The 288358-nt window shown below is 42.9% G+C and overlaps 4 protein-coding genes across 6 annotated transcripts; 3 read left to right on the forward strand and 1 right to left on the reverse strand.

Moving 5' to 3' along the window:
- Positions 1 to 2464: 2464 nt before the first annotated feature.
- TDP1 (tyrosyl-DNA phosphodiesterase 1) lies at positions 2465 to 50307 on the forward strand. Its single transcript, XM_080618600.1, has 16 exons — positions 2465 to 2475; positions 3297 to 3841; positions 5441 to 5484; positions 6136 to 6191; positions 7173 to 7269; positions 9370 to 9404; positions 10104 to 10196; positions 11756 to 11926; positions 12736 to 12814; positions 14234 to 14416; positions 15103 to 15151; positions 18014 to 18080; positions 23669 to 23776; positions 25306 to 25408; positions 36843 to 36957; positions 49871 to 50307. The coding sequence occupies exons 2-16, from the start codon at positions 3301 to 3303 to the stop codon at positions 49942 to 49944; spliced, it is 1815 nt and encodes a 604-aa protein (XP_080474726.1). The 5' UTR covers positions 2465 to 2475; positions 3297 to 3300; the 3' UTR covers positions 49945 to 50307.
- A 6878-nt stretch (positions 50308 to 57185) lies between these two features.
- Positions 57186 to 184419, forward strand: KCNK13 (potassium two pore domain channel subfamily K member 13; the record flags this gene model as incomplete). Its single annotated transcript, XM_080617927.1, has 2 exons — positions 57186 to 57522; positions 183527 to 184419. 2 exons carry the CDS (start codon positions 57186 to 57188, stop codon positions 184417 to 184419), a joined length of 1230 nt encoding a protein of 409 aa, XP_080474053.1.
- Positions 184420 to 232660: 48241 nt separating this feature from the next.
- On the forward strand, positions 232661 to 241454 carry PSMC1 (proteasome 26S subunit, ATPase 1). 2 transcript variants are annotated; one of them, XM_080617670.1, is made up of 11 exons: positions 232661 to 232742; positions 233427 to 233480; positions 234303 to 234399; positions 234814 to 234938; positions 235449 to 235634; positions 235817 to 235945; positions 236866 to 236962; positions 237140 to 237329; positions 238662 to 238813; positions 240284 to 240438; positions 241248 to 241454. In XM_080617670.1, the coding sequence occupies exons 4-11, from the start codon at positions 234879 to 234881 to the stop codon at positions 241380 to 241382; spliced, it is 1104 nt and encodes a 367-aa protein (XP_080473796.1). In that variant the 5' UTR covers positions 232661 to 232742; positions 233427 to 233480; positions 234303 to 234399; positions 234814 to 234878; the 3' UTR covers positions 241383 to 241454. The 2 variants fall into 2 exon arrangements, with proteins under 2 accessions (XP_080473796.1, XP_080473795.1); XM_080617669.1 differs by having other exon boundaries at positions 232697 to 232758.
- A 2854-nt stretch (positions 241455 to 244308) lies between these two features.
- On the reverse strand, positions 244309 to 276223 carry NRDE2 (NRDE-2, necessary for RNA interference, domain containing). Of its 2 annotated transcripts, none has more exons than XM_080619005.1 (14): positions 276032 to 276223; positions 268826 to 268937; positions 266619 to 266852; positions 265563 to 265712; positions 263649 to 264111; positions 263045 to 263447; positions 259191 to 259324; positions 257062 to 257182; positions 254817 to 254995; positions 253724 to 254110; positions 251741 to 252669; positions 249396 to 249534; positions 246302 to 246373; positions 244309 to 245338 (listed from the first exon to the last, which is right to left on the reverse strand). In XM_080619005.1, exons 1-14 carry the CDS (start codon positions 276108 to 276110, stop codon positions 245213 to 245215), a joined length of 3528 nt encoding a protein of 1175 aa, XP_080475131.1. In that variant the 5' UTR covers positions 276111 to 276223; the 3' UTR covers positions 244309 to 245212. The 2 variants fall into 2 exon arrangements, with proteins under 2 accessions (XP_080475131.1, XP_080475132.1); XM_080619006.1 differs by having other exon boundaries at positions 244310 to 245338; positions 266619 to 266849.
- Positions 276224 to 288358: the final 12135 nt, after the last annotated feature.

The following is a 288358-nucleotide window of genomic DNA, read 5'->3' on the forward strand; positions in this document are numbered from 1 at the left end:
CCACAGCTGAAGTGGATCAGAGATGACTGCTTTCGCAGTTTAATAAAACATTTCTGTGGCTTTTACTTTAAATGATCACAGACAAAATTTTGTTTATGACCTTGTTAAGACTATTTTCCTAAAATAAGGATTTAAGTAAAAAAAAAAAAAAAAAGTAGTCTAAGTGGTCCTTGGGGAAGGAGATTGCTCAGGCTGGAGAAGATGAATCATAATTTCTATGCTAAATATACTTTTTAGTAAGTTGGTCAAACTTGTAAGCTTGTGTTGACATGCCATGAGAAAGACAAACTCAGAGCTGTATTTACTCTGAAATCTTTCATGTTCTTCATAATCCATCACTTGGAGTACTAGAGTAGAAATGTAACTTCCAGAATTACATGAAGCTATACAATTTATCCTGTATTTTCTTGTGAGTATGCAACATATTATTTCTCTCAATAAACCTTTCTTTTGTTAAGATTTTCATACAGCTATTGATTTTTATTAGAGAATTAAAGACTAAAAATGCCCAACTGTTATTTGAAACCAAAAATGGCCAAATTTTTGAGAACACATGTTTAATATTAGAACATGCGGTAGTTTCAAATCTACTGAAACCACTCAGAAAATAAATGGAGTGTACCACTAATAGAAACCAAGAACTGATCAATAACAAGCTCAGTCAGTCACTTATTTCATACATCTTGTACGAAATACATCGTGAAATATATCACATATGAAATACAATGCATCCTTCTGCTCATCACAGGAAAGGTAGGGATTTGAGTACTTTCTTTTGAAATAAGTAACTCCAGGAATCTGTAGTTATTTCTGTTTACCAAACCTACAGTAATCCACTCCAATTAGTGTGGATCAGTCAGTACACAGAGTTCATGACAGTGAGATCTATATAAGCTGGCTCTTCAGAACATAAATGAAAAAATGTGTACACCTTTAAGTGTTTATAACCAAAAAACATTACTACAGTACCTTTCAAGTCCTCTCTGATTAAATAGCCTTTGTTATCTTTGTCATACGCTTGAAAAACCTACAGAAAGAGAGTTGCATTAAAAAACAATAAATCCATCCTAATGTTTTATTTTGAATAATTGTACATGTACTTTGAATAATGGAAAAACTAAAACAGGCACTTGCTGAATAAACTACGCTAGTTAAAAAAGAAAACTACTGAAGATTAGTTGCATCTCTGTCAGAACTCTGTATATCTACTCTGTTATAGTATCTGAAAATAGTCTGAGTCCATTTAATTTTAATTTTTAGATGTTTAAGTTAAAATAAAATTTTCCTACTTCTACATTTTATGAACTTACTATGAGAAAGCTTTTTGCAGACTTAGAATATATGGTACAGATTTCTAAAACAAAATTACATTAAATTTGTTTCTGTAAGATCTTTTTTTTTTTTTTCCTTGGAAAATGCCAGGCATTTTTAATTCTCAGTTAAGTCTCTACATAGACAGGACCTGTGAGACTGGAATGTAAACATAGTCAGAAGCCATTAAATTTTCTGCAATACTGTTAGAAAACAAACAGTGTTTCCAGAGTCTATATTAGACAAGAGATTATGCACATACAAAACCATGCAACATTCCTAAAAGGTTTTCCCACAGAAGACCTTTAGTGCCGGTTATAATAAAACATTTAATCTCATCGTACCGAAGAGTATGTCCACAGATTGCTTCAGGAAGAAGTATTAAGTGCAACTCTGCAAAAAGAACTAATACAACTCCACAAACAAGTGTAAATTTCATGGATGTGCTCGTCCAGTTTATTGCATACTGATATAAGACATTATTTGTTAACTGCAGTCACCGGCTTGTAATAAATTATAGTAATGAGAAGCAAACTCTAAACCAGTTCATTTTGGTGGGTAGAGCAAGCTTTGATGTTCTTCATGCTCTTAGTTGGATTAATTTTACGCCTGTTTTCCTCTCACTTCCTTCTTGAGGTCACCACACAATTATCTCATTAGCCAAACACTTCAGACACAGTAATTAACCCAGCTGAATGACCAATTATGCAGATACTGCACCTGCCCTAAACTAATATTACAGTCAAATATCAATTTATTAGATTAATTCAGGTCACTAAGAGATGACTGTTTTGCCGGCGTAGCAGCATTAAGAAAGATGCCAGAACTGTCAGAGCGAAACCCGGCACCCGCGCTCCCTTGGGAGACCGGAAGAGCCCTTCAGGCCCCACTGGGCCCCACGGGACGCACCCATCGTCCCTCAGGCCCCTCACCGGCTCCGTTGCGGTAAGCGGCGGAGCGCCGCAGTCCCCCTCCGGCCCCGGCCGCGGCCGCGTCAGGCCCCACGCTGCCTAGCAACCCGTGCACAGCCGCTAACTCCCAAGAGCAGCGAGGGCGGCGATTGGATAAAATCAAACGCGCGCTATTGGCTCGGGAGGAGGAGAGGGGCGTGACTCGGCCTGCTTCTCTTCCTTCCGGGCTTGGAGCGCGCTGGAGGAGTCTCTGGTAGGATGTGAGCTGTGGGCCGCCCGGTGGTGCGGGCCGGGCCGGGCGCTGGCGGCTCAGTTGAGCCTCGGGGCTCGCCGGGTCCCGGCTGCGGGGCGGAAGCGGCCCTTGGTGCCGTAGCTAGAGCGCTGGTTCGCGTTCCTTTAGCCGGTGGCGGCCGCCGGTGGGCAGGGCGGTGTCAGCTGCTGATCCCGCTGCTGTTCCTGACCGCAGGTTCTGACTTTGCCGGGCGGTGTCGAGGCCGGCGAGGGCAGCGGTCCCGTCCATACGGTCCTCGGTGTTCGGGGCGGTGGCGCCCGGGCCGTTGACGCCGTTGGAGCAGGGGAGAGGCGCGGCAGAGGGGGGCTTGTGGGGGGCTGCGGGCCCAGACTGCTGTCCCAGAAGGGCCCCCGGAAAGAATGGCCCTAACTCGAGCTCTTGTGTCTTCTCAGCAGAGCGCGCTGGACCTCCCTCCCCCCACTTCTGCCCCCCCGCGCCTCGAGAGTTAGGGTCGGTGTGAGAAATACCTGCATCATGCAAATTTGCCCTTTCGACTTTCGAAATGCTTTCCTGTATGTGCCCGTATTTAGCCCGTTTTCCATGTGCGGGTTTCTACGTTAGCTGCTTCCCACTTGATGGTTGCTCCCACTGCACGTTTCTTTGTTTCCTGTGCACAAGTAAGGAACAGATAAGTTTTGTACACTGTAAGTTTCCCGAGTCAGAGGTCGCATGGAGATTCTGCCATATACAAAAAGCACAGTTCCTCAGTAATAAGTGAAACAGACCTGAGCATTGCAAAAACACGTGATTTTTGTTTGGTGTTTTCCTTTTTTAATCCCTAGGAACATGCTTCAGGAAGGTGCTCATGGAAAATGGACAGTATCTAGCAGTGATGAAAGTACTGAGGAAAATTCTGACAGTGAAAAACCATCTACATCTTCAGTACTGGATGCTGCACATGACGCAAGTGGACCACAATATCCATGCTCTGAAGCAAGGAAAGCTGCTCACAAGAGAAAAGCTTCTCCTGTGAAGTTCAGTGATAAAAGCTTTTGTGCAGAAGCACCTCCAGCAGGAAAACAGAGAACTAGCCAAGAAGGCTCAGGCTGGTGTCTTTCTAGTAGTGATGAAGAGCCTGAAGATCAGGAAGAGCATGCCCACAAAGAAGCAGTGAAAGAAGAAACTGATGCACCTAAAGAACATCCTCTGAAACTTTGCAAAGATGATGAACTCTCAGAGAATCAGAAAGCAGAGGAGTATTATGAAGCAGGCAGTGAAACCGAAGATACCTGGGATTTATTGAATGGAGGGAACCCTTTCAGGTTTTTTCTCACTAAAGTCAGAGGAATTCATCAGAGCTATAATTCTGGAGCCCTGCATATAAAAGGTGAATAAGTGGATTCTACAGAAGTGGGCTTTTGGGAGACTTGTTTGCAAGCAAATTTTTTTTTTTTACTTTGAGGGTGTTTTTAAATGCATATATTCCTTAGTGTGGCTGAGGCTCCGTATCCTTAATGTCCAAGTTATAGAAATTGGTTGTTATCTTTGCCTTTCTTTTAGAAGTAGTGTATACAGAAGTACTGTAATGTAAGTTCTTTAGAAGTAGTATATATAAAGCATTAATTTGCTGATGCTGATTTTGTTGTAACTTCTGAGTTACACTACACAAATCTAATATGCATTTACTCAAGGCAAATAGTATGGTGCTGCTTAATGCTGCTTTCCTTGTGAGCTACTCCGGGAAAAACTGCATGACTTTGTGGCTCTAAAAGGAGTGGTTTTCTTGAATGCCTAACTATTGTACCTGAGGAGTTGTTTGCACTTGCCTTCATGCTGCTTAATGGTTTGGACTTAGTAATTCACTATTACTTGATGCCATATAAAGTAGTACTTCAGAAGTCCTGCCACTGGGATTCATGGACAATTTCAATTCAATTAGAAGTGAGTGTAAGTCATGATGGAGTGGAGTCTTTGGTGTACAATACTGATGTTTCCAAAATGCTGTGCAGTTGTAGTTTGATGTAAGGGGCAGCAGCTCTGTGCACCTGTGAACATCCCCTCATTCAGAAATGAAATGTTATACATCACAAGACAGAATCAGAAACAAGCATTCATAAGAGATTTATGCACAGAAATACAGTAAAGTGAGGCAGAAAAATTTTCTAGTCCTTTGAATGACAATAAATGACTGAAGACCTGTACAATTAGGTTGTAACTTTTCCTCAAGATCATGTGCTCCCTATGAACATTGATTATTGATTGCATCCTGATGTCAGAGATCTCAGTTGCTTTGCTGCTGCATGTCTGTCTGCTTTGTGAATTTATTGTGGATTTTGGCCTGTTCTATTTTAGGTGTAGTTGTCCTGATAGGTGATTAGTTGAGCTCATGGAGGGGTGAGGTGTTTTTTGTTTAACCTGCAAAACCAGGTTTCTGTAGATATAGGGCATGAAATAGTTTGTCTATCCCATAAGGTGTTTGTAGGTGATGTTTTCAAGTTGCTGCTGCGCTTCAGTTATTGAGGTTATAAATCCTCAGTCAGATTAGTTTTGTGTTACCATGAATGAGCTAAGGATACACGTCTTACAATCAGTCTGTGACAAGTAAGTCTTTAAGAGTAAGTCTTAAGAGCATTAACTATGCTCTTACTGTGTTTACACAGTTCTTCAAGCCATCTCTATAGGGGAGAGAGTAGTTTGATGTTCCTTTCTCCATATGATCTTGGTCTTTCTCCTAATGAGTTTTTAAAGTTTGTTTTGTACTTTTGAGAGGGTTAATGCTTTTTATAAACAGAAAACCATAAGGGTTTTCACAGGAGAATCAGTGACTTGAATATTCTGAACAATAAACTTAATTGTGAACGTCTCTGTTAGGACTTCACCTAGTCTGTCAACAATCTGGCACTTGTGTTAGTTGTCAAAACTGTTCAAGATGCAAAATGTTTACTTGAACCTATTTTACTCAATTATATTTTAATATTTTTAATAGATATCTTATCTCCTCTTTTTGGGACTCTGGTTTCTTCTGCTCAGGTGAGTTTCCTGATTGCCTGATTGATTTCACTAGCTGATTTCACTTTATTGACAACAAGCTTGATAATCCATGTTTGTACTTTGTAGTTATTAGCAAGGAATCTCATTTAAAATAGAGAGGAAATTCTGTGTTTTGAACTGTACAACAATTTGTTGAAATACAAAAATCATCCTATGTTCTGCATAGAATTCAGACAATTGTAAGAGTGCTTTCTCTCCAGATTTTGGGGAATGTGCAACTGAAGATGTGCAGGTGAATGGGTTTTTTTGTTTGTTTGTTTGTTTGTTTTTTTGTTTTTTAAAACCTTGCAATCTAGGAGTATTTTTGTTATTGTATAGCAGGTTTTGCTATCATTCATGGAATAAGCACATGGCAAAGAGATGGTTCTTGAACCAAAGCTTTTGCATTATGTGTGATTCTTTTTTTTCTCTGCATGCTAAGTTTTATGAACATTAATACTTAAATTAATTCTTGAATGGAGACATGGAAGAAAGCATGGGAAATTAAGATGGTTATAGAGCATGCTGTGTATGATGTAAGTGGTATTGAGTGATGACTTTAAGTAGGAAGGGTTTTTGCCGTCGTTAGTTGTTCTGACAGACTATGCTTTTTCTTTGTAATGAGTCGGTTTTCTTTTTCTTATGAACAAGTTTAACTACTGCATAGATGTGGCCTGGCTTGTGAGACAGTATCCACAGGAATTCAGGTATGTTTATTTTACAAAGATGAAATGATACTTCCCAAAACATTCTGTTAATGTAGTCTGTTGATCATAAGTGCATGGTAGACTCTTGGTTTTCCTTGTGTGCTGATTTCACAATCATAGTTCTCTATTAATAGATTTCTTGCCTTTTTTCAAGACTGTTAAATGGTCAGAGTTCACTATGTCTGGCTTCTGATTTTTATTAATTAACACTTAGGAAGCCCTATTGTGGGCTACAATGGCAATGCTGTAGATGACCTATAAAAACAGAACAAGCAGCTTTTTGCTATACACTTTACTGAACCAAGAGCAAGGTAATGCAAGAGAAGGGAGAGAATGTAGAAGGGGCACAAGAAAGCTATGCAGAAATGATCAGGATGATGTCATGGATAGGTATAGTTGGAGTTGCTGGGTATTGGTCATGAAAGCAATTCTTATGTTTGCTTTCTGACAGTTGGAACCTGCCACAGTGTATGAAGTGAGTATATGACATACGGTTTTCTCTCCTTTATTCGCATTTTACTAGAAATGTGGTAGAATCGGAGTATTAGGAAGTGAACATGAAAGTGCTGTCAGAATAGACTTAGCCCCCTCCTTTTCCCTCTCATTCTTCCCATTTTCTCTGTAAGGTAGCAGTGATTAAATTGTTCTAGTTACACATTGTGTATATCAGCATTTCCAAGAGTTTTATTTGTCTGTTTCCAGTTACACAGACAAGAGGTTTTTTTTCTGTCATCCTCTCCCCCTGCCAAGTTTTCTAGTGTCTTTCTCTTACAGGTTCTATTGTAGTTACTGCTTCTTGAGTTAATAAAGCACATAGGTTTTTTTGTGGGGTTTGGGTTTTTTTTTTTGTTTGGGTTTGTTGGGTTTTTTTCCCCCCTTCCTGCTGGGCTATCAGATTTAGGGGCCAGAAGTCATAGCTACATGGAGTGGTTTAGGCTGCTTACTAATTGACATGTTAACAGTAATCTCCTTTTATTTAAGGAAGAAGCCATTGTTGATAGTTCATGGTGAAAAGAGAGAATCTAAAGCTGAATTGCTTGCACAAGCACGCCCTTACGAGAACATCAGCTTTTGTCAGGTAATTAACAATAGTATCACCCTTTCATTGAAATTAAGCCTTCTATTGCACTTAAAATCTTGTAATGGATGAAGAGACACACACCTTATATGGGAAATCAAGAATTTATTGTTATGCTTTAAGGAGTATACTTACCAGGACCGTAGGAGCATAGTAACTATGTTCCTGGTCTTACGTGATTATGGTAGACTGTCACCTACAAAAGGTTTACACAGAACAGCTGCCTACAAAAATGTTATGGAGCTCACAGAAGAGCTGCAAACATTCTTCACTAACATGTTACACTCAAACTCTTGTAGTCTCTGAAAGGGAAGCACTTTTTGTATGAAGTGTACTTAGTGTTACTGTAATCTTAAGTTTCATCAAAGAACTATTATTGTCCAAATGTCATTTACAAAAAAAATGCTGTTACAAGTAGTTTCCATAATATTGTTAAAATTGCTATCAGCACACTTCTGGCATGTAGCACTTTCTCTGATATTATGCTCGTACTTTGGCTGTCCCCGAGTCATGAAGTTACTAGCTTTGGCCTCAGGGAGGATTGTGGTTATGGCTTATTGCCAGCATTTCAGGATTTTGTTGAGTGGAGTATATTATTGATCATGGAGATATATTATTCTTTGTTATAAGGAGAATGATCTTGGGATTTTCTTCCTTCCTTCCTTCTCAGGCAGTCTTGTAACTAAGCTACCTAGAGATCACTGTATTGATGCCAAACAGTGAGTTTTCAAGGCCAGGATTTCTGGGCTGCTATGTGCTATACAAGTCAGGTGTGTGCGCTAGGTTGTGGAGTAGCAATGATTTCGGATTAAGATTTCAAATGTATGAACAATAAACCCATGTTTTTGCATATAATGTTTTCCTTTTCACACAACAAGAGTTTGAATGTGGTATGTACCATCTGATAAACTTGTCTGTGTATTTAGTAGCAAGTAGCAGGGGAAAATGGCGTTTGCGATGGTTTTCCTATTTGAGTATACTGCTTCAGATTCTTCTGGTAGTCTACATGCATTCCATTATGTTGATAACCCAAAGTGAAATGTAAGTATTTTAATCTTATCCTCCACACTGACACTAAGAATAATGGTGGAGCCATCACTGGCTAAAAGTACATTCTTATCACCTGTAATTCATGTTTCATCCTTTACCTAGAAATTGTGCTGTAAATACTCTTTAAAAGCAAAGTGCTGATTAAAAAATAAAAATAAAAAAATTGTCTGGTTTTGATTTTTTTTTTGCAGTGTTAGCCATTAAGCTGCCTGTAACAGTCATCTGTGCTTTGGAGTTGCAGGATAGTTGAGGTTGGAAGGGAAGTTGGAGGTCAACTAGTCCAACTCTTCTGCTCAGGCAGGGTCACATAGATCCAGTTGTCCAGGACAATGTCCAGATATGCTTTGAATATCCATAAGGATGGAGACTCTAACCTCTCTGGGCAACCCATGCGAGTGATCAGTCACCCTCACAGTAAAAGTGTATCTTGATGTTAAGAGGTAATCTCCTGTGTTTACGCCTGTTGTCTCTGGTCCTGTCACTGGGCACTGCTGAAAAGAACCTGGCTCCCTCTTCTTTGTACCCTCCCTTCAGGTATTTATACCCTTAAGGTACTTACACATTCTGCAGTGTGGCCATGTTTTTTCTTCAGTGGGGAGTCCAGAGATGGACCCAGTACTGCATGTGTGGCCTCACCAATGCTGAATAGAGAGGAAGGATCACCTTCCTTGAATTGCTGATAACGCTCCTAATGCAGCCCAGGACATGGTTAGTCATCTTTGCTGCAAGGGCATATTGCTGAAGTTCCTGCTGGACGCTATGTTGAACAGGAACCAGCAAAGCTGACTGTTTGCGAAAATACTGCTTGTAAGAGACCAGAAATTCTGCTGGAGCAGTTCCAGTAGAGTTGCATTGCCATTTAAAGACTTAGCTTCTAGAAATTAGAGTATATCTAAAGGTGTTAGGGGGAAAAATAATGTATTTTGTGGTCTGTCCACTAGAGAGCAGTGAAATGAAACAAAATGAAGCAGCACCTCTCCTTCTTTAACATTCTTGCATATAGGAATGCACAATAGGAATTTACAATGATCAGCTTTTTTATTTTTATAGGCAAAACTGGATATTGCATTTGGAACTCACCATACGTAAGTAACAGACATGATGCAGAAACCTGCACTTCTAAAGACGACCACAGAGTTGGTACATGCAATTATTGTGACTGGACTAATAACTAATGTCTTAATCTATCTTCCTATCTTATAAATACTTTATTACTGTTTATAAACATATAAACTTAATCTGAAGGCCTAATACGTATTCATGAAACTTTAAAATAGTATCTTTCATGTCCTCTGTGTGTCTATTCCATTTATCTGCAATTTATTTTCAAGCCATGAAGCTGAGTTGCATAGAAATTTCTTGCCATCCCAGTGGTTAGTTATGTACGTATGTTCCTTTAAAGTGAAAGTTGGGAGTTTGAGAAAAGAATTAGGTTTTAATAGAGTCAGCTGTAAGCGAGGGCCTTTTAGTCTTCCTTTTTTATTTTATTTTTTTTTTAAACTTTTTGCAAAGGACTAAGTTTATCTGAGGAACATGGCAAATACAAAAAGTGTTCTGCAAGTATTCATCTTTTGCTTTGGGAAATCAGTTGCATGAGATGTTAAGCTGTACCGTGGATAGTCTGCCTGCCATATGAGCTTGGCATGCACATGGATTGAAGTCTGAGTGTTTGCACTATGTTTTGAAAAGAATTATGTTGGAGCATTTTCATGAATTGTTAATTTCTCCTGCTCTATGTACTTACTGTAGACAGATTTCTATATCTTTTTTCTTTTTCTTCAAAGGAAAATGATGTTGTTGTTATATGAAGAAGGTCTTCGAGTTGTGATACATACATCCAATCTTATTGCTGACGACTGGCATCAGAAAACTCAGGGGTAAGCAACAATCTCCAGCAGGTGTATGCTTACTTTAATACTTTCTGTAGGTATCTGCTGCTGGAGACAGGGCACCACGTCAGATGATCCTAGTGCTACAAGTTTTACACTCCTAAAACAGAGCTAACCATAAAAAAAAAAAAAATTAGACTCAGAATGGTGGTAGTTGTCTGAGCCTGAACTCTCCTTACTTTCTACTGTAAACAAAATTGTCCTGACCTGGCTGCTACCTGATTTAAGATCTTTTATTATGCAGTGCTGTCTCTTTATGAACAAAACTGCCTAGCTGTAAACTATTCTTTATACAAAGCTGAAGCAGCTATTTAAAAATTACCTTAATACTGCAAGAATTATGTGAGTGTACAGATGTTTGCTGTGACTGTATCCAGAATGTAACCTGATAAATGGTGGGCACCATTGGTTCCTGTTGATATAGTATACTTTCTTTGGAAGGAATTTTCTCCCTGTTTTTATTTGGTAGAAGCTTTAAACTTAGCAGCCAGCTTGGGATATAGTTTTGTTTAGAGCACAAAAATAGGACCAAGTGACATGTTGATATAATGCCAATCAACTTCTTTTCTTGGCTGTTTTTACAGAAACTTTTTTTTTTGTTAATCTCCACAGTAACTCAGGGTATAAGATTACTCCATTAAACTAACTGAAAATAGCTTTTCAGAAGTTACTGTTGCCTTGACATCCATTTTTACTGCCATTAAATGTAGCAAAGTTTTGAGGCTTTTTACTTGTCTGCGGCAAGCTCTCATAGGAGTTCGAGTGGCAAAATTATAACCACTGATTTTTTTTTTTTTTTGGTCTTTAAATCTTTTACTTAGGGCTGCCTTTAGTGTCTTTCAGTAGGTAGCTTTTCAGAAAGCCAAGAAGGCATGAAAAAATCTATTTGGATGCTTAACAAGTTGTCCTACTTGTCAAACATGAAAACATTTTTCCCTTTAGGTTTTGCACATTGCTTGTTAATACACGGATAGTATTACCAATATGATGGTTCACTGGCTTCTCTGTTTTATAGGCTTCTGAATTACAAAGGATAGTGTCAACACATTGTAAAGTTGGCAATGTGGAACCTTTGGTTTCCATGGCCTTAGTAATGTGTGACTGGAAAGGAATGCTATATGCTTTCCCCTGTGTATTTTACCGATTTATCCCACCCTATTTTATTGAGATGGGATTTTTTTGAGAGGCAGGTTATTATTGTGGGCTACTCTTCAAGCTATGCAGAACTTGCAGTGTTTTAATCATGTAGAAAATCTTGGTGAAAGGACTACTGGTTGGTAAGTCTAAGCCTGAGCTTTTTATCAGTGGTGGCAGCTGTAATTATATGCATGGATAAATGTGTTGAGATTGTTGTTTTTGTTTGAAAGTATTAGTTTTATGATATTGAGTGTAAGACTTGACGACTCTGTAAAGGCAAGTTGCTTTATAGTTACTATCGCAATAGATCTCTCTAGTATTCGGTTAATACCTTCAAATGTGCTTTAATGACCCTACTAAAACTGTGTGTTAGTGTGGTGTCCTTTTTTTTTTTTTGGCTTTGTTTTTAGAATATGGTTAAGCCCTTTATATCCAAGGCTACCTCAGGGAACAAGTGGTTCTGCTGGTGAATCTGAAACTAATTTTAAATCTGACCTAATAAGTTACTTGATGGCTTACAATTCTCCTACACTCAAGGAATGGATAGATCTGATTCAAGAACATGATTTATCAGAGACAAGGTATGTTAGCTTATGCTTGTAATAACTTGCATGCTTTTTTTAACAGCTTATCCTGTTTCAGACTTAAATGTTCAAACATGATCTAATATTGAAAGCTTTTTAAGCTGTGTTATGCAGATTATGTTGAATTGCTGCACTCGTTTTCTAAACATACATTTTAGAGGAATAAAAAAAGGTGTCTCAGCAGTAACTTGACAGAAGGTAGCTGAAAGTACGTATATGTATATAACTTTGCCTGTTACAGGCATGAATTGTGTCTGGTAGGCAATGTTATGTTAAATAATAATATACTTTGTCTTGAAACAGTCTTCTCAGTATCACATTGCCTGTATTATTTGTAAATTAAGCATCCTTAATTATTTTCTCTTATAGATAAGTCTTGCATTTCTACAGAAATGTTGTATTTACTTCAGAAATTGTAAATCTTCTTGGTTGCTTAATGGTTTTATAAGCTGGCTAAAATAAGAGGAAAAAACCTGAAAATGGTCATATTACAAAAATATTACATATTACAAAATCTGTACTTTGCATCTGAACTATTAGGTGCCCAAATGAAAACTTGTACCCAAATATGCTGATTTGGATGTAGCAGTAGATTGGCTGTAACAAATCCACTTTTTGTTATACTGTAAATCTTAAGTGTGAAAGACTAAACATTTCTGGTTGCCTGTGTATATTCAACATTGCTGATAGGTTTCGCTTGAATACCTTAAGTATGTTACAAACCAGAATACTCCAGAACTGCAAATAACCTGGTGTTGTGGTGGTTTTGTTTTTTTTTTTTTTTTTTTTTTTCTTCTTGTTTCTAGAGTATACCTGCTTGGTTCTACCCCTGGACGATATCAAGGTAGTGATAAAGAAAAGTGGGGTCATCTTAGGCTGAGAAAGGTACCAAAACTGTAACCTTTTTTGCTAATATTTTAACTGTAAATACAATTTTGGAGAGCATTCTATAGTTCCTTCCGATTTTTCCAGCTATGATCATTTACAGTTTAGGTGAGCATTAACATAAGCTTGCAACTTATGATGGCAGTGTAGACTTTCCACATAATTCCTGGGCAGTATTACCATGGTCAACTTGTGGTCTGAATTGTCCTGTGCTTATAGATATCTGAGGAATCACCATCACTGAGATGACTTCCTACCTGCTCTTGGTGTTTCTAACAAGTGTGACACTATCAAAATCCAGTCTTCTGTGACTGGGAACCAAATATAGCTGCCTTCAAAGGCACTCGCTGAAGAAAGATATGTTGATATATACTTGCCTGCACATAGGGAAAAGGCTTATTTTCTTTACTTAAATGTTAAGGACTATTACAGTTCCTTCTTCCTTAATGACCTGGCAAAAAGCCATCAAATTAAAAGCCAATTTGCACATGTCATCAATTCAGTCAGGTTTTAAGTTTTGTTCTGCTATGCTTCTAAGTTGGGGTTTGTTTGATCATGACAGCAGGCCTGCTGATAATAGATGGGGTACACCTGTCTCAGATGTGAGAGAAAGGGTCTTTGCATAGGAGTGAGCAGGGCTCATTGAAAGAGCTTTAAACTAGATTTGAAAGGGGGAAGAGAGAAAATCAGGCTGGCTAGAGATAAACTTGGAGAGAGCATGCCAACATTTTTTTGCCTAGTAAGACAAAACAAAATAAAACAGAAAAAGCTTATAAAGGCAAATGTTTCTGAGATAATTATTTTAGTGACAATGAAGATAGACCTGGTAATACTACACTGACTGAAGCCATTTAGTTATGTGCTCTCTCTAGAGGGGGGTGGGAAAGGTAAATCTGATATGTGTCTATATCCATCTGTTTTTAATGTGACTTTAAATTCCATTCACAGCTAACAAACTCCTCTAAAAGCTTTATTTCAGTTTTCTCTTAAATTGTTCGCTTTTTTTTTTGATGCAGGCTTCTATTGTAGCTGGGGCTTCAGGATATGAGAGGAATTTTATGGCCAGCAGCCACCAATTATAAAAAGATTGTTGTTTAATTTATTGTGGCTTCTAAAGCTGATGTTTGATCTTTTTATGAAGAGCTGCTAGCATTCTTTTTAGCCATCATTTAATGGCTGGCTTTGGTGCCTTTTGGATAAAACTTGTGATGTTTGATCTTCTCTTGAAGGAACAGTGGGTTTATTTGGACAGCCTGACTTTTTATTGCAAAGTTAAAATGATAGTGTGAATGTTAATCTCTGTCAGGAGTGAATTATAGATGATTTAATAGAGGATTAAATAACAAGTGATATTAAACCACTAATTAAGGTATTCTTTGCCTGTTGAAGTTTTAACAATGTTTTAATTTCCATCATTAGCTTTTGAAAGAGCATGCTTTGTCAATACCAGCACAGGAATCCTGGCCTGTTGTTGGACAGTTCTCAAGCATTGGTTCAATGGGAGCTGATGGGTCCAAATGGCTATGCTCGGAGTTCCAGGAAAGCCTAGTGGCTGCAGGCAGAAGTGTGATGAGTCTTAAATGTGATGTTCCAGTTCATTTGGTATGTCTTTTAGATGCTAGTGACCTTTATTTAACATTTGTCCATTTGTTGTTTAAGTCTTAGTCAGTGGTTTGCTTTTAACTTTTGGAAGACATTAATGTAGTTTTCATCCTGAAATCATAAGGATGCCACTTATAGTATAAAATATACTGTATTTTCCATCTGTGTGACATTAGAGCATATATAATCAAAGTTATGTTCTTATTCCATAGCTTGTCTGAGTTTTGTAGATGCAGCTGTTTCTGCTACTGAGACATAACTGAACCCTGAATGATTAATACCTAAACCAAATTATTTTCTAACCTGGTTATTTGGTTATTATTACAGTTCAGAGGAGGAGCCGGAGCTTGTTAAATCAAGGAGAAAATATTGTCAAACATTTGAGCTATGAGTCTAAAATCTCAAAATAATTTTGACCACTGTGGAAAGGGTTGAAGCAAGACTGAGTCTTGCTAGCTAATTTTGGTAAGCTCTGCAAGAGAGTTAAAATATTAAAGACTTCTTGTTACTGGTACACAACTAGTTTTAAGTTGCAATGTAATTTTATTCATTCTGGAAAATAAAGTTTATAATGTTTTTGTTCTCAATTAAGTTTTCTTTTAAGGTGGTTTTTGTTTGCAAATTGGCAGCTTGTGTATTTAGAGCTCTGTTATTAAAGGGGTTTCTTTTGTTTCTCCTCCATGAAGGTTTATCCTACTGTGAACAATGTGAGGCAAAGTCTGGAAGGCTATCCTGGTAAGCATGTGGTCATAACGTTCTGCAAAGTCATTTCTCTGATGTTGAATGCACCTGAAGTTCTCAGCAAAAAGACAGCTTGATAGAACAGATGGCAGTAGAATCTTTTTATTAGTCTTAATGGGGCTCTGACTCCAGCTCTCTTATTTTGATTGAATTGAAAAAGCTTTGTGGGCATTGATACATAATGTTTCCTGTACAACCATGTTCGTATGTCATTGTATAGAAAAAAGAGCCCATTCTCAGTGTTCTAACTACAATCATACTTCTGTTTTGACAGAAAGTTCAGGTTTGAGTGTGCTATGTTCTCCTTGTCTCTTCTTTGCAATGTCATCCTACTCATCAGATGCAGTGGAAAATAAGATATTTCTCTACTGTTAGTCACTTTGTTAATATTGTAACATGCAATTGTTCTGTTCAGTCTTCCCATGTTTGTGCTCATGAAGTCAATATTTTGTATAGAAAGCATAGCCCCAGCCAACCTGAAGGAGGAGAGCAGCTGTAGTATTCTGGTGCAGTGAAGCTTCTGTTTCTCAAAAGCAAGCACTTTTAGATGGGTTACACCCATGCATAATAAGGGAGCTGTCTGATGTCAATCATAGAATGGTTTAGGTTGGAAGGGGGACTGTAAAGGTCAGCTAGTTCCAACCCCCCTTCCACTAGACCAGTTTGCTCAAAGTGCTGTCCAACCTGGCCTTGAAAAATTCCAGGGATACATCAGCCACAACTTCTCTGGGCAACCTGTTCCAGTGTGTCACCGTTCTCACAGTAAATAATTTCTTCCTAATATCTAATCTAAATCTACCATCTTTCAGCCATTCCCCCTTATCCTGTCGCTACATATTCTTGGTAAAGTCGCTTTTCAGCTTTCTTGGAGACCCCCTTTAGGTGCTGGAGGCCTGCTGTAAGGTTCAGCCTGGAGAAGAGAAGGCTTGGGAGACAAGCCCAGCTCTCTCAGCCTTTCCTCATAGGAGAGGTGCTCCAACCTTCTGATCATCTTTGTGGTCTTCCTTTGGATTTGTTTCAACAGTTCCACATCCTCCTTATGTTGGGGGCCCCAGAGCTGAATGTAGTACTGCAGGTGGGCTCTCACCAGAGCAGAGGAGGAGAATCGCCTCCGTTGACCTACTGCTCACGTTCCTTTTGATGCAGCCCAGGATACATTTGGGTTTCTGGGCTGCAAGTGCACACTGCTGGCTCATATTGAGCTGCTTGTCAATCAACATCCCTAAGTCCCTCTCCTCAGGGCAGCTCTGAACCCATTCTCCACCCAACCTGTATCTGTGCTTGGGATTGCCCTGATCCAAGTGCAGGACCTCTGTTTAGCACTGGTGAGACCATATCTGGAGTCCAGCTGCTGGCTTCCCAGTACAAGACAGACTTGAACATACTGAATCGAGTCAAGCAAAAGGCCACGAAGGTAAGGGATTGGAACATTTGTCACACAAGGAGAGGCTGAGAGCACTGGATAATTCCTTAGCCTGGCAAAGAGAACTTTACTGGGAGACCTTATCAATGTGTGTAAGTACCTGATAGGAGGATGGAAAGTAGAGGCAGATTCTTTGCAGGGTGACCACTGAAAGAACAAGAGGTAATGGGCACAAATTGAGATACAGGAGATTCCAGTGTATCTTTACAACAAAAATGTTTTCTGATGTTTAATGGAACAGGCTGCTCGGAGTTTGTAGCATCTCTTCTTGGAGATACTCAAAATCTGCCAGGACACTGTACTGAGCAATGTGCTCAGTTCAGCCCTGCTTTGAGCAGGGAGTTACTCTGTATGATCTCTGTCAAATGCTTTCAACTTCAGCAATTCAGTCATTCTTTGGCATTGTTGAATCCATACACATGTTGCTGTTCCAAGCTGGATACCTGTGCTCCATAGTATACATAGTATGGAGTACCTGTTGAACTCTTCTAACGGTGTAATTTGAACACCCTGAAAAGCAGTGCTTTCAGTTCTCTTTCCTCTGAATTGAGCAGTGCTGGAACATAAATAGAAACTGCAGCCAGTGAGTTTTTAGGTATCTATGGTTCACACAAGTAAGAGTCTTTTGAAATACTGGTTGTCTATACCATTTGTTTAGCAAAGCTGATAACTCTTGAAAGTCAGAGCTGCAATTTGCACAATGGCCCCTTAATTTCATTTCTTTCATGTGTGGAATAACTTGGTGAATTACTTAATTTTGTATTAGTGCAAATGAACAGCTCCATAGACACCTGCAGGTAATGAATTCCTGAGAGTAGTAAAGCTTTTGTAACAGGTCCTTATGGTGTCTTCTGGGACAGGTTGAATGCAGTAGGTTTTGCATTTAGTTTCTTTCTAATATACAGCACTAATAATCAGTATAATCAAGATTGCTGATTCTTCTTTGTTAAATCTGTTTCAAGAAATCACTACCTGCATTAGCAAGAGACTAAATTAATACAAATACAATTTCATTAGAAGTTCTTACTTTTTAAAATAATGTTGTTTGGTAGTCTTTTTCTGAAAGTTGGGTGGTTTTTTCCCTCTAGCTTGTATGGCTAATTATTCTAATCTGTTTAGATCAAGTTGTATCATAAAAAATTACCCATAAATGTCTGTCTTCTAAGAGGACTCAGTTCTATTGCATGTGTAGCTTCTTTTCTTCCTAGTGTAAATCTGCTACTTAGTGTTTAGAAACTTGGTAAATTACAGGCTTGAGAAAAAGCCCCAAACAGAAAAACCCCAAACAACTATATACCATTTTATACGGAATATTGGAACCATTTTCTGAAAGTAAGTCATGAGGATAGTTAAGATAGCTTACCCTCCAAAATTCTTGCTGCTTTTAGAATATCTTTCAGAAAACAATGTATGTGTTCTATTTTTTCCTGAAGCTGGTGGCTCGCTTCCATACAGTATACAGACAGCACAGAAACAGCTGTGGTTGCATTCCTATTTTCAGTAAGTAGAACTCAATTCTTTGTTGGTTGTTTTGTTTGGTTTTTTTTTTTTTTTTTTCTTAGACTATATGTTTCAACTTAGGATGCTGTAGTGTTCAGATGTTAAAAGCAAATTAAGGGGAACTTGTCAGAAACACTGTATTCTTAAACTTGTTAAAATAAAATCCTTTGGCTCCTGGTATGCCGGGCTTATCTTCAAAATGTGCTACTTACCTGTTAAAAATGATATGGGATACTGCTGCTAATGGAGGAAGGCGCTACCAGATTTTGAATTCTGTGCACTTCCTTTTAAGCTTTCTGTCTCTGAACTGGAATAATGTTACTCTTCTCCTCTTTCTCTCTTTTTTAATTTACAGTTTTATTTCACTTTCCCACTTATGCTGCAGTATTGACTGGGGCTGGGGCACAACAGGGCTAGAAATGCTTTTTTGAGTGCAGCAGTGCTGCTGCAAAAATTGTTACTTGTGGTAATATCTTTTGTTAAAGGTGCCTGATGTTTTATATTAAGAACTTCTATTTTCCCGTGCTGCTAATTTTGCCAAATTCCATGTTAGATTTCTCCCTCAGGCTGAAGCTTTAAAAACTTAGGCGTGTTTTGGGAACAATGGGAAAAGTTGTTTTGCACAGATTAAAAAAAATAAATAAATCTGGTAACATCTTACAAGACTGCAGCTTCCCCTCCTTTTCACCAGGAACTTTTTAACTCTTCCAGGTGGAAGTTGTTTTGCTAAGATACTTTACCCTTATATAAGTAAGTGTGTGAAGGTGTATGTGTGTGTGTGTATATATGACTGAGAATACAGTGGGTAGTTGCAGAGAGCTTCCTTCATTCTGGAGTGAACATGATTGTTGCTATGAGCCTTGCTGGTTGATGTCCAAGGAATGGAACTGGAACAGAAAGAGTGTGAGGCTTTGTTTCTCCTGCTTTTGAAATGTGCTCTCTGAGCATATTTAGCAAGGGAAGAAAGCTATAGGCACCTTTTGAGATTGTTCAGTCATGATTCAGAAAGTGAGATCATAAAACTGGGGCGCTTGTGCAGTTTCAATTCAGTTTCTATAAGTATATATCTGGTGAGAATATTATTGGAAGAAAAATCCTTTTTTTTTTTTTCTTCTCTGTAGTGCACAGAATGTTACTTGATAATGACCTTAGCTGTTAATTTATTCCTTTTCAATGAGAAAATGCTCGCATACCTGTTTCATTGAGTATACTGTGGTCCTGCTCTGGTGATAAAAAGGCTGTTTTGAATTTATTTGGCAATTTGGTTGCCAATGAGAATTGGGCCTGCATAATTACTCTCTAGTGACCGCCCAGATGCATATGCTTACCCTGCAGTAATACAAGACAATCTTCCTTTAGGAGGCCTGCATGTAAACTATTACTGTAGAGCAGATTATACACATCAGCTTCTTATCTGTGGTAACCCAAGAGACACAGAAAATGATAGGTCCTGTTTCAATAGATTAAATATGTGATAAGATCTTCTAAAGACTTGCCATAATGCAAAGCTTTGGGCAGTAGAGGGATTAGAAGAATTTGTCTTTACCTTGCTGGAAAACAATACAAAACCAACAAGAAACCAAGGATGCTACCAGAGTTGAAAGGAGAGAAATACTTCTGTACTTGGAGTAAAGGAGAAAGCATAGCTCCTTTTTACAAGTAATGAGAGATTTTAATGGGATTAGTAAATGGTGTCCTATCATCTCACCTAAAGAGGTAGAACCTCTGCCCTAGGCATACAATTTTTATGTCTGTGGTCTGCTTTTCTATATTTTCTGCTGGTTGAGTGTATTTAACCTGAAATACAGCTCTGAATTGTAATTTCTCAAAAGCATAAGGCAACTAAACTGAAACTTAATATTGATTTCACTTTTCTGATCTTAACAAATAATTACTAGGCTGCTTTGTCAGATTAGCTACTTGTGTAAATGGTGCAATTTGCTCAGTTTTCTCTCTGGTAGGGTCGCTGTGTTTTTCTTTTCAGCATTCAGTATTACTGATTGATAAGGAGAGATTTGCAATGCTTAATGATTTCTGTTAGTTGCTGCTTTTGAAATAGTTGACCAGTTTTAACAGTACATTAAACGTTGTATTTTTAATGCTTATTTTAATTGTTTGGTTTTTAATACCACGTGCCTTATGTTTGTGCAGTTGCCTTGTCGTATTTCTATTTTCAAAGAATTGAAGAAGTTGGTTTGAGAAGAGTTTTTGACTTGCTATTGACAAGTCCACAGTCGTAGTTTTGTCAGAGCTTTGTGTTCTTCAGGCCTGTTTCGAAGAACATCTTTCTTCTCAGTTAGAAGAACTACAGTGTTCCTCTAACATCATAAACGAAAGATACAGAGGACTTGCTGGTGTTTTATAGTCATGACTAATGGTGTGAGTTGTTCTAACTATGCTCAGGTCTTGTTGCCAGTATCTTGAGACTGAAGGCCCATTCATTGTTTGAAGTAAGAACTGAGTGATTGAAGAGGTGATATTGTAGAAAATGAGTTATTGCTGGCTTGATTATGCATTGAATGTGCCTGCACTGTGAGTTTTCAGGATGTTAGGATTATCTGGCTTCCCTTTCTCAATAGCCCTATTTGTAAAGGGGCCTATGTCTACTCATTTACTGCATTTGTGCAAGGAATATCAGGCACTGGTGGCAAGACATACTTACTTGCTGTATGTCTTCCAGCTAAATGCACTGTGATTGTAGTGTAGTCTCCTTTTCAAACTCAAAAATTCATCACAGAGTAAAAAATATTTGTCAAACACTTAAACCCATATGTTTGAAATTTTGCAAGTGGTTAATAACATATAAAAGCAACAATTTGTAAGCATTCACATTTGTAGTGCAGTGCAAGTGAGTACAACGTTTTCTGTATTGCGCAAAATACCTTATTCATGGGAGAGAACACTTCTCTTCTACCCTTCAAAAAATACTATTGGAAAAATGGAGGGATGGAAGGGGCAAAAGCTGTTGTATTGTAAGCGTTAGATTACCTCTTCAGTTCAGTGCACCTAATCATCACATTAGAGGGTACGTAATTAAAAAGAATAAAGAAAAGCTGCTGATTGGAGTGCCACAGAAGACTAGGAGTAGCAGCAAATTACTGCTAGAGTATCAGAATTAGTGATTTAAAGTCAAAACTAAGCTGTATGAGTGATAAGGAGTTCTAGTCCCAGGAGTGTAAAAATAACTTAAAAAACCCCAAAAAACCAAAAAAACCCAGAAAATAGCAAAAAGGCTTTCAAGTTTATTGTTCAAATTCTGATAATATGTCTTTTCCTCACCCCACACTTGAGCTTTTAATTTACGTGGTACCATGACCTCTAACTGTCAAAAAAGTGACTACTTCAAGCTGTGATTCTGCTCCATAAGATTTCTCAAAGCTAGTTTCATGTAACTTACCATATTTATCTCTGAGATTGAATATGCCTGAAGTTTACTGCAAGGTGAGATCAGTCCTGTTTACTTCCTCTGCTGGCTGCATTCTGATGACAAGTTTACAGCTTAAAATGTATTAAGCCAATTTGACTATAAGTATCCTGAAATTGTTTTATTGGCATATGCTTTCATCTTTGCTATGCAAAGCAACTGCTCTTGTATTTTACTTGAGGCTTTTTTGTAATCTGTTTTTGCTTTTTTATTTTCTAAAATATGCCAGGAAAATTCCATGGTGAGGCTGAAATTTAGCTGTATTAAGAATAGATTAAATGAGATATTGTACCCATCTGAAACCACTTCCAGTTTTTTGGCTTGTCACTCAATTATGCAGTTTGGAGGTAAGCCCACTTTTAGGTTGAAGAGAAAACATTTATTAAATACTTGTTTGCTAATAATGCTTTTATTTTTCTGTAAGATATTTACCATTTTTAAAAAAGACAACCCTAAAACAACAAAAATCAACAAAGCAAAAAAAAAAACAACAGAACACACCCAAAAAACTAATCCTGATCAGAGAACATAAGCACTTTTCCCTTTTTGTCCTTACATATTTTTGCTGTCCTACTGAAGAAAATATGCCCAAAATATATGCTTCCTTTTCTAATTTTAACTTCTGGAATACCAGTTTCAATCACTTGCAATTGGAACTAACTGCCATTAGAGTACTGTGGCTAGTGAAAAAAAACCAGTAGTACTGTTGCTAAAACACAGTTTGTCCTTGAGTAAGGCAGTGAGTTCTAAAGAAAATCAGTGTTCAATTCCCAATTCTACTGTTTTCCTGGTTTTCATTCCTGTAATGTAACTGGAGTTACCTGATTATTTTTGTGGCTTAAATTTATATTTTCCTAAACTGTCAGTTGTGAAATAAAAGCTGTTAACAAGAATTATTGACTCTGTATAGCCTTGCTGTCTTTCAATATGGAAAGTGTAAAGATCTGTAGGGAAGCACAAGTTTGGTTAGCTGTTTCTATATCATACATATCTTGGTCTAGTCTTCAGAAACAGACTTCAGTGTGGCTTGCATCAAAATCTAAAGATGTCTAGTTTGTTCCACATGCACATACAGTGTTTCAACTCTTGCCCTTCAGGAATACAGGACCAGTTCTCGAAAACAGTTTCCTTTCCTTCATCACAGTATAGGTTTGTTCAAGTAGGTCTTGACCCCTGAACTGAAAAACCTCTTGACTTAACTCATGTGAAAGTTAGTCCTGAAAGTCAGCTTAGGTAAATAATTCCAGCCCTTCCACTTCAGTCTTCTCAGGCTTTTAAATGAACACACTGAAGTTCACTTAAGAAGCTTTTCAGAGCTGATTGATTCTTTATTTGCCTTTTATAAGAGAATGATAAATTAGGGAAGTAAGATTGTGACAACCAAAATCAGAGCCTATTATGTTCCATACTGAGGAAAGAAAAGTATATGAAAATGTGTGTTTAGAAGCCTTCTTCCTGATTGTGAGTGAAGCTGAGAGTGGAAAGTGCTTCTAAATACCATGATTATATACCTTCAATTACATACATATATTTGATGCTTGTTTACAGTTCTGTAACACTGATGCTGAATTACCACAGCAATGGCTTGTTGTTTTAAACTAGTTTTTATATATACACATGGATATGACCTCTACTGTACTAAGCCCTCTAATGTCTTAGTGGCTTAGAGGCACAGAAAAGGGAAGAGGGGTAGTGTCAACAAGCTATCAGTTGCTCCCTTCCTCTACTTCATGTATAATAAACTGTAATAAGCTTGGGGAATTTTGTAAAGTTTAATTTGTTGTCAAGTTCCTTTGCCTTAAAGGCATGACAGTCTTCAAACAAAGAAATACTGGCTGGAAGTTTGGACTTGGTTTCTTGAGTGCTAGCTGGAGCGGAGGAATGGAAAAACTTGTTAGGAGAGCTTGATACACTGAGGAGAATTATCTGTCTGATTTCTTTGTAAAGAAAGGAAATCCTGCCCTTCTGACTACTAATAAGGTTGGATTTCAGGATTGAAAATTCAGTTAAAGTGTTTTCAGCCTTTCTGTAAGGGAAATGACTATTAAATGTGACAAGTATAGCGTAGTGTTATTGAAAATATGGCACTGTAGTATAGTGAGTATTTTTTTTTTTAGACCTCAAAATAAAACTGTATATGAAAAGAACTCTTTTTCTTTTCTAGCAAATGGTCAGCTGAAGTCTCAGGTCGAAGTCATGCTATGCCTCACATTAAGACATACATGAGATCCTCTCCTGACTTCCAGAAGATTTCATGGTTCTTAGTCACAAGGTAAATGACTAACCGTACACTCTCACTTAGTCACATATAAAGTTCTTGTTAATTGTAGGCCCGGGTGAGTTACTGCCATAATACTCACAATACTGTAAGTAGTGATAAGAATTTTTGTCTGTATTTAATGTTTCTTCATTTCATTGCCCCTTTGGGGGCTGCAGGTTGCAATGATTGTGTTATGGAACTGTTTGCAATCACACTATAATCTTATCTGAGCTCTAACTGCCAATTTCAGGCTTCAGCATCAGCTGAAGTGATAAGTTTTTTTTTTTTTTTTTTTAAACCTTGGGTTAAGCTTTTGTTTTTTTTTTTAATTCATGCTGTACATGAATGTGCGGGTTTGTAAAAATACATGTGGATTAAGCCGAAGATTATCCTTATGCTGCCTTACCGTTACAAAGCATGTAGATACCTAGTATTTGGATTCTGACCTTTTGTCAGATTGAGTTGTTCAGCAGTCTAGCTTGAAGTCTAGCTTTGTATTTCTATTGTTTGTTTCTTAAAGAAGCCGCAAGAGGGAGTAAGAAATTTCTTGACATGAGGGAAGGCTGTCTTATTGTGAATGAAAAATACACGTTTCAGTTTTGCCAAAACTGATTTTTGTGCAACCCTATATATTAGAGATTTTGATCTTTATATCCTTACTCTTATATGCTCAGTCATTTTAAAATTTTTGCTCTTTATATTCTGGCTGTCTAACTTTCATCAGTCACTTATATTGCTGCCTGTAATACCAATAGTGATTAAGGTGGTTTTTAAAGGATTTAAGTTATTGAAATGTGATGCTGAATCCACCTAATACAGAAATTCATGGTTGCTTTTTTTTTTCCCCATGTTTCTTATTCCACAATTTGATACTATCAAAAAGCATCCAGGATATCAGTTAAAATGTAATGTTTAAGCTTTTTTGCATTTTGCTGTAGAAGTAGATTTTGACAACAGAATTGCATTTATTGTTTGACTCCCAACTTGATCTACTTCACAGCAGATTACTGAGGAAGGATTAACTGCAACATGGTGCTGAAAGCACACTGAAATAAGAATACCTGTCTTCATAAATATATGAAAGAAAAAAAATACCAGGAATGAAAGATACTGTTTAACGCTTGCAAAATGCTCTGTACTTAATGTGTTGTAATGTAACTAGTCATAATTGAGCTGGCCTTTAATCTTCCTAAGTCATCAAACTATAGCTATTTACCAATATCAAGTTCCTTTCACCAAGTTCCTTTCTGAAGAAAGAAGATGCAGAGAACATTCAAGAGGCTGAATTAGTTTCGTAGGTCTGTATGACACAAGTAGGATTGTATAGTTATCCACATGTGTTGTACAAGTATGCTTCTGCTGCTCCCACTGTGCTGTAAAAATAGCAATAAGGAATAACACCCAAATTACTTTCTATGTAAAAGACTCTTCTGGTAGAAGTGAAGTTCTCCTGCTAGAAGTGTATTGCTACAGCTGTGGTACATGAGCATTTTCTGCCGTGAAGATTATGCCTTACTGAAAGGCTTTCTTTCTCTTTGCAGTGCCAATCTATCTAAAGCAGCTTGGGGAGCTCTGGAGAAAAATGGCACCCAACTGATGATCCGTTCTTATGAACTTGGAGTCCTTTTCTTGCCTTCAGCATTTGTAAGTTCATAGTTCGAGTACAAATCCTGGGATATACTGAGAATCTGCAAATATTGATGAATGCTAATGTGACTAAATCTACTTACGAGGTTCTGTGTTTCCAGGTTACAAAGCTAATAGCAAGTGGAGTTGCACAAGGTAAAGTAGAAACAGTCTGTTTTTCTACACAGCAAGAATGGATTTAGTGTTGATGTGACTTTTGTCATGTTCCTAAAAGGCAGTAATATTTTAAATTGTAATATATACTAAAAGCAGATGGAAAGGATGATCCAATCTCTTTTGTGCTTCTTAAAACTAGGTTGTGAGTGCATATTCACATTGAAGTGATATGTACAAGTTGTAACTTGAAAAACAATTCCTAATGGTACACTGATTGATGTTCTTTCCTGAAAATGCATTTGCAAAGCAATGACTGTCTCAAAACTGTCTGCTTTGAGGACAACATTCTAATGCGTCTGGTAAAATCTCTGATGCAAATCTAAGAACACCTTCATAACAGGCTGTTCAAAAGCTGGAGGATTATATCTTCTAAACCTAATGTGATGACGGTCTCAGTCTGTAGGAGACAACTTTGACCCAAGTTTGTGGAGGATCAGTAGACATGAAACCTTTTTGTGATAACTAAGGTCCATCTACCTTGTGGTCTAGTCTTAGTGCAGTTGTAGTAGATGCCATGGGGATTAGCACAATAAACAGTGTGCATGTGATCTCTTTAATGTATGTTCCCTATGATTTTTTTTTTTAAGGCTTTCCAAACAGTGATGGCTAGTAGCCACAACTCTAATTGTTCTCTTAACACATCAAATTCCTTGTTGAACTACAGTTGCTGGTTTTTAGCCCTCTGCAGATCCTGTGGTAGTGAGTCCAGTGATTTAATTGTGCATTGTATTTAAGAAAAAAAGCTTCCCTTTAAGATTATTTTTTGTCTTATTTAGATTTACTGCCTGATAGTGGGGAGATGCAGATTTCTTGTTCCTTTTGTTGATTCTGCCTTCTTTCTGGTGAACCTACTAGTACAGAAATGTTATCAACAGTAATTAATCTGTCATCAGAAACCATTCAAACTGTCCTGTGTGAAAATTCTTATTTTCCAGAGGAGAAATTGCAAGTTTATCTGAAAAAACATTTATATACTAGAAGTCCTTAGAAATATTTTTTCTGATGAAGAATACACCTTTCCTAGATAATGTTTACGGATGTTCACATAATGTCTTGTAATTTCTGTTGATTAGTGATGTACTCCCAAATGAATATTTACTAATATTATAACATTGTAAAAATGCTTACCATAACTGTATAATTGTAGTCTCCTAAGACTGCAATATTAAGATTGGTTTCTGGTTGTAACTAAAGAACCCCTGTATCTCACTTGTAGTAATGTGGTTTCTAATACTGTGAACCTTAGAGACAATCTCAGTCACTGTTCTCCAGCATAGTTTATGTGGAAGAAGACTTTTAGAGAAAATACATTGATCAGACTGAAACGAGAAAAAATCCTACAACTTCCTATGGTAGGATGTGTTGGGTTTGGTATCACTGCACTCTAAACAAAAAAAAACCACCAACATCATTTGTGTAAACAACTAATAATACCAGAATAATGAAGTGTTGGGCAAAAGAACTGTGCAAACAGATTTGACTTTAACAGCAACTGACCTTAAGGGACAAAATAATGTTCTAAGAAGTTTGCTACTGTTATTTCCAGATGCTGCCAAGCAACAAATTTACATATGGTACTGGTATGATTGCACATAGTGAATGAAGCTTTTCGTATGAACATAACTGATCACCAGATTGCGTAGTCATTTTACGTAATTCGAATATTCCTGTTCTGGCTCTGGTTTTCTATGCGTTGTTTTGGAAAATACGCTTCAAATGGGTAGAAAATCAGGAATAACAGAGTCTTTTTGCCAAGAGTGGTCGTACCTGTTTCAGATCTGAGCAATATGCAAGATTTTCACTTAAACCCAAAACAACCCACAAACCACCACCCCTGGCCATGATAGCAGCCTGTCCAAGGCTGCTCTTACTGCCTACTTGTACTGGCACTGGTGCTCAGCAGATTCCTTGTGCTTTAAACCAGCTCAGAGTGGTCAAAAATTGCTCAAATTTTCAGTGCTGTTCCGTGAATCAGCTTAGCAAGTTGAGTACTAATGCAAGGAAGAAGATAAGAAGGGCAAGTTCAAGGGGGCAGAAAGCAGGGAGGTGAGTGTAGGATCACATTGAGATAACCCTCTTTTGGCCTGTTTTTGGAACCAGAGCTTGTGGAGAAGACCAATCGGTGAAGTTTTGTGTGTATTTTCATAAATACATGTAAATTACATGTGTAAATGGCTAGGACCTATCTGAGGAAGACATATTGTGCCCTATAACTTGTAGGTCTTTCTGGTTTTGTCACACTGATCACTTTAAAGTAGCCACTGTTAAGGATGTAGAAGGCTTTATTTTGCTTTGTCAAAGGAACATCACAGAGCTCTCAGTGGCCAACAGCAGATGTTTATGGAAAAGTATAATGATCAGGCATGTAGTTTATCCTTAAGATTTCTTGATTTAGAGGCCTCATCTGTTAGCATCTCTTGTCTTCTCTTAAATGCCTATCAGTTTCTGGCTGAGTTCCACAACAATGTCACATGAAGCACAGAGTTCTGAAAATTAGTTTCATTAGATCTTTTTTCCCTTCTTGCATTGAAAGACATAGTAACAGTGTGTCTTGGGTTCAGCCCTCTGGGAGCAGTGGGGAATAAAGGGGGTGAGTGACCGAGTGACTGTGTGGTTCTGAGTTACCGGCTGGGCTTAAATTGTGGCATCCCTATTTACCTCTTCCATACTACTCTTTCTATAGACCTTTATCTTTTGGTAAGCTGAAGCGCCCTTAGCCTGCTCACTTGCTCCTAGAATAGAGATTGTTTATTCTTACTGCTTTTCTTTTTTCTATTTTTTCTTTTTTTCTTCTGTAGCATTTGGGTTGGGAGGGTAGTGAGTAGGGGGATGAAGGTGAGCATGTGATGCAAGTATAAATCTGGAGAAACAGATTCAGATGTAAATCTATGACACAGTGGTGTTCTCAAGGTTCTCCTCACTCACTGAGTCTATTTGGCCTGCTGCACTTTTTGCAAAGTGGTATGTTACTAGAATCATAGAATCATAGAATAGTTAGGGTTGGAAAGGACCTTAAGATCATCTAGTTCCAACCCCCCTGCCATGGGCAGGGACACCTCACACTAAACCATGCCACCCAAGGCCTCATCCAACCTGGCCTTGAACACCACCAGGGATGGAGCATTCACAACCTCCCTGGGCAACCCATTCCAGTTCCACACCACCCTCACAGTAAAGAATTTCTTCCTTATATCCAATCTAAACTTCCCCTGTTTAAGTTTGAACCCGTTACCCCTTGTCCTGTCACTACAGTCCCTGATGAATAATCCATCCCCAGCATCCTTGTAGGCCCCCTTCAGACTGCTATGAGGTCTCCACGCAGCCTTCTCTTCTCCAGGCTGAACAGCCCCAACTTTCTCAGCCTGTCTCCATACGGGAGGTGCTCCAGTCCCCTGATCATCCTTGTGGCCCTCCTCTGGACTTGTTCCAACAGTTCCATGTCCTTTTTATGTTGAGGACACCAGAACTGCACACAATACTCCAACTTAGATCTCACAGGAGCAGAGTAGAGGGGCAGGATCACTTCCTTCAACCTGCTGGTCACGCTCCTTTTGATGCAGCCCAGGATGCAGTTGGCTTTCTGGGCTGCGAGCACACACTGAAGCTGGCTCATGTTCATTTTCTCATCGACCAACACCCCCAAGTCCTTCTCTGCAGTGCTGCTCTGAATCTCTTCTTTGCCCAGCCTGTAGCTGTGCCTGGGATTGCTCTGACCCGGGTGTAGGACCTTGCACTTGGCATGGTTAAACTTCATAAGGTTGGCATCAGCCCACCTCACAAGCGTGTCGAAGTCCCTCTGGATGGCATCCCTTCCCTCCAGGGTATCAACCGAACCACACAGCTTGGTGTCATCGGCAAACTTGCTGAGGGCGCACTAAATATAACCCCCATTTTCAAGAAGGGGAAAATGGATGACCCAGGGAATTACAGACCAGTCCGTCTCACCTCTGTGCCTGGCAAAATCTTGGAGCACATTCTCCTGGAAGGCATGCTAAGGCACATGAAACACAAGGAGGTGCTTGGTGACAGCCAGCATGGCTTCACTAAGGGGAAATCCTGCCTGACCAATTTGGTGGCCTTCTATGATGGGGCTATGAAACTGATGGACAGGGACAGAGCCTCTAACTGTTTTTCAGCTACTGAATGAGAAAGTTGTTCATCCAGAATTGGCAGAAATGTGTACATATAAGAAACCATAATTCCAATATATCATGTTTCGTGGTAAAGTTTAGTTTGATTTTGTTGAATAGTGTAATTAAAATGTATGCAATATGGCGATGCTTTGTGCAAGTACAATGCTTTCCTTACAGTTCTCACAGCTCTTACGTAAATATACTAAGCACACAAATGTGCTCCTGTACAGGTAGCTGTACTAAAATCTGCCAGTGTGCATGAGGTAGTCTTATGTCTGAGTTTCAGACCTCTCAGAACACAGCTTAAATAAAACTAATCTAAAACTTGCAAGAATATTTAACTATCTATTTTGGAACAGAATACTTAGTTCTTTTCCTAAATATTTCCTAAATATTGGTTCTTAATTGTGAAAACTGACAGTAGTCACATGATGTGGTGTATATGGGAGCAAAGTGGGGACAAGAACTGCAGCTGTCTTTCCTTTCTTCACTGGGAAGTACCTGCAGAGACACCTGATAACAAGGAGGTAGTCAGAGACAAATATTAATACTTGCCTTATGTATGTGCAGGCATCTGATATTCAAGTTGCAGTGCTTAGCTTGTGAATCTATTTTAGGAGTGTACCCTGCAATTCAGTCTGTGTAAAAAATGTTTCTTTGATAACTTAGTCTGTTTGTCGAGACTTTTGTTGGTTCAGTGTGGCTTTAACATACTATCTGGCAGAGTAATCTTAGGTGAAGATAATGATGAACTAGAAATAGACTGACACTTGTAGAAAATAATTTTTCTAAAGTATGCTGGGTTTGGCTGATTTTGTTTGCAATTAAAAATATACAGAATACAAACTAGATGAAGTGCTTTGAGATGTGACTGAGCGTTCTTTGGCCTCGAGAGACTCGGTATGTTCTAGCTATTAGAATGCCAGTTTAATACTGCCAATTTCTGATAGTTCCATTTCTTCAAATTGTTTCATGCAGCTTGATCACAAAGCTAATGACACTTACTCTGGTAGACGTTAAGACTTAGCATCGTAGAATCACAGAATAGTTTAGGTTGGAGAAGACCTTAAAGGTCATAGAGTGCAACCATAAAAAGATTCCTGGCAGCGTTGCAGTTTGAACCCATGCTCACAAAGAAACAAAAGTTTTAATCCAGTGCCTTAGACCACTTGGCCACAGTACCTTGGTGGATTTGGATAGCACACACTTAATATTCCCAGTCTTAAAAACTCCACGAACTCTGCGGTTTGTGCCTTCTATTTTCTGCTGAATACGAGTTTGGAAGTGGATCGTTCCTCACTTGCCATCTGTTGACTGCAAATTTTCATTTGGTTTTTAAAATGCTTCCAGAACTTACGCTTTGAGGTTTGGTCTTGGCCTCTCAGGCTCTCAGAAATATGTTGAATGGTTGCTCTCAATGTAGCAGCAGCTGTTATCACTTACAGTTTTAGTGTCTAGGGAAAAATCAGCTGATGCTGACATTAGATCACATGCTTATCTTGATTAAAAAATAATGTTTGTAAAAAAAGATTGTGTCCTGTGTTTGAAATGCATTTCCCTTTCTATCTCCATTTCTATTTCTCACCTCCTACATTTTTACTGTCACTTGTGTTCAGCTTGTTCTTTCAGCTGCTGGGGATTCCTTTCCAGAGGCTGAAATAAATTACATCTTTAAGATGTAAAATGTTGAGAATGCCCTGTCGTGTAACAGTGTGGAGTTCTAGGAAGCATGTTGCATAATTCTTTTTATTTATTTTTATTTTTTTTAATGAACTGTGTAATGGAAATCTTTTTAAATAGTTCCTCTTCACAGCTTCCATGTCTGATAAGGTTCTAAGAGAAACTGAGCTTGTAAAATGGTATGAAATTTGTGGAATACTTAATTTTTCTAAAAGGTCTGTTGAAGAATATGGTACCAGCCAGTCAGCTTTTGGAAATAAAAAGAGAAATATAGTAGTTGCTATTAAACTGAGAACTTACCCATGACTGCCTACCAAGTGCTATCAGATGGTACAATTATATCTAGATAATCGGTCACAAACAATTAACACAGAATCTGAAATACTACATGGTGAATACTCAGTGGTAATGAGTAATATATCCTTTTATAGTTGCCTGTGGGGATGAGTGAGCTGCATCTGCATTAGAGAGCAGCCAGCCATTATGTGTGTGTCTGGTCATCAGAACTGAACTGCTTATATTTTTGCTGAGTTCAAACAACTGAACCAAGCATCTTCAGTCATAGCTCAACTTAGATCAGAACCAAAATCAAGTAGGTTAAGCTGTTTGACTGTAACATTAACTTCCAAAGGAATGTTCTCCCACTTTCTTGTTTGGTTTATCTAGTTTCAGGTGAAGTCTTCTATTCTGTATGAAATGGAGCGGGTGTGGGGAAATAAATACAACATAGGCAAACCAAGATTTTATATGTGACCTTTAGGATGCTAAGCCTTGCTTTTAGTGTTCACTGAACTGCTGCAGGGTTTTCAAAGTCCAGCAGTAAAGACACCCAGAGGCATATTTTTCCAAGACGAGGAACTTTGGATTTTGTCCTGGTTTCAGCTGGGATAGATGTAATTTTCTTCTTAGTAGCTGGTGCAGTGCTGTGTTCTGGCTTTAGTCTGAGAACAATGCTGGTAACACACTAATATTTTAGTTGTTGCTCAGAAGCGCTTACCCTGATCAAGGACTTTTCAGTCTCTCATGCTCTACCAGCGAGGAGGGGCACAAGAAGCCAGGAGGAAGCAGAGAAAGGACACCTGACCCAAACTAACCAAAGGAGTATTCCATACCACAGCACTTCATGCCTAGTATAAAAACCTGGGGGGAGTTACCTTGAAGGCCCAGATCGCTGCGCAGATTGGGCTTGCTATTGATTGGTAGGTGGTGAGCAAGTGTATTGTGTGCTCCTTTTTTTATCATTGGGGTTTATTCCTATTTTTTATGATTGCTATATTTTATGTTAATAAACTATTCTTATCTCAACCCACAGGTTTTACCTCTTTGCAATTCTGTCCATCACACCAGTGGGCAGAGAGGGGGAGGAATGAGTTACTGGCTGTGTGGTACTTGGTTGTGGGTTGACTAGTTTAGGAACCTGAATTTGTCACTTCTTTTTGGCTACTTACAAAGAAATGTCCTGATACAGTTGAGTAAAACTTTGTTTTGGATAAATGCATCTCAATATTGAGCAAGGATTTCACTGTATATTCTCCTGGCCAGAGGAGCATGGTTACTGTAAAGTTTGTGTGCATCCTTAATTCTTTCTTGCCAAAACTAGTGAGTTTTTAAATAGTTTTGCTGGGCTAAAAATGGTTTTGGGCTAGAAAATAGACCTAAAAATAATTTGGGTTCTTTTCTGTTTATTGGCACGGGAAAGGATAGTCTCATAATCATCCAGTGGAATAATCAGCCGTGTCCTGCTTCAAAATACTATAGTGATATCAATGTGACTTTCCACTTGAGCAGAATTTCTGTATGATTTTTTTTTTTTTTTTTTTAATAGTCTGCAGTCTGCCTTGGATTTAGGGGAAAAAGAAAAAAAAAAAAAGGCTGGGAAGTAGGATTTTAAAAACTGTTCTACTTTTCCATTCATCCTCCCAATGCCTGCATGATGCTAATGTCCTATGAAGTTGCATGTGTCCAAAAGAAAAAATGCTTTCCCAATTGAGAAATGTATTTCAACCCTTCAAAATGTATTGCTGTAAGTTTCAGTCAAAGAACAAAATATAGTTACAGAGGGGAAAAAGAATAGAATATGGCTGAGAAAAATTTACAAGGCAAGCATATTTTTTTTTAAGGAAAATTCCTGCTGGTTTCTTTTTTGGAAACAGCAAGGAGAGTTGCCAACATCCAGGAAACGCTTAAAACAGACAAAATGTGTGACTTATTATAATTTCTGTGTGAAGACAGACACGTGAGAGTTATTTTTAAAAGCATGTGAATCTCCTCAAAGAGCCTTGTTAACAAATGTATTCCATAACCTAGATTCTTACTCCACAGTGTTTTGAGGAAAACTAAGTATCTTAGGTTAGCATTTCCCGAATAGAAGATCTCTACAGGTTAGGATCTGACAGACAAATAAAACAACTTTAGGATCAATTGTTGGGAGTCTAGTGGGATTGAAAGACAGCATCAGAGAAGAAAGAAGACTCTCAGAAGAGAGGAAAATATAATGGGTGACTACTGAGGAAAAGCAAGTTAGACGAAGGCAAAGGTGTAAAACAAGAAAAAGAAGCAAAATACCTGAGAAGAAACACTGAAGTAATAACAGGGCACAGAGGGTAGAAAAAATGCAGCAGAAACAAAAATATTACTGGGTTGAAAAAAAAGATGGGTAACAGGAAAGAAAATGAGATTAAAAATGTCCTATAAGTGGTGCTGTTTTCTTTCATGTTGTTTGAAAAGCACCCCCTGCTATGAATTGGAATGGAATACATGTGGCATAGTTCTTGATACTGGATTTAAATTGAGGTTTCTATGTATGTACGTAGAGGCCTATGTAGGAGGTGTTCTTCACTGATTTGATAGCTATGGTTACATGGATTTTAAACTCTGATGATGCCAGGCAACAGGTGTGTAACTTGGCTGCTCTTGATCAGGCATGCGTATGAAATTAATTGTAAAATAGGAACCAACTCAGTACAGCAGAGAAGCCTTCTCTGCCATTCCACGTTTCTCCCATAGCTGTGTGTAGAAGACAAGAGAAGCTTACAAGTGCTTGGGGCAATCAAGCCTCATACAAGCCATTTTAGTTTACAATTTAAATGTCACCTTAAGAGTAATACGTAGGGCTGTGCACCACCTGGACTGAAACTTGCCTGCTGTGAGTTGTTTGCATTTATTTTGATCATACTGCTTGGTACTTAAAGGCTAAGCTCTACAAAAGGCCATAGCCTGGTTTTAATGAGGTCATATGAAAATTCCACTGACCTTAATGGTGTAAGGAAGAGAAATTTAAAATGGCTTTTCATTCACATACACCTTTAGCATGACCTTGTTTGCTTGTTTTCCTGTTCTTTTATTTGAAAGGCAGCAGCTTTTATGTAATCCCTGAAATAATACATGTTGTTTCTTACTTCATAGCTAGCAATTTCTTGTTACCTTGGGTCGGGGGACAAAAAAAGCATCTGTATTTTAGAGGAGTTTGTTGAATTCCCTCTCTGGTGTTTTTTTTCTCTCCCTTTTCTCTGTTACTATGATTCTTGAGTATCAAAGAAAAAGGCATAAGGCTGCTTTCCATCCAGTGCTTTGTGTGGTCATATGAATGCCTGCTTCCTCTAGCTTAAACTGCTAACATTTGATGAAGTAAAACTTCAGCCAAAAAGAACTTATAGTATTGTAAAAGTATTGTATATAGATGGGACTATCAATTCAGCCAGCATGTATGTTTGAATAATATGGAATTGTTTAATGGTAATTAGAAATTGTGCTTGTACTATCACAAAACAATAATCCAGTAGAACTTGGGCTCATGACTCCTACAACTTGGATAATGTGTACGTTAATGTTTGGACATGAGCCAGCAGTGTGAGCTCGCAGCCTAGAATGCCAACTGTATGCTGGGCTGCATCAAAAGGAGTGTGACCAGCAGGTCAAGGGAGGTGATTCTGCCCCTATACTCTGCTCTTGTGAGACCCCACTTGGAGTACTGCATACAGCTCTGGGGCCCCCAACATAAGAACAACATGGACGTGTTGGAGTGGCTCCAGAAGGCCATGAGATGATGATCAGAGGGCTGGAGCACCTCTCCTTTGAGTGGTTGAGAGTGCTGGGTTTGTTCAGCCTAGAGAAGACTTGTAGCAATCTTTCGGTACCTAAAGAGGGCCTCCAGGAATGCTGGAGAGGGACCTTTACAAGGGCATGTAGTCAGAGGACAAGGGGGAATTGTTTTAAACTAAAAGAAGGTAGATTCAGACTAGATTAAGGAAGAAATTATCTACTATGAGGGTGATGAAATCCTGGAACATGTTACCCATTACACTTGGAACATTCAAGGCCAGGTTGATGAGGGCTCTGAGCAACCTGATCTAGTTGAAGATGTCCCTGCTCATTGCGGAGGGTTGGACTATAGATGACCCTTAAAGGTCTCTTCCCACCCAAACTATTCCAGGATTTTTCTTAGGAAGAAAAATACAGTTCTTAGAATTTCTAATAATTTCTAATTATTTCTAGTGTCTTAGAAATAATTAATAAAAGATTGATAGCCTTTAAGTTTATAATCTGTTCTAATCAAATTATACTTGATTGACAATAGGCTATTGGAAATCTCAGTATTAGAGGTTTGCTTTTGTGTAACCCATTGTAATTTATGAATGGGATCCGATTTGTCTGAAGAAATGATGAAGCAATATCATCTACTGAAGCTACCTGAATCGCTTGAAATCTGTCTACTCTTGTATTATAGCTTTTTTTGTAGTCCTTAATCTTGTTTGAAATCCACTGTTGTTCTAATGTGAGTGTAGTCTTTGAAACTTTTATGCAAGCAGTTACAAATCTTCATTAAAGTCTTTTAGCATATATGGCTAGTGTTATCAAAAACATCTGAAAAGCACAGGTTGGAAGACTTGTTTCTGTATCAGAAGTTGAATTTAATTCAGTTCATGAAGCACACTGAACTTCTAATATGGTCTGGATGAAGCTAAACAGCAAAGAGAAAATTTTTAAAGCTTTCCCCTTTAGTTAAATATTAAATGCCAGAGGTGTTTTGTTTAATAATTAAAATTTTATTCCAATGTCTGTAAGCATTTATGCAAAAGCAGCAACATCTTGTATTGACATATGCTGCTCATATGGCAGCCTATTGCAAAGACCTTACTCAATTTAGATAGAATTGTTTACACAAGCAAGGCCACAACCGTGTTTACCTAGTGAATGTGGAAAAAGATTGGTATACGTGTAAGGGACTGAGGAGGTAGAGCGTATCCATTGTGGACCCAAGCCAGTGAATGTTAAAGATGAGAACCTGAAATAGTAGTAATACAGAAGCTGAGTTGTTTAGGAAGTATCTAATCTCAATAATGGAGGAAAAACATTTTGTTTATTAAAATAACTCATTGAGAAAAAATCTATTGTAGATTAGGTTTGTCTTTTCCCCCCAGAGCTACTAAGTCTTCCTTCTGTGTGTTTCCCTTCCTTCACAGGGATTGGACAAAGGTTACTTTCATGTGAAAGGAAAAATGCCTTCAGAAAGTGATAATCCAGCAACATACTTTCCTGTACCTTTTGACCTCCCACCAGAACAGTATGGAAGCAAAGGTAAGGTATGAGTTCAGAAGAAAAGTTGATGTATTAGATATGCAGCAAAATAATTTGAGTAACTCTGAGTCATTGGAATACTGCTATGTTCTAAAGCTTTACTTTAACATTTTTGTGGCATGACTGCATTTAAGGTTATATCAGTCCCACGTTCTGTTTGTGATTTCAAAGAAAGGAACTATGCAGTCTTTTTGTGCTGGTTTTTTTCATTATCATTTAAGTTTTGGATCAACAAACTAGATACTACTTTTTCATTCTTTTTCTGAAATTCTTGTATACATTAGGAAAATAGATATTCTTTATGGAATTGAAATGTTTTTCTGCAGAACTGATGGGAGAAGGAGTGTTAAAAGAGGACTGTTTGGAAGAGAGCAGGTGTTAGGAAAAAAGCTAGTCCTTTGGAAGTGGGGTGAAAAAGAAATACCATAGAGCAAATGTGAAAGAATTGCTGTAAATTAGAAGATGGAAAAGTTGCTTTTTCTCCATTCTGTATTTCATAGTTTAAGACTTCATTATCTTGAAGATCTGTGTTGAAATCCTTCTGGAGGGGCAAAAGTGTTATATTTCATAACACTTGAAAAGACTTACACAATCTCAACCTCCTCAGCTCCCAAGACTCTCTAGAACATGCAAATCAGGAAAGTGCTAAGTATGTGCTGCTATGGGGTGTTGATGGCCCCAAAGCCTAAAAATACATTGAGGATACTGCTGTTGATGCACAACCTGCATTATTTTGGGTTTTATAGTTTTGTTCTTAAACTAATGCAAAAAGATTGTGACAAACTTTTTTTGAGAAGCCATGATCTAAGAAAGGTATCATCTGCAGTAGACCCTGAAATAATAGATAGTAATAAAGAGCTCAGGAAAGGTGGTGTTTATAGCAACTCAGATCTTAGAACTAACACATGATGCAGGGTGAAAAAATATTTAAAACCTAAGAAGTAAATAGACTTAGAGTTTTATATAGTAAATAAAAATGCATCATTTCAGAGTGACTGAAGTCTCCCAGCAGGATCGGAGCCTGCAAGCATGATGCTTCTTGTAGTTGAAGTAAGAATTTTTTGGCAGCATCCTCTTGATGGGGCAGCCTGTAGTAAGCAGCAACCATGACGTTTTCTTTGTTGGCTTGACCTCTGATTTTTTTCACCAGTGATCTCCCAACCTGCTTATTGCTGTTTTTCAAACACAGCTCTGTGCAGTCAATGCACTCTTTTTCCTTTTTGCTTTGAGGGCAACCTCCCCTCCCCCCCCCCTTCTTCCTTGCCTGTCCCTTCTGAACAGTTTATAACCAGTGATTGCAGTGCTCCAGTGATCTGATTCTACAGTATCAGTTAGATCACAGCTTTTCAGCTGCACAGTGGCTTCCAGCTCCTGTATCCAGGCTGTGTGTGTTGGTGTAGAAGCATGTAGCTGTACTGTCACTTTTTAAGAGGGACAAGCCCTGATTCTTCTGCAGCATTTCACAAGTGTTTCCCTGTTGTTTCCTAATGCATCAGCAAAAAGGCTCTTGCCTCACTTGATCAGGTGAATCCTGTCAGCTCCCAGCAAATCTAGTTTCTCACAGGTAGATCCATGATTGTAGAAGCCAAAACCCTGAGTATGGCACCAGCTACACAGACAAGTGTTCACCTGTTCAGTACAAGGCATGCTACTTTTGTAACTTGCAAAGATGATTTTTCTGCTTTAAGATCTTACTACTTAAAAGAATTCTTAAATTGCATTTTGGTATTCTGAAGAAAAAATACTGGCTAATGTAGAAGTGCTAATGCAATCTATTATACTGGTTTAGTATAAACCATGCTGTGCATTTAAGTACTATGAATGTTGTTTGGGGAGTGGTGGCAGGAGTTGTGCTGGGTTACTAGCTAACTGAAGAGGTAAAACACACTACAGCTGCCTGTTGTGCTCTGGGACATGCGTGCTAGCTAATGGTTAACTAATGCTCAAACTGATGGGTTTTGAAAGTTTTTTTCTAAAAGGTCATACTTAAATTTTTGGAAATTTTGAAACAAAAGATTCAAAATCAGAATCAGTGTGTTACATATACTGTCAGCCCCATGCAAGAATGTAGTTGTATAATTAACATTGTTCTTGTTTTAATTCCTGCATTTACCCTAATGAGTCAGTGAGGTTTATGCGTATTTCAGCAAAGCGTAAAAATTTTTTTTCCAAATCCTTTTTTTCTCTTTTTGCATGGAAAGCTTATTGCTGTAGAGAACTTATTTGTCTGTAGTTCAGCTTTTGGGTCTCATATTTCTCCCATCATATGAACAGATGACAGGATCCAAGTTGTCTAGGTTTTGGCAATGGAAGCAAAGTCAACTATCTGTGCCTTTTCGTATCTCTTTCCTGAATATTCTGTTTCAGTTGCTCAGCATCTTGGTGGGAAAGATGTTTAAAGAATTCCCATGTTATGGGATGGACTCATAAAATAATCTGTCCCTAACAATACACTTATCAACTCTCAAAGTCTCTGGAGACTGGTATAAATAGATTTGTTTTAATAGAAGCAAAAATGCAAGTAATTATTTTTTCCCTAAAGAAACCATATTGACTGATCCTTATAACTGAAGGGGAAAAGGCTCTGGGGGATTTTCCATGAACTCAGATTCTCTAACCATGGGAAAACAAAGTACACATCCCTTTCATATAATCAGAAAAAATCTATTAGGAGCAGGAGGGAGGATAAGTGGGTGCGATAGTGAACAGATAGTCAGGAGCAGGGCCATACATTTGCCATGTAAAGTTCTAAGTAGAAGATGGGTATACTGAAATACATTGTTTTTTCTTGTACTTGTGCAAATTCTAATCTTGGATCAGAGATACTCAATGTTACAGAATTATGTTATTATCCAATGTAACAAAGTGAAAGAAAAACAGTTCTTTAGTTTGTGGAAATAATTTAGTTGCAGAAATTCTTTGTCATTCTGTCACAATGGCTTTCTGTCATATTAATTGGAGTTTATTAGCTGGGACTAGACTTCCAGTGTGAAAACTGTTACAGTGAAGTAAATGCATCTTGAAAAGCAATAAAATACGTGTCAGGACATACAATGATAAACTCATCAGTAATGATGTAAATAATCTCTCTGGTTTCAGCCATCATAGTTTGTGAGGTTGATCCACAGTCTTTTAAAGTCCATTAAGTTTAATAATAATGAAGTAATTTGATCCCTATTAGATGTCACTGTTAGGCAATTATAATATATCACCTGTGTGACACATATTTGGAATTTTCCTGTTGTTTTCATTTAGCTTTCAGCTGTATTTCAGACTTGCACAAAGCCACATTTTACAATACATGGACAGGTAAATTCCATCTAGTTGTGCCAGAGTTATTTGAGCTTTCTGAAGGGAACAGAGAATAAAATTTAACTGGGTCTCAAATCATAGCTGGTAACAGCATGGCCACATCAAGTTGAGATGAATTTGTAATATTTCTCCTTTAAGAGAAATATTTTCAAGTTGAATAGCTGATTTTAACTACAAAGGGTGATAAAAAAAACCACCAACAAACCACACTGTAATGCTTGAAAAAATACTTTTGTACCTAAAAATTGTCAGAAAATAATGATAAAGTGATTAATTAGCTTGATGAATCAGTGAATCTGTGGCTTTATATGTCTTGTAAACCATATTATTGTTGTATTATAGTAAGCGTCAGGATTTTGGGCTGCTTCATCTGTTTGGTGCTTATTTAGTGAGATCTCAGCAGGTGAAACATTTCTGTAACATTTGTCTGCATTGTTATTCTGCGAGATTTCAGATGTTTTAATCTCATGCACTTATTGCAGAACTCTCTTACAGTGCTACTGAAAAGGGATGAGCTAAAAATACATTTATCATCAGTTCTTTGAGTTGTGACTGGGTTATAAGACAGGAATTTATATAAGTTTTTTCTGAGCTCCCAGTTCAAAATGCTGTGGAACTGCTTAAACCCTCTGGAAGAAAACCCCATAAAGTAGGAGGGTAAGTAATCTGTTAAAAAAGTTATTTCTCATTCAGTTTCCTCTTCAGTGTATATATTTATATCAAGGAAGGAAACTGGCTGTGTTCATTTGACTAATACTATACAGAAAACATATACATACAAGAAAATAAGACAGGTTCCAGCTCAGTTCAGTGTAATCTAGAGTTAGAGTGAAACTACATATTACCCTCTATATATGCCAATTGTATGAATTACATCAGTCTTTGGTTATTTTGTTCTTTGTTAAAGATTTCTTTCCTGAGCCATTCTCACAATTTGTAAGAATGTATTAAAAATGTATTTCATTATTTTCCAGTGGAAAATCTATTTCACCCTTGATAACTTGGGGACTAAAGCTGTCAAATCTCATGCTATGAGAGGGTTGAATGGCGGTGGGCAGATGAGATGGAAATTTGCTTTAATGCATGTTGAGGCATTGTGGAGAAATGAACAGTCCAGTTAGCAATACATTAGTTCTCTGGCTGAAGTTTTCAACCTCTGACAGCTGTGATTTCATTTTCTTAAGAATGCACAAGAGGATCTCTAGCATGTCTCACAGGAACAGCTCTCTCCCTTGTGAGAGGCCATGCTCACTATTCAATATTCCATTGCCACACTTACATGAAAGAGCAAATTGACTTTTCTTTGTATCTTGAGATATTCAGTGCTTGATATTTTATCTAGTTTTCAATGAGTGGGAATTGGGAGCGTGGCAAAATTACGTGTGGCAAATGTGTAGTGATTTCAGGAAAGAGGTTTATTACACATAAACTGCTGTTGTGTTGAATAGAAACAAGAAATACTTCATGGCATATTTGCCTCCAGCTCTGGTAGGTTTAGATATTTGTGTGTAGTTTGTTATTTAAACAGTGGGGACAATCTTCATCTATCTTGCCTTGTACTAGTGACAGATTTCCTAAAGGAAAGAGATCAGTGTTTTGTCCAGCTAAGTTAGAGGAATCCTTTCTTACTCTGAGCTCCCTCAACAAGAGCTGATGATGGTCATATAAGCTCTGGGAAAATGTCACTGTACATAATCTCTACCTTTCTCCTACCTTTATTTTCTTCTTTTGTCCAAAGTTCTAGAATTGTCTTTTATTTACTTCAAGTAAATTGTCATATATTTACTTCACCAAGTAAATAAAATATTTTAAAAAATTAAGAAAGATGACTTCTGGGGAATTCATTCACATTTTTCAATAACCTCCTTTTTTCCAATTAGTATTGCACAGCTACATGTGACCTGTATACTCTCTAGAGTTTGAAAGAACTTGACTGGCAGCATCCTATATGAATTTATAGAGAACTTCAAGTCCTTTCAGTATGCTTAATATGGTAGAGACTCTAAGGTAATGTCCTTTCTTCTGAGATGACAACTGGAAGCTAGTCCTGTTAGATGTCTGATCTGATTTGCCAGGTGTTACTAACCAATTTCTTTGAGCTCAGATCTTGTCTTTGGCTAAGAGGGATCTTCCAAAATATGCTTCAGATCATTAACTGAGAGCATCGTCATGAGATGGCAAATTCGCTGGAGGGTTGATATTTTGCTTCAATGGTTGGTTAACCGAGGCATTTAAGAAAGTGCTTTATTTCAGTTATTGTTAAGGGTAGATGGATGATGCCTAGTCTAGTTGTCGACCTTCCATGTGATTTGATCTCTCTTGTGCAGAGTGCAGGATTCGCAGTTGAAGTCTGAGGAAATGCAACAGTGCGTCATCCTAGCATACCAGAGTTAAGGTTGCCCAGAGAATTTTACCTGGTCATTTTTCCTTTAGACTGTTTCTTCCCAGCTGCTTTAAATTACCAGTGCAAAACAGTTTTATTATTCACGATATACATAGCTTGCACCTTTCTCTTGCTGCAGGGCATAACATGCACATTTTACATCTGGCAGTTTTAAAATAAAGATTAAGATCATTCCCACTCTGAAGTGACAAACGACCTCATTAATTTTTAGCAGGTAACAATTGTTGTATGCAACATGTATGTTACTAACTCTTTGCAAATTTGAACAGTTTCAGTTGAATTGCAAAGTTCATTTGTGGGCAACAAATGTATCTTCAGGGCAAAACATTTGAAGAATTAAAAAAAAATAAACTGCCTGGTAGCTAATAGTACTACTTAATATCTTGACAGATAAACTATGTAGATGCAACAATCTCCTGGAATCCTCTGTTGCTAACCAACAGATTCAGGCTATCATAACAAAAAAAAAATCCGACTATAAGAAAGATAAATGTATTGATGATGCTAAGAGAAAAGAAACCTATAGACCAGTAAAATTACAGAGTTCTTTTGAAGAAAAACAGAAAATTATCCAGTCTGGTATTTGGGAAACATGCACACAACAGCCAACCTTCCTTTGCAAGATATCTTTATAAACAAAATTTCTTCGTACCTTTGATAATACTCAGATTTTTATTTCCCTCTAGAATCTTTCAGATAAGTACAACTATTTGGTTGTATGCAATCATCTTCTCATTGAGCTCCATTGTCACGTTTCAGTTGCAATTATCTCTCTTACCAATACAAGTTGACGTGGTCCTCTCATGAAAGTACAGCATTTCATTTGTAGTGCGTAGGGCCTGATTGCCGTATCACTTTTGTTTAACCTGTCATGGTTTAAGCCCCATGTCTCCACCAACTAATAAGAAAGAAACACAAGCTTTCTTGGGTGCTGTGGGGTTCTGGAGAATGCACATCCCAAATTACAGTTCGATTGTAAGCCCTCTCTATCATGTGACCCGGAAGAAGAACGATTTTAAATGGGGCCCTGAGCAACAACAAGCCTTTGAGCAAATTAAATGTGAGATAGTTCATGCAGTAGCCCTTGGATCAGCCCGGACTGGGCCAGATGTAAAAAATGTACTGTACACCGCAGCTGGGGAGAATGGTCCTACCTGGAGCCTGTGGCAGAAAGCTCCAGGGGAGACTTGAGGTCGACCCCTTGGCTTTTGGAGTCGGGGATACAAAGGATCTGAGGCCAGCTATACCCTAACTGAGAAAGAGATACTGGCAGCCTATGAAGGGGTTCGAGCTGCTTCGGAGGTGATTGGCACTGAAGCACAGCTCCTCCTGGCACCCCGGTTGCCCGTTCTGGGCTGGATGTTCAAAGGCAGGGTCTCCTCTACACATCATGCAACCGATGCGACATGGAGTAAATGGGCTGCACTAATTACACAACGAGCTCGAATAGGAAATCCCAGTCGTCCAGGCATTCTAGAAGTCATCATGGACTGGCCAGAGGGCAAAGATTTTGGAATGTCACCAGAGGAGGAGGTGATGCGTGCTGAAGAGGCCCCACCATATAATAAACTGTCAGAAAGTGAAAAGCAGTATGCCTTGTTTACTGATGGGTCCTGCCGTATTGTGGGAAAACATCGGAGATGGAAGGCAGCTGTATGGAGTCCTCAATGACAAGTTGCAGAAACTGCTGAAGGGGAGGGTGAATCGAGTCAGTTTGCCGAGGTGAAAGCCATCCAGCTGGCCCTGGACATTGCTGAATGAGAAAAGTGGCCAGTACTTTATCTCTATACTGACTCATGGATGGTGGCAAATGCCCTGTGGGGGTGGTTGCAGCAATGGAAGCAGAGCAACTGGCAACGCAGAGGTAAACCCATCTGGGCTGCTGCACTGTGGCAAGATATCGCTGCCCGGGTGCAGAACCTGGTGGTGAAGGTACGCCATGTAGATGCCCATGTACCCAAGAGTCAGGCCACTGAGGAACACCAGAACAACCAACAAGTGGATAAAGCTGCTAAGATTGAAGTGGCTCAGATGGACTTAGATTGGCAACATAAAGGTGAATTATTTTTGGCCCGGTGGGCCCATGACACTTCAGGCCATCAGGGCAGAGATGCAACATACAGATGGGCCCGTGATCGAGGGGTGGACTTAACAATGGACACTATTGCCCGGGTTATTCATGAGTGTGAAACATGTGCTGCAATTAAACAAGCCAAACGGTTAAAGCCTCTTTGGTATGGAGGATGATGGCTGAAGTATAAATATGGGGAGGCCTGGCAGATTGATTATATCACACTCCCACCAACCCGCCAAGGCAAGCGCCATGTGCTTACCATGGTGGAAGCAACCACCGGATGGCTGGAAACATACGCTGTGCCCCATGCCACTGCCTGGAACACTATCCTGGGCCTTGAGAAACAGATTTTGTGGCGACATGGCACCCCAGAGAGAATTGAGTCAGACAATGGGACTCATTTCCGGAATAACCTTATAGACACTTGGGCCAAAGAGCATGGCATTGAGTGGGTATATCACATCCCCTACCATGCACCAGCCTCTGGGAAAATCGAACGGTATAATGGGCTGTTAAAAACTACACTGAGAGCAATGGGTGGGGGAACTTTCAAGCATTGGGATACACACTTACCAAAGGCCACCTGGTTGGTCAACACCAGAGGATCTGCCAACAGGGCTGGCCCCACGTTGGGCGCCAAAAAGAACTGTCGTGGTTTAAGCCCCGGCTGTAAATTAGAACCACGCAGTCTACTTCCCCCCCCCACTCCCCAGAGGGATGGGGAGGAGAATCGAAAGAATGTAACTCCCACGGGTTGAGATAAAAACAGTCCAGTAACTCAGGTATAACACAAATCACTACTGCTGCCACCAATAATAATAATGATAAGAGAAATAACAAGGGAAGAAAATATGATACCGCTCGCCGGAAAAGAGCCCGACCGAAAAGAGGACGTGCCCTTCCGGGTAGCTCCCAGTTACATCCCCGGGCATGACGTGCTGTGGTATGGAATACCTCTTTGGCTAGTTTGGGTCAGGCGTCCTGTCCCTGCTTCCTCCCGGCCCCTCCTCCTCCCTGGCAGAGCATGAGACTCACAAAGTCCTTGGTCAGTCTAAACATCGGTGTTATCAGCTCTTCCCAGGCCAAAAGTCAAAAACACAGTGCTGCAACAGCTACTAAGAAGGAGAAAAACTGACTGCTACTGCTGAACCCAGGACAAACCCTATTGAGAAGTTTCTTACAACAGATGTACACTGCACAAAGAGATACAACCCCAGGGTGGTTTTATACATTTGTGTGGGAAAAAGTACAAGCTGCTTGCTGTAGTCACGGAATATCACTTAATTTGTGATTTGGCTATTACACAGTTCACTGACTAAGCAAATAATCTGCTGTATGGGAGGAACTTGAAAATTCAGTATGTAAGTAAGTACATCAAGGGCTGTTTTTAGAACAACTTGGGAAGGGCCTCAGAAAAGTGTGGAAAACTTCTCATTGAGAAACAAAGCAAATCCTGCTCTTAAACAGGATTGGGTTTTTTTTGTTTTGTTTTTTTTTGTTTTGTTTTGTTTTGTTTTTTTCTCCCAACAAGTGGTCATTGTCCTGGCCTTCAGGAATAATTACCTTGTCTGTGTATATTATAGATCCCACACCTCTACCCCACCTGTCTTTCCCCATTCTTGAAATCTTTCAGGTATGATTTTTGCATTGAGAGGTGTTCCATCTCAACAAGATGAGTTCCTTTGTAAATGCGGTGCTCATCTAAAGGAAGGGGAGAAAAGAGACTGGAGTATAGTGTGCACCTTCTGCAAATGCTGAAAGGGAGAACTTTCCAGCCTCACACAGCAGGGAGTACATGTTAGAATGTGTATGTGGAATGACTTGAAGAACTCTGGTTATTTACTACTTCAAAGCTAAATTCTTCAGTTGGAAGACTCCTAAAATATTGTGAGAGATGATGTAAGAATCCAGTTTCTGCTTTTAGAAATCAACCAGGAATAGCTGTCATCCAGATCTCCACTCAAGTGCAGAAGACAGTTGTATTTTCACTGTAGGAAGAGAATCACAAAGATCCTTAATTGTATTTTATCCTTTACTGTTCAATTGCATGTTCCTGTAATTCACAGACTTTTCTACTTTTGGCTGTACACACTGTACTGCCATCTGTCATATTTATGAGAACATGAAGTTTTGAGATGGCTTTCTGGTGTGTTCCTGACCTACACAATATACTGCATTTGGAAAGTACTGTTGTTAAAATTTGCAAAACAACCTTGTTCCTCTGTCAGTTCATGATTTCTTATTCTGTAACTTGATCTCAAAATGTGGGGGACTGTTTGAGTGATTGATCAGGTGTACTTGAAATAACTTGTTTTCCAGGGCCTCTATCTTTAAATGAAATGTGATGGTCTGTTCAGTTGTGAGAGAATCTTCAGAAGTCTGCCTGACTGAAATAACACTTTGAGATTTCAGGTAATCTTAAAGTGGCAGTGGGGCAAGAATGGTCCCATTCATTTGACTAGTGCTAAAGTTCTGCTGCTTCTAAATGAGGCAAGAAGGAAGCAGTGGTACTAGATCACTAATTTTGTATCAACTGCAGCTTATTGGAATTAGTGTTATCAGAAATGAAGAACTGAACTTGAAATGTGTGGAAGTTAGGTACATTGAGCACACTTAAAAAATGTATGTAATGGGGCTGTAAGTAGGGAACAGTTAACCTCTACTCCTCCTCTTCCCTCGCCCCCAGAAGATAAGGGTTTAACTTTCAAAAGCCTGGCAATCATTTTAGTGTGTAGCAGTACGTTGCTATGGTCTTACAGTATTTGTACACAGTCACTGTCTTTTTCTTGCTGATATAGCTCCTACTAAAAGTAATAATTTTAAAGTTGATCTGATGCTTTAAAAATACCTGAATTACTTGTTTCAGTAATAGTTTTGCATGTGGCTTATTAAAATAGTATCAGGTGTTCTATAAATCCAGCAGCATCACATTAATAAAACAAAGATCCAACTGCATTAATAGCTACCTTAAGAAAATTTTATTAAGATAGACACAATAAAAAAGAATTAAATTGGGTATTGAAGCCTCTCAGAGTGCTTTATGGGGTAACTGAAATAATTTCTGTACATCTATCTTTCCCTTTATGTTTTGCTGAATGAAACAGAGTAACTGCAGATGGTAGTGAAGATAAATAGGTCCAAGCTGTATAGTGGATTCCAAGTGACAGATTCCAGTGCTTGAGTGGAACTGGATTTATTCTGATGTCATGGTTTAGAGGTCAATGATAAAAAAATGAATGTATGCTTGGAAACCTTAATGCTTTTTCCAGTACCCGTTCTTATAACTATTCATGTTTACTATATGGTAAGGTAGTCACCGAAAAGACAGAAGGCACATGTGACTCTCAAGCATGAGACTGATAGAAGCAGCTTAGGGAAATAATGGTGCTAACTTTTCGGTTTGGTTTTAAGGTATGACTCAAAGTCTAGATGTTCTGCAGTTGATTCGGAAACCCACAGACATTATCTGGCAGTGCACTGATTTAAGTGCTGTAGTTTCTTCTGGTTTCCAGTACCTTTTATTTTTTTGTGCTTGAAAATCGCCAATCCACTGTAACTAAAAACTAGCCAACTACTTCTTCCACTCAGAAGCTATATAATGATTTTAAATTAGGGGAAGACATGGATGTTTGCTTTTATTGTGCTCTTCTAATAACATAATGTGAAAGATTGCATTTGTTGCACAGGCTGTTCTTTCGCTGGTGATCACATACCTGTGACTTGTAACATCCCCATCACTAGTCTTATTAAACTCCCCTTTTTCAAGTGAAGCATATTCAATTTTCTGATAATTTAAAGCATTTGCCTATTACCTGCTTACTGCTGTAAGCAGACACTTCTGTAAATCATTTGCATAGCTGGGATATGTTTGACTTCAGCATATGGAGCTACAGTGCTAGAATTAAATGCACTGTAGTAGCAGGTAAATAGCAAGTACATGCTGGGAATGCTCTCCCTGCCCCATGTTTAATTGGTGCAGTACTTGTCAGTGTGCTTGTTCTGCAGTTTATACATGCCTTCCTTACTGCTTCTGTCGCTTTCTTATTCTCCTCTTCTTGCTACAGTAATTCTCACTTCATATATTGTAAGACCTGGTATTGGATCTTGTAAACTTAAAATTAGACAACAGTAATCATGATAAATAGCTTATCCAAAATTTGAACTGACAAGCGTATCAAATCTTCTTTAGCAAGTGTACATAGTATATTATGTAGATGTGTAGCTTGGTTTTAATAAACTACATCTGTCATCCTCAGTACAATTCAATTTAATTGTATGCATTGTACAGATTGATGTCACTGTCTTCCTTCAAGGCTCATTTTGTAGGTGGAAAAAAGAAGCAGGCAGGATTTATATAAACTTCTTGTTTGTGAAAAATCACTGAAAGGATTGAAGAATTTTTCTCTGTATTTCAGTAAGAGTAGCCTGAGAGAAGTGGAGTAATAGCTAGGGGCTTCTGCAACATGTCTGCGGTTGGAGGAAAAGCCTCAAGCAGGTTGCAGAGCTAGCAGTTGGTTCCTGCTGTGTTGTCTTTTCTCCTTCCCAAGAGTAGGAATAGCTTCTGTATTCTAAGAGGTCGAGGGGAAGAACTGTCTGCTGCAAACCTGTTGCTCATCTAAAGATGAAACATTTGAAGAAATGAGGTCTGAACTTGAACATTTCAGAGGTCAGGCAGAGTCATTCTTAGATACTGAATTCTTACTGTCTGTGTGAAAAATACTGCTACATTACTGCACTGACTGATAATTCCATTGGGTTAAGAGATGTGCCTATGGGCCAAAGCAGATGTGGCTGCATGACTGTTCTTGTGTGCTCTCTGAAATACAATTTCTTTTGTATTTTGAAATGTAAATTTCTTTTACAGCTAGTATGGAGTATGTTGGGTTTTAATAATCATATTCAGGATAATATCTGGGGGGGAATCAAAGCCTTTTGAAAACTCTAAATCTTATTTAAAAAAGTAGCTGAATACAAAATGTCCAGTAAACTTAAATGGCACATGGGGTTATGTGAAAATCAGTGGGAATTTTCACCTTTCTCCAAACAAAGGGGAGGAAGAGGATCAAAATTTTACATTCAATAACTGAATTTGTCATGAGCCTTTTTTTGGTTTTGGTTTACAGATCAACCATGGATTTGGAATATTCCTTACACTGATGCGCCTGATACACATGGAAATATGTGGGTTCCGTCGTGAATGTTTCCAGTATTCTGTGATGTTTCACTTACTGACACTGAGCCTGCCGTGCTACTTGCAAGACTACTTATTTCTGAGATTTAAGCTATGATGTCTGTTGTAATGGCTAATTTGTAGTTGAAAAAAGTATTAAAATGTTGATAATGGGAGATTCATGGAGGACCTATAACCATATTATTATAAATGAACCTGCATTTTTTAATACTTTTTTATATGGTTTTTTCCTTACTATGGTTCTTACATGCTTTTCGAGATTAAAACAAGTTTAGACTTTTCTCAGAGACTGCATTTTTAGCTGTACTGAACTTAAAATTTACTGTTCTTGAGACTGTTGGCCCGAGTAGCTGGAATAGAAGTTGTTGTATGTGAAGCTTAAATAAAATAAAGTCAGCCTTGTTTATATATCGTTTGTTCCATCTTCTTCTGTGTACATTTCAAATTGGATTGAAATTTTTCATTGCAATTATTACTGCTAATGCAAGCTGTAATATTTGATGGTTTGGCTTCTTCCAGTATTTAGCTTTTTGCTGGTTATTTCCTAATCCTCTGGGGGGTTTTGCCCCCTTGGATACAAGTACTGTCCAAAATACTAAATTGAAGTGGATGGGCTTGGGTGCTGAAGAGTACTCTTAAGTAGTGCTGTGGGATGTGTGAACAGGTGGTCCTGCAGCCTGGAAATCTTGTAGTGTGCTTCATTAAGAATTCCCTCTGCATCCCAGATAACCGTACTGGGTAGCTGTTCCCGTGCTACCTAATTAATTTTGCAGTGTCATTCCCCAAGATGGTTTGGAGTACACTGGGAGGGCACTATTTCCTAATGTCTAATCCTGATTCATTCGAAAGTTCTATATGCAGAGTCTTTACTGTTCATGCTACATTCAGAAACTGTTTGATCCTGCCCCTGATAAGCCTGGGAAAACAGGGGTCAGGGAAGGTAACATGAAAATGGAGCAATTCTAAAAACTGAAAGAACAATTTAATAGCCAATTGTCATACTTTCTTTGCAAAAGAGGATTAATATAATTATATTAATATAATTATTTCTGTTAGAGTTACAGAAGTTCTAAGTAGGAAGGTGTCTTCATATGAGGACAGCTTTAAGAGTTCTAGAAGGTGGGCTAAGAATTAACGGACATTTATCCTTAATTTGTGAAGACTGTGATGTTACATATATGAGTATTCCTGTTTTTGTCATAGAGTGGTTTAACAAGCTCTGAGGCTTTCCTGGTTAAATTCCGGATGGAATTTTTTTTGTTTCCAGGCACTTGGCATGATTTAACTTCAGCTCCCAAGGGCTCAGGTTAATGCAGTATCAGAACATCCTTCCAAAGCCTGTTGGTGGGAACAAATAAACCAGCTAATCAGTTAACGCTAGGAAAATTCAGGAAACCTTTCCAGTGCAGAGCTGTGACCCACAGCAGCTGGGACTGTGGTTTGAGCATGGAAATGCTTGTGATTCTCAAAAGGTTAAATCTCCTGCCAGGGCAGCATAATGTTGTGCAGTTTCTTACTGGAGTCACATAGTAAAGCAACAAGCTGATTTTGTTTTGTTCAAGACTGTGATATGGTGATGTTATCTGGAGTTTTTTCACCATGCCTGAGATTAAATCCAGCATCACAGAAGGTAAGAAGGCGTAAGAAGTAGCATGTGCTTTTTTCCGTGCTAGGTGTGCAAACATGCAACTGTATCATTCTCGTTTGGCAGCTTTCCTAAATGAGTCCATGTGCTTTTTTTCAGCAATTAGCAGTATGTTAATTCCTTGTGCTTTCTTCTGCGTAGGCTTTCTGTGGTTTTGATATTCAAGCCTGTCTTCCATAAACAAATATGAACACAGTAACAGAAATAACAGCACAAAACTGCAAGTAAATTAAAATTAATAAAGAGAGATGGGATACCAAGAACTGAATATTGAAATCACTAAATTCATGTAATATATAGATGTGCACTGTGACATACATTGCCTATTTGGTGTATGTATTTGAAAAAGCTAGAGTAGAGATGTAATGTTCATTACAATGCTAGATGCTACCTAATCCCACAGATATTTTTACTGACATCAATAAAATTGCTGACATTTTCCAGCTGTGGAATTAATCACTGTGGCCTAGGATGTCAGAATTTTAGCCGAACACTGACAGTAGTCACACTGTTCCTTCTCTCTTACCTCTGTGTTTCTTTTAATCTGAGCAACTGTAACTGGCATTCCGACGGGCAAAAGAAAGAAACACCAAAAAGTACTGGAGGCTGAAAAGAGCTGTGTAAGTTCAGAGAAGTAAGTTCATATGCTAATCTACAGTCTTCATGGCCTTGACTTTTTTTCTTTTTGTAATACACTGGCTTTTCTTCTTATCCATTTATCAAAATGTTATCTCTACTCAAACTAATTCCTAGTTACTGCTTTCTAAATGTTGCTGCAGTGCTTTCAAGCTGTGATGTCATTGTATTAAGTAGAGTAAAAAGTTAATCCTTTAGTTGAAAGTGTTTTCCAATGCTTAGAATGGAGGAATGTGAGGGGGCTCCTGGATTCTTTTACTAACTTTTTCTGACTCTATTCTGACTTTACACACGCTGATTCATGTGTCTCTTACTCCATTAGCAAGCAGATCACTACCCTACACAGGTCTATTGCCAATAAGCTTGAATAAATGAAAAACTTCATTCTGAACTATAGTTGGTTGTTGAATAGTTTGGAAAATTAAGCTACCAACCGAATGGTGATTTTCTTACCTGTTGAAATGCTGGAAGATAAACAGCATGCAAATGCAAAGGGGCATCTAGAAGTGGAAGTTGTTCTTGAGGAGTCTCTCTGGGACTTTTAATCCATGTCTGTCTCTGCCTCACTTGCCCGATTGTAAATTTTAATTTGCAAATATCTTCAAATAAAAATACCCCATAGGGTATTAAGTATAAATGAAATATTGTCTTCAGTAGGAAGACCGGAATACAATTGTGTTTATCAGCCACACTTTAGTAACTGATGTGAAAGAGATGGAAAAATTTTTCACATTTCTCATCCCTGAAAATCTCTACTATAGAGGCAGGTTCAGTTGTCTTCACTGCAAAGTGTCTTTTATGTTGTGAGGAATAAATACACTAGATAAAGGAAAGAAGCAACATTACAGCTGAACATGATCCAGCTTGTGCCCAGGCAGCCAAGAAGGCCAACAGCATCCTGGCCTGTATCAGCTATAGTGTTGTCAGCAGGGCCAGGGAAGTGATTGTCCTCCTGTACTCAGCACTGGTGAGGCTGCATCTCAAATACTGTGTTCAGTTCTGGGCCACTCACTGCAAGAGAGACATTGAGGTGCTGGAGCGGGTCCAGAGAAGGGCAATGAAGCTGGTGAAGGATCTGGAGAAAAAGTCTTATGAGGAATGGCTGAGGGAACTGGGGTTGTTTAGTCTGGAGAAGAGAAGGCTCATGGGGGGGCCTTATTGCTCTCTAAAACTACATGAAAGAAGGTTGTAGTGAAGTGGGGGTGTTGGTCTCTCCTCCCACATAACGAGTGATAGGACAAGAGGAAACAGTCTCAAGTTGTGCCACAGCTTTAGACTGGAGATGAGGAAAAAACTTACTCACTGAAGGGTTTGTCAAGCATTGGAACAGGCTGCCCAAGAAAGTGGTGGGGTCACCATCCCTGGAGGTATTTAAGATGTGTAGATGTGGTGCTCAGGGACACGGTTTAGTGGTAGAATTGGCAGTGCTAGGTTAATGGTTGGACTCAATAATCTTCAAGGTGTTTTCCAACCTAAACCATTCTACGATTCTCTGATTATTTCACATTCAGTAGGACTCTGCTAGAGATGCAATCTGTTTGAAACTCTTAGCAAAGCAACAGGGATGTCGTTGGCCTACTCTCAATGCCCCAAGTGTCACATGTTCATGAAGTTCCAGGACTTTTTATTTTTTTCCTATAAATTTGTTAACATCCAGTTTAAGTTCCAGAAGGAGTTTGCTCAGCATCAAAGGTAGCAGAAAGCTGGTTGCTTTGCTCCTCTTGCAAGATATTTCATTATGTATAAAATTTGCTCGAGTAAATTGCAGCTCTCACACAGCTTCTCCAAAGATAAGCAGTTAAGCGTACCAGCTTATCACTTCCAAAGGAGATGCTTAATTAAAAAGTACTGACACTGTCAATGAGAGTAACTAGATCTCTGTGTGAGTCTTCCACAGTAATTTGCAGATGCATTAACAATAGCCCTGTTCTGACTAGATATTTGTTGGTAATCATTACTATGGTACTCAGTGACTGTAGCTTTCTTAATTACAGGGTTATCGTTAAACATTATCAACAGAACTAGACATTGATTTTTGTTGGAGTTTTTTTTTCTATTATTTACAGTTGTGCTAAGCCTCACTACCACCAATCTTTTTGTCACTAAATACCTGCACACATAGACAGTAAGGAGCTGTGTGCTTCTGGTGCCAAGGAGTAGGGCAAAGAGCAGGTTTCCTGACGATGCCACAAGTGCGTGTGCTGAGGCAATGCATTCCGTGTTTCAGCTTACTAGATGTTAACTTCAGTTTGGGGTTAATTTAAATGTCAGCAACATGTTTAACCATTGGGTTTTTTTTAAACTGAAACTAAAAGATAAGTTGGAGTATTTTTCCCCATGCCAGTGAACACACCCATTTCTTTATTTCATCCTGTGTAAATGCTCCAAATGGGTGACTGTATCATTATACTGTTTGTGCTCTCCACTCACTCAAGTTTTTCCGGCTATCCACCCAAAGGCAATGGGAATAGTGATCTTTTTTACAAGTATAGTATCCTTTCAAGTAAGTACTTTAATTAAGGGAAGTAAAGGAAGAAAAGGAGCTTAAAACAATAAAAGGTGACACACCTCTGATATTTGTCATCCATCTTCTCATTTTCTGCTTCAGGATTCCAGTCAGTATCAACTCACATTTGCTCTACCCCTTAATAGGGAGCATGATGCTTTCTCAAGAGATTAAATCACTGCAGTTTCTTTATAGTGTTTTAGTTTCATGAAGATCAGATTTGACAAATTAAGGGAACTTGCAATTTTTAATGTCCAAGGACAGCGGTTTAGTTCATTGTCTTTCAACACCATGCCAGATATTCTTAGTAATGCTTCCTCTATACCCAAGACCATATTGGTCTTGCCATAACTATTCCTGCCTAACAAAATAATAGGTAAGTAATAGGAGGAACTCAATATCATAGAATAATTTTCCATGGATATTTCTCTGGATAATGTGATTGTTCTTCATGTTGCTTTGGGCAACCACATTGATATCATGGCTGGAAGAAGTGAAAGGCTTCTGATGCCATTGTGCTGACCCAAGCCACCCAAGAACAACTTTGATGGATGGAGACTTCAGTGCGGACCGAGGATGTTCAGTCAGTTCTGCTGCCTGTGCTGGCTGGGAGAGCACCGATTTACATCCATCTTTCTGACTGGCAAAGCAGAGAAATATAGGGGGGTTTTCCCCTCTAATAGGAACTATCAATAATTTTAAAGATACACCAGCATTTTTTTTGTGGAAGCATGTGGTTACCTTTAGCAGTTGGAACAGAGTCTGGTTACTTTGACTGGCATCTCCTCTTCCTCTTATTTCGGCTGCTCAGTGTCTTCCAGCACTGCTACTATTTTTAATTGCCATATGTCAGTCTATGCTGGAGGCTAATGAAGACAGAATAAAATACTGCAACGTGATGTGTTATGTATCACCTATGAGTAATAACAAATAGAAAAAGCAAAGAGGAAGCATGAGTCCCATTCATCCTCGGCTGTAGGTTTACTGTGCAATGTGAGAAAAGGACTTTGTTTTTCTCTGTGCCTGCTGCCCAAGTAGATGTTTGCCGCACCGTGGGTCCTCTCTCAGACATGGGCACAGACCTGTCCACAGTCCCCTCCCAGGGCTCAGGCCAGTAGAGATACCTCAGGCTGAGAGACCATCAATGACTCTTGCATGGTTATCTGCCTTTAAGGAAGAAATCTAATTACTAAGACCTCAGTGTTCATTCCCATTACATTGTAATTGCAACATAATAGAATATGTATATATAAAAGTAGATGTTGTAAGAATACCTTATTAACATGCTTTTTCAAATAAAATATATATAGGTTGCCTTTCACTGGAAAGAAAGTGTATATATACCGGTATGTTTTACAGAAGTCAGTTCTAGTCCACAATTATTTTAAAGTAGAATTCAGCACAGTAGTAGTCATCAGACAGTGCCAAGTTCAGCTTTTTCTTTCTATGGCAACAATGCTTTTTCCAGAAGGTTTGGACGGAGAACTCTTTGACCCTGAAAACAGCTCATTTTTAAACCACATTGCAGTCCTAAAGCTGCCTCTCTTCCACACAAAATTTCCCTTCTACTGCCTGGTGTTGGATGGAGATCTAACAACCTGTGAAGGCCGCCGGTAACCAGACCTGTAGAGAAAGCGGTGCCCTCTTTTGGCAAAAGGGAGTAATTTTTCTTGCTTCGATAGTGCTTCGATAGTACTCCGATAGCCGGGGCGCACCAACTGTAGGGTTTTCACTCGCAGTCTCTGCGGGAGCCCCGTTACCCCGGGCGCACAGCGATCAGATACCTCTGCAGCTCCCGCCAGCAGGAAGCTCGCAGGAACTGGGACAGGATGGGAGCTCCGCTGAGGGGTGGAGGCCGCGGGGCAGCCGCCCTTCCTCGGCCCGCCCTGCCAGGTGCCGCCTCGCCCCGCCCGCAGCACGGGGGAGACCCTCAGGAGCGGTGGCCGCGCTCAGCTGAGGTGAGCGTCCTGTGGGTCCTCGGTGCCATGGCACGGGTGGCCCAGGACGGGGGCTGAGGTGCTCCAAGGCGGCGGGGCGAGCTGCCGCCGGTCCCGCCTCGCCTCCACCCCTCGTCAGGCAGGAGGTGCCTGTCCCTGCGCCCCGCGCCGACGTGCTCGGGGCGGGGGAACAAGGGAGTATGAAACTGGCGGAGACGGGAGCCCGGCGGGGCGTGCGGCGGGATTGAGGGGCCCCGCAGGACCGGACCGGCCAGGCCGGGCGGTTTCCTCGCCCGCAGGATGCACCGGAGCCCGTCAGCCGAGGGGCCGCGCCCTGCCCCCGGGGCGGAAGTGCCGGCCGGCACACGGGAGAGCCACTCGCCGCCGCCGGGCTCCGCAGCACCCTGAGCTCCGCGGCCCCGCGCACGCCTGGCGGGCGATGCCGTGATGGCCGGCGGCGGTGGCGGCAGGAGGTCCCCGACGTAGCGTGTCGGAGCGGCAGCCCGGTCCCGCGGGGCGGAGGATGGCGTGTCACGGCGGCTGCTGCTCCAGCGCGGGTCGCCTGAACGCGGACAACGCGCGGTTCCTCCTGCTGGCGGTGCTGATCGTGCTGTACATGCTGTGCGGTGCCGCCGTCTTTTCGGCCATCGAGCTGCCCACGGAGCGGGAGGCCAAGGAGCGCTGGGAGGAGCGGCTGGAGAACTTCACTCGGCGCCACAACCTGAGCCGCGCCGAGCTCCGGCACTTCCTTCGGGAGTACGAGGAAGCCAGTGTGGCCGGCATCCGCGTCGATGACATCCGGCCCCGGTGGGATTTCACCGGAGCCTTCTATTTTGTGGGCACCGTCGTCTCCACTATCGGTAAGTGGCGGGACTCGCCGGCGGCCTCGGGAGGGCCGGGGGTGCGCATCCCCCTTTCCTCCTCCCCAGCTCCCCGGGCGCACAGCGGGCTTCGCGCCTGTGCCGGGCACCGTCCTGTCCTGTAGCTGCTGGTGTTTTCCCTGCTCCTGTCGAAGACACACGGCGGCGGGATGCCCCACGCGTGCGGGAAGCGCTCTCCCGTGGGACGGCCCGATGCGTGCGGGAGCCCGACTCGCTGCTCGCCTTCGGGCGGCGGACGGGCTGCCCCCGGGCGTTCCGCTCGCCTGCACCGGGGAATTTGGCCTGGGCAAGCGGTGGCGGGCTTCGCGCGAGAACAGTCACACCTGAAGTCGAAAGCTTTAAACAAACACTGTATGTCCTTAAATTCTTACAATAGGAATGTAAAGTCTTATTATAGCAAATCTTAGACCTCGAGGTAGGTGGCTTTGTAGGCTGTAGGCCTAGAAGAGACCTTTCTAAGGCTCTAATCTGGTTTAACAAGAACCATAAAATGCATTTTGCTGTGTCCATATGCAAAGTGTGCAACTTAGAAAGGCTGGACGTCAAACCACTTGGCTTTCTGCTCTTCTGGTTTTCTGAGGCAGAATCAGCAAGTCAGTGGGCACTGCTTACTTTGTGAATAAACCCGTGTGTATTCAGGTTGAAGGAGCCTTCGGGGGGACAGAAACTCCAAGGGGGCTGACGAGAATACAGTAAGATGGAAAGGGACAGCACCAGGAACTGGCACAAGCCAGGGAGCCCGTGGGAGTCAACAGAAAGACTTGGTTTGAGCAGCTGCGAATGGCTAAAAACCCCAGAGAAGTGGAGCTTGCTTTAGTTAAAGACAGGCAGCTTTATGTGCATTTGCCAGTGTGACAAATGGGGTCACTAAATCTTAGTAATGGTATCGCCAGTTCTCATTAGTCTGCCTCCACATGTGAAATGCACACTGAGGAATGATTGTTTAATTACCAGTTACTTCAGGAAACCTCTGTGAACACTTGTTAACTTCTTGTTGCTGAAGATGAGTTTTGAGATGCCTTGCTTAATGTGGCACATGTGAGATTTTGTGCTGTTCTGCAGTTTTCTACAGTACCCGACACTTCACAGTGGTTCTGCTCAACCTCTTCCTGCTACTGAGTTTCTTAGGGCTGGAGTTAATTTTGTAGTGAAAGATGTCACTGGGCTAGTTTTATATTTCCTCAGGGCATCAAGCTTTGGATGTTTTGTGTCCTTAGACTTCAAGTCTGTAAGACCCAAGAACTATGCTTAAATGTTCTGCTGAACTGGTAATTTACAGTAACATAACATCATTAAGCCCATTTTTGTGAACTGCTGTAGTTTGTTTGCATTGTAACACCTCCCTTAAGGTGTGCTTCTCTTGTATGATCAAAACACAGTGTTGATGCTAACTGTTGCTACAGCCATGAAATAGTAGTAAAGACTTCTCTGAAGTCCACCTGGTCACCGCTGTTTCCAGGGGAGGTCGCTTATTTGCAACTTTTTTTTCCTGATAGATGTTTGTCCAAACTGATATTTTGAACCTGCGCTGCTGGAGATTCCACAACTTCCACAAGGAATGCAGCCTTGTATGTTAGTATTCTCACCAGAAAAAAAGGCTTTCCTGATGTCTTCTTTACTGCAGTTCAGTGACTTGCATTGTTTTTGTCTTACCATACTTAATACCCAGAGAATGATTTCTTAGGTACTCAGAGATCATTGTCATGTGTCCCTTCAGTCTATTCTAAATTCAGAATGCCAAACTGTTGTGCCCTGCCTTGTTGTGGTGCAGTTACTTCTTGAATGATTAACTGGTGCCAGTAGTTCTTACCATTGATGTTTATCTTGTGTGAGATAGTTAAGCAGAGAAGGGTATCTGTGGTCTTATTAACTCAGCTGTTTCTGTCTTGCCAATTTCTGTTGCCCACAATTTAGAGCTACATCGATGTTTGTGCTGCAAATGTCCTCAAGACCCCTTTTTCTTTCAGGTTGTCTATGGTCGTAGGCTCTGGTGATTTACATCTAGTCCCTTCCTTTGACCAAGTGTTGACCTGTTTTCTCTGTCTTATCAACAGTATAATTTTCTCAGTGTGTTTTATCAATTGCATCATGCTTTCTTAATCCTGTCAGTGGCATTGCACTTCCTCGGTTTTATCAACAGCATCCCTCTTTCTGACTCTTTTCGGTGTCATTGCTGCTTTGTGAGGCCGATTGTGCATTTCAGCCCTTTATTTTAGCTTGGGCTGTGGACTGGGCTCTCCAGACGTGCACAAGACTTTTCTGGCCAGATGCCCTCAGCTGTGCCCCGCAGCAGCGTTCTCCTGCAGGCTCTACAGCCACACACCATATTGGGGTCCTAACAATAGGTTTTGTTTATGCATCTCAAATCAGTATTTCTTCTCTCAGCCCTTTCCAAACGGTCCACATCTTTCGTTTCCCAGTACAGTGCCCTAAAATTAATGTATTACCTCAGTTGTGACCTCAAGGGATTGTTTCTTGTGTTTTTCAGTCTGCACTTCTGCTACCTATATACCAAAGTATGTAGATGGCTATATACATTTCTACACCTAAATAAAATGTGGTGCCTTCAGTTAAAGGCACTTTTTCAGGAGTAGGTGCCTTTATGGCATGTTACTAATATCAGCTAATCTTCTACACACAGTACTATGTGCTGGTATAGAAGGTTACTTAGCAGGTAAATTGTTGTGAAAGCAGTCACCTTTTATTTCATTTGTGAACTTTATTTTTTCTCTTTTATGTAGTGGAAATAATTTTGATACTCCAGAGTAAAAGAAATACTGTCATATATTTTTGACTTTCAGAGGAAAGAAGGGAGTTTTGCAGTATCTAAGGGAATAATATTGCCTTTTTAATTAAAGACTCACATAAAATGTTTGCCACATAGATACTGGTGCATGATATCAGTGCATTGGGTCAAGAGGTCAAAACTAAATGTAACCAGCCTATTTTCATTTGTCAAGAAAATACAAAGCTAAACAGAGCTGAAGGAATAAAATCTAACGTGTTTTTTCTCAGTTCAGCAGTTTAGAATTTGTTCCATAAAGGCTTTATTCCTGTCAGTGCTCAGCCTATAAAAGGCACATGAAAATCAGGAGTTATGTAGTGTGATACAGCACTAAGGTTACCTGTACAGTAAGTGGAAGCATTAGAAATGTAAGAAGGTTACCACACGCCCAACTGGGAGACTACCTAGACTAGCCAGGAGGTAATCCCAAGGAAGAAGATGGGGTTGAAGCCCCTCCATCCTATGAAAACAGGTGTCCAACTCTAATCTGGAGGGAGGAGCCCACAAGTGTGTAGTGTAGTAGTATGCAGTACTGTCTCAGGATGCAGGAGATCAAAGCAGCTTCTTTCTCAGCAAGGACTTGAAGCCCCATGTCTCAGCATAGTGCCCTGACCACTGCTCCAGGGAATAATTTTTAGATGGAACTAGTGTTTTGTGTTGAAACTCACCCACTTTGCATAAACTACTAAAATATTCTGCAGACCAGACACCCAAAATCTAGCTCCCAGTTTGTGCTTCAGTGAATGCTTGTGTGGTCTGTACAGGGGTTTACAGCATTTGGTAGGCTCTGGGTGTTCAGCATTAGACTGTAAGATCCCAGTCATCCTCAGGTGCTCTGATATCTGAGAACGTTCTGTGGTGCCTTGGGACAGTAGTGCCTCCAAGAGGTAGGGAGCTGCTGCCCAGGAGTTTGAAAATCTACACATTGGATCACTGCTTATCTTTCCCGACAGACACCTGGGCACTCTCAGTTCCACTGGAAATAAGTGAACACTGTCACCCTTGAGCCATACAGAGGTTTTGCAGACTAGGGTATTTGCAGCATCTAGGTCCTCCTCTGCTCTTTGAAACCATTGGAAAGAACTGTTGCTGACTTAAGTTGCACCAAATGAAGAGTTTATCAGTGTATCAAGATACTCTTATGTACAGTTGTTTTCCTTTAAATAGCTTAAGAAAATTGAAAGGACTCTATTCCCTTTTTCTTAACCAAAAAAAAACCAAACCAAAACCACCTATACTTACCCCAGCCCATATTATGTTTCTGATTAAAACCTGTTTATTTCAACGGTAAATGGAATAAAATGTATGTCATCATATAGGCATAGCCTGAAGCAGCTCCTCACCTGATGTATGATGTGGCTGCCGTTTTCAGAGGAAGGAATTTGAGGGAGGACTCTGGAAATGGCCTTGTCCAACCCCCACGCTGCAGGCAGGGTCAGCTAGACCCACATCCTGTCGGGGTTTGGATATCTCCATGGATGGAGACTCCATAGCACTCACAGGGCAACCTGTGCCTGTGTTTGATCACCTTCACAGTAAAAGAGGATTTATTTTTTCCTCCTGTTCTAATGGAATTTCCTGTATTTCAGTTTGTGCCTGTTGCCTCCTGCCTTTTCTGTGTGAACTGTTTATAAGCAGTGAGGTGGAGGAGGAAGTATCATCCTCACAAAATGAGGTACATTTTCTGGAGAAATTGTCCGAATTTGCAGCCTTCCTTTCTGCAGGAAGCTGCGGCATGTTGGGCTGGAGGTATAAAGCGTTGGTGCAAGGTGAAAGAACAGATTTGTCCACCAATGCATTACCTGAGGACCAAGAGGTAAAATTTCCTGGAGCGAAGGGTGAGATCTTTACTGCAGAGAGTCATGAGCAACTACACAGCATAGTATCCCTTGTACACAAGGTGTAGAAGGAGTCACAGCATCTTCTTTAAGCAGCTTAGAGAGGGTTGATTGATAGGAGTGTCATTTCCTAATGGGGAGATCTGCATGGGGTGACAGAGCCACACTGTCCATGTACAGCAGTCTGTGGTGGACTGAAGGAGGGATTGCTTGCTGATCAGTGTCAGAGAAAGTGCCCTCTTTGTCATTTTCACCTGTGTAAGTGCAGTACCTACTACTGAGTGGAGTTACAGCTGTGCAGAAAACCCAAGCATGTGTGTGGGATAATGCCCAGCAACCCACCTAATCATTAAAAGCAGAGAGCTGGGCTACTGCTTGTAGCCTTGTCTCTACCATATGTAGAGTGAACAAAGGGTAGCAACTGCACTGAATGCCCCACCTAAGGCCAAGAGCCAAGCTTACTCCTGGTGTCACCAAGACCAAAGGATTCACCATTACCTAACTGTACCGTGCCTAAGCTATTTAAACCTGTACAGCACAAGGTGAGTTGTTCTCCCAGCTAACATTTCTATACCTCAAATATTGTTTATGCTTCAAGCAGCCCTAATGATTCAAAATGACCTGCTTTAGCCACTGAGCCGTAACCTGGGCTCCATCGTCCCAGGTGGGACAATTAGATAAGATCATCAGAGCTAGCATTTTCTTTTTCAGGGATTCATTCACTTTCTGGGTTTTTCTAATCATAGATTTTGTTCTTCTCTTTTTTCTTTTTTGGTGAGCCAACACTTGAAGAAAGTTGCATGTATGCGGCAAGTGCATCTTACCATTTAGAAGGAAGCAATACAAGTCAGTGCTTTTAGTTATGTTTCTAGTTGTGTCCCGTGTTCGTTAATGAAGTGTCTCATCTCTCTGCTTTACTTTATCCAGCCCAACAGTGAGAACAGAACTATTCTTTGACCTGGAGAGGCTAAGGTTGTTTTTATGCCCATGAAGTGTATTGTCGTTCTTGTCCTTGAATGTCAGTTGCTTAATTGTGAACTTCAGAAGACACCATCAGGCCCTGAATTGTGTCCCAAATGTGACCCTCTATACATTTTATTTTAAAGAGAACCTTTCTTCCCTTAAAAATAGTGGCATGCAGCTGTTCAATAATTGCAATGATTAAAATTCTGCCACAGGAAGGGGACTTTGAGTTTCAGTTCCCTGCTTTGACCGCAGCTGTCTTTTTTTGGCTGTTCTTGATGAAGGCTACACTTAGTGAGGAGTGATGTTTACCTGATTTACAGTTTTATGGATCCTTTACTAATTCCAAGATACTTTTCACTAAGGCTGCTCTTGGTGCTGGACACATTCCTATGAAGAACATCTTGTTCAGCTTGGGGGCATCCTTCTGAGGTGCCTACCTTCTTCCTGGTATGATGTACAGAACCAGACCATGCAAGGACTAGATTACGTTCCCAAAGCCACCAAGCCTCTTGAGCCCTTTCCTGGATATAAAGTACTTTTTGTCATCTTGTCATGCTCAGCAGAAGCACAAAGGTTGCACCAGGCTGTTTGGATTCTCTTTCAGATATATGATTAGAAATAAAACATTTAGTTCCAGCCTGCTCTGTTGAAAGTAACTTACTGATGGTTTGCCTCCTTTCTTCTATTGTAGAGTGACCAGAAAGATAGGAATATCCCAACTATCAGTGCGGGTCATGACTGCTTAAGTTAGCGTGACATCCATTCTCTCCCTTTGAATATATCATGTCCTGCAGTCTCTGCTTTGACACCTGAAAAGGTGTAATACAGGTTACTGAATGTCATGTCTGCTGTCATTTCCTTTTGGCATACTTTAGAAATTATAATTAGTTTCCACAATGACAGAATATTCAGGGATCTCATAGTTTCAGTGCAGAAAACTAGGGATTCTGATGAGCAGGAATAGTATACAAGAAACAGCTTTTTAAAATGTCACTGCAGTAGTTAATGTGTCAACAACTGTACGGTGATAATTTAAAAGTGAGAAGTGCGCCTGGCTGAGTGAGTTACATTGAACAAAGAGATGAAAATTAGAAGGGAAGACTGCTTTGAAATATTTCATAGATATGCAAGAAATAAAATAAAAAAAATAAATTGTTACACTGATTGCTTTGGAGGTTGTTTTTTTCGGAAGGTGTTGAAACAATCCTGCTGGCCTTCGTTGTGTGAACAGAGCAAACAGGATTTGTTATTTTTCCAAATAATGTAGTGTTTGCATTAGGAGCACTGCAGAGCGGATTTGAATTAAAAATAAAAAATATCTTGCTCAATAGATGTTTTAAGAGTGGAGCTATGAAAGAAAGAGGAAGAACAAGGCTTGTCCCACAAAAGCAAGAGGAAACGGCAGCCAGAAACAGTGAAACTGGAGGCAGCAAAGAACAAGGAGGTTTACTTGACATGCAGGGAGCTGGCAGTGGAAAAAAAAAAAGGGGAAGAATGTTTTCTCTCTCGTTTTGATACTTAGAGAAGAAAGTTTTGTCTAGTGTAATATAAAAAAGTCGTTCATTAGTTATAGGTTATCTTTAAAAATGCACAGGAATACTCCTGCATTGGTAGCCCTGAGAGCCTGGGAGGTGTGTGTGCTAGGGAGAGTGCTTCAGGAAAGGCATCTGTAGAGTAAAAGGCTTTTCACTTTTTATTTCTATCCTTTCTTCTGCTCTCCTGCTCTGTGCTGTGTTTGACAGTAAGGGGTGCTTAGGGTGATGCTTTAGGGAAGTTGCAGGTAAACTGAGTCAATTTACTTGCTTTACAGAGACTACCAAGTAGTTGTCAACTCACTTAACTTGTAGTCACTACCAGCCTAGGACTGCATCTGTTAATAAACTAGAACATTCCCCACGTTTGAAAGACTTAAATGCTCCAGTGAATGCTTCAGTACAATTTTTACTGAAAGCTTACTATAATATATGACAGATTGTATAAAGGAAAGATGTAGGGAAAAATGTGAGAAGGAGAATGGTGGTTATGACAAGATGGCCAGTAGTCTCTGCATTACACAGAACAAAGTAGAAATGTTCAAACAAAGCAAACCATGTAACAGAAAGGAAGTATAAAATTAAAACAACCTGGAAATCCTTTAACTAGCAAGATCTAAAAATGTACAGGTGTGGTAGTCTAGCATGTGGTAGTCTCTTGGACACTGGTTAAAACATAAGGGTAAACCAGATGGTTGTAACCTATCAGGTCAGGGGAAAGGCCAGGTCTGTTCTGTGTAAATTTTCTTACATCTATTAGTGCTGAAGTCTTCAAATTATTGATCTTCAAGTCCTCCATTTTACAGAAAATATCTAAGATGGGTCAGAAGAAATTAATATGTCGTAATGTGTCTGTCCCTCTTCCCTGACAGGAAAAAAAACACAGAGGTTCCAAGTGCAAAGGTAGATATTTATACTATTGGTCTTGAAATTTAGATGAAATAAATCCCACTCTAGCAATCTGAAGATGAGCACCCAGGCAGTAGTGGAATGAAACCAGCACACCACTGTTTGCAATCCTGACTATAACTTCTATGCAATAGATTCTCTGTCTCTTAAATGAGATCAGTAAGTCATTAAACACACTTTAAAGTCTGTAGAGGAAATAATTTTGTCAGTTGCACCCTCTCAGGAAGATTTGGATTAGGGTGTTTTTTTGTGAGGAGCTGGCAAGATTCTCCAGGGCATGACTTGATTGTAGTGTAGGATTTATCTGTGTACAGTTGTGTGTGCTGAGAGATGAGCGCAAGTTCTCTTGCAAGTTTTTGAAACTTAAAACCCACTTAAGAGGAAACCTGCCTGGATTTGGCTCTAGCCTAGTTTCATTGGAAGAGTAGAAGGCAACTTTTGTGACCACAGAGTGGGAGAGTTAACTAATTCTGTAGAGGAGGAGGAAGAACAGAAAACCAGGGGATTTCAAGAGCAGAACTTAGAGATCTGCAGTGGGCAATCTCAGAGGAACCAAAACCAAAGGAAAAATGAGTTGAAATGGCAGGCTAGCAGTTTGTCAGACAAAATGCACGAATAATGCTGACTCGAGTGATCCAAATGTAGAAGGAGGACAGGAATTGTAATGGAAGATGAACATGTCTACATTTTTAGATTTATTGATTTCAGTCACAAGAAGGAAGCATATAGAAAATGAAATCAGTGAAGACAAAAGGAGTACTATGGAAATACAGGAACTGAATAAAAAGTCCAGCCTCTCAAAACATGGTGCTATTAGCAAGGGATATCAATGGTGATGTGAACTCATTCATCAACAAAAAACTGATGAGAAAGACTAAGAAAAATATCAGTCTGCTCTATAGAAGAGGAATAACTCAACAAATGACTCCAAGAAGGCTGAAGTGTTTTAACGCCTTTTTCTGCATCAGTCTCCTGAAAAGGTCAACGCTGAGCTGATGTGTGGTACAATTAACACCTGTGATAAAGAATGGGTTAGAATCCCTAAATCTGTCAGATCTTTTCAAATCATGTAAACCAACTCAACTGCATTCTAGAATATTCAAAGAAATTACTGTATTAATAAGGAACCCTTTGGCAGCTCATGGAAGGGGCTGAAATTCCAAGCATTTATGATGGCAAATATTTTGACAGTCTTTTAAAAAGGGATGATAACAGGAAGGAATTAAAAAAGAAAATTATGGCCCAAACAACCTTAATTCACTGAAAATCACTTGAGTGGGTAATCAGATCAACTACTTGTAAACATCAAAGTGGAAATGAGGAGCCACGTAATCATAACATGAAATTATCAAAAGCAGATCTTGTCAAATTTAGTCTGTCTTGTTATATGGCAGGATAACTAGCCCTGTGTATAAGAAATAAGCGACTGATATCAGATATCTTGACCTATTTTTTAAATCACATAGAGATGTATGAGGAAGATAGCTGCATAATATTTCTATATACTGTACTGGGAAGCATTGTCTGGAATACAGTTTTCAGATTTAGACTGCTTCATTTGTAGAAATAGGGTCTAGAAGGAAATGATTGGTATGATCGGACGTCTAGAAAGCAGAACGTAGATAAAAATTGGAAGAAATCAAGGAACTTGCACAGCTGAAAGAAGGGAACTAGAGAGGGAGAACACTGAAGCAGGAAAGATTGAACACTGATGTCTAAATGCATGGTAGCTAGGACATCTGTTAACAGGCTTAAATTGCGACAAAGTAGATTCAACTTGTACATGAGGAAAAGTTTCCTAACACTAAGTTCAGTGAATCAGTTGTACAGGCTCCTTAGAAATGCTGTAGAGACTTCATCACCACAGTCCCTGACACCCAGAATAACCAGACACCCCACATGAATGATGCTGTAATTCCATCAATGGGCAGTGAATGGATGAGATGACCTTTTTATGCCTCTACCAGAGCTTTTCCCCCCAGGTTCTATGATAATAGGTATTCATTAATGGCTTTAAAATTAAAGAGGGTAGATTCAGGTTAAAGATTAGGAAAAAAATTCTTCACTGTGTGAGGGTGATGAGGCCCTAGCACAGGTTTCCCAGAGAAGTTGTGTCTGCCCCATCCCTGGAAGTGTTCAAGGCCAGGTTGGATGGGGCTTTGAGCAACTTGGTCCAGTGGATGGTGTCCCTGCCCATGGCAGGGGTTTGGATCTAGGTGGTCTTTAAAGTCCCTTCCAACACAAACTGTTTCATGATTCTATGACAATTATCCCTTGTTATCCCTCCAAAAAAAACCCAAACCAAAAAACCCAGTGGCGTTCAGCACACTGCATATAGAATCTTGTTCTTTGGCAATTTTTCACTTGTATTTTTAGAGTGCAGATAAAAAAAGTGTGTGAAAAATTTACACGGAACTTTCTAGGTTCTTTTTTTTTAAAAAAAAAACGTTCAGGAAATTAAAGGAACACTTTAATATTAGGATGAAGCAGGCTTTAACATGTGCAATTATGTTACCCTGCTTAGTATACATCTAAAATTAAATAATCTTTAGAACAGCCTAAAATAGAACTGATCATGGACTGAGAAGCACTTAAAGTGAAATCAGAGATAACAATATCTTTACTGCAGTTGGAATGAAAAAAAAAAAGTCTGAATGGGAGGAGATTCATCAAAATCCAGATCTTTACTTTGAAGAACTTGGTCCTATGAGGAGCTAAGTACTTTGCTACAAGTCTCTATTTTGGCAGCTGTAATTAGTTGTGCCTCCTACTGCTAGTGTTAGATATACTGTATGACTTGGAGACAAAGAGCATGAAGAAAGTACTGTTGCCTATATTCAACAGATGAAGATTTAAGGCAATGACATTTGATTTAAACTGAGCAGTGGATATTCTCTACTGCTGTTGTCATCTCTGTGTTGAAGAGGGAGACCTGACAAAATAAACTGTTGCTCCCTTTGGGGCTCTACACTTGCATTGTTTTCCTGAAGAAACCAAGGGATGGGAGGAAGTGTAGGAAGGGTGGCTAGGCATGCCCAACCCTTGCCTTCATGCGCAGATGGGACATGACTGAGGCCACTGCTGTGGGATCCCACTTTACAAACACAGACAGATAGCATCTGAAGTTGTTGGAAAGCCCTAATGATTTGGATGGCCAAATCCTATATTCAGAAGTGACAATTAAATTTTCTAACTTTTTCTAAGTCCATATACTCCCAACCCAAGGCATTTTTTGCGCAAAACCCTGATAAAAATGGAACATAGTCCTTGAGGTGGCGTGCAGCAAGGTCCTTTGTAGGACGTCTGTGTGTTCAAATGAAATGTGAGTTCTGTAGGTAAGCACTGGAAGGAACATTGCTGGACTGCCCAGCCTTTGTCCCAAGCTCTTGATACTGCAGCCCTCTGCAGATAAGGAAGCAGATCAGGAAATGCACCATGCTCCATGGCAAAGACTGAGTATATGAATTCCAGGCCAAGGAAAGCTCTCATAGATACTGGGAAAGCTCCAGGTGGGTCAACTGGAGAATGGGTCCATTCTCCTGATGGTAACTCTCCAGCCTGCTCACCTTGTGAAAAGGTCTCCCTGCTAAAATTCTACTACTTCTGACTATTTCTTACTTCTAAGGCATCTGTAATTTTCTTAAGGCATCTATAATTTTCCAGGCTTGAAGTTTCCTGAGGCTGAGCTGGAGACTAATTCTGTCTATTGGAGCACAATGCAAATGCAGGTGTTTTGACTGGAATGGTGACACATGAAGTACTTAGTTTTCCTATTTCCTGGAGAGAAAATTACATTTTTTAATTGAAAGCAAAAGCCTAATCAGGGCTGAGGACACCGGGTATGCCATAAAGCGGGAGAAGTCAGAGGAAAGAAAACCACCAGTTTAAACAAATTACTTCCTGGTTATGGGAGCAGTCTTACTTTATCCAGTGGGTGAATTCTAGGAATAAAGAGGGTCTAAGTATACTGAATAGTGAGATTTTTTGGAGGGGTTTGTTTGTTGGGTTTTTTTTAGAGAGACTATATTGACTTACATGATTTAAAATTAGTCAGTTAAAACAATTATTTATATTATACTTGTTAATAGAATCATAGAATAGTTAGGCTTGGAAAGGACCTTAAGATCGTCTAGTTCCAACCCCCCTGCCGTGGGCAGGGACACCTCACACTAAACCATGCCACCCAAGGCCTCATCCAACCTGGCCTTGAACACTGCCAAGGATGAAGCATTCACAACCTCCCTGGGCAACCCATTCCAGTGCCTCACCACCCTCACAGGAAAGAATTTCTTCCTTATATCCAGTCTAAACTTCCCCTGTTTAAGTTTGAACCCGTTACCCCTTGTCCTGTCACTACAGTCCCTGATGAAGAGTCCATTCCCAGCATCCTTGTAGGCCCCCTTCAGATACTGGAAGGCTGCTATGAGGTCTCCACGCAGCCTTCTCTTCTCCACGCTAAACAGCCCCAACTTTCTCAGCCTCTATTCATATGGGAGGTGCTCCAGTCCCCTGATCATCCTCGTGGCCCTCCTCTGGACTTGTTCCAACAGTTCCATGTCCTTTTTATGTTGAGGACACCAGAACTGCACACAATACTCCAAGTGAGGTCTCACACAAAAGCAGAGTAGAGGGGCAGGATCACCTCCTTTGACCTGCTGGTCACACTCCTCTTGATGCAGCCCAGGATACGGTTGGCTTTCTGGGCTGCGAGCACACACTGAAGCTGGCTCATGTTCATTTTCTCATCTACCAACACCCCCAAGCCCTTCTCTGCAGGGCTGCTCTGAATCTCTTCTCTGCCCAACCTGTAGCTGTGCCTGGGATTGCTCCGACCCAGGTGTAGGACCTTGCACTTGGCATGGTTAAACTTCATCAGGTTGGCATCAGCCCACCTCACAAGCATGTCAAGGTCCCTCTGGATGGCATCCCTTCCCTCCAGGATATCAGCTGAACCACACAGCTTGGTGTCATCGGCAAACTTGCTGAGGGCGCACTCAATCCCACTGTCCATGTCACCGACAAAGATGTTGAACAAGACCGGTCCCAACACTGATCCCTGAGAGACACCACTCGTTACCGGTCTCCAGCCGGACGCAGAGCCATTGACCACAACTCTTTGCGTGCAGCCATCCAGCCAGTTCTTTATCCACCCAGTGGTCCACCCATCAAATTGAAGTCTCTCCAGTTTAGAGACAAGGATGTCATGTGGGACAGTGTCGAACACTTTGCACAAGTCCAGATAGGTGACATCAACTGCTCTGCCCCTGTCCCATCAGTTCCGTAGCCCCATCGTAGAAGGCCACCAAATTGGTCAGGCAGGATTTCCCCTTAGTGAAGCCATGCTGGCTGTCACCAACCACCTCCTTGTTTTTCATGTGCCTTAGCATGCCTTCCAGGAGAATGTGCTCCAAGAGTTTGCCAGGCACAGAGGTGAGACTGACTGGTCTGTAATTCCCCGGGTCATCCATTTTCCCCTTCTTGAAAATGGGGGTTATATTTCCCTTTTTCCAGTTGTCGGGAACTTCAGCTGACTGCCATGATTTTTCAAATATGATGGCCAGTGGCTTAGCAACTTCATTCGCCAGCTCCTTCAGGACCCGCGGATGGATTTCATCAGGTCCCAAGAAGATAATTATTTTGACTCGGATTAGCCCACATATAAAAAAATGGGAAAATTGTGGTAAATTATAAATTCTGGGGGGAAGGGTTGCAAACTTAATCTCATTATTAGCTGACTGTCTTAACTGAGTTTTAGACAGTTTATTCAAGATATAAAACACTGAAAAGAAAGGCTGTGATTGCTATTTACATTTACTGGTATGGATAGTAGTGTTTCTTTAGCGGAGTTTTTTCAGCTGCTGAAGTGAAGCATTGTTCAGGTGATAGATGCACCAACAATCACTATGTCAAAGTTTTTTTCGGTGCAGTAAAAAATACTTCAAAACAGACTTGTTTCAATATTAAAAATGAAAAAAAAACTTTTATACATGAATAATAATATTTGAAATATTATTTTATAATTTATATCCAGGAAAACTGTTTAGGATTATAATATTAGGATTTTTGTAGCATTTGTGTGGCTTAAGTTTTCCATTGAGTTCACATTGCCACCCCTGAAGGAAGAATACAGCCTATGGAAGTGTTTCGGTCTTTGTGACTTGAGCAGATTCAATATATCAGAAGGTGGTGTTGATTGCAAATATAGCCTAGGCTTTTAGCAAACCTCAAACCAATTTTGAATTTGAGGTGGTTTTTTTCTCAGAGTATGAATGTTAATAAGACCCTAAATGTTATTTTATTCATACAGAAGAAATGACTATTTCAAGTGTGACACTTTTTAATAGAAAGCAGTTCTGCTGAAAAATTAGATAGTCTTCAGTTATTAGAAAGCTAAAAAAGTGGAAAGTATATATTGCTTCAGTGTAAAACTAACATTGTACAAAGGCAAAACAAGTAGCAAAACATTGAATTTAAATGTACCAAAGATGCAGACTAAAAAAGTTTTCTATTTTAAGCATGCACATGTATCCATTTTGTACTTTTCTGCAACACTTTTGTAGTAGTTAGTCATAACTTCACAGCAACAGCTGTCCAGCCTTCTCACTAAAATAGACTGTTCGTTGTGTACATCTGTGCTTGTGATTCTCTTATTCATGCCAGCAGTGTAGCCTGTACAGACAGCTGGGCTTTGCTGATCCTGTCTGGTAGAGGGTAATGCTTACCAAAAAGGCGTGATACTGAGTTCCGTGTTCCTTTGCACACACTTAAAGTTACTTATATAGTCAAGTTCAAAAATCTTAAAGCTGGTTAGAGCAAAACCAACTTGTTCCATAAATTGCTGTGAAAATAAGGAAATGTTACAGTCCAGTTAGAAGGAGTTTGGGGTTTTTTCTCCTGAAATTATTTCCATAAAAGTATAAATAGGATAGTTCTGCTAGGGTGGAACCTGCTCTTTGAATGCAGCCATTCTTTCGTATTGCAGATTAATTCTTTCTTTTTCTACCTTCCTTTTGTATTATACCTGCATCACATCTCTTTTCCATTCCCGTTGCACTGTGCACTGGCACTGTGGTGCTGTTTACTGTAAGAAAAATACTTTGTAGTGGCCAGTTTCTCTCTTTTTTCTAAGAAGGAGTTAATTTTGTTGTACAGGCTGCCCTTCTTCTTTTGGTCTTTTGCCTATAATGCTTTAAATAGGAATTTTTTTGTCTGCCCAAAGAATTAAAGTCTGCATTGTCCATCTCAGGCTGCAATATTCCTAGTCCATCAAGTAAGCAGGTGCAAGCTTGGTTTGTGGCTTTATGAGAAAGTTCTTAAGACTTGGGTGTGAGGTGTCCCTGCCCATGGCAGGGAGGTTGGAACTAGATGATCTTAAGGTCCTTTCCAACCCTGACTATTCTATGATTCTATGATTCTAACACTGTCCTATGTGCTCCAGGGAGCATTACTGGCCATTCCTTCCTCGAAAGTGCTACTTCACCACAAATTCAAACATCCATGTGCTGAAAAGAGACACTTCCTTACAGATAAGCTGTAAACCAAAGCCTCTTATCATTAGAACTGTCCTGGCATCCTCTATATGAGTAAGACTTTAGCCTTGCCCATATTTTAATTTGGATGTGCCTGGTAAAGGTAGATAAAAGACATTCTCCCCACATTTTCAGCTGGATGCTGTATTCTGACTGTTCTCTGATACCTCATGGGCTTTTGTTTGCTATTATGTTACAGCCTTGTTTCATGGCAGGGCTGCTATAGTTCAGTGATGGTAACAAGACACCCCTATATAATCTTAAAAAAGGAAATCATTTTGGAAGGAAACGTGTTCCAGGAGTTATTAGTGTTGAAGTGTTGCAAAGAAATGAAACATTGCTTTTGAGCACTCTCATTTACTCTTGGAGGCCATTAGTGATAGCTTCAAGGTTCCCCACATTTATTCCTTCCAGTTTCTTTGTCTGGAATTTGAAAGAGCAGAGGAATAGGAGGTAGCATGTAACAGGCTTGTCATAACTAGATACTAAACATTTTGTAATTTATGCAGCAAGAACTGGGTTACTGCTCTGCAAATTATCCTTTTATAAGGAGAAATGCTCTTGTTAGCAATGTTTTTTCTTTGTCACTCCCCCAGAATGAATTATCTCCTGCTTCAAAAGCTGATTCAGGAGGGTATTGGGAAAAGAAATTAACTGCATGAGTTTTTATTGCAGGAACTTTGGAACTGTTTTCCTGATGTGTTTAAAGTTGAGCATGTAAATAACAAGGTGGGGGAGTTTGCAATCAGTTTAAAAGCCAATTTTTTGTACTGTACAGATAGAAATTGCTAAGCGTTTGCTACTCAAATCAAGGACAAAATACTGATTTTTGAAAAAACATATTTAGTCTGTAAGTCTGTGTCATATCTTGGACAGGCTGAGGCACTGAAGGGTATATAATTTTAAGATTAATTTTTTATTTTACCATCATCTAGGGGATTAAATCAAATGTTTTATACAACCTGTCTGCAGAGCCTTCTCACCCTAAAGAAAACACTGACATGACTCAAAATACACCCAGAACAGATCTGCTGTTTACCAGGTGATTTATGGTCATGTTTCAGAGCAGACTTGCACTTTAAAAATCAAATTTTGCTCCCACTGAATAATTGCAGGATATCATCCAGTAGTCTTAGTTTATGTATTTGCTTTTCTTAAAGTTCTTTCCCATTGCCTCTGAGGCTCACTGAAGTAAATACCCTGTAGGAAAAGAAGATGTAAATCCTACTTCTACTCTTCTGACCATCAGCTGGGTATCGCTGTTCTTTTTAAAGCAGGCACCTGGGCAGCAAGCAGGCAGAAATGAGGAGGAGGTGGCCAGTAGAAGTGATCAAGGCAACTGCAGAGAAAAAGCGGCTCCCTGTAAAGGGCCAGTGGGCAGACAAGTGTTTAGGCTGACAGTCACAGATTTAGAGACCCTGCTGAGCTTCAGCAGCCGTACTCATTACCCTTTACTCAAACTGAAGTGATCCAGCCGTCTTTTAGTGCCACTGAGTATTATCCAGGTGTCCTGGTTTAGCAGTAGCAGTCATTTTTTTCTGCTGGTGCAGTGCTGTGGTTTTGACTTTTGGCCTGGGAAAAATATTGATAAAGCTGATGTTTTCAGTTGCTGGTCAGAATGTTTACCCTGACCAAGGACTTTGTGAGTCTCATGCTCTGCCAGGGAGGAGGAGAAGCCAGGAGGAAGCAGGGACAGGACACCTGACCCAAACTAGCCAAAGAGGTATTCCATACCACAGCACGTCATGCGCAGGATGTAGAACTGAGAGTTCCCGGAAGGGCTGGATCATGGCAGGGTGGGGGTGAGGTACCGGTTGGTGAGCGGTTGTATTCTCTTGCTTGTTATTTCCTTTATCATTATTACTATTAGTGGTAGCAGTAGTGATTTGCGTTATACCTTAGTTATTAAACTGTTCTTATCTCAACCCGTGGGAGCTGCATTCTTTCGATTCTCCTCCCCGTCCCTCCAGAAGCAGAGGGAAGAAAGGTGGGGGGGGAAGTGGACTGCATGGTTCTGATTTACGGCCTGGGCTTAAACCACGACACCAGGGTAAAAGCCACAGATATTCCAGACGTTCTGAAGATGTAGGTCTGGCTAAAGAAGGTGTTGAGTATAGGTGCTTGCCTTTCAACAGTGAAGCTATGCTCCAAAAACTTTTGGCTTGCATGTTCTGGGACAGCTTGCTTTAATGAGTCCTAAGATAGATTTTGTCTCTTACACATGCTAATTAGGGTATCACAGAGGTGCTTGTTCCTACAATATTTCATTTCTTAAAGTAGTATTCTTCAGCTATGCCTTTTCGGGTTTTTTTGGGGGGAGAGGTGCAGGGTGTGGGGTTTTGTTTGATTTTTTTTGTGGGGTTTTGTTTGTTTGTTTGTTGGTTGGTTTGGGTTTGTTTGAAGCAATGCATTATATCAGCAGCACTTTCAATTGCAAACAGATCATTTTTCCTTGATTGAACATATTGCACAAGAAGGAAGTAATAGCAAGTAGCCCAAATCTAGCAGGAAAATGGGCAGCTCAGACGCATACAAAAATACCAGTTCAGTTTCTGATGTGTTTATTTGCTGCTAGAGCTGGGAGATAACAACAGTCTCATACCTAGAATTGCCTCCCTGACAGATTAAAGGGGGAGCATCGGCAAGTGTTTGCAATCCCAACAAAATCACCTCGACTCCTGACACAATGAGTAATTATAAAAACATAAAATATGTGAAACACACTTAAGTATTAGCTTGCGATATCTTAGAGTTGACAGGGAATCAGCACCTGATCAGCATGGAGGAAAGTCAAAGCAAGAAGTGTGGGTGAGAAGAAGCGCTGCTCTGACTTCCATAAGCACTTCCCAGCACTTGCTCCTGGTGCAGGCCAGTGGTTCAAGGTAGGTGACTAAACTGAGTTAAAATAGCTGTGGAAGAAAGGAATAAATGTAAAGGGACATGAATTTATAGGAAAACAGTAAGTATCCGATGTTATGGGAGACTCATCTGAAACACTAAAATCACATAATTTGTTTACCCTTCATCTTAAAACACCATCTTAATTGCAAATGGAGTTCCCTTTTTTCCCCCCATGCTTTTAACTGTTATCTTAGCTATTAACTGGAGCTGTGCCCAAATTATATAACTGGAAAAACTAAACCCTCATGCCTTGATTGATGCCTGTGATTTGCAAGAAGGAAGATGTTCTCAGCAAAGCACTATGTAGAAGTGTTTATCTAATCCCAACTGCTGTAAGAGTCTCCTGTAAGTAGGGATGTGGGATGTGTCTTACTGGCCCACAGTATCCAGCCCACTATTCCTCCACTGCCAGGGGGTTATGCCTCTTGTAGCTGAGGGAGGACTTGTTTTCAGTAAAATTATTTTCTTCCTCATTCTTCCATTCTGTTCTGCAAGTTTAATTTTCCATGTAATGCCAAGTGGGCCCTGGCCCTATGTTGTGCTGTAGAATCATAGAATCATAGAATAGTTAGGGTTGGAAAGGAACTTAGGGCCATCTAGTTTGAACCCCCCTGCCATGGGCAGGGACACCCCACACTAAACCATGTCACCCAAGGCCTCATCCAACCTGGCCTTGAACACTGCCAAGGATGGAGCATTCACAGCTTCCCTGGGCAACCCATTCCAGTGCCCCACCACCCTAACAGTAAAGGATTTCTTCCTTAGATCCAGTCTAAACTTCCCCTGTTTAAGTTTGAACCCGTTACCCCTTGTCCTGTCACTACAGTCCCGGATGAAGAGTCCATCCCCAGCATCCTTGTAGGCCCCCCTGTAAGTGCCAAAATCATGCAGTACAGATAACCAGCTATGAAGAGATAGGTGTTAAGTGGACAATCTCCTGACTCCATCTGAATTTCTTCTAACCTGGAATAATAAGTATTCCTTGTTATCTGAGCTCTTGTAAATACAAACATTTGGTCATCATTTTATCTACCCTTTAACGGTAAATTAGGCTGCATAATCCAGAATTACAGACCAAGTTATAAAATGAAAATGTGTTTAGCAGAAATATTTAAAAAACCAGCTTTATTAAGAAAGGAGCTAGCTAGTCATTGGTTTGCCTGCTAAGCCCTTGGACTGTGGAACTGTCCCAGGACACAGTTTTAGTGCTCAATTAGAGTGTGAGAGGACAGTTTGCGATAGTAGCATGTTCGAAGGAGTTAGAGGAAGCAGTGACCTGTTAGAGCTAGTTCAGGCTCAAGATACCATTTGCACAGACACTCCAAATGTTTGTATAGATCAAACACAAAAAGCTGTCTGCAGGAATACTTCCCCCTCTTCTCCCTCCCCATTTTTCAAAGCAACATGGAGAAGCCAGATACTCAATGTCAGGGATTCTGGACCCTGCCAAGGACTCCACTTGCTGAACCTAAAAAGGAGAGTGGTTTCTGGAAAGTTTCTGGTATTGGGACAGTTGGAGACCTTTTCCCAGAATAAGAGTAGCTTCTCCCCATGCAGAAGGGAGCCTGAGGAGCCACCAGCACAGCTAGGCTCTCATAAACCTCCGGCTCTGCGACAGGTTGATTTGGGGTCACAAGTTACTTGTCACTGGACAACCCACAGAGTGGGGCTGCCTCTCAGCCACACGCAGGGAGATCAGGGCTCTTTAGTAGACCACTAAGGAAGATAGCTTCTCATTGTCAGCATCCTGTTTCTGTTTTGGGAAAAATAGTCAAAACCAAAATGTTTCTGTGAACCACTTGTGTTTGATGCTTTGTTACTTCCCCTGAAAAATGTTTTGTTAGAAAATTCCTAGTTAATTCCACTATGCAGAAACAATTAAAATGTAAGTAATTTTCTTTCTTTATTCCCCTATTGTTTTTCATTTTTAAAAAGATATTCTATTTTTAAAATGAGAAATGAATCAAGCATCTGGCAACATGGACTTTTCTTCCCGTCAAGTAACTATTATGGGACTTGGTAAGAAGTCAGTTTGTTCTGCCCAGGGAAGTTCATCTCTGGTGGCCAACAGAATTTTTCTTGAATCCAGGGAAAACAAACAAACTTTTTTGTTCCATAGAGGATGTCAGAAACCTCTGCCTTAACCACAGGGCCAAATTCAAATTCTCCTGGGCAAAAAAACCTGACAGTGCTGGTGGATGCGAACATAAGACAGTAAAGTTGGCCTTCCCTATCTTTTCTGAGGCTTTTGCTCTTTTAGGTCTCTGATTCAGAAATGGATAAATCAGTGATAAAACACAGATTTAGCCCTGCGGAGAGGTGTGTAGCTCAGTTTCATGACTTTGATGAGGCTTTGCCCATAGGAAAACATCAGAATCCTAATGTATTTTAAGTCTTTTGTAGACTTTGCTTGGAACAAGCATCCTGAGAGACACGAGTTATGCAGACATTTCAGCTCTTCATATTTAATTGCCACTTAATTCAAATCTTAAAATGGAATAACTTTACTGATTAGTGCTCCCAGCAGCAGTAAGGCAGAAAATGTTAAGGTTACATCGTTGTGTTAACATGCAAGAAAGGGAACTTAAATGGGTATGACAAACTTTAACAATATGCTATGTGTTAGATGTAAATGTAATTGATTGTCATCTTCTCACGGTGATCAAAAGACCTACAGATAGAAGCAAAAACCTCAGCCACATCAGGTACAATTTTTAATTACTTAGAATAACAGCCATTTCAAAAGAATGGGCAAAGACTTTTGTAGTATATGGCTACTGATTTTCTAGCAATGTGCTGTCTTTAGCACTTGCCCTTTCAGAGGATATCCATGAAAGTAAATCTATGCAAGATCACAGAAAACTAAGCAAAGTTAAAGAAAAAACATACTCAGCAGAGTAGATGCATAATTCAGCACTGCACAGTAAGATGGATACGACCCTGAAATACCGAGAACTGGTTAGGTTTTGTTTTCTAAAATCACAAATTCAGTTTTGGTCAAATAGAAGCAGTAGAAGTAGGGTTTTTAATTTCACAAGTTCATTTCTTAAATGGAGAATGTAGTGTTTACAAGTAGTCCATTCAGAGGAGTATATCTGTCTCACAGCCTCTCTGGGTCTTGTTTTTTGTTTCAGGGCTCAGTAAGGCTGTGGGGTCTGATGACAACAGGAATCCAACAGACACTTCTATGAACGGTTTCATTAGGACACCTTTTCTATTTTATATAAAATCTCTTTAGTCAACCACAGACTTTGCACCTGATCCTCACCCACACTTTCCTTACTGTCTACTTTTTCATTTGTTCCTGACCATTACCTTGCCCCTGATGACAACACAGGCATGATTGAGGCTTCCAGGCTGTGCTGGCCTGGATCTTTGGTTTTCTGATGAGTGCTGTTGCAGGACAGAGCTCTGGAGAAGCCCGTAGGGACCTTTACCTGAGCCAGCTGTCTGGCGTGATAAACTAAGGGGCTGACAGGAACAGTTTTTAGAGGAGCAAAATCCTCTGAAGAATCTCATTGTTATAGGGCAGAGATGAAAGATGACCCCTTAACAGCATCTGTAAGTGGTGACAATCAGTGTCAGGGCTTTGCTGTATTGACAAAATAAAAAAGTAGAGGTGACACAGTCATTCTTCTCTGGCAGATCTATGTCCGCACTCCATTTCTTCTGCTGTTACAGCTGGCACCATGACCCAGAATCCCTAAGAAGGGACAGAACAGGTTCTGTCCCAGCCTTGTGTTTAAATTGGTGGTTTAAACACTGCTCCAGGGAATGAGAGAAATGCTTGAAACCTCCCTGTTACAAGGTAGGATGTAGAGTTGGAGCTTCTGGCTTCCCAAATGATGGGTTACTTCAGTCATTGCCCACTATATGCAGTAAAATTAGGCACCACCACTAGTGATTTTGAACAGCATTCCTAATTGCCAGTGCCTCGTAAAATTAACAAATGTAAGTCAAAAGATACAAAGAGTTTGGACATCTCTTTTCATGACTCCTGGAATGCAAGGTTTGGATAGTCAGGCTGAGTTGCTGTAGAGTATTCATGGCAACTCGGGTACTTTGAATAAGTTTGTGGAGCAACAGTGAGGCTGTAGGAATTTTGTAAGATATCTGGAAAGGGGAAAGTCTGAATAGCACGTTTGAATTTCTGTGTTGAAAATGTGCCTAAAATAGATGATGCTGTAGACAGTGTCTGAAATACAAAACAGATTTATGCAGATGCTTAATCTTACACATCCTCAGTAATTACCCTGAAGTAACGAAACTTCTTATTCTGTGCAAGCAGTGTCTATAAACAGGTCTCTGCAGAAATGAGTTTTAAATGTTCCTTCTGCAGTGATACATAAAACATATAACTAGTGTAGTAGAAATTGTTCTTTTGCTTTTTTTTCTCCATTTATTTCTCACAGGACAGTGAAGTGTAGCTAATTTTCTTCATACGGGCATTTTTTAGCAAGGTGAAGTGGAAGAACAAGTGGTCTTCTTGTAAAATCACAATCTGAGAAGGACAAAAATGCGGCTATTTTTTAGATTGATTTGATTTCAAGGTTTTAGTGTCCATTCACTTTTAAAATTCTCTTTTTAAATTATTATGACAGCAATACCTAGGCTCGATGCTCTGATGTGTGAAGTAAAAGAATAAACCAAATACTTGCTATTGAATAATGCTCCTGCTGCTGATCTGAGGACTGCAGAATCTGCCGAAACTTCTCATGGCAGCACCATGGGAACCTCTGGAAATATCAAAAGGTTCAGTGATTACTGTCAAAACATGCACAAAGTAGCTATAAAAAAAACAACCCTTCAGCACTTTAGAGATTATTATCTCCTTTGAAACTTTCTGGATTGTAATTGGTACCAGTTTAGTTTCACTAAATTAAGAGCACTTTGCTGGAAAAACAGTCATTGCCCCCTTTGACATAACATAATGAACCATGGCAATAACAGTTTAATGGCCATTAGTCAACTGTATGCAGGAAGTGTGAAGCCTAAACTGTGTGTGTGTGGCGTTCTGCCCTTAAATCACAAGGTCTCTGCGCAAGATGCTGCGCTGCCAAGGCCTGCCTTGACGTGCTGCCAGGAGCCTGACCGCGCGGGCCATCATGCCTATGAACTGTGCTAATCAGCAGGTGCAGGGCTGCAATATTAGTTTAGACTTGGGTCAAAACTGCTTTTTTCAGTATATCAGCTTTAGAAATGAAGATTTCTAATCTTACAGAATGTTTCCTTGCAGAAGTTGCAAAGAAGGCTGCCCAGGCTATTGGGACACCTCTGTGTAAATCTATGTTTGGCACATGTCATGGCACAGAAAACCTGCATTCATTTACACACCTACACACAAACAAGTGAAGTAATAATAGAAGTATATAAATGAACCAAACTCACAAGGTTTTCCTCAAAATTATCAGTGTTTGATATGGGATTTTACTGTTTTCAGGAAGCATATTTTCATGTAGAAACTGTTTATATCATGTAGCTGACTTCTGTGTTTAGTAGGCAGCTCAAATGCAGGAGTAATGTTCCTGTATTGAATACCAAAACATGTTTATCTGGTCAAAGTCATACGGAGGCCAGTGATGAATATGAAGTCCCCATAGAAGAATTGAGTTTTGAGATGATTTTGGAGATGGTTCTAGCTGTACCGCGTCTACTCACACATCTGGTAATAACCTCAGGAAACAAAGCTGGGGTTTCTGAAAACTTAGTTTCACCTGAACTGTGAATATGTAACATCCTAACTGGTCTACGTGTGCCTGAGGATGTATTGAAACTTAGTTAAGATTGTATCAATTCTGTCTGGTTTGGTTTTAGTTTAACATTTTACTTGATCTTAGTTTCCTTTAATTTCTTCTTTTTATTCCATCAGCCAACCCACTCTACAGTAACTGCAAAGTGTCTTCTGATCCCCTTAATTTCACAGAAGTCAGCACGCGCTATTTCTTAGTAAGAGCTACATTGCGAAATACTGAGTAATGTGTATATGTGATTGCTTTTAAAAAAAATATGTAGTAGTTTCTTCAGACTGCTCTTGTTTTAGAACAACATGAATTAGCCTCTCTCCCTTTACCCAGACTCTTATTGTCAGAAAATCTGTAGGATCACAATTATCTTGAAGGCTTCTAGCCCTGTTTCAGATTTGACAATAGCTCCAAAATTACTTAAGTATAGTATGACTGACAGATAATCAGAGAGATGGGCAGGTGGGCACATCAGCTCCATTTTATTGCAGAGCCAAATTAAAACTGTATGTATGCTTATTTGTTTTTAGTTGCCATCACTACTGGACTTTTCTATGCCAAGCTTTTCTTTAGATTTCTAAAAGCTTTTTGCTTGGAAACATATGAGTAGGTTTAATTGCTTTGTCATTAATTCCTGGGCAGGCGTAGTAAGAAGCATTTACATGTTTTATGCGTACATACATAGGTTCAGCCGATGTATAGGGGGCTTCTCATAGCAGAATTAGGCAGCGAAACCAGGAGTTCTAGATCTTTACAAAATAACATGATCTTTGCCTAAAAATCTTTTGCTTTGTAAAGAATCTCTAAATAAACTAGTATGTAATGGATGAGCAGGAAGGATACAGACTGTGGATGTTCACACACACTTGCATTAAAACTTGAGCAACTTCCAAGCAGCAAATGAAAATGGTTAAGATAAAACTAAAATCTTTTATAAAAATGAGTAAGGCAAAACTTTACTTTCATCTTTCAGACACTTATCATCTGACATCATTATTGTTACTTCCACCTTTTTTTTTCTGCTGAAAAATTCCACTGTGATATGGGACTATGAAAAATCTTGCTGGGTAAAAATGGCACAGCCATGTGTTTTTCCCCCATCAAATCCAGTGAATCATCTTCGATTCTTACACATTGCTCATGATCATATTTAATGAAAATCAAGAGCACAATGGATCTTCCTCAGCAGCCATAAGAAAAGAGTTAGTGGAGAAAGCAGCCCTTGAGTCAGCTGAGGAAAATTCTGAGGGGGAGATTTTCACTTTTCCATCCCCCAGTATAATCCCGGGGCTTGTAAATTATCAACGCTCTCAATACCCAGTAGGTAAAATCCTGGACAAATAATCAGTCTTGAAATGTAAAGAAGGGAAACCATTCACTGATTCACCCAGGTATTTGTAACTTTAAAATTATGGAACTATCTTTTAGACCAACATATAGTGCTAGCTAGAGAGAATAGTATTTCAGGCATAGGCAAGAAAGCCTGTTGTCCTTAAAATGTTTGTTAGTTGCTAGGAAAGTATCACTGCTAATGCAGTCCTGTACCCATGGCAATAAGAGTTTATGAAGCTGAGTTTGCAGCTCACACATTCTTCTGTTCTATATTGAAATGTAAATGATCCTAAGACTTCTGTTCTCACTTCAGGATCCATATAGCAGTGAAATTAGTAGCTCTGCCATTAGGAAAACAATAGTGATTGCATATTTCACAATGCTAATGTTCTTACTTATCACACTCGGATATGAAACTCACTGTTAATGGTGATTTCAGTTCCTCACTGATAGAGGCAGTGTCACTGATGGGAACTGAATGTACATTGAGCCACAAGTTTACTGCCTTAGATTACAGCCTGAGGGTAATTATCTAAAGTCCAGAAAGTCCTGAATTTGGAAATTCAGCAACACTTCTGTTTCTTGGTAGTCAGTTCATAATAGGGAAGGAAGAAAGGAAAGAGAAATAGTATAACAGATTTGCACCTACACAAGCTTGGATTACGTATTTTTTCTTTATTCCAAACACTATATTCCAACCAGGATATATTCCTTGAGAAGTGGTGCTTTGTTCCTCAAAATAAATGTGTGATCTGGAACAAATGTTTTAAAGGAATGGGTAATTTCTGGTTTTCTTAGTGATGCATCAGTTGGTTTAGTTGTAGTGATTTGTATTTAATCCTGGAATATCATAAGATTGGCTCAGTGCTTTGGAATGGGAAATGTACCAAGAAATCAGCAACCTACGCCTGCCAGGTAGTGCTCAAAGGCATGACTTGACAGAGATCTTTACGTTACTGTGAACATGTCATCTTGCAAGGGTGCCCCCCTTGACAAGGTGTTTTAAGTGGAAAATTAGAATAAAATTGTCCTTTTGAACTTTATGGACTTGGTTTTCTCAGTGCAAGAGACTAGAGCCTGAAATTAGTTTTCACAGTTGAACAGATGTGGCAGCCAAGATGTTACTGTCAGTTTGTTACAGATGGTTTTGAACACTAAAATTGAAGTGGACTATGCCATGATCTGAGTTTCAGATACCTCAGAGTTCCCATTTATATGTATAAAGTCAGGGATGATTTGCAAGGCACTGAAAGTTTAGTTAACTCCGAAGTGGTGTTTTCCTGCAGCTCTTTCTGTCTTTCTGAATTTAATCTCATCCTGCGGTGATATTTGGGGCTTCCCTTTCTCAGAGTGAAGTGATCAGTGCCTTGGCAGATGGGAAGATGGGAGTATGGTTGGGACTGCAGGACTTCCCCACGCTTTTTAAATGCTGCGGGATCTTTACATCCCACCTCCACAGCAACCATGCATGAGCAGAAGAAACACTGGTTTAATGTCTCAGCATGAGGAAAAGCGTTTGTTGCCTTCTGGCCTTACATAAGCATTGCTCATCTTTCCTTGCAGGAATAATTCAAAATAGAAGCAGAAACAGAGGCAGACTGACTTCATTGAAAGAACATGTCTTGTTTGCCTAAAGATAGATTTCTTTGCAAAGAACTAAGGCCTATGTATATATATCTGCATCACATAGAAAAGTTGTGCTGGTGCCACTCAAAATGAAGATTTTCTGATGTCTTTCTCTTCCTATATGCCAGCTGAACAGCTTAGTTAAATTCTGCAAGAAAAACTTGTTCTTGCTGTCACAGATATCACACTACACCATACTTTGCATTGCTACCTCATTTAAAGCTTGCCAGGTTATGCTTTCATTAATAAGAGTATATGTATTTGGTGTTATTTCAATAGGAAGTTTTTGTTAATTGTATGACATAAAAAGGAGAGCATGTCATATGGTTCCAGCTCAGAAATTGCTGGTTTTGTTACAATATAATATCAGCTGGACAAACCATTGAGATCTTGCATGCTGCACCATACAATCTGTACCCACCTATGTGAGCAGGAAAAGGAAAGAAAATTGAATTTGTTCCATGCAGTAATATCATTGCAAAGGAAGGGCTAAATTTAGTTCATATTGTGATCCGACATGCAGCTGAATAAATCTGAGTTTATTAGGAAAACAGTCCTTCAATTACAAATTATGATGGAGCCAAAATATTCAATAACTCCATCCTTTGGTTAATGCCACCAAAACCAAAACTTTCGATGCAGAATTTGGCTAGCATGAGACCCCACAGGGTTAATTAAACTGAGGAGAAGAAAATTCCACTGCCAGTGGGAGGCAAAAATGAGTATGCAAAAGAAGATGCCATAGAAATTTAAGCAGACATGACAGGGTGTTTTGCTAGAAGTGAAAACCAGGAACCATTCTCACATTGGTTTGGTGTTTTTTTTTGTGTATGTGTGTGTGTGTCCCACATCTCTGCTCTGCTAAAAGTGGAGATAGTAGTGGTCTTTATGGTCTTGATGCAGCCTACCATCACCACAGAACTGTAGTGGCTGGCTGATCTGGGGGAGTTGTGTTAATCTCTTGGAGGAGATGGGACAGCAGTGGCTGAAACGCACACAGGGCAGTGATTCCTGTTCATGAGCTCCACAATGGGGCAAGATCTGAGCATACCTCAGGTGTTACTCCAAGTGGTCAGAGATTGTCAGAGAATGTATTTTATGAATCATCCAATATACCTACATTCTATTCTAGTCTAGTCTAGTCTATATAATGCATATATATATAATATATATTAATATATAATGGAAATACAAAGAAAAATGCTTACAAACTTTTAAGGTATATGTGTATATATAAGAAATATATAAGATTCATATATATAGTATTTTTTCTGTAGAAATAAGTTTCTTCTAAGAAAAAAAATGCTGTATTTTCTTTTTACGAACAATGAATCTCAGGTAGGTAGAAGAAAGACCAGGTCTGAGACTCATACAGATGAGGTGGGCATGCTAGGTGACAATTCATCTAGTTAACTTTTTTTTTTCCCCATTTGCTTTCTGTGAATAATTGTCTTTTGCTTCTCTGAACTTTTTTCTTTTTTCCCCTGAAAATTCATGCCAGGTCACACTTCAATATTTTTTTAATTCCAGACAATTCCAATTTTTTACCATTTCAAGAAAAAATAGGTTTACTGATGCGTGTTGCCAGTTTCTAGTCCACTGTAATTACGAAGTCAGTGAAAAAGGCAGGCTGAAGTTTGGATCCCTGCATCTACAGGGACTACATTTACAGCCAGAATCTTTCCTCTATGAACTGGACATTTTCTTCCTTCTTTCCTTCTTATAATGTGGAATATAGAACAGCAGAAATACCCTTCAGGCTAATTTTATGTTTTTATATATATACATACATGATATACTGACAGTAGAAAGAAAAGAGAGAAAATTGTTAGGTGTTTGCTATAAGCTGAGAAAACTTGAGTAGGAAGGAAATGAGGGGCAGAACCATGAAAGCCAGTGTATGAGGGATGGCCTGGGTGAATTAATTTCTTTCCATGGCAAGGTAATGGTTCTTTTCAGTGGGAAAACAGATATCATCGTTTTAGCATAAATTATGATACTGTCTCACATGGCTGTTATACACATCCTGCATAAACATGGTCTAGATTAAATTACTGTAAAGTGAGTATAAACTGATTGAAAAGCTCTGTTCAGACAGAAGGCACCACTGTGAGTGTGTTTAGATATATCAGTCAGGTGGTGCTCCTATGGCAGGGAAATCTGGTCCCAGTGTAATTATGCAGTATTTTTGCTGGGAGTATTTCTGTGAAAAAGGAGATAATTTACTTACCTGTCTCAGCTGTCATAATGGTGGGAGGGGTGCAAGCCTTTCAAATGGCAGGATGGGAACTCCAGTTGGAGGACAGGTCTGCAAAGAATGGGGTGAAAATGAATACATGGGAATACAAAATCCTGCATTGGAGAATGGCCAAGTATGCAAGTAGACAACGTCGTGTAGAAGTTCTTTAGGAACAACAGCCGGGTGTTATAGAGATCACAACCTGAACATGAGAGGATATCTTGCAGGAAAAAGGAGAAAAGTCTCCCTCTGTAGCATATCAGCCAGTGTTGCTTGTAATACGTGCAGAGCAAGCCCTGCCATCTATTTGGAACCTGTTTGAAATTACTGGAGTACTCCTCAGTTCTGCACACTGCACCCTGAGAAGGAACGGAAACCAAGTTGGAGAGAGTCCAGAGGAGATGGCTGAGAATGATCAGAGGCTTAAAATACTGTCTTTTAGCAAAACCTGAAGATTTAAATTGTACCAAAGAAAGTGGAAGGAAAAATGATAAGAATCTTCCATGAAGGGAACCTGAAAAGGCAGAGGGAGCATTCTGCTCTTTGTGCAGTGAGCAGGGCAAGATGCTAGGGGGACTAAGATTCACGATAGATGTTAGCAGAAATGTATTTCAGTGCCTTTTGGTTCTTCCTAAGCAATTAGACAACCTTACTTAGCCTTGCTGTGGGTGGAGTAATAGATGAGGTGACTTTTGGCGTTTATTCATATTTAAATTGCACTGGTGCATAGAGTTCTCATACCCACTTTGTGCAAGTGTGTGGTACAGTGCAACCCCCGTCTCTGGTGATTTATATAATGTGAAAATCAACAGGATTTGTATTTAAAGAAATATCTTCTTGTTCTTGGGTTAGAAAACATAAGCAAAAATGCTTCACTTTCTTTACACCTTAAAGAGTCTTTCTGAATTTTTGTCATAGTGTATCTTCCCTTCATATTTAACAGCCAGAGCCTTTTCAATCTCTCTTCGTTCAGCAGTTTTCCTGTGTTTTCAACATTATTGTTATTGCCCTGAATCCTCTTTCTCCTACACTGAGAGAAGTGCGCAGCCCACAAACTAATAATCACTATGGGATCACACCAGGGATTGTGGACCAGAGCTTTGCAGTGCTGAACGCTCTGACCTCCAACTCCAGCAATTTACATAGGTGCTTAACTTTAGTTATATGTATAGTACCATAGCCTATACTATATTTTAACTTAATCTGATCTCCTGTTCTTTGTGTTCTAACATTTGTTAGCTATTTTGATTGTTCCTCAACTGTGTGTCTTTTTTATCATAAAGTAATTTAGTGTGGCAAATCAGCATCTCTTTTTATTGTGGAAGGCTCTGTCCTCCTTTGCCATTCTTTCCAGAGGCATATATTTGACTAGTATTAGACAGGTTCATGTTAGACTAATTCAGTTCATTAACCATTTTATTTGTTTAGTTAGTTTAGTTTATGGCTCTTCTTCCATATATATATATTCCTATTTTGTTTCCACAGTCTGATGGTGTTTTCTGTTTCTTCAGGGGAATTCTTTGCTGAATTACTTCATTGGCAAAATTTAAGGTCCAGTTGTGGTCTCCTTGGCTGAGGATGAAATCAGGAGGAGACTCAGTATATGCATGCAGTTTTAGACAGGATCAGATCCACATGTGTGTTGAAGCTGTCATGAAAGCCTCAGAGCTGAGACCAACGTGTGAGGACATGGGCTGGCGGTGTTCTTCCATGAGGAAAAAGCCAGAGGTGGATGTAGAAATTATTTGTATATGAAAAAGGGTTTAAGTAGCTCTGGTATGGTTTGTTCTTACAGAACTGAGAGAATAACTGCATGAGAACTTACAGCACTGCATAAATCCTGCCTTAAATAACGGGAATGCTTTCACACTTGCCATAGTAACAACAAAATTGCTAGTGGTAAAATAAACATAGCCTCTATATATTTTGTATTATGGCCATTTTAGCACTTGGTATGACCTTTAACTTTGCCTACAACCAGGGTATATAATGAAATCAAAAAGGCTACAGTCTATTAAAGTAGCCCTTGATAGTGGTTGTAGTGCATACATGTGAATGGTGGTTTAAATCAATGCTTGGAAATAAACTTTTAATTTAGAGCCTGTCTCCATCAGAGGAAAACTGAAAAAATGCCATTTAATCTGAAACACAGGACACCTTGAGAGATAAATTTACTTCTAACTGTACATTTTACCACTGAGGATTTTGGAGAGTTACTAAAAGCTTTAACAGGGACCTACATGCAGACTTTTCTCCTAAGTGCTTGTTAGAGCAGCCCTGACTTAACTCTGCTAATAGATCATTGTTGAGAACATGGAACTTCAGTGGAAATTGAGTTGTAGAGCAAATGATGATATTAGGCTGCAGACAGCATGAGTTTCCTAATAAATATATTCATGCAATTGTTGTAGGTATGAATATATCACACATTTCAGTAATTTTGACGGAACTGTGAGCAATCTAAGTGACTTTTATGGACTTTTAAAAAAGAAACCCTCCCTTTTCTGAGAAAGTGTTCCAGCAAGTATTTTCCTTAAAAAGCAGCCCAACAGTTTCCTTGCCAAGTCACAAACATTAAAAGCAGTAGTAGCATGTCCTCATGATAAATGCTTTAGTGGCAAGGAAAATACAGTCAGGTTATGTATTTCTATTGTTCCTCTAGAAACCAGAAAACTCAGTTATTGCTTAGCCAATTCATTGTGTTTTGTGGAGGTGGTGAGGAACTAGAGGAAGGGAAGAAATTCTTCACTATGAGGGTGGTGAGACTCTGGCACAGGTTGCCCAAAGAAGTGATAAATGCTCCTTCCCTGGCAGTGTTCAAGGTCAGGCTGGATGGGCCTTTGAGCAACGTGGTCTAGTGGAAGGTGTCCCTGCCCATGGCAGGGGGTTGGATCTAGATGATCTCTAAGGTCCTTTCCAACCCAAACCATTCTATGATTCTGTGAAATATATCCTCCTTATTCTGCAGATGTCTGCAGTAAGAGCCTCTGCCTAGAGCATCTCTTACCCTCCATTATTTCGGTAGCAGGGTAGTGCCAGCTCTCACACTGCCTCTGGCACTGAGCCTGTCTAGAAAACCTTCAAGTTAGTGCCTCTTGAAGCCTTGTAGAAACTCTTGCAGGTATCTGGTTTGGCAGCAGAGCAAACAAGTCCATCTGCCACCATCCTTGTCCATGGCAAGGCAGAGGAGAGGCAAACAGTGCCATAGGGTGGGCACTGCTCTGGGGCAGCTCCTCCCTGAAACCAGTTGCCCAACACACGTGACCAAAGCAGAGAAGGCTTTTGGGGCTACAGAGTACTTACTCACAACTTCATCTGGGTACACACAGAGCTTTTTGGACATTTTTTATTAATTTCTTTTTTTTTCTAATTTGATCAAAGTTAGGGAGTTTAAGGGAGAGCCACACAAATTTCTGGGAGGTGAGGACTTATGTGAGAGGATTAAAAAAGGCAACTATTAATTGCATGGTAAGAGACACATACAGCCTGTTAATATTTGATAGTACAGGATAAACTGGTGACAATCTCTAAATATTTGAAAATGTAAACATATGGGAGGAGTGTATTTACTTAGCATGAAAGAGAGTATGATTAATAGTAATGGGATAAAATTAAGAAAAAAGTTTAAGATTAATATCAGGGGAAAAATAGGAAATTTTATTAACCGTTAGCTGACAAATTGTGGTTTTGAATCAGCAGTGGTTTAGAAGATGCTTACTGTTAAGTGTTCTAACTACTTGGATCTGTTGTGTTAAAGGCAAATGAAAGTCTTGTAAATCTTTTCATACTATTTCCTTCCAAGTTTGCAACTGCGCCAAGATGAGCAAGGGCATAAACTATGATTTCAAATGCTGGGGGAACTGACGTGCTCAGTCACAAGTAGAAGAGGCACCTATAAAACGTCTCTTCTATAAGATGTGGTTCTTGCACAGGAGAAGGTTTTCAAGTATTTTTGAGTTAATGAGGAATATTTTATTAGAAGTTATGCAGATCCTTCTACGTGATATATTTAGCCAATTGAATAACTTTGGTGGGTTAAAAGTCTTGATTTAATAAGAATCCCGCTTTAAAATTGGGAATACCAGATAACTTCATTTTAATAGAAAAGCTACGCCCAACAAGCAGCTTTCAGAAGACTCTCTTTTTCAGATATTTGCTTAAAAAAGACCCACAAACAAACCATAAAAGTAATGTAGCTGAAATACTAATGTAGCTTATTACTCAGTGAGTCTATTAAAATTATTTGGGGTTTTTGATGTTCCCTCCCCTCCCCCCCCCCCAATTTTTGTCATCCTCATCAGATAGCTTCTTTTTTTTTTTTTTTTTTTTTCGCTAGGTACTGAGTCATTTGTGCAAAGTTTTACATCTGTTGTTTACAGCACAGTTATATGTCACTGAATTTGCTATCTTCGTGTCTGGCTCATCATTATATTTCCCCAGTGTAAACAAATCTTTTGTAATGGAGTTACAAAAGCATAAGAAAGCAGTAACGTAGCACTAGACCAAACTGGCTAGTGTAAAATTTTCCTCTGTGAATATGTGTGCATGGCTAATGACAATATACAGAAACAGAGGTAATTTTTCAGCTGTTATTTTTTAGCAAGCTGTGTCAATGGTTATGCTTTTGGGTCTAAAGTGCTCTCTAGCTGACATAGACAGAAGGAAACTTTCCATGACCAATTTGTCTTAGTCAATCAGCAGCAGCCCTTCTCTTTCTGAAGACTAGTTATCTGGCTGTTTTTAGAGGTAGGATACGCTATGTTGGACACTCAGACACCATAATGCTGTATCTGTATTCCTCAGGAAACCAAACAGCAGCACAAGGGTGGTGAAGCAAATGCAACTTTAAAAACATGCTCTCACCTTTATTTAATACCATTTACAATCTTTTCCAGTTTGTGACCCAGGTCAGGGCTCACACTAAGCATATTGCCTCATACTGTGTAACAGGCAGAATATTTGAACATCAGTGCCTGGGGTTATTAAAACCACAGATGTAATTAAGTGATGCTGACGTAGAGAAAGGCACACAAGGGTGAGGGCAGCCGCTGAAACTGGCCTCCAAACCTGGATAGGTGGAAATCTTAACTGTGCTGTAGGGTTAACATGCTGCCATGTCAGGGGGGCTGGAAAAGTGGGAATATCACAGTGTACAGACCAGAAGGATGTGGGGCGGTTGCTGTTCATGGCCTTTTGCAGTTCATTCTTTTTGCCACAGCAACAGTGTACTGAAGCTTTAGCAGTGGAAGTGTACATGGAGTCAAATACAGAATAACTTATCCACGGGAAGTCAGTTAGAGGTCAGCTGTGTGCTACAATGAGATACCTTATGCCAGTGTGGTTAATCTGTTAGATTATTTGTTGCATTTAGTACTTGAAAATGTTTTCCTAATAAGATTGGTTTTGAAATTGTGGGACAGCTGCTTAGTCAAGGAATTAGTGCTGTAAGTTGTTTAAAGAAATGGGAGTCAAAATCTTTTAGCATCTATTTGAGATTTTGCTACTAACTGATAGACAGACTTTGCCTCACCTGTGTCTCAGTTTAGGCATCTGCTGAATTAGGCAAAAATGGTTAATTATCTAAGGCAACTGCAGAGGGATTCAGTTTAATCACATACATAATGGAATGTAATATTTAGGTTTATGAAAAGTACAAATAAAAGCAGTGTTAAAGCCTTGCTAATTACCATTTTCACTAGCTGCTTCAGTTTTCAAGGCGATGCTTTGCCATTGGTTTCATCCAAGCAAAGATTTTATTCCAAGTGCAGGGGGTTTGGTACATTTAACCCAATGGAACCGTTCCTTTAGCTTACCCCATACAGTTTTACAATTACAAATAAACATTTTGTAAATTCTGTGCATATTGCTTCACCTGGCTTGAGAGTAAGTAATGTCAGGGCACTGATAGTCATTTGTTATGACAGACTGTCTTTAATATCCTGCTTCACTGCTTGGGTTTTTTTCACTTTATCTGTTGGGTTTGGTTTTTTCAGTCCTGAGGTGTATCAGTAAACTGTTCTCCAAGTTTCTGTCCCTTGGTCAAATCTATGCTTTGTCTTTCTTGCTTCAAACTACATACGAAGAATAGGGAGAGAAGGTAAATTTTCAGGAAAGAGTCATGAGAATAGTAGAATTTCACAAGACCTGTTTTTTAAGGAAAGTCTTGACTTGATTCTAATTTATGAAAAAGGAGGGGATGTGATGCTTTTGTGACTGCATAAGGAACGGAAAACTGATTTTAGAGATAGCCAATCTAGCAGATTAGTTTGCATGGTTTGGCCAGCTCAGTCTTTCAGTGTTTCATTTCATTGAAGACAGAATTTGTCTATGAGCATTTAGTTAAAGATTCTTTCATTCAGAATTTATGAAGGATTTTTTTGCCTGCTGAAGGCTTCATTACCTTCCCAGGTCTAGAAGAATTGCCAGCAAGAATATTGATGTAACTGAAAGTAAACAGCTATGCATTATTTTTCTTGAGCTAAATAATAATATCGCATGAAACAAAATTTTCTGTCTTACATAATATGTTCCCTTTCAGACATGAACAGTTTTTCTTCTTTTTATTTACCATGTTTCCTGAACTTCATGCGATCCATGGGAAAAAAAGTGACTCCTCCCATATTTCTCAGCATTCTAGGCATCAAAATTGATGAAAAGATGCTCTGTGGAAGGTGTTTGTCTCCAGGGAGAGTCAAAGTTATAGAAAGAAAGTTAATTTATTGTTTTCTTCTAGCCTTTACTTACCATTCCATGTGCTGATGAACACATTATTGTGGCAGCATGGTGATTATTTAATGGGAATATTTTTATATCATCATCTTTCTGTTGTGTTTGCAGCCAAAATATTATGGCAGTGTATATTGCTGCCTGAGAATCTGCCCAGATATAAAAGCAGAACTCATAACCTTTTTCACTAACTGCAAAATAACTGAAAAACCCCTCAGAAGGACCACAGATGACAAGTGCTGAAATGCTTTGCTGTTGGTGGTTTTCTCACTTTCAGTACTCTATGACCATGTTATTAACACTGTAGAAGGCAAAGAAATGCTTGACTTTTGTGTTGGTTTTGATTCGAATTGTAGAGACAAAATTAATCGCTGAGAGAGCCAATTGTGATTTTATGAGGATCAACTTAAACCATTTTTATTTTTTAAAAGCACAGAGCATCAGATTTCTGTATCATTAAAAGAACATTTCAGAACCATCCATCATACCTTCAAGTGCAGTGGGAAATCATCAGTGGGATTGGATGGTCATCCACTGGTTTATTCATCTGTCTTTCAAAGATGTACCCATGCACTTCAATTTGTTATGGCTTCGAGTCAGTAACTTCCCACCATAGCAAACTAAGCAAACATAGAAGTTTTTGAAAGCAGTGACAATATTTTCAGTCATTCACCTTTTGGTGAGGAACTCAAGGGAAAGTTTATGTGCTTGAGACTTGGCCTCACTGCATACATTGCACACTCACTTAATCTGCATGTGCCATCAACAACTGCTTTTCTTTCTAAAAGAGTTGAAGTTCCTGTTTCCTGTCACCACTTCAGTTTTTTCAAGGCATAAGCCCCACACCATCTGTGCACATTTCATTGCAAAGCTCTAATTTCTATGTGTCAAGCTAAAAGGAAACATCTTTTCATAGCAGTTCAGTATTGCTCATTGATATTCAGTGGTATTTGTCCTGGGAGGCAGGGAAAAAATCGTGGCAGAAAAAGAGAAGTTTTAGGGTGTGAGAATAAGATCCAAAGTGTCCATTGCCCATAGAGATCTACTCAACTTTCCATCAAGAGTGAATATGGCAGTTTTCTGCATCTTGTTACTTTAAATTGGCAAGACCCAGGTTGTATTCATGGAATTCTTCACTTGTTCTACAGTGGGAAAGGTTAGAAATTACTCCTTAATTGTTGGTGTTAACAGTTATCTCATACCAAGTTTGCTAATACACAGTGCTTCATCTGTGGATGTGCATGTGCTGTGCATGTGCTTTAAAGTGAAATCTTGCCCTGTTCTTCATTTTGTATATAAAGCTGTAAGTATCTCTTGCAATGTTACAGTTAGTTTACATGCACATAAATAGCAGGGAAGAGAAGCTTGATATCTTAAGAAAGCAAGATTGTTCATTTCTAGCAGACTGTGCCTTTACCAAATGCGAGAAGAGAAAAAATGAGCAGAAAAGCTGGGGGTTGTCTTCAGGTGGAATCACACCTAATTAGAAGATGTCTCAGGTTTTTCCATGAAGTGCTAGCAAACTTCTTACTGTAGCTGTGTAATGATGCTATAAAATAATTGGAGACCTGAAGATGTGACAGTTCCTGATACAATTTAGTTCGATTTATTAAAGTTGGGCTTGGATAAAAATCATCCTTCATTGAAAAAAAATGGCAATGAAATATAAACCGGCCATGGCTATTTCACTGTGACTTCCCCATAGAGCTTTCTTCTGTCCTTTGGGAAATAGAAGACTAAGATAAAATTAAAAAGCTGCTTGCAACTTTCAGCCAAAGTTCTTGTATATCTTTGCAATTGATTGCTTGCCTTAGAAACAAATGCTGTAATGTGTGAAACTCAAAGCTGCGTGTGAATAATACTTGGCTGAATGAGATCCCAGCAGACTTCAGTCTCATTAGGGTCTGTGTTTAAAAGTGAATAATTTGCCGTATTTGCAAAAAAAAAAAGGTTGATTTAGCCAAACTACCTTCATAAAAAATGGATGGAGTTCAATCTGGACAAGTTTGTCATGAAAGAGCCTAGCTGTGTAATGTCCTGGTTCAGCATCTTCCTCCCGGACCTCCATCAGCAAAGCGCCTAAGGAAAAGTACAAGTGGCAAGCAATGTAATACTTTATCTTGGATCTTGGAAGAGAAAGGCAACAGCAACAGGCTGGAATATTAAATTAAGGAAAATCAATTATTTGATTGTCCAGTGCAGTATTGCACTCCTGGCTCCCTGCCAGTATCCGAGGGTGAGACAGGGCAGCAGGGGAAGGCAAACTGGAGGATTCAGAGGAAAAACAGTTCTGTTTTGGATTTCCAGCAGTAGCATTGACATGCCTGTTATTTTGCTTATGGAGTGCTATCTGGCTCAGTGCTAAACAGTCATGGGAAAGTTACCAAAGCTGAGGCATTGTGGCATGCATGGAGTTGTCCATCTTGGACTCCTAAATGCAACTGCGAAGCAACTGGAGGTGAAAGTCAGATTCTAAGCTGAGGTGTATAATAACTGTTTTTGCTACTTTCTGTGCTAATAGAAAGAACAAACTTTCTTCAATGGAGAGTTGCAAAGAAAGTTACCTGCTGCTTTCGTGGACAGCTAAACTGCTCAGATTAGTCTGGCTTGTACAAATGCAAGTCAGACACACTGCAGGTGCCTTTAGAGAAGCTAACCATGAATTTCCCTCATGGTTCCAAAATAAAATGAAAAAAATTATATGCCTAGATGTGAGGAAGGTAGTAAATCGATCATGACTGACAGCTCTCCCTCCGCAGATGTCAGCTCCTCCTCATCTTGCACGAGAGGAGACAAGACAGCAGAGGAGGGTGCGGAGCTGACTGCTTTGCTAAGTCTCTGCAGCTCTCCATCTGCTTCCCATCCTCAGAGGAGCAGGCACTTCTGCACCCTCATTTTAGGAAGTATGGAACTCACATCTGTTGCCATGAGTGATAACTTCTAGCCCACTGCTGCATTGGCTGTGATTTTTTCCAGTTGCTGGCAGTCTGCTTGAGTTGCCATTTTATCAGCATTTATACCCGCTCTGAGAGCTGTTCCTGCTGGGCTGTTCTTTCTACTGCATCCACCTGGCTTTCTTTGCCTCTGCCTACATTCTCCTATACACAGTTGCCCATAGCAACACCCATTTGAGAAGGCCCCTGGTGCTCCCTCTCCAGTCCTCTGAAGGGGAGCTCTGCCAGCCCAGCAGCAGCACTGGAAGAGCTCAGCCCTCCCATGGCGAGCAGGGACAGAAAGAAACATACCTTCAGAAAACAAGTTTCCAGGAACAAAAGGAAAGCATATCCAAAGCTAAAAGCATTTGATGAATCACTTGCTAGGAGCTGGTCTGGTGGAAACACCACATCCTTAATGTTGCATATCTTTCTTCAGAGCCAGTGCTGCACCCTGTAGCCCTAAACCCTGTAGCCACATCAAGCACCCAGAACCACCTCTGCTCTCCCACCTACGTGCTTCTTGTGGGGTATGTAATTAGCTGGATCAAGGAACTCATCTGGTTAAAAATACTCTGACAAAAGAGTCATTTTTAATCGCTTGTTTGAATCAATATACAGGCACAGACAATTGCACTGGCATGACAAGAAAGCCAACACCAGGGTTAAGGGGGCAAGAGGTGCTTCTGCTGCCACTGCCACTAGGATAAAGGGTTATCAAATTTCAGTGTACATTTTTTTTCAGTATAGCCGATAACTTCTGCTGGCAAATACATAACAAACAGCAAAACGGGATAAAAGTGAAAGTCATCATGCCGCTGAGAGAGTGATTGATCAATTAAATGAAAAAGCAGAAGCTGTGATTTAGTATTGTTTCTTCTCTTCATTCTCAGTAACCTTTCAGAAACTACATACTGGCAGTCCTCAGAAGTTAATATACTGTTCACCCTCCATTGCTGGTCATGCCTGACAGGGTTGATTACAAGGACACTCAGAGCATGAAATAAATGATACAGAAATCACCTCAAACACCATTATTACCATAGTTTGGAAGGGAGTTGCTCGTACAAGTAAGCTGTAAAACATTATATGTTATCACCTCATTAAATAAGTTTTGTTTGTATTATTTAATATTTTTATAGTCTGTGTAACCAGTATGTCTTCACTAGATGACCACATTCCTGAGTCAGATAAAACTATACAGAAAGCATTTCTAAAGGTAATGTCTCATTCCTCAGATGGAATTGGGAATTTTGAAGCAGTGAAGGTTGGGTTTTCACAAGCAGCAAAAAAGTACTTACTAAAACAGTAGGCAGATCACAACCCAGTTTACAGGCCAGGAGGTTCCCACTGTAACCACCAGCAGGAAGTGGTGAGGTGGGGGTCCCAGAGGAGATGGGTCCCACCTGCTGAGGCCTTAGAAGACCCCCAGAACCCTGGCAGAAGTAGACCTGCTCTGCTCAAGGCTCTCCTTTAGACACCGATGGTTGGCCACTTTCGGGACAAGAGTGTTGGGGTGGATGAATCTTCTCTCTGACAGAGTGCTGTTGTTCTCAGGCTCTCATGTTTCAGCCTGTTTTCCCAAGGGAAACAGCTCAGGCATTTCTAGAAATGAGCACGAGGAAATAAAGCCAGGTTCATAGGGGACTGAACAGGTATTGCTCACCTCAAAAAGATTTGGACCCGTTTGGTTGAGGAGCGTGTCGTGCTTCAGACTGAGGCTTCGAGCCTTGCTAGCATCAGAGATGTGGAAACCCAGCTCAACTGGGTGAACGCGGAAGACTTGCAAAGAACACATTCCACACCTGCTTTCTGCAAATCAGATCAGATGGTCAAAGCATCTCGAGACAATCCACAGCTCTTACCCCATCGGAAGGTGCACACCTCCTTCCCAGAGGGTGGCAGAGTGAATGCCTCGGCTGGGACATGGTATCCAGTGCCTTCTGCTAGTGCAAGGCATACCTCCCGTATGAAGACAGGCTGAGAAAGTTGGGGCTGTTTAGCGTGGAGAAGAGAAGGCTGCGTGGAGACCTGACAGCAGCCTTCCAGTATGTGAAGGGGGCCTATAAGGATGCTGGGGAGGGACTCCTCATTAGGGACTGTAGTGATAGGACGAGGGGTAACGGGTTCAAACTTAAACAGGGGAAGTTTAGATTGGCTATAAGGAGGAAGTTGTTTACTGTAAGGGTGGTGGGGCACTGGAATGGGTTGCCCAGGGAAGCTGTGAATGCTCCATCCCTGGTGGTGTTCAAGGCCAGGTTGGACAGAGCCTTGGGTGACCTGGTTTAGCGTGAGGTGTCCCTGCTCATGGCAGGGGGGTTGGAACTGGATGACCTTAAGGTCCTTTGCAACCCTGACTATTCTATGATTGTATGATTTGAAGCCTGTAGGAACGGGATCGTGAAACCAGACTGTGTTAGCTTATACTGTAGGCAGGAGGCATGTGTGTCTGGATACATGGAGGTGGCATAGCTGAGCAGCTTGCATTGAGATGGCATAGGTTCCCCAGAGCAGGGAAGGCTGTGCTTTGGTATGAACCTCACCAAACCTACCAGGGAGATTGGCGCTGAAATCCAGTAATTCCTTAGTGGCGTCCTCACTGATACTGCTACCTGAGCTAACTATGTTAAAGCTGACCCGGGTGTGTCTAGAGACCTTGGGGTGTTACCTCAGTCACAACTGGAATCACAATCACACCAGATACGTGAAAGTACCTTCAGAACGTCTATACTGTAGGAGACCAATGCATCTCCTGAGATTTGCATTTACTGCAGTGTTTTTTCCTAGTCGCCTTCTGTAGTAACCTACCTTCATTGTGTTCACTGTTGCCTCTAATTGAGACCAGGAAGAGCTGGGCTCTGTGGTGCACCTCACTGTGAGGGGCAATCTGCTCTGCAGTGGAGGTCACCAGTTTGCTGATGGGGTAGGGTCTAATCATGGGAGCTAGAGATGGAGAGAGCTGTTAGGTCATTTACTGCTCCCTCCTTTTGCTTGTATGGGTGGATTTCTCAGATGGCCCTCTCCTGTGCTGGGTTAAGGGGCAGTAGTACGTGAACTAATGTAGTGACAATCATCTGCTGCACTGCAGAGACTGGGAGTACCTCTGGGATTTTAAACATACATAGACAAATCTGTAGAGAAACAAATTTGGCAAACAGAGCATTGTTTGTACACAAAACTGGTGTTTGACTGGATTTAGCCTAAGAACGTTTGGTGCCGTTACTTAGGGCCCAGTTTTGCTCACAGCTTACGTGTTGTGTGGTATGTTAGCCAACAGGCAGTTACTTACTTTTCAGTTAGGATTTAAAGAGGTTGAGTGTATTAGATACTGCTGACGTGGGTGAGTGCCTCCAGAGGTCCCATCCAACCAACATTTCTGTGATTCTTGGGGCCTGTTTTCTAATGTAGAGTTTGAAGAATGGTTCAGCGGAGAAGGAAGCGAGTGGCATGACTTACTACGCTCTGAATAGATCAAATGAGGTTGTATTAGAGGTAGTGAACACACAGACGGTCATATGCGTATGTAGTTACGGTTCTATGAGAGAACGGTATCTGTTATGGAAAAGACAGCATCTTTCTTTTGGGTTTGTCTAGGATTAGATGTACCCTGAGCTGCTCAAGTAAGAGATATTTTGGCCTGCAAAATTCTGAAAATACAGAAAAGGTTGTTAATGGGGGAAAAAAACCCCAAAACATTAGAATTGAATGTAGGCTTAATTTTGATAACCAAGAAATAGTATGTTTTGAAGCCATAACAAATAATAGTTTTACTAAAAGGATATTATTCTTAACTGATCCCATACTGAAAGGAACAGATTTGTGGATTTGAAGGTCAGCTGAGACCCTACTGTTCACCTAGTCCAGTGTCACGTGTAACATGGTAAATGTAGGTTCCTGCATCTTGCCAGCAGCTTGTGGTCAGCTAGAAGGGTGTGCTGCGCTTGGGTCCTGAACAATGGCCCGCTGGGCTGTGACTGCGCAGAGAAGGTTTGACAAGTCTTGAAGGATTTGTTTAGTTTGCTCGGGAGAGGCAGTGGTTACGAATCGCATGTTTGTTACAGCACTCCGAATGAATTGAAGGAGACAAGGAATAATACAAGGTAAAAGTGAAAACATGGCAAAGCCACGTAACAAGCAAAATCAAATTTGTTTAACCCACGGGCCTCCCGGAAGCCAGGAAAAAGGGTCAAACTCCCATCCTTTCCAGGTGTGGACAGGAACGTGAGCCGATTTTTGGATTCCGGATGTGATCTGTTTTATTAGTTTTCCTTTTTGTGACTACCTTTTCCTCCTTTTCGAATGAGCTGGGGGGAGTACCTCTGTTCTTCGTGTCCCGTCTTCCATGTTGCTGGTGGACCAGATTTCCCCCTCTTACAGCCAGCTCTTCAGCTGCACCTGTCTGCAGCAATTCACGGGGTAGGAATTCCTGGGCAGGAATTCCTCGCACCATTCCTGCAGGTAATGGATGGAAGAGTCTTGGCTCTTTCCCGCTCGTCCCTCAGGCAATGGTGGCTGGAGTCCCCTTTCAGCTTCTCGCACCCTTCTCCCAGGCAATGGATATTGGAGTCTTATCTCAACTCCTCCCATCCATCTCTGAGAAAAGAGAGAGGTGGAATTCCATCTCAGCTTCTCATAGCAATCTTTGAGGCAGTGGACAGTGGAGTCTGATTTTGGATCGGTCTCTGACAAATGGGCTTGCAAAAAGATGGAGAGCTCTTTGGAAGAGTCGGTTCAGGGATAGCCAGACATCTGAGTTTTGCTTGCACCGTGCTGTTCCCTTCTCCCTGAATCCCATGATGAGTTATTGGGGTATTCCATTTCTATTGTCTTCCATTCCATGACTATTCCATTTCATTCCACTCCACTCTATTCCATTCCATTCTGCCCTGCTCCGCTCCATTCCGTGAAATTGCATTGCATTCTATTCCGTTCCATGCCAGCACCTGGCAACGCAGCAGTCACAATGCCCCAGGACAGCATAAAAGGGAGCAGCCTGCTGTGTCCCCTGGCAGAGGTGGCAGGGGGCAGCCCTAAGACATCCCAGAGGAAGGGCTTGAGCTTCTGGAGTTAGCTACAGGGGGCTCAGGCAGGAAGAGGAGCGGCTGGTGGAGGCTGCTGGAGGTTCTCGGCTGCAAGGCCAGCTCGTGGCGGTAACAGCTTCCTGGCTCATGGGAGGGACAGCAGGCCTTTTCAGCTGGATAGCCATGGCCAGAGCATAGGAATGTCTTCTTGAGGAGCACCGTAAAGCTCAGCATCCTCATCCCGCACAGAGCCAGGGGCAGCAGCCATAAGCAATAGGATGCAGAGGTGTTTCCAGGGATCGCAGTGCTGCTGTCGGAAGCCCCTGAGGTGGCTCCAGGTTGAGGAAGAATAGGGCTTGGGTATCTCCTGAGAGGCGTGACCAGCCTGCGGACCAGGAGCAGGTCCTGCTCCCATGCTCAGGGATAGCCGATCGCCAGTGCTGGGGTCAGGAAGGAATTTTCCCCCGGGGCAAATTGGCACTGTTCCCAGGGGGTTTTTTGCCTTCCTCTGAGCACGGAGCAGGACCAGTTGTCAGGGCTCCTCTGGTCCATTCTGCTGGGTCACTGCCTGCTGCTCATGCACCACGAAGGTGGCCCCTCGTGTCCTGCAGCTTGGGGGGGAAGGCTTTTTTTCCCCAGGGAGGACCTGCGAGTGTCCCTGGGGTTTTTTGCCTCCTCCGCAGCCGAGCACAGCCCCTCCATGGGGCTCCTTTGTGCTATCGTGGCCCAAAGGCTGCTGCTCGTGCTCCACGCAGGTGGCCCTCGTGCCCCACATCTGGGGGGAGGAAGCTTTCTGGCCTCCCAGGGTATTGCCCGGGAGTTGCTGCTTGTCCTCTGTAGCATTGAGCACATCCCCTTGTCAGGGTTCCCCTTTGGACTCGGTTCTTGCCTGCTGCTCTTGCCACCTCCAAGGCACTCTCGTGCCCTGGCTTTCTTTGGCTCCATTGCCCAGTGCAAGCTTGGAGTGAGTGGGAGCGAGCTCTGCTCTTCCCTTAGCTTCATCTCCCTGGGGGTACTGCACAGCAGCCTGTGCTTGGAAGGGCTCCAGCCTTGCTGCCCCATCAGCAGTTGCCGCTCTTCAGCTCTCCCTGTGTGCAGCACCAGCGCCCGGCAGGCACGAGAGCACTTTTCATGCATCCCTGGCCAGGAAGCGCAGCGAACGAGCGAGTGCTGGAAGTCAGTTGTGTGCTTACCCTCGATAGGTGTCATGCTTTGGGAAATACCCCGTGCCACCAGGCCCCTTCTTCTTCTACTTCTTCTTGCACATTTGTGTGTGGTCGGTGACGATGCTCTTAAATAATAACATCAAACTGTCCTGTTGTATATAAGGAAGAAGTGTCCGGGTGCCGTTAGGGCGCTGAGCACGGGAACCGGTTGCCTAAAGAGCTGCGTGTGTGCTGCTTCCCATGGCGATGTACAACGCCATCACGTTGTACAGACCCTTGGATGACATCCCATGGCGACGTGCGACGTACGACACCACGTTGTACAGACCCTTGGTTGATATCGCCTGGCGTTGTATAAGACCAGGCTGCCCCGAGCCTTGGGCAACGTGTTTCTCGTGTGAGGCGTCCCTAAAAACGGCAGGGTGGTTGGAACAAGGTGCTCTTGAGGTCCTCTCCAAGCCTAACTATTCTGTGATTCTAGGATGTCATGATTCTAAAAGAACATAAACTGTGAGAAAGCAAACCAAAATCAAATGGAATAATAAAATAAAAGCTTGTTTCCACATGAAAGCTGTGTGATTTGTGTTCTTGAAAGTGTTTTTGGAGCTGAAAACCCCGGACATTGCAGCGAAATCAGTGTCACTGTTATTCAGCTCAGGGTGAACGTAGGGAATGGAATGGAAGGGAATGGAATGGAAGGGAATGGAAGGGAATGGAAGGGAATGGAATGGAAGGGAATGAAACGGACTTCACTGGGCTGGACTAGACTAGAATGGGTACTGGTTAGGCTATGTTAGGCTATGTTACACCTGCAATTATGCATGACAAGTGATGCCCTAGATGTAGGGCATCCACCCAGGAGAGCAGCTCTCTGCAGTGCAGGTCCCAGAGCCATTCAGGAGACAGGGAAAGGCCCAGCTACAACGTGGCTCAGGCAGGGACTGAAGGCCACGGGCTGAGCTGAGGCACATCCGATGGGCCCTTGGCAGGAAGTGGTGAGGTGGGGGTCCCAGAGGAGATGGGTCCCAGCTGCTGAGGCCTTAGAAGACCCCCAGAACCCTGGCAGAAGTAGACCTGCTCTGCTCAAGGCTCTCCTTTAGACACCGATGGTTGGCCACTCTGGGGACAAGAGTGTTGGGGTGGATGGATCTTCTCTCTGACAGAGTGCTGTTGTTCTCAGGCTCTCATGTTTCAGCCTGTTTTCCCAAGGGAAACAGCTCAGGCATTTCTAGAAATGAGCACGAGGAAATAAGGCCAGGTTCATAGGGAACTGAACAGGTATTGCTCACCTCGAAAAGATTTGGACCCGTTTGGTTGAGGAGCGTGTCGTGCTTCAGACTGAGGCTTCGAGCCTTGCTAGCATCAGAGATGTGGAAACCCAGCTCAACTGGGTGAACGCGGAAGACTTGCAAAGAACACATTCCACACCTGCTTTCTGCAAATCAGATCAGATGGTCAAAGCATCTCGAGACAATCCACAGCTCTTACCCCATCGGAAGGTGCACACCTCCTTCCCAGAGGGTGGCAGAGTGAATGCCTCGGCTGGGACATGGTATCCAGTGCCTTCTGCTAGTGCAAGGCATACCTCCTGTATGAAGACAGGCTGAGAAAGTTGGGGCTGTTTAGCGTGGAGAAGAGAAGGCTGCGTGGAGACCTGACAGCAGCCTTCCAGTATGTGAAGGGGGCCTATAAGGATGCTGGGGAGGGACTCCTCATTAGGGACTGTAGTGATAGGACGAGGGGTAACGGGTTCAAACTTAAACAGGGGAAGTTTAGATTGGCTATAAGGAGGAAGTTGTTTACTGTAAGGGTGGTGGGGCACTGGAATGGGTTGCCCAGGGAAGCTGTGAATGCTCCATCCCTGGTGGTGTTCAAGGCCAGGTTGGACAGAGCCTTGGGTGACCTGGTTTAGCGTGAGGTGTCCCTGCTCATGGCAGGGGGGTTGGAACTGGATGACCTTAAGGTCCTTTGCAACCCTGACTATTCTATGATTGTATGATTTGAAGCCTGTAGGAACGGGATCGTGAAACCAGACTGTGTTAGCTTATACTGTAGGCAGGAGGCATGTGTGTCTGGATACATGGAGGTGGCATAGCTGAGCAGCTTGCATTGAGATGGCATAGGTTCCCCAGAGCAGGGAAGGCTGTGCTTTGGTATGAACCTCACCAAACCTACCAGGGAGATTGGCGCTGAAATCCAGTAATTCCTTAGTGGCGTCCTCACTGATACTGCTACCTGAGCTAACTATGTTAAAGCTGACCCGGGTGTGTCTAGAGACCTTGGGGTGTTACCTCAGTCACAACTGGAATCACAATCACACCAGATACGTGAAAGTACCTTCAGAACGTCTATACTGTAGGAGACCAATGCATCTCCTGAGATTTGCATTTACTGCAGTGTTTTTTCCTAGTCGCCTTCTGTAGTAACCTACCTTCATCGTGTTCACTGTTGCCTCTAATTGAGACCAGGAAGAGCTGGGCTCTGTGGTGCACCTCACTGTGAGGGGCAATCTGCTCTGCAGTGGAGGTCACCAGTTTGCTGATGGGGTAGGGTCTAATCATGGGAGCTAAAGATGGAGAGAGCTGTTAGGTCATTTACTGCTCCCTCCTTTTGCTTGTATGGGTGGATTTCTCAGATGGCCCTCTCCTGTGCTGGGTTAAGGGGCAGTAGTACGTGAACTAAGGTAGTGACAATCATCTGCTGCACTGCAGAGACTGGGAGTACCTCTGGGATTTTAAACATACATAGACAAATCTGTAGAGAAACAAATTTGGCAAACAGAGCATTGTTTGTACACAAAACTGGTGTTAGACTGGATTTAGCCTAAGAACGTTTGGTGCCGTTACTTAGGGCCCAGTTTTGCTCACAGCTTACGTGTTGTGTGGTATGTTAGCCAGCAGGCAGTTACTTACTTTTCAGTTAGGATTTAAAAAGGTTGAGTGTATTAGATACTGCTGACGTGGGTGAGTGCCTCCAGAGGTCCCATCCAACCAGCATTTCTGTGATTCTTGGGGCCTGTTTTCTAATGTAGAGTTTGAAGAATGGTTCAGCGGAGAAGGAAGCGAGTGGTATGACTTACTACGCTCTGAATAGATCAAATGAGGTTGTATTGGAGGTAGTGAACACACAGACGGTCATATGCGTATGTAGTTACGGTTCTATGAGAGAACGGTATCTCTTATGGAAAATACAGCATCTTTCTTTTGGGTTTGTCTAGGATTAGATGTACCCTGAGCTGCTCAAGTAAGAGATATTTTGGCCTGCAAAATTCTGAAAATACAGAAAAGTTTGTTAATGGGGGAAAAAAACCCCAAAACATTAGAATTGAATGTAGGCTTAATTTTGATAACCAAGAAATAGTATGTTTTGAAGCCATAACAAATAATAGTTTTACTAAAAGGATATTATTCTTAACTGATCCCATACTGAAAGGAACAGATTTGTGGATTTGAAGGTCAGCTGAGACCCTACTGTTCACCTAGTCCAGTGTCACATGTAACATGGTAAATGTAGGTTCCTGCATCTTGCCAGCAGCTTGTGGTCAGCTAGAAGGGTGTGCTGCGCTTGGGTCCTGAACAATGGCCCGCTGGGCTGTGACTGCGCAGAGAAGGTTTGACAAGTCCTGAAGGATTTGTTTAGTTTGCTCGGGAGAGGCAGTGGTTACGAATCGCATGTTTGTTACAACACTCCGAATGAATTGAAGGAGACAAGGAATAATACAAGGTAAAAGTGAAAACATGGCAAAGCCACGTAACAAGCAAAATCAAATTTGTTTAACCCACGGGCCTCCCGGAAGCCAGGAAAAAGGGTCAAACTCCCATCCTTTCCAGGTGTGGACAGGAACGTGAGCCGATTTTTGGATTCCGGATGTGATCTGTTTTATTAGTTTTCCTTTTTGTGACTACCTTTTCCTCCTTTTCGAATGAGCTGGGGGGAGTACCTCTGTTCTTCGTGTCCCGTCTTCCATGTTGCTGGTGGACCAGATTTCCCCCTCTTACAGCCAGCTCTTCAGCTGCACCTGTCTGCAGCAATTCACGGGGTAGGAATTCCTGGGCAGGAATTCCTCGCACCATTCCTGCAGGTAATGGATGGAAGAGTCTTGGCTCTTTCCCGCTCGTCCCTCAGGCAATGGTGGCTGGAGTCCCCTTTCAGCTTCTCGCACCCTTCTCCCAGGCAATGGATATTGGAGTCTTATCTCAACTCCTCCCATCCATCTCTGAGAAAAGAGAGAGGTGGAATTCCATCTCAGCTTCTCATAGCAATCTTTGAGGCAGTGGACAGTGGAGTCTGATTTTGGATCGGTCTCTGACAAATGGGCTTGCAAAAAGATGGAGAGCTCTTTGGAAGAGTCGGTTCAGGGATAGCCAGACATCTGAGTTTTGCTTGCACCGTGCTGTTCCCTTCTCCCTGAATCCCATGATGAGTTATTGGGGTATTCCATTTCTATTGTCTTCCATTCCATGACTATTCCATTTCATTCCACTCCACTCTATTCCATTCCATTCTGCCCTGCTCCGCTCCATTCCGTGAAATTGCATTGCATTCTATTCCGTTCCATGCCAGCACCTGGCAACGCAGCAGTCACAATGCCCCAGGACAGCATAAAAGGGAGCAGCCTGCTGTGTCCCCTGGCAGAGGTGGCAGGGGGCAGCCCTAAGACATCCCAGAGGAAGGGCTTGAGCTTCTGGAGTTAGCTACAGGGGGCTCAGGCAGGAAGAGGAGCGGCTGGTGGAGGCTGCTGGAGGTTCTCGGCTGCAAGGCCAGCTCGTGGCGGTAACAGCTTCCTGGCTCATGGGAGGGACAGCAGGCCTTTTCAGCTGGATAGCCATGGCCAGAGCATAGGAATGTCTTCTTGAGGAGCACCGTAAAGCTCAGCATCCTCATCCCGCACAGAGCCAGGGGCAGCAGCCATAAGCAATAGGATGCAGAGGTGTTTCCAGGGATCGCAGTGCTGCTGTCGGAAGCCCCTGAGGTGGCTCCAGGTTGAGGAAGAATAGGGCTTGGGTATCTCCTGAGAGGCGTGACCAGCCTGCGGACCAGGAGCAGGTCCTGCTCCCATGCTCAGGGATAGCCGATCGCCAGTGCTGGGGTCAGGAAGGAATTTTCCCCCGGGGCAAATTGGCACTGTTCCCAGGGGGTTTTTTGCCTTCCTCTGAGCACGGAGCAGGACCAGTTGTCAGGGCTCCTCTGGTCCATTCTGCTGGGTCACTGCCTGCTGCTCATGCACCACGAAGGTGGCCCCTCGTGTCCTGCAGCTTGGGGGGGAAGGCTTTTTTTCCCCAGGGAGGACCTGCGAGTGTCCCTGGGGTTTTTTGCCTCCTCCGCAGCCGAGCACAGCCCCTCCATGGGGCTCCTTTGTGCTATCGTGGCCCAAAGGCTGCTGCTCGTGCTCCACGCAGGTGGCCCTCGTGCCCCACATCTGGGGGGAGGAAGCTTTCTGGCCTCCCAGGGTATTGCCCGGGAGTTGCTGCTTGTCCTCTGTAGCATTGAGCACATCCCCTTGTCAGGGTTCCCCTTTGGACTCGGTTCTTGCCTGCTGCTCTTGCCACCTCCAAGGCACTCTCGTGCCCTGGCTCTCTTTGGCTCCATTGCCCAGTGCAAGCTTGGAGTGAGTGGGAGCGAGCTCTGCTCTTCCCTTAGCTTCATCTCCCTGGGGGTACTGCACAGCAGCCTGTGCTTGGAAGGGCTCCAGCCTTGCTGCCCCATCAGCAGTTGCCGCTCTTCAGCTCTCCCTGTGTGCAGCACCAGCGCCCGGCAGGCACGAGAGCACTTTTCATGCATCCCTGGCCAGGAAGCGCAGCGAACGAGCGAGTGCTGGAAGTCAGTTGTGTGCTTACCCTCGATAGGTGTCATGCTTTGGGAAATACCCCGTGCCACCAGGCCCCTTCTGCTTCTTCTTGCACATTTGTGTGTGGTCGGTGACGATGCTCTTAAATAATAACATCAAACTGTCCTGTTGTATATAAGGAAGAAGTGTCCGGGTGCCGTTAGGGCGCTGAGCACGGGAACCGGTTGCCTAAAGAGCTGCGTGTGTGCTGCTTCCCATGGCGATGTACAACGCCATCACGTTGTACAGACCCTTGGATGACATCCCATGGCGACGTGCGACGTACGACACCACGTTGTACAGACCCTTGGTTGATATCGCCTGGCGTTGTATAAGACCAGGCTGCCCCGAGCCTTGGGCAACGTGTTTCTCGTGTGAGGCGTCCCTAAAAACGGCAGGGTGGTTGGAACAAGGTGCTCTTGAGGTCCTCTCCAAGCCTAACTATTCTGTGATTCTAGGATGTCATGATTCTAAAAGAACATAAACTGTGAGAAACCAAGCCAAAATCAAATGGAATAATAAAATAAAAGCTTGTTTCCACATGAAAGCTGTGTGATTTGTGTTCTTGAAAGTGTTTTTGGAGCTGAAAACCCCGGACATTGCAGCGAAATCAGTGTCACTGTTATTCAGCTCAGGGTGAGCGTAGGGAATAGAATGGAATGGAAGGGAATGGAAGGGAATGAAATGGAATTGAAGGGAAGGGAATGGAATGGAATGGAATGGAAGGGAATGAAACGGACTTCACTGGGCTGGACTAGACTAGAATGGGTACTGGTTAGGCTATGTTAGGCTATGTTACACCTGCAATTATGCATGACAAGTGATGCCCTAGATGTAGGGCATCCACCCAGGAGAGCAGCTCTCTGCAGTGCAGGTCCCAGAGCCATTCAGGAGACAGGGAAAGGCCCAGCTACAACGTGGCTCAGGCAGGGACTGAAGGCCACGGGCTGAGCTGAGGCACATCCGATGGGCCCTTGGCAGGAAGTGGTGAGGTGGGGGTCCCAGAGGAGATGGGTCCCAGCTGCTGAGGCCTTAGAAGACCCCCAGAACCCTGGCAGAAGTAGACCTGCTCTGCTCAAGGCTCTCCTTTAGACACCGATGGTTGGCCACTTTGGGGACAAGAGTGTTGGGGTGGATGGATCTTCTCTCTGACAGAGTGCTGTTGTTCTCAGGCTCTCATGTTTCAGCCTGTTTTCCCAAGGGAAACAGCTCAGGCATTTCTAGAAATGAGCACGAGGAAATAAGGCCAGGTTCATAGGGAACTGAACAGGTATTGCTCACCTCGAAAAGATTTGGACCCGTTTGGTTGAGGAGCGTGTCGTGCTTCAGACTGAGGCTTCGAGCCTTGCTAGCATCAGAGATGTGGAAACCCAGCTCAACTGGGTGAACGCGGAAGACTTGCAAAGAACACATTCCACACCTGCTTTCTGCAAATCAGATCAGATGGTCAAAGCATCTCGAGACAATCCACAGCTCTTACCCCATCGGAAGGTGCACACCTCCTTCCCAGAGGGTGGCAGAGTGAATGCCTCGGCGGGGACATGGTATCCAGTGCCTTCTGCTAGTGCAAGGCATACCTCCTGTATGAAGACAGGCTGAGAAAGTTGGGGCTGTTTAGCGTGGAGAAGAGAAGGCTGCGTGGAGACCTGACAGCAGCCTTCCAGTATGTGAAGGGGGCCTATAAGGATGCTGGGGAGGGACTCCTCATTAGGGACTGTAGTGATAGGACGAGGGGTAACGGGTTCAAACTTAAACAGGGGAAGTTTAGATTGGCTATAAGGAGGAAGTTGTTTACTGTAAGGGTGGTGGGGCACTGGAATGGGTTGCCCAGGGAAGCTGTGAATGCTCCATCCCTGGTGGTGTTCAAGGCCAGGTTGGACAGAGCCTTGGGTGACCTGGTTTAGCGTGAGGTGTCCCTGCTCATGGCAGGGGGGTTGGAACTGGATGACCTTAAGGTCCTTTGCAACCCTGACTATTCTATGATTGTATGATTTGAAGCCTGTAGGAACGGGATCGTGAAACCAGACTGTGTTAGCTTATACTGTAGGCAGGAGGCATGTGTGTCTGGATACATGGAGGTGGCATAGCTGAGCAGCTTGCATTGAGATGGCATAGGTTCCCCAGAGCAGGGAAGGCTGTGCTTTGGTATGAACCTCACCAAACCTACCAGGGAGATTGGCGCTGAAATCCAGTAATTCCTTAGTGGCGTCCTCACTGATACTGCTACCTGAGCTAACTATGTTAAAGCTGACCCGGGTGTGTCTAGAGACCTTGGGGTGTTACCTCAGTCACAACTGGAATCACAATCACACCAGATACGTGAAAGTACCTTCAGAACGTCTATACTGTAGGAGACCAATGCATCTCCTGAGATTTGCATTTACTGCAGTGTTTTTTCCTAGTCGCCTTCTGTAGTAACCTACCTTCATCGTGTTCACTGTTGCCTCTAATTGAGACCAGGAAGAGCTGGGCTCTGTGGTGCACCTCACTGTGAGGGGCAATCTGCTCTGCAGTGGAGGTCACCAGTTTGCTGATGGGGTAGGGTCTAATCATGGGAGCTAAAGATGGAGAGAGCTGTTAGGTCATTTACTGCTCCCTCCTTTTGCTTGTATGGGTGGATTTCTCAGATGGCCCTCTCCTGTGCTGGGTTAAGGGGCAGTAGTACGTGAACTAAGGTAGTGACAATCATCTGCTGCACTGCAGAGACTGGGAGTACCTCTGGGATTTTAAACATACATAGACAAATCTGTAGAGAAACAAATTTGGCAAACAGAGCATTGTTTGTACACAAAACTGGTGTTTGACTGGATTTAGCCTAAGAACGTTTGGTGCCGTTACTTAGGGCCCAGTTTTGCTCACAGCTTACGTGTTGTGTGGTATGTTAGCCAGCAGGCAGTTACTTACTTTTCAGTTAGGATTTAAAGAGGTTGAGTGTATTAGATACTGCTGACGTGGGTGAGTGCCTCCAGAGGTCCCATCCAACCAGCATTTCTGTGATTCTTGGGGCCTGTTTTCTAATGTAGAGTTTGAAGAATGGTTCAGCGGAGAAGGAAGCGAGTGGTATGACTTACTACGCTCTGAATAGATCAAATGAGGTTGTATTGGAGGTAGTGAACACACAGACGGTCATATGCGTATGTAGTTACGGTTCTATGAGAGAACGGTATCTCTTATGGAAAAGACAGCATCTTTCTTTTGGGTTTGTCTAGGATTAGATGTACCCTGAGCTGCTCAAGTAAGAGATATTTTGGCCTGCAAAATTCTGAAAATACAGAAAAGTTTGTTAATGGGGGAAAAAAACCCCAAAACATTAGAATTGAATGTAGGCTTTAATTTTGATAACCAAGAAATAGTATGTTTTGAAGCCATAACAAATAATAGTTTTACTAAAAGGATATTATTCTTAACTGATCCCATACTGAAAGGAACAGATTTGTGGATTTGAAGGTCAGCTGAGACCCTACTGTTCACCTAGTCCAGTGTCACGTGTAACATGGTAAATGTAGGTTCCTGCATCTTGCCAGCAGCTTGTGGTCAGCTAGAAGGGTGTGCTGCGCTTGGGTCCTGAACAATGGCCCGCTGGGCTGTGACTGCGCAGAGAAGGTTTGACAAGTCTTGAAGGATTTGTTTAGTTTGCTCGGGAGAGGCAGTGGTTACGAATCGCATGTTTGTTACAACACTCCGAATGAATTGAAGGAGACAAGGAATAATACAAGGTAAAAGTGAAAACATGGCAAAGCCACGTAACAAGCAAAATCAAATTTGTTTAACCCACGGGCCTCCCGGAAGCCAGGAAAAAGGGTCAAACTCCCATCCTTTCCAGGTGTGGACAGGAACGTGAGCCGATTTTTGGATTCCGGATGTGATCTGTTTTATTAGTTTTCCTTTTTGTGACTACCTTTTCCTCCTTTTCGAATGAGCTGGGGGGAGTACCTCTGTTCTTCGTGTCCCGTCTTCCATGTTGCTGGTGGACCAGATTTCCCCCTCTTACAGCCAGCTCTTCAGCTGCACCTGTCTGCAGCAATTCACGGGGTAGGAATTCCTGGGCAGGAATTCCTCGCACCATTCCTGCAGGTAATGGATGGAAGAGTCTTGGCTCTTTCCCGCTCGTCCCTCAGGCAATGGTGGCTGGAGTCCCCTTTCAGCTTCTCGCACCCTTCTCCCAGGCAATGGATATTGGAGTCTTATCTCAACTCCTCCCATCCATCTCTGAGAAAAGAGAGAGGTGGAATTCCATCTCAGCTTCTCATAGCAATCTTTGAGGCAGTGGACAGTGGAGTCTGATTTTGGATCGGTCTCTGACAAATGGGCTTGCAAAAAGATGGAGAGCTCTTTGGAAGAGTCGGTTCAGGGATAGCCAGACATCTGAGTTTTGCTTGCACCGTGCTGTTCCCTTCTCCCTGAATCCCATGATGAGTTATTGGGGTATTCCATTTCTATTGTCTTCCATTCCATGACTATTCCATTTCATTCCACTCCACTCTATTCCATTCCATTCTGCCCTGCTCCGCTCCATTCCGTGAAATTGCATTGCATTCTATTCCGTTCCATGCCAGCACCTGGCAACGCAGCAGTCACAATGCCCCAGGACAGCATAAAAGGGAGCAGCCTGCTGTGTCCCCTGGCAGAGGTGGCAGGGGGCAGCCCTAAGACATCCCAGAGGAAGGGCTTGAGCTTCTGGAGTTAGCTACAGGGGGCTCAGGCAGGAAGAGGAGCGGCTGGTGGAGGCTGCTGGAGGTTCTCGGCTGCAAGGCCAGCTCGTGGCGGTAACAGCTTCCTGGCTCATGGGAGGGACAGCAGGCCTTTTCAGCTGGATAGCCATGGCCAGAGCATAGGAATGTCTTCTTGAGGAGCACCGTAAAGCTCAGCATCCTCATCCCGCACAGAGCCAGGGGCAGCAGCCATAAGCAATAGGATGCAGAGGTGTTTCCAGGGATCGCAGTGCTGCTGTCGGAAGCCCCTGAGGTGGCTCCAGGTTGAGGAAGAATAGGGCTTGGGTATCTCCTGAGAGGCGTGACCAGCCTGCGGACCAGGAGCAGGTCCTGCTCCCATGCTCAGGGATAGCCGATCGCCAGTGCTGGGGTCAGGAAGGAATTTTCCCCCGGGGCAAATTGGCACTGTTCCCAGGGGGTTTTTTGCCTTCCTCTGAGCACGGAGCAGGACCAGTTGTCAGGGCTCCTCTGGTCCATTCTGCTGGGTCACTGCCTGCTGCTCATGCACCACGAAGGTGGCCCCTCGTGTCCTGCAGCTTGGGGGGGAAGGCTTTTTTTCCCCAGGGAGGACCTGCGAGTGTCCCTGGGGTTTTTTGCCTCCTCCGCAGCCGAGCACAGCCCCTCCATGGGGCTCCTTTGTGCTATCGTGGCCCAAAGGCTGCTGCTCGTGCTCCACGCAGGTGGCCCTCGTGCCCCACATCTGGGGGGAGGAAGCTTTCTGGCCTCCCAGGGTATTGCCCGGGAGTTGCTGCTTGTCCTCTGTAGCATTGAGCACATCCCCTTGTCAGGGTTCCCCTTTGGACTCGGTTCTTGCCTGCTGCTCTTGCCACCTCCAAGGCACTCTCGTGCCCTGGCTCTCTTTGGCTCCATTGCCCAGTGCAAGCTTGGAGTGAGTGGGAGCGAGCTCTGCTCTTCCCTTAGCTTCATCTCCCTGGGGGTACTGCACAGCAGCCTGTGCTTGGAAGGGCTCCAGCCTTGCTGCCCCATCAGCAGTTGCCGCTCTTCAGCTCTCCCTGTGTGCAGCACCAGCGCCCGGCAGGCACGAGAGCACTTTTCATGCATCCCTGGCCAGGAAGCGCAGCGAACGAGCGAGTGCTGGAAGTCAGTTGTGTGCTTACCCTCGATAGGTGTCATGCTTTGGGAAATACCCCGTGCCACCAGGCCCCTTCTGCTTCTTCTTGCACATTTGTGTGTGGTCGGTGACGATGCTCTTAAATAATAACATCAAACTGTCCTGTTGTATATAAGGAAGAAGTGTCCGGGTGCCGTTAGGGCGCTGAGCACGGGAACCGGTTGCCTAAAGAGCTGCGTGTGTGCTGCTTCCCATGGCGATGTACAACGCCATCACGTTGTACAGACCCTTGGATGACATCCCATGGCGACGTGCGACGTACGACACCACGTTGTACAGACCCTTGGTTGATATCGCCTGGCGTTGTATAAGACCAGGCTGCCCCGAGCCTTGGGCAACGTGTTTCTCGTGTGAGGCGTCCCTAAAAACGGCAGGGTGGTTGGAACAAGGTGCTCTTGAGGTCCTCTCCAAGCCTAACTATTCTGTGATTCTAGGATGTCATGATTCTAAAAGAACATAAACTGTGAGAAACCAAGCCAAAATCAAATGGAATAATAAAATAAAAGCTTGTTTCCACATGAAAGCTGTGTGATTTGTGTTCTTGAAAGTGTTTTTGGAGCTGAAAACCCCGGACATTGCAGCGAAATCAGTGTCACTGTTATTCAGCTCAGGGTGAGCGTAGGGAATAGAATGGAATGGAAGGGAATGGAAGGGAATGAAATGGAATTGAAGGGAAGGGAATGGAATGGAATGGAATGGAAGGGAATGAAACGGACTTCACTGGGCTGGACTAGACTAGAATGGGTACTGGTTAGGCTATGTTAGGCTATGTTACACCTGCAATTATGCATGACAAGTGATGCCCTAGATGTAGGGCATCCACCCAGGAGAGCAGCTCTCTGCAGTGCAGGTCCCAGAGCCATTCAGGAGACAGGGAAAGGCCCAGCTACAACGTGGCTCAGGCAGGGACTGAAGGCCACGGGCTGAGCTGAGGCACATCCGATGGGCCCTTGGCAGGAAGTGGTGAGGTGGGGGTCCCAGAGGAGATGGGTCCCAGCTGCTGAGGCCTTAGAAGACCCCCAGAACCCTGGCAGAAGTAGACCTGCTCTGCTCAAGGCTCTCCTTTAGACACCGATGGTTGGCCACTTTGGGGACAAGAGTGTTGGGGTGGATGGATCTTCTCTCTGACAGAGTGCTGTTGTTCTCAGGCTCTCATGTTTCAGCCTGTTTTCCCAAGGGAAACAGCTCAGGCATTTCTAGAAATGAGCACGAGGAAATAAGGCCAGGTTCATAGGGAACTGAACAGGTATTGCTCACCTCGAAAAGATTTGGACCCGTTTGGTTGAGGAGCGTGTCGTGCTTCAGACTGAGGCTTCGAGCCTTGCTAGCATCAGAGATGTGGAAACCCAGCTCAACTGGGTGAACGCGGAAGACTTGCAAAGAACACATTCCACACCTGCTTTCTGCAAATCAGATCAGATGGTCAAAGCATCTCGAGACAATCCACAGCTCTTACCCCATCGGAAGGTGCACACCTCCTTCCCAGAGGGTGGCAGAGTGAATGCCTCGGCGGGGACATGGTATCCAGTGCCTTCTGCTAGTGCAAGGCATACCTCCTGTATGAAGACAGGCTGAGAAAGTTGGGGCTGTTTAGCGTGGAGAAGAGAAGGCTGCGTGGAGACCTGACAGCAGCCTTCCAGTATGTGAAGGGGGCCTATAAGGATGCTGGGGAGGGACTCCTCATTAGGGACTGTAGTGATAGGACGAGGGGTAACGGGTTCAAACTTAAACAGGGGAAGTTTAGATTGGCTATAAGGAGGAAGTTGTTTACTGTAAGGGTGGTGGGGCACTGGAATGGGTTGCCCAGGGAAGCTGTGAATGCTCCATCCCTGGTGGTGTTCAAGGCCAGGTTGGACAGAGCCTTGGGTGACCTGGTTTAGCGTGAGGTGTCCCTGCTCATGGCAGGGGGGTTGGAACTGGATGACCTTAAGGTCCTTTGCAACCCTGACTATTCTATGATTGTATGATTTGAAGCCTGTAGGAACGGGATCGTGAAACCAGACTGTGTTAGCTTATACTGTAGGCAGGAGGCATGTGTGTCTGGATACATGGAGGTGGCATAGCTGAGCAGCTTGCATTGAGATGGCATAGGTTCCCCAGAGCAGGGAAGGCTGTGCTTTGGTATGAACCTCACCAAACCTACCAGGGAGATTGGCGCTGAAATCCAGTAATTCCTTAGTGGCGTCCTCACTGATACTGCTACCTGAGCTAACTATGTTAAAGCTGACCCGGGTGTGTCTAGAGACCTTGGGGTGTTACCTCAGTCACAACTGGAATCACAATCACACCAGATACGTGAAAGTACCTTCAGAACGTCTATACTGTAGGAGACCAATGCATCTCCTGAGATTTGCATTTACTGCAGTGTTTTTTCCTAGTCGCCTTCTGTAGTAACCTACCTTCATCGTGTTCACTGTTGCCTCTAATTGAGACCAGGAAGAGCTGGGCTCTGTGGTGCACCTCACTGTGAGGGGCAATCTGCTCTGCAGTGGAGGTCACCAGTTTGCTGATGGGGTAGGGTCTAATCATGGGAGCTAAAGATGGAGAGAGCTGTTAGGTCATTTACTGCTCCCTCCTTTTGCTTGTATGGGTGGATTTCTCAGATGGCCCTCTCCTGTGCTGGGTTAAGGGGCAGTAGTACGTGAACTAAGGTAGTGACAATCATCTGCTGCACTGCAGAGACTGGGAGTACCTCTGGGATTTTAAACATACATAGACAAATCTGTAGAGAAACAAATTTGGCAAACAGAGCATTGTTTGTACACAAAACTGGTGTTTGACTGGATTTAGCCTAAGAACGTTTGGTGCCGTTACTTAGGGCCCAGTTTTGCTCACAGCTTACGTGTTGTGTGGTATGTTAGCCAGCAGGCAGTTACTTACTTTTCAGTTAGGATTTAAAGAGGTTGAGTGTATTAGATACTGCTGACGTGGGTGAGTGCCTCCAGAGGTCCCATCCAACCAGCATTTCTGTGATTCTTGGGGCCTGTTTTCTAATGTAGAGTTTGAAGAATGGTTCAGCGGAGAAGGAAGCGAGTGGTATGACTTACTACGCTCTGAATAGATCAAATGAGGTTGTATTGGAGGTAGTGAACACACAGACGGTCATATGCGTATGTAGTTACGGTTCTATGAGAGAACGGTATCTCTTATGGAAAAGACAGCATCTTTCTTTTGGGTTTGTCTAGGATTAGATGTACCCTGAGCTGCTCAAGTAAGAGATATTTTGGCCTGCAAAATTCTGAAAATACAGAAAAGTTTGTTAATGGGGGAAAAAAACCCCAAAACATTAGAATTGAATGTAGGCTTTAATTTTGATAACCAAGAAATAGTATGTTTTGAAGCCATAACAAATAATAGTTTTACTAAAAGGATATTATTCTTAACTGATCCCATACTGAAAGGAACAGATTTGTGGATTTGAAGGTCAGCTGAGACCCTACTGTTCACCTAGTCCAGTGTCACGTGTAACATGGTAAATGTAGGTTCCTGCATCTTGCCAGCAGCTTGTGGTCAGCTAGAAGGGTGTGCTGCGCTTGGGTCCTGAACAATGGCCCGCTGGGCTGTGACTGCGCAGAGAAGGTTTGACAAGTCTTGAAGGATTTGTTTAGTTTGCTCGGGAGAGGCAGTGGTTACGAATCGCATGTTTGTTACAACACTCCGAATGAATTGAAGGAGACAAGGAATAATACAAGGTAAAAGTGAAAACATGGCAAAGCCACGTAACAAGCAAAATCAAATTTGTTTAACCCACGGGCCTCCCGGAAGCCAGGAAAAAGGGTCAAACTCCCATCCTTTCCAGGTGTGGACAGGAACGTGAGCCGATTTTTGGATTCCGGATGTGATCTGTTTTATTAGTTTTCCTTTTTGTGACTACCTTTTCCTCCTTTTCGAATGAGCTGGGGGGAGTACCTCTGTTCTTCGTGTCCCGTCTTCCATGTTGCTGGTGGACCAGATTTCCCCCTCTTACAGCCAGCTCTTCAGCTGCACCTGTCTGCAGCAATTCACGGGGTAGGAATTCCTGGGCAGGAATTCCTCGCACCATTCCTGCAGGTAATGGATGGAAGAGTCTTGGCTCTTTCCCGCTCGTCCCTCAGGCAATGGTGGCTGGAGTCCCCTTTCAGCTTCTCGCACCCTTCTCCCAGGCAATGGATATTGGAGTCTTATCTCAACTCCTCCCATCCATCTCTGAGAAAAGAGAGAGGTGGAATTCCATCTCAGCTTCTCATAGCAATCTTTGAGGCAGTGGACAGTGGAGTCTGATTTTGGATCGGTCTCTGACAAATGGGCTTGCAAAAAGATGGAGAGCTCTTTGGAAGAGTCGGTTCAGGGATAGCCAGACATCTGAGTTTTGCTTGCACCGTGCTGTTCCCTTCTCCCTGAATCCCATGATGAGTTATTGGGGTATTCCATTTCTATTGTCTTCCATTCCATGACTATTCCATTTCATTCCACTCCACTCTATTCCATTCCATTCTGCCCTGCTCCGCTCCATTCCGTGAAATTGCATTGCATTCTATTCCGTTCCATGCCAGCACCTGGCAACGCAGCAGTCACAATGCCCCAGGACAGCATAAAAGGGAGCAGCCTGCTGTGTCCCCTGGCAGAGGTGGCAGGGGGCAGCCCTAAGACATCCCAGAGGAAGGGCTTGAGCTTCTGGAGTTAGCTACAGGGGGCTCAGGCAGGAAGAGGAGCGGCTGGTGGAGGCTGCTGGAGGTTCTCGGCTGCAAGGCCAGCTCGTGGCGGTAACAGCTTCCTGGCTCATGGGAGGGACAGCAGGCCTTTTCAGCTGGATAGCCATGGCCAGAGCATAGGAATGTCTTCTTGAGGAGCACCGTAAAGCTCAGCATCCTCATCCCGCACAGAGCCAGGGGCAGCAGCCATAAGCAATAGGATGCAGAGGTGTTTCCAGGGATCGCAGTGCTGCTGTCGGAAGCCCCTGAGGTGGCTCCAGGTTGAGGAAGAATAGGGCTTGGGTATCTCCTGAGAGGCGTGACCAGCCTGCGGACCAGGAGCAGGTCCTGCTCCCATGCTCAGGGATAGCCGATCGCCAGTGCTGGGGTCAGGAAGGAATTTTCCCCCGGGGCAAATTGGCACTGTTCCCAGGGGGTTTTTTGCCTTCCTCTGAGCACGGAGCAGGACCAGTTGTCAGGGCTCCTCTGGTCCATTCTGCTGGGTCACTGCCTGCTGCTCATGCACCACGAAGGTGGCCCCTCGTGTCCTGCAGCTTGGGGGGGAAGGCTTTTTTTCCCCAGGGAGGACCTGCGAGTGTCCCTGGGGTTTTTTGCCTCCTCCGCAGCCGAGCACAGCCCCTCCATGGGGCTCCTTTGTGCTATCGTGGCCCAAAGGCTGCTGCTCGTGCTCCACGCAGGTGGCCCTCGTGCCCCACATCTGGGGGGAGGAAGCTTTCTGGCCTCCCAGGGTATTGCCCGGGAGTTGCTGCTTGTCCTCTGTAGCATTGAGCACATCCCCTTGTCAGGGTTCCCCTTTGGACTCGGTTCTTGCCTGCTGCTCTTGCCACCTCCAAGGCACTCTCGTGCCCTGGCTCTCTTTGGCTCCATTGCCCAGTGCAAGCTTGGAGTGAGTGGGAGCGAGCTCTGCTCTTCCCTTAGCTTCATCTCCCTGGGGGTACTGCACAGCAGCCTGTGCTTGGAAGGGCTCCAGCCTTGCTGCCCCATCAGCAGTTGCCGCTCTTCAGCTCTCCCTGTGTGCAGCACCAGCGCCCGGCAGGCACGAGAGCACTTTTCATGCATCCCTGGCCAGGAAGCGCAGCGAACGAGCGAGTGCTGGAAGTCAGTTGTGTGCTTACCCTCGATAGGTGTCATGCTTTGGGAAATACCCCGTGCCACCAGGCCCCTTCTTCTTCTACTTCTTCTTGCACATTTGTGTGTGGTCGGTGACGATGCTCTTAAATAATAACATCAAACTGTCCTGTTGTATATAAGGAAGAAGTGTCCGGGTGCCGTTAGGGCGCTGAGCACGGGAACCGGTTGCCTAAAGAGCTGCGTGTGTGCTGCTTCCCATGGCGATGTACAACGCCATCACGTTGTACAGACCCTTGGATGACATCCCATGGCGACGTGCGACGTACGACACCACGTTGTACAGACCCTTGGTTGATATCGCCTGGCGTTGTATAAGACCAGGCTGCCCCGAGCCTTGGGCAACGTGTTTCTCGTGTGAGGCGTCCCTAAAAACGGCAGGGTGGTTGGAACAAGGTGCTCTTGAGGTCCTCTCCAAGCCTAACTATTCTGTGATTCTAGGATGTCATGATTCTAAAAGAACATAAACTGTGAGAAACCAAGCCAAAATCAAATGGAATAATAAAATAAAAGCTTGTTTCCACATGAAAGCTGTGTGATTTGTGTTCTTGAAAGTGTTTTTGGAGCTGAAAACCCCGGACATTGCAGCGAAATCAGTGTCACTGTTATTCAGCTCAGGGTGAGCGTAGGGAATAGAATGGAATGGAAGGGAATGGAAGGGAATGAAATGGAATTGAAGGGAAGGGAATGGAATGGAATGGAATGGAAGGGAATGAAACGGACTTCACTGGGCTGGACTAGACTAGAATGGGTACTGGTTAGGCTATGTTAGGCTATGTTACACCTGCAATTATGCATGACAAGTGATGCCCTAGATGTAGGGCATCCACCCAGGAGAGCAGCTCTCTGCAGTGCAGGTCCCAGAGCCATTCAGGAGACAGGGAAAGGCCCAGCTACAACGTGGCTCAGGCAGGGACTGAAGGCCACGGGCTGAGCTGAGGCACATCCGATGGGCCCTTGGCAGGAAGTGGTGAGGTGGGGGTCCCAGAGGAGATGGGTCCCAGCTGCTGAGGCCTTAGAAGACCCCCAGAACCCTGGCAGAAGTAGACCTGCTCTGCTCAAGGCTCTCCTTTAGACACCGATGTTTGGCCACTTTGGGGACAAGAGTGTTGGGGTGGATGGATCTTCTCTCTGACAGAGTGCTGTTGTTCTCAGGCTCTCATGTTTCAGCCTGTTTTCCCAAGGGAAACAGCTCAGGCATTTCTAGAAATGAGCACGAGGAAATAAGGCCAGGTTCATAGGGAACTGAACAGGTATTGCTCACCTCGAAAAGATTTGGACCCGTTTGGTTGAGGAGCGTGTCGTGCTTCAGACTGAGGCTTCGAGCCTTGCTAGCATCAGAGATGTGGAAACCCAGCTCAACTGGGTGAACGCGGAAGACTTGCAAAGAACACATTCCACACCTGCTTTCTGCAAATCAGATCAGATGGTCAAAGCATCTCGAGACAATCCACAGCTCTTACCCCATCGGAAGGTGCACACCTCCTTCCCAGAGGGTGGCAGAGTGAATGCCTCGGCGGGGACATGGTATCCAGTGCCTTCTGCTAGTGCAAGGCATACCTCCTGTATGAAGACAGGCTGAGAAAGTTGGGGCTGTTTAGCGTGGAGAAGAGAAGGCTGCGTGGAGACCTGACAGCAGCCTTCCAGTATGTGAAGGGGGCCTATAAGGATGCTGGGGAGGGACTCCTCATTAGGGACTGTAGTGATAGGACGAGGGGTAACGGGTTCAAACTTAAACAGGGGAAGTTTAGATTGGCTATAAGGAGGAAGTTGTTTACTGTAAGGGTGGTGGGGCACTGGAATGGGTTGCCCAGGGAAGCTGTGAATGCTCCATCCCTGGTGGTGTTCAAGGCCAGGTTGGACAGAGCCTTGGGTGACCTGGTTTAGCGTGAGGTGTCCCTGCTCATGGCAGGGGGGTTGGAACTGGATGACCTTAAGGTCCTTTGCAACCCTGACTATTCTATGATTGTATGATTTGAAGCCTGTAGGAACGGGATCGTGAAACCAGACTGTGTTAGCTTATACTGTAGGCAGGAGGCATGTGTGTCTGGATACATGGAGGTGGCATAGCTGAGCAGCTTGCATTGAGATGGCATAGGTTCCCCAGAGCAGGGAAGGCTGTGCTTTGGTATGAACCTCACCAAACCTACCAGGGAGATTGGCGCTGAAATCCAGTAATTCCTTAGTGGCGTCCTCACTGATACTGCTACCTGAGCTAACTATGTTAAAGCTGACCCGGGTGTGTCTAGAGACCTTGGGGTGTTACCTCAGTCACAACTGGAATCACAATCACACCAGATACGTGAAAGTACCTTCAGAACGTCTATACTGTAGGAGACCAATGCATCTCCTGAGATTTGCATTTACTGCAGTGTTTTTTCCTAGTCGCCTTCTGTAGTAACCTACCTTCATCGTGTTCACTGTTGCCTCTAATTGAGACCAGGAAGAGCTGGGCTCTGTGGTGCACCTCACTGTGAGGGGCAATCTGCTCTGCAGTGGAGGTCACCAGTTTGCTGATGGGGTAGGGTCTAATCATGGGAGCTAAAGATGGAGAGAGCTGTTAGGTCATTTACTGCTCCCTCCTTTTGCTTGTATGGGTGGATTTCTCAGATGGCCCTCTCCTGTGCTGGGTTAAGGGGCAGTAGTACGTGAACTAAGGTAGTGACAATCATCTGCTGCACTGCAGAGACTGGGAGTACCTCTGGGATTTTAAACATACATAGACAAATCTGTAGAGAAACAAATTTGGCAAACAGAGCATTGTTTGTACACAAAACTGGTGTTTGACTGGATTTAGCCTAAGAACGTTTGGTGCCGTTACTTAGGGCCCAGTTTTGCTCACAGCTTACGTGTTGTGTGGTATGTTAGCCAGCAGGCAGTTACTTACTTTTCAGTTAGGATTTAAAGAGGTTGAGTGTATTAGATACTGCTGACGTGGGTGAGTGCCTCCAGAGGTCCCATCCAACCAGCATTTCTGTGATTCTTGGGGCCTGTTTTCTAATGTAGAGTTTGAAGAATGGTTCAGCGGAGAAGGAAGCGAGTGGTATGACTTACTACGCTCTGAATAGATCAAATGAGGTTGTATTGGAGGTAGTGAACACACAGACGGTCATATGCGTATGTAGTTACGGTTCTATGAGAGAACGGTATCTGTTATGGAAAAGACAGCATCTTTCTTTTGGGTTTGTCTAGGATTAGATGTACCCTGAGCTGCTCAAGTAAGAGATATTTTGGCCTGCAAAATTCTGAAAATACAGAAAAGGTTGTTAATGGGGGAAAAAAACCCCAAAACATTAGAATTGAATGTAGGCTTAATTTTGATAACCAAGAAATAGTATGTTTTGAAGCCATAACAAATAATAGTTTTACTAAAAGAATGTTATTCTTAACTGATCCCATACTGAAAGGAACAGATTTGTGGATTTGAAGGTCAGCTGAGACCCTACTGTTCACCTAGTCCAGTGTCACATGTAACATGGTAAATGTAGGTTCCTGCATCTTGCCAGCAGCTTGTGGTCAGCTAGAAGGGTGTGCTGCGCTTGGGTCCTGAACAATGGCCCGCTGGGCTGTGACTGCGCAGAGAAGGTTTGACAAGTCTTGAAGGATTTGTTTAGTTTGCTCGGGAGAGGCAGTGGTTACGAATCGCATGTTTGTTACAACACTCCGAATGAATTGAAGGAGACAAGGAATAATACAAGGTAAAAGTGAAAACATGGCAAAGCCACGTAACAAGCAAAATCAAATTTGTTTAACCCACGGGCCTCCCGGAAGCCAGGAAAAAGGGTCAAACTCCCATCCTTTCCAGGTGTGGACAGGAACGTGAGCCGATTTTTGGATTCCGGATGTGATCTGTTTTATTAGTTTTCCTTTTTGTGACTACCTTTTCCTCCTTTTCGAATGAGCTGGGGGGAGTACCTCTGTTCTTCGTGTCCCGTCTTCCATGTTGCTGGTGGACCAGATTTCCCCCTCTTACAGCCAGCTCTTCAGCTGCACCTGTCTGCAGCAATTCACGGGGTAGGAATTCCTGGGCAGGAATTCCTCGCACCATTCCTGCAGGTAATGGATGGAAGAGTCTTGGCTCTTTCCTGCTCGTCCCTCAGGCAATGGTGGCTGGAGTCCCCTTTCAGCTTCTCGCACCCTTCTCCCAGGCAATGGATATTGGAGTCTTATCTCAACTCCTCCCATCCATCTCTGAGAAAAGAGAGAGGTGGAATTCCATCTCAGCTTCTCATAGCAATCTTTGAGGCAGTGGACAGTGGAGTCTGATTTTGGATCGGTCTCTGACAAATGGGCTTGCAAAAAGATGGAGAGCTCTTTGGAAGAGTCGGTTCAGGGATAGCCAGACATCTGAGTTTTGCTTGCACCGTGCTGTTCCCTTCTCCCTGAATCCCATGATGAGTTATTGGGGTATTCCATTTCTATTGTCTTCCATTCCATGACTATTCCATTTCATTCCACTCCACTCTATTCCATTCCATTCTGCCCTGCTCCGCTCCATTCCGTGAAATTGCATTGCATTCTATTCCGTTCCATGCCAGCACCTGGCAACGCAGCAGTCACAATGCCCCAGGACAGCATAAAAGGGAGCAGCCTGCTGTGTCCCCTGGCAGAGGTGGCAGGGGGCAGCCCTAAGACATCCCAGAGGAAGGGCTTGAGCTTCTGGAGTTAGCTACAGGGGGCTCAGGCAGGAAGAGGAGCGGCTGGTGGAGGCTGCTGGAGGTTCTCGGCTGCAAGGCCAGCTCGTGGCGGTAACAGCTTCCTGGCTCATGGGAGGGACAGCAGGCCTTTTCAGCTGGATAGCCATGGCCAGAGCATAGGAATGTCTTCTTGAGGAGCACCGTAAAGCTCAGCATCCTCATCCCGCACAGAGCCAGGGGCAGCAGCCATAAGCAATAGGATGCAGAGGTGTTTCCAGGGATCGCAGTGCTGCTGTCGGAAGCCCCTGAGGTGGCTCCAGGTTGAGGAAGAATAGGGCTTGGGTATCTCCTGAGAGGCGTGACCAGCCTGCGGACCAGGAGCAGGTCCTGCTCCCATGCTCAGGGATAGCCGACCGCCAGTGCTGGGGTCAGGAAGGAATTTTCCCCCGGGGCAAATTGGCACTGTTCCCAGGGGGTTTTTTGCCTTCCTCTGAGCACGGAGCAGGACCAGTTGTCAGGGCTCCTCTGGTCCATTCTGCTGGGTCACTGCCTGCTGCTCATGCACCACGAAGGTGGCCCCTCGTGTCCTGCAGCTTGGGGGGGAAGGCTTTTTTTCCCCAGGGAGGACCTGCGAGTGTCCCTGGGGTTTTTTGCCTCCTCCGCAGCCGAGCACAGCCCCTCCATGGGGCTCCTTTGTGCTATCGTGGCCCAAAGGCTGCTGCTCGTGCTCCACGCAGGTGGCCCTCGTGCCCCACATCTGGGGGGAGGAAGCTTTCTGGCCTCCCAGGGTATTGCCCGGGAGTTGCTGCTTGTCCTCTGTAGCATTGAGCACATCCCCTTGTCAGGGTTCCCCTTTGGACTCGGTTCTTGCCTGCTGCTCTTGCCACCTCCAAGGCACTCTCGTGCCCTGGCTCTCTTTGGCTCCATTGCCCAGTGCAAGCTTGGAGTGAGTGGGAGCGAGCTCTGCTCTTCCCTTAGCTTCATCTCCCTGGGGGTACTGCACAGCAGCCTGTGCTTGGAAGGGCTCCAGCCTTGCTGCCCCATCAGCAGTTGCCGCTCTTCAGCTCTCCCTGTGTGCAGCACCAGCGCCCGGCAGGCACGAGAGCACTTTTCATGCATCCCTGGCCAGGAAGCGCAGCGAACGAGCGAGTGCTGGAAGTCAGTTGTGTGCTTACCCTCGATAGGTGTCATGCTTTGGGAAATACCCCGTGCCACCAGGCCCCTTCTTCTTCTACTTCTTCTTGCACATTTGTGTGTGGTCGGTGACGATGCTCTTAAATAATAACATCAAACTGTCCTGTTGTATATAAGGAAGAAGTGTCCGGGTGCCGTTAGGGCGCTGAGCACGGGAACCGGTTGCCTAAAGAGCTGCGTGTGTGCTGCTTCCCATGGCGATGTACAACGCCATCACGTTGTACAGACCCTTGGATGACATCCCATGGCGACGTGCGACGTACGACACCACGTTGTACAGACCCTTGGTTGATATCGCCTGGCGTTGTATAAGACCAGGCTGCCCCGAGCCTTGGGCAACGTGTTTCTCGTGTGAGGCGTCCCTAAAAACGGCAGGGTGGTTGGAACAAGGTGCTCTTGAGGTCCTCTCCAAGCCTAACTATTCTGTGATTCTAGGATGTCATGATTCTAAAAGAACATAAACTGTGAGAAACCAAGCCAAAATCAAATGGAATAATAAAATAAAAGCTTGTTTCCACATGAAAGCTGTGTGATTTGTGTTCTTGAAAGTGTTTTTGGAGCTGAAAACCCCGGACATTGCAGCGAAATCAGTGTCACTGTTATTCAGCTCAGGGTGAACGTAGGGAATGGAATGGAAGGGAATGGAATGGAATGAAATGGAATGGAAGGGAATGGAAGGGAATGGAAGGGAATGGAAGGGAATGGAATGGAAGGGAATGAAACGGACTTCACTAGGCTAGACTAGACTAGAATGGGTACTGGTTAGGCTATGTTAGGCTATGTTACACCTGCAATTATGCATGACAAGTGATGCCCTAGATGTAGGGCATCCACCCAGGAGAGCAGCTCTCTGCAGTGCAGGTCCCAGAGCCATTCAGGAGACAGGGAAAGGCCCAGCTACAACGTGGCTCAGGCAGGGACTGAAGGCCACGGGCTGAGCTGAGGCACATCCGATGGGCCCTTGGCAGGAAGTGGTGAGGTGGGGGTCCCAGAGGAGATGGGTCCCAGCTGCTGTGGCCTTAGAAGACCCCCAGAACCCTGGCAGAAGTAGACCTGCTCTGCTCAAGGCTCTCCTTTAGACACCGATGGTTGGCCACTTTGGGGACAAGAGTGTTGGGGTGGATGAATCTTCTCTCTGACAGAGTGCTGTTGTTCTCAGGCCCTCATGTTTCAGCCTGTTTTCCCAAGGGAAACAGCTCAGGCATTTCTAGAAATGAGCACGAGGAAATAAAGCCGGGTTCATAGGGAACTGAACAGGTATTGCTCACCTCAAAAAGATTTGGACCCGTTTGGTTGAGGAGCGTGTCGTGCTTCAGACTGAGGCTTCGAGCCTTGCTAGCATCAGAGATGTGGAAACCCAGCTCAACTGGGTGAACGCGGAAGACTTGCAAAGAACACATTCCACACCTGCTTTCTGCAAATCAGATCAGATGGTCAAAGCATCTCGAGACAATCCACAGCTCTTACCCCATCGGAAGGTGCACACCTCCTTCCCAGAGGGTGGCAGAGTGAATGCCTCGGCGGGGACATGGTATCCAGTGCCTTCTGCTAGTGCAAGGCATACCTGCCGTATGAAGACAGGCTGAGAAAGTTGGGGCTGTTTAGCGTGGAGAAGAGAAGGCTGCGTGGAGACCTGACAGCAGCCTTCCAGTATGTGAAGGGGGCCTATAAGGATGCTGGGGAGGGACTCCTCATTAGGGACTGTAGTGATAGGACGAGGGGTAACGGGTTCAAACTTAAACAGGGGAAGTTTAGATTGGCTATAAGGAGGAAGTTGTTTACTGTAAGGGTGGTGGGGCACTGGAATGGGTTGCCCAGGGAAGCTGTGAATGCTCCATCCCTGGTGGTGTTCAAGGCCAGGTTGGACAGAGCCTTGGGTGACCTGGTTTAGTGTGAGGTGTCCCTGCTCATGGCAGGGGGGTTGGAACTGGATGACCTTAAGGTCCTTTGCAACCCTGACTATTCTATGATTGTATGATTTGAAGCCTGTAGGAACGGGATCGTGAAACCAGACTGTGTTAGCTTATACTGTAGGCAGGAGGCATGTGTGTCTGGATACATGGAGGTGGCATAGCTGAGCAGCTTGCATTGAGATGGCATAGGTTCCCCAGAGCAGGGAAGGCTGTGCTTTGGTATGAACCTCACCAAACCTACCAGGGAGATTGGCGCTGAAATCCAATAATTCCTTAGTGGCGTCCTCACTGATACTGCTACCTGAGCTAACTATGTTAAAGCTGACCCGGGTGTGTCTAGAGACCTTGGGGTGTTACCTCAGTCACAACTGGAATCACAATCACACCAGATATGTGAAAGTACCTTCAGAACGTCTATACTGTAGGAGACCAATGCATCTCCTGAGATTTGCATTTACTGCAGTGTTTTTTCCTAGTCGCCTTCTGTAGTAACCTACCTTCATTGTGTTCACTGTTGCCTCTAATTGAGACCAGGAAGAGCTGGGCTCTGTGGTGCACCTCACTGTGAGGGGCAATCTGCTCTGCAGTGGAGGTCACCAGTTTGCTGATGGGGTAGGGTCTAATCATGGGAGCTAGAGATGGAGAGAGCTGTTAGGTCATTTACTGCTCCCTCCTTTTGCTTGTATGGGTGGATTTCTCAGATGGCCCTCTCCTGTGCTGGGTTAAGGGGCAGTAGTACGTGAACTAATGTAGTGACAACCATCTGCTGCACTGCAGAGACTGGGAGTACCTCTGGGATTTTAAACATACATAGACAAATCTGTAGAGAAACAAATTTGGCAAACAGAGCATTGTTTGTACACAAAACTGGTGTTAGACTGGATTTAGCCTAAGAACGTTTGGTGCCGTTACTTAGGGCCCAGTTTTGCTCACAGCTTACGTGTTGTGTGGTATGTTAGCCAGCAGGCAGTTACTTACTTTTCAGTTAGGATTTAAAGAGGTTGAGTGTATTAGATACTGCTGACGTGGGTGAGTGCCTCCAGAGGTCCCATCCAACCAACATTTCTGTGATTCTTGGGGCCTGTTTTCTAATGTAGAGTTTGAAGAATGGTTCAGCGGAGAAGGAAGCGAGTGGCATGACTTACTACGCTCTGAATAGATCAAATGAGGTTGTATTGGAGGTAGTGAACACACAGACGGTCATATGCGTATGTAGTTACGGTTCTATGAGAGAACGGTATCTGTTATGGAAAAGACAGCATCTTTCTTTTGGGTTTGTCTAGGATTAGATGTACCCTGAGCTGCTCAAGTAAGAGATATTTTGGCCTGCAAAATTCTGAAAATACAGAAAAGGTTGTTAATGGGGGAAAAAAACCCCAAAACATTAGAATTGAATGTAGGCTTAATTTTGATAACCAAGAAATAGTATGTTTTGAAGCCATAACAAATAATAGTTTTACTAAAAGAATGTTATTCTTAACTGATCCCATACTGAAAGGAACAGATTTGTGGATTTGAAGGTCAGCTGAGACCCTACTGTTCACCTAGTCCAGTGTCACATGTAACATGGTAAATGTAGGTTCCTGCATCTTGCCAGCAGCTTGTGGTCAGCTAGAAGGGTGTGCTGCGCTTGGGTCCTGAACAATGGCCCGCTGGGCTGTGACTGCGCAGAGAAGGTTTGACAAGTCTTGAAGGATTTGTTTAGTTTGCTCGGGAGAGGCAGTGGTTACGAATCGCATGTTTGTTACAACACTCCGAATGAATTGAAGGAGACAAGGAATAATACAAGGTAAAAGTGAAAACATGGCAAAGCCACGTAACAAGCAAAATCAAATTTGTTTAACCCACGGGCCTCCCGGAAGCCAGGAAAAAGGGTCAAACTCCCATCCTTTCCAGGTGTGGACAGGAACGTGAGCCGATTTTTGGATTCCGGATGTGATCTGTTTTATTAGTTTTCCTTTTTGTGACTACCTTTTCCTCCTTTTCGAATGAGCTGGGGGGAGTACCTCTGTTCTTCGTGTCCCGTCTTCCATGTTGCTGGTGGACCAGATTTCCCCCTCTTACAGCCAGCTCTTCAGCTGCACCTGTCTGCAGCAATTCACGGGGTAGGAATTCCTGGGCAGGAATTCCTCGCACCATTCCTGCAGGTAATGGATGGAAGAGTCTTGGCTCTTTCCTGCTCGTCCCTCAGGCAATGGTGGCTGGAGTCCCCTTTCAGCTTCTCGCACCCTTCTCCCAGGCAATGGATATTGGAGTCTTATCTCAACTCCTCCCATCCATCTCTGAGAAAAGAGAGAGGTGGAATTCCATCTCAGCTTCTCATAGCAATCTTTGAGGCAGTGGACAGTGGAGTCTGATTTTGGATCGGTCTCTGACAAATGGGCTTGCAAAAAGATGGAGAGCTCTTTGGAAGAGTTGGTTCAGGGATAGCCAGACATCTGAGTTTTGCTTGCACCGTGCTGTTCCCTTCTCCCTGAATCCCATGATGAGTTATTGGGGTATTCCATTTCTATTGTCTTCCATTCCATGACTATTCCATTTCATTCCACTCCACTCTATTCCATTCCATTCTGCCCTGCTCCGCTCCATTCCGTGAAATTGCATTGCATTCTATTCCGTTCCATGCCAGCACCTGGCAACGCAGCAGTCACAATGCCCCAGGACAGCATAAAAGGGAGCAGCCTGCTGTGTCCCCTGGCAGAGGTGGCAGGGGGCAGCCCTAAGACATCCCAGAGGAAGGGCTTGAGCTTCTGGAGTTAGCTACAGGGGGCTCAGGCAGGAAGAGGAGCGGCTGGTGGAGGCTGCTGGAGGTTCTCGGCTGCAAGGCCAGCTCGTGGCGGTAACAGCTTCCTGGCTCATGGGAGGGACAGCAGGCCTTTTCAGCTGGATAGCCATGGCCAGAGCATAGGAATGTCTTCTTGAGGAGCACCGTAAAGCTCAGCATCCTCATCCCGCACAGAGCCAGGGGCAGCAGCCATAAGCAATAGGATGCAGAGGTGTTTCCAGGGATCGCAGTGCTGCTGTCGGAAGCCCCTGAGGTGGCTCCAGGTTGAGGAAGAATAGGGCTTGGGTATCTCCTGAGAGGCGTGACCAGCCTGCGGACCAGGAGCAGGTCCTGCTCCCATGCTCAGGGATAGCCGACCGCCAGTGCTGGGGTCAGGAAGGAATTTTCCCCCGGGGCAAATTGGCACTGTTCCCAGGGGGTTTTTTGCCTTCCTCTGAGCACGGAGCAGGACCAGTTGTCAGGGCTCCTCTGGTCCATTCTGCTGGGTCACTGCCTGCTGCTCATGCACCACGAAGGTGGCCCCTCGTGTCCTGCAGCTTGGGGGGGAAGGCTTTTTTTCCCCAGGGAGGACCTGCGAGTGTCCCTGGGGTTTTTTGCCTCCTCCGCAGCCGAGCACAGCCCCTCCATGGGGCTCCTTTGTGCTATCGTGGCCCAAAGGCTGCTGCTCGTGCTCCACGCAGGTGGCCCTCGTGCCCCACATCTGGGGGGAGGAAGCTTTCTGGCCTCCCAGGGTATTGCCCGGGAGTTGCTGCTTGTCCTCTGTAGCATTGAGCACATCCCCTTGTCAGGGTTCCCCTTTGGACTCGGTTCTTGCCTGCTGCTCTTGCCACCTCCAAGGCACTCTCGTGCCCTGGCTCTCTTTGGCTCCATTGCCCAGTGCAAGCTTGGAGTGAGTGGGAGCGAGCTCTGCTCTTCCCTTAGCTTCATCTCCCTGGGGGTACTGCACAGCAGCCTGTGCTTGGAAGGGCTCCAGCCTTGCTGCCCCATCAGCAGTTGCCGCTCTTCAGCTCTCCCTGTGTGCAGCACCAGCGCCCGGCAGGCACGAGAGCACTTTTCATGCATCCCTGGCCAGGAAGCGCAGCGAACGAGCGAGTGCTGGAAGTCAGTTGTGTGCTTACCCTCGATAGGTGTCATGCTTTGGGAAATACCCCGTGCCACCAGGCCCCTTCTTCTTCTACTTCTTCTTGCACATTTGTGTGTGGTCGGTGACGATGCTCTTAAATAATAACATCAAACTGTCCTGTTGTATATAAGGAAGAAGTGTCCGGGTGCCGTTAGGGCGCTGAGCACGGGAACCGGTTGCCTAAAGAGCTGCGTGTGTGCTGCTTCCCATGGCGATGTACAACGCCATCACGTTGTACAGACCCTTGGATGACATCCCATGGCGACGTGCGACGTACGACACCACGTTGTACAGACCCTTGGTTGATATCGCCTGGCGTTGTATAAGACCAGGCTGCCCCGAGCCTTGGGCAACGTGTTTCTCGTGTGAGGCGTCCCTAAAAACGGCAGGGTGGTTGGAACAAGGTGCTCTTGAGGTCCTCTCCAAGCCTAACTATTCTGTGATTCTAGGATGTCATGATTCTAAAAGAACATAAACTGTGAGAAACCAAGCCAAAATCAAATGGAATAATAAAATAAAAGCTTGTTTCCACATGAAAGCTGTGTGATTTGTGTTCTTGAAAGTGTTTTTGGAGCTGAAAACCCCGGACATTGCAGCGAAATCAGTGTCACTGTTATTCAGCTCAGGGTGAACGTAGGGAATGGAATGGAAGGGAATGGAATGGAAGGGAATGAAATGGAATGGAAGGGAATGGAAGGGAATGGAAGGGAATGGAATGGAAGGGAATGAAACGGACTTCACTAGGCTAGACTAGACTAGAATGGGTACTGGTTAGGCTATGTTAGGCTATGTTACACCTGCAATTATGCATGACAAGTGATGCCCTAGATGTAGGGCATCCACCCAGGAGAGCAGCTCTCTGCAGTGCAGGTCCCAGAGCCATTCAGGAGACAGGGAAAGGCCCAGCTACAACGTGGCTCAGGCAGGGACTGAAGGCCACGGGCTGAGCTGAGGCACATCCGATGGGCCCTTGGCAGGAAGTGGTGAGGTGGGGGTCCCAGAGGAGATGGGTCCCAGCTGCTGAGGCCTTAGAAGACCCCCAGAACCCTGGCAGAAGTAGACCTGCTCTGCTCAAGGCTCTCCTTTAGACACCGATGGTTGGCCACTCTGGGGACAAGAGTGTTGGGGTGGATGAATCTTCTCTCTGACAGAGTGCTGTTGTTCTCAGGCCCTCATGTTTCAGCCTGTTTTCCCAAGGGAAACAGCTCAGGCATTTCTAGAAATGAGCACGAGGAAATAAAGCCAGGTTCATAGGGGACTGAACAGGTATTGCTCACCTCAAAAAGATTTGGACCCGTTTGGTTGAGGAGCGTGTCGTGCTTCAGACTGAGGCTTCGAGCCTTGCTAGCATCAGAGATGTGGAAACCCAGCTCAACTGGGTGAACGCGGAAGACTTGCAAAGAACACATTCCACACCTGCTTTCTGCAAATCAGATCAGATGGTCAAAGCATCTCGAGACAATCCACAGCTCTTACCCCATCGGAAGGTGCACACCTCCTTCCCAGAGGGTGGCAGAGTGAATGCCTCGGCTGGGACATGGTATCCAGTGCCTTCTGCTAGTGCAAGGCATACCTCCTGTATGAAGACAGGCTGAGAAAGTTGGGGCTGTTTAGCGTGGAGAAGAGAAGGCTGCGTGGAGACCTGACAGCAGCCTTCCAGTATGTGAAGGGGGCCTATAAGGATGCTGGGGAGGGACTCCTCATTAGGGACTGTAGTGATAGGACGAGGGGTAACGGGTTCAAACTTAAACAGGGGAAGTTTAGATTGGCTATAAGGAGGAAGTTGTTTACTGTAAGGGTGGTGGGGCACTGGAATGGGTTGCCCAGGGAAGCTGTGAATGCTCCATCCCTGGTGGTGTTCAAGGCCAGGTTGGACAGAGCCTTGGGTGACATGGTTTAGTGTGAGGTGTCCCTGCTCATGGCAGGGGGGTTGGAACTGGATGACCTTAAGGTCCTTTGCAACCCTGACTATTCTATGATTGTATGATTTGAAGCCTGTAGGAACGGGATCGTGAAACCAGACTGTGTTAGCTTATACTGTAGGCAGGAGGCATGTGTGTCTGGATACATGGAGGTGGCATAGCTGAGCAGCTTGCATTGAGATGGCATAGGTTCCCCAGAGCAGGGAAGGCTGTGCTTTGGTATGAACCTCACCAAACCTACCAGGGAGATTGGCGCTGAAATCCAGTAATTCCTTAGTGGCGTCCTCACTGATACTGCTACCTGAGCTAACTATGTTAAAGCTGACCCGGGTGTGTCTAGAGACCTTGGGGTGTTACCTCAGTCACAACTGGAATCACAATCACACCAGATATGTGAAAGTACCTTCAGAACGTCTATACTGTAGGAGACCAATGCATCTCCTGAGATTTGCATTTACTGCAGTGTTTTCCTAGTCGCCTTCTGTAGTAACCTACCTTCATTGTGTTCACTGTTGCCTCTAATTGAGACCAGGAAGAGCTGGGCTCTGTGGTGCACCTCACTGTGAGGGGCAATCTGCTCTGCAGTGGAGGTCACCAGTTTGCTGATGGGGTAGGGTCTAATCATGGGAGCTAGAGATGGAGAGAGCTGTTAGGTCATTTACTGCTCCCTCCTTTTGCTTGTATGGGTGGATTTCTCAGATGGCCCTCTCCTGTGCTGGGTTAAGGGGCAGTAGTACGTGAACTAATGTAGTGACAATCATCTGCTGCACTGCAGAGACTGGGAGTACCTCTGGGATTTTAAACATACATAGACAAATCTGTAGAGAAACAAATTTGGCAAACAGAGCATTGTTTGTACACAAAACTGGTGTTTGACTGGATTTAGCCTAAGAACGTTTGGTGCCGTTACTTAGGGCCCAGTTTTGCTCACAGCTTACGTGTTGTGTGGTATGTTAGCCAGCAGGCAGTTACTTACTTTTCAGTTAGGATTTAAAGAGGTTGAGTGTATTAGATACTGCTGACGTGGGTGAGTGCCTCCAGAGGTCCCATCCAACCAACATTTCTGTGATTCTTGGGGCCTGTTTTCTAATGTAGAGTTTGAAGAATGGTTCAGCGGAGAAGGAAGCGAGTGGTATGACTTACTACGCTCTGAATAGATCAAATGAGGTTGTATTAGAGGTAGTGAACACACAGACGGTCATATGCGTATGTAGTTACGGTTCTATGAGAGAACGGTATCTCTTATGGAAAAGACAGCATCTTTCTTTTGGGTTTGTCTAGGATTAGATGTACCCTGAGCTGCTCAAGTAAGAGATATTTTGGCCTGCAAAATTCTGAAAATACAGAAAAGGTTGTTAATGGGGGAAAAAAACCCCAAAACATTAGAATTGAATGTAGGCTTAATTTTGATAACCAAGAAATAGTATGTTTTGAAGCCATAACAAATAATAGTTTTACTAAAAGGATATTATTCTTAACTGATCCCATACTGAAAGGAACAGATTTGTGGATTTGAAGGTCAGCTGAGACCCTACTGTTCACCTAGTCCAGTGTCACATGTAACATGGTAAATGTAGGTTCCTGCATCTTGCCAGCAGCTTGTGGTCAGCTAGAAGGGTGTGCTGCGCTTGGGTCCTGAACAATGGCCCGCTGGGCTGTGACTGCGCAGAGAAGGTTTGACAAGTCCTGAAGGATTTGTTTAGTTTGCTCGGGAGAGGCAGTGGTTACGAATCGCATGTTTGTTACAACACTCCGAATGAATTGAAGGAGACAAGGAATAATACAAGGTAAAAGTGAAAACATGGCAAAGCCACGTAACAAGCAAAATCAAATTTGTTTAACCCACGGGCCTCCCGGAAGCCAGGAAAAAGGGTCAAACTCCCATCCTTTCCAGGTGTGGACAGGAACGTGAGCCGATTTTTGGATTCCGGATGTGATCTGTTTTATTAGTTTTCCTTTTTGTGACTACCTTTTCCTCCTTTTCGAATGAGCTGGGGGGAGTACCTCTGTTCTTCGTGTCCCGTCTTCCATGTTGCTGGTGGACCAGATTTCCCCCTCTTACAGCCAGCTCTTCAGCTGCACCTGTCTGCAGCAATTCACGGGGTAGGAATTCCTGGGCAGGAATTCCTCGCACCATTCCTGCAGGTAATGGATGGAAGAGTCTTGGCTCTTTCCCGCTCGTCCCTCAGGCAATGGTGGCTGGAGTCCCCTTTCAGCTTCTCGCACCCTTCTCCCAGGCAATGGATATTGGAGTCTTATCTCAACTCCTCCCATCCATCTCTGAGAAAAGAGAGAGGTGGAATTCCATCTCAGCTTCTCATAGCAATCTTTGAGGCAGTGGACAGTGGAGTCTGATTTTGGATCGGTCTCTGACAAATGGGCTTGCAAAAAGATGGAGAGCTCTTTGGAAGAGTCGGTTCAGGGATAGCCAGACATCTGAGTTTTGCTTGCACCGTGCTGTTCCCTTCTCCCTGAATCCCATGATGAGTTATTGGGGTATTCCATTTCTATTGTCTTCCATTCCATGACTATTCCATTTCATTCCACTCCACTCTATTCCATTCCATTCTGCCCTGCTCCGCTCCATTCCGTGAAATTGCATTGCATTCTATTCCGTTCCATGCCAGCACCTGGCAACGCAGCAGTCACAATGCCCCAGGACAGCATAAAAGGGAGCAGCCTGCTGTGTCCCCTGGCAGAGGTGGCAGGGGGCAGCCCTAAGACATCCCAGAGGAAGGGCTTGAGCTTCTGGAGTTAGCTACAGGGGGCTCAGGCAGGAAGAGGAGCGGCTGGTGGAGGCTGCTGGAGGTTCTCGGCTGCAAGGCCAGCTCGTGGCGGTAACAGCTTCCTGGCTCATGGGAGGGACAGCAGGCCTTTTCAGCTGGATAGCCATGGCCAGAGCATAGGAATGTCTTCTTGAGGAGCACCGTAAAGCTCAGCATCCTCATCCCGCACAGAGCCAGGGGCAGCAGCCATAAGCAATAGGATGCAGAGGTGTTTCCAGGGATCGCAGTGCTGCTGTCGGAAGCCCCTGAGGTGGCTCCAGGTTGAGGAAGAATAGGGCTTGGGTATCTCCTGAGAGGCGTGACCAGCCTGCGGACCAGGAGCAGGTCCTGCTCCCATGCTCAGGGATAGCCGATCGCCAGTGCTGGGGTCAGGAAGGAATTTTCCCCCGGGGCAAATTGGCACTGTTCCCAGGGGGTTTTTTGCCTTCCTCTGAGCACGGAGCAGGACCAGTTGTCAGGGCTCCTCTGGTCCATTCTGCTGGGTCACTGCCTGCTGCTCATGCACCACGAAGGTGGCCCCTCGTGTCCTGCAGCTTGGGGGGGAAGGCTTTTTTTCCCCAGGGAGGACCTGCGAGTGTCCCTGGGGTTTTTTGCCTCCTCCGCAGCCGAGCACAGCCCCTCCATGGGGCTCCTTTGTGCTATCGTGGCCCAAAGGCTGCTGCTCGTGCTCCACGCAGGTGGCCCTCGTGCCCCACATCTGGGGGGAGGAAGCTTTCTGGCCTCCCAGGGTATTGCCCGGGAGTTGCTGCTTGTCCTCTGTAGCATTGAGCACATCCCCTTGTCAGGGTTCCCCTTTGGACTCGGTTCTTGCCTGCTGCTCTTGCCACCTCCAAGGCACTCTCGTGCCCTGGCTCTCTTTGGCTCCATTGCCCAGTGCAAGCTTGGAGTGAGTGGGAGCGAGCTCTGCTCTTCCCTTAGCTTCATCTCCCTGGGGGTACTGCACAGCAGCCTGTGCTTGGAAGGGCTCCAGCCTTGCTGCCCCATCAGCAGTTGCCGCTCTTCAGCTCTCTCTGTGTGCAGCACCAGCGCCCGGCAGGCACGAGAGCACTTTTCATGCATCCCTGGCCAGGAAGCGCAGCGAACGAGCGAGTGCTGGAAGTCAGTTGTCTGCTTACCCTCGATAGGTGTCATGCTTTGGGAAATACCCCGTGCCACCAGGCCCCTTCTTCTTCTACTTCTTCTTGCACATTTGTGTGTGGTCGGTGACGATGCTCTTAAATAATAACAACAAACTGCCCTGTTGTATATAAGGAAGAAGTGTCCGGGTGCCGTTAGGGCGCTGAGCACGGGAACCGGTTGCCTAAAGAGCTGCGTGTGTGCTGCTTCCCATGGCGATGTACAACGCCATCACGTTGTACAGACCCTTGGATGACATCCCATGGCGACGTGCGACGTACGACACCACGTTGTACAGACCCTTGGTTGATATCGCCTGGCGTTGTATAAGACCAGGCTGCCCCGAGCCTTGGGCAACGTGTTTCTCGTGTGAGGCGTCCCTAAAAACGGCAGGGTGGTTGGAACAAGGTGCTCTTGAGGTCCTCTCCAAGCCTAACTATTCTGTGATTCTAGGATGTCATGATTCTAAAAGAACATAAACTATGAGAAAGCAAACCAAAATCAAATGGAATAATAAAATAAAAGCTTGTTTCCACATGAAAGCTGTGTGATTTGTGTTCTTGAAAGTGTTTTTGGAGCTGAAAACCCCGGACATTGCAGCGAAATCAGTGTCACTGTTATTCAGCTCAGGGTGAGCGTAGGGAATGGAATGGAAGGGAATGGAAGGGAATGAAATGGAATTGAAGGGAATGGAATGGAATGGAAGGGAATGAAACGGACTTCACTGGGCTAGACTAGACTAGAATGGGTACTGGTTAGGCTGTGTTAGGCTATGTTACACCTGCAATTATGCATGACAAGTGATGCCCTAGATGTAGGGCATCCACCCAGGAGAGCAGCTCTCTGCAGTGCAGGTCCCAGAGCCATTCAGGAGACAGGGAAAGGCCCAGCTACAACGTGGCTCAGGCAGGGACTGAAGGCCACGGGCTGAGCTGAGGCACATCCGATGGGCCCTTGGCAGGAAGTGGTGAGGTGGGGGTCCCAGAGGAGATGGGTCCCAGCTGCTGAGGCCTTAGAAGACCCCCAGAACCCTGGCAGAAGTAGACCTGCTCTGCTCAAGGCTCTCCTTTAGACACCGATGTTTGGCCACTTTGGGGACAAGAGTGTTGGGGTGGATGAATCTTCTCTCTGACAGAGTGCTGTTGTTCTCAGGCCCTCATGTTTCAGCCTGTTTTCCCAAGGGAAACAGCTCAGGCATTTCTAGAAATGAGCACGAGGAAATAAAGCCAGGTTCATAGGGAACTGAACAGGTATTGCTCACCTCGAAAAGATTTGGACCCGTTTGGTTGAGGAGCGTGTCGTGCTTCAGACTGAGGCTTCGAGCCTTGCTAGCATCAGAGATGTGGAAACCCAGCTCAACTGGGTGAACGCGGAAGACTTGCAAAGAACACATTCCACACCTGCTTTCTGCAAATCAGATCAGATGGTCAAAGCATCTCGAGGCAATCCACAGCTCTTACCCCATCGGAAGGTGCACACCTCCTTCCCAGAGGGTGGCAGAGTGAATGCCTCGGCGGGGACATGGTATCCAGTGCCTTCTGCTAGTGCAAGGCATACCTCCCGTATGAAGACAGGCTGAGAAAGTTGGGGCTGTTTAGCGTGGAGAAGAGAAGGCTGCGTGGAGACCTGACAGCAGCCTTCCAGTATGTGAAGGGGGCCTATAAGGATGCTGGGGAGGGACTCCTCATTAGGGACTGTAGTGATAGGACGAGGGGTAACGGGTTCAAACTTAAACAGGGGAAGTTTAGATTGGCTATAAGGAGGAAGTTGTTTACTGTAAGGGTGGTGGGGCACTGGAATGGGTTGCCCAGGGAAGCTGTGAATGCTCCATCCCTGGTGGTGTTCAAGGCCAGGTTGGACAGAGCCTTGGGTGACATGGTTTAGTGTGAGGTGTCCCTGCTCATGGCAGGGGGGTTGGAACTGGATGACCTTAAGGTCCTTTGCAACCCTGACTATTCTATGATTGTATGATTTGAAGCCTGTAGGAACGGGATCGTGAAACCAGACTGTGTTAGCTTATACTGTAGGCAGGAGGCATGTGTGTCTGGATACATGGAGGTGGCATAGCTGAGCAGCTTGCATTGAGATGGCATAGGTTCCCCAGAGCAGGGAAGGCTGTGCTTTGGTATGAACCTCACCAAACCTACCAGGGAGATTGGCGCTGAAATCCAGTAATTCCTTAGTGGCGTCCTCACTGATACTGCTACCTGAGCTAACTATGTTAAAGCTGACCCGGGTGTGTCTAGAGACCTTGGGGTGTTACCTCAGTCACAACTGGAATGACAATCACACCAGATATGTGAAAGTACCTTCAGAACGTCTATACTGTAGGAGACCAATGCATCTCCTGAGATTTGCATTTACTGCAGTGTTTTTTCCTAGTCGCCTTCTGTAGTAACCTACCTTCATTGTGTTCACTGTTGCCTCTAATTGAGACCAGGAAGAGCTGGGCTCTGTGGTGCACCTCACTGTGAGGGGCAATCTGCTCTGCAGTGGAGGTCACCAGTTTGCTGATGGGGTAGGGTCTAATCATGGGAGCTAGAGATGGAGAGAGCTGTTAGGTCATTTACTGCTCCCTCCTTTTGCTTGTATGGGTGGATTTCTCAGATGGCCCTCTCCTGTGCTGGGTTAAGGGGCAGTAGTACGTGAACTAAGGTAGTGACAACCATCTGCTGCACTGCAGAGACTGGGAGTACCTCTGGGATTTTAAACATACATAGACAAATCTGTAGAGAAACAAATTTGGCAAACAGAGCATTGTTTGTACACAAAACTGGTGTTTGACTGGATTTAGCCTAAGAACGTTTGGTGCCGTTACTTAGGGCCCAGTTTTGCTCACAGCTTACGTGTTGTGTGGTATGTTAGCCAACAGGCAGTTACTTACTTTTCAGTTAGGATTTAAAGAGGTTGAGTGTATTAGATACTGCTGACGTGGGTGAGTGCCTCCAGAGGTCCCATCCAACCAACATTTCTGTGATTCTTGGGGCCTGTTTCCTAATGTAGAGTTTGAAGAATGGTTCAGCGGAGAAGGAAGCGAGTGGCATGACTTACTACGCTCTGAATAGATCAAATGAGGTTGTATTAGAGGTAGTGAACACACAGACGGTCATATGCGTATGTAGTTACGGTTCTATGAGAGAACGGTATCTGTTATGGAAAAGACAGCATCTTTCTTTTGGGTTTGTCTAGGATTAGATGTACCCTGAGCTGCTCAAGTAAGAGATATTTTGGCCTGCAAAATTCTGAAAATACAGAAAAGGTTGTTAATGGGGGAAAAAAACCCCAAAACATTAGAATTGAATGTAGGCTTAATTTTGATAACCAAGAAATAGTATGTTTTGAAGCCATAACAAATAATAGTTTTACTAAAAGGATATTATTCTTAACTGATCCCATACTGAAAGGAACAGATTTGTGGATTTGAAGGTCAGCTGAGACCCTACTGTTCACCTAGTCCAGTGTCACATGTAACATGGTAAATGTAGGTTCCTGCATCTTGCCAGTAGCTTGTGGTCAGCTAGAAGGGTGTGCTGCGCTTGGGTCCTGAACAATGGCCCGCTGGGCTGTGACTGCGCAGAGAAGGTTTGACAAGTCCTGAAGGATTTGTTTAGTTTGCTCGGGAGAGGCAGTGGTTACGAATCGCATGTTTGTTACAACACTCCGAATGAATTGAAGGAGACAAGGAATAATACAAGGTAAAAGTGAAAACATGGCAAAGCCACGTAACAAGCAAAATCAAATTTGTTTAACCCACGGGCCTCCCGGAAGCCAGGAAAAAGGGTCAAACTCCCATCCTTTCCAGGTGTGGACAGGAACGTGAGCCGATTTTTGGATTCCGGATGTGATCTGTTTTATTAGTTTTCCTTTTTGTGACTACCTTTTCCTCCTTTTCGAATGAGCTGGGGGGAGTACCTCTGTTCTTCGTGTCCCGTCTTCCATGTTGCTGGTGGACCAGATTTCCCCCTCTTACAGCCAGCTCTTCAGCTGCACCTGTCTGCAGCAATTCACGGGGTAGGAATTCCTGGGCAGGAATTCCTCGCACCATTCCTGCAGGTAATGGATGGAAGAGTCTTGGCTCTTTCCCGCTCGTCCCTCAGGCAATGGTGGCTGGAGTCCCCTTTCAGCTTCTCGCACCCTTCTCCCAGGCAATGGATATTGGAGTCTTATCTCAACTCCTCCCATCCATCTCTGAGAAAAGAGAGAGGTGGAATTCCATCTCAGCTTCTCATAGCAATCTTTGAGGCAGTGGACAGTGGAGTCTGATTTTGGATCGGTCTCTGACAAATGGGCTTGCAAAAAGATGGAGAGCTCTTTGGAAGAGTCGGTTCAGGGATAGCCAGACATCTGAGTTTTGCTTGCACCGTGCTGTTCCCTTCTCCCTGAATCCCATGATGAGTTATTGGGGTATTCCATTTCTATTGTCTTCCATTCCATGACTATTCCATTTCATTCCACTCCACTCTATTCCATTCCATTCTGCCCTGCTCCGCTCCATTCCGTGAAATTGCATTGCATTCTATTCCGTTCCATGCCAGCACCTGGCAACGCAGCAGTCACAATGCCCCAGGACAGCATAAAAGGGAGCAGCCTGCTGTGTCCCCTGGCAGAGGTGGCAGGGGGCAGCCCTAAGACATCCCAGAGGAAGGGCTTGAGCTTCTGGAGTTAGCTACAGGGGGCTCAGGCAGGAAGAGGAGCGGCTGGTGGAGGCTGCTGGAGGTTCTCGGCTGCAAGGCCAGCTCGTGGCGGTAACAGCTTCCTGGCTCATGGGAGGGACAGCAGGCCTTTTCAGCTGGATAGCCATGGCCAGAGCATAGGAATGTCTTCTTGAGGAGCACCGTAAAGCTCAGCATCCTCATCCCGCACAGAGCCAGGGGCAGCAGCCATAAGCAATAGGATGCAGAGGTGTTTCCAGGGATCGCAGTGCTGCTGTCGGAAGCCCCTGAGGTGGCTCCAGGTTGAGGAAGAATAGGGCTTGGGTATCTCCTGAGAGGCGTGACCAGCCTGCGGACCAGGAGCAGGTCCTGCTCCCATGCTCAGGGATAGCCGATCGCCAGTGCTGGGGTCAGGAAGGAATTTTCCCCCGGGGCAAATTGGCACTGTTCCCAGGGGGTTTTTTGCCTTCCTCTGAGCACGGAGCAGGACCAGTTGTCAGGGCTCCTCTGGTCCATTCTGCTGGGTCACTGCCTGCTGCTCATGCACCACGAAGGTGGCCCCTCGTGTCCTGCAGCTTGGGGGGGAAGGCTTTTTTTCCCCAGGGAGGACCTGCGAGTGTCCCTGGGGTTTTTTGCCTCCTCCGCAGCCGAGCACAGCCCCTCCATGGGGCTCCTTTGTGCTATCGTGGCCCAAAGGCTGCTGCTCGTGCTCCACGCAGGTGGCCCTCGTGCCCCACATCTGGGGGGAGGAAGCTTTCTGGCCTCCCAGGGTATTGCCCGGGAGTTGCTGCTTGTCCTCTGTAGCATTGAGCACATCCCCTTGTCAGGGTTCCCCTTTGGACTCGGTTCTTGCCTGCTGCTCTTGCCACCTCCAAGGCACTCTCGTGCCCTGGCTCTCTTTGGCTCCATTGCCCAGTGCAAGCTTGGAGTGAGTGGGAGCGAGCTCTGCTCTTCCCTTAGCTTCATCTCCCTGGGGGTACTGCACAGCAGCCTGTGCTTGGAAGGGCTCCAGCCTTGCTGCCCCATCAGCAGTTGCCGCTCTTCAGCTCTCCCTGTGTGCAGCACCAGCGCCCGGCAGGCACGAGAGCACTTTTCATGCATCCCTGGCCAGGAAGCGCAGCGAACGAGCGAGTGCTGGAAGTCAGTTGTGTGCTTACCCTCGATAGGTGTCATGCTTTGGGAAATACCCCGTGCCACCAGGCCCCTTCTTCTTCTACTTCTTCTTGCACATTTGTGTGTGGTCGGTGACGATGCTCTTAAATAATAACAACAAACTGCCCTGTTGTATATAAGGAAGAAGTGTCCGGGTGCCGTTAGGGCGCTGAGCACGGGAACCGGTTGCCTAAAGAGCTGCGTGTGTGCTGCTTCCCATGGCGATGTACAACGCCATCACGTTGTACAGACCCTTGGATGACATCCCATGGCGACGTGCGACGTACGACACCACGTTGTACAGACCCTTGGTTGATATCGCCTGGCGTTGTATAAGACCAGGCTGCCCCGAGCCTTGGGCAACGTGTTTCTCGTGTGAGGCGTCCCTAAAAACGGCAGGGTGGTTGGAACAAGGTGCTCTTGAGGTCCTCTCCAAGCCTAACTATTCTGTGATTCTAGGATGTCATGATTCTAAAAGAACATAAACTGTGAGAAAGCAAACCAAAATCAAATGGAATAATAAAATAAAAGCTTGTTTCCGCACGAAAGCTGTGTGATTTGTGTTCTTGAAAGTGTTTTTGGAGCTGAAAACCCCGGACATTGCAGCGAAATCAGTGTCACTGTTATTCAGCTCAGGGTGAACGTAGGGAATAGAATGGAAGGGAATGGAAGGGAATGAAATGGAATGGAAGGGAATGGAAGGGAATGGAAGGGAATGGAATGGAAGGGAATGAAACGGACTTCACTAGGCTAGACTAGACTAGAATGGGTACTGGTTAGGCTATGTTAGGCTATGTTACACCTGCAATTATGCATGACAAGTGATGCCCTAGATGTAGGGCATCCACCCAGGAGAGCAGCTCTCTGCAGTGCAGGTCCCAGAGCCATTCAGGAGACAGGGAAAGGCCCAGCTACAACGTGGCTCAGGCAGGGACTGAAGGCCACGGGCTGAGCTGAGGCACATCCGATGGGCCCTTGGCAGGAAGTGGTGAGGTGGGGGTCCCAGAGGAGATGGGTCCCAGCTGCTGAGGCCTTAGAAGACCCCCAGAACCCTGGCAGAAGTAGACCTGCTCTGCTCAAGGCTCTCCTTTAGACACCGATGGTTGGCCACTTTGGGGACAAGAGTGTTGGGGTGGATGAATCTTCTCTCTGACAGAGTGCTGTTGTTCTCAGGCCCTCATGTTTCAGCCTGTTTTCCCAAGGGAAACAGCTCAGGCATTTCTAGAAATGAGCACGAGGAAATAAAGCCAGGTTCATAGGGAACTGAACAGGTATTGCTCACCTCGAAAAGATTTGGACCCGTTTGGTTGAGGAGCGTGTCGTGCTTCAGACTGAGGCTTCGAGCCTTGCTAGCATCAGAGATGTGGAAACCCAGCTCAACTGGGTGAACGCGGAAGACTTGCAAAGAACACATTCCACACCTGCTTTCTGCAAATCAGATCAGATGGTCAAAGCATCTCGAGGCAATCCACAGCTCTTACCCCATCGGAAGGTGCACACCTCCTTCCCAGAGGGTGGCAGAGTGAATGCCTCGGCGGGGACATGGTATCCAGTGCCTTCTGCTAGTGCAAGGCATACCTCCCGTATGAAGACAGGCTGAGAAAGTTGGGGCTGTTTAGCGTGGAGAAGAGAAGGCTGCGTGGAGACCTGACAGCAGCCTTCCAGTATGTGAAGGGGGCCTATAAGGATGCTGGGGAGGGACTCCTCATTAGGGACTGTAGTGATAGGACGAGGGGTAACGGGTTCAAACTTAAACAGGGGAAGTTTAGATTGGCTATAAGGAGGAAGTTGTTTACTGTAAGGGTGGTGGGGCACTGGAATGGGTTGCCCAGGGAAGCTGTGAATGCTCCATCCCTGGTGGTGTTCAAGGCCAGGTTGGACAGAGCCTTGGGTGACATGGTTTAGTGTGAGGTGTCCCTGCTCATGGCAGGGGGGTTGGAACTGGATGACCTTAAGGTCCTTTGCAACCCTGACTATTCTATGATTGTATGATTTGAAGCCTGTAGGAACGGGATCGTGAAACCAGACTGTGTTAGCTTATACTGTAGGCAGGAGGCATGTGTGTCTGGATACATGGAGGTGGCATAGCTGAGCAGCTTGCATTGAGATGGCATAGGTTCCCCAGAGCAGGGAAGGCTGTGCTTTGGTATGAACCTCACCAAACCTACCAGGGAGATTGGCGCTGAAATCCAGTAATTCCTTAGTGGCGTCCTCACTGATACTGCTACCTGAGCTAACTATGTTAAAGCTGACCCGGGTGTGTCTAGAGACCTTGGGGTGTTACCTCAGTCACAACTGGAATGACAATCACACCAGATATGTGAAAGTACCTTCAGAACGTCTATACTGTAGGAGACCAATGCATCTCCTGAGATTTGCATTTACTGCAGTGTTTTCCTAGTCGCCTTCTGTAGTAACCTACCTTCATTGTGTTCACTGTTGCCTCTAATTGAGACCAGGAAGAGCTGGGCTCTGTGGTGCACCTCACTGTGAGGGGCAATCTGCTCTGCAGTGGAGGTCACCAGTTTGCTGATGGGGTAGGGTCTAATCATGGGAGCTAGAGATGGAGAGAGCTGTTAGGTCATTTACTGCTCCCTCCTTTTGCTTGTATGGGTGGATTTCTCAGATGGCCCTCTCCTGTGCTGGGTTAAGGGGCAGTAGTACGTGAACTAAGGTAGTGACAACCATCTGCTGCACTGCAGAGACTGGGAGTACCTCTGGGATTTTAAACATACATAGACAAATCTGTAGAGAAACAAATTTGGCAAACAGAGCATTGTTTGTACACAAAACTGGTGTTTGACTGGATTTAGCCTAAGAACGTTTGGTGCCGTTACTTAGGGCCCAGTTTTGCTCACAGCTTACGTGTTGTGTGGTATGTTAGCCAACAGGCAGTTACTTACTTTTCAGTTAGGATTTAAAGAGGTTGAGTGTATTAGATACTGCTGACGTGGGTGAGTGCCTCCAGAGGTCCCATCCAACCAACATTTCTGTGATTCTTGGGGCCTGTTTTCTAATGTAGAGTTTGAAGAATGGTTCAGCGGAGAAGGAAGCGAGTGGCATGACTTACTACGCTCTGAATAGATCAAATGAGGTTGTATTAGACGTAGTGAACACACAGACGGTCATATGCGTATGTAGTTACGGTTCTATGAGAGAACGGTATCTCTTATGGAAAAGACAGCATCTTTCTTTTGGGTTTGTCTAGGATTAGATGTACCCTGAGCTGCTCAAGTAAGAGATATTTTGGCCTGCAAAATTCTGAAAATACAGAAAAGGTTGTTAATGGGGGAAAAAAACCCCAAAACATTAGAATTGAATGTAGGCTTAATTTTGATAACCAAGAAATAGTATGTTTTGAAGCCATAACAAATAATAGTTTTACTAAAAGGATATTATTCTTAACTGATCCCATACTGAAAGGAACAGATTTGTGGATTTGAAGGTCAGCTGAGACCCTACTGTTCACCTAGTCCAGTGTCACATGTAACATGGTAAATGTAGGTTCCTGCATCTTGCCAGCAGCTTGTGGTCAGCTAGAAGGGTGTGCTGCGCTTGGGTCCTGAACAATGGCCCGCTGGGCTGTGACTGCGCAGAGAAGGTTTGACAAGTCCTGAAGGATTTGTTTAGTTTGCTCGGGAGAGGCAGTGGTTACGAATCGCATGTTTGTTACAACACTCCGAATGAATTGAAGGAGACAAGGAATAATACAAGGTAAAAGTGAAAACATGGCAAAGCCACGTAACAAGCAAAATCAAATTTGTTTAACCCACGGGCCTCCCGGAAGCCAGGAAAAAGGGTCAAACTCCCATCCTTTCCAGGTGTGGACAGGAACGTGAGCCGATTTTTGGATTCCGGATGTGATCTGTTTTATTAGTTTTCCTTTTTGTGACTACCTTTTCCTCCTTTTCGAATGAGCTGGGGGGAGTACCTCTGTTCTTCGTGTCCCGTCTTCCATGTTGCTGGTGGACCAGATTTCCCCCTCTTACAGCCAGCTCTTCAGCTGCACCTGTCTGCAGCAATTCACGGGGTAGGAATTCCTGGGCAGGAATTCCTCGCACCATTCCTGCAGGTAATGGATGGAAGAGTCTTGGCTCTTTCCCGCTCGTCCCTCAGGCAATGGTGGCTGGAGTCCCCTTTCAGCTTCTCGCACCCTTCTCCCAGGCAATGGATATTGGAGTCTTATCTCAACTCCTCCCATCCATCTCTGAGAAAAGAGAGAGGTGGAATTCCATCTCAGCTTCTCATAGCAATCTTTGAGGCAGTGGACAGTGGAGTCTGATTTTGGATCGGTCTCTGACAAATGGGCTTGCAAAAAGATGGAGAGCTCTTTGGAAGAGTCGGTTCAGGGATAGCCAGACATCTGAGTTTTGCTTGCACCGTGCTGTTCCCTTCTCCCTGAATCCCATGATGAGTTATTGGGGTATTCCATTTCTATTGTCTTCCATTCCATGACTATTCCATTTCATTCCACTCCACTCTATTCCATTCCATTCTGCCCTGCTCCGCTCCATTCCGTGAAATTGCATTGCATTCTATTCCGTTCCATGCCAGCACCTGGCAACGCAGCAGTCACAATGCCCCAGGACAGCATAAAAGGGAGCAGCCTGCTGTGTCCCCTGGCAGAGGTGGCAGGGGGCAGCCCTAAGACATCCCAGAGGAAGGGCTTGAGCTTCTGGAGTTAGCTACAGGGGGCTCAGGCAGGAAGAGGAGCGGCTGGTGGAGGCTGCTGGAGGTTCTCGGCTGCAAGGCCAGCTCGTGGCGGTAACAGCTTCCTGGCTCATGGGAGGGACAGCAGGCCTTTTCAGCTGGATAGCCATGGCCAGAGCATAGGAATGTCTTCTTGAGGAGCACCGTAAAGCTCAGCATCCTCATCCCGCACAGAGCCAGGGGCAGCAGCCATAAGCAATAGGATGCAGAGGTGTTTCCAGGGATCGCAGTGCTGCTGTCGGAAGCCCCTGAGGTGGCTCCAGGTTGAGGAAGAATAGGGCTTGGGTATCTCCTGAGAGGCGTGACCAGCCTGCGGACCAGGAGCAGGTCCTGCTCCCATGCTCAGGGATAGCCGATCGCCAGTGCTGGGGTCAGGAAGGAATTTTCCCCCGGGGCAAATTGGCACTGTTCTCAGGGGGTTTTTTGCCTTCCTCTGAGCACGGAGCAGGACCAGTTGTCAGGGCTCCTCTGGTCCATTCTGCTGGGTCACTGCCTGCTGCTCATGCACCACGAAGGTGGCCCCTCGTGTCCTGCAGCTTGGGGGGGAAGGCTTTTTTTTCCCCAGGGAGGACCTGCGAGTGTCCCTGGGGTTTTTTGCCTCCTCCGCAGCCGAGCACAGCCCCTCCATGGGGCTCCTTTGTGCTATCGTGGCCCAAAGGCTGCTGCTCGTGCTCCACGCAGGTGGCCCTCGTGCCCCACATCTGGGGGGAGGAAGCTTTCTGGCCTCCCAGGGTATTGCCCGGGAGTTGCTGCTTGTCCTCTGTAGCATTGAGCACATCCCCTTGTCAGGGTTCCCCTTTGGACTCGGTTCTTGCCTGCTGCTCTTGCCACCTCCAAGGCACTCTCGTGCCCTGGCTCTCTTTGGCTCCATTGCCCAGTGCAAGCTTGGAGTGAGTGGGAGCGAGCTCTGCTCTTCCCTTAGCTTCATCTCCCTGGGGGTACTGCACAGCAGCCTGTGCTTGGAAGGGCTCCAGCCTTGCTGCCCCATCAGCAGTTGCCGCTCTTCAGCTCTCCCTGTGTGCAGCACCAGCGCCCGGCAGGCACGAGAGCACTTTTCATGCATCCCTGGCCAGGAAGCGCAGCGAACGAGCGAGTGCTGGAAGTCAGTTGTGTGCTTACCCTCGATAGGTGTCATGCTTTGGGAAATACCCCGTGCCACCAGGCCCCTTCTTCTTCTACTTCTTCTTGCACATTTGTGTGTGGTCGGTGACGATGCTCTTAAATAATAACATCAAACTGTCCTGTTGTATATAAGGAAGAAGTGTCCGGGTGCCGTTAGGGCGCTGAGCACGGGAACCGGTTGCCTAAAGAGCTGCGTGTGTGCTGCTTCCCATGGCGATGTACAACGCCATCACGTTGTACAGACCCTTGGATGACATCCCATGGCGACGTGCGACGTACGACACCACGTTGTACAGACCCTTGGTTGATATCGCCTGGCGTTGTATAAGACCAGGCTGCCCCGAGCCTTGGGCAACGTGTTTCTCGTGTGAGGCGTCCCTAAAAACGGCAGGGTGGTTGGAACAAGGTGCTCTTGAGGTCCTCTCCAAGCCTAACTATTCTGTGATTCTAGGATGTCATGATTCTAAAAGAACATAAACTGTGAGAAACCAAGCCAAAATCAAATGGAATAATAAAATAAAAGCTTGTTTCCACATGAAAGCTGTGTGATTTGTGTTCTTGAAAGTGTTTTTGGAGCTGAAAACCCCGGACATTGCAGCGAAATCAGTGTCACTGTTATTCAGCTCAGGGTGAACGTAGGGAATGGAATGGAAGGGAATGGAATGGAATGAAATGGAATGGAAGGGAATGGAAGGGAATGGAATGGAAGGGAATGAAACGGACTTCACTGGGCTAGACTAGACTAGAATGGGTACTGGTTAGGCTATGTTAGGCTATGTTACACCTGCAATTATGCATGACAAGTGATGCCCTAGATGTAGGGCATCCACCCAGGAGAGCAGCTCTCTGCAGTGCAGGTCCCAGAGCCATTCAGGAGACAGGGAAAGGCCCAGCTACAACGTGGCTCAGGCAGGGACTGAAGGCCACGGGCTGAGCTGAGGCACATCCGATGGGCCCTTGGCAGGAAGTGGTGAGGTGGGGGTCCCAGAGGAGATGAGTCCCAGCTGCTGAGGCCTTAGAAGACCCCCAGAACCCTGGCAGAAGTAGACCTGCTCTGCTCAAGGCTCTCCTTTAGACACCGATGGTTGGCCACTCTGGGGACAAGAGTGTTGGGGTGGATGGATCTTCTCTCTGACAGAGTGCTGTTGTTCTCAGGCTCTCATGTTTCAGCCTGTTTTCCCAAGGGAAACAGCTCAGGCATTTCTAGAAATGAGCACGAGGAAATAAGGCCAAGTTCATAGGGAACTGAACAGGTATTGCTCACCTCGAAAAGATTTGGACCCGTTTGGTTGAGGAGCGTGTCGTGCTTCAGACTGAGGCTTCGAGCCTTGCTAGCATCAGAGATGTGGAAACCCAGCTCAACTGGGTGAACGCGGAAGACTTGCAAAGAACACATTCCACACCTGCTTTCTGCAAATCAGATCAGATGGTCAAAGCATCTCGAGACAATCCACAGCTCTTACCCCATCGGAAGGTGCACACCTCCTTCCCAGAGGGTGGCAGAGTGAATGCCTCGGCTGGGACATGGTATCCAGTGCCTTCTGCTAGTGCAAGGCATACCTGCCGTATGAAGACAGGCTGAGAAAGTTGGGGCTGTTTAGCGTGGAGAAGAGAAGGCTGCGTGGAGACCTGACAGCAGCCTTCCAGTATGTGAAGGGGGCCTATAAGGATGCTGGGGAGGGACTCCTCATTAGGGACTGTAGCGATAGGACGAGGGGTAACGGGTTCAAACTTAAACAGGGGAAGTTTAGATTGGCTATAAGGAGGAAGTTGTTTACTGTAAGGGTGGTGGGGCACTGGAATGGGTTGCCCAGGGAAGCTGTGAATGCTCCATCCCTGGTGGTGTTCAAGGCCAGGTTGGACAGAGCCTTGGGTGACCTGGTTTAGCGTGAGGTGTCCCTGCTCATGGCAGGGGGGTTGGAACTGGATGACCTTAAGGTCCTTTGCAACCCTGACTATTCTATGATTGTATGATTTGAAGCCTGTAGGAACGGGATCGTGAAACCAGACTGTGTTAGCTTATACTGTAGGCAGGAGGCATGTGTGTCTGGATACATGGAGGTGGCATAGCTGAGCAGCTTGCATTGAGATGGCATAGGTTCCCCAGAGCAGGGAAGGCTGTGCTTTGGTATGAACCTCACCAAACCTACCAGGGAGATTGGCGCTGAAATCCAGTAATTCCTTAGTGGCGTCCTCACTGATACTGCTACCTGAGCTAACTATGTTAAAGCTGACCCGGGTGTGTCTAGAGACCTTGGGGTGTTACCTCAGTCACAACTGGAATCACAATCACACCAGATATGTGAAAGTACCTTCAGAACGTCTATACTGTAGGAGACCAATGCATCTCCTGAGATTTGCATTTACTGCAGTGTTTTTTCCTAGTCGCCTTCTGTAGTAACCTACCTTCATTGTGTTCACTGTTGCCTCTAATTGAGACCAGGAAGAGCTGGGCTCTGTGGTGCACCTCACTGTGAGGGGCAATCTGCTCTGCAGTGGAGGTCACCAGTTTGCTGATGGGGTAGGGTCTAATCATGGGAGCTAGAGATGGAGAGAGCTGTTAGGTCATTTACTGCTCCTTCCTTTTGCTTGTATGGGTGGATTTCTCAGATGGCCCTCTCCTGTGCTGGGTTAAGGGGCAGTAGTACATGAACTAATGTAGTGACAACCATCTGCTGCACTGCAGAGACTGGGAGTACCTCTGGGATTTTAAACATACATAGACAAATCTGTAGAGAAACAAATTTGGCAAACAGAGCATTGTTTGTACACAAAACTGGTGTTTGACTGGATTTAGCCTAAGAACGTTTGGTGCCGTTACTTAGGGCCCAGTTTTGCTCACAGCTTACGTGTTGTGTGGTATGTTAGCCAACAGGCAGTTACTTACTTTTCAGTTAGGATTTAAAGAGGTTGAGTGTATTAGATACTGCTGACGTGGGTGAGTGCCTCCAGAGGTCCCATCCAACCAACATTTCTGTGATTCTTGGGGCCTGTTTTCTAATGTAGAGTTTGAAGAATGGTTCAGCGGAGAAGGAAGCGAGTGGCATGACTTACTACGCTCTGAATAGATCAAATGAGGTTGTATTAGAGGTAGTGAACACACAGACGGTCATATGCGTATGTAGTTACGGTTCTATGAGAGAACGGTATCTCTTATGGAAAAGACAGCATCTTTCTTTTGGGTTTGTCTAGGATTAGATGTACCCTGAGCTGCTCAAGTAAGAGATATTTTGGCCTGCAAAATTCTGAAAATACAGAAAAGGTTGTTAATGGGGGAAAAAAACCCCAAAACATTAGAATTGAATGAAGGCTTAATTTTGATAACCAAGAAATAGTATGTTTTGAAGCCATAACAAATAATAGTTTTACTAAAAGAATGTTATTCTTAACTGATCCCATACTGAAAGGAACAGATTTGTGGATTTGAAGGTCAGCTGAGACCCTACTGTTCACCTAGTCCAGTGTCACATGTAACATGGTAAATGTAGGTTCCTGCATCTTGCCAGCAGCTTGTGGTCAGCTAGAAGGGTGTGCTGCGCTTGGGTCCTGAACAATGGCCCGCTGGGCTGTGACTGCGCAGAGAAGGTTTGACAAGTCCTGAAGGATTTGTTTAGTTTGCTCGGGAGAGGCAGTGGTTACGAATCGCATGTTTGTTACAACACTCCGAATGAATTGAAGGAGACAAGGAATAATACAAGGTAAAAGTGAAAACATGGCAAAGCCACGTAACAAGCAAAATCAAATTTGTTTAACCCACGGGCCTCCCGGAAGCCAGGAAAAAGGGTCAAACTCCCATCCTTTCCAGGTGTGGACAGGAACGTGAGCCGATTTTTGGATTCCGGATGTGATCTGTTTTATTAGTTTTCCTTTTTGTGACTACCTTTTCCTCCTTTTCGAATGAGCTGGGGGGAGTACCTCTGTTCTTCGTGTCCCGTCTTCCATGTTGCTGGTGGACCAGATTTCCCCCTCTTACAGCCAGCTCTTCAGCTGCACCTGTCTGCAGCAATTCACGGGGTAGGAATTCCTGGGCAGGAATTCCTCGCACCATTCCTGCAGGTAATGGATGGAAGAGTCTTGGCTCTTTCCCGCTCGTCCCTCAGGCAATGGTGGCTGGAGTCCCCTTTCAGCTTCTCGCACCCTTCTCCCAGGCAATGGATATTGGAGTCTTATCTCAACTCCTCCCATCCATCTCTGAGAAAAGAGAGAGGTGGAATTCCATCTCAGCTTCTCATAGCAATCTTTGAGGCAGTGGACAGTGGAGTCTGATTTTGGATCGGTCTCTGACAAATGGGCTTGCAAAAAGATGGAGAGCTCTTTGGAAGAGTCGGTTCAGGGATAGCCAGACATCTGAGTTTTGCTTGCACCGTGCTGTTCCCTTCTCCCTGAATCCCATGATGAGTTATTGGGGTATTCCATTTCTATTGTCTTCCATTCCATGACTATTCCATTTCATTCCACTCCACTCTATTCCATTCCATTCTGCCCTGCTCCGCTCCATTCCGTGAAATTGCATTGCATTCTATTCCGTTCCATGCCAGCACCTGGCAACGCAGCAGTCACAATGCCCCAGGACAGCATAAAAGGGAGCAGCCTGCTGTGTCCCCTGGCAGAGGTGGCAGGGGGCAGCCCTAAGACATCCCAGAGGAAGGGCTTGAGCTTCTGGAGTTAGCTACAGGGGGCTCAGGCAGGAAGAGGAGCGGCTGGTGGAGGCTGCTGGAGGTTCTCGGCTGCAAGGCCAGCTCGTGGCGGTAACAGCTTCCTGGCTCATGGGAGGGACAGCAGGCCTTTTCAGCTGGATAGCCATGGCCAGAGCATAGGAATGTCTTCTTGAGGAGCACCGTAAAGCTCAGCATCCTCATCCCGCACAGAGCCAGGGGCAGCAGCCATAAGCAATAGGATGCAGAGGTGTTTCCAGGGATCGCAGTGCTGCTGTCGGAAGCCCCTGAGGTGGCTCCAGGTTGAGGAAGAATAGGGCTTGGGTATCTCCTGAGAGGCGTGACCAGCCTGCGGACCAGGAGCAGGTCCTGCTCCCATGCTCAGGGATAGCCGATCGCCAGTGCTGGGGTCAGGAAGGAATTTTCCCCCGGGGCAAATTGGCACTGTTCCCAGGGGGTTTTTTGCCTTCCTCTGAGCACGGAGCAGGACCAGTTGTCAGGGCTCCTCTGGTCCATTCTGCTGGGTCACTGCCTGCTGCTCATGCACCACGAAGGTGGCCCCTCGTGTCCTGCAGCTTGGGGGGGAAGGCTTTTTTTTCCCCAGGGAGGACCTGCGAGTGTCCCTGGGGTTTTTTGCCTCCTCCGCAGCCGAGCACAGCCCCTCCATGGGGCTCCTTTGTGCTATCGTGGCCCAAAGGCTGCTGCTCGTGCTCCACGCAGGTGGCCCTCGTGCCCCACATCTGGGGGGAGGAAGCTTTCTGGCCTCCCAGGGTATTGCCCGGGAGTTGCTGCTTGTCCTCTGTAGCATTGAGCACATCCCCTTGTCAGGGTTCCCCTTTGGACTCGGTTCTTGCCTGCTGCTCTTGCCACCTCCAAGGCACTCTCGTGCCCTGGCTCTCTTTGGCTCCATTGCCCAGTGCAAGCTTGGAGTGAGTGGGAGTGAGCTCTGCTCTTCCCTTAGCTTCATCTCCCTGGGGGTACTGCACAGCAGCCTGTGCTTGGAAGGGCTCCAGCCTTGCTGCCCCATCAGCAGTTGCCGCTCTTCAGCTCTCCCTGTGTGCAGCACCAGCGCCCGGCAGGCACGAGAGCACTTTTCATGCATCCCTGGCCAGGAAGCGCAGCGAACGAGCGAGTGCTGGAAGTCAGTTGTGTGCTTACCCTCGATAGGTGTCATGCTTTGGGAAATACCCCGTGCCACCAGGCCCCTTCTTCTTCTACTTCTTCTTGCACATTTGTGTGTGGTCGGTGACGATGCTCTTAAATAATAACATCAAACTGTCCTGTTGTATATAAGGAAGAAGTGTCCGGGTGCCGTTAGGGCGCTGAGCACGGGAACCGGTTGCCTAAAGAGCTGCGTGTGTGCTGCTTCCCATGGCGATGTACAACGCCATCACGTTGTACAGACCCTTGGATGACATCCCATGGCGACGTGCGACGTACGACACCACGTTGTACAGACCCTTGGTTGATATCGCCTGGCGTTGTATAAGACCAGGCTGCCCCGAGCCTTGGGCAACGTGTTTCTCGTGTGAGGCGTCCCTAAAAACGGCAGGGTGGTTGGAACAAGGTGCTCTTGAGGTCCTCTCCAAGCCTAACTATTCTGTGATTCTAGGATGTCATGATTCTAAAAGAACATAAACTGTGAGAAAGCAAACCAAAATCAAATGGAATAATAAAATAAAAGCTTGTTTCCACATGAAAGCTGTGTGATTTGTGTTCTTGAAAGTGTTTTTGGAGCTGAAAACCCCGGACATTGCAGCGAAATCAGTGTCACTGTTATTCAGCTCAGGGTGAACGTAGGGAATGGAATGGAAGGGAATGGAAGGGAATGAAATGGAATTGAAGGGAATGGAATGGAATGGAAGGGAATGAAACGGACTTCACTGGGCTAGACTAGACTAGAATGGGTACTGGTTAGGCTGTGTTAGGCTATGTTACACCTGCAATTATGCATGACAAGTGATGCCCTAGATGTAGGGCATCCACCCAGGAGAGCAGCTCTCTGCAGTGCAGGTCCCAGAGCCATTCAGGAGACAGGGAAAGGCCCAGCTACAACGTGGCTCAGGCAGGGACTGAAGGCCACGGGCTGAGCTGAGGCACATCCGATGGGCCCTTGGCAGGAAGTGGTGAGGTGGGGGTCCCAGAGGAGATGGGTCCCAGCTGCTGAGGCCTTAGAAGACCCCCAGAACCCTGGCAGAAGTAGACCTGCTCTGCTCAAGGCTCTCCTTTAGACACCGATGGTTGGCCACTTTGGGGACAAGAGTGTTGGGGTGGATGAATCTTCTCTCTGACAGAGTGCTGTTGTTCTCAGGCCCTCATGTTTCAGCCTGTTTTCCCAAGGGAAACAGCTCAGGCATTTCTAGAAATGAGCACGAGGAAATAAAGCCAGGTTCATAGGGAACTGAACAGGTATTGCTCACCTCGAAAAGATTTGGACCCGTTTGGTTGAGGAGCGTGTCGTGCTTCAGACTGAGGCTTCGAGCCTTGCTAGCATCAGAGATGTGGAAACCCAGCTCAACTGGGTGAACGCGGAAGACTTGCAAAGAACACATTCCACACCTGCTTTCTGCAAATCAGATCAGATGGTCAAAGCATCTCGAGGCAATCCACAGCTCTTACCCCATCGGAAGGTGCACACCTCCTTCCCAGAGGGTGGCAGAGTGAATGCCTCGGCGGGGACATGGTATCCAGTGCCTTCTGCTAGTGCAAGGCATACCTCCCGTATGAAGACAGGCTGAGAAAGTTGGGGCTGTTTAGCGTGGAGAAGAGAAGGCTGCGTGGAGACCTGACAGCAGCCTTCCAGTATGTGAAGGGGGCCTATAAGGATGCTGGGGAGGGACTCCTCATTAGGGACTGTAGTGATAGGACGAGGGGTAACGGGTTCAAACTTAAACAGGGGAAGTTTAGATTGGCTATAAGGAGGAAGTTGTTTACTGTAAGGGTGGTGGGGCACTGGAATGGGTTGCCCAGGGAAGCTGTGAATGCTCCATCCCTGGTGGTGTTCAAGGCCAGGTTGGACAGAGCCTTGGGTGACCTGGTTTAGTGTGAGGTGTCCCTGCTCATGGCAGGGGGGTTGGAACTGGATGACCTTAAGGTCCTTTGCAACCCTGACTATTCTATGATTGTATGATTTGAAGCCTGTAGGAACGGGATCGTGAAACCAGACTGTGTTAGCTTATACTGTAGGCAGGAGGCATGTGTGTCTGGATACATGGAGGTGGCATAGCTGAGCAGCTTGCATTGAGATGGCATAGGTTCCCCAGAGCAGGGAAGGCTGTGCTTTGGTATGAACCTCACCAAACCTACCAGGGAGATTGGCGCTGAAATCCAGTAATTCCTTAGTGGCGTCCTCACTGATACTGCTACCTGAGCTAACTATGTTAAAGCTGACCCGGGTGTGTCTAGAGACCTTGGGGTGTTACCTCAGTCACAACTGGAATGACAATCACACCAGATATGTGAAAGTACCTTCAGAACGTCTATACTGTAGGAGACCAATGCATCTCCTGAGATTTGCATTTACTGCAGTGTTTTTTCCTAGTCGCCTTCTGTAGTAACCTACCTTCATCGTGTTCACTGTTGCCTCTAATTGAGACCAGGAAGAGCTGGGCTCTGTGGTGCACCTCACTGTGAGGGGCAATCTGCTCTGCAGTGGAGGTCACCAGTTTGCTGATGGGGTAGGGTCTAATCATGGGAGCTAGAGATGGAGAGAGCTGTTAGGTCATTTACTGCTCCCTCCTTTTGCTTGTATGGGTGGATTTCTCAGATGGCCCTCTCCTGTGCTGGGTTAAGGGGCAGTAGTACGTGAACTAAGGTAGTGACAACCATCTGCTGCACTGCAGAGACTGGGAGTACCTCTGGGATTTTAAACATACATAGACAAATCTGTAGAGAAACAAATTTGGCAAACAGAGCATTGTTTGTACACAAAACTGGTGTTTGACTGGATTTAGCCTAAGAACGTTTGGTGCCGTTACTTAGGGCCCAGTTTTGCTCACAGCTTACGTGTTGTGTGGTATGTTAGCCAACAGGCAGTTACTTACTTTTCAGTTAGGATTTAAAGAGGTTGAGTGTATTAGATACTGCTGACGTGGGTGAGTGCCTCCAGAGGTCCCATCCAACCAACATTTCTGTGATTCTTGGGGCCTGTTTTCTAATGTAGAGTTTGAAGAATGGTTCAGCGGAGAAGGAAGCGAGTGGCATGACTTACTACGCTCTGAATAGATCAAATGAGGTTGTATTAGAGGTAGTGAACACACAGACGGTCATATGCGTATGTAGTTACGGTTCTATGAGAGAACGGTATCTGTTATGGAAAAGACAGCATCTTTCTTTTGGGTTTGTCTAGGATTAGATGTACCCTGAGCTGCTCAAGTAAGAGATATTTTGGCCTGCAAAATTCTGAAAATACAGAAAAGGTTGTTAATGGGGGAAAAAAACCCCAAAACATTAGAATTGAATGTAGGCTTAATTTTGATAACCAAGAAATAGTATGTTTTGAAGCCATAACAAATAATAGTTTTACTAAAAGGATATTATTCTTAACTGATCCCATACTGAAAGGAACAGATTTGTGGATTTGAAGGTCAGCTGAGACCCTACTGTTCACCTAGTCCAGTGTCACATGTAACATGGTAAATGTAGGTTCCTGCATCTTGCCAGTAGCTTGTGGTCAGCTAGAAGGGTGTGCTGCGCTTGGGTCCTGAACAATGGCCCGCTGGGCTGTGACTGCGCAGAGAAGGTTTGACAAGTCCTGAAGGATTTGTTTAGTTTGCTCGGGAGAGGCAGTGGTTACGAATCGCATGTTTGTTACAACACTCCGAATGAATTGAAGGAGACAAGGAATAATACAAGGTAAAAGTGAAAACATGGCAAAGCCACGTAACAAGCAAAATCAAATTTGTTTAACCCACGGGCCTCCCGGAAGCCAGGAAAAAGGGTCAAACTCCCATCCTTTCCAGGTGTGGACAGGAACGTGAGCCGATTTTTGGATTCCGGATGTGATCTGTTTTATTAGTTTTCCTTTTTGTGACTACCTTTTCCTCCTTTTCGAATGAGCTGGGGGGAGTACCTCTGTTCTTCGTGTCCCGTCTTCCATGTTGCTGGTGGACCAGATTTCCCCCTCTTACAGCCAGCTCTTCAGCTGCACCTGTCTGCAGCAATTCACGGGGTAGGAATTCCTGGGCAGGAATTCCTCGCACCATTCCTGCAGGTAATGGATGGAAGAGTCTTGGCTCTTTCCCGCTCGTCCCTCAGGCAATGGTGGCTGGAGTCCCCTTTCAGCTTCTCGCACCCTTCTCCCAGGCAATGGATATTGGAGTCTTATCTCAACTCCTCCCATCCATCTCTGAGAAAAGAGAGAGGTGGAATTCCATCTCAGCTTCTCATAGCAATCTTTGAGGCAGTGGACAGTGGAGTCTGATTTTGGATCGGTCTCTGACAAATGGGCTTGCAAAAAGATGGAGAGCTCTTTGGAAGAGTCGGTTCAGGGATAGCCAGACATCTGAGTTTTGCTTGCACCGTGCTGTTCCCTTCTCCCTGAATCCCATGATGAGTTATTGGGGTATTCCATTTCTATTGTCTTCCATTCCATGACTATTCCATTTCATTCCACTCTATTCCATTCCATTCTGCCCTGCTCCGCTCCATTCCGTGAAATTGCATTGCATTCTATTCCGTTCCATGCCAGCACCTGGCAACGCAGCAGTCACAATGCCCCAGGACAGCATAAAAGGGAGCAGCCTGCTGTGTCCCCTGGCAGAGGTGGCAGGGGGCAGCCCTAAGACATCCCAGAGGAAGGGCTTGAGCTTCTGGAGTTAGCTACAGGGGGCTCAGGCAGGAAGAGGAGCGGCTGGTGGAGGCTGCTGGAGGTTCTCGGCTGCAAGGCCAGCTCGTGGCGGTAACAGCTTCCTGGCTCATGGGAGGGACAGCAGGCCTTTTCAGCTGGATAGCCATGGCCAGAGCATAGGAATGTCTTCTTGAGGAGCACCGTAAAGCTCAGCATCCTCATCCCGCACAGAGCCAGGGGCAGCAGCCATAAGCAATAGGATGCAGAGGTGTTTCCAGGGATCGCAGTGCTGCTGTCGGAAGCCCCTGAGGTGGCTCCAGGTTGAGGAAGAATAGGGCTTGGGTATCTCCTGAGAGGCGTGACCAGCCTGCGGACCAGGAGCAGGTCCTGCTCCCATGCTCAGGGATAGCCGATCGCCAGTGCTGGGGTCAGGAAGGAATTTTCCCCCGGGGCAAATTGGCACTGTTCCCAGGGGGTTTTTTGCCTTCCTCTGAGCACGGAGCAGGACCAGTTGTCAGGGCTCCTCTGGTCCATTCTGCTGGGTCACTGCCTGCTGCTCATGCACCACGAAGGTGGCCCCTCGTGTCCTGCAGCTTGGGGGGGAAGGCTTTTTTTCCCCAGGGAGGACCTGCGAGTGTCCCTGGGGTTTTTTGCCTCCTCCGCAGCCGAGCACAGCCCCTCCATGGGGCTCCTTTGTGCTATCGTGGCCCAAAGGCTGCTGCTCGTGCTCCACGCAGGTGGCCCTCGTGCCCCACATCTGGGGGGAGGAAGCTTTCTGGCCTCCCAGGGTATTGCCCGGGAGTTGCTGCTTGTCCTCTGTAGCATTGAGCACATCCCCTTGTCAGGGTTCCCCTTTGGACTCGGTTCTTGCCTGCTGCTCTTGCCACCTCCAAGGCACTCTCGTGCCCTGGCTCTCTTTGGCTCCATTGCCCAGTGCAAGCTTGGAGTGAGTGGGAGCGAGCTCTGCTCTTCCCTTAGCTTCATCTCCCTGGGGGTACTGCACAGCAGCCTGTGCTTGGAAGGGCTCCAGCCTTGCTGCCCCATCAGCAGTTGCCGCTCTTCAGCTCTCCCTGTGTGCAGCACCAGCGCCCGGCAGGCACGAGAGCACTTTTCATGCATCCCTGGCCAGGAAGCGCAGCGAACGAGCGAGTGCTGGAAGTCAGTTGTGTGCTTACCCTCGATAGGTGTCATGCTTTGGGAAATACCCCGTGCCACCAGGCCCCTTCTTCTTCTACTTCTTCTTGCACATTTGTGTGTGGTCGGTGACGATGCTCTTAAATAATAACATCAAACTGTCCTGTTGTATATAAGGAAGAAGTGTCCGGGTGCCGTTAGGGCGCTGAGCACGGGAACCGGTTGCCTAAAGAGCTGCGTGTGTGCTGCTTCCCATGGCGATGTACAACGCCATCACGTTGTACAGACCCTTGGATGACATCCCATGGCGACGTGCGACGTACGACACCACGTTGTACAGACCCTTGGTTGATATCGCCTGGCGTTGTATAAGACCAGGCTGCCCCGAGCCTTGGGCAACGTGTTTCTCGTGTGAGGCGTCCCTAAAAACGGCAGGGTGGTTGGAACAAGGTGCTCTTGAGGTCCTCTCCAAGCCTAACTATTCTGTGATTCTAGGATGTCATGATTCTAAAAGAACATAAACTATGAGAAAGCAAACCAAAATCAAATGGAATAATAAAATAAAAGCTTGTTTCCACATGAAAGCTGTGTGATTTGTGTTCTTGAAAGTGTTTTTGGAGCTGAAAACCCCGGACATTGCAGCGAAATCAGTGTCACTGTTATTCAGCTCAGGGTGAGCGTAGGGAATAGAATGGAATGGAAGGGAATGGAAGGGAATGAAATGGAATTGAAGGGAATGGAATGGAATGGAAGGGAATGAAACGGACTTCACTGGGCTGGACTAGACTAGAATGGGTACTGGTTAGGCTATGTTAGGCTATGTTACACCTGCAATTATGCATGACAAGTGATGCCCTAGATGTAGGGCATCCACCCAGGAGAGCAGCTCTCTGCAGTGCAGGTCCCAGAGCCATTCAGGAGACAGGGAAAGGCCCAGCTACAACGTGGCTCAGGCAGGGACTGAAGGCCACGGGCTGAGCTGAGGCACATCCGATGGGCCCTTGGCAGGAAGTGGTGAGGTGGGGGTCCCAGAGGAGATGGGTCCCAGCTGCTGAGGCCTTAGAAGACCCCCAGAACCCTGGCAGAAGTAGACCTGCTCTGCTCAAGGCTCTCCTTTAGACACCGATGGTTGGCCACTCTGGGGACAAGAGTGTTGGGGTGGATGGATCTTCTCTCTGACAGAGTGCTGTTGTTCTCAGGCTCTCATGTTTCAGCCTGTTTTCCCAAGGGAAACAGCTCAGGCATTTCTAGAAATGAGCACGAGGAAATAAGGCCAGGTTCATAGGGAACTGAACAGGTATTGCTCACCTCAAAAAGATTTGGACCCGTTTGGTTGAGGAGCGTGTCGTGCTTCAGACTGAGGCTTCGAGCCTTGCTAGCATCAGAGATGTGGAAACCCAGCTCAACTGGGTGAACGCGGAAGACTTGCAAAGAACACATTCCACACCTGCTTTCTGCAAATCAGATCAGATGGTCAAAGCATCTCGAGACAATCCACAGCTCTTACCCCATCGGAAGGTGCACACCTCCTTCCCAGAGGGTGGTAGAGTGAATGCCTTGGCTGGGACATGGTATCCAGTGCCTTCTGCTAGTGCAAGGCATACCTGCCGTATGAAGACAGGCTGAGAAAGTTGGGGCTGTTTAGCGTGGAGAAGAGAAGGCTGCGTGGAGACCTGACAGCAGCCTTCCAGTATGTGAAGGGGGCCTATAAGGATGCTGGGGAGGGACTCCTCATTAGGGACTGTAGCGATAGGACGAGGGGTAACGGGTTCAAACTTAAACAGGGGAAGTTTAGATTGGCTATAAGGAGGAAGTTGTTTACTGTAAGGGTGGTGGGGCACTGGAATGGGTTGCCCAGGGAAGCTGTGAATGCTCCATCCCTGGTGGTGTTCAAGGCCAGGTTGGACAGAGCCTTGGGTGACCTGGTTTAGTGTGAGGTGTCCCTGCTCATGGCAGGGGGGTTGGAACTGGATGACCTTAAGGTCCTTTGCAACCCTGACTATTCTATGATTGTATGATTTGAAGCCTGTAGGAACGGGATCGTGAAACCAGACTGTGTTAGCTTATACTGTAGGCAGGAGGCATGTGTGTCTGGATACATGGAGGTGGCATAGCTGAGCAGCTTGCATTGAGATGGCATAGGTTCCCCAGAGCAGGGAAGGCTGTGCTTTGGTATGAACCTCACCAAACCTACCAGGGAGATTGGAGCTGAAATCCAGTAATTCCTTAGTGGCGTCCTCACTGATACTGCTACCTGAGCTAACTATGTTAAAGCTGACCCGGGTGTGTCTAGAGACCTTGGGGTGTTACCTCAGTCACAACTGGAATCACAATCACACCAGATACGTGAAAGTACCTTCAGAACGTCTATACTGTAGGAGACCAATGCATCTCCTGAGATTTGCATTTACTGCAGTGTTTTTTCCTAGTCGCCTTCTGTAGTAACCTACCTTCATCGTGTTCACTGTTGCCTCTAATTGAGACCAGGAAGAGCTGGGCTCTGTGGTGCACCTCACTGTGAGGGGCAATCTGCTCTGCAGTGGAGGTCACCAGTTTGCTGATGCGGTAGGGTCTAATCATGGGAGCTAAAGATGGAGAGAGCTGTTAGGTCATTTACTGCTCCCTCCTTTTGCTTGTATGGGTGGATTTCTCAGATGGCCCTCTCCTGTGCTGGGTTAAGGGGCAGTAGTACGTGAACTAATGCAGTGACAATCATCTGCTGCACTGCAGAGACTGGGAGTACCTCTGGGATTTTAAACATACATAGACAAATCTGTAGAGAAACAAATTTGGCAAACAGAGCATTGTTTGTACACAAAACTGGTTTTAGACTGGATTTAGCCTAAGAACGTTTGGTGCCGTTACTTAGGGCCCAGTTTTGCTCACAGCTTACGTGTTGTGTGGTATGTTAGCCAACAGGCAGTTACTTACTTTTCAGTTAGGATTTAAAGAGGTTGAGTGTATTAGATACTGCTGACGTGGGTGAGTGCCTCCAGAGGTCCCATCCAACCAACATTTCTGTGATTCTTGGGGCCTGTTTTCTAATGTAGAGTTTGAAGAATGGTTCAGCGGAGAAGGAAGCGAGTGGTATGACTTACTACGCTCTGAATAGATCAAATGAGGTTGTATTGAAGGTAGTGAACACACAGACGGTCATATGCGTATGTAGTTACGGTTCTATGAGAGAACGGTATCTCTTATGGAAAAGACAGCATCTTTCTTTTGGGTTTGTCTAGGATTAGATGTACCCTGAGCTGCTCAAGTAAGAGATATTTTGGCCTGCAAAATTCTGAAAATACAGAAAAGGTTGTTAATGGGGGAAAAAAACCCCAAAACATTAGAATTGAATGAAGGCTTAATTTTGATAACCAAGAAATAGTATGTTTTGAAGCCATAACAAATAATAGTTTTACTAAAAGAATGTTATTCTTAACTGATCCCATACTGAAAGGAACAGATTTGTGGATTTGAAGGTCAGCTGAGACCCTACTGTTCACCTAGTCCAGTGTCACATGTAACATGGTAAATGTAGGTTCCTGCATCTTGCCAGCAGCTTGTGGTCAGCTAGAAGGGTGTGCTGCGCTTGGGTCCTGAACAATGGCCCGCTGGGCTGTGACTGCGCAGAGAAGGTTTGACAAGTCTTGAAGGATTTGTTTAGTTTGCTCGGGAGAGGCAGTGGTTACGAATCGCATGTTTGTTACAACACTCCGAATGAATTGAAGGAGACAAGGAATAATACAAGGTAAAAGTGAAAACATGGCAAAGCCACGTAACAAGCAAAATCAAATTTGTTTAACCCACGGGCCTCCCGGAAGCCAGGAAAAAGGGTCAAACTCCCATCCTTTCCAGGTGTGGACAGGAACGTGAGCCGATTTTTGGATTCCGGATGTGATCTGTTTTATTAGTTTTCCTTTTTGTGACTACCTTTTCCTCCTTTTCGAATGAGCTGGGGGGAGTACCTCTGTTCTTCGTGTCCCGTCTTCCATGTTGCTGGTGGACCAGATTTCCCCCTCTTACAGCCAGCTCTTCAGCTGCACCTGTCTGCAGCAATTCACGGGGTAGGAATTCCTGGGCAGGAATTCCTCGCACCATTCCTGCAGGTAATGGATGGAAGAGTCTTGGCTCTTTCCCGCTCGTCCCTCAGGCAATGGTGGCTGGAGTCCCCTTTCAGCTTCTCGCACCCTTCTCCCAGGCAATGGATATTGGAGTCTTATCTCAACTCCTCCCATCCATCTCTGAGAAAAGAGAGAGGTGGAATTCCATCTCAGCTTCTCATAGCAATCTTTGAGGCAGTGGACAGTGGAGTCTGATTTTGGATCGGTCTCTGACAAATGGGCTTGCAAAAAGATGGAGAGCTCTTTGGAAGAGTCGGTTCAGGGATAGCCAGACATCTGAGTTTTGCTTGCACCGTGCTGTTCCCTTCTCCCTGAATCCCATGATGAGTTATTGGGGTATTCCATTTCTATTGTCTTCCATTCCATGACTATTCCATTTCATTCCACTCTATTCCATTCCATTCTGCCCTGCTCCGCTCCATTCCGTGAAATTGCATTGCATTCTATTCCGTTCCATGCCAGCACCTGGCAACGCAGCAGTCACAATGCCCCAGGACAGCATAAAAGGGAGCAGCCTGCTGTGTCCCCTGGCAGAGGTGGCAGGGGGCAGCCCTAAGACATCCCAGAGGAAGGGCTTGAGCTTCTGGAGTTAGCTACAGGGGGCTCAGGCAGGAAGAGGAGCGGCTGGTGGAGGCTGCTGGAGGTTCTCGGCTGCAAGGCCAGCTCGTGGCGGTAACAGCTTCCTGGCTCATGGGAGGGACAGCAGGCCTTTTCAGCTGGATAGCCATGGCCAGAGCATAGGAATGTCTTCTTGAGGAGCACCGTAAAGCTCAGCATCCTCATCCCGCACAGAGCCAGGGGCAGCAGCCATAAGCAATAGGATGCAGAGGTGTTTCCAGGGATCGCAGTGCTGCTGTCGGAAGCCCCTGAGGTGGCTCCAGGTTGAGGAAGAATAGGGCTTGGGTATCTCCTGAGAGGCGTGACCAGCCTGCGGACCAGGAGCAGGTCCTGCTCCCATGCTCAGGGATAGCCGATCGCCAGTGCTGGGGTCAGGAAGGAATTTTCCCCCGGGGCAAATTGGCACTGTTCCCAGGGGGTTTTTTGCCTTCCTCTGAGCACGGAGCAGGACCAGTTGTCAGGGCTCCTCTGGTCCATTCTGCTGGGTCACTGCCTGCTGCTCATGCACCACGAAGGTGGCCCCTCGTGTCCTGCAGCTTGGGGGGGAAGGCTTTTTTTCCCCAGGGAGGACCTGCGAGTGTCCCTGGGGTTTTTTGCCTCCTCCGCAGCCGAGCACAGCCCCTCCATGGGGCTCCTTTGTGCTATCGTGGCCCAAAGGCTGCTGCTCGTGCTCCACGCAGGTGGCCCTCGTGCCCCACATCTGGGGGGAGGAAGCTTTCTGGCCTCCCAGGGTATTGCCCGGGAGTTGCTGCTTGTCCTCTGTAGCATTGAGCACATCCCCTTGTCAGGGTTCCCCTTTGGACTCGGTTCTTGCCTGCTGCTCTTGCCACCTCCAAGGCACTCTCGTGCCCTGGCTCTCTTTGGCTCCATTGCCCAGTGCAAGCTTGGAGTGAGTGGGAGCGAGCTCTGCTCTTCCCTTAGCTTCATCTCCCTGGGGGTACTGCACAGCAGCCTGTGCTTGGAAGGGCTCCAGCCTTGCTGCCCCATCAGCAGTTGCCGCTCTTCAGCTCTCCCTGTGTGCAGCACCAGCGCCCGGCAGGCACGAGAGCACTTTTCATGCATCCCTGGCCAGGAAGCGCAGCGAACGAGCGAGTGCTGGAAGTCAGTTGTGTGCTTACCCTCGATAGGTGTCATGCTTTGGGAAATACCCCGTGCCACCAGGCCCCTTCTTCTTCTACTTCTTCTTGCACATTTGTGTGTGGTCGGTGACGATGCTCTTAAATAATAACATCAAACTGCCCTGTTGTATATAAGGAAGAAGTGTCCGGGTGCCGTTAGGGCGCTGAGCACGGGAACCGGTTGCCTAAAGAGCTGCGTGTGTGCTGCTTCCCATGGCGATGTACAACGCCATCACGTTGTACAGACCCTTGGATGACATCCCATGGCGACGTGCGACGTACGACACCACGTTGTACAGACCCTTGGTTGATATCGCCTGGCGTTGTATAAGACCAGGCTGCCCCGAGCCTTGGGCAACGTGTTTCTCGTGTGAGGCGTCCCTAAAAACGGCAGGGTGGTTGGAACAAGGTGCTCTTGAGGTCCTCTCCAAGCCTAACTATTCTGTGATTCTAGGATGTCATGATTCTAAAAGAACATAAACTATGAGAAAGCAAACCAAAATCAAATGGAATAATAAAATAAAAGCTTGTTTCCACATGAAAGCTGTGTGATTTGTGTTCTTGAAAGTGTTTTTGGAGCTGAAAACCCCGGACATTGCAGCGAAATCAGTGTCACTGTTATTCAGCTCAGGGTGAGCGTAGGGAATAGAATGGAATGGAAGGGAATGGAATGGAATGAAATTGAATTGAAGGGAATGGAATGGAATGGAAGGGAATGAAACGGACTTCACTAGGCTAGACTAGACTAGAATGGGTACTGGTTAGGCTGTGTTAGGCTATGTTACACCTGCAATTATGCATGACAAGTGATGCCCTAGATGTAGGGCATCCACCCAGGAGAGCAGCTCTCTGCAGTGCAGGTCCCAGAGCCATTCAGGAGACAGGGAAAGGCCCAGCTACTTTCCTACTCAGGAAAGCCCTGAGCTGAGGCACATCCGATGGGCCCTTGGCAGGAAGTGGTGAGGTGGGGGTCCCAGAGGAGATGGGTCCCAGCTGCTGAGGCCTTAGAACACCCCCAGAACCCTGGCAGAAGTAGACCTGCTCTGCTCAAGGCTCTCCTTTAGACACCGATGGTTGGCCACTTTGGGGACAAGAGTGTTGGGGTGGATGGATCTTCTCTCTGACAGAGTGCTGTTGTTCTCAGGCTCTCATGTTTCAGCCTGTTTTCCCAAGGGAAACAGCTCAGGCATTTCTAGAAATGAGCACGAGGAAATAAAGCCAGGTTCATAGGGAACTGAACAGGTATTTCTCAATTCTTTGCGTGCGGCCATTCAGCCAGTTCTTTATCCACCGAGTGGTCCACCGATCAAATTGATATCTCTCCAATTTAGAGACAAGGATGTCATGTGGGACAGTGTCGAATGCTTTGCACACGTCCAGGTAGATGACGTCAACTGCTCTGTCCCTGTCCATCAGTTTTGTAGCCCCATCATAGAAGGCCACCAAATTGGTCAGGCAGGATTTCCCCTTGGCTTTCACCAAGGACCTCCTTGCTTTTCATGTGCCTTATCATGTCTTCTAGGAGAATCTGCTCCAAGATTTTGCCAGGCACAGAGGTGAGACTGACTGGTCTGTAGTTCCCTGGTCATCCATTTTCCCCTTCTTGAAAATGGGGGTTATATTTCCCTTTTTCCAGTTGTCGGGAACTTTACCTGACTGCCATGATTTTTCACATATGATGGCCAGTGGCTTAGCAACTTCATTCGCCAGCTCCTTCAGGACCCGTGGATGGATTTCGTCAGGTCTCATGGACTTGTGTACGTTTAGGTTTTTAAGATGGTCTCGAACCAGATCCTCTCCTACAGTGGGCCTAGGGTCTTCATTCCCACTGTCCCTGCATTCGCCTTCCAAGACTTGGGTGGTGCGGTCAGAGACTTTGCCATTGAAGACTGAGGCAAAGAAGTCATTAAGAACCTCAGCCTTCTCCAAATCCTGGGTAGTCAGTTCTCCCGATATCTTCTGAAGGGGGCTTACGTTGTCCCTAGTCTTGTCTTTTACTCGCTACACACCTATGGAATCCCTTCCTATTATCCTTAACATCCCTAGCCAAGTTCAATTCTAACTGGGCCTTAGCTTTCCTCACCTGGTCCCTAGCTTCCCGGACAACATCCCTGTATTCTTCCCAGGCCACCTGTCCCTGCTTCCACCTTCTATAAGCCTCTTTTTTCCTTTGAATTTTCCTGAGCAGCTCCCTATCCATCCAAGGAGGTCTCCTGGCCCTCCTGCTGCACTTCCTTCTAGTTGGGATGCAACACTCCTGAGCTTGTAGCAGGTGATCCTTGAATAACAACCAAGAGTCTTGGGCCCCCCTGCCCTCTAGGGCTGTATCCCATGGAACCTTACTAAGCAGGCACCTGAAGAGGCCAAAATCTGCTCTCTTGAAGTCCAGGGCAGGGAGCTTGCTGCATGCTCTTCTCACTGTCCTGAGGATCTCGAATTCGACCATCTCGTGGTTGCTGCAACCAAGGCTGCCCTGGAGCGTCACATTTCCAATGAGCCCTTCCCTGTTGGTGAGCACGAGGTCAAGCATGGCACCTCTCATTGTTGGCTCCTCTATTAGTTGTAGAGGGAAGTTGTCTTCCACACAATCGAGGAACCTCCTGGATTGCTTGTGCCGGGCTGTACCTTCACTCCAACAGATGTCAGGGTGGTTGAAGCCCCCTTATGAGAACAAGGGCCTGCGAGCGTGAGGCTGTTCCTATCTGCCTATAGAGCACTTCATCCACAGATTCCTCTTGATCAGGCGGTCTGTAACAGATCCCTACAGTAATGTCCCCCATCGCTGCTCTCCCTTTAACCTTGACCCACAAACTCTCTGTCGACTGCTCACCCATCCCCAGACAGAGTTCCATACTCTCCAGCCTATCCCTAACATAAATAGCAAACACTTCTTAAAGCAAAGTTTTATTCAAAGTGAAATTTTAAAATCACATCTTTAAAATGTAAAATAATATATAGATACTGAGCAAAAAGTATTTTAGCCAATTTTTGGTTTCTGGGAGGCCACAGAGGAAGAGGCAGTGGGGGCTTTTGGTCACATTCACCGTGCGTGGTAGAGATTTTCAGGTGATCCTAGAGATTCTGGAAGGCAGCAATGCTCAGCACACAGCAAAATATGGCAACAGTAGGTCAACCATAGTTTTCATTAAAGTATCAGCACTCCAGGAGCTCTAATAGTCTCAGTGAAGCTGAGTGTATTGAATGATTACTAAACAGGTTTTGGTCTACAGCTCCCTTCTGTTATTTCATGAAATATTTTTGTACTGGACCAGCTAATTTGGTCATTCATCATTTCAATATTAGTACATACTCAAATCATGCCATACTCCTAAAGCAGCCTGGTGTGTCTTGGTTTGGCATTTTTTTTTCTCTTATTTTGCCCTTGTGGGAGTTTGGCAGTTATTCTGCCTATTCTCTTGACCAGGTTTAATTTTTCCTGGTTTACTTCATTCTGCAATGTATGTATTGAGAATTTTTTGAAAACACAACAACACAAAAGCTTAATCTTTTCCTGTTCACTTAAAACGCTCCTTTGGAGACTGTCACTTATTTTTCTATCTGTTAAGAAAGTTGCTGTGACCTTGAAACCATTCATTTCTTCAGCTCCTGTCGGGGTGAAAAATATTTTCTATGTAGTTCACAAGTCTTGTTTGCAGCAAAAAATGAGCCTCTAACGGAAGTCTGATAAATTCTCTCTATATAACTACTTCACTGACAGGCTTTTTATTTTAAAAGAGATCCCTTTATGACACAGGCATTTGGACCCATTTTTCAGCATGTTCATTATATGCAGTATCAAAGCACCATTTTCTTTTCATGTATGGCAAGCTGGTTTGGACATGGCTTTCAGGAAGCCATTATAGAGAAAGACTGCTCAGTGACCTTTTAGTGCAGAAAGGTCTTGATAAATGGCCTCAAAACTTTCAGATTTATTTTTGCAGTTAGCCACAGCACTGGTCACTTAGAGTCCTGAGAAATCCTATTATTTAATAATGTGTTTCTTTTCCAGAGTAAAAAGTGCTGATCAGGTGGGGGATAAGCATTGTAAATGATGAGGTTAGAAGCATTTAAACCTGTTGTCAGTAGAGGTGACATCTTCAATACTTCCAGAAAGAGCCAGGACTTTACTTTGTCATTTTGTCAAGGGTTTTAAAATGAACCAGGTATATTGTCTGTGGAGTTATCCATGCACTTCTTCTTCCCCTGGCAGAATACATTATGAATATATTTAAATAGGTGATGCTTCAGTTCCTGGGGTAAACATATGTAGTAAAAACATCCTCAGCTTCAGCATTTTCATAAGCAAAATGTGAAAAATAATTTTCCTTAAATGTAGTTATTTAACTGTTCAGCAGTAACAGTATCAAGTAAACAGTGAGACATCTGTGAAAAAGGTATTTACAAAGCAGGGTGTTGTACACAAGCTGCCAACAGCCAAATCTCTCTACTTCCAGGCTTAACAGCTTCCAGAAGACTGGGGAAAAACTATCTTCCAAAATAATCTGAAATCTCTGGTAGTATTCTTGTGATAAATTTCTCTGTGCTTTTAAAAATGTCTTTCCTTCGTTTAACACCAGTGTTTGAAATGATGGGCCTTTCTTCAGTAACTGTTTCTTGGCACAAAGGCCAGGACATAGTCCGAGGTTAGATCTTTCAGACTTCAGTAAAGTCGGTATGTTGCACTCCAGAGTCCATGCAATCTCTTTAAAGTTCAGCCAGGTATTTCTCCCAAAAGTTTTTACTGTTATATTTTTTAGCCATATGATTTCAACTCAGTGATTGTCATCTCTTCAAGTAATCTGTCAGAGAAGAACTCACTTTTGAATTCCGGGAGGCATCTCCTTTGTTGGGCCAGATACCTGTGGGCAGAGGTGAGAGCCCCACTGAAATGGCTTATTTTTCCAAAAGCAGTGCAGTATTTGCTCACAAACAGAAGCTGTTAATTCATTTAACGAACTTACAGAGAGAAACCTCAGAAAGTAGAGAGAAAGCAAAGAGTTTCTGTGGGTCTCAAAGGTGTTTGGGCATTTAACTTTTAATCAAAAGTGTTTCAGAAACAGTTTCACAATTTCTCTTCCAAAAGGATTCACTTCATTTTTATCTTTGCGTGTACGAACATCTCATTTCCAGACATCATGGGAGTATAATAAATATCTGACTGAAAAACTTGTCATCCCATCTGTCCTCTGGATGAATTCCTGTCCTACTGGACACCTGCTCTGCATGGTAGACCCTGCTCCAAACAGGGCAGATGGACTGGCCAGTCTCACCTCAGCAATCCTCTGATTGTGATGTGCTCAGTACATCACTTGTCCAGTTATATTAGAAAATGCCCAGCGTTGTAGCTTTTGACCACACTGTAACAATTTGTCATCATGTTGTTCAATTCTAACCTCCTCTGCATGCTTGTGGTGGTCTTGTTTGTGTGGGTAAGGCAGCTGATATAGAGATTTTGAGTATGCTTGATGCAAAAGAGAGCAGGATTTGTCATCATCCAGATATGTAAGAAGAGAATCAATCCTTGCAGTAGGTATTGTGTTGTGATTTTTTTAACATTTGTAATGGCACAATACTTTGCCAGCAAGCCAAAGTTGCTATGGAGGATTTGAAGATTTGGAGTAGTTGAGTGTGAACCTCCCTGTCCTATTTTACATATTGATCCTTTTTTACATAACTGTTTGGATCTGTAAAATCGTTTGAGTAGGCTTAATCACTGAACTTGGGCTTGTCTGAGACATATGCCACTAGACCTGCCATTAAAAGAGCATCTCTGACTTCACAGAAAGAGACACCTGCATTACAGTTAAGACATCCATGAGCTGGGGACTTAGCAAGTCCTTGCCTTTTGAAAAAGCCAGACATTTCATAAACAAAGCTACACACCTTGTCATCGTGTGGATAGAAGCCAGCACGTTGTTTTGACAATGACTTACTCTTTTCTGTAAGCCAAAATTCATTGTGCTCTCTATTTCTGTCAATCTTACTTGATTTTGTTGTTGTTGTTTTTTCTTTCTTCTCTGTGGTGTCCTGAGTTTGTCTTGACATTTTTGCACCTGTAACGCAAATGGCAGTAACGCTTTTGTCGGTGACGTGTTCTTTGTAGTAGCCTGGCATTATTCAGGTTGAGCAACCTGATCTAGTGAAAGAGGACCCTGCTCATATCAAGGTGATTGGATAAGATGATCTTTAAAGGTCCCTCCCCACCCAAACTGTTCTGTGATTCTATGATTGCTTCACAAATTCAGGTTTTATTTCCAAGTGTCCATCTGTCAGCCCTCCCAGCATAAGTTTTTGCTTTCAAACTGTCAAAAAGTGTGAGAAGTCTCCTTTGCCCCCTTCATAACTCCCAGCTTTTGAGACACAGATTAATGGATAGGAAATTTGAAGGTGATAAAACAGGTTATTAGTTCATTATTGCAAGCACTCACAGAATCGTCAGTTCTCCATCACCACTTCTGCAGTGACATTTACTGACATCTCTGATGTTTGCTGTAAGCATTGTCTGCCAGTTTTTCTCATTTTAATCACAGTGTTAATATTTGCTTCTGCTTTTATAAAGACTGTTTCAAAAACCTCACTATATACCATACCAACAGCCTTTTCTATGCAGTGTATGCTTATGGCCCCTGCTTTACATTTGCAGTCTTTGCAGCACCTGCTTGGGAACTGTGAAATTTTTGTCTTTATTCTTAGCATTTTAGGGCTGTCTGTTAGCCTCCAAGGAACTAAAGCTGTGTTTGTGCTGCCTTTTATGCTGTACTCCTTTGATCTGTCCTTCAGTTTGATGTACCCAAGCATCAGGCTAACCTAATTTTCTGGTGAGGTTTTCCACAGCAGTGAGGTAGCAGTGCTGAGGCCCTTGCCATGTGGTGGTTCTGATAGTGATGGCTTCCAACCTTCCTCTCTGCCATCAAGATAAGGCTTGAAATTGGTTAGGAAAAGGTAATCACACACAAACACGCATGCACATGTTACACACATGCACACGTTACACATATGCACACGTTAACATGTTTCGTCATGTTACCAAAACCCAGTTTTCCTTATCTGTGTCTAGCTTCCTTACAGCCTGTAATGCTGGGCTTCCTTGAGCTTAACACAGCTGAAATCTTTCTGCTTTAGTTGAACCATAAGTGACACTTGCATAAAATTGTTCTGATTGTGTTGGTATTTAAAGCCAGGGAACAGCTTTCATTGTAAAGAAACCCCTTCACTAAAATGCCACTAACAGTGTTTCCCCAGGCTCATGGTACCAAGAGGATTCAGATAGACACGACATTTTCTCACTTATTTTTTTCCACTGGAGAAAATGAAAAAGCCTGCCTTGCTTCCCATAGATTTACCCCTAATGAGAAGGAACCCTAAAGTTTTGCTCCAGAGGAAAGCTGTATATGCCAAGAATAAAATTCACAATAAGCAAATCTAAACCAACCTTTGACAACTCTTAAAACAAAGGCAGATTTATGCTGCCTAAAAAGAAAACTTTAGTGTAGATGAACTTATAGCTTTATCAGTACACAACATTATGTTCCTGTTCCTTAATAGCTGAAGTTATTGTGTTTACACAGACTGACTGACAGACTGAAAGCAAACCCTTAAACAGTGTTAATTACATTCACAATTCAGACAAGGTATTATCCTGCCAAGATGATTTATGACTTGAAGTTACTGCTTATTGTTAGTAAGGTAGACTATTCAACTGAAGGAAAGGTTTATATACATGCATGTGTGTGTATTCATCATATACACACATGCCTTTATGACACAGATATAATTAGATACATTTTTCAGTTTTGCATGTATATGAACACATGTATGTTCTCTTAAGTGCCTTCTGCTGCAAGGAACTGAGACAGATATTTTTAAATCCCTTGTTTCAGTCATACTTCAAGATCTTTAGGTCTGGTTTTGATTCTTCACACGTCACAAACACTTCATACATACAGAGTACGCAGCATATACCTGTCTTCTGAACATACTCTTCTGGGATCAGTAAAAGAAGGCCAGTATTTTAAAGCATTTTTTTCCTGTAAATACGTCTTTACAGAGACTCTTTTTTGGTGCTAAACATTAACCAAACATACAGTGCAACTTAGACTGTTACTGTGTTTCTCAATCACCTTAAATTTAAAAGTATATGCCTTTGGCTTTAAACTGAAAAGATTTCTCTTGTGATTAAAATTTTGATTTATTTTTATGGTGGTTGTTTTAACAGGAATGGAGCTGGTGATGCTACTATTTTTTTTTTTGCTGTATTGCATAGAATGCCTCCTCAGCCATGGCATTTTTTTAACTGTGGAAAGGATCAGTTCATTCTACCATATTTCCTCATTGTTCCTGTGATAAATTTGCCTATAGCTTGGAGTTTATGATATTGCAGTGATTATAATTTAGGGAAAACCAAGCTAGTGTTTAGCAATCTGCTGACACACAGGGGGTGTCTGACGCTTTGTTGTGGTTGAACTTGTGTCACACCTATTTATGGCAGTTTTGCCAAGCTCTGGGAGGCATGTGGTGTCCACCCTGGGGAAAGGGGTGATGTGTTGGGTTAGTGGCAGGGTCAGATGAGTCTCCAGGTTTTGCTGCATTTGGGCTAGATGGATAGGTACACCCTCCCCTCGAGACACAGGCTGGGCATCCCTTCAGCACGTAGCAATCTTACTATTTTTAACTTAGTTTGAACAAGAGAAATGCTACTGCTTTAGTATCCTTCTTTTACATAGGCATCAAATAGACCTGTATTTTTTTATTGTAAAACGTAGGGCTTCCATTTCTCCTGAAAGAAATAGCAAAAAGCTGGTTCCAAATAGACTCAGACAGTGGCCTCTAGGGCGGCAGCCTCTGCCAGAGACCCGAGACAGGGGAACAGGATCACTAACGTCTTCACTTGCTAAATTTTAGTTGATCCTACTTGTCCACAGAATCAACAGTTGTCATTATTAGCCATACCAAGGTATTAGCTGCTAAGCACACTTTGGCACAGGGTTTCACATTATCTTTGGGCCAAGTTTACACCCATCAAAGCTGGGCTTGGTGTCACCATCCGAGTGTTTCCATGGAAGAGAGAGTGAAAGCTGGTGCCAGCAGCACATTTGCAAATGGCCACAGGGACTGAACCCTTACTGCCTTCCCAGGGGCTTGGAAGTGGTAGTATAGATGTAATCAAGCACTCAACTACTCCTGCAGCTCCAGCAGAGCTACTGATGTTAGTTTGCCTTTTAGAGCCAGCCAAACTATTGGTGGATGTCTTTGATGGGTGTTCAGGCTGGACCAGATGTAGTGTTGCACCCATATACCCATATACCTCAAGTACCTTTCCATATGGCATATTAAAATCAATATTTAATCAAATATTAAATGCAAATGCTTTAATAACATTCAAATTATGTCATTAGATAAATGTTTCCATCTTTTAAGACTAAAAAAAGCCTACACAAACCTTTAAATGGCTGTTCAACAAGTTGCAAAAAAGGTTTGAAAATAATAATGTCTTTTTGAAACTGAGCGTTTTAGTCCTGTTCTTCCCTATAGTAACACAAAAGGTGTACAGACTTACAAATTTATCTAGAGGTGGTGGAAGGACACTGAGCATAGCACCTCAGGCTTCAAAAACTACAAAAAAATTATAAAGGGAAAGCAGAAGGTAGGTGTAAAATATTTATACATGGAATTTATGATAGCACGGGAGCTGTAACAAGGCTGCATACATTTCTTACACAATACCTGGAATAAACCTTAAATAAAATATAACCTTAACTATATAAAGCAGAATGGCAAGGTTTCTATAAATTATACTATGTGAAAACTTACAGTAATGAAAATGACAGAGATTTTCTCCCCCAAAGGGTCATGTATTATTTAAGGGCTACACAGACGTTGTAACAGAGGTATCAGCAAAGCTATAAAGATGTCTATTGAAATTGAATTTTTGTTATATTTTTCATCCAAAGTTGTTCTTCTTTTTTTTACATTTTTTTAAAGTCTTTTAGATTTCTTAACATTGGAAGCTTTTTTTAAGTTAGGTTTCTGTTCAAGGCAGAACATGCAGTTTGTGTATGTGAAATGAGAGAAAGGCAGTGACAGGTACCCAGCTCTCCGGACAGGTTTTAACAGTTACTGAGAGCTGCACTTTGCTGTGTTAAAAATAGACATAGCCTCACATGCACCAACGCAAAACCAGCTTTCCTTACGCTCTCCAAACCAAACCAAAGCCTAAGATTTTGTTTTTTCCACTCTCAAAGTCCCATTCACATGCTCAGCATGACACTAGCATACCTCCATGTTGCGAGACTGGGTTTACAGAAGGCTCTTGTCAGAGGCAAAGAAATGTTATGCACAACCTTTTACACAAGTCTTACATCTCCCTGATGGCACAGAATGAGCACAGGACTTGTGCAGTCCTTGAAGCAGTCTGTCCCTCTTGTCCTTTGGCTATATTGAAACAGCAGCAAGAGTCCTGTCTGCAAGGTTTGATGACTCCCCAGACAAATTAGAGAGGGAAAAGAAATCTCAATATATATGAGAAAGCGTAGGTTGTACCTGGGTAACTATATTGGTACATCAAAACATCTGATATCATTAGTTCATTAGTGTAAACATCAGTATTGCCCTTTAGGAATGGACTTAACCATGCCAGGAGCTCTGCAGGAGGTTACATCTTTCTCAGCCTGAGCACGACACTGCAGGTGCAGACGTGCGCAGAAGGAAGCAGCAGCAGCATCACTCAAGGCAGGGTCCCAGATCACCAAGCAGCCAGTCACTCAGCATAGCTGTGTACCTGCTGATACAACTAGGCTCTAATAGCCCTAGAGGCATTTCCAGCTTTGTTTTTTTTCTTCACAGAGTGCTTGGGGTGCCTGGGCAGGAGGTACAGAGCTCATTCAGGCAGGCATATCTGGGAACAGAAGAGCATGTAGCACAAGGGAGCTCTGTAATAGCCATACATCCCTCCCTTCCTGGGCAGGCTGAGTATACTCAACCAAAGGTTCTCCACCACGTAGCCATCTGCACAAGAAAATAGTGTCACCAATGAAATAAATGCTACCACACATCAGGCTGTCCCAAATAAAATATTATTGTGTCAAATAATTGTTGCAGTAAAGGAGAGTTTCAGTACATGGCTAGCTTATTCTCCCCTCCTTTTCAGAGAGAAGGTCAAGATGTTGAATGGTTGTGACAACACGTATGGACGTATGTCTCACCAGCCAGCCACACAGATGCTCAAATGCTGAGTTTCCACTGACAGGAACTCAGAGATGTGTACATGCAAGTGTGTTTGTGTGTGATTTTCTGCATACACTTAGCAAAATGAACCTCACTAGACATTATTTTTCATATCAGAAATCGGACCTAAGCCCAAGTTTACTGCTGTCAGGTACCTGAGACAACACCATGCCTGCTTCCATGGATATGTCTTCTCACACAGAGTTCCACAGAAATATGTCTTTTTCTTCTCTTCCTGGGACAAAGGACTTAATGTCTTCGTTCCTTTCCAAAGCAGGACTCAATTACAAGCTTGCTGACACAGGAGTGTCATAAGGGGAGTGATGTGGCATCACTTGAGAGCACTTTAGCTACTCCTAGAAGAGTTCCTATGAGTGACAATTACTCCAGCAGAACTAAGAGTTTTGCTAGGACTGCTTATTCTGCTCAGCACCCGAGTAGGTTATTACGGCAGAAGTGGATTTTGACAAATTATTTGTGTCTGCACACTGTAGGAACAGTGTGCAGTACAGGACATTTTCTCAGTAAAGTCTTTCAACTACTCAGAGTTCTTTGAAGTCTCTTAGAGTTGTTTCTTCTGCCTCTCCTTAGAAGCACAAAATATCCTTACATTGATAGTTCAGTGCAGAATGTGTCTCAGGGAAGGCAGGTCAGCATCTTTGCAGGTATCTAGAACTGTCTATATTTCTTTTTCCTAATGAGCATTTTCTTGATAATCTTTCACTGTAGTTCAAAGTCTTGGTCTTATTTAGCTTGGTTCACACCTGGCATGATCCTCAATCATTTGCTGGTGACCATTCCACTAGTGAAATTCATCATTTCCCCAGTGAGTCATAACCGAAGTAGAGCTGATTGATAGAGAAGAACAAGGAAAAGAGTTGATCAAGTAAATAGAAAATGCATTAGGAATACAGACACAACATCAGAGATAAACAGCTCTGACCGTAGGCTAAGCTGGAGAGTTGTTTCATGATGATATTTATATTTCTAACATTACAATGATTCATTATTGTTGCTACAGTGTTGCCCCCTCTTTTTACTCACTTCCTCTTTGTGGGAAGGGCAGGAGCAGTGAGCTGCACATATTCAAAAGGAAATGAAACCTCTCAGAAGACAGATGTATTTTGCAGAACAATAGAAAGACCCAGTATCATGGTCAAAAATTAACTGTAAAATCTGTACGTCTGTCCTAGTCTTCCTACACACGTTATATTTGGTGCTCCAGGCTTCATTCATGAGGAATTAGGATTGATGAACTGTCATACTCTTTCATGGTGTCAAGCATACCAGGAAATGAATACTGAAGGTTTAATTAATGTAACCTGTGAATGTCAGGACATCCAGAATCCAGAAGAACATGCCAAACCATGTGTCAAAGGCAGAGGGAGATGAGTGAGAGTAGTGATCCAGCATGCATCTATATTATTTGAAACACTGCAGTTGGGAGCGCTGGAGTAGTTTACAAAGGAAAAGATGAAATGACCTAATATTGACCTGGAGTAGGCGGCTGGATTCCCTGAATGTGTGTTGTATGTGTGACATGCTAGGGGGTGGGTGGCCCGAGTCCCCTGGGCTGTTCTCCTTGGCTGTGCCTGAGGAATGGGATGTGATGGGGTTGAAGGACACAGGCAGGGCAAGAACATCTCTGTGGTACTGCTGTACAGCCTTGTGATCCTGGAGGTCTGGCTTTTGGAGCCTGGTGCTTGTTTTAATTCAGCTTTTCCAGATTTTCAGAGGTTGATAAAAGTATTGAGGAGAGAAAATAGAGAACCCAGGGTTTCATGTAGAGTAGATTAATCATAGAAAATTGAACCCTGATTCCTCTTGTTAGATTTCAGTATAACCATGTTCCTGTTAGATTGAGATAAATTATTCACTTAATGTTGTTTAATATTTACCTTCTATCAGAGGATTCTGCTTTAGAACTTCCTGTTGGACCTCAGTCATTCTTATCAAACTGATAAGAATTACAGCTGCTTGCTTTTCTTTAGTTATACCCAGGACTTGCTTTGGGAATCATGAAGCGTGTTTATGTTATCCTATTGATGTGTTTGCACTTTTTAATTTCTCTTTTGGATAAGTAACCTGTATCCTCCTGGAATGTGGATCCAGAGGTGGATTTTAGAGCACTTTGCAGTAACAGCCTTCACAATGTAAGTTTTGCTGCCAAGACAAAATCTACAAAATTGTAGTAATTTTGTATTAATCTCCACCTGTCAGCCACTGCTTTTATTTCCTCTTTTATACAATTTCATAACTTCATTTTGTATTTGCTTCCCAGTCTGCAGCTTAACTTCTTGCTCTTGCAGTGTTAGGCTGTATGGATCAGGCTGATGTTCTAATTGCTCACTAAGTCATTTGCCTTCTATATACCTGACTGTTAGTTTCACATCTATTTCTCATATTTCAGTAATCTCTTTCAAACTGTCAGGACTGCGTTTTTTCATGCAGGACTTATAAAAGAACTCAAAATGAAACTGCCGCTTAACCAAGTGTGGTTTATAACGTTAAGTCAGTTTTGGTGGAGGGAGAAGAAAAGATAGCAAGTATAGCAACAATTTGTAGAGAAAGCTGCAAAGATGTTTCTGGGAACCATAGGCCAGTGAGTCTGTCTTCCACAGAGGCACATTAGGGATGTGTAAACAAGAATATAATTAGTGAGGAGAATCAAAAATGTGGTACAGCCTTTGCAGAGGGAAGTCAACTCTCACAAACCCAGCAGTGTACCTGGACATACAAAAAGCTTCTTCACAAACCTATTCATCACAGCCTCTAAAGAGATAATTTGACTATTAGTGAAATATTGCATTCTACTTCAAGATAATGAAGCTTTTAAAACTCTAAGGTTTTTTTTTCCATTCTTTTTATTTCAAACTGATTTTTTTTTTTTTAAGAAAAGGTGATCGATATTTTGAAATGAAAAGTTTTGTCATAAAAATGCCAAAAGAAAAGATTTAATTTCATTTCAGTTGTTTCAGCCTTTTACAGTTTTGCCCTCCTTCATATCTTGGCTGAAACAATTCACCAAATTTATCTGGATTTATGAATATGTCAAACACCTCAGGATTCCGCCTGGAAAAATATGTACTTACTGTCAAACAAGTCTTAGTCTATAATACAGTATCCCAGTATAATCCCAGGTGTAACACAGTGATGGTTAAAGTTAACCAGGCATAGTGTGGCCCAGTACATGGAAATAAGAGGCACTTTAAGAACTGAAATTATTTCTGGGACTAAAAGCTTACAGCTCAATTTTGACAAATTGTCTTTAAAAGAAAATATTTGTTGAATTAATATCTTTATACTGCTTTCAGGTTTTCTGTTTCAGTGCTTCTGTGGAAATGTTAGTATTGATTGCTACATTCTGAGATTTGTAAATAGAAAAATGAATGCAAAATTACATTTACTCCAGGAGGTAAAAAGAGTGCCCCTCCTGAAGAGGAGGAGCTCGCACAGGACAGTCACACTTAGAGGCTCGCTGCCTCTCTGGGTCAGTGTTCTGCATCTTTTGGGTTTATAGTTCACCATGCATTTCCCATCATGCCTATTTGGGTGCTTTTGTAAAGTGGGTTTTTACGCACACAACTGAGCTCAGAGACAGAATCCAAGTGACTAAACAAATGAATCCGAGGAGCTCAGGCTCTGGCCATCAAATCAGCAGCAGGATCCCCAGAGGGGCCTGTAACAAGCAACTCCAAGGAGTAATGTCGTACGGAAGGTGTGACCCTTAACTGCATTTCTCTTGCCAGGGCATTTCCCTGTGCTGTGAGAGATACATGCCAGTCCCCGACACTGTTCACCCTAATGCCAGAGGCTCCCCACTGTCCATCTCTGCCCAGCACCCACTTCTCTTCTTCAGTGAACAGAGTGGTCCAGGGACATGACAGCCCCCACCTCCTCACCACCAGCTGCTTTGGGCAGATCCCACCAGCTGCAGAGGAGTTCCTCTTATCCATTGGTCTTTATGTGTCTGTCCACGGAGTGGAGGCCATGACTTGCATATAAGCCATGTTGCACAGAAAATAAGCATCAAAACTGGGATCAGGTCATGGAGCAGAAGGGGAAGGTAGAAAATGAATGGAAATACTTGTTTGCCAAGGGGAACAACAGGAAAAGGTTCTTGTCACAAAGAACATTTTGTCTATGTGGCTTGTGTCTTACCATGCTGTTCCCCACAGCACAGAGCTGCAGTCCAGCTCTCTCTAGCACAGAAATTTGATGAGGAGGCTGGCATCAAGCAGGTCCTCTGAATGTTGAGGTTTAGCTGCGGATGCAGGCGGAGGTGCAGCAGTTCCCAAGAGCCTGTGTCTGGGGCTGTCTGGGGCTGTTGATCAGAGAGGGTTGTGCCCAGGGCTGAAGGCGAGGGTTGTCACTTAACCGTGTGAGGCAGCACCAGTGTTAGGGAAGAATTTCTGCTGGTAGCAGGTTGCCAGTGAAGGAAAGACGAGTGCAGTTCAGCACTGTTGGAAACATGGTCTCTTCACGCTGCAGTTGTCTGTCTTGAAGCACAAGCTTATCACACCAAATAAGATTTCCTTTATTTCCTACAGCTTAATGGCTTTATTTCATAATTTGCATCTCACAATTACAAACAGACGGAAGCAAATAACTGTGTCTCTTGTCCAACATGATTTTTCTTTTCTCAAAGCAATATTGTTTTGGCTTTATTGATCAGTTATGTAATCCCTTATTAATCCTAATAAAACAGCAGCAAACTTATTTATCATGAGTATTGCTCCAAATTGCTCAATGATGTTTTGGATATGCTTTTTATTCTTTAGTAATATCTTATTAAAGGAAGATTGTCTTATCAAAAGTTTTAACCAAAACAAAAATACTATTTGTAGGCTTTAGCCTAAGAGTTGTAGGCTGTTTAGTTTAGCACAGACTTGAGCTGTGTAGTGGGACACAGAGAAATAGTACAGCTTCAGTGCTGCTGATTTTAGAAAGGGCTGATAATGGGTGACAGACACCGGGGTTAGATGCTGGGTGCTGGGTGCTCTGCCACCTGCGCTTACAACAGGGAGCTAAGTGAGGCTCAGGAATATTTCACCTAGTGTTACAAACATTTTGTGGGGACAGACCCCTGCAAGGCAAGAGCCACCTTTGGGTCAGGCCCATGGTGCAGAACAGCATCAGAGAGAAGGAAGTGGGTGCAATAACCCTGAAGCCTGGAAGTGCTCCAAGGGACAAAGAGGGATGGAGTGAGCCTAGCAACTAGACCAAAACTCAGACCTACACTAAACTCTTCTTTCCAATGTGTTTTCTTCTGTTTTTTTGTTTCATTCTGATTCTGAAGGAAATGTTGGCATTAGTTTCCTTCCCCTTACTGCTGGAACACAGCCAAGCACAAGGGGGCAGGAGCTGGGGAGAGCGTCATTTTTTTCCCAGGCCTGAGCTGCCACTTCATCAGTCTTGCATGTGACAAAACTGCCAACATGATAACTACAGGTCTGTTCTTTTCAACTGTTTGTTTTGTCTTCCAGGGTTTGGCATGACCACCCCAGCCACCGTCGGAGGCAAAATTTTTCTGATATTTTACGGCCTTATAGGATGTGCAGGGACCATTTTGTTCTTTAACCTGTTCCTGGAGCGCTTGATCACTGTCATAGCCTACATCATGAAGTCCTGCCATGAAAGACAGCTGAGGAGGAAAGGGGTTCTCCCTCACAATGGCCGGTGGGGCTCAGGGACCTCTGAGGTAGACAGCCTGGCAGGCTGGAAGCCCTCTGTGTACTATGTCATGCTGATTTTATGTGTAGCATCACTCATCATTTCCTGCTGTGCCTCTGCAATGTACACACCGATTGAAGGGTGGAGTTACTTTGACTCACTTTACTTCTGCTTCGTGGCCTTCAGCACCATTGGTTTTGGAGATCTGGTCAGTAGCCAGAACATCAACTATGAGAGCCAAGGCCTTTACCGCTTTGGCAATTTTGTCTTCATACTCATGGGGGTGTGCTGCATCTATTCCTTATTTAACGTGATCTCTATTGTTATCAAACAGTCCATAAACTGGATATTAAAGAAGTTGGACTGCAGGTGCTGCCACAAATGCCAAAGAAAATTATTCCGTTCACGGAGGAATGTGGTAATGCCAGGAAATGTGCACAGCCGGAGAAACATCTCCATCGAGACTGATGTTGTCAACGAGAGCGACACAGACGGACGCCGGCTGTCAGGCGAGATGATCTCCATGAAAGACTTCCTGGCCTCCAATAAAGTCTCACTGGCCATCATGCAGAAACAGCTGTCAGAAACTGCTAATGGTTATCCGAGGCAAATGAGCTCTAATTCAAAGCAAAATGGATTCTCTGGTGGGGTTGGAGCCCTAGCAATTATGAATAACAGACTGGCAGAGACAAGTGTGGATAGGTAAAATAATAACAGTAGTAACAGTGAAACAGTGGGAACCATTTCAACAAGTACAGAAACAACATGAACCACGCAGAAACGGCTAGGGAGATGGCGTCACCAGAGGGTGGGATGGATGTGAATGGCACCTTCTGTTGGAAGACCTTTGACACTTTTTTGGGGCTGTCACTTAATGTCTTTGCTCTTTGAATTGCACCAATCTCAGCCTTCCTTCTTGCCCGCCCTTCTGTTCCTCAAGCAGGTCACTGCATGAGAAATTTGATTTAGCCTTCAGATCAATCTTCCCTACCTGTTCTCCTCCATTTATGTGAAATACAGATTTCAGAATAAGAAATCTGTGATATGGGAAGAAATCAAGTGTGTCTACTGAACACATTCTTAATGCAAATACTGTTCTGAGCTCTCAAGTATGTCTTACTCTTGTCATATCCGTTTTCTGAAAGTAGCTTATCTGAGACCCAAAGAGGAATCAGTCCTTCTCTATGATATTGCAGATCCAATTTAATGGAAATTAATATGAAAGTTCCTGGGACTATTGTGGATCTATTGTGATGTGAATGAGAAGAGAATTTGGCCTTTATAATTTAATTTAGTCTTCCCTTTAAAAGGATACTGTCAAAAGTGATAGAATAAAAATTCAGCCTGCTTTTGTTTTCTCCATTTGCAAAATGTGATTTTTCTTTCTAAGCTACTTTTACTTCTAGAATTGAATCCCTGTGGCTTTCTATTTCAGAATTACCAAATTAAATTGGAAACTGCCATACTGATGAGTTGTATCAATTATTCCACAATAACAGAGACTTTTCCAAATTTCTGTTCATATTTTGCTCAATTGTGACTGAAGCAATTGAACATCAGCATTATGTAATGCGCAATTAGATTGCTGTGCCAGCATTCAATGTATTACTGTAAGTGACTGTGATCACAAAATCAATTCGGCAGTGTCCTTTTTACCTTCCATGTAATTCTGTCATTCTTCACCTGTTTTTCTGCCTTTTGGTGATGATAATGACAGGGTCTTGATTACGGAAATAGAAAATGTTTAACTCCTCATTTTTCTCAATGAAGTGTTCTGAGTGTTTATTACGACTAGAAAGGAGACTTCAATGAGAAGAAAAGTAACAGTGAGAATAATATAAAAACAGGAAGAAAAGAGGTGATCTTTAATGACAGTGAAATCATCCTTTGTATTAGGTAACTGAACAAAAAAATAAGGGATTAAGTTACCATAAAGTCTAGCAAGAATTTAAGGAAGATTGGGCTGAATTTCTGATTCTCCTTTAACCATGAAGTGCATTAAAGCTAAACTATGTATGAGAGTGTAAATAAGGAGATCTGGTCACGAAGGACCTGATCCAATTCCCCTGAAAAGAACAGTACATGCATCAGGACTACTGTTTTCTCATAGCTGGAAAGCCTTGCAGAATACTACAATTCTGGGGAATTTAAAACACCATTGTGCAGTTCTTAATTTGTCTCATACAGAACAATGCAGATAGCCTCTTCATTTTAATTTGATTAGGAATTCATATAATATCCTTTTTCTTTATCCTGGCCAATTGTTATTTTATTTAGGTTCATAATACTGTAGAAAAACATTTTAATACTTATTTTAAGCAATATTTGGATTTGAAAACAAAACCAAGCCTCTTGGAATCCTTTTATATTGTAAAGAAAAAAAAAAGATATTAAACAAATGTACTTAACTATTGAAAAGAACTGCAAGCTCCTTTGACATATTACAGCTAAATTGTCCTGGTTAAAAGTCAAATGCTGCTGTCATTAGTTAGAAGGAGAGCTTCGAGCTGAAGCCAAGCCATTAGTCCAGATTCTGATATCAACTCAGCTGTGCAGCAATGGATTACCTCTAATAGTACCCCTTCACATTTTCATTCACGTAAAATCTGAATTGGCTTCCAAAGCCTAACTTTGCTGAGAAATGCAGTCTGACTTCTTGTCGGTTTTTTGTTTGTTTGTTTGGTTTTTTTTTGGTTTGTTTTTTTTTTTGGGGGGGGGGTATGTATTAGCAAAAATTGCCACTGAATTATTTTAAGTGATATTACAGTACCCAAGATCTGTTACATTGTTACAATTATTTTTTTTCTCCCAAGACCTTCTTTGTTTCAACCTCACTCAATAAAAATACTTGGATATAAAAAGAGAAAAGTACTGCTCTGAAGCCTTCTTTCCAAATTGTAATGTCTTTGTTCACTGCCTGTAACCCTAAGATCTCATTTTACAGAAGTATTTCTCATGCTGTCAACTAGCAGAAATAGTTTAGGACTTGACCCTTTGCTTAATCAGGGCCCTCATTCTGGGCATAACAGCCAGAGTCTTGAGAAGTGCAGCTTATTTCTGCATTTATGCCAGTTATTAACTCTTAAGTTGCAAATGTCAGTTTGCTTAGAACTGAAGACAGAAGTTACTCAAGACTCCGTTTTCCAGATGACTGAGGCAATGCACATTATCATCTCAGACAAATAAATAGAACATGCAAGCTTCTTTCGTTTATTTATTATATAGTTCTATGTCATTGTTAATGAAGGATCTGGTTTCCATGAAGGATTTTCACTCAAATCCTTCCATATCTAATTAGCTTTCAAAATTTTATTTTGGAAGTCTAAACATAGAGCAATATTCATAGCAAATAGGTGGGAAAGCAAATCAAGGAAGATAAAAATAAGTGAAATTGATGAAAATAGATGAAACCTGACAATCTGTGGGCAATTCAACAGATATTATTTAGCTTTTAGAATGTGACACATCCTAGTAGCAGATAGTTAAGATAGTCTTCAGATGATTTCAGCTGCTCCTACAACATGAAATAGTTACGTTGCTCTTTTCCGTTCTTTGTGATGCCAAGCCTCAGTTACCCAGCATCACAGAAGAATCTTCATCAGCTATGTTCAATAGATCTGAAAATATCTACAGTTATGAGAGCAAGGGACTACTATGTAACCCTGATCAAACAGATTGGGCAACACTGTATGAGATCTTTGGTGTACACTAGCTAGCTCTTTGGTGTAGCTAGACCAATGTATGATAGCTTTATTGATCAGTCCTGACCTGCTCTTTCAAACACTGGCTTCCTCATGACTCAACCCTGCCAGTTGTAAGGCTCTCTGAAGTGATTCTGTGGTCTGATTTCATGTCCACAGAAGGTAAAGAGGGAATAAGTGCACTAATTTTGTGTAATAATCTCTACTGAGATGAGAATTGCCATTCCAGAGATGAAGGACCAGTACATTCTCTGACTGTGCCATCTTGTATCATGCCCCTGTCCCCAAAAGGTCTGACTTTGTCACTGAGTTCCCCCTCTAGCACCATGCTGAACATTGAATGAGGCAGCTTTACCTGGGAGACCAGCAGAATTCTTAAGGAATATTTGGAGATAAATAAGACTTTTAAGATCAGAAAGGGAAATTTCTGACTGCAGTCCAATAGTACTTCTAAAGTTGTTTTTAATAAAGGCATTGATGGGGAAATCCCAAAAAGTTCAGTTCATAATGTATGATCAGGTTGTTAAAGTTGTAAAACGTGTGGAGATATAAACAGACATGTGCCAAAAAAAAAAGCAGAATTTAGCATAGGAGTGAAAAATGGCCATCCTGTGTGAAAAATAAGTTAGAACAAAAATACAGACATTTCTTGAATTACTTTTCAAAGTAGTGCTGAGGAACTAAAGGAAATAGTGTCAAATAAGCCAGGGATCTATTTTCAAAGCTGTGTAATCTAAATTTTAATGCCATATTGCTTAGCACTAAAATCTCAATCAACAAGACAGAAACCTGCTTTTGAAAATGCTGAGTTTCCCTGTTGCCTGCTATGAAATTGCATGATGGCTAATGAGACAAGGGTGTAGGGACTTTAATACAGAAATGTTTTGGGGGAAACCTTGAATGTACTAAGGCTCTGAAGCTGCACTTAACTGGTCAGGAGTACCACTAAAATCAGAAGGTTAGATGCAGGTTGCAGCCTGGCAGACTGAAACTGAAAGTCCTTAATGAAATAATCTCCTGGGAGTTGGGTTTATAGTTATGCCTTAATAATGTTATTACTGTACAATATAATTATTGCACATCGAAAGGAAATATTTAGTGCTAACCAAAATACAACCAAATAAGTAAAGGCAGCTCTTAGGTTTCTCTGGCTAGTCTCAGGTTTTGTAACATTTGTATATCAGATGCCTTGCTGGGTCTGTAGGCATCAAAGGAGTTAGTTACATTAATTTCTCTCCATGAAGGACAGGTCCTCTTTTTACAAGGACATGAATAGGCCTTTTCAAAGGCATCTAATTCCTGCTGAAAGTCAATTCACTTCCCATTACACATTGACTTTCAGCAAAAGTCAGGTACCTAATTCCCCTAGGGAATTCCAGAATCACAGCTGTGCATTAGGTTTTGAATCTAAGCTGACCTGACAGTGTCCCTGGAAAGTTCAAACTGTTGGAGCAAGGTTTCAGTAAGAGCTGAATTCATTTATTTAAAAGCCTTTTATGGTGAAAGCTTTGCATCAAGCAAATAGCACAAGCAACGTTTACAGTTTGCTTGATTTAATGTTGGCCTCTGACAGTTTTAATTATATTTGACACATTTATAAATTTAGTAACAAAGATTGGGCTGGGCATCAAAAGCAAACCAGCTCCATTTCTCACACTGAATTAATCAAGTGAAAGAGGTCAGGCTGGGGAAGGAGCTTTCTAGTTAACATTATATTTGAATAAAGTTCCTCTGGAGGTGGAGGGTATTAAGTTGTTTGGATGACTTTTCTCCAAGGGCTTGGAAGTCATTGCTATGACCATTGCTATTGGCCTATTGCCAATGTCCCTGCTCTGGGAACAGCAGCTCAGTGAGCCTTAGCTGACAGAAGGGTCAGTATTCCAATCAATACAGTTTGCATCTTTTGTTGTTTTGATTTAGCTCACTAACATGTGGCTAATATCGTAATTTCTTGGACTCTTCAAGAGGTAGTAATTTTGTCCAACTTCATGTACAAGCTGTGGAGAATCGCCCAAGTGGTGTTTTTCCCTAGGCAGAAAATACTGCCAAATATACAAGTATAATCTGTCTATTTGAGAACTTTCACAGTATTTTGTTTAATTCAGGAAATAAGAATACAATCCCTTCCCTTCTCTCTATTTTCCAAACATCTCTTGGTAACAATGCCTATACAATACTCTGTGCTGACTGCTTAAAAGGTAACATTTCAGCAGAAAAATTAAAGCCATTGCTCATCAAGGTGGACCAACACAGTCCTATTCTTCATTAGATTTAAAAGAAACACTGAACACAAAGAATGACACTTCAGGCGCAACTAGTCAGAAGCTTTTTGATATGGCCCCTGTTTATAGAGCTGTTTCATGTCAAACCAGAGAAAAACCCTGTCACTGCAGACTTTTGAAAGCATTAGTAAATGCGAGAATAACCTTGTGGAATAAATACACAAGTTTATATTTTGCTTTTCTGCAGTTCCACTCTAATAATTGTCTGCGATTTACATTAGTTGAAATTATTTATTACAATAAAGAATGTAAATCTGCAAAGATTGTGAGAGGCATGATAGTGAGATTTGTTTCAAACAAAACATCTTTTTCCTCAGGCTGCGGCTGCATAGCTTTTTATAAAGGGAATCTTTGATTAAAAGTAGGATCCACAGGCTCTCTTTCCAAACAAGTGTGCTAGTTTATGAATTCCAAATGGATTTCCTATTAGGTGTCCATGCATAAGCTCCCAGTGAGAGGACAGATGGGCTAGTTTTCAAATATTATCTTTTGAAATGTCTTTCAAAGCTATTTCCCTTTTCAGAGCAATAGGACAGCGACAGTGTTTTTTGTTCGTGATCTTATCTGAGAGAACGAGAACTTAACCTTGTTTTTTGATGTCTTTAGAAGAAAATTATGCACATGAAAAAAGAATGAAAATAACCTTATATAACCTTTACACATACCATTTGGAGCTGCTAAAATCCTCCCCTTTTCACTAAGTTTAAGTTTGCATCAGAATTCAGTTTCTCCAGCTCACAGAAGAGGTTTGGTCTTACTAGTGAATGGACACAGTTCAAATCAAAGAAATTTGAAGTTGCATTTGTTCATCTGTTCTAAATGCTGAAAATGAGCTGATGGTCTCAATAGTGGGGGCTCTGTTAAGACTTAGAGTTAAAACGGCTGGAATCACCATTGCTCTCATTCTTCAGTGGTCAGGGAGACACCGAGTAGTACAGTCCTTATTGCTGCAGCAGCAGCAATTGCTGGCTGTTAACCTCTGGGTCTCATATTGCCTGCATCTAGTGTACAAGGCCAGATTAACCAGAGATAATGATGTCCAGAACTAGAATAATTTACTATGAAAGAAGCTTCTCGATGCTATCTAGTCACCAAACCCTTTTCCAAAGCAGGTCCAGCTTGTTCCTGCCCATCTTATCAAAGTGCAAGTATCTGCAATTTGCTGAATGCTGCTGCTTTGGTGTGTTGCACTCTCTTGTCGTGGTTTAAGCCCCGGCTGTAAATTAGAACCACGCAGTCTACTTCCCCCCCCCACTCCCCAGAGGGATGGGGAGGAGAATCGAAAGAATGTAACTCCCACGGGTTGAGATAAGAACAGTCCAGTAACTCAGGTATAACACAAATCACTACTGCTGCCACCAATAATAATAATGATAAGAGAAATAACAAGGGAAGAAAATATGATACCGCTCGCCGGAAAAGAGCCCGACCGAAAAAAGGACGTGCCCTTCCGGGTAGCTCCCAGTTACATCCCCGGGCATGACGTGCTGTGGTATGGAATACCTCTTTGGCTAGTTTGGGTCAGGCGTCCTGTCCCTGCTTCCTCCCGGCCCCTCCTCCTCCCTGGCAGAGCATGAGACTCACAAAGTCTTTGGTCAGTCTAAACATCAGTTGTTATCAGCTTTGTTCCGAGGCTGAAAGTCAAAAACACAGTGCTGCAACAGCTACTAAAAAGGAGAAAAACTGACTGCTACTGCTGAACCCAGGACAGTATCCACCCCTTATTCCATACCATTCACGTCATGCTCAGATCCCACATTTTCCATATACCCTCACTCTCATTTCAGTGCACTGTTATCTTAGTGCACGGACCAATTCCTATAAAGCTACTGAGTCCGTTCGGTTCATGATGTTGGGCTCCATCTCTTGTAACAGTCTTTCAGGGCAGGAGAGGCTGTGTGCAGTGTTGGATCGTTGTCTGCTGATGCTGATCGTTCCTTCACTGTAGAACTCATCCGGTTCTATCAAAGTTCATTCTCTGTTGGGATGATGGTCGGAGGGAAGTCAGGGCCAGTCGCTGGTGCCCTGCAGACTTCTAGTTGATGGCTATAGCAGGCAACAGCGTACAATTGAGTTCATTGTCTGTTTTCCCCTAAAATCAAATCCCCTTGAGGTACGCATCGGACTTCCCCATCTTCCCGCATTACCCACCAAGTATATCCAGGTCCCTGAGCAAAAGCAATCCCACGAGTGGGTTTGCCTTTACCTGAAGCAGGAATAACCCAGACTGTCTTCCCCAGCAAATTCTTCATGTGCACCACAGGAACTTTGTCCCCCTCTACAATATGTAAAAGTTCCGACTGGGCTGGGCCAGCCCTGTTGGCAGATCCTCTGGTGTTGACCAACCAGGTGGCCTTTGGTAAGTGTGTATCCCAATGCTTGAAAGTTCCCCCACCCATTGCTCTCAGTGTAGTTTTTAACAGCCCATTATACCGTTCGATTTTCCCAGAGGCTGGTGCATGGTAGGGGATGTGATATACCCACTCAATGCCATGCTCTTTGGCCCAAGTGTCTATAAGGTTATTCCGGAAATGAGTCCCATTGTCTAAAGTAGTCCACTTGGCCGAACGACTCGTAACATCGTCCTTGTATGGAAATCTTTCTTTCACAGCTGCCAAGAGCCGCCTCCAAAGACTGAGGGACTTTTTCTCTCTTGCAATTGCTTTGTCAATTCCCCCTTCTCTAGCAAGTGATCCCAGCTGCTTGGCTTCCGTACCTCCTAGTTCGTGACCATCGGCCCCATTGTCCCAGCATCGCAGCAACCAGGTGATGATGTGCTCCCCTGGTTGACGGGTAAAATCTTTTCGCATATTCCGTAGCTCCGTTGAGGTCCGAGGTCGAGAAGTCACCTCTTCTTCTTCTTCGTCATGTGATGATGACTCCTGACCAGATGCTGTCCTGAGTGGTGAATACATTGTTTCTTCATCTCGCTTCACCCTTCTTGCCTCTTTTTTGCTTTTTCTCTTGCGTAGAGGGGCAATCGATATTGGTACGAATTGGTCCTCTGGTTTAGCTGCAGTCATCACTGTGGTTTGAGTAGCAACAGTACTTGTTGCTGGGGGTGGTGTAGCTGCTGTGGTTGGAGCTGGGGTAGCTTCACTGTCTGTTGCAGTTGAAGTTTGAGTAGCGGCTGTACTTGTCGCTGGCGGTGGTGTAGCTGCTGTGTTTGGAGCTGGGGTAGCTGCACTGTCTGTTGCAGTCGAAGTTTGAGTAGTGGCTGTACTTGTCGCTGGGGGTGGTGTAGCTGCTGTGCTCGGAGCTGGAGAAGCTGCGCTGTCTGTTGCTTCGCTCTCAGATCCAGGGACATTTTTTTCCTTTTGAAGGTGCTGGATAGCGTTGAACAAGGCCCGGTAGGCATAGGCCAAGCCCCAGCACGTTGACATGATTTGTCCCTCTCTGGTATGACCAGGATGACAGCACACCTCATTTAAGTGTTTTACTAATTCTTCTGGATTTTGCAGTTGTTCGGTGGTGAAATTCCAAAACACTGGAGGGGCCCACTGACCTAGGTACTTGCCCATACTATCCCACACACCTTGCCACTCATGGCTGTCCAGCCTCGGGGAAAATCTCTCGGTCCCCCTATTTTGTCGTCTAACCCCAGACAAGACCCAAACCCGACTCTGCTTAACTCTTGAGATCAGACGTAATGGTTGTGGACAAAACACACTCTGTATGCGTGCCAACATGGTGACCCCCATCATAATCAGCAAACAGGTCTCAACAATATTAAAAGGCCACTCAAAAATTTCAAAACTCTCAAACGATGCTGTAAACGGTCTGGGAGGGGCACTGGGAGGGTAAAAGAATGTCTCCTTCATAGGTTGACCACCCAGGAAGGAGAAAAAAGATGTATAGTTGCTAAGCATTTGTATTATATACCTCCCAAAGTATAAAGGTGGTGACCACACTGGGAACACAAGCCAGATCAGTTTCATGATCAATCCTTCTATTGTATTACAAGTCATTGCTACAAAATACAACGAGACAACAACCTTAGCCCAAGCCCCACACTTGAAAAACACCAACACAGCAAATACCGGCTCTAAGTAACCTACGGCATATTGAGACTGTGAGATCAAAAACAACAACTTTGAGAGCCAATAAATCAGCATTGTGACGAGTGACTATTAATCTAAAACACTGAATGCTTATCACAAATACGATTAGACACACTCCGGTCAGATCTGTCGTTATCTCAACCCTTCGTGCCCCACGTTGGGCGCCAAAAAGAACTGTCGTGGTTTAAGCCCCGGCTATAAATTAGAACCACGCAGTCTACTTCCCCCCCCCACTCCCCAGAGGGATGGGGAGGAGAATCGAAAGAATGTAACTCCCACGGGTTGAGATAAGAACAGTCCAGTAACTCAGGTATAACACAAATCACTACTGCTGCCACCAATAATAATAATGATAAGAGAAATAACAAGGGAAGAAAATATGATACCGCTCGCCGGAAAAGAGCCCGACCGAAAAAAGGACGTGCCCTTCCGGGTAGCTCCCAGTTACATCCCCGGGCATGACGTGCTGTGGTATGGAATACCTCTTTGGCTAGTTTGGGTCAGGCGTCCTGTCCCTGCTTCCTCCCGGCCCCTCCTCCTCCCTGGCAGAGCATGAGACTCACAAAGTCTTTGGTCAGTCTAAACATCGGTGTTATCAGCTTTGTTCCGAGGCTGAAAGTCAAAAACACAGTGCTGCAACAGCTACTAAAAAGGAGAAAAACTGACTGCTACTGCTGAACCCAGGACATCTCTTCAGAGTGTGCTGAAAATGATGTTTTCTCTAAATACTAACCACCACCCTGGACCAAGAGGAAGTCACAGCTCTTCATCTGCAGCTATTGCAATGGCCAAACATTTCACTCTAAGTTAAACACACGTCTTTGTAAATAGCATCTAGGCAGCTGCTCTTCTCAGCCTCATACATAGCAGATGGGTGTTTTGATCCCTAGGTGTCACTATTGTTGGTAGTCTTTCTTATCAGAGATGGCAAGGACTGAAAAAGTAGGTAAGGCTGTCAGCCCTAGGCTGCTAGGGTATTACCCGTTCGGCAAGCAACCAATGGCATCTTGGCTTGGCTCTGCATGTTGGGTTTGGCTGCATTCATAGAATCATAGAATTGTTAGGGTTAGAAAGGACCTTAAGATCACCTAGTGCCAACCTCCCTGCCATGGGCAGGGACACCTCCCACTAAACCATGTCACCCACGGCTCTGTCCAACCTGGCCTTGAACACCACCAAGGATGGAGCATTCACAACCTCCCTGGGTAACCCATTCCAGTGCCTCACCACCCTTGGAAGTAAAGAACTTCCTCCTTATATCCAATCTATTATATTATATTCCCCTATTTAAGTTTTAACCCACATTACCCCTTGTCCTACCACTACAGTCCCTAATGAAGAGTCCCTTCCCAGCATCCTTATAACCCTCCTTCAGATACTGGAAGGCTGCTATGAGGTCTCCAAGCAGCCTTCTCTTCTCCAGGCTGAGCAGCCCCAACTTTCTCAGCCTCTCTTCATATGGGAGGTGCTCCAGTCCCCTGATCATCCTCGTGGCCCTCCTCTGGACTTGTTCCAACAGTTCCATGTCCTTTTTATGTTGAGGACACCAGAACTGCACCCAATACTCCAAGTGAGGTCTCACGAGAGCAGAGTAGAGGGGCAGGATCACTTCCTTTGACCTGCTGATCACACTCCTTTTGATGCAGCCCAGGATATGGTTGGCTTTCTGGGCTGTGAGAGCACACTGCTGACTCATGTTCATTTTCTCATTGACCAACACCTCCAAGTCCTTCTCTGCAGGGCTGCTCTGAATCTCTTCTCTGCCCAACCTGTAGCTGTGCCTGGGATTGCTCCGACCCAGGTGTAGGACCTCGCACTTGGCATGGTTAAACTTCAAAAGGCTGGGCTCAGGAACTGTTTCTGCTCCACTGAAATCAATTGAGACTTTACTACTGGGCTCTTTATCTGGCATTTTGCAAAAGAATTTATTTCACTTTAAAAAGTAATCCAAAGAAATGTTGACTAGCTTTTTGCTTTGCTTTTACCACCAGCTGTGCAAATGCTAATTCTGCTCATGCAGTACCATGTTCTACACCAGCTTATTACTCAGGGACCATTATTTTGTCTGAAAAATAATAATATGCTTGTAAAGATGATTTACTTGAAATTGAAAGTATCCAGATTATTATCTCTAATAAGTGTTTGGTAGTCACTCATTTTCTCAGCTGGAAAACTCTTGACAGGTATTACATTTTCCCTGAAACTTCCCACAGTTCTTCAAGGGCAGATTTTGCTTTGTGCTGTCTGTGTCATCTTGTTCTTTCCCTCAACTTTCTTCCCTCAGTCCACACCTACGAGTTCTTCTTCCCTCCTTTTTTTCTTTCCATTCATCTTTCTCTCAGTTCATCAAATACTTTCCTAGCCAAATATCCTGTAGGATTTGCCTCTGCTGAACACAGCACTTAAAAATGGACTCACCATCAAAAAAAGTCTTGTAAAACAAACACCTCTTTATTCAGTAAGCATTCAGAGCCATACCTCATCCACTAAATATAATGATAATGATGTATTATTATTTTTTCATTCCTACTTCCACTGGGAGGAGCAAGATATTTTTTAGGAGTTTGGAATACAAGTATCACATGCAGGTACTTGCACGGAAAGCAGCTGATGTGACTGACACCTTGGCAACTGGAAGGGATATTCTGCCCTTTTTGTACATTCAGTTGGCCTGCAATTTGCATGGACTCTTTATGTTATCGAATTATGCTTTCAGTAGAGACTGCTTAGTTGATTCAGCCTCACAGAGTCAATATTTATTGCTTTTAGCTTACTACATTTTTAATAAACGAGTAAGTCTGTGATGCTCAGTGACTACATTAACAGTCAGTAGCACTCCAGAGTTCCCCACATATTAGGTGTTGATTTTAACTTTCTTTTTCTGATAAGGACTAATCTTGGCTGCTATAAAACACAACTGTGGCACAGATATTGAAGATTTTTGTCTCATCAGCTTCTCAGCCAGGATTTCACTGGCATTTGAGTGGAATGTCTCGCATTAGTACCAGAAGCAGTAATAAGATGTCCTTCAAGCATTTTTGCCTAATGCCTTATGGAAACACCGAGTGTGGGATGAGGCTGTACACAGGTGTCTGTGTGCCTCTGCTCTGTTTTAAATGCTGGTCAGTTTGAAAAATAAATTGCCGAAGGGGGAGAGGTCTCACACAGAATTGACTTCCTACACCTCCTAATAAAGGTTAGCACCCACCTGAGCAAAACTCTTGAGAGGCAAGCCGGCAATCTGTTAGGTACAAGACAAAGCAGGTCAGGAGGAAAAGACAGTGAGACCCATCCAGAGTATGATGTTCTGAATGTCCCGTCAACTGAGAAGGTGTCAGAGCTCACACCTCCTCAGACTACAGCACAGATCCAAAGGGAAAACAGTGAGTGTAGCAATATTTTAGCATTGCAAAAAGAAAAAAAAAGATCCCTTTAGTCAGCCAGGATTTTGGCTTTTTTTTTCATTTATAGCTCAATCCCTGCCCTGAGCTCTGTTACCTACTTTGAATGCCCAAGGATTAAATGCCCTGTGCCTAAACAACTGAAACTACAGAAACATGTCCCTGTATTTGCAGAAGATTCAGCCCTTGTGTGACACCAAGAAACAGGGCTGTGCAATAGCAAGAATTAGTATCCACAGGCCACAATGATAAGGAAATGAAGAACTTTGTCATGCTCTTAATGAATTTCCAGTGTTAGGGATTCCACATCCAGTATTCAGATAGTCTCAGATCCTTCCTCTAGCCATACCAAGCCCATTATGATATCCTATTTTCCACATTTTTAATACCCTTGTCTCCTGCATTGTCCCCTGCCTCTGGCCAGTGCATGCTAAGCTGACAGTAGCTGCCCTTCCCTCAGGCACACTTCTCACCTAGGCACTTTATCTTCACAAAACTTGTAGAAATGTGGTATCTATCTTTCATATTTCTACCCCTGTCTTAAATGTGGTTGAAAATAACCAAGAGGTTCAAATGCTTTCAAAGACTCCAAACAGTTACACTCCCAGCTCATTACCAACAAAGAGCGCGAGCAGGAAGCTGTAACCATGACACACCTGTAATGCTAACTAGGTATTGTGATGAGGGAAAAGAATCTGCATCTGACTCAGTCCAGCTGCCAGCACAAGCATGCTAATAACTAATTAGAATCAGGGTATTCCAGGAAAGAATATCAGAATATTTCACCACCAGCAGAAAATCTGAACAAAGAAAATATTTCACATTCATAGAGCTAGAGATAACTCTGAAGCACTCCAGAAACACTGTGTTATTAGCAGATGTAACACCAGAAACCACTTGAGTATATTCTGTTTTAAATGGAAAACATTAAAGTGCATGAGATGGATTCTGAATGATATTTATAGAGGCAAGTAAAAAAACCTATTGCCTGTATCTCCAAAGGCAGCTGAATGAAGACATCTGCATGTGCAAGTACAGCAGGAGCAAGGCTCACACATCTCACTCAAGGCCCAGCGTGCCCAGCAGAATGATCACTTGCAGAATGAAAGAAAGATTCTTCCAGGCAGATAATGTTAAGAAAAAATTGCCCTCTCCTGCGAAACATTAATTTTTATAGAAGTACATGTGAAGGTTTTCTCCTTAGCAGTTGGCATTAAGAACAAACAAGAATCTATGAGGGTATTAATAGCATGCAACCCGTTTATTTTCTTGCCCAAAAAAAGGTTTGTAAAGTTATTTAAAAATCAAGATACTGATATTTTTCTATTCAATAAAATATACCAATGTTATCATATGTGCGTGGATTAATATTTTTCAGGTAGCTCTGTCCAAAATGACTGCTTGCTTAACACTACAAACCAGCAGACACTGGGAAACACGTTGGGTTTTTTTTCCAAACACTATTTCAGAGTGTGTAAGGTCAGGATGAGCATGCTGCAAGGCACAGAAACTTACGGCTGGTGGTTTGGGGTGAAAGCACTTTGCAGCACAACGCTGAAGTGTTTGTACTAGTCAAAAGGCTGCTGTATGAGCAGAGATTTCAAGCACATTCGAGCGAGAGGGCCTTTGTTACTTCTGCGGCATGTAAGGGACGCAGCCTGGCCTCCATAGCAGCCCGCAAAGCAGGGAGCAGCTCTCAGCCCCACACACATGCCCTGCACCTCCCCTCACAGCCGCCAGGCGTTTGAGGAAGGCATCAGGCAGTCCCCTGACACTCAGGACGAAAGCCCGTGGTCAGCCGGGCCCGCAGGGAAGCAGTGTGCCTTCGCCTGTCCCTCACAAGGCTGCCCTCAGCAGGGAGGACTGGAGAGAAAACCAAGCTTGGAGGCACCGTGACAGACCCCTGACCGAGACCTGCCGAGGGTGAGGTGAGTCTGGATGAGATCCTGCTGAGGGGAACCGAGGCCACACACAACCCCAGGATGGGTGTGCAGGGCTGTGGGACAGGGACAGGCCGAGGCCAGCCCAGGGCAAGGCAGGGCAGGGCTGTGAGGAGCTGGAGGCTGGCGCTGCAGCAGATTGCTGGGCAGGATGGGAGAGGCTGGTCAGGGCTGGTAAGGCCCTCAGTGCCCTGCCTCACATGCGGTTTGCCCTGGTGATGGTGAGAGCCCCGGCACAAGTGGCCAGGGCTGCCCCTAGGCACGGATCTTCCAGCTGGCATAGCTAAAAACAAGTCACCGTAGACAGGGATTTCTCAGGGAGCAGCGAGAGCATGGTGAGGTTTGTGGTTTCCTTCATCCTAGTTTTGGTTCTCTGGAGAAGCACTACCAGTGATCCCCCTCCAGACCCCACCAACCATTTGCTTGGCATGGCACTGCACGATGAGGCTGCTCCCCCACAGCGCTGCAAGGCCCCACCATGTCCCATGACAAGGAGGGACAAGCCAAGTGAGAGCATGTCAATTAAATGGTCTGTAATCTAATTTGCCCATCATGGACTTGGGCTATTTTGTGCGAGAGCGTCTCTAACCCAGTCTATTAACATGTTGCACAGCTTGTCAAAACGCTCTCATGGTTTCAGCAAACGACTAAATGATACACTTGTCCCTTCTAAAGCGATGTGTCAAATCCATGCATACAGCTCCCATGCACGCTGTTTGCTGAAGGGCAGATGTTTCTGGTCATTGAAATTCAGTGTCTATGATTAAGATGATTTTTATGTCTTCAGTTGTGTTTTTCAGAAGCTATTATTGTGGCTGAGTTTGTGCTCATTGTATGCTTTGATACTGACAAATACAGTATCAGCGGTGAGTGAGGGGAAAACTCAGTTCCCACATGGGAAGTAAATGATTATGGTGTTCTCAGAACATAATATGGGGTTTGTGTTTTAGAGATTCCTGGAGGCTTCTCGTCCTGCTTGCTTGGTATAAGATTACAAATGCTGCAAGAAAATGCATTGGCTTTGTGTCAGTGGAGGACAAATACTCAGACTGAAATCCCTGTTGGAAACGAATTATCAGACCTGATTTTTGTTCTTCTAAAGAGCAGACTCCTATATCCCAGATTCATGTCTCAGTCACAGGGTCATGGACTGCTTTCTTTGGGTTGTATCTCTCTTAGAAAAATATTGCTACAGGCCTGAGAAGTTCTCCAATTTGTAAGTGACAGAAAATTCAAATTGTTTCAAAGGAGAATTAGGCTAACTGGGAAAGGTCTGCAAGGATGCTTCCAGGTACTTATCTGTTTGAAAACTAACATCTGTGATACTGCTGTGATCACTGTTGAAGCTGAGTCTACATGGTGGAATAAGAGTTCTCCCTAGTATGTCCCACAGTTCACATTACCCTTTCCTCCAAACCAGTCTTCACTGGAGGTTAGCTGGAGAGCAGCCCAGTTCACCTCCTTCATTTGTGCCACCACTTCCTTTTGAAGGAAATCAGGAGGTAAGTGTAGGTCTCAAGCCCAGTTTTTGGATGTACCACTGATGCATGGCTAGGGAAAGCTGGGGGACCAGACCATAGGTTGTGGAAGGTCTCAGTTCTGTAGCTCTCTGCTCAGCATGTTTCACACTTTCATTTTTTTTAGCTTCCTAGCACAGTTATACAGAGGAAAGGCAATAACTAACGTCACAGCAGAGACATTACTATGCTGCCTTTTTGGGTTTTTTTGGACCAAGAGATTTTTTTTCTGAGGCTTATCATAGGCTTGTTTGGTTATTGATGTTAATAGCTTTGAGTACATGATACTAGCTTGTCATGACCTGACATTACTCTTCCTTCATATCAATGCCAATGAGACTAGAGGAGCTTCTGTGAAGCTATAGATATTGAAGATTTCTGCTCTGCTCCTTCACTCTTTTGTGAGTACATAAAAATCCCAAGGCTAGAATCCTGCCTTCCAGACACTGAATCTTCATCAATTACACTGAAATTTAAAGTCAGAATTGAAAGCCTATCCAAAAGATTAGATCTTCAGACAAGGCCAGTGCACTAGCATGATAATGGAAGATAACAGAAAAAGATATGCAATGGGGTTTGTACTCTTCATTTGTTTGCATTCTAACTTGGCTTCCTTTAGTGAGTAACCTTTTTTGTTGTTCTTGGGTCTTTTTCAGACTTTGAGTTGTAAGAAGCTCAGTTTTCAGATGAAATAACCACAAGTTCTGCCATTTTTTCCCAATTAAGGGTTACTTCTGATGTTTACTGGGTGATTTGTTTCTCTTAATGCTTATTAGTATAGTCCTAATGAAGTAGTGAGGCAGCTTTTGGATTTTTTTTTTTTTGTTTAATTTGGATGTTTTCTGCTTTGTCTGGTTACTCTAGTCATGTCTGAAAGCTTTATTCTTACTCCAAGGGGTAGACAAGTAGATTAAACTAACTTTTGAGAATGCGTTTGTGTTTACCAATACCGAGAGCAGCTGAGGGAAGAATTGTCCTTTCTGTCAAGTTTCACAGACCTTCCTGCTACACTTGTCCTCTTTTTCACTTTTAAGACTCCCACAATTTACTGATTACTTCCTGTTACTTCCCGACTTACTCAGAAGTTTTCATAGCATGCCAGTGCCACTGTGATAGTTTAAACCCACTTGTGCTGATGAAAATAAATGTAAGTGGCCTCATTTACCTCTCGACCATTATTTTTGATCTGAATGTCAGAAGCTGTGCTCAGAGGAAGTCTGCATATGCAGATTGAAAAAAATCTCTGGACACTCATGGAAATTTGCTACTTGGTACGCTGGCAGTTTCCTCTGCATTTATGGCACTCCCTCTTCCCCCTGCATGTAGTAGATGTAGCACCCTTATGAATTAATTATCTGATACATAGGACTAGAATGAGTTTCCATGTCTTCCTGGACTGCAGTCTTCTGCTTCTAAATTAAAATGTTTGATTGAAAAGGAGATGACTGAAGGTTCCATTTCTTCCTGATTATTACACCAGGGTTCTTGCAGCCTGATTAAATGGAATTTGTAATGGCACAGATGACCTCAAAAAGAAGAAAGAATCAAGTCTGTCCATTCTTTATTTGCAGAAAATACAGAATACTTAAATCTGTTTTCTCCACATACAGATACAGGAAAAAATTGTATTAAGTCATGTGATTTTATCTCAGGTCTTTTGCCTTAGGCAGAAGTTTAGTATTTTTCTTTGAAGGTGCCAGTTTTACAGGTGAGCCTGTCTATGCAGTGCACACATCTTTGCAAGTCTTTAAGCACACAGTTCAAAACCATGGGATATTTTTTCTTGCCCTCCAAGAGGAAATAACTGTAAAAGCAACAATACTGAGGAGATCTGGAGTATGTTCAGATAATAAGTTTCAGGCATGACTTCAGTAGGGAAAACAGCAGAGTGAAGATCTGGCAGTCTGGATTTTACTGTGAGCGGAGAACCAGAACACAAAGTGCCTAGGGATTCTGCCCACGCAGTTGCTGTATGTACAGGCAATCTGCTAATATGTTTAAGGGTTGTGTTTTCATTGCCACTGTTGTTCATAAAGGTAATTTAAAAAATAACAGTTAATTATAATAAAAACATCAGCTTATTTCTAGAAGTTAATTGGGGTAGGGACACTAGACAAGGTTTTGCGTGTTGGATTGTGGAGAGGGAAAAGGAAAATCTTTCTAAGACATTAAATGTAAAGGTTGTGTCTGCAAGGATCAAAAATCAAAACAGCCAAATGGCTCTGTGCTGCTAATGCACACTAGTGCATGTGCTAATGCATCTCTTCTAAATGTGAAACAAGTGAAATTTAAAACTGTGTTTATTAATGAAACATTTTGAAGCCAATAGGCTATAGAAATTATTTTTTCCCCCCAGCATCCTGGACTGTCTTTGCTTATCAGACAAAGACCCTGCAATTTCTGCTCACAAAGCACAGTAGCTAACATCTCTTACATCTCTTCCTGACAAGACTCAGAAATCTCATCAATCTCAAGTGGCTCAACTGAGTCCATAGAAAAAGACCCAATTGTACTTTCAGCCTTCAGGGAGCAGCTTTGCTTTGACAATTACAAAATGGGGCCCATAAGGGAGGGAGGTAATTCCATCTCTTACTAAATCACTCATTTGTGTTCTCTGCTCATCAGATAAACACTTCAGAAGGAAGCTTGCTTCCCTCTTCCTCTTGCTTATGGATGTCCCATTAAATAACTGGATTCTTCAAATATTTATCCTTACAGAGGGAGCTGAAGGATGGTGGTGAATGCTACACTGCCTATGGTTAACAGAGGTTACTGGGAACTGCAAGTTTGAAGATCTCTTTTCCTGAATAATGGTATTTCTTCTACAATGTCACTTGGAGACACTTTTTTTTTTTTTTTTCAACTAACTGTGGTGAAACAGCAACGGTTGTTTTCTTCAGTACCATATTGCTTCAATGGATAAATGTGCCATCTCCTTCCCTCCTTCAAGTGCTCTACATTTGTGCCAACATTTTATAATAGATGGGGAAACACTTCCGCAACATTTAGATGTAGTGAGACATTTCTGATCTGAGGATTATGCAAAACTAAACAAGCCTTCCCTAGCCTGGCCAACTACAGACAAAGTCTGCAACAACCCTTTAGTCCAGCTCTGTTATCACTATGTATCTTCCAATCCTTTCTCTATCCCTCCCTGTATGAACTAGGAACTTGCTATACCAGACTTAAATGTCATGTTCCCATCAGTAAGTTGTATTGCACTGCTCTCATTTGTCATATACAGCCTTCAGCCTCACCAGTTTCATTGCCCATTTGGACATTTCTGCAGCTATGTTTGTGCTCTCCATCTGGGTGGGAACGCTGTTCCTGAGCCTGCCTTTGCTTGGAGCCAACTCCTGCTATCATAGTGATCTACCCCTTGGTACTTCACTGTTTTCCTTAATTATCTTCAGAGATAATGGGAATTTAACAGAACAGCACACCAACAAGAAAAAAAATAACCATTTTAATTGTCTCAGCCATAAAATTGAGGTGTTGGCCAAATGGTCACAACTGAGCAATGAAAAAACCCTCTCTTACGGCTAGCCTTGATAGTGATCTTATAGTTCCTATGGCTGCAGTATATGCTTAACTTGAAAGAGATCTAGCCTCAATTGTACCTGTACCAAAGTGTTCAAGCTGGTTTATTCCTTCTCCTAAGGAGTATCCTGCTCACAGTCTAGTTCTTTTACATAGACACTTATTTCCACAGGAACAGCATCTGAAAACCTGATGTTTCACCTGGTAGCTTACCTAAGAGGTCAATTTATTGCTCTGTGGCTGTTTAAATATTCTATACAAATATTAATATGTAACACAGCTGCAATAAAAGAGAAGGATAAAAAGACCTCCTCCAGAGTAGCTGGTCATCTGGTAATTAGACTGTGCTTCAACAGGCAGGATATCTCAGGCCTCTGATTTTTCAGAACCACCACTTCTTTCTGAATTGTTTTTCAGCTAGTTATTGAAAGTTAAAAACGCTCATCTGCATTTTGTCTGTGCTTTGTATTTTCTTTCATTCCCTGCTGGACATGATGGGATCATGCTTAAAGGGCTGCAGGTCACCGATTCTGAAGTCTGCTACCGGTTGTGCCATTGCAGTCACTGTAGTGACTCCCTTCCCCATCAATAGAATCATAGAATCAAAGAATGTTTTGGGTTGGAAAGGGCCTTAAGATCATGTAGTTCCAACCCCACTGCCATGGGCAGGGATGCCTCACACTAGACCATGTTGCCCAAGGTGCTATCCAGCCTGCCCAGTCCAGGGAGTCTGAGTAACAATTTCAGTATAAACATTGTGGCATGCCCTAAATGCAGGAAGTAATATCAAATTTTTCTGGCAGACTTGTACAGTTAGTGCTGGTGCCTGTCATAGCTTTGCTTCTGTTGTTACTCAATTAAGCTGTATAAAGGCATCCTGGGCATGATGATGCCATCCAATTCCAACATATGTGTGTCAGGCTCCAAAATCTGTTGTCATGTCAGTCTCTCATTTAAAATAATACCTCTCAGAATCAGTACTTTAAAGAATGTCAAGACTTGCTTAGGGAAAATGTTATCACAATGTAATAATTTTGTTTTGCTGTACCTAAATTCCAAATTCCAATGTCTTTAAGAGTGGACAGTTTGGATTTGCTGATAATTTTCTTTTCATTCCCTGATGTGCAGTTAAACAATTTCTATTATAAAGGTAATGCCTTTAAAGTTAAGAGATGGTAGGGAGCATCCTGAGGCAAAAACTTCAAAACCATAAATCTTCCAACTCCTTGTGCCATTCCACACATGCACCCCTCCATCCACCCCTAAAATAAAAAATAATTCCCAGAATAAACAACTTGGCATTTCATTTATCTTTATTGAGAGGGAAGAACCTGGATCAGATTAATGGTGTGTTCAGATCTGTGTCTAGCAGCAGCCAGTGCAAAGTGCCTTAGAGAAGACTGACTGAATTCTGTTAATGGATAGCTATGAAATGATCTGCTTATCTGGGAAACTTCTCTTTAATGTCTTTCCCTTAGAATGCAGTTTATGCTCATAAACAGTACAGTTTATTTTGCTTAGAAAATTGGCATGTCTAATTTTGAATGTTCCTGTTCAGATGGATGTTACTGTCTTACTTTGTTCTGTGTAAAAGAAGTCATGGATTGAAGTTTCATGGGTTGAGTGTAACATTTTAAATGTCTACACAAAGTGCATAAGGCAAAAGCAGTGGAGAATAAGGCCAGTGCTACTAAAACTGGCCTTTTCCACAGATGTTTCTGTGGAAAAGGTTCCTGATCAAAGCTCTGCAAGACCTTAAGCACTGAACCATCTTCACCATTTTTAGCATCTTACTGTCATCATACAATATTCTAGCTGTCCCAGAAAAGTCTCACTGATTTGCCTATTTCCCCATCCTTTTGAGTTCATAGGAAAACGCGGTTTTTATTTCTAATAAATTATTTTCTATTACACCTGTGTAAATACCTGGATGCCTTTCAGCTATAAGGTTTGCAAAGTTGGTGGCAAAGTACTTATTATTGTTATGAGGCAAGATAACATGATACAACTTTAATGAGGTGATAGCAGCAACAGTAAAAAACCTAGAGATGTTTTACTGTCTTCTGATAAAGCATCCTTCATATGAAAAACTACCTATGTTTTATGAACTTTACATTATTAATAATTTCATTTTAAGCTGACTGTACTGTGGATTTCAGTTATTGCTTTCTGATTTCTCGTAGTATAATAGATGCACATTCTTAATCCAAAAGATAGTTTTATTGCTTTGAAAGAGTTATTTCTGCACATTCCCATTCTGCCCTAGCTCAGGTCACTTAGAGGTGCTAGCAGGCAACCCTAAAATTAACAGTATGCTTGTCATGAAAGTATTATATTCAGGTGTGAGGGGAAGCAGCAATATAGTGAGGTATGTAATGTTGTAAGTGACTAGGGAAAGCTGGAAATCAATTTTGATGGTTTTACATTTCCCCCGGTTTGGTTTCTTGGTGACAGTTGCCACCACAGTACTTGAGGGGGGAAATAAGCATCCTCCTCTATGTGTGTGAACAGGACCTTCAGCACACTGATCCCAGGGTCACACATAGTCTGAGGCTACTGGGACTTGAACCTGCAAAATATTCAGCTCAAAACCTCTTTGCATTACAAAGCTGTATGGCAAAGCCATACATCAAGTAGCAGTAAAACATTACCCTACACATAGGGAAGGTGTGCAGCTGGTCTGTTCAGAGGGATGTGTGGGTATTACTTCCTGGAGGAAGCAATATGTAACCTGCTACAGAACAAAAGCCAATGTCATTTTGTCCTCCCCAGTGTTAGCTGGAGTACTAAAGAACCAAGCTGAGTGCTGCCAAGTACAGAAATTCGTACACACATACATACTGTGCAGGTGATTTAGGGGCTGAAAGGCTGCATGCACTGCAGCATGCAACACTCCACGGCAGCACAGTACTGCTCTGGAAATAGTGTCTAGCACAGGCGCTCGCAGTGTTGTTCTGCTTCAGTCAGTGTGCCATCAGGCCTTGGTTTCAAGCAAGTTTTCTCACCTTTGACTCTTTTTTAAAAAGTTCTTGGTGAAAATATTTGTAGTTCAATACTGTATTATTTATTCTGTGCTATGAAATTACAGCATGGAATATATAGTGTTACATGTTACTGCTCTAACTACACACACAATTCCAGGTTTTTCTCATGGGCAATGAAATTGGCAGATGAGTAATGTTAATTCAAACAAGGAGAATTTAAACTCATGTGGCAGTCCCTGGGAAAGACTGTCACTGTTATGTATTTCCCCTGAGCCCCAACAACTATAATAGTCATTGCTTACCACTTCAGCTTTCCAGTTTTACCATGCGGGAAGGAGGAGGTTTTGGCACTTCTTCATTAAAATTTAATCCCATGTTTGCTGTGTGTCATAGGTTTACTGTAGGCAAAATGAGGACTGAAAAGTACTAAGGAGCATTATTAGTGTTACAGACTGTTACTCTGGACTGCTACTCTAATGTTGCATCAGGAGTTCCCAAACTACCTTTGCTATGTACCATCACAGATGGGAGCTCTGCAGTGTAGAGCAAGCTATGTACCACTGCAAAGTGTTCTGCACACTATTAATGTTACATACAGAGCTCCTTGTGCAGTACAAACTTGGCACTCCAAACTGTACTAGGATACTGTTAGATAATCTCATCTAATTTAAAGATATTTGGCTAGTTTCCAAATCCCTAAGTTTAAGGAATTTAGTTACCCAAAATATTAGCTATGTTTTTGAAACTGGAGGGAGGAAAATCAGGTTGCAAATTTGTTCCATTTAATCAATAAGCTGCTGTGAGGCTTTGCAATCACCGATCTCACCTAATCATTCATCTAATTACCGTAAGCACTCCTGACATCTGATGCACACATTTGCATGTATTCAGGGAAAAGTATAAGATAATAGTCTTAGAATTATTTCTGCAATGCAGGTCTGTCCTGTTTGAGAAACAGCTACTTTTACTCTCAACAAGACAGAAAGCCTCATGGTGCCATTTCCAGAGAACTTGGGGTGAGAGAAGCACAGTCTGACCCCTCTCAATGCTTTCGCCTTCAAAACACCCCATGGCATCTGCAGTGATCATCCCAGAAAAGGCAATATTAACTCTGAGCTCTTTGCTGGTGAAAATGTGGAAACACACCAAGCCCCTTTTCCAGAATTTTGACAGTGAACCATACCTCTGACCCAGTTTTCAGTCAGTTTTGTTTCACCTTCCAGCAGTCTCATCTGGCCCACACTTCTCTGGATTGCTTTTGAAAATATTGTGGAAAGATGCCATCAGAGCTTTTCAAAGATGCATGGTCTCTACCTCTTCTCCCTCAGCTAGAAGGTCCCCTCTTGTAGAAAAGAATTACACTGATTTGCCATAATTTGTTGGTGACATGCCCACATAGATCTGCTCGGAACTGGGGAGCAGGCTTGTGCTTTGTTTTTATCAGCAGTTATAGCCAGTTTGGATGTTTATTTGCAGAGAAAGGACCCTGACCAGGCTATTGAACTCTTCCAAAACTCATATAAAATAAGAAATTGTACCCTAATGCACCTGAATAAGCAGAGAAAATTACAATCAGATAGCTCAGAATTTCTAACAGTTCCGTGCTTTGCTCATCAGCTTCAGCAGTTGGTCAGTTAGGTATTTTTAAATGGCACTTGCATTAGATATTCTTATTTAAAAGATACTCCAAGGCACAAAAAGTAGGAATTTTTTTTTAGAATTTTCAGTGTGATGCCCCTTCTGTGATTTTTTTGTAATTTGGCTGAAGAAAATTAGAAGGTATGTTCTCTTCTCCAAGTTCTTCACAGGCTGCCTAATAAAAATCATTGCAAGTTACACTAAAAGTGTAACTAAAAGTGTAACTTTCTCTGAACAGAGTATTAGCCCAGACTTTCCTATTTACAAGTAAACCACAGTCCAGAGAGGTGAAGATTACATTAGTAAAAGCATTAACAAATCAAGCCAAAAAGGGACTGAAACATTGTACATACCAACGCAGGTGTGTTTTATAGATTGAGCTGACAGTGAAGAATATGAAAGTTGAATCTTCTGTTAACACTTCCTATCCAGACCTTTACCAGTGAGGTAGCTTAGTGCAGAGCTTAGAAAGACTGTCTTAAAGTGAATACTACTAAGATTAACTAGGAAATTAATTAAATCTATGTGCTCTGTGTGGTTATGAGAAACTCTGGATTTTTGGTGGCTCAGTTCTAGGGCATGTTCTCATTTATGTTTTTATAACTGAGGTAGATGCAGGACTCAAATGTACATTAAGTAAGTTTGCTGATGATACCATACTAGAAGGAGCTGTTGACTCCTTCAAGGGTAGAGAGGCCTTACAAAATGATCTGGATAGACTAGAGATCTGGGCAAACACCAACCATGTGAAATTTATCTGGATTCTGCACTTGGGATGGGGTAATCCTGCTTTTACATAGAAACTGGGGTCAAGAGGCTGGAGAGCAGCCCTGCAGAAAGAGATTTGGGGTTTGGGTTTATGGCAAATAGAATATGTAAACGGTGCACCCTGGCAGCCAAAGTGATGTGGTTATCCTAGCAGCAGACAACCCATGGAGGAGGTAGGGCAAGAAATATCTTGACATGGGCCTATGCAACAGGCGAATTGCAGCACTTGGCTCTTCAGGCTCATGAACCACTGTCCTGTCTGCTCTGCCACTGCCAGCACCTTCCAGCTGCCTTGAGCAGGTTGTGACTCAGAAAGACATAGACAGGAAAGACTTCCAGAGAGCCCTGCGGCAACCTTTGTCCAGCTGCAGATGATGCTTACTTTTAATGATTTCCTTTTGCACCTATTAAGTGAACTATCCACCCTGCTAGGTGTGAATAAACAGGACAGGTGGTTTTTACACTAGGAAGTATTTTTATCTGAGTTGAAATACTGTTTATTTAAGGAAGACCAGTAAACAGCTCCAGAGGCAGAAAATCACTTCAGTTGTTTGTTGGATAGTTATCCAATAAAATTATTTTTACCTGTGGTAACTTTAATATCATTGAGCTAGGATGTAGAAAAAAATATATATACTACACCCTAGGGATAACTGGTGAAACAACCAAATTTAAGAAAGAGCACACCCTTCTCCTGCAGCCCAATTATACTAGCCCTTCCTGGGAGAGGGCCAGAAAATGGATTTTCACTTTTTGCTAGCAATTGTCAGGCTTCTCTGGTGGCTGCATGCTTGGATGTAGCTGTGATTGAATTGGATTTTGAATAAAACACTATCAAAGGTTATAGAACAGAAAAGATTGGCTTTTTCCCTCCTTAACTAAACGTGTTAATAAATTAATTTATCCAAAATCAAAGTTACTTTCCACTCTATTTCGTCATCCTGCAGAAGTTTAATATTAAACTTAAGTTTAATATTAAATATTTAATATGGAATGGGTTGTAAATGCTCCATCTCTGGCAGTGTTCAAGGCCAGGTTGGACAAAGCCTTGGGTGGCATGGTTTAGTGGGAGGTGTCCCTGCCCATGGCAGGGGGCTTGGAACTAGATAATCTTAAGGTCCTTTCCAACCCTAACTATTCTATGATTCTATGAAACATGCTTCAAATAGCAATATAAACAGTTTTTAAGCATATTCTTCCTGTGTACTTTAAAAACAATGATGAAATTTAAAAAAAAAAAAGTGCTGGAAAAAAGTCATAATTAGTGACAAGCAAGTCTTCTGGCACTAAGCAGACAATTGGGGGCCAAATCCATTTATGCGGGTATTTATACAACTCAGCAGCTGTGTACATCAGTGGTCACTTGTGCTATAAACTTCATGTGACTCTTAGGACCCAGGTCCTGCTATTCAGCAGTCCTACTAATTTTTTTGTCCTCTGTGACATTGACTCTTGAGGATGAAATGGTGTGTGTTGCCCTGTGAGCAGAAGACAGTCTCATGCCTGGATTCTTAAATGTTTTGGGCAGGCACAGATGTGAATAGCAGCTTACAAATTCCCTTCACCACATACAGCTCTAACGTATTTGTCAGCCTTGTCTTAAAAGTTAGCTTTGGTGGAGTCAGGAAGCAGCCCCAAGTTTGGATCATGGCCCCACACAGGAAGCCAGACAATGCTAAACATTCCCAGACAATGCCTTGGGGGTATTTGGCAGTATTGGTGCTGATGTTCCTGTATGCTTTATAGCTTGTGTACTCTTTCATAGGATGTAGAAGAACTTCATGGAGACTGCCCTCAAGCATTGTTCCAGAAGGATGGCACCACCTTTTCCCAAATGTGTGCTGTTTTGACATTGTAATGCTCTTAGCTTATTGGATGAAGTTTCTGCAAGTGGTGTTGGTCAGAGACTGCTAAGTGTACCACCAGTTTGTAGGCTTGAAGAGGCTGGGTGCCACTCAGACCTTGGTTGTTGTCCACATGCCCATAGGCTGTGTATTTACTGGATCTGTTTTATATGTCATCAAGAGCTGGGTAGTAACAGGACATTCATTTTGATAATCTAAATTTTTTATGTAGTTATCGAAAACTACCATTAACTATGCTTTGTGAATCTACTCTGAAGTCCCTGATTTTATTTTGCAGTTCTTTTTAATGGTCCTGAGGCTTTCTAAGGATAACTTTTAAAAATACCCTTATTTGAGAAAATCTCAGTAACTCATTGTGTCTGACAATGTTTGTAACTACTAAAACAGCTTCACTGCTCACAGACAATGTGTCATAAATCTTGTGTCATAAAAATGTGTCATAATCTAATGTGTCTGCATTTTGTTTGTGCATTTTAGACTAGCGAAATGATTTTGCCTCTCAACAAGTGTTTGGAGAGTAGACTGCCATCAGGATAATTAGAAATTAATCCCAAGATGTCCCACAACTTGCTCGCTGACTTAGTGTTGCTGTAAGGAATGCACCACGCATGCTCCTCCTTGCAGCTCCCAGCCATACTGCTTTATTACAAGATACCTGACACGTCATAATCTTGATACCATGATGAAGAAAATGACACACAAACACCTCTGCCTCTGCTCCGTTCTCACTGGTGTCAAGGGCTATCAGTGGCACTAGAGAGTACATAGCCTTCATCATATTACCAATAGGCATGGGCAGGCCCTTCTTCATACTGTGTAAAATGGCTGAGACTGACCGAAACATTTGTGCTGTCAATACAGACAGCTAAACCTCCCAATATCAGCAGCTGGAAGTTGTCAACTGAAAGATGAATCACCCCCTGTAAAATCTGTCCCAGTCTCTCAGGATTTGGGACTTGTCACTCTGATGATTTTTGAACCGGTGATATGGTGCTCAGATGCCTTGGCAATGGGCAGCCTGCCATACAAGCAACTGAATCAGCTAAATAAATGGTGAGTCAAAGATTCTCAATAAAGATGAAACATAATGGCTTAAATCAAATTTAACATCCAAATACTTCCTGCAGACTGGCACGGTTGAAGCATGACATAGAAACATGAATGACTTTGTCGGATTTGGGATGTAGCTGAAACAACACAGACTGGACTGTAGGAAGCTAAATTACACGATACAGGTGAAAGCTGTGTGCTTGGTGAGAAGCAAGTATTACCTTTCTGAGTAAAACCTCCAAACCCTTGTCTTCAGACAAATATACCAAAATGCCCTACACTGGTGACTGCAGTGAGCCCATTCCCTTCAGTGAGGTGCTTTGACCAGTACCTCTAACAGGTCACCAGTTTGGTGTCTATTAATCTCCACCTGCCCACTCAGGCCCCCCCTTGCAGCAGCCCATCTGCTGCTCTGGCAGCACTCTGCAAGGCACAGCTTCCTTGATGGGACACAGCAGGAGCTGGGTTTTCTTTGCCTCCTACTCTTTCCTCACTGTCCTGAGAGGTGAGAGTGACAGCAGCAGCAACATGGTGGCCTCTTTAGCTGTAGTCTTTGTGTTAAGACATGAACGAGGTGGCCTGCACTGAAAGATGCAGTGCAGGGAGGGCAAAATGCATTACTCTTACAGGTTGTTCCTGGTGCAGCCAGTTCCTCCGAGCAGCTTCTGTGTTCCACAGGCAGTCATGAGCATGTGCCAGAGGAAGACCTCTCCTAAAACATACCATAAGAACCAAAGCAACACTGATGGTCCAAAAAGTACAGGAACTGCTGTGTTGTGTGAGTTCAGCAACAGAGGCAGTCTGAGACATGGGAGCAGATTTTGTAGAGTGAAGTGCAAGGAGGGAGGCAGCAAGGGCAGGAGCTGTGTTGCACGAGTCAGATGGTGTAGCACTGGTGAAGGGCTTGAGAGCAGCAGCTCCTCATGCGTGTTCAGGCAACAGGCCACAGTGCAGCAGCTGTGTTCTGTCTGGGCAGAAAACTCTTGACGCAAAAAGCAAGGGTACTTGTGCTTGTGAGGAATGGGACAACAAAGCTTGCTGGCAGCATGCTTTGGAGAAGGAGAAGGAGACTTTGAGAGAGCTCATTACATGCAAGTAGCTTTGATCAGGATGATGGGCTGGGGAGGGATGAGACTCTAGCCACTGTTTAAATACAGAATCATAGAATCATAGAATAGTTAGTGTTGGAAAGGACCTTAAGATCATCTAGTTCCAACCCCCCTGCCATGGGCAGGGACACCCCACACTAAACCATGCCACCCAAGGCCTCATCCAACCTGGTCTTGAACACCGTCAAGGATGGAGCATTCACAACCTCCCTGGGTAACCCATTCCAGTGCCTCACCACCCTAACAGTAAAGAATTTCTTCCTTACATCCGATCTAAACTTCCCCTGTTTAAGTTTGAACCCGTTACCCCTTGTCCTATCACTACAGTCCCTAATGAAGAGTTCATCCCCAGCATCCTTGTAGGCCCCCTTCAGATACTGGAAGGCTGCTATGAGGTCTCCACGCAGCCTTCTCTTCTCCAGGCTGAACAGCCCCAACTTTCTCAGCCTCTCTTCATATGGGAGGTGCTCCAGTCCCCTGATCATCCTCGTGGCCCTCCTCTGGACTTGTTCCAACAGTTCCATGTCCTTTTTATGTTGAGGACACCAGAACTGCACCCAATACTCCAAGTGAGGTCTCACGAGAGCAGAGTAGAGGGGCAGGATCACTTCCTTTGACCTGCTGGTCACACTCCTCTTGATGCAGCCCAGGGTACGGTTGATAATTACAGAATGTACCCAGTGATATAATGGCTGTTGCATTGATCCAAAGCACTGAGCCTGTCTGGGCAATTATTTCCTACAATAGCAATAATACTGGAAGTTCTTTAAACAGAAATGTTTGATTTTTTTTGTAACAAATACACAGATCTTTTGGGTCCCATTTTATAAGCCATAGAATCCTCTTCTCAGGGTGTATATTTAGGCATATTTGTGACTGAGTCGGATTTTATTGTGACTGGGTTAATCTTCAATTATAAAAACAAGTGTTGTCCGACAAGATGTCTCAAATCAAGCCAATATCCTTGACATTGACATCTTATTGTGTAGCCAAGACGTTTATCCCATTAACTCTCTCAGTACCTCTGTCTTCCACAAGTACCACAAGGGGAAGCAGAGAGGTGCATGGCCAGAGGTAGCAGGTGGCTGTTGCCATAAGAACACACTCCAGCTCGTGCGGAGAGTGGTTGGTTAGTTGCCTACGCAGGAAAGGAAAATAATCAAATAATCATATTTGCTTTCCAGTCACTGTTGCTGTTTGCAATGGTTTGCTGTAACTGAGGGATTCTTGACCCTCTGCCATCAGAGCAACATTCAGAAACAAAAGTTCTTGCCATCTGTTCAAGAGTGAGCCATATGCAATAAATGGCTTCAAACAAACACAGAAACGGTAACACTAAATACCCAAATATATCACAGCATTTCAGTACCTTAAGATCACAGCTAATATTTCCCTTCAGCAAGTTAAAGCTGGCATGGTTTGTTTGAAAACCAAGAATAATATCAAAGTTTAATTCCCAATTAGTCACCAGAGAATATGATCATAATTAATTATAGCTTTGCTGGCTGACAATGGCCTTTACACCTCCCTTGAAGTACACTGACTCTTTCTGAGTCTATAGCTTGCTGTGAGCTCTGAATAGACTTCTAATGAGACTTGTTGTACTTGAGGTATAAAAGCAGATGAGTGTTTCTCCTTCCACCGTACAATGAATAAATCAATGTACCTGTTTTGCCTATGTGGCTTTTTCATGGTTCTCTATTCGAGTTCTGTCCTCAGTGAGGGTGCAACAGTGTGTTACGTTTTTTATGGTCATCTGAGTGCAGATAACCACAGGCGAGAACCTGTCCTAGTTTAACAGGTTAGATGTTGAATATCCATCTTTACTAAGCACCTGGAAGAGACTGAAGGATGCATTCTTGCAGTCAGACCTACTGTCATGGTCTGTAATTGAAACAGCAGATCCATATACCACACAATAATACTTCAGCCCTGGAGTGACCAACGTATACACGCAACCATTTTTTTATTAAATTAGCCAGAGCACAGAATAAGTAGTTTGCACCAGCTTCATGACTTGGTGGAGGTGAAAATACAAGGCTGACAAACCTGTCAGTGCAAATATTTTGAAGGAACTTCAGGTACGTGACTGTATTCTTACCAGATCAGTAATCTGCATCATGCTTGATTCTGCATTATGAGACAACCTGTGCAGCTCTAGAGACCTTCAAACCATAGTCAGTCAACATGCAGGCTGTCTCAGGACACAACTCCAATAGACCACTCAGACTGGAACAACAGCTTGCTGCTACAGGAAGGAAAGGCTCTTGTCCGTGCTCCAAGCATTGGGAGAAAGAAACGTCTGTTCACTAGAGCAGCAGAAATCTCAGCTGGCCTCCATCAGAAGGTCCTGTGGGAGCCAGAGCCTTGGTAAAGGAAGGAGGAGCAGGGAAAGTGCAAAAACCACACCCTTAGATATATATTTGGATCCCAGCTCACTTTCAGTGCAGATCAATCTCAAATCATATGGGTGCTTCAGATGATAATTTCTAGATGGGCTCAGACTACCTATTTTACTCTCATTCTCCCGTGGACCTTGTTAAAATCAGACCTTCACACCTAAGCTGCTCTGCATTTTGTATTTAATGGCCTTTGGCTGGGGACTTCCAGCACACCTGCCCATACAAACATATAATGCACTGGGGGCTTGGGAAATGAGTAAGCTGGGCTCCAAACTGAGATGTGAAACCTGTGCTTGGAGCACAACTCCACTGTTTTCCTATATGTAATTAGTACTTCATGCACTATGCTGGATCAGATATGGAATTACAAAGCCTGGACTTTGCCTGGATGATGTTGGTTCAGAGCAGGGGTTTGGAAAGGTAACTAAAGCTCTCTGTAATTCAGTTTCCTCATGGTTTGCAGTAGCTTACTTTTGTAGGATGCATTGAGACATAGAGAAGAAAAGCACTGGTAATAAACAGCCTTTATGCACTGCAGTTGTGCATCAAGTGATTTTCATTTATCTTTATGGACCTGAAAGTAATTACAAATTGTGTTCCCAAATGACTATAATTGCTGAGACAGTATATTAATTTCTACTCCATTCTAGTGTGTTCTTGTGCTTCTTCTGCCTGACAATTTGAAGACTTTGAGACTCTTAAGACTAATAAATACAAAAACTGAAGAGAGTAGAAAATGCAGTCTCTTCCAGGAGAAGCTCTGGTAATACAGACTACAGGATTCAACAGCAGAGTGCATCTCATTCAGGAATCAATATGCTTGGCTGCTGAAGCATCAGAGGCATAAACTCTTCGCATAGTAGCTGTTACTTTAATGTTGTTCGTTTTGAAAGACCCTGGACAAAACCAAAAGCCCTCCAGAAGGGGCTCTTCTGAACTGCAGGAGCTGCACACTAACCGGTTGACTGTAACCAAACGGAAGTCGAAACGTGTTGCTCCCAGTTATCCCCAAATACATCTCTATGCTTTGGTGGCAGTACTGTGCCAGGGCTCCTCTGTTTATGCTCTCATTCATCAGATGGAGGGAGTTAAGTCAGACCAATGAAGTCAAGACCTGGAGTCCAAATGACAAAACATTTTTTTTTATTTTTTTTTTTTCATAAATATTCCTCTGTCATATGCGAGTTTTATAAAATGAGAATCTCAGTAAGCTGTGGGAGCATGTGTCTGATAGTCTATTCCCAGATTTGCTCCCATGATAGGGGCAAAACAGTTATTCCTTCACAGCGCAGCCAGTGCAGAGCAGGCAGATTACCAATGAGAATGCTGGGGTACAAACATTCTGCTGCATGTTTTCCACCCCAGCTGCCCAGCCTGCAGGGACTGCAAGGTTGTTCAATCACTGCTGTTGAGGAACCAGTTCCCCAACACTTCCACATTGTAAATTCACACAGTATTTTGCTTTGCAGTAACTTGTCTATACTGTAGAAAAGGAATTTGGGAATTCTGATTGTAGCATTTTAGTCTGCTCACTGCAAGGTACTGAATAAGTTGCAAGGATTATGATTGTTAATAAAGTAGTGAGTTAATTTTGGTGGCATCCTTTGAGTCTTTCACATGTTGCCACAGGCAGATGTAGGTTTTGAATGGCACTTGGTACCTTTTGGCCCAGATAAATTTTTATCGGTTTTGCCAGTCCTCAGCAGATCTCCTACACCCTGAAGTCTGCATTGGCAGTTACTGTGGCATGTGGCTCTCCCTTCTTCCTTTGAACAGAAGCTACCAAACACCCCAAATATTTTTCTAAAAAAACCATGTTGTCAGCCCTAGAGTAGGAGTGAGCCAGTATGGCTCTACAGGGCTCCAGTAGCTCCCACTGAAGTGGAAGGAGAGTAAGCATGCAGCTCTGCAGGGCTGCAGTGGGAGGCAGCTATACCAGCTAGCGTGTACCTTCAGGTCAGCAGGAGTTTCAGTTCCATTATCTGCAGGGATTTAAGCAAGTGTTCTTGCTATACTGATCTGGGGCCAAGACCCTCAGAAACATGAATCAGATGAAAATGCTGCTCGTGACTAGCAGCATCCTTTACCTCCTGCAGAGAGCATCTGTTCACTACTTGTAAGATAAGCAGCTTTGCTGGAGGTGCATCGCAGCTCTCCTGTGTGGCGTGTGCTGTAAGGGGCAGATACGCTGTTTTCACGCAGCTGAGCTCTTTCAGGTCCCTCCCTGATACAGGAATGCATCATTCATTTCCTAAAACACGTGCTGAGTCCTGGCGACCTCCTAGCCCATAAGCATGGGCTTAAATGCTCTGTTGAACTGGGACCAAAATGATGTTATTTAAATACAAAATGCTTTCTTTTTATGCTCGTTATTAAAATGACTGAGCCTCAAGTGATAGATGTAACACAGAGATGCAGTCGATCTCTAATAATCAGACTTTATGGGAATTCTGTACTGTAAAACTAATTGAGTGGTTTGCACCCTGATAAACGGAGAAATTGAAAATGTGATTTGTAATTTGGAAAATCAGGGAATAAATTAAGAAGTCATGTAAAACCAAAGAACTCCTTGAGTAATAAGGAACTGAACAGAGACCCATAATTACAGCAGATGAGAGGGTAAAAATCTGACTGGCAGCCACATTATCATCTATTGTTCCAAAATATACTTGAGATATCGTGAAAAAATGCACTGAGGAAAAAGTGATTGCAGTGAGCCATGGTACAAAGCCAGATGGTAGCTGTATTATTTCCTCTGAAAATGGTGCGAATCGTGGTTTGGTTCCAGCTGCCCAACTCTGGAAGATGACCAGAGGCTAATGTCTATTTTGCACTTTTTTCCTGCTCCATACCAACATCACTACTGATATGCCCGTGTACGTGGAACTGAAAGCAAGGCCGAAATTGTTAACTGGACTGTGAATGGGACTTTGATCTAGGATGGCAGCAGCATATCCATACTGCCACATTTGGAGGAAGGGTAGCTGAGAGGTCCTGTTGCTCCCAGGTCTGCTCTGCCCTGAGCCTAATCAGGTATGCTCCAAAAACATCTGCAGATGAAACAGCTAGAGCTAAGTCTGAATGCCCCAAAGTGTAAGCCAGGTGCTCAGGCAAAATACAGCTCCTTATGGACTTACTTCGAGGACATAATGATGCGAATTACTCCAGGCACTCCAGGGCTGGGCAGCAACTATCTTTAGAGTTTACCATCTCAGACTGTAGTGTTATGCTAGAGCCATTTGTGTGAATTTGGGCACATGAAGCCTCTGTGGATCTGTTACTCATGCTAGCAAGTCTTGTGCTATGGAGAAGGGCTGAGAGAAAAATGTGGAACCAGAGGTTCAGTGCTGGCTACATACCCTTCAGAGGGGAATTGTAAGAGTCAAGCCTTATTCTACTGGGAGATCCTCTGTGGGGCCTGAGAGTAAGACCCTGACCATGTGGTAAGGGGGAGGAGAAACATTTCTGTCTGCTTTCAGTTTTCCACTGTGCATTTCCACTGTGCAATGTAGGGTGTGTATGGGAATGAAAAAGAAAAATTCACACTTGTCTCTCTGACCAGAGAGTCCAAACAACAATTTATTTACCTTCATTTAAAAAATTCTGACATTTTAGGAGAGATGCTGTTCTGCTGGGAAGGTTAATTTTACCAAGCCCTTATCATTGCAATAAGGGTTCTGAAATGACATGACACTGGAAGCAAAGAGAAATCATGAAAAAGAGAATAGGGATGCAGAGATGTGTGTGATTGTTGGGCCATGCTAGCAGGGAAGCCAGTCATTCTGCCTTTGCTCAGCTCTCCCAGGGGATTTATGTAAATACCAATCCCATGTTCTCTTTTGCAATGCACAAAATAACCACAGTTATGTGATTAGGCTCACAGCATCTATAGGCTTGTTCTCTGTCCCATGAGGCATGTAAAATGTGTGTCTCTGTCCTCACACTGCTGTAAGACTATTTTGTTTCAGCAGAAGTCACACATTCAACTCTGTTAAACATAATGGCATCAGACTGACATCAATATTCTTTTTAGTTACTGAAGTGAGTGCTTTTGCCATTGAGCAAGGAAATCCTTTCTCTAAAAGCCTCTATTATCCACACTGTGCAAATGGATGGCATCGCTAGTTACCAATTGCAATGTACCTACGCTTTTGGGGGCATGGTTGCATGCTGCTGATGCCTTTTTGGCATTCTTGTCCATGCTCCAGCTCCACAGGTCTGCAGCAGTATGTAAAATTGCCTCCAATGTTTAAGAAGGAGACCTACAAACTTATGCAAAATTATACAAAACAGTCTTTCCAGCATCAGTCACCTATTCTTCAAGCTGTATACACCTGTAAAAACAAAGCAATAAAAATTGACACCATAGCATGTTATGAAAATTATCAGATGTTGCAGAGCAACTGGAGACCTAGGGTGCGGGATGTTCACAACATGGCTGCCGCAGTTTCGTGAGGCAGTTCAGTCCTTCCTTGATGTTTCAAATCCAAATGCTGTCCTCAGCTGGCATCACAAGCAGTAGCAGCACATAAACCTGCTAGGATGTACTTGTGCTAACTTCTCAGAGTGATTTCTGGAAGTATGAAAAAGAAATAAGGTGGTTCACTGCAGTTAACCCCAAAGCACTCTCACATCTTCCACAGATAGCCAGATGCATCAACATGTTGTGCCACAAAATTCTGAGGGCTGCTCCCCTGGGTCAGCTCCTTCCTTTGTGCCTCACTCCACACTGAAGGCTTGGAGGTTGCTGCCACAGAAACAAGTTATTCTTTCAGCTTTCATCTCTGGCTCTCAGTTTGTACCTTGGTACTAGGAGAGTAGCAGCAGCTGCTGCAAAGACAGGGGTCAACAGAATATAAAAGCCCTTTTATTACTACAGTTGCACTCTCCATCCTAATGAGAAGACAATCAGCTGCTGCAGGTGGCAGCACTAATGCTGTGTTCCCTGGGAAGCTCTGGTTGGTCTGTGTAGGGCTAACATAAAAGCAGAAAGGCAACTGAAAGGTTGGGTGTGTTAGCAGTGCCCTTGTACTTCATCACTGTCATACAGTTTCCTCTGGGTGGGCATTTATATAGACACTTGTGCTTGTGACAGGGTCTCTGCCCTCTGCAGATGTGCCTCCTAGCACAGCACCTGTCAAAAGACCAGTGTTAGCTACCTGGGTGATGGGTATCCCTGCTGTTGGCTTGCAGTGCTCGGGAACATAGGGGCTGATGTCCATCTGCCCATCATTTTGGCTTTCCACAGATGAGTTGCCTCCTGACATACTTCAGATCAGTCTGTGCTGCAGCTTAGGCATGCTTCATGCACTCTAAATGACTCAACAGTAATAATGTGAAGTGCTACAAAGGGCCTCAGAGCATCTTTGACATTCACTTTAACTTTCCTTTTTTTGAAAAAGAAGCACAATAGTTTTCATTTGGTCTTTTGGGCAAATTTAGAGCAGAGTGTACCATGTGAGCACTTGTGCCGGGAGCTTAGGCTTGGTAAAACATGATAAACTGGCAGGGTGCTGATTAGCAACACAGCCCTGTTCTTGCATTTGTGGACATGATTTCTCACTGTAGCTTTGTGTGAGCAACCAAATCAAACAAAGTGAACAATTCGGAATTTGCAGAAATGCTTGGTTAAGAAGCTGTTTGACAGCTTCTAACCAGAGGCACGAATGTGGCAACAGGCACAGTAACAAAACCATCCATGCAATTTACAGGGAGAAAACAGTAACTGAATTTCCTTGTCCCCAAGTGACAAAAGGAAGAAGCTATAGATTAAAAGCCAAACTGAAGGGCTGCCATCGGTTTCTAGATCAGACTGGCATGTTCACCCAATAAAGCCCCACTGTTGCAGGGACCTCAGGCTGTGGTGACTCTCTATCTTCAGTGCCTTTTTGCTATGACAAAGAATTTTTAGTAGTGTGTATGAAAGAGTTTATACTTACCGCAGAATATGGGGAAATATTTCCAGGCCACAGTTATGGCACAGGGGGGACACCCTGGAGAATGCAGTGGATTCAGTGCCTATTGTGTGTCTGCCTGCAGCCGTAGGGACTGGGTTTCATGACCCAAACAGCCCCTTCCAGCTTTTTTAACTTGTTGGAGTATGTTACATGCTCAGTAGCTCTTTGATGCACAAGGTGAAGTTTTGCTTGACTCTAGAATTAAAATTCCCAAGGACAGAGGCAGCTGAGCCCTGGCTGTACTGACTCAGGTCAAATGGGTGCTGTGGCTGCCAGCTCAGGAGACAGGAATGCGGCTCTGCTCTGAGCAGGCTCTGGCAAGTTAAGGGAGCATGTGCTTCCTTTGCCAGTGCCAGTGTGGGAAAGGAGTAGATTACTTTAGCCTGTTCTCCTCCCCCTCACAAGTCTGCATGATATGGGCAGGTATTGTTTTCCCTCAATTCTCCTTTGTTGGTAAAAGATTTTTGTAGAAAACCAAGCCATCAAGCACATTCTGTGAATGCACCTCTTCGTCTCCTATCCCACAAGTTGCATTCTGTACCTCAGAAACAGCATGCAAACCAGACACCTTTTGAGGTCATACTTTCATTAAAGAGGTGGTACCCAAACAGGGATCCCTCATAGCCTTCCTAAAAACACTTGTTAATGGAATTAAAAAGTCTCCTTTATTTCATAGTGCCATGCTTCCTCTGGCTAGGAATTAGCTTTTATTTCTCATGGAACACAAAAGAATAGAGGAGAGTGTCTTTGTGACAGCAGTATACACACATTGCAACATTTGCCTGAATACAAACCAGCCTGTGTATTACAATTGCACTAAAAGCTAAGAAAAAACATCTCAAGGAAGATGCCCTACTGAAGCTATGCCATATCAGGTCAAGTCAAAGGTATAGTCGTGCTTCCAAGAGCAGTCGGTAGGGGAAGTCCAGGGGACTTCATGCATCAATATCTCCATACAGCCTTTTAGCCTCCAGGGATTTTTCTACTTGATTGTGAGGGCACAGTAACCACAGAGAGACACTCTATGTCCCTATAATTTGGAAAAGGAGCAAAGAAAAGGAGTCCAGTGGTGTAAGAAGAGTGTCAAATGGCACTGGCTGGCTTGCAGATAGACATCAGTCATGCAAATCTTCCCTTAGTTCCCAAACACTGTATCATCCTGCAGTCAGGAGAAACATTAGCATTGATGATAAATGAATCCAGTTTCAAAACTAACTTGGTATTTTCCTTCTCTGAAGAGGCTGGTAATGAAGGTACTTACAGTGCTGGTGCTTGCCAGGAGGCACCAAGTTGGTTGTAGTAAAAGCAGGGCTGTGTGCCAGAAAGGAGTATCCAGCACCTTATAAGATGGGGTCACCACTGTTTGCATGCATCTGTACTCCCAGCTGCAGAGCATTCTGTAGGCAATCCAGGCAAGTAAATTAATGAGCTTTGCTTAACAAACTGCCCCCAGGGAATTCGTGAAGTAATTTACATGTTTGGTATAGAGCAGTAAGGATGTAAAAATTCAGACGAGCTCTTTAAAAGGGATAACATAGCAGGGGATTTGTAACAAAGAGGAAATACGACTTGGTAATTAGATAGGAAATGAATAACTGAGCTAAAGGCCGAGTTCAGACAATGAACTGAAATATGCTTGCAGGAGGATTTTTCTATTAAGGCTACTTGCAACAACAGCTGTTCAATAACATAACCCTCAAGCAGCATGAAATGCTTCTGGTCCCATGCACCTAAGCTTAACTAAAAGCATTTACAGGCCTGTAATAGACTTCTACTTTTTTAGTGATAAAACTTCCAGTATTTGTATTAGTGCTGCTTCTGGACTTTCAACTGAGCTTTTAGCCCTGGCTACTGCTTACTACAGTGAGCCCTGGTGCAAACATGCTTTCAGCAAGTTGAATTAGCCTAATGACCAAAACCAGTTATGATCCTGTGTGTTGCATTCATGCTCAGACAGTGGTGGTTTATTTTCAATCAGCTGTAGCTGTATAGAGAAAGGGCTTGAGAGCTTCTCTGCAGTGCCGGAGATAACACAGAGGTGGCCGAAAAGGCAACAAACAGCTCACATGTTCCAAACGGGTATTGTGTTTAAATTAAAAAAAGATGTTGATCTGACACTTCCTATGGTTCTACAGTGAGTTGCTACAATCATCAATTGCAATAAGACACACGTGGGAGGGAAGTGCCAACAACTTCTTCTTTTTTGTCAACAGTGAAAAAGTAGATCAATGGGCTAGTGCCTTGGTGCGGCAAATGGCCCAACTGTCTGTCTATCGGCATGGCACAGGGAGTTTCCTGGCACACTGCAGGTGATACTGTGTATGTTTCCATTCTTCCTTATTGTTTGTCTGTTCTGGAGCACTGGGAGCACAAGAGCGGTGGTCATTTTCCATCTGGGCTGATCACTACAAGTTCCCAGGTAGCTGCTGGATTTGGATGCTTTCAGTGGCTGGTGGTTCCTCAGCAGCCATTCTCAGAAGTGAGATGTCTATGCCCTGTTCCTCTGGGGCTAATGCTCCTACCTCAGGGTAGGATCTTGCAGCTGGGATGCCTGGCCACCACATAAACTGAGGGGAAAGGATGAAGAGATATAGGTTCATGAAAACTGAACACTTGTGCAGGTTTAGAAGTGTATCTCCCCCCAGGCCACACAAGTAGGGATGAAATCTAGGCTGTCATTCACATATATAGAAATCCTCAGTCACCAGGTTGTCAGTATATTCAGCCATGATGCCTGGAGAATGGAAAGGAGAAGGAAAAAAGAAGCCCCCCCTGGTCCTTCTGTTGGCCCCGCTGGTCTGTCTGACCACGTGAGCACTCCTGTTTCTATATGACACTGTCTTTCAGCTGCCAGAAGTGAGTGTAGGAGCTCCCCAGTAGCCCTGAGTCTCTGGGAAGAGGAGCTAGGCTGGCTTCAGAGGACACTGAGTATTGTCAGGATATCTCACCCCAGAACTGACATGCTCTCGGTATTTTCCTCCCTTGCATCTCTTTTACCATGGGAGAAATAGAATTTTTTATAAACTCAGGACACTAATGCAATAAAAGGTTGAGGGTTCTCCCAGCAATTTTTGCCTCCTCCAAGAAGCCTAACAGCACAGACATATCATATTCCTGCTGGTTTTGCTTTAATTGAGGGCATGTCGGACCTCTGCCTCCCCAGCACTCCTTTTTTATTTGGGGTGTATGTAAACAGTTGCTTTCCAATGTTCCTACCTCAGGTAATGATGAAAAAGAAACTATGATCGTTTCTTTTTTTAGTCACTGTTACACATCTCCTCCAGACTTTCACTTTCCTCTTCTGGAAATACTTTCTCTGGCTATAGGTGACAGGGATCAGCTCAAATCCCTTCATACTTTAGCCAGCAGCCAGACAGCATGCCCTTATAAAGTGCTGCTCCCCTGCCTCTTCTTTCATTGCTTCAGCTATTGTTGTGTTCTGTCTAGCCATCCAGTTGTTACTGTTTTATCATTGCCCTGCAAGGTCTCCACTTTGCTCCTGAAGCAACCATCAGTAATTATGTTTTTTGTCAGCACTGTTGATTTCATTGGTGTATTGAGGATACCAAGTATTTTCCTTGGAGCTCCCAACTCCTGCACTACTGTGATCCAGGAACATCTCATGGTCACAAAGAAAAGCTTGAACACAAGTTTCTGGTGCCCTCATAGTAAAGAATTTCTACCTAACGTCTAATTTAAATCTGCTCACTTTCAGTTTAAAGTCATCCCCCCTTGTCCTAAAGTGAAAAAGTACCTCTCCAGATTTCTTGTAAAACCCCCTTTAGTTACTGGAAGGCTGTTATATCACAAGTGGTGTAACAGTAAAATACCACTTGTGTGTTTGTGAAGGAATATTGTTATGTTGTCATGGCACTGTTTCAGTGTAGGGAGATAGTTTACTTAGATTGTTTGACCACTGCCTAGACATGCACAGTAAATAAGATCAACAGCAAACAATAAATGAGTAACAACGGGGAACAACATGATAACCTAGAGCAAAAAGTGCATCCTTTCTTGAAGACAGAAGCACACATACATAGGAAGATCTATGCTGGCAAGCTCTATCTAAGAATCACTGAAAAGAGAATGAGAGTCTAAAAATGTTAAACTGTTTAATAAATTTTACTTCTAACTTCATAAAATAGAATTATAGAATCACAGAATGGTTTGGGTTGGAAGAGACCTTAAAGATCATTTATTTCCAACCCCTGTGCCACAGGCAGGGACACCTTCCACTAGATCAGGTTGCTCCCATCCAACCTGACCTTGAATACTTTTATGAATGGGGCATCCACAGCTTCTCTGGGCAACCTGTTCCAGTGTCCCATCACTCCAGATGTTGGATGGTAAGACTAAGACAGTCCCTTTCACCTACCTGCCTGCCTACAAGACTATGAGATTTAACTGAGGGGAACTGTGTGTTGCTTTGAGACTTTCAAATGAGCCTGTATGAAGACAGAGCATATTACAAGCGTAACTTTTAATATAACAACTTTTTCTGCAGCATTCTGAAAACACGTATGAGTCACTCTTCAAGGTGTCAGACTTAGCTACAGCACTGAACAATTCCCAAGAGTTTTATTACCATGATTTTTGAAAGTGTTCATTCATTTTGGGTGTTTTGAATTCTGCTTGTCCAGTTCCAAAGAAATCCTGCTCCAATAAGTCTGCTTGTCACTGCTGGTCAGACTTCGCAACACCATCAGTGGGAGCTGTTGTGCAGAGGAGTAAGTACTTGATGAGAAAGTAATGCAATTGAGTCAGCAGCTGGAAACACAGGTGAGCTATATAAATTAATAGATACTGCAGAAAAAAAAAGGGTTAAGCATATCAGCTGTGGCACTTATCAACCCCCAACACAGCCAGAAGGGAAATGGGATGGGACAGGTATTTTACAACATGCTAGCGCACTGCAACTCCTAGAACAAAAAGAAGAAAAAGTTATGGTGCCCTGTTTGCACTGTGGTTAAGTGCAATGTAATTAATCCAGCTCCTGAGAATGAACATTTGATGCACTGCTCAGCTGTCCCCTTAGTAATTACGAAGCTAAAAAAGAAATGTGCATTTATATTTCCTTATGATTCTTGCTATTCATCATTTTTCCTTATTTCCTGATCTTCTTCTCTCAAATAAGCCGAATACCTTCCTCCAACTGTAACGATATGTTGGAATGAAATGTGCCCTTTTCAGACAGAAATTGTTTACTCCATTTCACTTGGCATAATTTTCCCTTCAAATAAATCTCTGATGTATTAAATGCCATCTTTTTGGCTACAGGACCAAAACCAGCTTTGCTCATTTTATTTAAAGTTGTTGTTGATCTGGAAGATGAACAAACTAGTCACTTCCTCCCAAAGGCAATTAGGAATATCTGGTTAGACATTTTCTTTGGAAAGTGCTTGGATTTGTTTTTTTGTTTTGTTTCCCAAAAGTAAGACTATAGGAAGGATTTGTTATGATTAGTTTCTTTACTCAAGAAAATCTTGGGGAAAAGCTTCAACATTGTCAAGCCATTCTACTTGCTTTTTTAAATAAGAAGGGTTTTGTTAATGCCTTTCTGTTTATAATTTTTAGCTTACATTCAAAAAGTGAAAAATAAACATGTCAAAATGAAATACAAGCTTAAGAATTTTTATAAATTTTCATTATACTTTTCTAATTTATTCTTTATCGTGGCTTTCATTGGAAGCAAGAAATAATCTGAAAGTTCTTATATTTCCAAAGCATAAGTAATTTAAGACAGTAAATTGTTAACTAGGTCCTTAAACTTTATGACAACAAATAGATTCCTCTGACTAACAAAAAGAGAGTTTGTTTTTAAAATTATTTAAATCTTCTTAATGAAGAGGAATTTTTGATTAACCAGTAAGCTTGTCATCTAAAGGAATGCGACAGATTAAAGCCCCTATTGGGAAATTTTGGTACCACAAAGAAATTTTTTAATTATAAATGCAAAGACTGGGGATCCATCTTGGGGCTTTCCACTGAAGTGAGGGATCAGCAGGTTGCCTTCAGTTCCTGATGACTCTTTTCTCTTGAATAACAGCTCAAGTACAGCTTATAGTGGTTATATGCAGGGAAAGGAAGGCAAGGCAAGAACAATTTGTGCCTCGGGGATGCAGCAGAGTCACTGCAGATCAGAGGAGGCTCATCCACACTGGGAGCAAGGCAGTTACAGAATATCAGGAAGGCATAAGGACACCACCCTTCACCGGTTAAAAACACAGCACTACCTCAAGAAAGGTCACAAAAGTTATGACTGATGATTCAGGTGGTGAAACATCAGATGAATCTTTTCTAAGGGAATGCTGACTTTGTGTATACAAAGTAACTCAAATCAAATGAGTTTTAGCTAAGAGCTGTTGATGTAGTTTGGGCTGATGCTAACAGGCTTCCATTTGAACTGGCGCAAATGTACAATACGGACTTCAGGAAAAGAATGGAGGTGAAGGTGAGATTCCTGTTTTTAAAATCATCATATTTGAGTCTTGGTGATGGGAGAAGGAGGAACTAATCATGCTGCCTCACATAAGGTGATTATTTGAGCAGCTTAGTTAAAAAAAGCCATGTCCTTAGTTCCCTGGATAGGCAATGTAAAGCAAGACTCTTCCAGAAGGTGAAGCACCTTGTTCTGAATTGGGAGAGAAACTTCTCTCAGTTGATTCTGTAGGGAGCACACAAGGAGTAAATACCCTGCTAATAACTACCCTTAACATAGTTACATGCTGGTTAGTAGGTGGCAGGAGTACCTTCCACTGCTAAAATGTTTGAACAACTTGCAAGCAGCAGAGAAACTTAACAGTTAATTGGGTACTTGGACACATGCACACTTAAAACAAATTATCTTTTCTAAATGGCCCTTAATAACCTGCAGTTTTACTTATTTATTGAAGGGGTATAAGCTCATAACCCACTTAGGGAGTCCAGGTTGCAACTTTTGAGTATGTAACCCACTATATGTAGCTACAATAGCAAGATTAATCTTTTTATTACCTGGATTTATGGAAACATAAAAAGCTGTAGGCACATAAACATATAATAAGAAAGGCAAATTAACATCAACATGAGCAATCCTGGTAATTTCCTCTATGTGTAAAGGGAAAATAAACCTCTTTGCTATGTACTAATCCCAGCTCAAATATTCCTGCAGCCCTCAGCTGCCCTCTTCCTCCTCAAAAACTTGGGAACAGAGAAGGAGGCTTTAACAATATGCCTAAAAGATCAGCAGTAAACTGGCTTCAGAAAAAAAAGAAGAGGGAGCAGGAAACACTAAGAAAAACAAAGCACAACCCTCCCCATCCCTCCTGAGCAACTCTTAGCATTTTTTTATATGAAAAGAAGCTTTCTGGCACTCCCCAGGCTGTGTTCATCTTTAGCAAACAAGGACTGTGTGTTCCTTCCTGTTACCCCGATTGCTCGCTCTCTTGTTGTGGGTTTCTGTTTTTTCTTTCCCAAGTGAGGGTAACACACAAAATCAGAGGCACTTGGATCATCAAACATTTATTTTTTAAACTTCCTAATTTGACATTATCTGCACTCTGCAACCAAACCAAAAATCTGGATGTGGATAGCAAGGAGAAACAGCCAGGTCACAGAACTGCCTTTCCACAGCACTGAGAGTTAGGCAGCATTACTAACCCCAACAACTGAAAGCCATTAACTAGATCCCCCCAACTTAGGAAGCTGGTTCAAACCCCACAGCGTTTCCCTTTTGTGATTTGTGTTTTCTGCCACAGCTGTTTCATGGCATGTATTTCAGAAAATGAGTTAGGAGACAATCTTGAGAACATCCTTTTACTGCTGCTTCCATATATGATCTCCTACTATTTGTAAAGGCTACAAAACCAGATACGCTGTCATAGATGTGTCTTGTGAGTTCACAAATGCAAAGCTGAGCTTTTAGTTTCACCTTACACCCCTACCATTTTGGTCAACTTACAAAATAATTCTCCCACTTCAAATGATTGCAGAGCTACAACCTACTAAATTTTGTAAGAAACAAGTGATAAGAAATCTGAACCAATACCAGCACTACCAATTGCAAGTATAATTCTAAATAAACTTGGGTATTTCTGAATCTAAAGTGAGGCTGAAGAGAGGAAAACTTGAGGGAGAGGATGTTCTAGCATCTGTACACTGTAGCGTTAGAACAAATATAGATGCAATCCTGTAAGACAGTAAATTCCATGAAGTGAATGTTATTAAAGAAAAGAACATCTGTTTAAATTTCATTGCAAGTGTTCCTAAAAGTTACAGAACAGCTGATGCCATAAAAAGCCCATAGCTAATTCTTAAAAGAATAAAAATAGATAAATCAGATTAAATCCACAGTGCAAACTAGTAACCCTTGTGAACAAATGGAACCAAACCACAGTAAATGATCAAAACCACACACCTCTCCGCACAGCCCAGCCAGTCACATTAACATTTGATCAAGTTCCCTACTCAGACATGAATTCTAGGGAAAGTGTGAGAGAAAAACATGAAAGCAAAAGCAAGACATCTTCCACGTCCTACTGACTGCTGTAAAGTGAAGGCTCATGAACACTCCTGATCATTACACTGAAAACAGTGACAGATGTGAATATAATCTATGTGCTGGTCAACAGGTTAAAAGCAGAATAGACGTATTTTTAGACTACACCCTCATCTTTATTATAACCCTTCTGCTGCTAGTGATGCTCACAGAAGACCCTGTCTTTCCATACCAACTCCCCACACAACCCCACAGCATCTTGCCACAGAGTTTTCAGCCCAAAAAAGAGAGTACCCAAAGATCCCCCAATTTCATTAGCTGCACCACCAATGCTCCTGCAGAGGAGGCAGGCACTGGTGTTCTGTTGCAGGCAGAAACACAGTCACTGCTGTGGGTCCCACAAAACAGGGCCTCTGCTGCAGAGACACAGGGTGAAACAGGCTGGGCATTGAAGCAGATGTTTGATTCTGGGCTGAGCACATGCTTGTGTTCAGTCTGTGCTCTGCCTGTGGGAGTGCCCAAGGGAGACACCAAAAGTCTGCACTGTTTCTGCAGGAATATTACAGATTGGTAGAGCTCACTGTAAGTACAAGTGTAATGTTTATCTGGAGAGAGGGATTTCCTTAAAACTACCAGTGTTCTTACAGTGCTAGCCATAAGAAAAGCAATTCTCACACACTAAAAATTATGCTCTCATATTGGCTGGCCAATGCAAGAGCCAGAAGGAAGCATCAGATCTAGGAAAAAAACTGTAACCTTAAATATAGGTCTTCCTCCTCTGCTTCTCCACAGCAGCAGTAAGTCCTAACAGAAAGGTCACTGTATCTCTTTCTTTGCAGTTAAAACTCACTAAGCTTAGATGTTATCCCTAGACATACACACACACACACACCCCCCGCTCTCTTTGATTTGCATTTCCATTCTTTCATTACTGGGAAGCTTTTCTGGTTACTACCCCTGCAAGTAACCTAAAAACAAGGTTGGATGCGTCCATTTGTTTTGGAAACACAGATGGGGAAATATTACAGGAAAACAAACTTTTGGAAGAGCTACTGGCATTTTGTACACAAATGAATGCCTGTTTATATTGCTGGAACAGCTGAAACACATGGCAGCGTGTTCTACAGGTGGAGAGCAACCAGCACCAGCAGCACTCTGAAAACATCTGCTGCAATGTACTCAGCATAGCAGTCCAGACATGGTCTCTGGAGAAGATCCTTCCATCAGTGTTGTAAAACATGGGGTCTGGGCTTGCGCCTTTCTATGCTTCAGGCTACCTTCCCGAGCTCTAAAGCTGCAGTCCTCTACAGCACTCACACGCCTCCCTCCACTGTACCGCGCCGCACGTTAAAAGCAGAGCTTGCAGCAGGTAAAAGGCTAAGCTGTGACTGCGTAAAGAGCCTCCCATGACACCCGGCAGGAGCAGGGACCTCCCAAAGCCGCCGTACAAACCAGGCAGAGACTGCAAGTGCCCTAATGTTTTCACTTGTGGCACAGCACAGCCAGAGAGGGTTGGTCGTGCTAGGAAGAGCCATTTCTCGGTGGTTAAGTAGTAGTGCTTAAGGGAGGTAACCTGAACTACCAGAGTGAAGGCATACTTTGCCGGCGTACTGAGGTTTTAAGCATCATTTTCATAGATGTTAACATTGCTGCAGCTGGTAATTATGAGCTTCAATGTGTATCATGAAGCTTATAACTGTAATGAACTGAGGTGTAAGAATACTTCAGAAATACCTCATTGGGAAGGAACTCTGCTTTTGTCTAGGTTTATCAGACTGTTTGAAGTATCTTCCCTACTTAACCATCCCAACGTGGTGAAAAGTGCTGGTAACCTGACACTGTATTCAAAAGCTACCGCTACTTTCCTCGTAGCTGGAATATGACGACGTGGTGCCTGCCAAGGGGACAGAAACCACCCCTTCTCCAACAGACGTCCCGCTGCGCTCAGGAGGACCGATTCAGACGCGCTGTGACCCGCCCGCAGGCCGCAGTCACACCAACACAGGCGGGTTCCGCCTGCAGCACACGAGCCACACGAGCCGCACACGGCGGGACGGCGACCTCGGCACGCCCCGCACCAACCAGCAGGACGCTCGCGGCCAAGTGCAGCACCGAGCGCCCCCTACCGACCGCCGCCTCAGGGCCTCGTGCCGTCCGGCCACGTGACCTCGCCCAGAGGGCGGGCGGTCTGAGGACGAGCAACCACTGCGCCCGCTGGACCACGTGACCTGGGGTTCGCCCCACCCACGCGGCGCTGTGGTGTTTGGCCCTGGTCGTACGCCGTAGCGACGCCGCCGCGTCCCTCGCCGGGAGTTGCTGGTGTGGTACTTCCGGTGCGGCGTCTAGGCAAGATGGTGAGGCAGCGGTGCGGTGTGGTGTTCGGGGGGGGGCCGGGCGCTGGGAGCGCGGCCGTGTGGGGCAGGGACTGGGCTGAATGTGCCTGAGCGGGACGGGGGCGGGGCAGGTTTCCTCAGGCATCGCCCCGCCACTGCCCGGGGGTTTTGCGGAGTCATCGCCGGGCCCGTAGGCTGCTCCGGCGGCAGCGGCGGGGGCAGCGCGGCTGGCTGCGCTGAGGACGAGCAAGGCTGTGAGCCGGGCGGGGTGCTGTGGGAGGGCCGCCTCGCTGCGCTAAGAGGAAAGTGTGTTTGTAGCGGTGGGTCTGCAGCGTCCCTGCAGCAGGGCCATCGATCGCGCCGCGGGTCTGGCCTTCTGCTAGAGGGGCAGCGGGGCTGGCCCGCTCTGCTCGCGGGAGATGTGATGCGCGCTGCTTCGTGCTGCTCGTGAATTTACACTGGCAAGGAATGAACTAAACCCACGATGCACCACGACAGCGCAGACAACACTGAACGTGGCCTTCCTGCCTCATAAGTCCACGCTTCTCATTATTTACTTTTGGCAATAAATTTAAATATATTAGTGATTTGTTTGGATAAGAGAAATCTAATGATGTCATTTCTTTACATGGACCTACATGGTTTCACGATTCACAGCTCAGGTTGTCTGTTGTTTTGGTTTTTCTTAGGGTCAAAGTCAGAGCGGTGGACACGGTCCTGGTGGGGGTAAGAAGGATGACAAGGTAACTAAAACCACAACAAAGGCTTTTAGTTATGGGATGAACTAAGGGTGTGTTATTACAGAGAGTGGCTGCAGTAGGCTTTATTTTACAACCTACAACTGTTTTTTGGTTTTGTACTCAGAACCGCACAAAATTCTGCTCTTGCTGGCTTTGATGAAATGCGTTCTCTCTTCTGGGTGCACAATGGAGAAAACGGGTTACTGTTCAAAAATAGAAAAAGAGGGTAACTGTAAAGGAAAACTGAAGTTATTTGACACTAGTAGTATACTTGTTAAACTATAAATATGTAAGGGTTAGGAAAGATGAGTTGCCTTCAGGCTGTCAAGTCAGTAGTTTTGGTTTGAAAATGACGTCATACTTATATCTGCATGAGGTCTGTACTTGGTGTTGTGGACCATTGGAGATCTTTGTTTGGAGATGGAAGTACAATGCACATGAGAAGCTGTGTCTGAGCTGACCGATTGAACGTGCTTTACCTGTGGGTTAAAATGCAGCAGAAACGTTCAGATTCAGCATTTGCCTCATCCTTCTGTGTCTGAGCTTTAGTTGTGATTTCCTTCAGGCTTCAGCCTTCTGTGTGCTGTATTCACTGAAAATTGGCAGAAATCTAAATTTGTTATTAAATGTAAAATAAGCAGGAGAAGATGTTTTTGAACCTGGATAAAGAATATTTCTTTTGGGCTTCTCACTGTGTATCATAAAGGAGACAGTTTCGTTATGTATCCATTCATTTCAGCTGAGCACTCTCAGTCTGTGCACCTAACGTCTGTATGTATTTTTCATTGTTAATAACCCAAATTGTTTTTTATTTTTGTGAATAAGGATAAGAAGAAGAAATATGAACCTCCAGTTCCAACCAGAGTGGGGAAAAAGAAGAAGAAAACAAAGGGACCAGATGCTGCCAGCAAACTGCCCCTGGGTAAGTGTCCTGCCAGCCCCAGCAGTGCTGTGGACAGTGGCCTTTGAGAGGTGCAGAGCTGTCCTTTCCCCTTGAGCTGGCTGGGTGTTGGTCACTAGTGGTGTAACAGAAGGGCAAATGTAATCTTATTTTGTTCTTTTACATTAGTTAGAAGTAAATTATTGTTATGCAAGATGCAGCCCAAGAATTCGTGAGTGAGACAGAAATTGAGATGAGGAGAAAAGCAGGGGAAACATTATCTTTAAAGATGGGGGGTTTTATGTAGGATTACAGTGGGACAAGTAAAAACAGTGGCTGCTGCTCACATAGAAGTTATTGGCAAAAAATAAAGCAGAGTTTCTGGTAATGAATTAGTGAATAATTGGTAGTATGTCAAACTTGATCTAAAATATTGTGATTCCACTTGGATTGCAGTGACTCCTCACACACAGTGCAGACTCAAATTGTTGAAATTGGAGAGAATTAAAGATTACCTCTTAATGGAGGAAGAATTTATCAGAAATCAAGAACAGATGAAACCTTTAGAAGAAAAACAAGAGGTGAGGCTTGAGTTAATTGTTACATCTAATGTTACAGTAAGTGCTCTAATGTGAAATATGAGCAATGGGAATAAAGTGCCATGAATATGTAAGTCAGTACAAACATACTGTATGTGTTACAATTATTTGTTAAATCTCAATTACTGTCCAAAAACCAGAAGACTTTTTTTTTCTAGTGGTGTAATGGTTTTAGTCCAAGTATTGGTTACTACATATGAGGCCATGGTGGTTTTTAGCTTGTTAGTGGTCTGTCCAATTGCAGCTCCCAGGTAGCCATCAGCAGAGACAGAAAGAATATTCTAGCTGTGCACATCCATATAGTAGTGTCTATAGAATAAGACAAAAACAGTAGTGGATTTTGTTACTGGCCTCTGCTATTACACCTTCTAGTGCAGAAGATCAACCACAGGAAAAAACGGTTCTGTTCAGTGTGAACTGTTGAGCCAGTGTTGTACAAGAATGTTTTTGCCTGTGTTCTTGAGTTGTTTCTTGGGTTCTTCTTGGCAACAGGAAGAAAGATCAAAAGTGGATGATCTGAGAGGAACACCGATGTCCGTGGGTACCTTGGAGGAGATCATTGATGACAACCATGCTATTGTGTCCACATCAGTAGGGTCTGAACACTATGTCAGTATTCTGTCTTTTGTGGACAAGGATCTGCTGGAGCCAGGCTGCTCTGTCTTGCTAAACCATAAGGTGAGCTGGTTTCATAAAAAGAAACAAGTCCTTGTGCGGTTTTTAACTCGCCTTTTTTTCTGAGAATCACAAGAGCGCTGAAGCTGTTTATTTCATCTATCTAAATAGATGGGCATTGGGAATAGGCTTGAGCTTGTATTAACAGCGCTTGCTTGATTTGACAACTCTTATGCTTGAATTAGGTTCATGCTGTGATTGGAGTCCTGATGGATGACACAGACCCTTTAGTTACTGTGATGAAAGTGGAGAAGGCTCCTCAAGAAACATATGCTGACATTGGTGGCCTTGACAACCAGATTCAAGAAATCAAGGTACTCGGTTGTACTGTTTTGCACTGTTCAGCAAGCTACTGATGTAGCTGCTGTGCTGGAGGCTTGTAAGTGTCACCACAGAGCAACTGCTGCTCACACAGCGTTCTGTATCTTGCTCTACAGCCTTTCTTCATTTGGTTTTGCTAGGAAGGCTCATGGGCCTAAGTCTCTAAGGTGGGAGCATACCAGCAGTACATACAGAAACCTTTCATTGGGAGCCTGTAGAGCCCTGAGCTCGTAAGACCTCTGCAATAACTTTTGCAAAACTACTGTTTTGCAGCATAAAAAGTTACTGATTGTTGCGTGATGAGAGTTAAATTGTAAGAAGTGCAGAGGTTGTTTTGAGTGTGTGGTGCCATGCAGTCTGAGGATTTAGTGGGTAGGGGCTTGGGGCTTGTTTTGTGTTTGCATTTGTTTGTTGGTGGGTTGGGGGGTTTTGTGTTCGGTTGGGTTCTGGTGGTTGGTTTTGGGGTGTTTTTTTCTGGGGGGGGGATGGGGGTGTTTTTGTTTTCCCTACTAGCAGATCTCTATCTGTGAACCCTCTTAAAACTCAACCCTTTTGCTTTGATTTACATATTTTCAAAATCACTGATGAGATCTGCAGTGTCTGATAACTTATGGTGGAAGGCATCCTTCATAAGGAGTCTTCCATGAGCATTTGGGACTCCAGGGCTCTAGATTCAGTGTTGGAGGAGGGGGAACACTCACTGCTTCTCTTCCCCATGTCAGGTGGGAACAATAGGAAGGCTGTTCAGATAGAGTAGTTATCTGCCTTAGAACTGAGGCAGTAGAGAGACAGGCTTTTCAAGGTCTGTCTTGAAATCAGTGAAGTTCTCTTTGCATTCATTACTTTTATTAATGCTGTTGAGACCCCTACAGAACTGTGCAGAGCATTCACTCACTGTTTGCTTGTGCTGCAGGAGTCTGTGGAGCTTCCTCTCACCCACCCTGAATACTATGAAGAGATGGGTATAAAGCCACCTAAGGGAGTCATTCTGTATGGCCCACCTGGCACAGGTATCTTTTACAGTACAGTAACACCTCTGCTGTGCTAACACAAGTGAAATAAATATACTTGGTTAGTACTAAAGCACTGCCAAGTCTGTCACAGATTTCGTGTGACTGTTTTGTTAAAGCACCTCCCTTCCCCCCCACCTCAGACTAGCTACAGTATCTTTTCCCATCCAAACCTAGGTAAAACTTTACTAGCCAAAGCAGTGGCCAACCAGACTTCAGCAACCTTCCTGCGAGTGGTTGGTTCAGAACTTATACAGAAATACTTGGGTGACGGTCCGAAGCTCGTGCGCGAGCTGTTCCGTGTGGCTGAAGAACATGCCCCATCCATTGTCTTCATCGATGAAATTGATGCCATTGGCACAAAGAGGTACCGTATTCCAGCTCTGGCTTCACGCACAAGTGTTACCAGGGACAGTAAATGGTTTACTAGAAACATTTCTTTTGCAACCATATTGGTACTCAGTTTCTTAGCTCTGCTACCATCTCATAATACTCTTTTTGATGTAAGCATTTTTAACAAGTGAAACTTCAAATAACTTCTCCAAAACTAAAATACATCACAGCCTTTTCATATTAAATAGGTATGACCAGAAACTTAGCCCCTGTTCTCTAGCTCTACCTGTTAGCATCTCTATGACACAGTATCTTAGGCAGAAGGAGACCCTGTGTACGAGTTCATAGGGCATCCCCTAAGGGCAGATCCAGTTATCAGCTTCACTGATTCAACTGTAAAGCAGCATCGTTCATGCAGAGTGTATCCATTTCTCATTTGCATCGCAGATAGGTGGCTAAATACTTACATTCTTAAAGTATTACATATTAAGCTACAGAGTATGACGCCATGGAGAAGCATTGCTTGTGCCACACTATTGTTAGCCTGTATCTGAGTAGTATTACTTTGAAAATTCCATAGGTTGTGTGGAACTGTCCAATACAAGTAGTCTTTAAAGTAGTCAAATGTTTTTATTTTTTTTAAATAAGTAAAAAGGTGCTCATACAGACTGCTGAACAGCTACTATCCTGAAGCTCCAGCCGAAGGCAGCTTCTGCCCCATGTAGCATGTAGAAAGGATTGGACTGATGATGAAGTATGTAACACATGCAAGTCTTTGTAACCTTTACATTGCTTTGAACCGTTGCTGAATATGGCTGCACTGGTTTGGGTGCAGATTGTCTAGTCTGGTACTAGCAAAATGAAATAGCTGAGCTGCAAAGTGGAGAGCTATGGCCACTGGTACCTGTGCTTCAGGAAGATCAGGATTAAACCGGGATCCACACTAGCAGGGCTGAAGGGTGCTCAGTCACAACCGTGTATGTAAGGAAAAACTCTGAAATGGAAAAAGGTGTGACAAGGTGCTTTTTCTATGAAGTGGATGCATGTGCTTTAAATAATGAGGGGTTTTCCTTTTTATGTTAATTTTGTTTGGAAAAATGACAAAATTTCCTTTGCAGGATTGCTATTACTTTCCCCAGCCACAATAATAGTTCAGTGTGTCTTTGTACCTTGATGTTACAGTGTGATTCTGAAAAGGTGCTTTTTATTTTCTGTGGTTGAACATTAAATTAAATGATAATCTATTATGGGTGTTAAAAAACCCCAACAAAGCACCACAGACTGTTATACTGATGTGCTTGTAGCAGTTTTGTGAAATATGTTCTTAAGTTTGCCAAGTGCTTTTTTTGACTCTGTTCTCTTATAGGTATGATTCAAATTCGGGTGGCGAGAGAGAGATCCAGCGTACCATGCTGGAGCTGCTGAACCAGCTGGATGGGTTTGACTCTCGGGGGGATGTTAAAGTTATCATGGCTACAAACAGAATAGAAACACTGGACCCAGCTTTAATTAGGCCAGGTAAGAGACTTCCTGCTGTGGGAAGTCATTGTTGGGGTAAGGTGTGGTGCAGCAGCAGCATTTCATTCCTGCCTTCAGCAACTAGGGGAGGTGGGGCAGCGCCACTTACGCCTTACGGATCAGAACTTGGTCCAGGATTTTGACACCAGGAAGCCGGTCTGCTTCTCTACTGACCTGGCCTGCTGCTGTCATTCAGGGGACAAGTAATGCCTTATTTTGGCATATGTATTACATGTTGAGCCAAGAGCTTGAAGAGGCACAAGTAGCATTTTTAAATGGCCACTAAAAATGTACAGGAACGTAACACATCTGGGGTCTGTTCAATTGCAAGGTAGAAAGCAACACAGAGATAAAAGGAATAAGCTAAGCCTCCCCTTGGGGTCTTCAAGTAAATCCACAGTATTGAAGAGATTGTGAAAATTCTCCTAAAGTAATAGAGGTAGGATAGAAAGAAAAGGTAATTTAAGCTGAAATTGTCAAAAATCTGCTCTGAGCACTCACTGGACTGCAGGGTTTATACAAACCTCCGCAGTGTGGAGGTGCTGAGATGTGTTTGTGGTTTTTAAAAGAAGTCTGGTTTTGTCACCACACTTCTCCAAATCAAAGCCGGGAGAGCCCAGAGGAAATACTTTTAACATCAGTATTGAAAGACAGGCTGAGATGATCTCAAACTTGTTGGAAGGAAGCATCCTACACCTGTCAGCTATGTACATTACAACCATCCTGTGAGCAATCAGGGCATGTCTAGCAACTGACAGAGCTGCTGTTGTGTAGGATCTCCTGGGGTATTGTAAGTGGTGCCATCAACCCCTTAGAGAAGATGCTGTAAAACTGAAGAAAAGCAGGAATGATCCAGAGATGGAAAATGTCTTTAAAAAGATTGTTCATTAAACTGGAACAATGGGTACCAGAACATCCAGAGCCCCTGCTGACACACAGGAAACATCTGGCAGGGGCACGCAGCACAACTCTTCAGGCAAAACCTGCTGCCATCAGTTGAGGGTTTGGGTTTTTTCTTTGGGGTTTTTGTTTTTAGGATGTTGGTTACACAGGGAGAGAAAGCTCCCATGGTGTTTTGTGTATGTGAATGTGGCAGAAAAACAAATTTGAGAGCTAAGTGTCATCTCAGAGTAGAATGAAATCGATTAAAAAACTCTTTGATTAATCCTTTTCTATACTATGATGCGTTTGGCGGGGGGGGGAGGGGGAGGTTCATGTTCCCCAGGTGAGTAGTCTGTTACTTACTTGCAGTGACACAGGCTTTTCCAGCAGTGTGGCATCTGTCAGCTCCCATAGTTTCTTGTTCATGGCCAGCAGTCTGATCTCACTTTCTATGCCAAGATGTGATTGATTGATGTGATTGTGGTGGGAAAGAACAGTTGCTGTCAGCCTCACCTTGAGACATTCTTCCTGTGCCCTTCCCAGTAGCTGTGTGCAAAAACCCTAAGACTGAGCTTTCCTTTTGCACAGGGCGTATCGACAGGAAAATAGAGTTCCCCCTACCTGATGAGAAGACCAAGAAACGAATCTTTCAGATTCACACAAGCAGGATGACATTGGCAGATGATGTGACTCTGGATGAGCTGATTATGGCAAAAGATGATCTAAGTGGCGCAGATATTAAGGTCAGTGTACATGACCGTTGTTTATACTTCAAAACACAAATTGGATCTCATTCTTACTGCATTCAAAAACTAACAGTTGAAACTGTTCTCCAATGACCTGTGGCTCCATCACTGGGGGACAGTTGGCTGGCTTTAAAATACCTTTTATGAGTGCCATGCACTTGGCTTTACACAGGGGGAGTTTAACAAACCTGTAATGATGACGTAGCTTCTGTTGAGAATAGTGTGTATCTGTTACCTGTTAAAATATGACATTTTAGAAGTAGTGAAGTGGAAATTAGAAGGAGAATGTGGAATCTTGCACAAAGATGCAAGCTTTTTAGGTATTACTTAAAATTGCTTCTTATCCTGTGCTATCTTATAGATTCAGTTGCAAGCAGCTGAAAATGCAACTGTAGCTTAAGCAGGTTCAGACTTAAGTAGTCTGCTTTTCTGAAGTAGCTGGGGCCCTTGCCAGAGGTACTACACATGACATTACTCTCAGCTCACTGCAGAAGGGTAACGCAGTCCACATTACCCAAACTGGAGGTGCATGTCCTCACAGGGGAGAAGTAGTGTGGTTATGAAGGTGCTTTTCTGTTACAGCAGCATTACTCTTGCCTGCAGGAGGACATGCTCTTCTGGCTTTATCCAGTGTTCTATGTGGTTCAGTGCTAATGAACAGTATCATACATCAGAATGCAAGTTTTGTTAGTGCTCTTCCCTTCTGCTGGAGTCACTCAGAGCAGCGTGGAGGTGCTGCTGCCCTCTGAGGTGGGGCTTGAAGGGGCTGTGCAGGGACTGTGACTTACTCTTGCTCTCTGTTGCAGGCCATTTGCACAGAAGCTGGACTAATGGCACTGAGGGAACGGCGAATGAAAGTAACAAATGAAGACTTCAAGAAGTCTAAAGAGAATGTTCTCTATAAGAAACAGGAGGGAACCCCCGAGGGACTGTATCTTTAAGTCACCTGCCTCTCTGGGGCCTCCCAGGAACTCTTTGTGTTGATGACAGTTGATATCTATGATGTAAAACCAGTCTGGCTGATTGTCATTCTTGAAGAGGTTAAGTGCTGCTGGGGGTTTTCAGTCAGTGTAACACTTTGCTACCAAAGCAGTTCAATTCAAATAAATGTTTTATTGGGAAACAAAGCCCTACTCTTTAGAGGGCACTGGCTGTTGCTTTTGTAAGACTTACTTGAAATGCTGGTGTCATACGAGTGCTTGTCTTGGTGCTCCACACCACACTGTACAGGCAGGAGCCCCACCTCTCAATCACCGTGAGGCACCAAAGTCTTTTACAACTGCTAATTGCTGCTGCTGTTAAAGTTTTAATTACCATTCTGTAGATCTTCTTAGGGGCCAAGGAACTAGGCCTGCAGTCCCTTCTAAGTGTCCTATGTCATATATACATAAAAATTAATGAAAAACATTCAAATATGCTTTAAAAGGACCAGCTTTCTTTATCACAAGAAAGCAAGGTGGGCACTTCCTTGTATTCTTAAAGATCTAAACACATTTGGGTAAGGCAGTATTACGAAGTTCATCCTTCTTTTTTTTTTCCCCCCAACAGGATTACAGTTACAAACATGCTTTCTTCACTGAGTTAGAGGTCTCCAATAGGAACCAAGACAGTAGGAGGTTCTACAGCCTAGCGCCGTCCACAGCAAGATGTAGGTACTACTAAGGCCAAGGTGCTGACCAACTGAGGTGTCCAGGTGCTCGGCAGGGAGAGGTTCACAAGTCACGTACATGGTGTTCTGCAGCATAACCTTAAAATGAATTCTGGCCCTCTGAACAAACTCATGGCTACAGCTCCATCCCCATAGGAGCTGGATTTCTATTTTGCTAGATGGTGGCAATGCACGTACTGCTTATAAAGTACTTTGTGTAGTTCCAAGTAGCTACTTTACAAAAGTAGCACTTTTGTTAAGTTCCAAGTAATTAATTTCCAACTGTTGACTCTTAAGGTTTATGTAAAAAGTTCCATACACAGAACACAGCCAACCAATGTGCAGTCTTTGTTCTGGAAACTTTCTGTGGAGCAAATGCTAGCCCGTAAGACACCAGGAGTTGTTCACACATCAATCCCTTTGGTAACTGCCAGTGCTGCAGCAACAATGGCAGCACCAAGGCCAAGAGATTTTGGGTTTCTATGTAAAAATTCTGTGGTTCATTGTTAAAAACAAACCCTACAGATGGAGTCTTGAATCCGGATGACAGGAACCCTGAAATAGACTTGGTTTTCATCTGGAGATGGATAGAAAAACAACAGAGTTTTATTACCCATTCTTACAAACCTTAGGAGATCTGTCTCTTTGGAAAGGTCATAGCCAGCCATGTTTTAGCACTTTCTAATCATGGCAGTTGATCTCACCATCCCTGGAGGGGCTGGAGAGCTCAGACATGTGGCGAGCAAGGCTTTTTATTTGGGACATGGTCGGTAACACTGGCTGGAAGCAACAACTACAAAGCAGTTGGTTCAACTGAAGGAGCTGCAGTGTATTAAGCTAAACCAAGAACTGGGTCCTGGTATGCTGTCTGCCACACCAGTAACTGAGGAAGGAACAGATTGGAAAATTAAGTTCTTACCTTTTAGAGCAGAGTTTAACTTCTCCCACTTTCTCCAACATTTTTGAACTTGAGTCACAAAGATCAAGACAAAGGTAATAAAGATCAGGAGCAAGTGAACAGTGAGCTCACTTACTCCCATAAGGGTAGGAAAAGCCACTAGAGTTTCAATTACAAGGCAAGACTGGCTCCAGGAAGTGAACAGCCTCCAAGCACCCCAAGCAAAGGGGCAGCACCAGTGCTGCAGTTTGAAGCTGTGCAAAGGGAAGGGTTGAGGAGGGGATCTACAGAAAAGTGTCTGAAACCAGAGTCATTCCTGCCTCCGTCACTGCAATTTCCACAGTGCAGTTGGGCAGGGTGCTAGATGATCTCACCTAGGCTCCCTGTCCGCTTAAAAGGTTGGACCAGATGATCTTCCAAGGTCTCCCAACCTGAGCTGCTCTGATTCCATGCCTTTGAAGAGAAACACAAGCAGGAGCACAACTGAGCTTCCCCCATCTCCATGTCCCTTCCAGGTCTTTACAGGAAATGGCATTCCACTTTGATGGGAGAGAAAACCACACACAGAATTTGTGATGTTCAGCGCACAGAGTGACTCTCACCTCCAGTTCAGGGACTCTCAATCCCTGAAAGCAGCACAGATTTTAAAAATATGTATTTTTTTTACACAGGCTAATCAGTTACTTCTGTAGCAAAACCAGCATCACTTGCAGCCACAGCAGTGTTACACGGCTCTCAGGAAGTGCTGTAATAGCATTTAGAATTGCACATATTGCCTGTAATGTTTAAAATCATTTTAGAAATAAATAAATAAATGAAGCGCAGCCTCAACTAAGATGTACTGTATCTTGTATTGTGGTGCTACAGGGAAGCCTGACCCACAGGTTGGTATGGCTTTGTCAAGCCACAGTTTTCCACGTAGTCAAATCTCACCAGTTGGCCTTGGGTGACATGGTTTAGTGTGGGGTGTCCCTGCCCATGGCAGGGGGGTTGGAACTAGATGATCTCAAGGTCCTTTCCAACCCTGACTATTCTATGATTCTATGATCCCAATGGCCTTAGTGCAGTTAGCGACATTTCTCCTGAAAAGCCTCTGAAACACTTCTGGCTATTCAGTGGCTGCAGGTGCCCTCTTTTCAGATGAAGATCCAGTTTCTGAGTATCTGAGTCTCAAGAGCATGGATGTTAAACAGCCTGGTACATATTTCAGCACAGTCAGTCTTATAAAACAAGTATGTGTCACAGTTTAACCATATCTTTAAATTTACTATATTTCATATTCTCTAGGAGCTTGCCTAAAGACTCCTGGAATACAAACTATTACTTTAACATTCATGTTTTGACTACTTTGCCACCTTTGGTGAGGATTAAATACAGAATAGACGTCTACTTCCCTTATGATGATTGCCTGTATTTAGGTCAAAAGCGAGTAATCACTTACAAAAACTTGTTTAAAAGTGAGCTGCTTAGAGATGCATTATGGATACAATTTCAGTTTTAATACAACCACAGTTTATTAAATTAAGAAATAAAAATAATTCAAGTTCCTTTTGATTTTTCAAATAGGTATATTTTTCATAAATATTCTTATTAAAAGGATCATCTGTCTAAACATACAAGCCCAAAATAGATGCTTGCTCAAGCAGAGACTCAGCCTGTACTAACAGTTTATATACAGATGTAATGGCTGTTTGACTCTAGTTATGTATACACGCACATGCATACCAAGCTGAACAAAACTACTGAAGCCTGCCAACTGGAGGACAGTGGAGCATCTATTTGGCAGATGTTTACTTCCTGTGCTGCTCACCAAACCATAGTTGGCATGTACTGACTCTCCGCTGAACTCTAGGGAATGTAATTTCAAACAACAGAATAAGAAATGTGGGCTATGTTCAGCAGGAGGCTATTTATATGAGGGTATCCTTCTGTAGGAGCCAGCGATACTTCAGAGAAATGGATGCATTTTGTGGGCAAAATGCAGTACTTGACTCCAGAATACTTGCAGCTAACGGAACTCCATTTGCATGGCAATTTATATCAAAGCTTTAAAAAAATACAAAGAAAACCAACCAAAAAACCCCAAAAAAAGCCGTAAGTAAAAAACAAAACCAAAAAACCCATGGTATCCAATCCCAACAGAGTTCCTGTTTGGAGAGAGATAGGTCCAACTGTTCATTTTGGAACTAGCTTCTGTACTGTCTCTGCTCATCTCCACTCCTTTTTTAAACCTCTAATAGCAGATCCAGCTCTTCCATAGGCAGCCGCACTCTCAGTTCTTTTTCAGTCATTAGGTCAAGTGTCTCCTGCAGGTCATCAGGGAAGTACTCCACTGCATCCATATAGAGCACCTAGAAAGACAATGAGAACATTTTCTATGCCATCTTTCTATCACAGCAAGAAACATGGTATACAGAAGCACAGAGATACACAAACAACTCCATAGAAAGAATGTCAGAAATCTCAGAACCATATAATATCTCAAGCTCAAAGGGAGCCCTAAGGATCCATGCTCCTTGCAGGACTACCTAACACTAAGCCATATGACTTAAGAACATCATCCAGATGCTCCTTGAACTCTGACAGGCTCGGTGCCATGACCACCTCCATGGGAAGCTGTTCGAGTGACCGATCATCCTCTCAGTGAAGAACCTTTTCCTAATTCCCCATCTGAACTTCCCCTGTCACAGTTTCGTGCCATTTTCTCATGTCCTATCACTGGTCACCAGAGAGAGACTGGCACCACCCCCTCTGCTGCATTTGCTACTTTAAAATAACACAAACAGAATTACTACATCTGCAGTGACACCAATGTATAATCAAGTCTTTTCCAAGTCTTACTAAATAATTTCACTCCAAAAGATACAATGCAGGTCAAGAGGCACTGGAGCATTTGCAGCACACACAGGTATCTCTGAGGAGCTGCATGTGCTCCTGAATAGTTCCTGATACTAAGCTCTAAATTCAAGTTTATTTGCCTATATATTTGTTACTACTGTGCTCACAAGGTAACATGGTCTGAAAGACCTGATCATTTTATCCAGAGGAGAATTATCTCCCTACCTCATGCAATACAACACTCTTCTGTTCTGAAATGCTAACAGCACTGACCACTGTTTGTTTCCATTTTGGATGCATCTCTTATTTGCAGAAAAGCTTACAGTACCACTTCAGAAACCTCTCCTTTCATTTGCACGTAACTCATTACAACAACTACCAGTGTCTAACTTTTTTCTTTTCTTCTTTTTTTTTTTTTCAAATACAGAACTTCAAAAATTAAAATATGATGCCAGGTTTATATTTTTTGTGCTTACCTTTGCCCAAGGACAGTTTTGAAGGGCTTTATAAAATAACCCTTTACTCTCTTCTTTTTTTCCTACTGAAACCTGTGTGAGAAAAAAAAAAGATGTTCATGTTTCAATGCAGTAATAGCTGGAATAATGAAACAATTATCTCCAAGACAAAGAAATTACTGCTGGAAAGCTCAGCGTTCTGCAGAGGAATCCTTATTACTATATATTGTGGTTGTTATGCAACTTGATAGGTTACACTTGTGATACTGCTTACACTCTCCAAAGTCATCGAAGAGATGTTTTTGAGGAGTTGCAAGGCTTTACTTGTATGACAAGTAACAGAACAAGGATCTGCCAAGTATTTCAGTTAAAGTCAGCGCCTTTGCCTATTGTTTGACAACAATACTGCAAGAGTGCAAATCATTTACCAAAATTTACACCTATTATACTACACATATACTACACAGGAGCATCTTTAGTACACTGAAGGCAGTAATATATTATTTTTGTGCACTGGAGAGATCATGCCACACACATTCCCTTACTCGGCAGAAGCTTGTTAAGACCCTTACATATGGATATGTCAAATTAGCATCTATCTGGAAGGAGTTCAAACTTCTTCCTCCAAGTACTCACTCCAATATATGATACAACTACAGAGCACACAGCTACCATGAAGAGTACCAGAGGTCAGTGCTCAACAACCTCCCCAGCTTCAGTCATCCCAGTTACAGGAAGAAATAATTACGATTTCTTGTGAAAAAATCTTTTTAATTGGCTACTTTAAAAACCACTGGCTGTAGAAGAAACTTGTGCTGTTCTGGTGTGTCATGATCTCCCTTTACTGAATTGCAATGCACTTCACATGCTGCCAACCCTGCTGCCAGAGCCGTGCACTCAGATACACACACATCTTTTGCAGCTCTGCGAAGAGCTGTCAGTAGCATTCTGCCTCTACATTTTTCACAGAATCACTGAATTTGGAAGGAACCTCTGGAAGCCATCTGCTTCAACCCCTCTGCTCACTCAAAACAGGGTCAGCAAAAGGAGGCTGCTCAAAACCATGTCTATTTGGGTTTTGAATATCTCCATGATGAAGACTCCATAACCTTTGCACAACCAGTTTCAGTGTTTCATCACCCACACAGTAAAAAAGCTTTTTCTTATGCTTAAATGGAAATTTCTGTATTTAAATTAGTCGCCATTGCCTCCTGTCCTGTCACTCAGCAGCACTGAGAAGTCTGGCTCTGTCTTTACACCCTCACATGAGGTATTTATACACAGGGACAGCATCATCCAGGAGCCTTCACTTCTCCAGGCTGAACAATTGCAAGTTTCCCAGCCTCTCTCTGTACAACACATGCTCCAACCCCTTACTCATCTTCATGGCTCTTGGCTATTCAAAGGGACCTGGACAGGCCAACAGCAGAAGATGGTGGATCAGCGACTCCTCTTGATTTTTATATCATCTGCAAACTTGACGGTAGATGCTCTCATCATCCAGATCATTAATGAAGATGTTAAAGGGCTCTGCTCCCTGGGGTACAGCACCGGTAGCTGGCCTACAGCAGGAGTTCACACTGCTGATTACAACCCTTTGAGCCTGGCAGTTCAGCCACATGTCAGCCCACCTCACTGTCCACTTACCTAATCCATGCTTCATCAGCTTGCCTGTGAGGATGTTACCGGAGGCAGTGGAAAAGGCTTGCTAAAGTTGAGATTAAACAATATCCACTGCTATCCCCTCACCCACTGAGCTAGTCATCTCACCGTAGCGCAGCTACCAGATTGGTCAAGCATAATTTCATAAAACAATAAATAGGAATTTAAGAGAAATATTTTGTTTCAAAATATATATAAAAGTTTTGTGTTTTTAAACAGCGAGAAGGTTTTTCCCAAAATACCAAAGACTGACTATCTAGACATACCCAAAGAGAAAACAGATCTACAGATCTTAAGGTAATATTGGGCAATAACAACTTCTTCCGTATATGAAAATGTTAATGTTTCTAGTTGATTTTTCTTCTCTGAACAATGTTATTCAAAGCTATTACTGTAAAAGCATTATTTTCCTCCATCTTATTAGCATCTAATAAATACTCATTCTTGTAAAGAAGATACCTTCCATGAATGCATCATTAGTGATAGAATGCATACTGGGTGATTTCACTTCAGCATTTGTGCATACTGAAGTCTAATTAGTAGTTTGTAAAGAGTAACAGTAATTCAATTGTACATCCCCATACACAAGTTGTATAAAATATTTGCAAGCACATATTTCTATAGTAATTCATATAATAATTTACAGTACTTTTTATTTTTATAAGAGCAAGTAGTAGTAGGACAATAGGTAATACCTTTAAACTGAAAAAGGGGAGATTTATATTAGATATTAGGATTAAATCCTTTACAGTGAGGGTGGTGAGGCACTGGCACAGGTTGCTCAGAGAAGCTGTGGCTGCCCCATCCCTGGAAGTAATCAAGGCCAAGTTGGACAGGGCTTTGAGCAACCTGGTCTAGTGGAAGGTGTCCTTGCCTATGGCAGAGGGCTGGATCTAGATGATTTTTAAAGTCCCTTCCAACCCAAACCATTCTATGCTTCTGTGATTTGTTTAGAAATGGTCACTAATAGTGCCACACAAGACATGTTCTCAAACACAAACCAAGTTTCTCCTTCCCCTACCTCCTCTTGTATTTCACAGCATGCTGACTGCTGCTCCCTGCCCACTTACCTTTATATTCTTAGTAAGACAGGGTGCAATCCATCTATTGACATCTTATGATGTATTTTTTATCTGTGTAAGATGGCAGACACAGTAACTTGCCTGCATCTATGTTAACACTTCAATGCCAGAAGCTATTATTCTTTTTAATCCATAGAATTACATTTCATTAATATTCCCAGCAATAAGAGCGTGAAAATTCAAACATTATCACCTTGCAAATCATGAGGTATGGCAGCATTTAGTATTCCTTTTCAATCTACAGGATTGTAAATGTGTTGATAAGAAATTTCAAATATGATAAAAAAAAAAAAAAAAAAAAAAACAAAAAAACACCAAAAGCAGCAAAACACCAAACAAACCAAACCCAAACCCACTACTACTTTTCTTACCAGAAAGTTCAAATACATTCTCCACAGCAGTGGACAATGGGTACCATTTTCACTCTGCACTGCATGTTCAAACAGAGCTACAATCCGATTTGTTAGTCCAGTTTCAGGAATAGTAGAATGTACTTCACCAACATCTGCCCTGAAACACAGAGGAAAAAAGAAACCAGAATCCCTTAAATCCAAGCTAAAGGAGCACATCCAGGTAAAAGATCATACAGATTAATGTACTCTCTGTTCACACAACACTCTGTACTGCCAGCTTTCTGCATTTCATGCTACAAACTATGAATGCCATAAAGCAGACTTTTAGCACTTGCTAGTCAACACAGCTCTAAATAGGAAAATCTGTAAAATCAGTCTTGTGAAAATTCTTTTAGCATGTTGAGAAATTAACCCTGCTCAACTGGAGGAGATAATTTATCTTTGAGTACCATAATCCCTATCATATGAGCGTAAAACACTCATCTTAGTCTTCACTCAAGATCCTTTATCATTCCAAGCTTGGCATAGCAGCTCAAAACCAAATTCAAGTCTATGTCAGGACGCCGCCTTCTGGCGCCCAGACAAGCCTGTTCAAATTTACCCCTGTCACCTTTGTAAGACCATACACTGGTCTTGGATCAAGGCCTAGATTACAGCTCTGGATCTCAACCATGATTACAATAATGATTCGCTTTTTCACCCAAAGTTTCAAATCCACGAAGTTCCAGGTATAATACAAAAGCAGGTATGTATCTTTCATCAAAGCATTGATTTCTATCTACAGCCGATACAGACAGGCTTATTTTTGATGCTTAAGCTTGAAGAGACAGCCTGGAGCACAAACGGCAACATCACTTTTGCCTGTGTGCACTCTCTCAGCCTGCCAGCTTGTTCCACTACCCACCCTTAACACTTGCTCCTAACTTGCCTCTTTTTTCAAGGGACTCTGAGGTTGTACTTCTTCTCATCTTAAACTTTCCGTGAGGGAAAATGATGACATCTACTCTGCAGGGAGTCAGACATTTAAAGCACTGTACCTCACACTGGCTTACACAGACTACTGCTTTACCCTTTGTGTTCATTTCTTTGAATGAATACCAAGTACTTAAACAAGCAGAAATACAAAACAAAACAGGAAATAAGTCCCACATAGTACAGACATTTTCTTAGTTTGTCACATCATAAACCACTAGTTTTACGCATGACTGACAGGACATTTCTCTCTCTGTTGCAGTAGTTCAGCTCTGCTCTTGCAACATCCAACTTATCCCTACACAAACGTAACCTATAGGAAAGGATACACTAGCAGAGAACAATCTGGAAAGGAACTAAATGTCACAGAGAAAATAATCATTCTGAAATTTTAACATCGGTTTCCAGTACCGATAATGAAAAGCTATCACAGTGTCAGCCTGTAATTAACAATAAATTGAATTACAATCCTTCTTTACATTTGGTGTCTGTAGAATTCTTATTACAATTTAGGATGACATACACTGACAGCTCAGGAATGCCACTATCACGCATGCATGCCTCTTGCCAGACTGTGGCAATCAAAGCAGTGGGTGCACTGTCATTTGAAAGTATACTGATAATTCTGTAATTTCATCAAGTATGAATATTGTAAGCTTACAGCTATGCAAAGCTTCCAGATAACACTTTCCTAGGAATCACTGTTGCTATGTGCAGACACAAAGAACCAAACTGCCAATGCTATTAAAGATACAAAGGTAGCAGCGTATAGGTAACTCCAAGCAATGGGTAGACAACTGTTACAGACTAAGCTTTAAGAATGAACGCATACCTCTGTTCCCCACATCTCCTGCACTGTGAGCAGACCAGACTGTGAATTAAGGAAATTTCCAGCCTCTTTTACCTAGCAACAACCCCATATGAAAACTACTCGCTATGGAAACAGATCTGTCACAACTCTATCCTGAGATCCAGGAGTAAAGTAGGGCAGTGAGCTCAGTCAGAAACCGCAGCGTAGCTCTGTATTACAGTCCTTATTGCTGCAATATTAAAATGCAGCAGTTTCTAAGCTCACAGGGTCTATCTTGGCCATCTAAGCAGGCTCTTAGTTATTTAGAAAATACTTAAAGAAGTGTGTACCATCTTGATATCAGTCACAAGTAATCAAACACAAAGCCATACACAATGTGATCCAGCAGAAAGGACAGGAGACTATCACCCATGTCTTTTAATTCTATGCAGGATTCTGCCACTGACTCTCAAACAAATAACCTTACCCAGCAACAGCTTCATCTGCAAAATGAGAACTATGATGGCATTCCTTCTTCTGTGTTAAATGATTAGACAGATTAAAAAAAAAAGCATAAACACAAGGAGCTGCAAGATATTACCTCTGGACACTGTCAGTGAGGTTTTTTCTCATCTGCTCTGCTTGGATTGCAAACAGCCATGGCTCTAAAGACTTAGTAGACCTTGTGACACCATCAAAAAATCTTCGTGCTTTGCTAGCACTGTGAGACTTCCTTTCGATGTGGATATATGACCTCCAAAGAGACTGGTTGCTAGGATACCGTTTCAGAGCCTCCGTTAGTGCCTCCCGCAGAGGATTCAAAGGATAAGTACTGATTTTCATGTGGAATCTCAGTAAATTCGTACGCAGCAGTGTGACAGCTTCGAGAGCAGTGGGAAAATTCTGAATGCCAAAATTCTCTTCAGTATTTTCACCTTTCTGTGGACCAGAAGCTTCAAGTTTTTCTGAAGTCTGTGCATATATCAATACTGCAGCATCAATCCCAACAGTCAAATACTGGAGCAGCGCGTAACAACCAACCAAGTTAACCAGCTGATCAGCATCACTGCCCTGGTCCTGATCAGAAACTGGCGTTTTACTTAGATGATCTTGCAGTGCTTTCTCATATGTTTTACGAGCTTTCAACACATTCACAGATAACACTTGTCCACTATACGGCACATATGGTCCACCCTCAGCCAATGTGGTCAATATATGAGCAGCACGTGACATAACAGCTACTTCCACACTTTCTAGTATTTCAACTTCCAGCTGAGCATAAAGCAGACTGAGGCTGCAGAGCTGGGGATTCTTCAATCCTTCTGCTCCAGCTGCACAAAGAGCTGTGTCAAATACTTTCCTGGCATCATCAATGTTACCAAGCAGCCATTCCAGGTAGGCATACAGCTTCCAGAGAGAAACGTGGTTTCTGTTGTCAGGTGCTTTAAGGAGATTCTTGGCCAACTTTTTACTCTTTTTCCCTTGCGCTTTCAGCTTCTTTTTGGTTTTTCCTTGGAGACACTGAACTACCTACAGGCAAGAATAAACAGAACAAATTGAGAGGGGTGAAGAACAAAAGAAAAACAAAAACCAACCCAAAACACAACCTCACAGCATTTTTTAGATTTCATTACTGTGTTTGTTCTCATATTGTTTCATATTTCACCACCAGCCAGATCTGTTGCTACTGAGTACTGCAAGTTGTCACAACTGCCTGTTGTCAGTTCACTTCAACACAGGCAAATTACACAGGCTTGTCATTCTTACTCCTGCCACTACCATTAAGTAATATCGAATCTCATACTTCTAAAAGGCCAACTGCTCAAATAAAGAGCTGCTACCCTGTAATGGTTGAGAAACGGGAAATAAATGATCCTGCCCGGCCAGATGCAGCTTATGACTAGCACGATTAAACCTCCAAGTAACTTCCCAGCAGGGAATGTGCTGAGAGACAAATGTGGAGACTGGATGGGAATATTACATGAGATCTGGTCAGGTAATGTTTGGGTAAGAGACAGGGAACTTCTCCATAAGGAAACACAATACTAGACTTTTGAAGCGTTAGAAAGACAACCTGGACTCTCATCCTTCTGTGGGCATCTATTAGAGCAGTTTTACTTAAATAAATCCATATTTAAGTGATAAGGTGTTATTTCCTTCAATAACACTACAAATTTAACTCGCATAGGAAGTAGTAAGTTACTTGATAAGCTCTTACATGGTATTGGGGATTATGTGCTTAGTAGTATACTTTGGTAAAAGTACTTGGCTGACTCACTTTGCCTTTGCGGAAAAAAAAAACTTGCATCCATTCCTGGCTAGCATACAAAGTATCATACAGTAACATTTATCCAAACCTACAAAACAATATTTTGTTAATTGTATGCCATGTGTAACACATACTGAAGAGAAGGGTTGGTTTTTTTTTTTTACACCCAGTGCAATCTTAAGTGCTATTTCCTGATGTGAATACTCAGTCCTACAAGACTTAATTTTCAGCAATATTTATTCTAATTCAATATAGCCATTAATATACAAGAAAGCCATACATCACAGAAGTGATTACAAGCAGATTCCTCATTACCTTAGATATTTCATACTGTAACCAACAAATGGATAGGTTACATTTTTCCTTTCCTGAAAACAGTGGGAACAGAACATGAAAAACATTGTGTATGAACTCCTCTCCATCTTTGTAGTGGCCTATGCGATGTCTCCCTCGTAGCATTGTGTTCATATGACCAATACTGCTGAATCCAGAAAGTGGAAAATCAACAGAAGTGAGTGGCTTCTCATCAGAAAGCACACTGTCAAAGATGTTATTTTCATCCATGGCAATATAGAGGTTGGAAGGAAAGAGTTTCCTTGTACATGGAACTCCCAGGAATTGCAAAAATGTGTACAGTATTTGACGTCGAAGGTCTGGATTGGAAATCTGGATTAAAGATGGCCCAAGATCATCAAATAATACCTAAAAAAAGCCAAATTGAAACAAATGCCATTAATTTATGCAATCAAATAGAATTAGAAAACTTGTAATTTATGTAATTAAAGAACTGCTTCAAGTCAATGAAGATTTAGAATTAGTATGAAATGGTAACAGCATGTCATTCAAATTCAAAACAGACAACTTAAGCAATGCATACTTCAAGTCAGACTGTAAATTTGCTATCAAGAGACTTCTTTGCCCTTGAGTATCAAAGACCTCCACAAAAAACTTGCAAAATGAAGGTCTGAAAATATTACTGCTTTGGCCATTTAACACATTTTTATTTGAAAATCAATGCCTGACTTAACCTTTCTCTCAGTAAGGAAAAAAAAAAAAATTAAAAATCCAACTATCTGGCTTGAAGGCAACAAAATCTTTATTGATTTAACACATGTATCTTCTTACAGACAGACTTCTGTGACATTTCCACATACAGATGAGAGAAATCACAGAACAGCAAAGACAAGACTATTTGCTTTTTGCTTACAACCCTTTCCAAAATTTACTCTGAGCTTCATATGGATTTCACAAGTCTCAGCACAAAACCTCAGGTACATTTTGAGTCCCAAACAAAGAAAAGATTTTTTTCCAAATGAAGAGAAGGATTACTCCTCTAAAATATCCACTGGCAATGAATTCAAATGAAAGGATAATGCATCTTATCATTATTTTATTATATCACAGTGACCTGTCTTTCTGGATCTTCACAATCTTCTTCAGCTTCTGTTTTGTTTTTGTTTGGCCTCCAAGGTAACCAATGCCTGTCTTCACGAGAATGTTCAATATCCAACCAAATTTGCCACTTGGGAAGAGTTTTATCCTTTATGTCTTGATCCTCATCTATCTCTTCATCATCATCATCATCATCTAAAGCCAAATCAGAACAAGCACACAAAATTATTGAAGAAAATTAATCCACCAAATGCAAAAGCCAGATTTCACTTACAATTTTCCAACCCTAACCATTCTATGATTCTATGATTTAACAACTATAAAAATGTAAACAAATACAGTTTTGATAAAACAGCACAGAGCTGAACATTTCCACATCACAGTTCTGCGTTTTGACACCAATTCTAAAAGGAGGTTTCCAGGTTTTGAACTAGTGCATCAGTGTCAGTGCTCAAAATCTTCCCATGAAGGAGAAGACACTGACAGGCTGTGAGCCACTGTTATCAACAACAGTTTGCAAGCAACAGTCAAGAGTCATTCATCTTCTTGTGCACCTTTGGTTCATCACTTCATGCCTGGGCACACAATCTCAAATGTGCTAGATGAATACTCACGTAAAAAACATTTTGAGAAAACCACTGTAAGTCAAAAGTAGCATTATAACGTTAAACATTACACACCAAGCTGCGTAATGCTGCTGTAAATAAAATGCCAAAAATACCAGCTATTTTAATATATATATTAAATTGATATATATATATATTAAATTGAAATTAAAATAACCAATGTAGCTGAGCACACACAAAAGAAAGTGCTTAACCACATCCCACGTTTATGATGATCTCTCTGGACAATTACATACAATTAGCATATTTTCCTGTAACAGTCATATACTAATTCTGTGCTGAAACTGATGAGCATCTAGAGGCTAATGGAAAGCTTGTAGAGCTTTTTCAGCTATTTTTTTTTTTTTATTTCTTGGTGTTGAGGGGAAAAAAGTCTTCAAAATTTATGGTTACCTGAACTATTTTTGGGGTCCAAAAAACCAGGCCATTTCTATACCATCTCCAAATTCTTCATCCTGATGTTTGCTATTAACTATATGAAACACTCCCACTCCCACTTTCTAAACTTCAGGTAAAACAAAAGATGGTTGCAAGATTTTTACTCTCTCTATATATATTTTTTGTGCTCTATAGCATCTCCTTTAGTCAGCAACCCCATGAAAAAATGGCAGCACTTACATGATCTAATCAAAGTTTTAAAAAATTGTCAGTTTTAGAGATTACACTTAAATTATAGATTGCACCTGAACTTTTGAGCTTGACACACATGTGAAAAAGCACTGATATATACTGGACCTGGCAGTGGTCCTCTTCTCCATACTGAGTCTTCTCAATTTGGGGCAAAATGTCTATAGCCATCACCATGGAACTGCTGGCCTCAGTTATGGGGCAAGGAACTTTCATCTTAATCTAGGGAAGCACATGATCATTTTTAAGTTCCTTTGTTTACTAAAGGCAGAGCTAAACTTGTTTCATTAGAGTTGCTACAGCAGCAGAGGCAGCAAAACCAAAGACAGCTCATCTTTGATCGGACACATTCCCGTCCCCTGCTTCCCTTCAGAATGTATGTTTGAGAAATAGTCCTTGACATTAACGGAAGCACTGCAGACCAGTAGACAAGGTGGAACTGAGCAGCAAGGAGAAGTTTTATGCATCCCTGCTCACCCAGAAGCACTCCAGCCAATTGAAGATGCAATTTCTCATTTTCTGCATCACAAAGAGAAAGGAAAGGTTTTCCCTCCTACTTCTACTATGTATTTGCTATAAGAAACTGAAATCTGATTCTAGAAACAGAATCATTAAGCTAGGAGTCCTTGAGGCAGCTATCATCTAATTCTATAATTCCACCTGGTCTAGCAATATGATGAAAAGGTTTTAAGGGAAGTAGCTTCCTTTTACTTTAGATGGGCTCGATCACATACTCACACCTTTATCCTTTTCAGCACAGTGGAGGATATACCATCCTCTCCCTTCATCCTTACCCCTAGGAAGGACGATATTCCATGAACAGTATCATACATAGAACACTGAACACACGCTCTTCCCTGTGAAGCATGATATACTACGTCTTAATCTTGGTAAATATTTTTTAAAAGTTCTATGCAAAAACATGAGAAGAAACAGCTTATACCATTCTAATAAAAATGTTTAGAAGAACACATGAATTTACAGCTACACATATTGACACAGGCATACCAGCCTTAAGAGCAATCCAGCCACCCTTTTCTTGTTGGTGCATCCATGCTTTCCAGCCTCTTGCTCCTTTTTCTCCAATTCGTGGTTCTCCACTATCCCAAAAGGGTTCAAAGAATTCCACCTGTTGGTTTGGGCAGGGGCAACCAAAATAAAACATAGGAAAATTATTTTGGGTGTTGTACAGGCACTACCTGGGTCAACTTAAGTGATTCTAGGGTCTAGAAAACTTATCTGAGTGCAACTTCTGTATTTCAAGGCTTTGTTAGACGCTGGTAAAGAATCAGCAGTAACAACTGAGTACTTCAATGACGCCTGCGGCACAGCAGGACTGTCATCAGCTCTTTTCATGAACGTGAATCATGAACATGGAAAAAAGATTGGTTTTAAAAGGTATTAAGCTTTAAAGAAAGCAAAAGACTTCTGCGTCAAAGTCCCCAAGATGTGGCTTTCAGAAACCAAATCTCTCCTCCTCCCTATCTTCCATGGGACCATGAAGAATTTGGTTACTGGAATCATAATTTGGACAACCGTACACCTATGGTCAAATCAAAATGTTAAAGTTGGACATAAATATGAACAGACTGAGGACAAGAGGAAAAGATTAGTAAGGCCATTCACCTCTCAGGTTCCAGGATACTCAACAACTTCAGGGCATTTTCCAGTGAATGAGAAGTCCAGGGTTCTAGTCCTGATTTTGTCACTGCCAGTATGCAACCTGTCATCTTTACAGTCATCAATTGCCCCTGCTTTGTGTATACTTAGCTCTAATGATTGTCACTCTCCTACTGTATGTTCTGCTGTATACCAAACCTTTGCTTGGACATAAATATGTCACTGTTAATACAAATATTAACAATAGATTTTACTCCAAGAAAAATTATCAACATATCAGAAAATGCAGGGCTTACAGCAACTCCTCATGGATTCATTCTTTGCTCCAAGTGAGAAAATGAAATGTGAAAACAGTACAGAAACAAGTAACTCAAGACTGAGCCATAACACTTCCGTAACAGGGCAGAATGTTCAATCAGCTGTAAACCTAGCATTTTCTGTTTTCAAAAACTGCGCCTTCCAACCTAAATACTGTCCTTTTAAACTGAGGTTCCTTTGCATCCTGCTTTCCTAAGAGTTTTTAAATATTACAGATAATCCTGAAGTTTTTCAAATTATTGAAGTATAACTCTAGCTTTATCTGTTTAACTATACCTAATCTCCTATCCTGCATGGCAATTATGATTGAACTCTTGTTCAGTCAAAGTTTACTTGCTCTGTTCAAAGTTTTGGCTCTTTAAGAGGACACTACTATTATTTGAACTACAATATTGGCCCCTTGGTGCAAAAAGAGCGAAAATGAAGCCTCAGTAGTGGTTGCTGGGCAAGAAGGTGAGGTAACAGAAGAAAATCCCATTTCTGTCCTCTGTTAGCCCAGCTGCCTAACTGGTGGCCCTCCCTACCACTCATTAAAAAGAAAGCAGCTCCTGGCAATTCAGTGGGATGATGCTACACTGGCAATGGCCCCCTCTAATATTAACTTACTGATTATTACTGGAGTGCACACTCAATATCCTCCTGAGCAAATGAAGAGAAAATGCGATTTAATACTTTAACAGAATAAGCTGAATGGAATCTCATGTGTCAAATAAAAGACACTTTAAAGCATAAAGGTATTCCTAATGTAGCCATCAAAGAATTATTGAAAATATTAAATAATGGAGAACCTAAGAAAAGTTTGCAAGAACTGTGCAGAACAGATTATAGGTCCTATTAGCTTTCTCCATCAACAGTAACAAAACACGGCAGTAGTTTTGGGGAAAAGAAGCAGAGGAAGTGCTAACTAGATACAGACACTGGTCACCCAGCTCATTTTTTTTCATATTTAATTAGAAAAAAGAAGACATGAAATGACTGGTTATCACACTTCCACTACATATAGCAGAAGCAGCCATTTGGCAGGTAATTCCGGAGGACCCACAAGCATTCTTCCAATGCAAGCATCACCTTGAAGAACCGCAAAGTGAGTTGTGATTCAAAATATTTCCCCATGCCCTTTAAAATTAATCAACATTCTTCTGTTGCAACATTCTCTGTAATGCAAAAGGACATACATCCATTTAAATGGAAATTGTTACCTGTCCCCTTGTCGGCAGATCTTTTACACTGTCAGGTTTAAAGAAGGTGAAGTCAATCAGAGCCTGAAACAAAGACACTGCTTTCTCAGAATGACCAGCCTGTCTCAGAAAGTGGCACTGCTGAACAAATATAGCTGTAAAGTAAAGATAAAATTTTAATATTTCAAATAAATTTTGTTGCAAAGTATCATAAATTTGTGGGCTGTAATAAAGAAGACATAAGTAAGTGCTGTAGAGTGTAAATGTTATTGAACAATATCAAAATCCAAAACACAGGGAGCAGCTAATGCATGTCAAAAACGCATGTCAAAACTGTTATAGTTTAAGTAACTTTAAGACCTCCCACTTCAAATGCACCAAGAGATGAGTTTTTATTTATGCCACACAAGCACTGTTCTTGCTGATGAATAAAAGTATATATGCAATGGTCCCAACTTCAGTTTATCCAACATCTGTTAGAGTGGGTCACTGCCACCTCTGAAGATGCTGGGCATTATCATAATTCACACAGTAAGTGATCAGAAAAAAACCCCTTTTTGCCTCTATGTTGTACGAGCTAGTTACATCAGTAATATGTCAGTAACATTCCATTTCATTCCAACTGTCATTCCCATTTTCTATTCTTTTAGATAAGAACTCAGTTAAGAGAAGTCCGGTCTTTTGGTCAAAGTATTACTGCTTAAAACTAGAGAGTCCTACCCCTTGCTCTTCAATAAACTATTTCTGTAATCACTGTCATATCCCTACCACACACTGAGTCTCAAATCTCAGCTTAGAAAAGGAAGTGAAGCCCCAGTTTCTCTATTCATATATCTGCAACGAGAGTCTTAAACGAAAGAGCTGGAGAAATAGCAGTATTATGAAAACCTCTATCACTAGGCCGTTCAAGGACATTTCAAAGATACTCTATCACTCCAAATTACACTCAAGTCTTAACAAAACAGTGGCTGTTCAAAAACCAAATTGCTTTAAATTCTTATATTAATGGGCTTAAGAAAAAAACCAAAACAACTCAAACCCCATAAATCAAGTCTTAAATAATTATAGTTTTGAAAACAGTTCCCCAAAAACTACCGTTTCTTCATTAAATTCATTTGCTTTGGAGGATTTTAAACAATCAAAATATTTAAGTGGCTACATACACATATCAACTGCTTCTTAATGAACATCTTATTTTTTAATATAAAGTGGCAAATAATTTACTCCTTTTACCTCTATTCAGATTTACATCAGATGTGTACAAATAAAAATCTGAATTCAGCCAGAACATACAAACTAGGCATTTCATCTGATTTTCCTGCAAAGTCAGTGATTGTTTCTAATAACGAAAACCCTGCAATTTCTGAAGGTATTTAAACAACAAAAAGTACGCTTAAGTACATAATAGAACCTTCCAAAGTATTTTAATCCATTTAGGCAGTGTATCCAACTGACATGGAGAGACCTATTCTATTCTATTCCTCACCTCTCAGCTTCTAACAGCTTGATTAAAATAGTCTGAATGTAGAGAATCTCTCATTAGGACTTGCTGCCAAAGTGGAGCCAAAACTAAATTCTAGCAGAAGATTTTCTGCAGGATAAAAAAGAAAGATATTTGAAGAAATGCAAAGATCAGCTTTTTGTGCAGTTGGTTTTTCTGTTTGGGTTGGGGGTTTTTGTGGTTGTTTTTTTTTTTGTGGTGAAAGCTGAAAAAATCCTGAATACACACTTAATTCAGGTCATGATGCTATGACAGTTCTGCAGCTGAACTGACCTGAAATATAAGGTTGTTTCTCCCCAGCCAGTAGGTATAATATGAAAACCAGAACTCCTTTCTCACAGCAAAATTTGAGAATGCTTACCTTCATCTGCTTTACATTAACAGGTTTTAGTAAATGTAAAACACTACAACTTGTAATCTCAAAATTTAAGTAAAACTGATCTATAAATTAATTTTGACCTGCTTTCTTAAATTTCATGTTGTAAAAAAACCACCCATCTATTTTCAAGCAGATAGGACAGCGTACTGAATTGAACACTAGATGGCAGGGTCCACCACTATTTAAAATTGCCTCTTACACTGTCATCACAAAGGTCAAAGGTTGAAGACACAAGCCTACCAGATTTCCACACTGCTACTTACCTCATAATTAATCTGTGAAATTCTTTGTATATTTATCTTAATGAAAAATTTGCTAATCTTCCTAATAAGTACGCTGATAATGCAAATTCAGCCCAAGAATTAGATAAGTAAGTCACTAAAAAAAAATCTCAGATCAGTAAGTCTCCTCACTGGAAATTTCTCCACTCCTATCATTTGAATACCAAAAGGGGGAGGAGAGGGAGGAAACCAAACAAACTACAAACAAACAAAAAAAAAAAACAAGAAAAACCAAAACGACAAAAAACCCCACAAACAAACAAAAAAACCCAAACCTCAGTGTTCATAAACAAATTGCTACAGTATGAATACAGAACAAGACATTAAGAGTGGAACAGAAACACAAAGTTCAGCTCATTTTCATTTTAACCTATCTATAGATGTTGCCAGCAAACAAGTATTTTGAAAAATGTAAATCAATTTAAAAGAACTCAATTTAAAAAAACAGTAACCTCATACCAATAGATAAATAGTATTTAAGAAGTCAAGTATGTTCTGTGCAGGCAAACAAAATTAAAGAAAAACCTTCCCGATTGCAAAAAAAAAAAAAAAAACCTATGCTGAATAAAACATTTGTCCTGAGAATCATTCATTGTGATTGCACCCACATGCCCAAGCGACTGAAGCACTGGAAATCAGATAGTAGAAGCAATTAGAAGCTATCAGGCAGTACTATATCCACCTGTCAGCACAGGATTTTTCATTTCCAGCAGTTTTTCCAGTGCTTGATCCAAGATGAATCAACCTAAGACCACAAAAGATCTGAACACCTCTAACTCAGCATCTCAGTCTAATAATCTGTAACCCAGCATCTCTATCTGTAAGTCCAGACTAGATATTGCATAACATAGCATCATTGCTCAAACAGCAATTACAGGACTTGAAGAAATGTGGACTGCTTCATAATAGTCTCCTCTATATTTAAAATAAATTCTAAAAGGAAAAAAGCTAACATAGTCATGGTAACACTAATATTTTCCCACCCTCAGTGTATTCATGGATTAATAATCACAATGACCCCTGAGGCAGAGAAGCAAAATTGAAAAGGGATAGGTTAAGTCATTTAGCTTCAAATAAATATAAAGGCCACGCCAGAACTGAGCATGAACTCATTTCTTCCCTGAATCCAGTCCAGCATCCCAACAGACTAATTTTCTTTCCAGGGATAATTACATCATAAATTATAAGTAGTAGATACATGCATACAGTAAATAAAAAGACATGATCACAAAGTATTACAGTTTAGAATTCTTCATCTACAAACTGGTATGCTAAAGAAAATTTCACAAGAGACTTCTCATGTCCCTTCTCTTTTCTGGATTAAAGTAATTGCCTATAAAACTTCTGAACAAGAGAGAACTGATTCTTTCACAAGCCAACTTCATATTTTTCTTAATAAATATTTCTCAAAGATAGAAGCACATCTCTTGGATGTGGGCTGCAATTCTCCAGCCTTGACATTCGTACTATAAACCACTCAGCACATTAGACTTTACTGGATGGTATATCACAAATTCCCTTTGGGAAAAAAAGCATCTGTTATATCCATATTTGGCTGGAATATCTGCTTTACTTCTCAGCTAAGGAATCAGGATAGCAGGCATTTTGAAGAGAATAAACACTTCCTGTAATACATAGGAAAGTCTATTCTTCTAGAAAATGTAGTTAACTCCTATGAAGTTCTGACCATAACGTGAAACAGAAAGAGCCTTACCCAGCATAGCTTCTTCTGTGCCAGGCAGAAGAGGATGTGATACCATGCTGCCATCGCGTACAGCTGCCAAAGTAGTCAAACATTTTCCATAGAGACTATTGATTTTTGAAACTGAAAAGGTAGTGAACTGACTTTGACAGAACAGGAGATATTTCTTCCACAGCTCTGGACTATTGGGATGTAAGAAAATTAGCTTCTGCCATTCTTTGATCAAAGCTGGTGGCTCCCAGAATTCTGTACAAATCTTCAGCCTGGCGAGTTTCAGATCAACATTACTTGGATTGCTTTCAATTGCCCTCTCCAAAATTGCTAGTTTCTTTTCTAAGATAAACTTCAGTGATTTTCTTCTTACTTCCTGCTCTCCCTTACTGGCATAAGGGCCAGGTCCTCCCATCAATTCATCCTTAAAAAGAAAAATCAACATTTTAACATTAGAAAGAATCATCACTAGAATCACAGGCAGAATGCTGACAATCGTGAAGATGAATTAACAGCTCATACTTCACCAATGGAAGATATACAGTCCTAAACAAATGAAACTACAATTAAAATGTTCATGTATTTATTACTTACAATAAGCAAGCAGGTCTGTCAGAACACATACCTGAAAAGAAACAAATTCCATCCAAGCATTAATATCTCCTGGGTTTTCTCTGACTTTCTTGTTATGTTCTTCCACTTTTGTCATTAGATCAGACTTAATGTTTATCCCAGGCTCTTGAATTGTTTGCTGCGTATTTTCAGTCTCACAGTCTGCATTCTTGCACCCTTTTCCTTGTAGCCACTGTAAAGTTGATGAATCATAAATCCCAAGAGGATTTAACTCTGTTGTGTCTGAAGGATCATCAGTTTCCACTTGGAAAATTGGTATAAAAGTAGTTGGGCCAGATGGAGAAATTTTGCTGCAAACAGGCACTCCATCAGTGTTCAGCATCTTCACGTTGTCCTTTGCGAAGTAACGCTCAGGTTGCCTCTGCGATTGCTTCTTTTTCGATGCAGAACTGTCCAAAGTTATAGATTGTTTCTTGGCATCTATGCCAAGACACGACTCTCCTTTCCTTTTATATCTTAGAAGGAAAAATACATTTAAACATCTTCTAAAATACACATGAGAAAATGGAATAAGTAATACAAATTAACCCAAATAATGTATGCGTACATCTTTAAAAGTGTAGGAACTCAGTAACTTTCTCTTTATTTAAGACTTCAATTTATGTATGTTTTCAGTGCCATCACAACTTTTACTGTTGTCATACTAATCTTCCTCAGAATTCAACAGTATCTGCCATAGCCAGCAGATTTCTTTTCTCCTATCATTTTAAGCCATGTAGACAAACCCGGACAAAGAACATCAGACAGCATTACTTAAGGCTATTTAAATTAGATTATTTTAAACTGAAATTCAGACACCGGTAGTTCAGTCTGGTAATATCTTTCTGTATCCCTAAGCCTCTATCCATATTATATGCCAAGTAGGCAGTGGGCTGGAGAAGAAAGAGAGACCAGGTTCATAAAGGCCGCAATAACTATGGATTAAGAAAGGAAAACAACATCTTAAACCATTAGCAAGAATGTCATTTCAGTAAAGTGGCAGACACAGTGATATGCAATGCTAAAATAACAGTTTTCGTCTCAAACAATAGCAGACAATCTGAAGGTAGCAGAAAATTGGAATGGATTGTAACCAGGCAGTTTCACTGCAAAGGTATATACACTACAAAAATAAAATCCATAAATCCTCCCTCCTCTACAGATGATTACTTTTTATATATACAATTTTCTTTGAGAACGTCAAGAATTAGGTGTACACACATAACGCATGAGTCCAGCACAGGCTCCCTTGGATATGCTTCTTTGTTAATGTGGCAAAATGTTCTGAAGGGTCATCATAGTACCAGTAACCAAGGAAGTTGAATATGCGATTTCATCTATACTCATTTGAAATGCAGCAATGCATAAGATACCCTTTGGTATTATGTCTGGGTGATCTAACACAGAATCTGCTTGCTAACGAAGTACCTGTACTCTGTGCAAGGATATCACGCTACTGAACAAAACAAACTTTTTTAAAAATCTAGCATGAAATAATCAGTACCTTCTTTTCTCTTTCTGACAGAAAAAGAACAACAGAGATCAAAAGGGGCACTTGCCCAATGATCTATAACAGAACCTGGGATTTCTGACCGCAAAATCATGCTTTTGAATCTGCCCCATGCGGGCACCTCCAGCTGAAGTTCTATAAGCTCACATGCCTGTAGTCTGCAAAGATACAGGGAATATTTTTACAAAAAAATTAAAATCACGCACTTTATTCCATTATTTCATGCCATCTTTTCCCTTCGAAAATAGATGCCCAGTGTAAAGTAAAATTTTGAAAAAACAAAAACCAACCAAACTATTCAGTTATCCTAACTTCTCGTCTCCAACACCAAAATGTCACAGCCAGACTTAAGTTAATGAATCTTGAGATACTGACTTTATGATAGCCTGAATACCAATAGAAACCAACATACTGTACCTTGGTATGTCCCTTTGATACAGGGATTTGTAGGCCCAGTTTGAAGGGTCTGGCTTCTTGTCTATTATGAAGGTTTCTGTGGTAGAAGCCTGGATATCATCAAGCCAAACAATGCGACTGCTGGTAGGATTTGATGTTTTCTTATCTAGACTGCAGAGAAGGAGAAGTATATTCTAAGCATTTGTGCACGTACACAGCATTCCCAAAACCCAGGAAACATTGCATTTTGGTAGTTACTTAATTTTCTGAAAGTTATGGTATATGACCATTCTTGCAAAATCAGTCACACGCTTGGATAAACAACAACTAGAAATACATTAACAGGACCATCAAAACAAAACACAAACACTGCTTACACTTCCAAAAATTAGATTTGTGATTATGGAAAGCAATAGCCAGATTAAATCAATCACTTGGCAAACTATCATCCAAAAGCCATATATTACTTCTAAAATTTACTTTTTTCTTAATAAGATGCTACAATTCAGAAAAAAAGAGGATCATCTGTACATAGACTTTGCTGATTAGCTGTAATTATACCCATGTGTTTGACAACACAGTACGTATCAAAGTGGTTTACAGATTACAGTTATGCAAAAGAATTTAAGTGGAAATTGCCACCTGCCTCCAAACTGTAGACAACTATGAACTTCCAATCTGAATTCATGCTACAAATATGTAACTGAGTTTTATTGTCCTGGGAAGCTTTCTAAAATTTCACCAGACCTACTGCATTTAGAGCAATTTCGTGGTTCAGGTTTCAAAAACAGTCTCCTGAAAACTCTGTATCCTCTCAGCCACAGTAATTTATGGAAAGAAGTAAAAATAAGCACCCTGAAAGGACTTCAACTGTTTCATCTGGGCATATTAAACAAGAGGTTCTAATTCTATTTTCATTGCTCTGAATGCAGGTTTAAGCATATATAGCTTAGCCAAAAAAAAAAAAAAAAAAATATCCCCCAGTGGTAGGAATTTCATTCATAAAGTTGAAGAGATGAGTACCAAGTACAAGAATACAATGAATTTACATCTTTCATAGTAGTAATAAATACATACTTTGCTGCTGCTCCCCTTTTGTGATTTCTGCAACTTGCTGCACCTTTGTCTTTGATGTCCTTAATGTCCACATCTGATTCAGTGTTACTGGAGTCCCCTCTGGTTTTCTTTTTTGCCTTCTTATAGTGGTGATGCTTTTTCTTTTTCTTTTTTTTTTTCCTTTTCTTACTTGACTGTTTCAGACTCTCATCTGTATCACTTTCCCCTGACAACTCTGATCTTGAAGTACTCCTGCTTGGAAACAAGTACATATATATCTATACATACCTGAATAGTAGAACTGTAAAGAAATACCACCATAAGGAAGTTAAGAATCATTTTACCCTTTATTCTCTCTGCATTTTTTGAGAAAAGAATTAGCAGCAACACACAAAATAGAAAGAATATAATTCTGTATTAAATAACAACTGTATTTTTTCAGCTGCTGGAATTACTGACAACCAGTCTAAGTTTTAATTGTCAAAAGCATTTTGATGTGTGATCTGTATAAATATCCATCTGGTATCACTGCCAAATTAAAGAATATGACTGAGCTGATAAAATTCCCTAATTTTGCCAGGACAACTTAGGTCAAGCTAAAAAGGGTAAGAAATCTTTCAGGATGACCTGCAAAAGTGAAAAATCTTCACTTTTTTTCCTTGTTTCTTTATGATTTACGTAAGACATATCAAAAACATACTTTTAAAGTCAATTCCAGATTAGAAATACAAATCTCACCAATTAAGGAGCCATTTTTGATAACTACTGAATTAATGTTATTACATAACATAATGTAGCAACAAACACTACATGCAACAGACAACTGACTTGAGATCACTCAAAGTGGCAAAACATATGTGTAGCATTGCATGTACTATTAACACTCCCATATTTAATGATCAACCGAAATAATGGAGGTCTTCTCTAACCCTTAAAAGCACAAGCTCTTTTTAAGCAGTTTTTCTGGAGTCTTTCAATAAAAGAGTGACAAGTCTCAATATTCCTAATATGTCAATAAAAGAAATGCAGCATTTCAATAGCAAGGCATCCCAAAAAAAACCAACCAACTTACACAGTCTAAGGGCACCACAATAAAAAAAGCCATGAGAGAACCATTAGCAGGCCTTTAAAACAAACACACCTACCAAACCAAAAAACTAAACCAACCTCCCCACAAAACCACCAATCATGTCGAGTAATTGGTTTATATTAAACCAAGAATCTCCCTAGTAATTGGCAAAAAGACATTTATCTGCACACTAGTTTTTGATAAATTATTTTTCAAATATTAATTAAATATGGTGGGTTTACTATGTCATCCTATCTGAATGATAATTTGCAAATTCCTTAGGTTTATGACATGAAAGTCAGGTTTGAAGAAATGCAAGCAGAATATATTGACTGATGAACAGAGCAATGATTGCATTTCAATTACACAATGCATATAAATGTAAGAATAAGTATAAAAAAGACGCATTCAGCAGTGCTTGTTAGTATAAAGGTATACTCTATCATGATCACCAACACTTATTGTAAACATAGGAGTTCGTATCAAATTAAAAATTACTCAGATTTTGAACTTGGCAACTGCAACTTGATTCCATTAATTATTAAGTGGTAGTTACAGTGTAAATATGCCAAGTATAGCAACTATTCTACTGAAGGTATTAAAATCAGTTGTTCAGCAAACATGGCTGCTTAAAGCTAATTTTTGTAAAAAAATGTAATCACCCACTTGAGTGATCAGCATATTCTAGCAGCACAACCTGATACATGAACTATTTCATTAATTCACATCTTCAACTGATTTTTAAAAAGTAAAAAACTCGACTATGAAACGGTTGACTGAACTGGTTTTCACAAAGAAATCAGAAAGATCATGCTTAATCTTTACATTATTTCAAGGGTCACTTACGACATTCAAAAGCTAATGAAGAATTATGATCACTCAGTTCCCTTTCCATTCCAAAATAACAATGATTTAAATGCAGCTGTGAGAAAAAGAACATGGGAATGTAATTGCCTAAGTATAATTTCTCATTATTTTAAGCTGAAGGACATAGAAACATTATTCATACTTTTATACATGACTCAGTTCAGGACTTTCAAAATAGAGAACAGTGGAAGGAAAAGCAGTCCTAAAATCTCCTGATTTTGGTCTCGCAAAATAAAAAATAAGCAGGACAAAAGAAAGAGCCTGTTTTAAAAGATACAGAAGTATATTCTACCTTGTCAGTAGTGGTGATTTTTCAGGGGTAAGATTTGCACCTTCTGTAGCACGCTGATGCAGTAACAGTGCATCTTCTGAGGAGAAGCTTGGGTTACTAAGCCAGTCCAGTTCTGCAGGTAAAAAGAAGCGTGAGATCTATATAAATTAGGTTGCTGTGCTTTCTAAAGTTCAGGGTTAATCTAGCTGACAGACAGCTAAATTCACAGCAAATGTCACTGAGTCATGGGTAAAAATGGAGCGTACTGGAAAGCAGTCCATGAAATTTCCATTTAGCAGAACACGAGGTTGTAATGAGGTAAAATATTTAAGGAGCTGGAATCTTCCCTTGACATCAACCTAAGCTTTCAAAAACCCACTATACAAGAGTACTTAAAAGTTCATGCCAAAAGCAGATAAAATGTTTCATACACTGCTATATACTTTAAAAAAACCCAACCTGTCCAATATTAATTTTTACAAAATCTACTTTACTCACAGCATGGACACAATGTTATTGATAGGGACACCCAGTACTAATAAGAATATTCAAATGTTTTATACAAGGTCAAAATAAGTTACTGGATTCTCAGTTCTCTAACTACAGAATGTATTAAGACTTTTAAATAGTGTGGGAAAAGGTTATTTGATGCTAATTTTGATAAATTAGCATTAAGCGTTCTGCATCTAGACCTCAGCCATTTCAGTCATAAGATCAGATACTGCCAGGATGTGGAGGGGGAATTTTTTGCTATAATTTTACCGGTATTAAAACTTTTATGACAAATTTCATAGAGATTTCATTTCTTGAATTAAGTATATGAAATTTTCTAACATATTAAACAACAAATGTTATTTCACACAAGCACAAAATTTAACAGCAGCCTCTCCGGTGCCAGATCACAGAAGGTAACAACTAAAGGAATCTGGTCTCCTGCCTGTTCTGCACACCCTTTACAACCATTTTTGTCTTGGTGTTCTTCCTGTCACACTTCTTTGTGCTTTTGACTAGAGTGACCTCTAATCCTTAAATAGCACGAACTCATTGTCTGCCAAGCCATACATCTCTCCTCCTTCTAAAGTATTTCTTTCAGAAATAGCTCCTCATACCAAATTCTTTCTTCTGTCTCAAGTCCCTGAATTGTTGTCCACAAAAGGATTTAAACTGGAGCAGGCTGCAGAACATTTTGTTAGCCTAAATTGAACTCATCACGCAGCATGCACAACCAAGCAAAGCTCCAGTTCACATTTCCCAAGAGACTGCCCCTGCTACCAAAGGCCTGCAGGGAGGACCACCTTCCCTGGTTTCATCTTGAACCTTCACCTCTGGGCAGAGGAGAAGCCACCATCCATGGCACTGTCAGAACCCAAACACACGAACACCCCAACTAACAGGCTGCAGAATGCTCCCACACTACACACCAGCTCACCAAAACATAGGATAAAGACTAAAAAATAAAAATTCAGCTGTGTAATATACACATGTATTATTGTAACCTTCTGCCTGGAAATCAGAATCTCAAAACCTGCAAATCAACAGGAGATTTTTTATTTTCCCTTCCAGGAAAATAGTTAAGATACATCAGTGCAAAATTAGAATAAAATTTGAAACCTTAAAACCATGATCCTCACTTGCTTATCCAAAATATCATCAAAATCTACCATTTAAGTTAACCCTCCCTGGCACAAATGCCTTCATTTTAAGTATATGTCTGTGACTTTAAAACTGTAAATCTACCATTTACTGATTGTAAATGATTACAGTCTTCCAGAATCTTCAGTGAGCTTAAAGGAGAAAGATTTACGCAGGATAATATCCAAGCAATATTTCATTAGCCTAATCTAATTATTCCCCCCTGCTGGGGGATAAAGTGTTACGCAACAATAAGTTACCTTCTTATTTCAATCTTGTAAGACATGTATTAAGAACCAACCTAAAATCAGAATTACTTCTTAGAAAACTTGCGTTTAGTATTTTCCATGAAATACTAAAATGTACCTCATGGATAATTCTGTAACTATTACATATTTAAAACACAAGGAGTCAAATCAATTCATGTACAGGATAACTACATAATCAAATTAGAGTTAATAATATATGTCACACAGTATACTAAGTGCCATTTTATACCTGAAATTTTTGAGGTACATTTATTAAATGTGATACTGATTTTAAAAATTATTATCTTCCTTATATGCCATTATTTCTGCTCATTTGTTAATGAAGATCAGGTGTAAAGGAATGCAGGAACAAACTGCAACCCTACAATGTTTTTGCACTATTCACTAGTTTTCATTAAACACAGACAAATTCAGAGAAACTACAATGGTCCAGAGCACTCCAGATTTCAGTAAATGCAACTAATCTGTGATTAAAGCCTTTTATTTATTTAAAGAAATAAAAGAGACAGTTCCTTAAAACAAAAATCCATCTTCGTTTTGTTTTGTGTTGTATTACCCACATCTACCTAACAAAACAGAAAACATTACTGGTTGGCAGTCTCTGGTCTAAATATGTATCACATAACAGCACAAAACTGTAACTTATTAGCCAGACTGATCTCCTTAAGATTACTGAACCTGTTCCAAAGATATACAAAACTTATCTAACTTGCGTTTGGCCGGAACTCCAATAGCATACTTCAGTCATGAAGACATTCTCTGTAGCCTTTGAGCTTCTCTTCTTTTTAATAAGCTATTGTTCCCCTTCGTAATGTGTACTAAATCATTTACTAGTATTATTTTTTGATAGAAATAAATTTATTGTAAGGTAGTTCTGCAGTGATTTGAATGAAGAATTATGGTTCAGAAATCACCTGATATATATTAATACTGACACTCATGATGCTTAACAAAATGTTGGGTGATGGGGTTTTTTAAAAGTAAGCTCGAAGGCAGAATGAAGTTAAGTAATTTCCCTTCAGACATACAGAGTTCTGAATTCAAGATTTACAATATTCAGACCACTAAGAAAAAAGTCCAAGATGTTTGACATTTAAGATCATGATCTAAGGTCTGTTAAAACACTGTATACATTAGAATGGCTTTTTGTTGATTTCAAGAGAATAATATCAGGTCCTCCAAAGATTGATGCAAATAATGCATGTTTAAATATTATTCATCAGTGTAAACACTTCAGATACAGACCAGGCCAAACCAGGAAAAAAGTGTTTGCAAACAACATCAAGTAAGCTAAATGTTATAACCTTCAGCCTCATGGCACTACAGTGCCAAATAACCTCCAAATGGAGATTCAGATCCTAAGGAGCACTAAGAGCTTCAGTCTTAAAAACTGAAAAATATAAAGCAAGAGACAGATTTATTTTTGAAATGACATTACCAATCATATTGACAAAATGAACATAGACAAAAAAAAAAAAAAAAGAAAACAAAGGCAGTAAAGCTCCAGCTGTTTAGAAGCCACAATCAGACATGGGGCTGACCAACGATATAAATTTCCCTGAGGCACAAAACACACATTAACCAAAGGAGGCTAGATCTGAACAGGCAGAAGAGTGGAAAGCAGTCATCTTTGTATTTATCTGGTTAAAAGCCTGTTCTAAGACCAAACCACATTCTTAAAGAGTGCATTGGTAAAATTTTTAATTCCTCTCTTCCCTTCCGCAAATTAACTCAGAATTAAGGTGTTCAAACAGAAGGATGAAGCCTGGATTTCTGAGTTGTGCCCTCCATCCTTTACACTCCCCACTGCTACCACAGCTTCAGGAACTTATCTAGGTTCTCTAGACCCTTTTTATAGTACTCTGCCATGTCCCTTGATTATCATCTAGGCAAGAGGGAGCCTCTGCCATGTCAGATTGTAATCTCAAAAATGTTTCCTAGTTGGTTAATGTACAGATGCTCATTGCCAAGCCCATCTATCCTGGTAACAGTTCAGTTCACATTACAGCCTCTCTTGGAGCAGTGGCACTTTATCTAGACTTACCTTTCCTGAGCAAATGTAGATTTTCACAGACCTCTGTTTTTGCAATTTCTCTCTCCCACTACAACAAACACGACTGAAAGAGTTAAAACTTGAGGAGGAAGAGAGAGATATTGAGGAAGTAGGCTAGCAGACAGATGCACAGCAAGCATGCTTAAGAGCCATTTCCACAGACTATTTGCCCTAAATATAGCAAAATAATGTCTATTATCACCATTAACTATTAGAAATAAACTTCCAAGATGTCATCTTGATTTAACTTTACCTGAAAGTATCTGTTACTCCCTTACAGATATAAAGTCACTCACTAAATTGGCACAGCACAATTAAGAGAGCACGAGGAGAATAAAGTTTATTTTTTTATATTTTAAATTACTGTTTTAGGGCCTCCAAGAAAAACTCACCTTGAGAAACTAAGTCATAAACACTAATCCCCTGACTCTGCCTGTAACTTGGTTCTACCTGAGCAGATGAGATCAAATTGCACTTTTAAAACACTGAAGGATCACACTGCAAGAACCAACCCTGCAGCACACTCAGTATGCCTCTGTGGATACACCAGGGAAATGTCCAGAATTCTCCAATTACAGTATTTTCTGAACAATTTAATCAAACTGACCTAATACTTTGGAAAGAGCTGAACCATTTTTTCCATTACACAACACGCAAGTCCAAACCTCCTTGTAAATAATCTCCAGTGAATCAGTTAGCTGGATACAACCATTTCAAACATAAAAATGCATTCCAAACTTTAAAAGTCTACCTTTCAATCTGTTATTTTTTCTTGTCAGATGTCTAAAAAGTTTATCATTTCTGCAGACCAGACTTACGTCTGAGCATAAAGAATAAAAAAATTATAAAACTTCTTTTGAGATAACATGCATGTACCTGTTATTGTTCTACTCTACCACCCACATTTCTGAGCACAACAGTAGAAGAAATCCAACTGCATTCTTTTTATACCTTCCCAAGCAAAAAAATACAAGAAAATTAAGTGTACAGTGCATGCCTACAGAGACAATTGCAAAGAGATATGCAAAGCCTTTTGCTGCCTCCCAGAATCGTGAAAACCTGTTTTCAGCAAAAAAAAATCACTGCATCATCCTACCTATAGAATAGTTCAGACTCCAAATAATGCTGTGCAGAATGCTTACTACTGTCAGTAGGGTTAATTATTACCACTGCTTTGTTCATGACTACTGATAAATTTGCAATTTATCTTCTACCTAAAGCTAATTAAGCTTGACAACATAATTTTAAGAAACCATATACAAAATTACTTTGTGTTCTAGAGGCTGCTGCAACTCGGCAATCTAGCAGGGCTGGAAGAGTGTACAGCAACACTTCTGTTTCAGGCAGCACTTACAAATGGTTTAGGAAGGTTTGTAAGAGTATGATACAGAGGTGGTCAGAGGAATGAAACATGGCCAGCATATTTGCACTATTACCTCAAATTCTACAATAAAACTATGAAGCAGTGCTAAATGACTGCAAAAGGTACCTCAGTATTGCGTAAATACAACATACTCTGACTGCTGTATTATGACAGACTTTGGCTTCCTATCAGCTCTGAGGAAAGAGAACCATCTATCAGAAAAACACCGAAGTTGTTCATCAAGTTCTCAAGTTCTCACAAGCTGAAAGTGTAAAATTTGATATATGCCACCATAAATGGGGTTCTGAGTTGATACTTAATTTTTATAATTTGTACTGAAGTGCAGCTGGTAGAGTACAATATTGACTAAAAAAAGCTCCACAAATTATGTTCTTTAAAGTTTTGTCAGTAATTCTCACACAAAAAACTTCCAGTAGAGCAAAATGTAGCTCACAAATAGTGTTAATAACTGAAATATAGATCAAAAAATTAGTTTTACATCTTTTTCAGTGTAATCTGATCTTCCAGACAGGTGGTCTGCAGTGACACAGATTAAACCTAACACATTTTTCCTAAAGGATAAATTCCCAGAGTTTTACAATATAAACAAGGTCTTACTACTAGAGAATTCTACTTTACTCCTACCTGGCAGAGCAGCTCCTCCCTTTCTAGAAGCTGTAATTTGGGATCTTATGTCCACTACTCCCCGCAGCAAGCGTTATTACCAGAAAGGCTCCTTATCTCTGTACTGGCAGACTGAGTATCAACAGCTAAACAATTAACTAATCCCTGTCTGCATTGCCAAAAGCTTCAAAAAGTCACCATACTGACTGAACCAAATATACAACAAATTTAGCCCAGATAAACAATTATCTTGGTGTTTCCCCTTGCTGTAGTGCCTACAGGATGTGCGGACTCGAGGCTGGTGGCAGCTGGTGAGCAAAAAGCCTAGTTCAAAACATCACTCAGTAGAATTAGGTAGTGTGTATATTGCAGAGTTTGTCAATAGACCACACAGGACTCTTTACTCATTTAATAAAACTGCAACTTGCTAAACAGCAACCATGACAGTCAAAAGTGATAAACTGAAGCATAACCTCATGACCTTCTACAAAAAAAAATGAAAAAAAAAAATTAAAATTTGACTTAATAAACAAGGAAATGAGAAAACACTTTTCAAGTTACCCAAGGCTAGTGGTTAAAAATAAAACCATAATCACCTAATTTTCTGCATAAAGCAAGCCTGCTCCACCACACACGAAGTTAACATACCCTGGTGCTTTGGTTTTTTGTTGGTGTTGTTGGTTTTTTTGTTGTTTTTTTTGTTTGTTTGTTTGTTGGTGTTGTTTTTTTTTTTCCCAAAGGTACCGCAACCACCATACCTCCAACACCCACCAGCGGATTGCCGGAAGTAAATCTGAACACACTTGAGAACCCGCCAATGCGCGGACAACACCATTTGTATAAAAACACCCCTATTTCAGGTTCTCCCCAAAGTTATCTCATGGAAAGTAACTTAATTCAGCGCGCCAACGACACGCCTTGAGCCGGGCACGCCGCACGAGGGCGGAGCACGGCTGAGGAGGACACAGCGCTCGGGGAGCTGGGGGCGGCCGGACGGGTAAACCGCGCGCCGCGCTCACGAGCCTCCGGAGGCGCTGCGTACGGCCCACCGCTGCCGGCGGCCCGGGCCCCACAGGTAGCACCGCCCATGCCGCAACCCGGGGCGGGGGCGGAGCGCCACGGCCCGCAACGCGAGCACGCGCGGCCGGAGCAGGCCCGGCGGGGTGCGCAGAAGGGCCGGCACGGGGTACCCGACTCCGTGTGAAGTCGAACGGAAGCAGATGGGCTTCCCGAGGACCGGGCCGCGGAAGGCTGTTGGGGGAAGGAGGGTTCTCCTAGGACTTTACCTTTCCTGGAGCCCTCGCCGGTGCTGGTTGAGGGCTCCCCGGGCTCGGCGGTACAGGCAAAAGCCGGGAACAAGGCCATGCCTCAGCTTACCATCAGTAGTGTCTGCCCGAACTGACCCGCGGGCCGGCGGCGCAAGATGGCGCCGCGGTGCCGAGCACTCTGGGAGGTGTAGTTCGCCCGACCGACCTCCTAAAATGGCTGCGGCCGTCGGTGGTTGCTGAGGGAAATAAAAGTTTATTGTTGGCGTTGTTTTCTCGAGAAATTTGCATATCCTGCGTCTTCCGCCGCCGTCACTAAGGGGACTAGAGAAGGGAACTGCTGGGGGAAGAGGAGGGGATGGCGTTTCCAGAGCCAGCCTTTCCTTTACCACCCTGTGTTCCCGGGAATACAGGAACAAGAAGTCTCCTTGGGACTGCAATGTTCAGCTGTATAAAGGAGAATGTTGCAAGAAGCCGTGCGTCCTTTTAGTTAGTATCCACTGTATGTTTGAAGGCCTATCTAGCCAGACAGCCTGCCTCAAACACCAGCAGCAAGGGCTTAGGAAAGAAAGAACTTCCTGCACTCAGTCCTTTGTGAACTCCTGACCAGGGAGTTGCCCATCATGTTTAATAGTACCCATGAGCCTGCCCTCCATAAAGGAACTGGAAAAATAATTTTTTATGCTGTTACATTTCCGCCTTCTTGGGCAGGAAGGAAAATTAATTATGTATTGTCTGAAACAGTATTTCCTTTTTGTCTCAAGCCCAGTGCCCAATTCTTGCATTGTGAGGAAAAATAAGGGTCCCTACTCACTTTCTTTGCAAAAGTTTATACACTGTTTAGATACTTCATTCAGTATTCTTCTGTCTGGGCTGAAAAGTCTGCCTTTTTTCTTTATGTATTAAGAGCTAATCCATAATGTTCTCCTTGTTGAATTTCTTTTGTTTCTCTAACTCCTACACTAATAACTGCTGCATGACCAGAATTTCATGTAGTGATTAAGATATATGTGTACCATGGGTTTAGGGATTATATGGAATTATAATGGCTGGTTTGCTTCCTGCTCCTTTCCCAATATCTTCTGATCATTCTGTTTGGCTTTCAGCTTCTCCTGAGCTACAGTGTCTTTTAAGAGCCTATTCCTGAGTGGCAAAAGATAATAAGTAACTATTGTGTGTAGATGTTAGGATTAGCTTCCCTATACACACCGGTTTGCACTTGCAAAGCTGGTCTATTTGATCATTCTTTATTTCTGAAATACTTCAGCAACTTTTCTCAGTCACCTTTCCAGCCGATTAGCCTGAATATTTTTGCACCATCTACAGACTTTTACAACTTTATGTTCACTACTGTTTGCAGCCATTTTGTAGATGTTGAACAGTCAGATTCTGAGGGATCCCGTTGGTGGCTTCTTCCTTTAGAAAACTCTAAAACTGATTCTTAGTCCTCATTTCCTACCTTTAATTTAGTAATTATCCATCAAATGTTATTAATTTTTATCAACAGGAGAGAATAATATTAAGTACAGAGAGAAGAGGATTCAGAACAAAAGGGTGGTCTTGGGAGCTGATAGTCTGGAAGTCATCAAATGAGTGGGGCTTGATTGCTAGCTTGGAAAGAATGGGCTTTAAATACATGCTTACATACTGATGTGGAGCAATGTTTTTGTTCAAGTCTGTTAATATCTATCAAGTTTTGTAGTAAAACACTAGAATGTGGAAAATGCAGTACATAAAACACAGAAATGTTTATCTGCCTAGAACTGATACAGAAGATATGTAAAAAATCTGAAAGAAGCACATTATCAATTTGTGACCAAATTCTGAAGAGACAATTTAAAAAACAAACAAAACCTATCTCATCACATGTACTTTTTAGCATTTTTCCTGAGAAAAGAAAGCCTGTGTAACTATGCTACCTGAACATGTGTCTTTCTGTCTTCCAGGCATAATTTATCCAGGTACTTTTAGAACTTGTGACCAATTTCAACCAAGTTTAACAGGAGGTTACATGTTATTGCATTATTCCAAATTACATGAAAACAGGTGGCAATGCAGAGCAGGATTTTCAGTGGGAGGAGAACTCCAGTGTGCATGCAGTTCATGTTGGGAGTCTAACCTACTGGGAAAGTTGAGTCAGAACTCTCCTACTCATGGTAATACTTGTTATAATCTCATTTGGGTACTTACGGAAGTTTGTAAATGCATTTATTCTGCATGCTTGAACACTGGGAAAACTACCACCTATACCAAAAATTAATTATTTCCCTATTTTGTTATGAACCAAACTCAAAGCCCTTTCAAGATGCTCTAGATGCAGGATAAACAAAACGGATTTCATAACAAAATCATTGATTTTATTTGCTGGATATCATTACATTGTCTCTCAGCTGCTCATAGTGATGGTAGCTAACAGCTTCTTAACCAAGAGAATATGGAAAATGTGCTTTTCGAGAGTAAAGCAAATGAAGAAAGACAGAGTTCATAAGAATCCTAACTACAGATTTATGCCCTGCATCCCTAGAATTCAGTCCATAATCTGGATAGATAGATAAATTAATAAAGGGGTTATTATTGTTGCCATACATATATTACTGTGACGTTTAAAAAATAAACAAAAACCACAAAGCAAGCAAACAAACAAACAAAAAAAACACAACAAAAAAACAAGAAAAAAAAATTCAACACAAAAAACCCCCCACCATATTTAACACTGCCATATAAGTGCAGGCAGCATTTTCCATTACCACGAGTGGAAGTTAAACTGGCATGAATGTTGTTTTTAGATTATTGCATTTATTTGTACAAGTAGTTTCTATTTATCATTAGTACAAATTGGCTATGCAATAAAATCTTCTTGATTTTTGACATTTTTGACATTGACATTTCCTTGACTTACTAACCGAGCAATACCCATTCTGATGAAATCTAGTTTTTTGTAGTGTATTTCGCATCACATCTACCAATTTTTACTTCACATCTTTTGTCTTAAAACTCTGCAAAATACATTTTAATAATGTTATATAGATATTTTATAAGCCTTTCCAGGCAAAAAGTAATATTATAAAAAATTGTTTGCCTCAACACAGTTGAGTGAAGATGTTTCTTAGGATTTAATGAAGAACATGACCAAAACATCTATCTACAGTTAAGTTACCCAAAGCACTCAGCATTGTTTTTTCAGCTCTAGCCTAATAACAGCAAACCATTAAGTCTTTTACAAGATGGACAAAACTACAGGAGCAGTATACAACAAGGATTCCTTGTTAGTAAGAAGGAACAACTAACTAACTAGAGGAACTAATAATTCCTTACTTAAAAACACTCTGGTCCACTTTTTACATTGTATCTACCTATTTAACATGTTAAAATTAATTTTTTTAATTAATAATCCATTTTAAGAATTTTTCTTCTTTGGAAAGCCTTACAAGCCTTACAGTTAGCCATGTACTGCACTGCCTAAGCAGATGTGAGAGCAACAGTTTTCAGTAGATTTGGGACTTGAGTTCTTTTGTGTATCTTCATAAAAATCATAACATTATATTTATAGGAAAAAAAAAACCACCACAAAACTCTCATCAGGTCCATAATATTTTCCTTATTACAATAAAACTGTATCAGACATTTGTGAATCTGACTGTTGCGGAATGGGTGCCATATGAGGCAGTAATTCAGGCCCCTCATCAGGGCCTGAAAGGCCACAGAGGGACGGTTTAATTCTTGACCTCACACATTCACATTTTTCTCTGTCATTCTCTCCACACCCTAACTTTACAGGCTGTGATATCATGCCTTTCATATCTTCCATATTTTCTCTTGCTTCTCCAGACTTTCTACTTCCTCTATAATAAATACTGTAGTTAGTTCTTCCTTCCAGTCTGATGATCGAGGAGCTGCTGCTAGGTTCATCTCTCTGTGGTATCTCTCTGATATCTCTCTATAAGATATCAAAATACTGTCCTCTTTACAAACAAGGGTTTGTTCTTGTATGCAGAAAATTACAGAACAAGCGTCATAGTATAGAGTTATACTAGAGTATAGATGGTGTAATTTAAAACATACACAGTGGGTACCTTGAATAAAAGCATCAGAAGTAAAGGCAGCTAATCTGAGTAAGGGCTACATTGCACTCATTTAAAGGAATAAGCATCCCTAAAATAGTGTAAAATTGTGTAAGACTGTAGGAGTAGTGGTCACATTAGGGAGGACAAAAAAAGGAATTCTGAACACAGAGCTAGAGGGACAATTTGATGTATTTATGTGTGCCGCCTTTGGCCTGCCTGAACAACCCTCATGGGATGGATTACCAGGCTTCCACCCCAGTGTCCCACCAGCCTTTTCAAGCCTTGTTGATGTACTGAATGTTGCCAGCATCACATGACAATGTACTTGTATCATGATAATAACACTTATGCAGGTTACTCTTAATAAGAAAATACATGTTTTTAATACAACATGTTTGGTATGTTCCAACAGTGAGAGGAACTGGGCAAATGTAAAAGGGGGTGCTATAGCTGTATCTCCCTGCAGTGAGACCTATAGAGCGCAACAGGGTTTCCAATAACACATGTTCCTGTTCTGATGGCGTGCCAAGTTTCCAGCCTTCCTCTGCATTTTCCCAGCCCCTTCTCAGGTTTCTCTCACTAAGAAATCCTTTTGTCTATGCCAACACTACTCAGATGTATTGAGATCTACTGAGTAATTTTACCAAGGGCTAATTTTTTATTGAGACCCACTCAGCAGACAGAAACGTGAGAGCTCCAGTTTCAGCTCTGCCAGGTGCAGCGCACTGCCAAAGGGCTTTAACCTCAGCACTGTCCCGTGGCCAGCCGCACCAGGAGAACAGCACAGAAGAGATGATCTCCTGCAGGAGCATTGTGTGTTTGGGACTTTAATGATGCCATTCCGCTCTGAAGGTGCTGTTGCACTTCCCACCCCTTCACCCTTCCCATCTCTGCCCTTCACTTGAAGAGGGAGAGGACTGGCCTCCCCTGAATCTGGATGTGGCCTTGCAGCACCACTGCCATGCTCCTACCTCTCCTCCCCACCTGCTTTCTTTCCCAAGTAACCAGATTCAACGCTGTAAGCATTAGGTGTGGCATGGCTGGCTCATTTTGCAAAGGAAACTGTAGAGCTCTTCATTATCTCACGCGTTGCCTTTGTTTGAGAGCAGGAGCTCAAGAAGGCATCTTCTAAGAAAATATTCTTAAATGTCTAGATATTATTCTCCCAATACTCAAAACTGACAGATCAAAACTGATCACAGTTTGATACAAAGGTGTAATAACTTTGCATCTGTCTTTCAAAAACACTTCGATTTCCCTTTAAAGGGAAATGAGCTGACTCATATTCAGCCACAAATTCCAATTACTAACTTTCTCTTCAGGTTTTAATTATATATTGTATTACACTTACAGTACACTTACAGTAAATATTCTAGATGAGGCTATTATATCATACTGCTATTAAATTTTATGTATTATATTTTATCTGTAAAGTACCTATTTTGCAGGTCAGTGTGTATATACTTTGTAGAGTCTTACAGAAAGATTTTGAAAATTACGTTATTGCTCATTGAAAATATGCAATTCTACTGACACCTTCTTCTTACAATTTAATAAATAACACCTGAATAAAATCTTAGCATTTAAATTATTAATAAGAAAGGAATATAAAATTGCAGGGAAGTGGTGTAAATATTTTTCCTTCAACGTATAAAATTAAATAGAAAATAAACATATATAAGTTGATCTTATTCAGAGATGCATTACTGCTAATACTTTTACAAAGGCTGTCAGGCCATCTTTCTGATGCTTTAATAAATCTGGAGATTTATTTACTGATCCAAGTTCTATCTGTAAAATCTTCAGTTATGATAAGGTTGGTGGGTTATCAAACGCTTGCTGGGTAGACCAGCTATTACAGCAATGTTTCATGGACATGTAATAATGATTACTGGATCAGTTCACATATACCTTCTGGTTCTACACTTCAAAAACCTAAAGCAGTTTTTTGCACTTTATTGTTCAAGCCACATGATAGTGCTTTCCTTGAACTTTGAACTAAAGCTGTGGTCAGACTGACCTTGTATGCATGTTATGAAATATGTGTATGCTGTTCCATAATACAAAACAGAAAAAGCAACCAAATTAATATGAAAAACCTTTGTTTCAAAGCCATACTGTAGATAAGCCTATTAGTTTAGACATAAACCTGTGACTTGCATTTTAACTTCTGCTGTATATGCGTGCATGCATATGTGAATATAAATCTGTATTTCTATATAGATTACAAAAACTGAGGGTCTTGAAATTGCTCACAGTGTATTTACTGAGAATTTTGCTGTGAACAAAACTACACATAGAAGAGGAAGAAGGTATTTTACAGAAAAAAGCAGAGCATTCTGTTTGGTAGAAATGCCCCCTAGCATTTTATACAATCTTTCTCAGGATGAACACTAGAGAATTTTAAGAAATTCTGAATTATCGGAACTTCCTATATACCCAAAACCATGCCATTTTATACACTTTTGTAGAGAAACATGGCAAGGAGTTTGACTCCTGAAAAAACCCAAACCAGCCAACCAAAAAATCTACCCCACCTCAACCCTTATTTTTGGCCTATTTTTATCTTTCACCCTGGAGACCCACCATCCTTCCTTTTAAAACAACATAAGAATAGATCTTCCTGTAAGAAAATTGCATTTGACATACTTCTTTTATTCTCAAATCAAAAGAAGGAAGCATTAGGTACCATTCCAACAGAAAACATTAAACGTATTGCAGCATTTTGATGTGGCTTTGTGACTTCATCATGTAGCCACAGGTGAAGCTTCCAGTTACTGTAATGGGATGTGCTTTTTGTGTCTTGGGATCATAGGTTCAGATATTTTCATTTGGGGGAGATGTAATATTCCTGATGAAACTCTTAAAATGCAGCCTATGAAACACAGTTAGCATGCTGAAATAGTTAGCATTTAAAAAAATAGGCTACACTGTCTAACAGATGAGATTTTCCATTTTCTATTGCAGTTAGCAATTCTGCTGCATTTTCCTTGGGAGTCATGACTTCTTATGTAAAATCCATGCTAATTTCTCATTAGACTTTCCCCCAAGTAAAGTTTCTCTAGCCATTTATCCCTAGTCTGTAAGCTTTTATGAACATAAGTCTGGAACGGATGGTCTGAGTTCAGCCTTCTCTGCAGAAAACCTACCACGTAAGTCTGTTCATATACTCAATTTTGAAATTTGTTGGGCTTTTTACCAACAACCCCCATTGCAAAATAGGTCCAGAACCTCAATTTTCTGATGCTTAGAAACATCCTGATTTCATAGAATCATAGAATAGTTAGGGTTGGAAAGGACCTTAATTCATGCTCTGTTTATATCCATCTGTTTCAGGGCCAGCATTTTCCTATGGCTTAAAATAGCTCTTCGCTTCACCAGGGTGCTAACCTGGATGTAATCTATGCACAGGCAGTAATCATATGCCACTCAGCCTTTCTTCCATTAAGCAATTTTAAAATTTTGTAAAATAGTTGCTCAGTCCTCTGAATTTTTTTCACTTTTCTCAGATCATATTCTGACCTAGAATTGTACACAGACACAGTGGTACTCTGCAGGATGGCCTGTTTCTCATTCTCTACTGAAAATATTCCACAGCCCTGCATTTATTGTTTAGTTTGCTGAATCATACTAGTGGCTCATAAGGTTCAATAATTACACTTGAGCATTTCCAGTCTATCACTTCCTCTGATGAATCCCTCATTATATCAGAACATCTTGTTATTAATCCCTAAGGACATGGCCTTGTATTTTGTAGTAAATTTAACTTTACTTCTATTACTACAGGCTGCTAGGTCGCCTGTTTTCTAGGAATTAAATTCTTTATATAGCTTGTTGTGAGCAAGGCATATTAGTTTTTTTCCATCAGCAAGTTTAATTAGCATGCTCTTATTTTCGTGCCAGTGCCTTTAAAAAATAAGATTGGCCCAAATGCTGGTATAAGAAGCCCCACTTGAAATCCCTCTCTGGTCTTATAGTGCCCTTTCCAGCACAGACCTATTTTCATCCCTCTTTTAGCCACTTCTTTAACTAACTTATATTTTTTGTGTTGTTTCCTGTTTCAGCTAGTAATCTCACAAGTACTACGTTGTCAAGTGCTTTGCTGAGATAAAAATCATAGAATCATAGAATAGTTAGGGTTGGAAAGGACCTTAAGATGATCTAGTTCCAACCCCCCTGCCATGAGCAGGGACACCTCACACCAAACCATGTCACCCAAGGCTCTGTCCAACCTGGCCTTGAACCCCGCCAGAGATGGAGCATTCACAACTTCCCTGGGCAACCCATTCCAGTGCCTCACCACCCTTATAGTAAAGAACCTCGTCCTTATATCCAAATCAATTGGATCTATCACGTTTCCAGCCATAAAACTTCTGCTGCCATTAAAGTTTACCTTTAGTAAACTTGGACTGCATTTTGTCCCATCTTCTATTTGTATCCATACTGCTCATTATTTTCAAAATTTGTTTTAAAGCTTTGAGTGTTATTGTAGACTAGCAGAATAATTGCAAATATATTGAACATTTATAAAAAGAAAAGTGAAACTTGCTATATAGCACCACCACAATACAACAGATGGATTAAAATCTGTACCACAAGCCATAAAATGTTATGCCCTAGTTCTTACATTAGTTATTAATGCTTCCCCATTTAAGCAAGTTGAGCTCACCTAGTTTAGCTTCCCTGCCATGGTTCACGTTGTGTATATTCTCTTTTAACAGCAAACTTAGCTTTGACTTTCCTTTCTACATTTTTGTTCTGAAAGCTGCAAAAATTACTCATTAGGCTGGGGAGCGTAGCTAGATTATATATAACAACAGTGCTTTAGGGCTTCCCCTTCCTTTCGTGCTAGTTGCAATGGGCTACCTAAACCACTAGTCTTTTGCTTTTTGGTTTATTCTTTGCAAGATCTAGCAAAGTCTAGGTTTGGCTAATTATCGTGGAGTCTTGTACCTCCAAATCTCCAAGTAACAGCTTGCTTCATTAATTTCCCTTCTCCATTCCATATAGACCTTTTCCTCATTTTTTTACTCTTAACTGCTGAGGTGGTTACTCATCCTGCTTCCACACTTGGAATGTAAATTCCAGATGGTTTTTGCATCTCTGAGTTAGATAAATTCCAGATCTCTGTCATGCTTAGGCTTCTGATTTATTCAGTCCATTCGTATACCTCAATTACTATGTCTAATCTACCAACATTTGTTGTTATGGTACTAAAAAAGCCCTCCAAAACTTTCATTGTTAAAACAGCATTGTTTATTCTTCCATTTAATTTGTATTTTTCCACCCTCAGAAATACAAGCTTTGACGTATCACTGGAATGGAACCAAGGCATTACTAGGACAAAGGAACAACAACCAGCACATGAGTCCAGGTTAGACTTTGACAGCTTGCACAAAAGAAGTGTTATGGGTGGTCCAGATGTGTGAGGGAATGTGATACATGTATGGAGTGAGAAAGATTGCATTCTTCTTTTACACTCATACCTGTAAGTCTATCTGTAATTATATCTGCTTCCCAAATACTGTGCACGTCTCTGCAAAACAGCAAGGTGGGAGGTAACCATAGTGGCCTTGGTGGATATGATATCCCTAATTATCTAGTCATTCTTGAGAGGTCAAGCATTGGAAACCAAAGCTTATAGCCAGCAACAACAAAAAAAAAAAGGTGTTCCTGAGCTTGTAATGAGTGACTCCATGAATGAAGCAGCCAAAAGATTGATTTCTATAAGCAGTGTTTGCCTAAAATATGCTTTATGTTATGATTGAAATCATCTGGAATACTCCAAATTCTTCTAAGTCAATGTGTGAATACATAAGTTAATATAATTAAGCATTCTAATGTTGAAATCACCTTGTGGATATTGTTTTCATAGGTTATCTTGCTTCTAAATGTGGATTTGTAGAAAAGTAGTTCATACTGTTATTTGAGATCTGGGGGGTACAAGTGGGTGTAGGTTAAAATACAACCACAAAAAGTTCTATTTAGTATTGTCTCCCTTCCTCTTCAAACAAGTGAAAAGCCTCTTTATTGAGGGAAAGGTATTGGGAAAATTACCCAATAAAATCTCAGTACCTGAAGTGTATTATTCCTTTTGATCAACAGCCACCAGAGAAAGAATTGTGAGAAGCATATAGAAAAAGGAATAAAGTCTTTCTCTAGAGCAATGTGAGATCATTTGGAAAATAATTACAACAGAAAAAAGGGCAAAAGAATCGAAAATGTAACACTACTGAATTTCTATAATTTAGTATTATTTGTCAAGAATTTCTTCTACAAGTGGAAGAGTATTATTTAAATATGGAAAACCTCTAAAATCCTTCAGTGACAGTTTATTATTCCATACACTTTACTTTGATAAACAGCCTTAGTCCATTCATTTCTGTCTACTCTTTCCATTATTTTCCACATCAGATATAAGCTGTTCTATATAATGTTCTATATAATTTAGCCTAGCAATTACATGAGGTTATTATGCCAAACTAGAAACCACACATATATATATAAATAAAATAGAGAAAAATCATATAGAAGTACATAGAAATGCAGAAATATGTTCCTGAACATATTTTGCAATTTTTTTATGACTAAGAAGTTACTATTAGTGTTCATCAGTATATCCAGAACAACTTAATTAATCTTTAAAGTGTAGCCAACCATAGTAGACAATCTTGTACTGGAAGCAATAAAACATGGCAGCTGTATTTCCCAGGAATTGTAACCTCTGATTCCTGATATTTAGGGACTGTTCAAGGTCCTAAAATCCAGGTAACAGCAAAATGGTACTCTACCACCTTTGTTACCAAAAGGGTGCCAGCAAGTTTTAGAATAAAGTACTTCTTTTCAGCTAAGCAGATTGCCATTTAAATGAAGAAAACACACCATATGCTTAAATCAAAAACTTCTGGCATCTACAGACTGAAAGGGGAAGCCACACTCCACTCCAAACTATGTTACAGCCTTTGGCAGAAGTATACAGTAGCCTCATATGAACTGTGGAATCTCTAAACACTGTCAAAGCAACCTTCATTTAGGAGGAGCTACATAAAACAGGCTCTGCTAGGTTTGTCCAAGCTCATTTATAGAACACTATACCTTGGGTTTGTGAGTTGGTGTCCCAAATTTGTTAGCAAACAAATGGGTAACAACATACTGGAAAGGAAAAAAAAATCAAATGTTGACATTATAGAACTGCTTGAAGAGCCGTAAGCATTAAGGGAGGCCCTGTACTAGAGTACCACTACTGAAACATGAAGCCTTAAGATTTTAAGACTTGGTCTAGAAAGCACTCTCTTTTAAAATGCTAAAATCACGGTTTTTCTTTGGCTGATAGAAGTAATTACTGTTTATTGCTATTCAGTAAATATTTGAGAAAGGTAAATTAATAGGACTGTCTGTTGCAGACAAGCCTGGAGATCAGCATATTCAGATAATCAGCACAATATGTTCAGTAAGTTGTCAGGAACATAGTTGGGGAGGGGTACAAGGAGAGACTAAAGAGTTTAGGGAGGAAGGAAAGCAGTAAGAGAGGCTAGAGTTAGAAAATAAGAGATGCTAAATGCCAATTAATAGCGTAGCCAAACAGAGAGTTTTCTGGTAATAGAATCTGTTCTTCTCAAGTCAAAAGAAATACAGTGTTTGCAGGTGATCTCTGTTGTTCAGGGATCTCTTTCCCTGGAGTTGCCAGCTGTGTTTTGATAGTCAGATTGGGTGGGAGATTTCTCCAACTCCTGACAATTTTCTTCCCTGTTGAGGAAACAGCTTGATGGCCATCAGTTCCTTTGCTTGTCAAGGGAAGGTTTTTTTGCTCCTTGGAAAAGTGCCTGCTCTGTATTTATTCCCTTTGTTTGGATTTATTTTCCTTTTCAATGATCTTTCCTGTACACAAGGATTCTCAACCTTCTCAAGGAAAACCTATCATATGCCACTCCTAGAAATGACTCCTGAAGCCTGGTGATCATTTGTGTCCACCCACCCCATACATTTTCCTTTCCCACAAGTGGAGCAAGAGGAGGCAGCAGCAAAGACAAGCAGGGATTTATTTCTCTGTAATTTCTCGCCCCCTGACACCATGCCTGAGGGGTAGAGAACTCCCTGCAGCCACTTTGTTTGTAGCCTTGTCTTCATTGAAGTTGCTGACAAAACTGACTGGGAAACTCGAGGCTCTATTGTTTTTCATTCCCAACAAGCCATGAAGTGCACAGTGGTACACAGCTCCATGAAGCCATCTAGTTTTACACAGAGTACTGTGTGTGGTTTGTAATTTTGCAACCCTGCAGTTTTC

Source organism: Psittacula echo (genome assembly GCF_963264785.1).
Source record: "Psittacula echo genome assembly, chromosome: 5".
In the NCBI taxonomy this organism is placed as follows: domain Eukaryota; kingdom Metazoa; phylum Chordata; class Aves; order Psittaciformes; family Psittacidae; genus Psittacula; species Psittacula echo.

Excerpts from the sequence above, each read along its gene's own strand:
- NRDE2 (XM_080619005.1), bottom strand. The coding sequence starts at position 276,110 with ATGGCCTTGTTCCCGGCTTTTGCCTGTACCGCCGAGCCCGGGGAGCCC. Across the intron at positions 265,713-266,618 it reads AAAAGGGGAGCAGCAGCAAA|TCTAGATAAGAAAACATCAA; the intron begins GTATGTATTTAT and ends CCTTCTCTGCAG. Across the intron at positions 257,183-259,190 it reads ATCTGCCGACAAGGGGACAG|GTGGAATTCTTTGAACCCTT; the intron begins GTAACAATTTCC and ends CCAAACCAACAG.
- PSMC1 (XM_080617669.1), top strand. Across the intron at positions 234,400-234,813 it reads TGCCAGCAAACTGCCCCTGG|TGACTCCTCACACACAGTGC; the intron begins GTAAGTGTCCTG and ends CTTGGATTGCAG. Across the intron at positions 238,814-240,283 it reads CCCAGCTTTAATTAGGCCAG|GGCGTATCGACAGGAAAATA; the intron begins GTAAGAGACTTC and ends CCTTTTGCACAG.
- TDP1 (XM_080618600.1), top strand. The coding sequence starts at position 3,301 with ATGCTTCAGGAAGGTGCTCATGGAAAATGGACAGTATCTAGCAGTGAT. Across the intron at positions 15,152-18,013 it reads AAGTCTGGAAGGCTATCCTG|CTGGTGGCTCGCTTCCATAC; the intron begins GTAAGCATGTGG and ends TTTTTCCTGAAG. Across the intron at positions 18,081-23,668 it reads TGGTTGCATTCCTATTTTCA|CAAATGGTCAGCTGAAGTCT; the intron begins GTAAGTAGAACT and ends TTTCTTTTCTAG.